Source organism: Chanodichthys erythropterus, chromosome 20 (genome assembly GCF_024489055.1).
Source record: "Chanodichthys erythropterus isolate Z2021 chromosome 20, ASM2448905v1, whole genome shotgun sequence".
Taxonomy (NCBI): Eukaryota; Metazoa; Chordata; class Actinopteri; order Cypriniformes; family Xenocyprididae; genus Chanodichthys; species Chanodichthys erythropterus.
Window position 1 is genome coordinate 6,218,650 of NC_090240.1, and position 239,145 is coordinate 6,457,794.

At 38.1% G+C, this 239,145-nt stretch overlaps 2 protein-coding genes across 4 annotated transcripts; one reads left to right on the forward strand and one right to left on the reverse strand.

The window, feature by feature from the left end:
- The first annotated feature begins 64,968 nt into the window (after positions 1–64,968).
- On the forward strand, positions 64,969–127,836 carry syt2a (synaptotagmin IIa). The gene is made up of 9 exons (XM_067371286.1): positions 64,969–65,013; positions 103,944–104,165; positions 106,487–106,647; positions 120,252–120,371; positions 120,518–120,685; positions 120,806–120,973; positions 125,229–125,346; positions 127,268–127,401; positions 127,480–127,836. The coding sequence occupies exons 2-9, from the start codon at positions 103,970–103,972 to the stop codon at positions 127,693–127,695; spliced, it is 1,281 nt and encodes a 426-aa protein (XP_067227387.1). The 5' UTR covers positions 64,969–65,013; positions 103,944–103,969; the 3' UTR covers positions 127,696–127,836.
- A 7,070-nt stretch (positions 127,837–134,906) lies between these two features.
- LOC137008984 (protein phosphatase 1 regulatory subunit 12B) lies at positions 134,907–193,438 on the reverse strand. 3 transcript variants are annotated; one of them, XM_067370822.1, is made up of 8 exons: positions 192,815–193,438; positions 152,965–152,981; positions 152,726–152,858; positions 152,298–152,402; positions 151,872–151,922; positions 148,714–148,764; positions 147,852–147,926; positions 134,907–140,147 (listed from the first exon to the last, which is right to left on the reverse strand). In XM_067370822.1, exons 1-7 carry the CDS (start codon positions 192,917–192,919, stop codon positions 147,891–147,893), a joined length of 498 nt encoding a protein of 165 aa, XP_067226923.1. In that variant the 5' UTR covers positions 192,920–193,438; the 3' UTR covers positions 134,907–140,147; positions 147,852–147,890. The 3 variants fall into 3 exon arrangements, with proteins under 3 accessions (XP_067226923.1, XP_067226924.1, XP_067226922.1); XM_067370823.1 differs by having other exon boundaries at positions 147,852–147,923; positions 192,815–193,437; XM_067370821.1 differs by lacking the exon at positions 147,852–147,926 and having other exon boundaries at positions 134,908–140,147; positions 192,815–193,437.
- Positions 193,439–239,145: the final 45,707 nt, after the last annotated feature.

Here is a 239,145-nt window from a genome sequence, read left to right on the forward strand (position 1 = left end):
CGTCCAACGTGATAACTCTTGGCCTTCTGCACATGAGGCCCTTACAGTTGTGGCTCAGGACCAAGGGGTTTTCTCCGAGGGGAAATCCTTTCCACACGATCAAAGTCACGCGGCGATGCCTTCATGCTCTGACCATGTGGAAGAAGCCTTGGTTCTTGGCCCAGGGACCCATGTTGGGGACTTCTCATCATCGTGTAATGCTTACGATGGATGCTTCCCTCACAGGCTGGGGGGAGATCATGAGTGGTCACTCAGCTCAGTGTCTATGGGGGGACCATCAGTGTTCCTGGAACATAAATTGGCTGGAAATGATGGCGGTATTTCTTGCATTAAAATAATTCCTCCCAGACCTGAGGGGCCATCACATGTTGGTTTGCACTGACAACACGTCGGTGGTCTCATACATCAACCATCAGGGGGGTCTGCAGTATCGCCAACATTGCAACTTGGCTCATCGGATCCTTCTGTGGGTCCAAGGGAAGCTTCTCTCACTGAGAGCAGCGTATATCCCAGGGCATGGGAAGCAGGGGCCGAGGCCTGGGGAGTGGAGACTCCACCCCAAGGTGGTGGAGCTCATTTGGAAAAGTTTTGGTCAAGCGGAAGTCGACCTCTTTGCTTTGGGAGAGTCAACCCAGTGTCCACTGTGGTTCTCCCTAACACATCCAGCACCACTGGGTCTGGATGCTATGGTGCAGACGTGGCCGAGGCTACGTCTGTAAGCATTTTCCCTGTTTGCTCTGCTCCTGGGAGTTCTGGAGAAAGTATGCAAAGACGGGGTCAGTCTAATATTGGTAGCCCCATACTGGCCAACCAGGATATGGTTTTCAGACCTAGTGTCACTCTTAGACAGCTCCCCAATGGAGCTTCCTCTCAGGCAGGACCTCCTGTCTCAAGCGGGTGGCACGATAATTCATCCACGCCCAGAACTATGGAAGCTGTGGGCCTGGCCTCTGAGGGGGCAAGGCTCATAGATGCTGGTCTCCCAACTGAGGTTGTGGAGACCATTCTTCACTCCAGATCTCCCTCCACGAGGAAGCTGTATGCATATAAATGAAAATTGTTTTCTACTTGGTGTAGACAAGGTAATACGGACCCTGTCCATTCTTCTATCAGCCTTGTGCTACAATTTCTCCAAGAAAGATTCTCGGATGGTTTATCTCCTTCAACCTTAAAGGTCTATGTTGCGGCTATTTCAGCCTATCATGCGCCTCTGGGGGATTCCTCTGTGGGTCAAGACCCCCTTGTTATACGCTTCCTCCATGGTACCGTGATGTTGAGGCCTTCAATGCGTACAAGAACTCCGGCCTGGGACTTGGCCGTGGTACTGGAAGGGTTAGCTGAGGCTCCCTTCGAACACTAGAGGAAGGTTCGGAAAAATTCCACACACTAAAGACTATATTCTTGTTGGCTATTTCATCTCTTAAAATGATAGGAGATCTCCAAGCACTTTCAGTTGCTCCCTCCTGTCTGGAATTCGCACCTGGAATGGTCAAGGCGTTCCTACACACTAGACCAGGCTACATGCCTAAGGTCCCCACCGACGTCCCAGGCCCTATTGTACTTCAGGCCTTCTATCCTCTTCCAATTGAAACTCCGGATCAGGAAAAACTCAATCTGCTCTGCCTAGTGAGGGCTTTGGATGCATATGTCCACAGAGCTGCCCTGTGGCATAAAACAGATCAGTTATTTGTATGTTATGGATCTCCTAAGAAAGGAGGCCCAGCGTCCAAGCAGAGGATTAGCAAGCGGGTGGTTGAAGCTATCTCACTTGCAAATGAAGCGGCCAGTCAGCTATCTCCACTAGCTGTCCGCGCCCATTCTACCAGGGGTATGGCGGCCTCAAAGGCCTTGACATTCATTAGGTTTTATAACCTGGATGTAGGCTCCACTCCGGGGTCATCAGTTCTGTCTACAAGATACCAGGTACTTGGTTCTACGGCGTAGTCGGGACAGAGTTCTCACAACATCATATGACGTAGCGTCGACAGTTCCCATGAAAGGGAACATCTCGGGTTACTTATGTTACCCTAGTTCCCTGAATAGGGAACGAGATGCTACGTTGTGTTGCTGTATCCCCGGCATACCTGTGAGCGTCTTGCTTCAGCAATAATCCAGAAGCTAGCGTTCTTTGTTCTGGGTATGCTTTATAGTTTCCTGGTCCGTGATGTCACCCGCCTCTGACGTCTTGTCTCATCATTGGTTAGATACAAGAGTTCTTCACAACGGAAATATGCAGAGGGTTCCCACAACGTCATATCACGTAGCATCTCATTCCCCATTCAAGGAACCAGGGTTACACAAGTAACCCGAGACATTTCCTGTCTATAAATGTAACCAAACAGTTGTTCCCTTGCCCATTAAAACATGTAATATATTGAAGCGTCTTTGATGTTTCCATGGTTTTTACAAAATAAAACCGGAAACCGAGGGTAACTTGGATATGACACAGTTGACAGGCGACTCCTCACGTGTCCCAGAGCCTTAGTTAAAATTGCAATTTTCTCACGATTTACAAATAGTTGGAAACATTTGGGAAATTGTAAGTACTCAAGTGAACAAAATATATAACACTAGCCTAGTGGTTTTTGGATGGCACCTTATTGCACCTTTAATTTTATGATGATTGTACTATTTCTATATTGGGGCTTTAACCTGTTAGCATGAACCCCCGCTTTTGAAAAAATCCCAAGAAATGGCATACCCAAACTAAAACAGATACAGTTCATGAAGTCTTTGCACTAAAAGCATAAGTATGGTCTCATTTTAAAAGCAGATACTTTGCAGTTTACTGTAAAGTCAAAATTAATTATTGTCATAATGAAAAAAAAAAAAAATAGTTATAAATAGCTTAAATGTTTTGTAAAGTTATTAGAAATGTATTTTTATGAAATATCTTTATGAAAATAAAATCGAAGTTAGCCTTGTTGCAATCTAGAAAAGCAATGCAGCTAAAGCCACATGCCTGACCATGTTATATTTGAAATCTGAGGATGACAAGTCTAAAACTCTGAGTTTTATTTAATGTTTTTCAAGTCAGGTGATTTTATTTTGATAATATTCTAAAATGCTTATTGATATTTATTGCCATCTTCTAAGCATCCATTCTATATTGTCTCTATTGTTTTGTGGAGCAAATTGCCCAATTCAGTTTCAGTCTTCCCTGCACACATTCACACCTCTCTAGCCTGGTTATGGCTCTAATTATTCTTTTCTTTTATCTCTCATATAATTACTATCAACGTTCTATCCATGCAGATTTAATCCCTCATTTCTTTAATCAAACTTCTCACTTCACCTTCTTTGAGTGTGAAACTTATCAAATGCCCTTCTTGAAAAAGAAAAAATTCAGTGAGCATTTACTATTCAAAATTATTCATAAAAATCACATATTTGCTCAGCTAGGTGGCAGGTGCTAGCATGTTAGCTTAGCACACCATCAATACACAATAATTTATGAGATTTCAATTTAAGTGTTTTAAATATCCTTCTGTGTCTGATATGGTTTTGGATCGAAACATCAGACAGATAATATATTTTTTATGGTATTCTACACAATGATAAAAGTTGTTGATTAGCATTGCATTATAAATATATTCTATTATTCTATTATTATGAAAATACCCAACATGGCATGAAGAACACAGATAAACCATATATTGTCCCAATCTGGTGTTTATAGTCTTGCATAGCCAGACCTTCACACTGACGGCAGAAGGTCTGGACTCTATTGCAGTTTTCATTGGCCAAGGACCAATATTTGACTGACATGTAACACAACCAATCGTGGTTCGTTTTGTTCCACATCATGTTTAGGAGCGTGAAAATGTGAAGTCGATGTCCCTACAATAAAATTTTTATTCAAGAGCGCTGTGCAAGTTTACTGCAACAATGGAGCCACGAACTTCACATACATTTGAAAATCCAGCGTTTAGTTGATCCTGGTAAGCGCTCATTGTAACAGTTGTAAATACGTTAGCATTTGTCTTCCATAAGGGTGGTTGGCATCATGGCATTTGTTTCCAGGTGGACCATTAAAAAAACGACACACACGTCTCCCAGAAATCCTGTAGAATTCAACCAACCAGATAATGACTTCCTGAGTCATCCTGAAGTGTTTCCAGTTAAGTGTGCCATATGCATCAGCCGTTTAGCCAACGGTTCATGGGTGTGACGTCTAAGGCTGAGACTAGTGTGTTTATTGTCTTCAAAAGTGTCTATCTGCATGTTATAGCGATCTTGCCTCTGTTATTTCCTGGAACGTCACATGATATGCCTGTTCATCACTAGTGCCATTTGTGGACTAAATGTGCATAGGGCGCTCTCAGGCTGCCAGTATAAATTGAAAACACAGTACATCAGAGTATCCAGCACTCTGGCACTCACACAGGATGATAGAGAACTAGTAAAATAACTGAGAATTCACTCAGATGCACAGCAAGGTATTCAAATGTTTAAAAATCTCCCAGAGAAATATGTTGACAGCACAAAAAATGGCAGGACACTGAAATATCTACAACCTGGTGAAGATTACAGGGACCCCTGTAAGTGTGGTGGGAGAGGGAGAAGATCCTGGTGTGCAGTACTTGCTGAGCTTGGTTAGAAGCCCATGCATACTATTAATTTCTTCTGGCAGATTTCTTACAGTAGGGACAACTGGGCGGAGGGGTGATTGTGACTGTGGGGTCAACTGCTTGTTGGTGGTGTCAATTGTTCTGTAGCTGTTGTTGTTTAAAGCCATCAAAGGTGGATGAGAGATACTATAGAGAAGGTTGGAAATGAGCATTCAAGTCTCAGAGTTGTTTGGATGATACCCGTTGAAAATAGTTCTTCGCTCCCAAAACAAGCTGAGGTTGTCTGTGAAGTGCACTTCTTGAGCAACACATGTGTGGAGGCTAGCCAAGTGTTTAAGTCCAAGCAGCCTTCTGAAGCGACCACATCCCCATCCGATTGTGGGAATGGGGCCTGATATATGCGCTTTCACTGATGTAGAGATGAAAAAGGTCCAGAAAGAAAAGAAAATTTTAGAACTTCAGATTGCTTGTTTAGGGGTATCATTTGAGCCTGCATGTAATGGTGTTACAACAAAAAAAAAAAAAAATTCACACTGGTTGAGTTTTATGCTTCTCAATAACATTTCCATTCCTTAAGTCAGCAATTACAGAAAAAAAAACAGCTGTTTAAACCACTTTAATGCAGTTATTAAAACAGACATGTTGATCTTCGTTATCAATGCAAAAATGTTTTCTGAAAACACCTGCAATTGCTGAAAAAGAAGCAACTCGCAAGTCAAGGGTGAAGAGCTCAAATAAAACAAACAATTATCCCCATAATGGTGACATCATTTTCAATAAGACATCAACATCTAAATCTCTGTTAATTCTCAAATAGATCTTTTGTAGACATCTGCTGTTTGTCGAGATGTTTAATAAGATCTGGACATATTTAATGTCTTTTATCTTCAGTTGATTTCATCTAAGGTTGTGGCAGAGGAAAGTTGTAGTTTGTGTTCTTATTTCTCTTTCTTTCAGTGCTTGTTCACATTAAGGAAACAGCACATTTTTATGTTCTTGGAATGTTACAAATCAGCGTTCCTAGAAACATTTGAGGGACATAATACTTATACAAATGTTTCTCCAACCTCAAGAAAACTGGACATTTTTTACATTCCCAGAACCAAAACTGAATATTTGGAGAATGTTCTTAAAACAAAATTCTGTTAGCTAGAGGATTCCGATGTCAGAGTGGATTTAATTTATTTTTAATTTCTGATTTGGAACAATTTGCTGACTCTAAAAAACCCATGTAAGATGGGCATAAGAAACTCCAGATACAGTTTGTTCAAGGGATCATAGTACATCTGGTAGAGTACTTCTGCATCATAGCATCATTTTGCATCTTTGCACAGCTGGAAATGTAAGTTTACTACATGAACACAACAGTCATATATGGAGAGCCATCCATTTTGGCATATTCTCTGCGTCTCAGTACACTGTGGAAAAAAACAAGCTGTGTAACTAAATACTCGAGATCTCAATGGATTTGCTGGCACAAAGTTGAATTGACACGTGCACTTAAAGGGTTAGTTCACCCAAAAATTTAAATTCTGTCATTAATTACTCACCCTTATGTTGTTCCACACCCATGAGACCTTCGATCATCTTCAGAACACAAATTATGATATATTTGATGAAATCTGAGAGGTAGATGACTCATCCATAGACAGCAATATAATCAACACTTTGAAGGTCTAGAAAGGTACTAAAGACATTGTTAAAACTGTAGATGTGACTGCAGTGGTTTAACCTTCATTTTATGAAGCGATGAGAATACATTTGTGAGCAATAACAAAAACTTCTGTGCCATTTTCATATGTTGTTTACATCCAGCACTTCCAAGTTCTACGTCCGAATATCAATTCATTATTGGCCAGCTCCTGCGTCAGCATCACACGGGTGCATCGTGCTGCTCACGAGTGCATCTTTGGCCAATACTGGGCCGGCATTTGGACGTAAACACAGAAGACTTCACTGTGCTTACGGCGTCATCTGCGTAAGAATAGGGCCAAATAGTGTTCCTTTTAAGTATGCTTAGCTCAGTGTTACAGTGCATAATTGATCCTTATCTTTTATCATCAATGACAGTGTGTTATTTTCATGAAAAAATAACCACTGCTGATTTATGTTTACTTTATATTTTAATGGTCATGTAATCTGTCAGAAAGGAATATTGTTCACATATGCTATATACAATCATGGCCAAAAGTGTTGGCACCCCTGAAATTTTTTGAAAGTATTTCTCACAGAAAAATATTGAAACATGTTTTGTTGTACACATGTTTATTTCCTCTGTGTGTATTGGAACAACACAACAACAACAAAAAAACGAGGAAAAAAAGCAATTTTGACCACTTTTACACAAAACTCCAAAAACGGGCCGGACAAAATTATTGGCACCCTTAACTTAATATTTGATTGCACACCCTTTGGAAAAAATAACTGAAATCAATCACTTCCTATAACCATCAAAAAGCTTCTTACACCTCTCACCCAGAAGTTTGGACCACTCTTCTTTTGCGAACTGCTCCAGGTCTCTCATATTGGAAGGGTGCCTTTTCCCATCAGCAATTTTAAGATCTCTCCACAGGTGATTCAATGGGATTTAGGTCTGGACTCATTGCTGGCCACTTCAGAACTCTCCAGCGCTTTGTTGCCATCCATTTCTGGGTGCTTTTTTAAGTATGTTTGGGGTCATTGTCCTGTTGGAAGACCCATGATCTCGGATGCAAACCCAGCTTTCTGACACTGGGCCCTACATTGCAACCCAAAATCCTTTGGTAATCCTCAGATTTCATGATGCCTTGCACACAGTCAAGGCACCCAGTGCAAGAAGCAGCAAAATAACCCCAAAACATATTTGAAGCTCCACCATATTTGACTGTAAGTACTTTGTTCGTTTTTCTTTGTAGGTTTCATGCCATTTTCGGTAAACAGTAGAATGATGTGCTTAACCAAAACGCTCTATCTTGGTCTCATCTCACAAGACTTTTTCCCAGGATTTTGGTTTACTCACGTACATTTTGGCAAACTGTAGTCTTGCTTTTTTATGTCTCTGTGTCAGCAGTGGGGTCCTCCTGAGTCTCCTGCCATAGGGTTTCATTTCATTCAAATGTCAACGTATAGTTTGCACTGACACTGATGCATCCTGAGCCTGCAGGACAGCTTGAATTTCTTTGGAACTTGTTTGGGGCTGCTTATCCACCATCTGGACTATCCTGCGTTGCAACCTTTCATCAATTTTTCTCTTCCGCCCACATCAAGGGAGATTAGCTACAGTGCCATGGGTTGCAAACTTCTTGATCATGTTGCGCACTGTGGACAAAGGAGTATCTAGATCTCTGGAGATTGACTTGTAACCTTGAGATTGTTGATATTTTTCCACAATTTTGGTTCTCAAGTCCTCAGACAGTTCTCTTCTCCTCTTTCTGTTCTCCATGCTTAGTCTGGCACACAGAAACACAATGCAAAGACTGAGTCAACTTCTCTCCTTTTTATCTGCTTTCAGGTGTGATTTTTATATTGCCCACAGCTGTTACTTGCCCCAGGTGAGTTTAAAGGAGCATCACTTGCTTGAAACACTTATTTATCCACATTTTTGAAAGGGTGCCAATAATTTTGTCCAGCCCATTTTTTGGAGTTTTGTGTGAAATTATGTCAAATTTGCTTTTTTCATCTGCTTTTTTGTGTTGTTCCAATACACAAAGGAAATAAACATGTATAGCAGAACATGTGTAATTTCAGTTTTCTGTGAGAAATACTTAATTTTCTGGAAAAATTACACTTTTGGCCATGACTGTATACTGTATAGCCGTAGATGTATTATGCTAGTAACATTGCAAGAACTTATACACTCAAAACTGTATGTCTTACAAAATAGTCTAATATATAATCTATATTAAAATAAAATTATAAAGCAGTACTTGTAATAAATACTACTACTACTTCTACTAATAATAATATTAATAAAAATCTATTTCTCATCTTTCAGCAGTAAACACTGATAGTCCTCTTTCTCTTTTGAGCAACCTTACTCATTCCCACAACAAAAGAGTATTGCCATCTAGTGGTGATATACAGTAGCTTAGTTTCTGTCCCTTTATTTATTTCAAAATGAACATGGGCTAGTGAACAAACAGATATAGCTAGTAGAAAACATTTGATAGAAATGATCTGGGTGTTTTGGCTGATCATATAATCTGAACTGATGTCACAAGTAGGCTATAATAACAGAAAAGTGAGAGAGCCTGAAACTCTGACAGAAATCAAAAATGGTGTTTCTTTCATAACCCTGAAAGTGAAATCTTATTTATCGTTTTGCAAGAAAAAAAATAAAATAAAATAAAATACTGCTGTTCACCTGGTAAATGTTCATCAGTGTAACACAAAAACATATAAGCTTATGTGCATTTGGGCCAGTATACCAAGTTTATATATTTATTGAAATAAAGTGCAACAATCGGGTTCTGGAATTAAAAACTCCATTCATTTAGTCCAAAGGGAAATTTATTTTTAATGATAACTTATACACCTTTTAAGACAGACCTACAGTGAGCTACAACGTTGTTAATTGATGGTGTTTGTTTCTGTTGAAGCTGCCAGCCCACATTATTTCACCTAATAACCTTAAAATAATCAGGTTTACCAGTGGAATTCTCTGTGAAAAACTACATTACCCAGGACGCTACTCAATCTTAGAAAAAAAAAAAAAAAGCTTCAGTGGTGTTCTACATGGAACTCTAGGTTCTTGAGTCAATTATAAAGAACACTTTATGCCAAAAAGGTTTTGTACAAGTAGATAAGTCTTAAATGATTGCATAATACTTGCATAATGCTTCAAAAAATTGAAAAAAAAAAAAAAAAAAAAAAAAATAAATTAAAACTAAATCGTGAAAATAATCCCATGATCAGAACCCTTAAAAGGTTCTATTAAGCGTCTGAGAGAAACCTTTACGGTTCTATATAGAACCTTTTCTTCTTAGAGTGGTAAACTTGTAAAATTACATTGTGCCCTTAGAAGTGAGAAACACAGATTGTATTCACTTTAATCTTAATGTAAGAGTGTAACTTGAATATGTTCAGGCTTCCAGTCTCATCCACTGCCATTTATTTTAACTGTACAAAAAATGTCAGTTATGCTGCTTGATGTTGTAAACTGTTATTTATTATCTTATTATTTTAATCTATTATCATTGCCATAAACACACTGGTTAGTGGCACAAATAATTTTACAATTTACTGCAAGAACAAGGCACTGACAACACACACTTCTCATTGCAATGATCTCCAATCTTTTGTCGCATCATGACCCTCTTTTGTGGACAAAAAAAACCCTAATCATACACAAAGACTCATCTTATTTACAAATACACACACACACACACACACACACACACACACACACACACACACACACACACACACACAGTCACACTTCTGCTCTAGTTTATTGTACTACTCTGCTTACTCTCGAAATTAATTATTGAGGAACTGCTAATATTATTGGTTCCTATATAATTGCTTGTGCTTTTCCTCATTTGTATGTTGCTCTCAATAAAATAAAATCTATGTTAAAGGTGACCTAGAATCAGAATTTGAATTTACCTCGGCATAGTTGAATAACAAGAGTTCAGTACATGGGCAATTCCACGCAAAGGTCATCTTTACCATGAAAAAAAAAAGTTTTAACCAAAAGAACAAAACCCTTTTTAAATTGTCCATTTAGGTCTGTAATATACTGTATCAATGTGCTCTAACAGAAATTTTAAGAAAATTGCCTTGCTTATCCACAATATATGTGGTAAGCAACAATGCTTAAATTAAATTTTCAACCAACCATATTTCATGCTTTCAAAAAAGGATCAAAGACCCCATTTTTTTAAACTTTATTTTAGCAGTAAGCATTGTGTAGAAAGATGGATACATGCCTGAGAAATAAATACACTCATTTAGTCATAACAGCACTGCCTGATGAATTTAAAAGAGCTAGAATAAAGAGGTCAGGACGCTTCAGTGCTCTGTCACGTCCGTAACTTTTTAAAGATTAAGTTTATGTCATATAACAATTATAAATGCAAATAACTTTAAACTTTATATGCAAAGCTAAATTATGTTTATGCTTATTAGGATCAACAATTCATTTCACTACGTTGCTCTGAACAACCATAATAAGCGTTACGGACGTGACCGTTACGGACGCTTCATATTAAATCCTATGAGTTTGCTTCTTTATATTGCTATCATCTGTTTCAGGCTTACCATATCAGAACATATCCAATAATCGCAATACTCTTTGTGCTTTGTTAGTTTTAATATGAAAAAGGTTTAACTTTCAAATTCAGTCGATTTTATAACAATTTAAACAATAGATGTCGCTCTTTAATAGCCTACGGCGCGTGACAGATTAGCTACTGCAGCGCCTGTAAGCGGCGGATCAGGTGCACATGAACCGATCTTCTCTTCCTCTTGCCAGAGAACGAAATATGAACATCAAAAGGTAGGCCTATATGAAACAGTACAACTTATAGAAGAGCATTGTGTCTCATAGGACACTTCCCTCGGGAATTGGGATGTTGCGTTACCGGTTGGTTAAAAATGAATAGCCTAGCCTATATTGATCACAATCCGCGTGATCAAGCTGACAAAATGAAAATAATAAGATTGCAATAATTTTGACTTGAAATAAAGTTTGATCATTTTGACTCAAGACTCCGCTTTAAACTCTGAAAACTAGACGAAAAAAACCGTGTGGTCATTCATACACAAAACATAAAACTGACATGATTGCGATTGGCAATCGGTTCACCTGACTGTGGGGAAAACCTGTGATTTTAAACTGCTTTATGATAAACATAAATATTTGTCAATGTATTTTAGCAAGCAGTCCTGTAAGAAGGAAAATCATGGTCTCTAAATTGATTCTTGAACAACGCACATGCTTGTCAACATGAGAAATAGGTCTAATCCATAACCTTTTGCACTACAGAGTATAATGTTACATTAGTATAAAGTTTAGTAAAAAGTTGATAAATTGTGGAGTCTTACCATACTGGATTTCAGTATTTGGTGGTTTAAATGCTTGCTTGAGGTCTCTGTGAAAGTTTTAAAGCAGTTTTAAACCAGTCTTTTGTGCCGCTTTCAGACCGGTCACGTCCGTAACGGAAAACTGTCACATCCGTAACGTTGTTTTTTCCTCATTAATGCGAACATGAAAAATGAAATAAAATTATTATTTTATGCTCTGTGAAGAGCCAACCCTTCTTCATTCAGTGGGCAGTATTACTTTTGGTTTGCGCAATGTAATTCACAGAATTCTTAAAAAATATGTTGTCACCCAAAACTTAGTGACTTTTTTTGTCACGTCCGTAACGCTGTATATTTCCCTCATCTAAAATATAAAACAGTTGAATAGACTGACATTTTTGTAATGTCTGGACTCCTTTAGTAAGGGATTATGAATATATAAATAGACGGTTCAATATGTTACTATTAAATGCATTCTTTGAGCGTTTATATTTCAAGTTTTAACTCCAAATGTCACGTCCATAACGCTGGAATTGCCCATACAGTGAGTCTCAAAAAAGTCTCAAACACTGTTTCCTCCTTCTTATATAAATCTCATTTGTTTAAAAGAATTCCAGAAAACACTCGGATCTCAACATAACACCGACTGTTACGCAACAGTCAGGATCATTAATATGTATGACCCCAATATTTGCATAATGCCAGCCCATTCGACGCATTAGACAAGGAAAGGCAGTATTAACGTCTGGATCTGTGCACAGACAAGGTAAGCCAGCAAGAACAACAGGGAAAATGGCAGATGGAGCAATAATAACTGACATGATCCATGATATCATGATATTTTTATTGATATTTGTAAATTGTCTTTCTAAATGTTTCGTTAGCATGTTGCTAATACTGTTAAATGTGGTTAAAGTTACCATCGTTTATTACTGTATTCATGGAGACAAGAGAGTCGTTGCTATTTTCATTTTTAAACACGTGCAGTCTGTATAATTCATAAACACAACTTCATTCTTTATAAATCTCTCTAACAGTGTAGAATTAGACGTTAGCCACAGAACACAGCCTCAAACTCACACAGAATCAAACGTAACCATCTAAATAAATACTTTACTCACATAATTCGAAGCATGTATACAGCATGCATGACGAACATCTTGTAAAGATCCATTTGAGGGTTATATTAGCTGTGTAAACTTTGTTTATGCAATGTATAGTCGAGAGCTCGTGGGGCAGAGGGAACGCATCTCTTAAAGGGGCCATGCTGAAAAAATCAGTGCATAGTTAATGATGCCCCAAAATAGGCAGTTAAAAAAGCTTTTATTTAACTACTTTAAAGGTGCCCTAGAACCAGTTTTTACAAGATGTAATATAAGTCTAAGGTGTCCCCTGAATGTGTCTGTGAAGTTTCAGCTCAAAATACCCCATAGATTTTTTTTTTATTAAATAACTGCCTATTTTGGGGCATCATTAACTATGCACCGATTCAGGCTCCCTGGACCCTGCCCCCTGAGCTCTCGACTATAATACAGTGCATTTACAAAGTTCACACAGCTAATATAACCCTCAAATGGATCTTTACAAAGTGTTCGTCATTCATGCTGCATGCATGCATCGATTCCTGTGAGTATAGTATTTATTTGGATGTTTACATTTGATTCTGAATGAGTTTGAGGCTGTGCTCCGTGGCTGAAGTTGTGTTTATGAATTATACAGTCTGCAAGTGTTTAATAATGAAAATAGCAATGGCTCTTTTGTCTCCGTGAATACAGTAAGAAACGATGGTAACTTTAACCACATTTAACAGTACTTTAGCAACATGCTAACGAAACATTTAGAAAGACAATTTACAAATATCACTAAAAATATCATGTTATCATGGATCATGTCAGTTATTATTGCTCCATCTGCCATTTTTCGCTATTGTTCTTGCTTGCTTACCTAGTCTGATGATTCAGCTGTGCACAGATCCAGACGTTAATACTGGCTGCCCTTGTCTAATGCCTTGAACATGAGCTGGCATATGCAAATATTGGGGTGTACATATTAATGATCCTGACTGTTACGTAACAGTCGGTGTTATGTTGAGATTCGCCTGTTTTTCTGAGGTCTTTTAAACAAATGAGATTTACATTAGAAGGAGGAAACAATGGTGTTTGAGACTCACTGTATGTCATTTCCATGTACTGAACTCTTTTTATTCATCTATGCCAAGGTAAATTAAAATTTTCATTCGATGGCACCTTTAAATATTCTACATTTCATTCATCCCCTGCGCTTCATCTGATATTGCAGAGCTCAGCTATCAACACCAGCCCCCCCCCCCCTGAGTGTGTGTGTGTGTGTATGTGTGTGTGTGAGAGAGAGAGAGAGAGAGAGAGAGAGAGAGAGAGAGAGAGAGAGAGAGAGATGAGCATGAGTGAACAGGAATAAAGCTGGATGGGCGACATAAATTGTCTCCATCCAATTAAAGACGAGAGCATACATTACTGTGCAGCAGCTCAAGCAGCTCAGCCAATCAGGAGACACTGCTGGTAAGTACAGCAGTAAAATATTGAAGGGCTGAGTGAGCAGAGAAAAGATTCTGCATGTTTGTTTTCCTCTGCTTCTGCATCAACTGATCTTCAACTCAAATCAGTTTAGTGTGAATGACACCCGGCGTCTGAAGCCAGTGTGTAATCTTTAAAGGCACCTCAAGAGAGGAGATTTTAGGCAATATAGTGCTTTTCTGAGGCTTTTGGCTTGACATCCCATTAAGTTTCTCTTTGGGACACTCGGCACGTATGGTAAGTAGCCAATTTAAAATATGTTGCCTGCTTAAAATTATCCAGTAATTTCCTTGTCAGTATGCCTATTTTGCCATTTTGCAGAATACTCAGAAATTATTTTTACTTTATAGCATTTTACCAAATCTGCACGATTCGTTATTGGGACAGTGCTGTTTGGACTGTTGTGTAACCTCAAAATCCAGCATTAGAACATACACTATTATATATTACTAAAGGCAAACAACAATTTTTGTGACTTCATTGATGGATAGTAACATCAATAGTTAAGATATAACCATCAACACAAAAGCTATCAACAGCAAAAGTTATAAAATGTCAATAGTTTATTTGGTCCCACTTTTATATTAGGTGTGTATAATACTGTATAACATTTAAATTAATCATTTGATACAGTACTTATTATGTACGTACATGTTTTTACATTGTACTTACTATAAATACCTGCATGTAATTACATCTATAATTACACTGTTAACCCTTCCCTTACACTTTAACCCACCCTTAAACCTACCCATACCACCAAACCTGTCCCTAACCTTATCCACCTCAATAGCAGCAAGTGTTTTGCAATACAACATCAACACAGTAAACACATTGTACTTATTTTTTGATGTAAGTACATAGTATTTAAAATATAAAGTGTGACTGTTTCTTTTTATTGAAATGATACAGTAACTGTATGTATTTTTTTAAACACTCTTTTTGTCAGCTTATATGCTTTCTGGCCAGTAGAGGGCGCCATGTCTTACTATAAATCAGGGGTGTCAAACTCAGTTCCTGGAGGGCCGCTGTCCTACAGAGTTCAGCTTCAACCCTAATTAAACACACCTGAACCAGCTAATCAAGGTCTTCAGGATTACTAGAAACTTCCAGGCAGGTGTTTTGGATCTGGTTGGAGCTAAAATCATCAGGATAGTGGCCCTGTAGGAACTGAGTTTGATATGCTATAAATTAAAGAAAACTAAACTAAAAGAAAACTTTTTTTAATATCTTATTAGATATAAACTGATCTGATTTTTTTTTTTTTTAGTCCGACTTCAGCTCTTAAATACCATGTGAAATCATGTTTATATATATATATATATATATATATATATATATATATATAAACATGTATATATATATATATATTATATATATTATATATATATATATATTATATATATATATTATTCTTTTTTTTTTTTTTAATAAAAAGTTGTGGCTTTTATTCCATGTGTATTAGTGTATTTTGTACATAAATACATTTTGACGTTTGCATCACATGATCAGCTTCAGCTCCAAATGTTTGGCTTTTCAGCTGAAGTAAACTTCATCAGTAGCTCACCTGAGCTTTGAAATGGCTATATGGACCACCTAGGTAAGTGTCCCGTGAAACACGACTCACGGTAAAAGAAGACTAAATTCCCGTTTCAAAAGCAAACGCATCAATACAGCCAGTGTTGGGTGTAACGCGTTACTGTAATTAAATTACTTATCCACTGCAAAAGTAAAGTAAGGGATTACTGTTCATTTTTACTTTTGTTTGTAATCATGAGGTTCAAATACTTCATTTTACTTACTGCATCGTTGTCAAATTGCTTCCTGATGTACCACCTTTGTCAGTGTGTGGTGGCCGTACATAGGTTCTTCTAGAGGGATCCGGGGCAAGGAGGAAAATTTGTAAATATTTTAAATTTAAATGCATAAATCTGGTGCACTCTGAGAGCAAAATTAAGTGACTAGATCGATGAAGAAATTTGTTCTCTTGTAAAATATTTTGTGCTCTAAAAGTACTTTATTTATTGGTGATGGTAGGGCACATTAGTCACGTACACAACATATAGTAGGCTAAATGATAGTTCATAAGTGGTCAAACATGTAGAGTACACATTTAAGACATTAAAAATATGTAGCAAAAGAAGTTACCTTTGTTGAATTAATTTATTAGTGGGAGCCTGTATCCATACTACATCTGTATTTGTGCAACTAATGGTCACTCTTTGATTTGTTAGCCAATCCAGAATGCAAACACACTACTTCATTATAGATAAAAATAACAAATGAATAAAAATATATAATCATAAGCTGACCAATAAATAAATAAGTAAACTAGGTGAGTATATGATTCAGTAGGAAAAAGTATTCTAGCCTAATTCTTCGGGGAGAAAAAAATATATATAAATCCAAATGTTAATAAAAAGTTTAAAAATAGGCTACTATTTGTATTCTTATGAAATGGAAAAAACGATTTATATTAGATTTATATGTAAATAATTATATGTATTTATATTAATGTAAGATTAAAAGACGCTTATTTTAAATGTATTGTGCAGCTTTTAAAAGGGGCAACAAGATATGATAGATACGACAGAACAAAATAGGCTACTATTTGTATTCTTATGAAATGGAAAAAACGATTTATATTAGATTTATATGTGAATAATTATATGTATTTATAGTAATGTAACATTAAAAGACTCTTATTTTAAATGTATTGTGCAGCTTTTTAATGGGGCAACAAGCTATAGATACGACAGAACAAAATAGGCTATTAATAATCTTTCAGTGTGCAAAACCATGATAATATGAAACGCTTCAAAACAACAGCAAAAAACCGCTAATGCGCATCCCGGGTGCAGAATGATGCGCTTGAAGCAATATCGAGTCAGAGCGCGCAGTTGTGCTGCGCATTGAAAAGTTCACGGTACAAAGAGAATCCCTGTGTACATCTGACTGTATCTAAAAGTTTATTAATCATATGTTTCTTCTCATTTTTAAATTCCAGTTATTGTGCATGTGACGCCAATTCATAGTCCTTGTGTTGTGCGATCTAACAGACATCCTGTAGCCAGTATGATGACATCGTTCAGAAACGGCAATAAACTCCAGCAAGATAAAGTAATTTTATGTAAATCCACAGCCCTTTATCTACATATCAAGTATTATAATGGGAATATATCATATTGGAGCGTTTTACCGTGCTGACTGTCGTTACCGAACGTGACGCGCTGTTTGAGTGCTGAACAGAGAATGATTGACAGCTGCAGCGGAGGGAAGACGAGTTTCTGACCGTGAACTTATCGATGTACATATCCTTCTGTCCCTCACATGAAGCTATGGATTGGCTTCAGATGACTTTGAATATAGTGCACGAAAACTTAATTGGTGCTAGTCTACTTATTACACTCTATGATTTCCACTTTTGCCATATAAAAGAGCGCAATTATCAGACGGTAATTTAAATATTGCGACCTAATTTCCGTTTCATTTTGAGACTGTGGCAGGCCGCCACATTATACTAGTAAATGTATGGGAAACACTTTATAACCCCTCGCCCCCATCATTCAGAGGCGATGCTTCTTCACCGTTGCTTTGAAAAGTGTATTGCGAGAACTACTGCACGCGCGGCACACACACACGTCCAGCTACTTAATGTATCACATTAATTTGAAACAGCAACCCAGAATATTTGTCACAAGCATTGATTAAAACAATGATGACAAAAAACGACTTAAATTCTGGACCTTTGGCAGTGAGAGGGGGGGGGTTCGTTCGAACCACCCGAACCCCCCCTGCCTACTACGGGCATGTTTAGGTAATTTAATTACAGTTACTTATAAAGTATTTGCGTTACATACTGTAAATTAGTTCAACAGTTCTGTATAAATCAATTTTGAATTTAAAATCTAAATTTGTCTAATGGTAAAAGTAAACTCTGCCGCTTTAAAATCGTTAGCTGTAGTGCAGTTGCGCGTGAGTTCGCAACATAGCACCAGTTGGCTGCATATGGTGCGTTCAAGTCATGTCGGAAAGATCGTATTTACGAGCAGAACTGAAATGAATGCCACCACAATGTCGTAAATACCAGTGGGAAGCTCGTAATTTTCTTTAAGCTCCGATCTGTACGAGTTGGGGGCGTGTCAGTCAGAAACATGGCGAAATACCACAATATTACAGGTATTTAGCAGTGAATTGTCAGGCTTTTCTATTTACAACAAAGTAAGCTGATTCCCAGCAAAAAATACAATAGCATCACAATATAAAAATGTAATATGCAACAATAAAGTTTACAACAGCTTCATACATTAATTAAAAAACATAAAAAAGCAACATACAACTAATGTACATTATTTGCTCTACATTTTCTAGAAGCAGAAGTGTTGTTATTTTGTGTAATTAATTTGGAGAAGGCACACCGCCATCATACTCCGACGAAAGTGACTTGAACGCACCTACCGTCGTACACACGATTTCCCATCTCGTAAATACGAACTTCCCAGGAAGACTTGAACGCACCAATCGCTGTCTGAGGATGTCGGCTGAAGCGAGTGGCTGTTTTGCAGAATGGAAATATTCCAATTACTTCACTTTTTTGACATAGGTAGGCAAGAACATTACGGCAAAATGTAAGCTCTGTCCTAGGGAGAAAAAAATTCTGAGAGACGGTCTTCAGTCAGTGCGCTCTCTACCAAAGCGCACACACATACTCTCGCGAGTTTCAAATTTCCGCGGTTTATTACATAAACGTTAAAATACACACACAGTTATGTCAAAATGCCCGTCTTGGCGTATTTTCGCGTTGGTTATGTGAATGTGAGCATGTGTCACAGCATATTGTCTCCGTCCATTAAAGGGTTAGTTCACCCAAAAATGAAAATTCTGTCATTTATTACTTACCCTCATGCCGTTCCACACCCGTAAGACCTTCGTTCATCTTCAGAAAACAAATTAAGATATTTTAGTTAAAATCCGATGGCTCAGTGAGGCCTCCATAAGAAGCAATGTCACTTCCTCTCTCAAGATCCATAAAGGTACTAAAAACATAAATTAGTGATGACCGTCTGACACCGATGCTCCGACACAAGCTTCGAACTCGGAGCAGCATTTTTCTTGAACTACTGCTTCGGAGCTTGCTTTGGTGCGGAAAAACACACGTGACCGATGACGTCCGAAGCAGTAACTGCTTCAGTTCTCTAAGTGAATCACGTGAGTGGTTCAGACCAGTCGATACTGCTTCGCATCGCGAGAGGCTTCATGACGCAAGACTTGCTGCGCGCACGCTTCAGCAGCTTTTTAGGTGCGTAATAGGACTATATAGACACCCAAAATGATGCACAAGATGTGGATTTGTTGTATTAGGAGTTTGCATAGTTGTTATTTTCACTGCATTGTTTCATCATCTTCATGGAGCCAGCTAGGAAGAGAACCTGTTCTCCAATGTGGGAACATTTTTATTTTTATAAGTTAAATTGCTTTATTATACCTTGGTTATCCTACTGCACCTGGCTTATTTATTTCGTGGCTGGTTTATTTACATCATTCACACAAACCCTAGTTATACTTATACAGACATTATATTGCTATCTACAATTTCGCCACTAGATGTCACTGAAACGAAGCTTTGAATGAATGAACCCATTTTCAAAACAATTGATGAAGTGGTTCAATACTGATTCGTTGCTTCATTTGGACATCACTAACATAAATCGGTTCATGTGAGCACAGTGGTTCAATATTAATATTATAAAGCGACGAGAATATTTTTGGAGCGCCAAAAATAACAAAATAACGACTTATTTAGTGATGGCCGATTTCAAAACACTGCTTCTTGAAGCATCGAAGCATAAGTGAATCAGTGTGTCGAATCATGATTCGGATCGCGTTTCAAACTGCCAACGGCTGAAATCACGTGACTTTTGCGCTCCGAACAGCAGATTCGACACACTGATTACTGTGCTCTGATGCTTCCTGAAGCATTGTTTTGAAATCGGCCATCACTAAATAAGTTGTTTTTTTGTTATTTTTGGCGCTCAAAAAATATTCTCACCGCTTTATAATATTAATATTGAACCACTGTGCTCACATTAACCAATTTAAATATGTTTTTAGTACCTTTATGGATCTTGAGAGAGGAAGTGACATTGCTTCCTATGGAGGCCTCACGGAGCCATCGGATTTCAAGTAAAATATCTTAATTTGTGTTCCGAAGATAAACGAAGGTCTTAAGGGTGTGAAACGGAATGAGGGTAAGTAATAAATGACAGAATTTTCATTTTTGGGTGAACAAACCTTTTAAGTCCTAGTGACAGCAGCCTTTAAAACATACTGTCTACTATTGGCTGTCTGTTATAAATGATGATCAAACAACAAAAGAAAAGCTTTAATGATTAATCTATATTTAAATTATGCAGTTATGCTTATGCAGAGTTATTTTATATTTGATTATTCAATTTCTGTGGTATTTTTACTTCCTACTATTACTTACTATTTTTCTTACTATTTTTACCGTGGTATTGAGTATTGTGCACTTTTGGTGGTATCGGTACCGACTACTAGATTTTTGGTATAGTGACATCCCTATTTCTTACTAAAAAAAATGTAAGTATTATAAGGTAAATAAAAGAATTATAGTATATGTTTTAATAAATTTTAAATGTTTTAAAAAGCTATAAAAAGCTAAACTATTCCATGTTTGATTAAATTATTAAAAGAGTTTCCTTTCTGTTGACTATCCGGTCAAGGTTTATAGGGATTTTAAGAAGTAATTAGTAAGTAACTTATTGAGTAATTAAATTACTCTTCAGACAGAAATGTATTTTAAATACAACACTGATGTAATTAGTAATTAATTACTTTTTTGAATTAACTTAACACTGAATACAGCAAATAAAACTGCTTAAAAGCAACGCCATGGGATCTGTTATCTGTTACCAGTGTCGTAAATACTGTTGCTGTATAAGCTTCCCCATGGGCAGCGCAATACACCTGAATTTGGTGACTAAGCTGATGGAATCGGCGAATGCAGAAACCTCGTTTGGAAACCATGTCCACCAACCAGGTAAAGTAGCCCATGTTACACTATGTTCTACAAAGATCATTACATTATGTACATTTAGTTATGTACATAGTTAAATAAATTTGTTACTCCAGAATTGAAAAGTACAATGACAAAAAGAACGGTAGTATGTTAGCCTAGTTTCTTTGTTTGCATAGTTCGTATGTAGCATTGTTTGCAAAGGGTATAATTTGTAAAATAGAATAAATTGTTGTCCGCATGGTTTTGAGACTTGTATATTAGATTGTCTCGTCTTAGAGTTAGCTGTTGGCTAACTCCACCCAGGCTACGAGTAAAATACGTGACGTATGCCATAAATTAGGTCACACTCTTCCGCTGGCAGGGGATGGGCATGGGTGTGTGTACCGACCTGAACACGAAACTTGCAGGTTGTGCTTGAAGCCGCTAGGAGGCTGCTCAGGTAGCAGCGGCAGTATAATTTGTCCGGTTAAGAGTTGTTCTACCACTGAAATAATTTTAGAGACAATACTTTTAAAGGGGCTCTATGTAGGGATGACACCCAGTGGTCGAAATGGGTACTGCAGTCCAAATTCAAAATATTGTTTGCCCCGCCCCCTCGTTCAAAGACGCGGGTGGCCAAGGACACGCAATGATGGAGCTCAAATGACAATGAAAGCTGAGGAGACTTACACACTGTAAGCTGATGAGTTGATTTATTCATGTTTTAATATGCCGTTCATAGAGATTTTTTGATGGATGCAGATGCTTTTTTTTTGGTTGGGTAGAATCTGCAATTCTCTAATGCCTGGCTCACACTACAGGAGTTTTAGGCCGATTTATGCCCGATTTTCCCCTCCAGAGAATCTGAGTAAAAATCTTGTCCACGACCTCGATCGGTTCCGATGTTCAGTGCAGATTATCTGGTAATGTGAGACGTTCACAGATAAAATCTTGCACCTCCTGATCTGATCTCACACAAATCGGGCTCACCCCGATCATATCAAACATGTTTGATATTTATCGGGATGACAAAGATTTTAATAACATCAGTACTGTCACAATAGCCAATAGGAAACAAGTATACGACGCGACGGAAGTGACAGACATTTCGAAATGGCGACCGCGAAACCAAGATCAAGGATTCTACAATGTAAAAGGTGACACTAGCGCTTTTGAACTACAGTAGGCAGGCAATATTATAACGGTAAACATTCTAGCACACTACGATAGTAATAAAAGGTAAATTTTACCTCCATTTCTCGCTGAAGAACTGACAATCCACGTTGAGCCCGTCTCCTCAACCATTTTTTCATCCACACTCGTTTATTCTTCCGCTTTTGTGTTTTCTCACAACAAACGATTATTATTGCTACAGCAAGTTTCCGTGTTTCAGTAGCCTATCCATTTTGTTTACATCCGCTTTCGATCTGCTGCGTAGATCACATGACGCGCTTCCTCTGGCAGATAATCTTAATAATATTTTGTAGTGTGTGATGCTCCGCGAATTTCAAATCTTGTAGTGTGAGCATGTTTAAGATTTGAGGGAAGAAAATCTGCAAAGATTCTCCTGAAGTGTGTGCTGCAACCAGGTTTTACAATTGGATAGGATTTTAAAACTCCTGTAGTGTGAGTCAGGCATAACCCAGTTTGTTTGCTGGTTTCCATGGCTACAATACGTGGCGTTTTCCGCCAACTGGCAACCTGTGATGTCGAAATACTATTGGATAAACTGGCAGCACACGGTTTTGCACAGACCAAAACAAAGACATTCCGACACAGAACGCACATTTCAAAGTAGAATATCTGGCTGTAGCATTGTTTTTCTGAAAAACAAGTAGGTGAACTTAACATGTTTCCTAAATATCTGCAAACATATTGGGGTATTTTTATGCTTTATTAAAGTAAAAATCTTACATATAGCCCCTTTAAGGTCGAAAAACTACATAGTGTTGCTTTAAAGGGTTAGTTCACCCAAAAATGAAAATTCTTTCATTTATTACTCACCCTCATGCCGTTCCAACCCCGTAAGACCTTTGTTAATCTTCGGAACACAAATTAAGATATTTTTGTTGAAATCCAATGGCTCCGTGAGGCCTGCATAGCCAGCAATGACATTTCCTCTCTCAGGATCCATAATGGTACTAAAAACATATTTAACCCTTTAACGAGTACAATCACACCGGTGTGATCAGTTTTGGCTGGCCCCAGGAGCGTACGATCACACCTGTGTGATTAGAACGTTCAACGCATCACGCGATCAACTGCCAAATTCAAATGTGCGTGCGCGTTTTGGCTGGCGCTAAACCAGAGACGGACACGCGCAGCGCTTTTCATATATTACATATATGCAGTGTTTTCAACCAAATTATGTTTATTTTAGGTTTCAGACATTTAAATACACATGAGTACTAACAAAACAATATATTTAGAGTTTGTAAAATACACAATGATGTCTATAGAAGCGGAAATAACACCCCCTTCCATTGTAATTAGACGACACGTTTTATTCATATCAGATACACATTGTGAAAGTAACTTTAAAGCTTACTCTATTCTTCCCCAGTTCACCGACTCTCTTACTTTCATGTATTTCAGGAGAAGTGGATGAATTCACGGGTTGTAAATCCAACAGATCCGATTCTCTGTGTGGCGCAAACTAACATGGCGGCGCACATCGCGCATATGGCTCAACTAACGCAATCGTTATAAAGGTGTTTAAACAGCAAAACACATCCACTTGTACATATTTGGCAATCAGAATATTAGATATTTCATGCTATACTTAACAAATTTGTGAATATTTTGAATAAACAAGGAAAAATTAAATAAAAGCAGATCATCAGTCATACAGCGCTGCAGTGTGTCACGTAACAAGCAATGACGCGTCACCATGGAAACCATAAATAACGGTCGCCTAAAAAAACTCACGTTGGGTGGTCAGCCAGAATATTTTAAACTTACGTCAAAAAGGGTTCATGTGAGTACAGTGGTTCAATATTAATATATAAAGCGATGAGAATATTTTTGGTGCGCCAAAAAAACAAAATAACGACTTATATAGCGATGGCCGATTTCAAAACACTGCTTCAGGAAGTTTCGGAGCATTATGAATCAGCGTATCAAATCCGGTTCGGAGTGCCAAAGTCCTATGATTTCAGCAGTTTGGCGGTTTGACGCACGATCCGAATCATGATTCGATACGCTGATTCATAATGCTTCTGAAGCTTCCTGAAGCAGTGTTTTGAATTTGGCCATCACTATATAAGTCGTTATTTTGTTTTTTTGGTGGACCAAAAATATTCTCATCACTTTATAATATTATGGTGAACCACTGTACTCACCTGAACTGATTTAAATATGTTTTTAGTACATTAATGGATCTTGAGAGAGGAAATGTCATTGCTGGCTATGAAGGCCTCACTGAGTCATCGGATTTCAACAAAAAATATCTTAATATGTGTTCCGAAGATTAACAAAGGCTTTACGGGTGTGGAACGGCATGATGGTGAGTAATAAATGACATTATTTTCATTTCTGGGTGAACTAACCCTTTAAATTTGCCCCAACTAATCTCTGTGCAATGGGCAATCGATTCATTACAGAACAACTACAACTGGTCTTCCTGCTGGGCTTGTTGACAAGCTGATTAATCTTGGTACAGCAAAGGTGCACTGTGTGAGTTACTACATTAGGGGAAGTGTGCAGGCCTATGTGTTGTAGTGTGAGTGAATTTTCTGCTTATAGTGTGCGTATATGAGGATGAGAGAGCGGTGTTGCGTAAGCAGTGTAAAGGAGAGGAAAGTGTGAGACTATGTAGGACAGAAGAAAGAGGGAGGAGCATGTGTTGGAGGAAGAGAGAATGGTACAGGAACATAAAAGACAGAGGGGCACTGTGGGTGAGTATGAGCGAGAGAGGAGATGATGGAGTGGGTGTGCTGAAAGCTTCAAGCACTGCGGTATGTTGCAGTGCCCAGCCCCCATTGACAGTGCAGCATAAACACTCTGAACATTACTCTTATTCTTATGTGTATCATATTCACATCTTCTGTATTTGAAAACACCCACGCGGTGCATCAAAAATACTATTCCTGTCCTCTGAGCACATCACTCAAACTGATGCGGTGTCACAGCGGGTCCGGCTGCACATGGTGACGTCCCTTGTCAAAATGTTCTATGTCTCTAAATGACTGTCAAATGCTTTTACATTCTTTAATTGTGTTGAAGTGCTTTTAAATCATTTATGTTTGACAACATGGTACTAGTAATGCCAAGGTCATGGTCCAGAATAAACAATTAAAATGCATAAACATAAACATTTCTACACCAGATTAAAAAAATGAGTTACAATTTCAATATTTTTTACTAAGTACTCTGTCCTGTCATCCTACTCAGAGAGTTAAGGTAAAAAACAGTGCATTGCTTCTGTACAAACTCATTTAATATGCTTTCAAAGGGCTATAAATGGAAAGGCAACCTTTTATATAATGTCAGTAAATTTACATTACATTAGATTATCTGACATATGAATGCATCATTTGCAAGATTAACAGATTCAAAACACGCACGGGTAGCAATTGAGAAGCAGTACTTGGTTTTTTTTTCTCTTACTACCTGAGTAAAATAATACCTGAATGTATTTTGTATCAACACCAGCTGTTTTGTTTTAATAAGCCTATTTAAAGGGTTAGAACAGTTCATGGGTACAGTGGTCCAACCTTAATATTATAAGGTGAAAAGAATACTCTTTGTGCACCAAAAAAAAAAAAAAAAAAAAACGACTTTTCAACAATGTCTAGTGATGGGTGATTTCAAAACACTGCTTCATGAAGCTTCGAAGCTTTACGAATCTTTTGTTTTGAATCATTGGTTCAGAGCACAGAGCAATCATTGGTATCAAACTGCCAAAGTCACGTGAACTATTGACATTTCAAAACACTTATAATGAAACGAAGCCTCATTTACTGAAATCATGTGACTTAGGTGCTCTGAACCACTGATTCGAAACAAAGGATTCGTAAAGCTTCAAAGCTTCATGAAGCAGTGTTTTGAAATCGCCCATCACTAGATATTGTTGAAAAGTCATTATTTTGCATTTTTGTCATGCAAAAAGTATTATCTTCGCTTTATAACATTAAGGTTGAACCACTGTAGTCACATGAACTGTTTTAAATACGTCTTTCTGGGCATTTGAAAGTGTTAATTATCTTGCTGGCAATGGAATATTTTCAACAAAAATATCTTCATTTGTGTTCTGAAGATGAATGAAGGCCTTACAGGTGTGGAACAACATGAGGGTGAGTAATTAATGACAGAATTTTCATTTTTGGGTGAACTAATCCTTTAATGAATTAGAGAAAGGAGTATAGTTGAAAGCTTGATATATCACCTAAATGTATAAAAATATTGATCCATAAGCACAGAAACAGTTAGTCACAGTTAAAAATACCTCCTGGTAATATTATTATATCAATTTGCCGAGCCATGTTTCACAAGGTCTGTGAAACTGTGATAGCCAGCTACGTGTACAGTCGACATCATTTCCTTTTGAACTCGGTTCAGATACATTTGTTTTAAGATGAAACAGTCTGGCTCAGACTGCCTTTTCAGAACTACTACATGTGTTTGTCTTAGTGAAGTAACTCATGCCTTGGACCTGATTACTGCATAAAATTAGTTGCTTTTTGGAGTTTTCAGATTTAAAAAACATTCAGATGAAATCCTGCTGGCGCCATAATCGAAATAAATGCACATCCTTGAATGAGCGTGGATTTCCAGTGTATTTACTTGAAGTTATCAGGTAGGCTAATATCTGTGATCTCATGAACACTTGACAAACACAGAACACACAACACTATTACACATTATTTACTTAAAACACTTATTTATATTTCAAATTTGCACACATAACTGTACATACAAATTGTCTTTATTATGTATTGTTTTTTGCTTTTTTTGCACTTTGTCTATCTTGTAAATTTGTATATTATTATTTTATTCTCTTTATTATGTGTCTTGTCTTGTCGCTGTTACTCTGTTGCACTGTGGAGCTTCTGTCACTAAAACAAATTAATAGTATGTGTAAACAACATACCTGGCAATAAAGCTTTTTCTGATTCTGATTCTGATTCTGATCTATGGTTTGATCCATTCCAGAGGCAGTTAAAATCAGAATTTATAATGGACTGAACCGCTCTCTCAGAACTTGGCGTGTGATGCCACACCGACTGAATATGCACACGAATCACGGTCACATGCACGCGCTCACAACAATATTGTTTTAGCTATGCTTTATAGTATTAAAATATTTCGAAGGAAAAAAAAACATGGACTACTTCAAGTCAGATGTCACTTTACTTTGGCGCGAGCCCCTATGTGCTCGCACACTTGGCAAAACTCATCGAAACATTGTAAAAGACTCGCTATATTGCTAAATCAACAATTTTTCATATCAACAGAAAATATACTGCGATAACCTGGCTTCTCTCGAGACTTCCCTGCTTCAGAGCAGTCATAGTTGATGATATGCCAAAGCCTGTCGACACGTTGTTGTGATTGGTTACAAGGTAGTCTGTGACATCACAAACACCCACAATTTCAAACCGCAGGTTTTAGACTGTCTTTGGTTTACTGTAGTGTCGAAACATAAAATACTCAGCAATGGTGCTGACTTATGAATTTGCATATGGTTTTCTTAAAGCATATTCAAAACACGACATATACATATAAACAACAATAAAAACTTGATTTTTACCAGAGGCGGCAATTTTTAAGTAATTTCATAAATCATTTAATTTAATAAATTCATATTTTTAGATTTATTTTTTTAACAAATCAGATTAGAATATTTTTATCCAGCTCTTGCCATGTTACTGTGCAAAAAAAACAACATTCCATTCTGACTGTTGGGTAGAACTCTCCTGCTCACCCTAGTGCAGGATCATCAAAAGTGCACATTGAGGGTGCATAACGGCAGCAAAGGTCGCTCGCGAACACTCTTATGAAACCTAAAATGACAGATAGGACACCCTACAGTCTCGTTTACCTCACGATCACACGCATACTGCAGCCATTTCTAAGTCCGGAAGACCGCGAGTCCATATGAAGTGTGCTATTTGGGAAACGGCCTATTAGTAGAAGCACTGTCAGTCTTTAAAGTGCTCCTTTTATGCTATTTTTAAGGTTTAAGGTTTGTTCTGGAGTCTCCTACAATAGGTTTACATCCATCCAAGGTCAAAAACACTTTCATTTTCTCATAATATAAATTGCAGATGGCCCAGTATCTTGTGATTGGTCTACTCTGCTCTGATTGGTCAGATGGTCCAGTCTGTTGTGATTGGTCTACTCCGCTCTGATTGGTCACATGGCCCAGTCTGTTGTGATTGGTATACTCTGCTCTGATTGGTTAGATGGCCCCATCTGTTGTGATTGGTTTATTGGTTAGATGATTGAGTCTGTTGTAATTGGTCTGCTCTCCTCTGATTGGTCAGATGGCCTAGTATCTTGTGATTGGTCTGCTCTGCTCTGATTGGTCAGACGGCTCAGTCTGTTGTGATTGGTTCATTGGTCAGAAGCCCCAGTCTGGGGCATGTTCAAGCTCACACCGGTGCGCAACGTTTTGCTACGTTTTCCGGGTTGAACGACATGTTTCCTGGAAACGGTGTGCAACAGGTTTGAGATGCGTTTTCTCTTGTTTGGTGGGCGTGTCAGAAATGTCAGCCCAATCAGCGGCAACCTGTATATAAACCACGCGGTATTAAAGAGACAGCTCGCACACTGGGTATTAATGTAACATAAAAATACTTTACTTATATATTTTGCTGTTGTATTGTGAAGGTACACTTTAATAAACTTTTCTATACTCCTCTGATTATATAATGCTAAATATTACAATATCAAAGCACAACAACAGTGATCAGCATTAATGATAAGCCTATTAAACAATAAAATAATATAGATCATAACAGTCTTGGAGGTAAGAAGTGGATTATCCTTCACCTGAAATGTTTGTCTTTTCATCCTGAAATGCAAGGCAAGTGTTGTATCAAAATAATTAGAAGATTCCACAAATCCCTTCACTCAATTGGGATGTTATCTTTTATTTTGGACGGCAAGGGCAGTGGCTGTAACATCGAGGGTACTTTGCAATATAAAACATGTATTTATATCGACTTCATCAGGCTCCGAAAATTCTTCAAAAAGAACACAAAGATTGGCCTTCTCAGTTGCCATAGTTGCAACGCTTGCGTCATCACAACAGGGTGTTCAACGCGCCACTGTTTCTGTTTAAAAAACGTTTTGCAACGTTTTGTCGGGGTGAACGCAGCCCTGTTGTGATTGGTCTAGTCTTCTCTGATTGGTCAGATGGCCCAGTCTGTTGTGATTGGCCTACTCTGCTCTGATTGGTCAGATGACCTAGTATCTTTTGATTGGTCTATACTGCTCTCATTGGTCAGATGGCCTAGTATCTTGTGATTGGTCAGATGGCCTAGTATCTTTTGATTGGTCTACTCTGCTCTCATTGGTCAGATGGCCCAGTTTCTTGTGATTGGTCTACTCTGCTCTCATTGGTCAGATGGCCCAGTCTGTTGTGATTGGTCTATTCTTCTCTGATTGGTCAGATGGCCCAGTTTCTTGTGATTTGGTCTACTCTGCTCTCATTGGTCAGATGGCCCAGTCTGTTGTGCTTGGCCTACTCTGCTCTGATTGGTCAGATGACCTAGTATCTTGTGATTACTCTTGTCTCTTGTCTGATTGGACTGCTCTTGTCAGATGGCCCAGTCTGCTGTGATTGGGTTTATTGGTCAGATGACCCAGTCTGTTGTGATTGGTTTATTGGTCAGATGTCCCAGTCTGTTGTAATTGGTCTGCTCTTTTCTGATTGATCAGATGGCCTAGTATCTTGTGATTGGTCTGCTCTGCTCTGATTGGTCAGATGGCCTAGTATCTTGTGATTGATCTACTCTGCTCTGATTGGTCAGATGGCCCAGTTTCTTGTGATTGGTCTACTCTGCTCTCATTGGTCAGATGGCCCAGTCTGTTGTGATTGGCCTACTCTGCTCTGATTGGTCAGATGACCTAGTATCTTTTGATTGGTCTATACTGCTCTCATTGGTCAGATGGCCTAGTATCTTGTGATTGGTCAGATGGCCTAGTATCTTTTGATTGGTCTACTCTGCTCTCATTGGTCAGATGGCCCAGTTTCTTGTGATTGGTCTACTCTGCTCTCATTGGTCAGATGGCCCAGTTTCTTGTGATTTGGTCTACTCTGCTCTCATTGGTCAGATGGCCCAGTCTGTTGTGCTTGGCCTACTCTGCTTTGATTGGTCAGATGACCTAGTATCTTGTGATTACTCTTGTCTCTTGTCTGATTGGACTGCTCTTGTCAGATGGCCCAGTCTGTTGTGATTGGGTTTATTGGTCAGATGACCCAGTCTGTTGTGATTGGTTTATTGGTCAGATGTCCCAGTCTGTTGTAATTGGTCTGCTCTTCTCTGATTGATCAGATGGCCTAGTATCTTGTGATTGGTCTGCTCTGCTCTGATTGGTCAGATGGCCTAGTATCTTGTGATTGATCTACTCTGCTCTGATTGGTCAGAAGCCCCAGTCTGTTGTGATTGGTCTACTCTTCTCTGATTGGTCAGATGGCCCAGTCTGTTGTGATTGGCCTACTCTGCTCTGATTGGTCAGATGACCTAGTATCTTTTGATTGGTCTATACTGCTCTCATTGGTCAGATGGCCTAGTATCTTGTGATTGGTCAGATGGCCTAGTATCTTTTGATTGGTCTACTCTGCTCTCATTGGTCAGATGGCCCAGTTTCTTGTGATTGGTCTACTCTGCTCTCATTGGTCAGATGGCCCAGTCTGTTGTGATTGGTCTATTCTTCTCTGATTGGTCAGATGGCCCAGTTTCTTGTGATTTGGTCTACTCTGCTCTCATTGGTCAGATGGCCCAGTCTGTTGTGCTTGGCCTACTCTGCTCTGATTGGTCAGATGACCTAGTATCTTGTGATTACTCTTGTCTCTTGTCTGATTGGACTGCTCTTGTCAGATGGCCCAGTCTGCTGTGATTGGGTTTATTGGTCAGATGACCCAGTCTGTTGTGATTGGTTTATTGGTCAGATGTCCCAGTCTGTTGTAATTGGTCTGCTCTTTTCTGATTGATCAGATGGCCTAGTATCTTGTGATTGGTCTGCTCTGCTCTGATTGGTCAGATGGCCTAGTATCTTGTGATTGATCTACTCTGCTCTGATTGGTCAGATGGCCCAGTTTCTTGTGATTGGTCTACTCTGCTCTCATTGGTCAGATGGCCCAGTCTGTTGTGATTGGCCTACTCTGCTCTGATTGGTCAGATGACCTAGTATCTTTTGATTGGTCTATACTGCTCTCATTGGTCAGATGGCCTAGTATCTTGTGATTGGTCAGATGGCCTAGTATCTTTTGATTGGTCTACTCTGCTCTCATTGGTCAGATGGCCCAGTTTCTTGTGATTGGTCTACTCTGCTCTCATTGGTCAGATGGCCCAGTTTCTTGTGATTTGGTCTACTCTGCTCTCATTGGTCAGATGGCCCAGTCTGTTGTGCTTGGCCTACTCTGCTTTGATTGGTCAGATGACCTAGTATCTTGTGATTACTCTTGTCTCTTGTCTGATTGGACTGCTCTTGTCAGATGGCCCAGTCTGTTGTGATTGGGTTTATTGGTCAGATGACCCAGTCTGTTGTGATTGGTTTATTGGTCAGATGTCCCAGTCTGTTGTAATTGGTCTGCTCTTCTCTGATTGATCAGATGGCCTAGTATCTTGTGATTGGTCTGCTCTGCTCTGATTGGTCAGATGGCCTAGTATCTTGTGATTGATCTACTCTGCTCTGATTGGTCAGAAGCCCCAGTCTGTTGTGATTGGTCTACTCTTCTCTGATTGGTCAGATGGCCCAGTCTGTTGTGATTGGCCTACTCTGCTCTGATTGGTCAGATGACCTAGTATCTTTTGATTGGTCTATACTGCTCTCATTGGTCAGATGGCCTAGTATCTTGTGATTGGTCAGATGGCCTAGTATCTTTTGATTGGTCTACTCTGCTCTCATTGGTCAGATGGCCCAGTTTCTTGTGATTGGTCTACTCTGCTCTCATTGGTCAGATGGCCCAGTCTGTTGTGATTGGTCTATTCTTCTCTGATTGGTCAGATGGCCCAGTTTCTTGTGATTTGGTCTACTCTGCTCTCATTGGTCAGATGGCCCAGTCTGTTGTGCTTGGCCTACTCTGCTCTGATTGGTCAGATGACCTAGTATCATGTAATTACTCTTGTCTCTTATCTGATTGGACTGCTCTTGTCAGATGGCCCAGTCTGTTGTGATTGGGTTTATTGGTCAGATGACCCAGTCTGTTGTGATTGGTTTATTGGTCAGATGTCCCAGTCTGTTGTAATTGGTCTGCTCTTCTCTGATTGGTCAGATGGCCCAGTCTGTTGTGATTTGTCTATTCTTCTCTGATTGGTCAGATGGCCCAGTTTCTTGTGATTTGGTCTACTCTGCTCTCATTGGTCAGATGGCCCAGTCTGTTGTGCTTGGCCTACTCTGCTCTGATTGGTCAGATGACCTAGTATCTTGTAATTACTCTTGTCTCTTATCTGATTGGACTGCTCTTGTCAGATGGCCCAGTCTGTTGTGATTGGGTTTATTGGTCAGATGACCCAGTCTGTTGTGATTGGTTTATTGGTCAGATGTCCCAGTCTGTTGTAATTGGTCTGCTCTTCTCTGATTGATCAGATGGCCTAGTATCTTGTGATTGGTCTGAGACAGGTTTGAGATATGTTTTCTCTTGTTTGGTGGGTGTTTTAAAAAATGTCAGCCCAATCAGCAGCAACATGTATATAAACCACACGGTATTAAAGAGACAGCTTGCACAATGGGTATTAATGTGACATAAAAATACTGTACATATTTATGTATGTTGCTATTGTATTTTGGAATGACACTTTCATAAACTTTTCTATTCTCCTCTGGTTATATAATTGTAAATTTTACAATATCATAGCACAACAATAGTGATCACCAATAATGATAAGCCTAGTAATCCCAATAAAAATAATAAGGTCATATAGATCATAACACAGTCTCGGAGGTAAGAAGTGGATTATCCTTCGTCTGAAATGTTTGTCTTTTCATCCTGAAATGCAAGTCAAATGTTGGATCACAATAGTTAAGAACCACAGTTCACAAATCCCTTCACTCGATTGGGATGTTCTCTTTTATTCTGGACGGCAAGGGCAGTGACTAACATTGAGGGTATTTTGCAGTATTCAACATGTATTTATATTGATTTCATCAGGCTTTGAAAATTCTTCAAAAAGAACACAAAGAATGGCCTTCTCAGCTGCCATAGTTGCAACTCTTGCGTCATCAGAACAGGGTGTTCAACGCACCACCGTTTCCGTTTAAAAAATGTTTTGCAGTGTTTTGTCGGGGCTGAACGCAGCCCAGATTGCCAGTCTGTTGTGCTTGGTCTGCTCTGCTCTGATTGATCAGATTGCCCAGTCTGTTGTGATTGGTCTACTCTTCTCTGATTGGTCAGATGGCCCAGTCTGTTGTGATTGGTCTACCGCTTATAGTCCGTGTCAGAAATTAAATGCCCATTATATTATAAATGCCCATGGATATTTCTCAACATTTGATAGACAGTGATGCGAACAGTAATGATGGCGGTTTTACTGTACCAATTCAAGCCTGAGTCCTTTGGAAGTGCGTGCAAAGTGGATTTGCTTTGGCAATGCAGAAAACAGCATCTTCTCAACATGTCGACAACACAAACTAAAACTACTGTGTTTGAGGGTCAAATTAAATGGTGTTCACTGGCAGCCAATGAAGACCACAAGCTGGCATTATGCAAATGTGTTATAAAAGGTTTGAAACAGGAAGTGAGACTGGAATTACTGGCGACTTTTTTCAAGCAATTCAGAATCGATTCTATCTTTTGGGAGACGGCTGAATTTATTGTGCATCTTTGAAACTTTGCATACCTTTTTCATTCAAAAACAGATATATTACACACTACATGATAAGGTAATATTTGAAAAAAATCATAAAATCATAATTTAAGTCTTCTCTAATATACGATAATTTGTATGCCCATTATCTTATAGACTATTCTATATTATTTTTGGCATTCTCATCATGTAAAGATACAAAAAGGAAAGCAAACTATAAAATCAAACTTAACAGGGACAACAATTTGTAGTAATTGGAATATTTACAGCCAGATTTATTGATAAACAGCTGCTGTGAATAGCCAAAATGAGACAGTGCAGTTACGGTTAAGCCCACCAGGGTTAAATGCTCTCATCAAGGCATTAGCCGGGGAGTATGCAGTAGTTTCCCTTCATGATGCTTCCTGCATGTCAGTGCTTGAAGCTTTGTGTGTGTGTGTGTGTGTGTGTGTGTGTGTGTGTGTGTGTGTGCTTAGACGAGCTTGAATTGCATCTTTATTTCTTGTCATGGTGCTGTAAGAAGAGCAGAGCATTAAGGGAGGGAGTGAGAGAGAAGGGGAAAGAATTTAATCAAATTTAGACCTCCAAGAATAGAGGCGGTAAGAATAGAGGAGAGACAGCGAGAGAGATACAGAGAGAGAGAGGAGGAAGAAAAGAGAGAGGAACAGGGAGTTGTGGCAGGACAAACTGCAGGCACCACTGAAAATGCTGCAGTGAGCTGCATAATTAATCCAAAGGGAAGGCAGAGAGGAGGAGCCAGGGGCGGAGCTTAGAGCAAGCATGATTGAGTGTTACCATGCTCCTCTCAAGCTTTGTATTACTGTATTCCCTTTGTACTTTAGGCTTACCATGTTGTGTTCTTCTGTGATATTGGGAGGAGGTTAAAGACAGAGGAGGACATCACAGCTCTTCTGCCATCAATTCATATTCAAGCGATGACAGTAGTCTCAAAGAGTACACACTGTCCTCTGCATGTCTGTTGAGATGCATCTCATGTTTTGCATCCCAAATAATTTAGATTCTCCCAATCATGCTGAATTGATGTGTTCATTTAGCCAGAAATAAAATGGCTGTTTTCCAGTAAAGGAATGTACAGTGAGTGAACACAGTGCCTAGAGAGAATCTTAAAAGCAGTTCTCCTCTGCTGTGAAAATGGAAAAGGAAAAAGAAAAAAAAAGGAAAAAAAAGATATGTAATGGCTTGAACCAGCTAAAAGATCATTGAAAGGGCTAACAAGCTTTTCAAGGTCAAGGCTGTCTCCATATGCGCTGACTTCCCCCACTTATAATTCCAGCTTAAAATTCTCACATTAACTTCAATAGACCTGCAATGGAGCACAGTAGCAGGGCTCTCTGACATTTGTACATCCTAAAATTCATGCAGAGGGAAGTGACTTACATTTTAACTGTAAAAACTGTAAGAATTCAAAGTAGAAAAGGTTGTTCCACCTACACAGTGCTAGAAAAATAATAAAAAAAAGGCAACCTTTTACCTTCTAGTAAATTAAATAATAATAATTCATAAGACAATTTGGTATCACTTTATTTTACAGTGTCCTTGTTATACGTTAATTACTCCAGTAATAACAGTAAATAATGCATAGATACTTGCAACTAACCTTAAACCAAACCCGATTACTAACTGTAATTCTATATTGTGCCTTACAACATTAAAGTAATGAAAGAAAAAGGCTCTGAAAATTACCAGATATAACCAGAATAACAAGGTTGGAAAAGTCATCAATCCCCTGATTTAATACTTCGTAAAGCCACCTTTTACTTCAGTTACAGCCATTGTTTTTGGATATGTCTGTACTAGCTTTGCACACCTAAATTGGGGAATATTTGCCCATTCTACCTTGCAGAATTGCTCAAATTCCGTGGTGAGCAGCAATGGACTGCTCTCCATCCACAGATTTTCTATGGGATTTAAGTCAGGGCTCTGACTTGACCACTCAAGTACATTCACCTTCCTATCCTTTAGCCATTGTGTTGTTCTTTTGGTGGTATGCTTAGGATCATTGTCGTGTTAGAAGGTGAATGACCTGCCCATCTTCAGGTGTCTAGCAAGAGATGCAGGTTTTCCTCAAGAATTTGGATGTACTTGGCAGTATTCATTTTCCCTTAAATCCTGACCAATCGCCCAGACCCTGCTGAAGAGAAACACCCCACAACATAATGCTGCCGCCACCATGCTTCACAGGAGGTATGGTGTGTTTTGATTGGTGTGCGGTGTTTACATCTATCTGTCTGTCTATATTACAAATTTACATTTTCATTTCATTACAGACTACTGTCTTTTAATTTTACTTCTTATTTAGCTGATATAACCATACAGTATGGAGTTTGTCATGGGCTCGATTCCCATGGATTTTTTTAACTAATATATGCACTTTAAAAATGATTTAGGTTTAGATATTGAACATTTGGTCTGAGGGCGCAACAGAGGCATTAAAGTCAAGACTTTGAGGTTTCTGTGCTGTAGTAAATTTGCTCCACGTCCACCATCTGCCGGAGAGTGGATGTTTGAGGCAGGAGAGCACGGAGGGATCATTGATCAAAGCCGCTGTTTACTTCTAGTGTAGAGCAAGAGCAAACCTACAAAAGATCTAGAGTGTGAGAGAGAGAGAGAGAGAGAGAGAGAGAGAGAGAGAGACAGACTGGCCTCCCAAGACATGAATGCCAAATGAGGTCCGTACTCAGAGCAGTCCTGCCCTTTCAACACTGTAAACACACTGCACTGAAAACAACACCTATGCTAAGGATGTCTACAGACCACAATATCTAGGAAAACTGGGCATGGGGTTGTTTGAATTGAGCTAATAAGCAATCGCCTCCCAATGCCCTTGTAATCCCCCTACCAACCACGTAGCAACACCCTGGAAACCACACAAAACACATTAGCATTGTGGTGGTGAGTTTTTAACAGGCAAATAGAAAATGTAGAAAACTAGTTAAAAAGGCATAATGAAATATTTAGAGAACCATTAAAAAAACACCCAACTGCAAAGGCATTGATATGACAAATTGAATATGGAAAGACTGCATATTGTCTGGTGTCATTTGCATCTTATATGACTAATAGAGTGAGAAAGTGTTCTTTCAGCTGAGAAATAATAAATTGAAAAGTTATTGGAAAAATAATTTCCCCTTTAAAGGCTGTTTTTGCACTGGCATCAGCTACATTATCTCATAAGTCATATTAAATAGAAAATCTGCAGCAGTGAAATGTACAATTCTTTTAGGGAGCACAACATAAATAAATGTCACAGAAATCACTGGTGGCTCCAGTTAACACTCAGATAAACATAAACATGGGGATGTTATAGAATACATTAAGTCTCCCTACAAGCATTTAACTATAAATTACAATCTTATATGTGGAATGTCATAAACTACTAGTCTAACTGGAAAATCAGCTGACAAATCACACATTTAAGACAAGCAGCACTAAACAATGTATGTCATTTGTGTATCCAACCATTTGAGGCACTATCCACGATCTCCCCGAAGGGCTGGAGTCATTTGTGGATTTTAAAGCTCACAGCAGTTCACCTCGGGAGGCTGATACCGCCACAATTACCACATGGCTGCTAACTGAGAATCGATTAGCCCTGTCCTCTCCTTTCCTGGCCTTGATTGATTGTTGATTCAGCTCCAAGATTATAGAGCCATGTGTAATTTGGTGATAAACATTCACACCTTGAAAATGACTGCAGGTGTGTTTGCGTGCTTATTTGTGTGATTGCGCACCTGCTTGCAGTGTAAAAAGTGAAAATGTGCAGTTGTTACTTTAAAGTCGGCATGAAACTGAAGTTGTGATAGTCTTTTCTTCCCTATTGTGACACATATACAAGTAAAATGGCTTCACAAACAAGAGAAAATGTAGGGTGGGACTTGATTTTGTCCATGTGGAATTGATTGGGTGGTTGTGGTTTGCTATTGGTGGATCTCATGTGAGTGACAGGTTGCCCCGCCCTCACATCATCAGAGAAGAGATGTTGCTGCAAGAGAGAGGGGAAGTTATTTTGATTAAAGATTACAAGGGGACATGAATAAATAATAATAAAAATAAAATAATGGCATGCACAGATAAATTATTTATAATAAATACTTCAAAATTCCAAAAAAAGGATTTGATTTTGATTTCAAGGGGAATTGAAACCTACAGTGCCGGTCAAAAGTTTGGTCACGTTACTATTTGTAATGTTTTTGAAAGAAGTCTTGTGCTCATCAAGCTTGCATTTATTTGATCAAAAATACAGAAAAAAACAGTAATGTGAAATTGTATTACAATAATAAAATAATAAAAAAACCTTTCATTGAAATAAAACAATTGAAAACATAGCTGCAAGCAGTAATTAAGGGGCCAAGCAGAACAGAAGCAAACAAGGAAGCTAGCAGCAGACCAACAGTGTCATAATGGACTAAGGTAACTACTGAGACAAAGACACTGCATGTCAATTTTGATGTCAATCAGACCAACAGTACTGTAGTTAAAGTAAATTTCGTGTTTTGTTCAAATATAAAGCCACCAAGACGCAGTCCCACCATTTTTTATTTATTTATGTATTTTTTATTTTTTATTTTTTTGTCCTCAAAGTGCCCCCATACAGCGTGTCAAATTTGGTGAAAATATCTCATTTCGTTTAGGAGTTATAGACATTTTTATGTATAAACACATAAATTAGCCACACCTGACTGATTGATTTTTTTTTTTTTTTTCCGCTTACTATCAATTTTTTGGCCATTAGCATTTATCAATGACCTATGTTTCAATTTTCCTATGGTCGCTTCGTTTCGATCGGATTAATGGTTCCCAAGATATTTGCGAATGTTGTTTAAATGCTAAATCACAATGTTGCACTAGCCATAAGGTGAAACCTAGAACGTTTGGTATCTTGGACTCGCCAAGGATTCAGGAATCTAAGGTATGACACCCTTAATCTAATGAGCACTTTTATGATTTTTAGACAAACCATTCAGAATTATAAGGAAAAATAGTCTTTTTTTTATCTCCAGACCAGTAGGTGGTGCTGTGCTAAAATGCAGCATGTAACCTCAGGTCATACTTGTGATGGCATGGACCAAGTTTGGTTTGAATGCGATAAAGCATTGAGGAGTTAGGGCCTTACGTCTGTTTTCAAGTGCTACGTAAAATTAGTTTGCATGTTGTTCGAAAATGGTTTGACAAATCAACTTGAATTTCACTTTTTGTCAGCATGGTTTGAAAATGATCTAGTTCAGTTTTAGCATAAATATAAGTTGAAGTTTGGACAGTTGGTGGCATTATAGGAATTGAGTTAGAGACTCCAAATTTGCTAAGGTGACAGTTCAGACTGCCCTCTATCTGTGTGCCAAATTTCATAACTTTCCCGCAAGCGGTTCTATGGGCTCCCATAGACTTCCAGAGGGGAAGAAGTTGAACAGTAAGAATATAACAGTAAACAATACTCACATAATCCGATGCATGCATACCGCATGCATGACGAACACTTTGTAAAGATCCATTTGATGGTTATATTAGCTGTGTAAACTTTGTTTAGGCACTGTTTAAGGCAAGCGCAAGCTCCATGGGCGGAGAGCATGAGATTTAAAAGGGCCGCACAGCATAAATCGGCTCACATTTAATGATGCCCTAAAATAGGCAGTTAAAAAAAATCTATGGGGTATTTTGAGCTGAAACTTCACAGACATATTCAGGGGACACCTCAGACTTATATTACATCTTGTAAAAAAAACGTTTGATGGCACCTTTAATACCTGTGTGCACCAAACCCATCTTGTGGCCAGTTTCATCTGAACATAGATCCTTGTCCCGTTTGTAGTTCCAGTAGTTTCTGTTAACTGAATATGCTGGAGTTTGTTTTTAATGAGAGCAGAGGATTTTTTTTTTTTTTTTTTTTTTTTTTTTTTGAGGTTTTCTGAACCTAAGACTCAACTATTTTCAGCAATTTTCCAGCTGTGATCCTTGGAGATTCTTTGGCCACTCAAACTATGCTCCTCGCCACTCATTAAGACAATATAGACACATATCCTGTTCCAGGCATATTCATAATGTTTCCTGTTGATTGGAACTTCTTAATTATTGCCCTTATGGTGGAAATGAGAATTTCTATTTTGTGAATCTCAACAATCTTTTGCTGCACATCAGATCTTTATTCTTTGGCTTTACTTATTGTGATGGATGATTAAGGGATGCTTTTCCTCATATTTACTTATTGTGATTGATGATTAAGGGAATTTGGCCTTTGTGTTTCCTCATATTTACTGATTGTGATGGATGATTAAGGGAATTCTGCCTTTGTATTTCCTCATATATCTATGGTCAGACAACTTTTTTTTTTTTTTTTTAAGAGCTTTTTGGCAGCAAACCCACAAGATGGGTTTGGTACACACAGGTATTAAAAAAAAGTACCATATGAGTACAGTTAAATATACTGCTGGATCTTTAATGTTGGAAGTCATGGCTGTCAATTTCATGTTCCTAGTTACACTAGTGTGCTAAAAAGTGTAAATATGAATAGGAATATACTTCAGAGATACTTTACTCATAAGAATTTCTAGCGAGGGAACTTCTGCACTGCATCAGCTGCTAACACTATGAGGATGCTCCCTCGTGAAACCTGGAGTCTGAGGCATGCATACAAACACACACACCATTCAGTGGCGATGACGATGACATTGCAATGTGTGCCCCTGCAAATACGAAGGGTTCTTAAGAACACGTCATCAGCGTCTTTGTCTTTAGAAAGTGGTTTGTTTGTGTGCTGTGTGAAGATAGCAGTGTGTGTAAAGAAATAAAAATAGAAGATAAAGCATATAAGCATAATATGGTGAGCAGACAATTCAAACTCTGTGTTCTTTGTGTTTTTTTTTTTATGCCAGCCGATGGTCACGAGCTGTGAGTATTGGTGGTGTCAGATACAGTGCTCAGCGTAAATGAGTACACCCCTTTTGAAAAGTAACATTTTAAACAATATGTCAATGAAAACAAAAACAATTTCCAACAATTTCTGTTGGCAAGACTAAGTTTTATATAATATCTGTTTAACTAGTAACAGGAAAGTAAGGTTAATAATACAACATGTTCAGTTTTACTAAAATTAAGGTGATGCAAAAATGAGTACACCTTACTGAAAGTCCCTAGAGCAAAGCTAAATTTTAGACTACAAATGTCTAATTTAACAAGAATTCAATCACAGGTGAGTCTAATTATTCATTACACAGTTAGTAATTCTGAAGACAGAATTACTAGAATTATTAGAACATGTGTTTGATTAGGGTTGAAGCTAAACTACTGAGAATTACAAACAAGCACTGGTCATCGCACTGCGTCTGCAATTGAACATTATGTTTGTAGACACCGGGCTCCACATGGGTGTGTCCCAATAGTGTCAGAAGCTGATGTAGCATCTCATTCCCTTTTTTTCACAGCCTTCTTTGATCATGTCTACCAAGGGTGCCAATAATTCTGACCACGACTAGTTTTCTCCAGTGAAAAAATAGAAATCTTGAGAGATGTTTATAACAGTGTTTAGAGCTAGATGCAGCACAACAGAACTGAACAGAGCTGTACAGTGCATTAATATTATACTCACTAACATAAGATGAAGACTCCTGTCATAGTCTGATAGAGATGGTTTTTAATTTTACACAGAGCAGGTCATTTCATAGTGGCAGACATATTGAAGTCACATGACCAGCTGAATACTTTTCATTGTACTGTACCTCAGTAGTATTGGACATTCTTGAAACAAATAAAATATTACTGACTTCTTTTGTAAATAATTCTCATTTATTTATTTAAATGAAACATTCTGCAATGAAGGATCCTGTCGCATATTTAAAAAGCCTGAGGGCTAAAGGTTAATACTCATTGCCAGTTAGTCATACTGCATTACTTTCACTGTTTGCCTCCGGGAAAGATTATAATAATTTGCATTTAAGGATGAAAAGACAAAGCATGCGCTTATGCACAAGATGAGAACTGAATCTTTTTCAGAGTGTTGTGTCGCATAACCTGATATTGCTGAGTGTATGTTCCTGGGTCAACATTTTTGTTGATCCTGGAACAACATTCAAATCAACCAATCATATTTGAGGGACAAGTTTACAGATTATGTCAAGTTTAGGCTTACAATCATGAACTGGTGCTTCTACATCAGTGTTATTCATTTATCATTTCCCTCTGATTTTTGGGATAACTTATGGGTAGGGTTAGGTTTAGGGGTAGGAATAGGGTTAAGACTACATTTTCAGACTAGAATGTTGTTCCAGGATTAACAAAATATGTTGACCCAGGAATGCATCTAACTCAGCAATATCAGGCCGTGTGTTAAGTGTCACAGTACATTTATAGCGATCCCTGTATTTTAAGGTGAATCAGCCAAGGAAACGTAACTACATTCAAACTTGTATGGCTTTCTTTCTTCTGCAGAACACAAAAGAAGATGTTTTGAAGAAAGAAAAAGAAATAAATAAATTATATATATATAATATATATATATAATATATAATATATATAATTTTTTTTTTTTTTTTTTATGCATGGGTGCCGTCCCTGTCATAGTTGATACAGCAATATAGACACCACAGTGCTTCCCAAAGGTTTGAAATACAGGGAGTGCAGAATTATTAGGCAAGTTGATTTTCTGATCATATTTTTTTTTCCAAGCACATTTTACCAATTCCAATCCACATCAATCTTAATAACTACTATTAATATTGTTTTTAATCATTTATAAGTGATATATAATTGTTCATGAAGGCTGGAAATGAAAAATGCCCTATATTCAGGTGTGCAGAATTATTAGGCAGGTTTTCTTTTACAGATAAAATGAGCCAAAAAAGAGATTTAACTCAGACTGAAAAGTCAAAAATTATTAAATACTCATGAGAAGGACGCAATACTAATGTAATACTAGAAATTGCAAAGTTAAAGCATGACCATTGGACAGTGAAATGCTCATTGGGTCAGCGGGGTCATACAAAAACAGCTGGAGAAGAAAAGACACGTTAACTGCAAAATAATTAAGAATTAAGGTGAAGAATTAAGTGTGAAACCATCAGGAACCCTTTAGTCTCCAGCGCCACCATTTCCCAGTACTGAAACCTACCTGGAGTCTTCAGAAGTGTGAGGTGTCAGGATCTCAGAGACTTAGGTTAGGTGAAGAATCCTAAAAAGCGACCTACTCTTAATAAGAATCACAAGCTGAAGTGTTATAAAGTACATGAAGACTGGGTTTTTATAGGCCTTATAGACAGACAGCTTGAGAGTGACTCCTGAAGGACCAGCACCACATCCTCTTGTACCACTGTTTGAAGAATTTATCTTCCAGAATCTGGCAGTAAGGTGTGGGAGTTCACTTTTAGTCCATCTCTTATCCTGAAATGTCCATCTTGCAGAGATGGACTAAATGATCTTCCAAAACTTACTGCCAGATTCTGGAAGATAAATTCTTCAAACAGTGGTACAAGAGGATGATGGTTTCACACTTAATTCTTCACCTTAATTCTTAATTATTTTGCAGCTAACGTGTCTTTTCTTCTCCAGCTGTTTTTGTATGACCCCGCTGACCCAATGAGCATTTCACTGTCCAATGGTCATGCTTTAACTTTGCAATTTCTAGTATTACATTAGCATTGCGTCCTTCTCATGAGTATTTAATAATTTTTGACTTTTCAGTCTGAGTTAAATCTCTTTTTTGGCTCATTTTATCTGTAAAAGAAAACCAGCCTAATAATTCTGCACACCTGAATATAGGGCATTTTTCATTTCCAGCCATCATGAACAATTATATATCACTTATAAATGATTAAAAACAATATTAATAGTAGTTATTAAGATTGATGTGGATTGGAATTGGTAAAATGTGCTTGGAAAAAAAATATGATCAGAAAATCAACTTGCCTAATAATTCTGCACTCCCTGTATACTTGCGGTGGTAGCCGGGCGAAAAATCCTCCTATTATCCACGGCACAAAAATTGTCTACTACATGTGACAAACAAAACATGTGTGATTTTTAACAGTATTTTTTATTTATTGAAATTAATTTTAATTAAATAACATATTACATTTAATTACATACTAATATTATGCATTATTATGCATTTAAATGGTTCACATTTTCCTATGTTCTCCTTGCTGTCATATAGTGTCTCTCTCAGTGAATGGGACACAGATTTTACTAGTAAAATTTATAAAATGAATAATATATGTGTCAAATAATATTCTTAGTCTTTTCTTTTTCTGTGGTGGAGACTACAATAATTTACTATAAATTAAATGGAAATCAAATTAAATACAATTTATAGTGTAACCAAAATACCAATAATGCCCAAAAGAAAAAAAAAAAAACTTAGCGTGTGACTTTTAATTATAAACAAGCCCGAAATTCACCGGGACTCTTATTTTGAAATGTCATGAAGTAGACATGCAGGCCATGAAGTAGACATTGTAATAATTCATCAACTTGAGTTCATTTTTTCAAACTCAATATTTAAAAGATAGATTTTAGTAAACTATATTTTTTATTTTATATTTATATATTATCATGAAAAAAAATATTAATGTCTATACCATTCTATAATTATAATCTGGATATGGTATTCGTCTTATGTGCAAAATAAGTTTGTGTGTGTGTGTGTGTGTGTGTGTGTGTGTGTGTGTGTGTGTGTGTGTGTGTGTGTGTGTGTGTGCGCGTGTGTGCGTGTGAGTGAGTGATTTCAAACGGCATGTCACAGCACAGTAGTATTCGATGAAATTCATATTGAGCCACAGAGAGTTGTAATTAATCAGCAGCTGAGTGAACATTATTTTCAGGCGTGACCGTTTGGAGCTGTAAAGGGAGTTGGTGATGGATGACTTTGGTTCTCCATACAAGCAGCATTGTCCAAGAGAACAGCTGTGGGAGAGCCAGTCACCGTCCAGTAGATTTATCACCACACTCTTTAGGAAAAGAGGACTTTTCTTCACAGAAACAGATAATCAAATCCAAAAGAGAAGAGAAGTGAACCACAGAGTTATGAATCTGGAATATTTCAGGCCTTCGGATCAGATATCCATGCAATAGTTTCAGCACCCCAGTAAACCCCCCATGGACTGTTCCGTCTGATGCAAATTGCATGCAAAAATAGCAAGAGCTCACAAAAAACAGCATGCTCAAATCAGATTGGCTGGCCTCATGCTATTTAAAGAGTTAATTCACCCAAAAATGAAATTTATGTCATTAGGTACTCTCCCTCATATTGTCCCAAACCAGTAAGACCTTTGTTCATCTCAATATTGGCCAGGTCCTGCATCAGCGTCATGCTTGTGTCATGTTGCTCATGTGAACAGCATCTCAATACTGAGTCGGCGTTCTGACATAGAACCAGGAAGGGCTGCACTGTGTTTACTACATCAACAGCGTAGGAGACTGACATGGAAGAGAAGAAATTGTTGAATTAAGTCATTATTTTTTTTATTAATATTATTTTATTTTTTTGTGTGCACAAAAAGTGTTCTCGTCGCCTCATAACATTAAGCTTGAACCACTGTAGTCACATGGACTATTTAAACAAAGTCTTTACTGCCTATAAAGTGGTAATAACATTGGTGTCTATCGGAGGTCAGAAAGCTCAAGGATTTTCTAAAAAATATCTTAATTTGTGTTCAAAGATGAACAAAGGTCTTATGGTTTTGGATCGACATGAGGGTGAGTAATAAATGACAGAATTTTCATTTTTGGGTGAACTAACCCTTTAAGGGAGTCAGCATGCCTAAATTTTATCAGTCAATACGTAAAAAGCTACTTATTCAGATTACTTTTAGAATACGTATTTACAAGGGCACAATTAGAGTAGAATTAAACAGCATGTGATATGTCATTACGTTGTTATTATTTGCTCCTTAATGATCCTGGTTTTTAGCCTGGGTGCCAGCCCGAACCCCGCCCACAACATTTTTTGGACGGGAAGTTCGGTCTGGACTCGATCCATTGTGGATTAATTATGCTCGGCTCCCAGAAGGCTGAGCCAATCAAATTGCCAGGGCGGGCTTTAATCGATGATGGACAGGCTATCTGCGGTTACATAACCACCCATGTCATCAAAGAGCGCTTGGGTTGAATTGGTTTTCACCAACGATGACTGCAGCTGGAGAAGTAAGATGTTTAGATTCCGCTATCACGTCTGTAATAAAAGAAATCAACAGCGCATTCATTTTAAAAGACGAACAAAGAACCGCAATCAAGGCATTTGTCGATGGGAAAGATGTGTTTGCCGTCCTTCCAATGGGATTCGGCAAAAGTTTAAGTACAAGTTCAACATACGTCACTTACTGCGTTGCTCTGATTGGTTGTAGGTCTATCCAATTGAGTGCAGAGTTTTTTGGTTTTTTACTGGTTCGGTTAAGACACGCCCCATAATTCAAGCGCAATGGAGCAGTATCAGACTCACATTCTGCCTAGAATATGAGTATGACAAAGTCAGGCTACCTGGTTTTAGGCTGGCAGCCCTTAAAATGGTACATTTGTAACGTTAATGTTTTCACATAAAAAGAACATATTCAATAATATTGTTGATGATTTGACTGCACTGAAACTATTGGATGAGAACTGAACTGAGCTGGACGATGACATCACTGTTTTCAACTGCATTATATATGAGATGACCTAATTGAATAATTTATGATCTTTATGACGGAACTGAATCAACACTGAACTGACTTCAGCTATATAAATAAAGGTGACTTGACTTGACAGAACTTTTAGTTCATTAAATGATTCAGATGTTCATTCAGTAATCACTCAAGTGAATCATCAGTAATCATCAGATGGAGTCAAACTGGTACCTTGTGAGTCTTTTTGGACAATACATAGAAATGCAGCTCATATGAATCATTTGTTCATGTCTTCACTGGTTGCATTGTTCTTATTGTAAATAATAAGAAGCTCAGAGTCATCACAAGTCCCCCCAATAATTAGAAAGGGCCAAATTGATGACAAGAATTTTTAAAAGTTAAATTTTTAGTCTGCTTCTCCTCAGCGGTCTTACAGTGCTTACAGCATCAATGTCAAAATGATTGAAATGACCAATCAAATCAAAGGAGGCGGGGCTTACTGTTCACAGAAGACAAGTGCGAATTTCAACGCAATGCTTTTAGCAGTGAAATAGTGTGTTAAGATGTAAATAGCTAATCATTTAATATTTGACAACTGTTTTATGATAGAAGTATTTGGCAACTGGCAGTAATATCCACCAGTGATGCAAACTCAACTTTTTAATGATATTTCACCGTTTCATATTGAACATTTACATGATTCAGGCTAATTCATAAAGAGACAAGAAATGTTTTGGGCTTTTTACATATTAGACATATGAATAAGGGTAAATGTATGCATATTTTAAAATAAAATATTATTTGCAAATAGTTTTAAATAACTATGTTATTAATTTCCCTTAAATCCCTTTTAATCCTTTAATTATTTAATTCCATTAAATAAAAAGACCAATAACATTCCCCCACAAGCAAAAAGGGTACATGAGAATCTTGTTGTGTAGCTTGCACATTTATGGCTTGCACACCACTTCACCCCATCCTGGCTCATAACTTGTCTTCTTTGCCGATTGCATCTATATATTCTGATGTTTAATGTGCATGTCAACCTGCTCCTGTCTCCTGCCCTGCTCTTCTCCACAACTCTTTCTTGGTGATTTAGTCATACCAGTTGATGAATATTTATAAAGGCCTATGGATGATCTGGAGGTTTCACAGATATACAGGTGAACAGATATGATGTTAGTGAAACGCTCTTTTCTGATACTGCTTGTGAGTTCAGCAGTTGGCGATGATGACTGAGGATTTCTGTTCATTTCACGCTGACTTTCACTCACTGTTGAATGTGCTCTCAAGCTATAGGAAATGCTGAATGTCTCCTCGAATTATATTGTTGTGATTGGAGTGGCTGATACTTGTGACCTTAGCTGCTTATTATATTTTTTCCCATGCCATTGTGACAGGAATGTGACATTCTCCTCTTTCCAACTGTTGCTTAGTGTCCACTCTGTCTTGCAGCTGTCTTTCATTGTTGACTTAATTCATCTTACAAGCAGGAACAATAATAATGACAAATAACACACACTAAATTGTAATAATATTTCACAATATTACTGTTTTTTTTTTTTTTTTTTTAATCAAATAAATGAGCAGAAGAGACTTACCTTACTTACCTTGGTGAGCAGAAGAGATTTATTTTATAAACATCCCAAAAATTTGAATTGCAGTGTATATTACTATACAAAACAGTTATTTTTGATTGTAATAATATTTCACAATATTACAGTTTTAACTGCATTTTTTTAACCCTTAAATGCATGACTGTTTCGCCAATCATTCTTACATATTCGGGTCTTTATCGACCCGGATCTATATCTAACACGGAAGGATCTCTACCTGTCGCGATAATATAAAACTCCTCTGATATTAGAGAAACAATTACAGAAGAATAAAATAAATCGTATTTTGTTACCTTTTGGAGCTTGAAAGGGCTCATTCTGAGCAGATGTTTTATGCCATCATCACTGTCCTCGTCAGAGCTCATTTCCCAGTAAATTCAACAAATAATGGGATAGTTTTATGTTTGAGGTCATGAATATGAGCCCATTCGCGATCTCAAACATATTCTCAAAACTATATATCTTCAATATCAATATTTAGATCGCTAACAGCTTCACCAGATCCATCCAGTAACAGTTACAGTCATATTTTATTGCGTTCAGTACTTGTTTTGCAGTAAATTGCTGAGCCATTTCATGTTTTTCTTATTATTTCGTTTTCGTCTGAATGAGTCGTCACTTCAGCATTGTGTATCAGACATTGCCACCTTGTGGAATAAAGGTGAATTGCACTTATTCCGTCATCTAAGATTAAATTATTGTTGTGCAGAAAAATATACATACATTCATACACACCTCGGGTCGTTTGTGACCCTATACAATTTTTACAAAAAATGAATACAAAAATAGGCATTATTTTATAATTGTATGTTTTTTTTTCTTCTTGTTATTCTTTATAATGAATTGATTGAGGAATACCAAGAAGGTTGATGTCTAACTTTAAAAAAATGAATGAGGAGGAGGGTAGTGAATGACGTCCCGGGTCACTAAAGACCCGATGTATGCATTTAAGGGTTAACAAATAAATGCAGTATGTATTGTAATTTTAACTGTAAAAGACAGTAATATCACAGACACAATACTGAAGCTCACAACCACAAATTACATGTTCAAATGTTTAACAATCACAGCACCAGGTTCACAATCCACACCTTTATCTGCTCGTGATGTACTTCATCACGATATGGTAATTGGTTAACAGTAAGTTACCTTATTATATACAGGGAAAAAGTCTAATAAATCTACAGTAAAAAAAAAAAAAAAAAAATGGTTGTGTACCATTTTTGCAAGTGAAAAATTACAAATCATCTTACAGTGAAAAGCCAACAACTGACATTCCCAGTTTCCTTGTGTGACATGTCACATCTTTTTTTTTTAAACTTTTTTAATTCTTCTTAGTTTTTTTTTTTTTCGCAATCAACTATGTACATTAGTTTTATGTTACATCTTACGTTCTTAAATGAATGTTCATTGCATTATTTTTGTGTAATATCTTACCATGATGGTGTTTTGACGTTTTGTTTTTAAAATTTGAATAAAATGAAAACTAAAAGACTATGAAATGAGGTCATTTTGTGCATAAAATTGTAAAATTTCTCAGTTTAAACATTATTTTATCTATGTTCTATTGTGAATAAAATATTGGCTCATGTGATTTGAAAATCTATTAGTTTATTTTAAAAATGTATTTCAAATTTAAAAAACGTCCCAACTTTTCGGGAATTCAGGTTGTATATATTAGAATCTCAGAAAAGCTACTTGTGATGAACTTTGATTCACTATGTGGTTTTCTTGTCACGGTTTGTAAATTACAGTTTTAAATTGTAAGATTTACTGGATGTTCTGTAATATGGTTACGATTTGTGTGTGTGTGTGTGTGTGTGTGTGTGTGTGTGTGTGTGTGTGTGTGTGTGTGTGTGTGTGTGTGTGTGTGTGTGTGTGTGTGTGTGTGTGTGTGAGTGAGTGAGTTTGTTTATATTACATTGTGGGGACCAAATGTCCCCACGATGTAATATAAACCTGAGTTCACCTACATCGTGGGGACCGGACAATGTAATTTAATTATTAAAAATACTAAATGGTGTTTTTGTGAGAAAATAAAGGTATGCACAGGTTCCTGTGATGATTAGGTTTAGGGTTAGGGGTAGGGTAGGGGGATAGGAAGTACGGTTTGTACAGTATAAAATGCATTGCGTGTGTTTTACAGGTCACCATGATCTTTGTTGATCCTGGAACAACATTCCTATTCGAAAATTTTGTTCTAACCTTTTCCCAACCACTAAACCTAACCCTACCCATAACTTATCCCTAAAATCAGAGGTAAATGATAGTTGAATAACACTGTTGTGGAAGCACCTAACCCTGGTTGTAAGCCTAAACTTGACATAAATGGTAAACTTGTCCCTCAAATCTGATCGGTTGATTGGAATGCTGTTCCAGGATCAACAAAGATGTTGATCCAGGAACATGTTGTCCTTGGTGAAATCACGTTCACCGTGTTATACAAGACTGTGTAATACTGTGATTCGTGAGACAGAAAATAAAAATAGGCCAGCAGAATGAGAATGAGTCCTTGTTGGTTGGTGTAAGAAAATGCTTTCTGATATCTGCCAAATGTTCTCTTAGGCATTCTGCACCTTTTTGAAGGTACTGAATGTAAAAAGGCAGCTCTTTTTAACCAAGCACAGCTCCACATGCAGTATCAGCAGTTTAGAGACAAAAGCCAAACTCATTACATAACCTCTATGCTAACTGTGACAGACACCCAACTGTCAGCAATCTGCCACGGCACACAAAACTCTGCCATCTTGTGCTGCATTTACAGTACTCAATGAAAAAGATCAGGACTTGTGTCTCTTTAGCGGACTTTGTGTTCAGACCTTTGCAATCATTTGAAAGTGAAGCTGAGTCTATTATTTATCCACATACTACTCAATGTTGCTGTATTTACCAGTATTTGTTGTGAAATACATGGTAAGAAATGGTTTAGAAAACAGTTTTCAGTTTTAAGGAGAAGAACTGAAATATTATTTCCTTGTAAAGCATCAAATAATCTCTGCTTTATTTACAACTTCGAAAAATCTTTTCAGTGTAGGCCTAAAAATCTCAACAGCGCCATTTTCAAAGAATCCTATATTTTCTGCTAGCTGGAAACCTCAAAGTCAAGCTATGAGGAGCCCTGTGGTGTTTCTTGCTGTTTTTGAGTATTTTATCACCTTTTTTTACTTCCTCTACCATTACATAGCTGACATATCCAGTTGAGCTGGTCACACCTGTGATTGTGTGTCCCACTCCGGAGGGCTGCTTTGGTGTTGGCACTACTTGGGAGTAAATGAAAGCCCAACTCCCAATCTCCTTCCACGGGGCTTTTCTGTACAATGTGTGGAAAGCTCTTGCAGAAGTATGTGTTTGCATAGGGGTCGTGTGGTCCTTGTGCACTGGTGGAGGCTGAAGCTTACAGGAAATTGGAGAGGAATAACTCTGGTGATTCAGAGCCATGTTCCTGGTTGCATGGACATGCTTTGAGGGAATGCTTTTTGTTTTTCAGCCATCTGTTTCACCTCCATTGTATCATGAGCCTGTAATAGCACGTTTGACAACTGCTTTGTGACCTGTAGCACTGTGTTATCGTTATACTTTTTAAAATGTAAAAAGATGTTCAAATGCACGCCTTCCTTCTGACCGATATCCTCGCACTTCCATTGTAGTTGATTCCACTTTTATCGTCTGTTGGTTTTATTGGCATTTCTGTCTATCTTCAAGTAGTTCTTTAAAGGGGGCCTATTATGCCCCTTTTCATAAGATGTAATATAAGTCTCTGGTGGCCCCAAAATGTGTATGTGAACTTCAGCTCAAACAAATCATTTATTATATCTTGTCAAATTTGACCCTATTTAGGTGTGAGCAAAAACACTAGTGTTTTTCAATAGTGATTTTTTTTGCAAATGAGCTGCTGCTGCTCCTGGCCCCCTTTCCAGAAGAGGGTGGAGCTTTAACGCTGCATAACCGGGGGCGTGTCTGAAGCTTGATGCTGACGAGACCATCATAGTGACAACAGCCAATCACATTACTTTCCGGTGTTGCATGAACGCAATTGGTTAGCGTCTGCACTAGGGTATTTGCATAAGGTAATCTGATTGGCTGATGCCTGCGTTGGCCTTTTGAAAAGTTGAAGTTCAACTTCTGCTGCGAGCAACACGAGTGAAGCATCGGTACCCACAATTCAGTTCGCAAAGCATGACATCACCCATTCAAAGTAAATGAGAAACCTTAATGCCGACGCCCCTTGTGAATACACCGTAACAGCTCACTCTTCGAATAATCAGCAACAACAAAGCTGGAGAATCTCACACAGCCAAAATGATGATTGTCAGTAACAGTGTTCAGACACCTGAACCAGCTAATCAAGGCATACAGGAAACTTTCAGGCAGGTGTGTTGTGGTAAGTTGGAGCTAAACTCTGCAGGACAGTGGCCCTCAAGGACCGAGTTTGGAAACCCCTGCTGTATAGTATACCTGTCTAATTGCTATATTTCACACTATCTTTGTCTTCTTTGAGCTTGAAAGTATATGATCCCATTGACTATAATAATAATGTGGAGAAAAACAGCTGAAACATTCTTCAATTTCTGTTTTATTTTAAAGGTGCCCTAGAATGCATTTTCACAAGATGTAATATAAGTCTAAGGTGTCCCTTGAATGTGTCTGTGAAGTTTCAGCTCAAAATACCCCATAGATTTTTTTTGTATTTTTTATTTTTTTTTAACTGCCAATTTTGGGGCTTAATTAGAAATGTGCCGATTCAGCTCGCTTCCCTTTTAAATGCTGGCTCGCCCCAACTTATTTACATGGATTTAGTATTATAGAGTTTCAGTATTCATGGTTTCAGTATTATAGAGGCTCGCTCGCCTCTATAATACAATGCATAAACAAAGTTCACACAGCTAATATAACCCTCAAAATGGATCTTTACAAAGTATTCGTCATGCAGCATATCCGATTATGTAAGTATGGTATTTATTTGGATGTTTACATTTGATTCTGAATGAGTTTCATAGTGTTCCGTGACTAACGGGCTAAAGCTAACATTACACACCGATGGAGAGATTTATAAAGAATGAAGTTGTGTTTATGAATTATACAGACTGCAAGTGTTTAATAATGAAAATAACGAAACGAAAAGTAACTTTAACCACATTTAACAATACATTAGCAACATGTTAACAAAACGTTTAGAGAGACAATTTACAAATATTACTAAAAATTATTGCTATTGTCCTTGTTTGCTTACTGCTTACCTGCATAAAGTCTGATGATTCAGCTGTGCACAGATCCAGACATTAATACTGGCTTGTCTAATGCCTTGAACATGGGCTGGTATATGCAAAGATTGGGGGTGTACATATTAATGATCCCGACTGTTACGTAACAGTCGGTGTTATGTTGAGATTCGCCTGTTCCTCAGAGGTCTTTTAAAAAAAATAGATTTACATAAGAAGGAAGAAACAATGGTGTTTGAGACTCACTGCATGTCATTTCCATGTACTGAACTCTTGTTATTCAACTATGCCAAGGTAAATTCAATTTTCAATTCTATGGCAACTTTAAGAACATACAGTTACTTAGAGAGGGTGTTTTCAATCCTGGCCCTGGTGACCCACTGCTCTGCACATTTTGTACAGTATGTCTCTCTCAGAGCGGTGGGTTGCCAAGACCAGGATTGAAAACCACTGATTTACAGTACTTTTGACTGGTATTTTGTGTGTCACAAGTCACATGGCTTGCTCAAACAGGGGTGTCCAATCCTGCTCCTGGAGGGTCATTATTCTGCAGAGTTTTGCTCCAAATCTTAACACACCTGAACCAGCTAATCAAGGTGTTCAGGTTTATTAGAAACTTCCAGACAGGTGTGTTGGGGCAGATTGGCACTAAACTGCAGGGAATTGGCCTTCCATGAGCAGGATTGGACCCCTAATGTAGAATTTTGCAGTTTTTGTATCTTTAGCTAAACAAATACTCATGTGGAAAAGCACATTTGCCTTCTACCAATAACCAGATTTTTTTCAGCCTCAGTTTTGCTTTGTTTCTTTTAAAGGTGCTTTGACTGTCACTTTTAAAGGGTTCTTTTGCACTTTATGCCACAAAGGAAGCAGCATGTAATTTTGTCCTCTATTCTTTCGTCTTGTATGTGTCCTTATTCCTGGAATTGAATCATCAGAGTGGACAGGAGCTCTTAGTGCTTTCAGCTTGGACACAAATAAAACAATTAACCAGAGATTCACAACCATCGGTGGCTGCTTTGTCTTCTTGCTTGCCATTTTGTCCTCTTGGGAAACAAACAAGTAGGAGAAAGATCCAATTACTTCTTTCAAGAGGAGAAGCAATTCTCCTTAAAGTGATTGTCTCAGATCCGCCACATTAGGTTTGTTTCTTCATGGTTTGGGAGGGCTAACAACCGTAATATTATCAAAGGGCTGTGAGCTTCTGCCTCGGAGTGTTTCTGTTTGGGTCTATGTGTTCTTATTTGCAATAGTCTTCTTTCGAATTTCTCTTAGAAGGTCAATGCCAGATGATGCTTCCTGGTACCTCCTGCCTGTCTGTGAACCCTACAGGAAGAGGTAACAAGACAGCGTAGGCGTAATTCTGTTATGGATTCAGCTGTGTCAAAATAATGCCATTTTTCATATGTGTGTGGCTTGCCACTATTGTTTAGAAATGTATCGAAAGTAGAAATGTAGTCGTCAAATGAAAGATTTGTCTAGTTTCTCAGGGGATGAGCTAGTCATGGACGAACAAATCTTTTAATGTGCTCTCACATTAGCACTAATTTCAAGAAATAGCAGGAGTCTGAAAAATGCTGTTGAGAGGTGAAAAAAATGTGTTTGTGTGTGTGTGTATGTAGAGAAAGAGAGAGAAGGAAATCTTGCGGAGAGAGAGAGATTAAACCAGTTTATCTCTGACTTTTTCCGCATCTGGAGATAGTAGTCATGGTTATTATGGGGATTGGGACTATCCCAGAGACATTGAGCAGAGCAGCTGCACTTCAGCAACCCCTAAATGCCTTTTCCTTTTCTTTTCTGAGATGCTCATGTGTCCATTACTCATACAGCAATGTGGCTGTTACTAAACCAAATGCTTCTTTTATATATAGGTTTATATTTTATATATAAGTTTTGCTTCACTGTTGACCCAACACAGTTCAAAAATAGTTTGTGTACAAAACAACACAAAAATGTCTTTAAAATTAAACTTCTACCACGATTTATGAGTTTGTGCCAAAATCTGTTGTTTAATTGGACACAGCATTTGATGTCCACAACAAAAGATATTAGAAGCATTTTCTTCTCCTTTTAAAAATTGATGTCTAATTATATTTTGCTTTCCTTTGCATGAATGTATGGTTAATTGCATTTTATAATTTGCATTTAGCATTGTTTTTTTTTCCTGCCACCCTTATCAGAAAGTGACAGCTGAGAATGTTTTACAGTATGCTACTCTGTGCAACCTTGTATAATACAGAATATTAGTAGTCCTTTATTCAAGGCCATAAAAGGCCTTTCTCCAAAATTTAACTGGAATATTTGAAGCTATTGATACATTGTTACATTTAATGTTGTTTATTAAAGAAAAACAACTATATATTTCTCTTAAGGCCGGGACACACCAACCCGACGCCAAAGAACTAGCAGCAACGAAAGCTGACAGTGTTGTTGCCTCACGTCGGCTGCGTCGGGGAAAAAATATGTGCTTGAACACACCGAAAGAACTTCAGCCAACTGTCAACTAGCATGCGTGTTCTGCGCCTGCATATAAAGGAGATAACTGTCTATTTAAGCAGATAAATTTGTCTATATTCGTTATTAAAAAAATGCAAAGGGAAACTAAGACCATAAACAAAGCAGCGTTTGCTTACCATTTTGATTATAAATCATGCTGATCACGTGCTTTATTCCACTCCACTCATGTTATTAAAATATTTGTGCATTCGAGTGCTCAAGTAAGATGACGTAAAATTAAAACAACCCTCTGTCTGTGCCGTCATGACTTATTTGCTTGCATTCATAACTTTTGCTTATATTCTCGTGAACTGACTCACTTGCTATACTGAACAGCCAATCAGAGTACTCTCTCTCCGACACCAATTCAACATGACGAATCGGCTGAAAAATACCCAAAGAGGACCAACTTCAGCTGACGGTGTGGAACACACTAAGAAAACTTAGTCGGCCGAGGCACAAAAACTGCCCAACGGCTGCCAATTGGCTTGGTGTGTTCCGGGCTTTAGTGGGCCTCAATGAACTTCAAAAGGGGGCTGTGTAGGCATCTTAAAAATATATAAAAAAAAGCAATTATTAATATATTATTAATATGTTTAAATATTTTAATTTAAAAAGAATACAATTGATTAATTGATTAATTTTAATAACTTTTTATTGATGAACAGACAGTTCTTGAACATGAAAGTTTAAAAACAAGCAGCTTTGTCATAATTACAGCAGAAATACTAAAACATTTGGCATACATAGAGGGGCATGTAAATATTGCGTTGGACAACAGTGGTCCTTCAAGTAAGAAAGGTTGAGAATAACATACTGCTTTACATTTTATCTCCAGGGTTCTTACACCCATTTAACTGGACCGTACTTATTATACAAGATACATACCTAATACAGGTACAGATACATTTTGTTTGTTAAACATCTACCGAGAAATATTTTTGAGTTTAGTTTGTTCAGAGAAAAGCTCTTCAGACCTTTGGCTTCATTTAAGCTTCAGATGTTTTTTTTCTTTCTTTCTTTCTTTCTTTCTTTCTTTCTTTCTTTCTTTCTTTCTTTCTTTCTTTTTTTTTTTTTTTTTTTTTTAAGAAATTGAAATCCAACCCTTGTCTTGATAAAACAATGCAGTTTTGCAATATAGATTTGTTCAGCCAGATGGCACCATGATGGGTGTGCTGGAGTGTGATAATTCAAGAGCTGCAGGGGTGGACTGTGATTTATGGGATATCTTTTATGTGTTACGAAACGTGTTCCTTGGAAACCCCACCCCCAACAATTGATCTGAGTCATTTCCCTAATTGATAGCTGCCTTGAAACTGCTGAAAGACTAATATTGTACACGTATGGTTGTGTGTGCAGGGTGTCTCTCTCTCTCTCTCTCTCTCTCTCTCTCTGTGTAGTTAAGATGGTCGATCAAGACGAGAAAAACTAAACGATCACATTTACATTGGCTTGTTTAAGACTATTGATTTTGAATTGGTATAGGTGTAAACACTGCATGTGAGGTCACTCAAAAGGACTTGTGAATTAACAATGTTTTAAAACAATGCCACATCTAGTGTACAGATCTCTGAGGTGTGATGTCATTGTTCTTAGTGTGTTTCAAATGACGTGAATGTGCAGCGGTCAACCGGATTATTATAGTTCCTATAAGAGAGCTGTCTCATTCCCCATCATAAAATCTATTGATTACTCCCCACTCACTCACACTCAGAGGCCTGTGCTCAGCCATTTGGTTATTGGCATCAATTTATCCCAGTCAATACTTCTAGTACTGGTCATTTGAGGTCTTTTTGAGTTTCTGTGGAGATCAGCTCAAGTTACTATGTTCAAGAGAGTTTTTGATGCACTTTTTAAGAAATGCATGGAAAATTGGAAGGTAGGCAGGGGATGTGGCTATATTTAAAATTGGACCTGCTGTATGATTGATCTAAATGGCGGTTGTTGGCTTTGGAGCATGGTAGCTAGTTTTTAACTGGTCTAAGATATCTAAACCACGTAATAAATAAATAAATACTGCCTTCAATAAATTTATATTTTGCCTGTATATGGACAAAAAACATGGGGTAAATATATTACTTGTTTTTTTATCTTTTCTCTAAAAAAAAATACAAAAAGTTTGTGGTCTGTATTTTATTTTTACGTTTTTGAGAGAAGTCTCTTAAACTCATTTGGCTGCATTTATTTGATCAAAACTACAATAAAATCATTGACAAAAAATACTGTGAATTACTGCAAATTATTGCAGCTGTTTTCTTCGTTAATATTTTAAATAATGTAATTTATTCCTGTGATCAAAGCTGAATTTTCAGCATCATTACTTCAGTCTTCAGTGTCACATGATCCTTCAGAAATCATTCTAATATGATGATTTGATGCTAAAGAAACTTTTTCAGGATTCTTTGAATAGAAAGTAAAAAAAATATATATTTGAAATAGAAATGTTCTGTAACATCATAAATCTTTACTGTCACTTTTGGTCAATTTAATGCATCCTTGCTCAATTAAAGTATTAATTTCTTAAAAAAAAAAAATCAGCAGATGTTGGTTGAGTCATGCTCACACAAACATAGAGATTTTTTGATAGCGCCACAGTGTGCATTTATACAGTGAATGATATTCATCCCCTTTAAAATGCATGTTGTTTAGCATAATATTTCAGTCTGTTAATGATAAACAAGACAAGCCCAGTGAGAGGACCTGGTTTATAGCGGCCAAGAACGTCTTGCCCGTGCCAGAGCCGCCCCGCCCCGCTCCTGCTACAAGCTGTTTGCAGGATGCTCTATCTGGAGGTATTCCCTCAGCACTCACACCCGCTCCAGAGCTGAAACACTACACCATACTGAAGAGGCCAGACACTGACACGTGGGACTGGGGAAACACTTACGAAAGCATTTTACAAAGCAAAATGAGGGAGTATAGTTTTTAGGTTACTACCGGTGGGTTTTAGATTCTTACTACTGATATAACAGAAAGCTTATGTAATAATTTTTGATTCTCCACAGCAGTTTTAGTAGGTTATGAGTCACAAAGGCCTCTGGCTATGGCCGCCTTTAACTGCAAATGCACTGCTGCTATTAAAATTTATTAGATTAGGGATCTGTAACTACTCTCATGAAATGTATTTAATTGCCTCCTGGTATGAACAAAAACGTCTAGAGCAGAAAATTCTCCTTTTGGACATGTTGCTTCATTTAAATTTCAACTATTCAAATTACTGTATCTGATTAAATATGGAGAGGATTCATTGTGAATCGTTTACTGCAAGCTCTCAGGAAGCAGGCAGGTTGAGGTTGAACGTTCAGCTGTCGCAAGATATTTGTTCGCTCATTTTGGTGTTTATCTAAATCAGGGAGTCCCAAACTTTTTTGTCAGCTATTCTTTGGAGCCATAGCCGTGTAGGCAAGTGTTGAGATCAAGTCTTGGCTCCAGATCCAATTGCCCTCTCTTCGCTTTCATATATATATATATATATATATATATATATAATATACCGATCAGGTGTAACATTTTGACCCCTGACAGGTGAAGTGAATAACACTGATTATCTCTTCATCACAGCACCTGTTAGTGGGTGGGATATATTAGGCAGCAAGTGAACATTTTGTTCTCAAAGCTGATGTGTTATAAGTAGGAAAAATGGGCAGGCGTAAGAATTTAAGCGAGTTTGACAAGGGCCAAATTGTGATGGCTAGACGACTGGGTCAGAGCATCTTCAAAACTGCAGCTCTTGTGGGGTGTTCCCGGTCTGCAGTGGTCAGTATCTATCAAAAGTGGTCAAAGGAAGAAACAGTGGTGAACCGGCAACAGGGCCATGGGTGGCCAAGACTCATTGATGCATGTGGGAAGCAAAGGCTGACCCGTGTGGTCCGATCCAACAGATGAGCTACTGTAACTCAAATTGCTCAAGAAGTTAATGCTGGTTCTGATAGAAAGGTGACACCGATACTGGGCACTTTTTTTTTTTTTTTTTTTTTTTTTTGATACAATAATTGAAATCCATGAGCTATTGTTTTGGCAGAATACTGGTGAAATGCTATAAATTTCTATACACATAATTGAATTGATAATAAGCTATACCACATTTAACTTTGATTAACTGTGCAGCCACATTTATTTATTTTAATTTAACTTTCTCTCACATTTTTAACTTTTCATCATCTCACAAACTCCCATTAGGGAAACCCTGATGTAGATCATGATATCAATGAGGAAATGGTGTTAAAGATAACAGGTGTTCACACTGTTTCTGCAGAGGTCGGTCTATTGTCATTGTGAGTAAACAGAACGAGTGAATGCAGAGCTCCATCTGGCATCAAAGCTACATCTAAGGACTAACGTCACTTGGGGTCCAAGCTGAGGTCACCAGTGTGTGTAATAGATCCAGAATCAGTCAATATTCTGTGGTCACTGAAGGGCTAGTTCCTAAAAGCATCTTAATCACATCACTTATAGCTTCTACAAAGGCTGTTTTGCACCATTCAAATCTCTTCAAGACTTTGAGGCAAAAAGGACATGTTGAAATGCTAACATACATATTTATTTTCCAATGTAGTCTGCCAATTTTGAGACACTTGAGTGTAGCAGTTAGCAGTTTTTTTAACCATTCCAAGATTTTCCCTCTAAAAGAATCCAAGTCTCCCCGTAATCTTGTACTTGTGTTTGCAACAAATATTGACAGTGTGTAAGGGCCAAACGATCCGGCTCTCACAGTGGACTAGGTGGAGGACTGGAAAAGGCCATCCCTTTTTCTCCTGCTTAGAGTGATTGAGGCGTTATTGATTTCATTTTCATCAGCTCTGAAGGAGGTAGCCACACTTAAGGGAGATGGGTAATTTTTTGTGACATGTAATAAAAGCCTTGCAAGTCTCCAGCTGTCGATCTCCAGGGGGGCCGAGACTGAAATCACAGTGGACCAACACACAGTACAGGCAAAACATGAATACGCCGTCCCATGCTGTTTAACTCTGGTGTGCATATTAACACTTACATCAGCAATGAATGCTGGGGAACACTACTTAAACCCTGGAATTGTCTACTGTACATCTTTCTCTGATTACATTTACCTCACGGCTATCGTTTTATTTTCAGTCACAAATAATGAGGGGGTTTGAGCACTTCAGTGCTTCCATTAGCTGCAGAAAAAAAATGCTTTTGCATTGATTTGAGGTTGACGAAATGATACTGTATACAATGCATATGTTGAAATATAGGTTGAGTGTCTGTATTATTAAGGATTTTTTAGAGCTCTGGTCACAGAGGCCACAGAGTTGCTTTACTAGTGAACCCATTATTTAGTGTTTTACAGTGAATATTGGTTCTTTTATATATCAATATTTGGTTTAGACTGATAATTGTGCCTGTGTGTGATTAACCCAAGTGGTCATTTTGCCTAGTTTCAGTTCCAGTCCAAAATGGATAGTGCAATTTTATTATATATATATATATATATAATATGATTGTTATATATAAAAAATGATTGTTTTTGGCTATTTTTAGGAACTTTGGAGAATATTTTGCACATTAATAAATAAATAATTTTCAGTATTGCCTCAAGCTAACATTCATTTTTTTTGGAACATCTTTTTTTGGTTAGGTTGTAGCTGGTCAAAGCTAGATTATGTCTTAAAGGTGCTAAAGAGGATGTTTTGTTTTATACATTTTTGCAATATTACTTGAAACTGTCTTTACTAACTGATAAAAGACTATTTATTAGGTGCACTGAAAGTAATAATATTAATATACATCATCTGTGCACGAGGTAGGGCCTTAAAAACATCAGCCAATCGTTTACGCGATCATCGCGTAAACTATTGGCCCTCTGGCTTGAAGTTGTCAATCACTGCCATGATGTTCCTTGTGAGAGACGTGCGCAGCTGCGCGCTCCAGTAACTTTCCACACTCCACACGCGCTGCATGCGATGTTTTTGTCCGTAGACAGGAGTAACAACTGCAGATTATGAGTTACCTGCGGTGAGTCCAACATAATGAATCCACTAACACGACACAGCGAATGCCGGTGGTAAACACTCGTGCACGAGTTTTGGGAGGCGTTCCCTCGAAAGGAGGGGGGGTTGTTCTTACGCATGCGCTCCTTTCAAAAACTCAGTAACAGTCTTTGGTTTCTCAGTCGACGAAAAGATCCTCTTTAGCACCTTTAACCATCAAGTGTGGACCTGGTTGACCTGCTAGACTGTTTTTGTCATGGGCTTAGCTTGAAAAACCAGGTCATACCATTTTAAGGTAGACCTGCATGTTAGGTTTTGAAACATGGTGGCTTGGTGGTTCAAGATTATGTAGCAGTTCTAACTTGATCAAATGTTCTACCAGCTCAACCACGTCTCCACCATCTGCTAGTCCAGCTGCTCCACTTAATATTTGACCAAATGACAAACAAATTATAATGTATCAAAAGCTACCTATAAGGCAGGTTTTTATAGCAGAGGATGGCTGTATGTTAATCACGTTTTCCTTTTTAATTGTTTTCTCTATGAGCCCACATATGGTTTCATAACAAACATGACTTCATATGGATATCAGTTAGCACATTATGTGCCCTGTGGCTGAATAGTGCTCATTTTATCTAGTGTCAGTTCTAAAATATGCACAGCCTTGTCAATAAATTGCCAGTGCAGTGTTTTGAAGTGAATTTTGAATAAATATTGCATAAAAATAAAACAGGCTACAATGGGGCTAAAGGCACACCTTAAGAAAAATTTGCTTTTCACTACTCCCATAGTGTATGATTGAAGAAAAATACATGTTTTTATTGAACATTGATGGAAAAAACAGCTTTTGGTTTGTTTTGTTTAAAAATCTTGGTGGCAAGGAAGGCCTTTTACCTCACACATGGGGTAAAAGACACAGCATTTACACAAATACTTTAGCTAAAGTAATATGTTTTTAATAATGTCTAAGTTAAAACCTGTTCAAAACAACCACTTTAGCAGTTTGTACTATTTTCAGTTCATTTTATAAATAAAATAATTATTTTTTATTCAATAAATATACTGCCATAAAAATGATCATTTTAAAAATACAGAAACTAAATTTTATTTTTATTTAAAAAAAAGTAAAGATTCTGTAAGCATTGAATGAGGTCCCATAATAATTTAATATAGCTTTACAATAGTAACAAATCAATAAATATTATTAATACCATATTTATAAATATATAATAGTTTCATTATAACAGTGATTATCTCTAAGGTGGACACCCAACCTAATATGTTAATTACCATCAGAATTTTACCATGTCCTGTCAACAAATGGAAAAGCCAGCCAGCTATTTATTATCATGTTAATTATTATGCTTTTTGCCCCAACAGCAAATGCGCTGTTTACCCCAAACCATACTTACATATTCTTCTGTTATTGAAAAACCATTGCTTTATTTACCTTGAACAAAACTGAAAATCATTAGTAAGACCTTTGTCTCCAAATATAGTCAATCATTTTATCAATTCTCATTTACAACATACATCTACAACATTTTTAAAAACATCAAATATTAGATCAAATCAGCGCAGAATCAACTTTACGTTGCTGTCAGCGATCGTATCAAGGATCAGCCAGTGTATCATCAAAAGCGGTTCTTAAGAAAAGTGCTGAGCTGAATTTTATGTACATTTTGTGAATTGTAAATAAACTTAACGAATAATTAAACGAATGCAAAGAACCAAAAATAAAATAAAATAATAATAATAAAAATACTATTTCACAAAGTTCTGTCATGGAACTCTAGATGGTAGAGGTTGATAGTTCCGTTCTCAATGTGCTTGCAATCACATCATTCTCTACAGAGCACAGCTGATTGGTTCCTGCTTTATCAGTAGCCAATGAGTTTACTGCTCACCCTTCAAATGCTTGGTCAGAGCTTGCTAAGCAGTTGCAGTGTGCTTTCAGAAACTCTCCACCTTCCCCAGCTCCACCTGTATAGATCTGCTAGGCAAAAAAGACAAAAAATATAACATAAAAAATATTTTAATAATTTAATGACACATTCTCATGTTCATGGTTCTCTAATATTGGTTAATGGTGAAATCACATGTATGTAAATGGATAAAATACTAAAATTAAATAAAATTAATTAAAAAAAATAATAGCTATGGTTCATTAGTACTGACACGCTGATCATTTTGTTCTTGTTAATACGCAGCTCCCTGAATGCATGTCCATTTATTTATTTATTAGGCAAGTTGTCATGTTATAAGTGGAATAATGTATAGTGAGTTACATTATCCCTTACATATCAGTTGACCGCTATTCTCACACCTATCTTTATGGTTTTCTTCTGTCTTTCATTTTCTCTGCTGCAACATATTGTGAGCAGCAAAACCTCTGCAGCCCCCCTCTTTATAAATTCATTCAGTCGCTCCATTTTCCCTCCTCTGTCCAGAGAGCAGTTCAGTATTGTATATTACAGTCTCACAGCCTACATTTAAGCGAAAAACAACAGGGTGTTTTGAGGTCACCGAGTTTGATGAGGCTGTGTTTCATACTGACCCGAGCTGATTACCCCACAGCGCGAGAGATGGAGACATGAGAGAAAAGAAGCGGGATGTATGCAGAGCTGTGTGAGCAGCATCTCCAATCAGGCAGCTTAGGAAGAGGACGGAATGGGAAGGGTGGGGGAAGGAAAAATGGAGAGAGAGGGAAAGGGTGTGTGTATTTGGTGGTGGGGGGGTGGGGGGGATTTCTCTGTGGGAGAGAGAAAGTGGCAGAGAAAGCGCACAGAAGGAAGGGAGGGGTGTACGTGTGTGTTCACTGGAGTGTGTGTGTGTAGTGCTGCAGTAACGAGTGGAGAGGGGGAATGACTGCAGTTTCTCGGGCTGATGGAAGAGCACGAGCAGGAGACATCCGCACGCCGCTGAAACGTTAACCCCTAAGTGCCTCGCTGGTGTATGGCCCAGACGCTTATTGAGGATTAGGACCGAGGAGATCACTGCAGTCAGGTGTGTGATTTTTCAGTGTGTTTTCTTCTCAAAGGTGCTGCGAAATGGGATGATCTGGATATGGGAAGGTGGGCTGTGCTGCGCTGGATGCTGGAAAGATTGTCCAGGGCACTAGATGGTTATGACTTAATCGTGCAGCGGAGAGGGAAGCCCGTTCAAGAGTGGCCTCGCTGAATACTAGAGTACTGCAGTGTGATTCATGCGTATGTTAGTCTTGGGTAACTCTTTTAAAGCATCTTTAATAGGCTTTTTGTGAGTCTGAAGAAAAGTGGTCTCTAAAGTGATCCCTAGTGATGCTTTAAGATGTTTGATTGGGAAGTGATGCAATGGTCCCGAGCTTGGAGTGTTTGTCCCAGTCTGCCAGATTTTATATGTTAGTTTAGTTGAACTTGTGTTGCACACTGATCTCGGGTCAGCTTTCTGTCACACCTCACTGAGGCTGGAGTCACAGACCCCTCACAGGAAGCTGGTCCCAGAACAGTGCGCAAGGGCAAAGTCAGCCGCAAGCTGTTGGCGGGTGGGTGTTTACTCTGTCCGTGCATGATGGGTGCAGGTCGGTTCCTGGAGAGTTTCCAAAGGTCAGTCCCGCTGACAGCTGCCACGTTTCCCCGGAGGGGCAATGGGAACGACACCCTCCTCCCCATCGCCGAACAGCGGCAAGACAATATGCTGCGCCTCAGTGGTACGGCTGCTGTAAAAGCGGATCACAGGGATAGACCACAGACAATGGAGTGCATTAAAAGAGCTCTGCGGTACAGCAAAGAGAGGCTGGAAGCTGAATACCTGCTGTTTGCTGTCATTTAAATGCACTTTGTTGTTGCTTTCAACCTGATGATAACATTATTGTCAAACATAAAAATACTCTTCAGATATTTCCATAGTGGACAATCCAGCAGTTGTTTTCTATCAAATACTCTAAGATTGAACTGATTTTATATTTCCTGTCACATTGGTTGCTCTATGTTGTGTGTCTGCTAGACGCTTGAGTTAGTGGTTATATTGGATGCTAGAAGTGTCAATTGGACACAGTGGGATGAAAAGGGAACTTCCTTAGATGCTCGGCAGCTCTCTCGCTCCCTTTCTCTCTCTCTCTCTTTCTCTCTGGCAAGCGTTTTTCTCGCTCTCTTGGGATTCTCCTGCAGAGGACTGGGGATCAAAAGGAAGGGACATTCTCAAGGACAAATGCTGTGTCATCAAGGCTTTAGACCTTGAGATGGAGTACAGTACAGTGTGGCATTGAGCTTAGATATATAAGGGAAAATTTGAAGATGTTTTGAGTATATTCGTGCTTTATAGCTTGTCTGATCACTCTGGTTTTAGACATTGAAGTTGCTGGGTTGTTTTTGCTCATTTTTAGGGTGCTTGTGTTAAGTGTGTATGTCCAAATGTGTTTTAGACGTAATGTGAAGGATTAAGACATCTACATGGTCAATTACCATGCTTCTAATGCTACAGAGGAACATCAGAACATCCCAAAAATCCTTAGGTACAATACAATGGAATCAAATGAGATAAATGTTGGTGTTCAGTTAGAGTTATACATGGATACAAGTTCACACTGAGATTTTAGAATTCTGATTGAAAATATTGTTGAGATCTGAAACTGCCAGAGGAAACTGGTCCTTTTCACATTTTTATTTTTACATCTTCAAAGTTTGTTCTTTTTACAGTATCTCGGAAGTTTGAAAATGAAACGTCCAATGAGTGGTTCTATAAGGTTAATGCACTATATTCATAATACAGTAGTGTGCAACTGCACAAAAATAAGTATTTATTAATCAATAATCTGCCCCTGTAATCAAAATTTGTGTGAAAAGGAAAACAATTTGTTGGTTTTTTACTGTCACTAGTGTTCATTTCAGCTGGAAACTGCAGTGAATTGTGTATTGTGTGTCTATGATGATAAAGATAGTATGTCAAGTTAACTTTGCCCTTTATCTATATTTTATGGTTTCTGTCAGCGGCCCAGTTATTTTAAACTAATGTATTTAAAATAATTGTTACCATAATTAATAAAAAAAATAAAAATGAATGTACTGAAAGCTGATGATGTAAAAAGAAAACAGTATTTGCCCAGTATGCAGCTAACCAATAATAAATCGGAGAGAAACCATAAAACAGCTAGTGTCATCTATCATCATGGACACTTTCTCCCATCTGGGCTCGCATCACAGTTTTATATTATGAATTACACATAAGACACAAGCGATGGTCAGTAGTACAATAGATCATAGCTTTTATTGGCAGGAGAACATTATTTAAAACTTGCCCTGTGGGATTGTGTTAGAGAGGTCAATTCAGACAGAAAAAAAGGACAAAATCACTGTGGAATGCCCCTCTCTTCTTCTTTATGAGGAGAAATGCCTCCTTTCATGATATAGCTCATTAGTTTGGAAACCATCACTGTCGTGTTCTTAATGTTCTGTCTCAAACTCAATCAAAAAAGCAGTGTTCTTATAAAGTTAAAGCAATAGTCCACCAAAAAATGAAAACCATGTCATCATACTTGCCCTCATTCCCTCAAACCCTGTGATCACAAAATTAGATTTTAGTAGAATTTCCAGACTGCTTCTTTTCTTATATGGTGACCAGGGATTGTGAAGCTGCATAAAGGACAAAAATGTACAATAAAAACAGCCATTCTCTATATTACAAGTCTTCAGAAGCCATAAAATAGTGTTTTGCATGCTACCGTCCTGCCTTGGCTTAGTTCACCCAAAAGTCTATAGTCTGACATTGTCTACTCCCCTTCATGTCATTCCAAACCTGTATGACTTTCTGTTTTCTGCCGGAGAGAAAGAAGAGAATTTTGCAGCTGTTTTATCAGTTTAAAGCTCGAAATAGAACAGAAACAGAAATAGAAATAGAAATAGAAAAGTTTAAAGCTCAAAATAGAATATGAAGACATAAAAGTAGTCCATTGGTTTAACCCAAGTATTCTGAGGTAATATGACCACTTTATGAGCAGAGCGTGACATCATGACAAGTCACGTGATACACAAGAACCAATGAGCTTAAAAAATTAGGACCCCACCGACTTTTATTGTAAGGACAAATACAGCTGAAAGATTATTCGGGAACACTTTACAATAAGATCTAATTTGTTAACATTAGTTAAAGGGATAGTTCACCCAAAAGTGAAAATTATCCCATGATTTACTCACCCTCCAGCCATCCTAGGTGTATATGACAATCTTCTTTCAGACAAACACAATCAGAGATATATTTAAAAATATCCTTAGTCCTCCAAGGTTTATAATGGTTGTGGATGGGGGGCAACGTAATGAATCCAAAAATAATGCATCCATCCATAAAAAAAAGTATTCCATACGAATCCAGTGGGTTAATAAAGGCCTTCTGAAGCGAAGCGATGCGTTTTTGAGAGAAAAATATCCATATTTATAAATTTATAAATTCAAATAACTAGCTTCCGGCAGACGACTGTATGCAGAATGCGAAAGTCGATTTGCGGCGGAAGAGTATCCTTTGACCTGACGCACAATGTAATGACGAACACGGAGGTGCAGAGGATAGTGCAAAACAAATCACCGGTCACAGATTATAAGTCTAAAAGGATAAGTTTTAAAGAGAAATTTCAGAGAGTTTTGATATAAGAGAAGAGGAGCTTGAGTTTGTTGCACAGCCCTATTTATTTGAACCGTGACATTCACTTATTTGGCAAAAACTTTATCCAAAGCATTTTTATGAACATGCATTTCCTGGGAATAGAACCCATGACATTTCCATTGGTAACACCATACTCTAATTAGACTACCTGAGCTAATGCTGAATTATTATGTTAGTGCTGGTTTGGTGGTAGAGTCTTACTACCCAGGAGTGGTACCTCAGATGTGGCCATATCTGCATCATAACAACCATCCATGAGTAGAGGAAGCCAGTGTGAAACTAATTTTTGGCTAATGTGTATCTCTAAAAAGAGGGTGTGGTTGTGAGCCTGTTTGTCATGGTGCAGTGAAGCCGTATTGCCCTCAGTAAAAACAGCTGCTTAATTGAAGAGCCATAGGGGTGACAATAAAATGAAAGATACAATTCGTAATTAATGATGAACAGCAGCTTCACCCTGAGGATAAATCGCTGAGGCTAAAACAAGCCTGTGAAACACGTTAAAGGAGTCCACCCGGAGCTATATTTGGAGTGGTTTCTGAAGATGTTTGTTGTACAACAGTGTTACAAATTTGTTTGAGTAAAAGTCATACACTGATTTGAAATTACTATTTGTGACATTTCAATTGTAATCTACAAATCTGAGAGCTGATTTAGTATATGTGATGTGAGCAGTTGTTTTGTAGTCTTTGAATAGTTTCCACCCTCGCATTTGTTTGCGTGTCCAGTTCGGCCCAAGGGCCACAGAATACCTCATTGAGTGGCATACAGAGCGGTCTGGAGCCGCTGTGATGTGCGGGGGAACACTCATTTTCATCTCACTGAGCTCAATCAGATGGCGTTCCAATGGAAATGTTCAACCATCAGTAATGAAATGCCCAAGGACAAGATCTGTTTTTAATACGGGCGTATGTTTGAGCATGGGTTGTAGGAACATCCCTTAACCTACCAAAGAGATTAGAAAAAAACACTACTGATATTTTTTTCAATTTTAGTTGTGATTGAATATTTAATATGTCACATGATGCATGTTTTCATTTCTAAACTAAAAGTATTTTGTCTTTTTTTTATTATTATTTTTTTTTTTTTTACTTAAATCGATAGTTACGCATGAAAAACTTGTCAGAATGCACATATAATTTTGAATAGCCATTTGTGGAGAAAGATGGATTGCAAGAATGGCCCCTAAAGCTACATTCACACTGGGCTTTAAAGGGGACCTATTATACCCCTTTTCACAAGATGTAATATAAGTCTCTGGTATCCCCAGAATGTGTCTGTGAAGTTTCAGCTCAAAATACCCCACAGATCATTTATTATAGCTTGTCAAATTTGCCCCTATTTGGGTATGAGCAAAAACACGCTGTTTTTGTGTGTGTCCCTTTAAATGCAAATGAGCTCCTGCTCCCTGCCCCCTTTCCAGAAGAGGGCAGAGCTTTAACAGCTCACACATTAGTTGCTCAACAACAACAAAATTGGAGAATCTCAAGCAGCCATAAAGAGGATTGTCAGTAACATGTTCAGCCTTACATTGTTCAAAACGGAGTCGGACATGTCTGATGGAGAGACTCAGGAAGAAGTTACAACTTTTAGAATGAAAATGGATGTTTCTGAACGGTTAGTGGATAAATGTGCTGGCCTTTGCAAATAAACATAATATTTTTAATGTCTTGTCTTTACAAAAAAAATACAGTTTTTCATGACCATCACCTTTTACACTGCTCTTTACAAACATGTGGTTATAAAGTATATAAATAAGGTTTAAAATAGACAACAGACATATGGTCTCTAAGACAACAATAGCTTTGTCCACATTTGGTGTGGAACTGGCTAACAGACACATCGACTGAAATGGTGATTTACTCAAAAATCCTAAAAAAAAAAAAAAACAGTGTGACATTTACTTCTTCTGGAGGATCACAAACAGTTGGTACAGATCTGTCCTTGAGTAACAACTTTTTAGCAAAGCCTGCCTTGTATTGCTCCTCGTTCACAAAGAGTCTGGAGTTAAATGATTTGCGCAGACATACATGATTTTAGGTATATTTTGGGGTGCATTATCTTCAAAAATAAAACTAATCCACTGCATCCTCAGTGGCTCAGATGTTGGGAGAAAATGAAGAGTCTTCTGTTCACACACGCAGAACACTGGAATTGCTTATGAGAAATTCTTGTCACTACAGCTGCTTAAGCGTGGAGAAAATGGCGGACAGCATACAAATCGCTGAGGGCGGAAACTATGGTAATGTAGGACTGTCAGTCAGCAACCGTGGGCGGAACCTGAGCAGTGTGACGTCACACTGCATAGAGAATCAAAATGGCATGTCTAATGGTTGAGTGGATAGATTTTTATCATTGAAGGGTGGTTGTGTTCACATACTGCCAACACAAATTTATGTCCAAACACCATGTAAAAGTGGATTTTGCATAATGGGTGCCCTTTAATTCCTTCTTAATAGGTGCCCTTTAGAGCTTTCTGTGTGAATGCAAGCTGGGAATTTGATCCTGATATCAGACCCTAGTAACATTACCGGGATCAATTCTGGATTGTGAGAACAGAGCTGGAGCCGATGCCATGAGGATTTTTGTCTTGACATCATAATTTCACTTTGTCTTTACAAGACTATCCAAGAAAGTTTCAGATTTTCCAGAATCTCAAAGAGGTTTCCTCAGACTTTAAATGCCACTTCTAAATGTATATTGAAATATTTAATCGGCCACAATAATGTAATGTCATCAAACCAACTCAACAAATTTAAATTATGTGACTAATTGTGATCAATTTAATTAAATAATTGGCATATCATGTAATTAAAGTTAATTCAATTAAAGTTTGTAATCATTTGACAGTCTTAATGAATATTCTTACGGTAACAGGAAAAAAAATAAATAAATAAAGATGAAAACATGCTGCGTCTTGTTGCCCTTGGTGGAGAACAAGGAGTGTTCAGCCAGTCCATGTCCGAGTGTGTGGTGTCTAGTACGTGTACACTGTCTCAGATGGTTTGTTTTTTACAGCAGGACTTCCTGTTCATACATCTTCTGGTATTATGTGGTGAGCTGTAGGATTTTGATAGTAAGCTCCTCTGTCTTATTGGGACAGCAGTTTAGATTCTTCTCATTCTTCTTGCGTTTGACAGTAATGGTGGTTATAGCTTCCATTAATTTTTTTTGTCACTTTGTGTTTCGGCTGATAGCCGGTCTGTGTTCAGCTTTCTATGTCTTTCATATTTGCTTGCTGTCATTGCTATTTGTGACTGTGCTGCTAAGGCACAGAAATACGCTCTGCAGTCACAGCATCAAAAAAAAAAAAAAAAAAAAATCTGTTTTGTAATCAGTATTTTTCTCTTGTTCTCCAGGGAAAATGTCTAAATATCCTTAAAACAAGTTACATTTATTTTTAAGTAAAAATGCAAAAGATATTAATTAGATTATATATCAATGTCATGTTTCCTGTCACGTGCTTCCTTTGCTTCATGTGTTTTGTTCTGATTGGTTCATGGTTGATTGATCAGGGGCACGTTCAAGCTCACACCGGTGCGCAACGTTTTGCTACGTTTTCCGGGTTGAACGACACGTTTCCTGGAAACGGTGTGCAACGGGTTTGAGATGCGTTTTCTCTTGTTTGGTGGGCGTGTTAGAAATGTCAGCCCAATCAGCGGCAAGATGTATATAAACCACGCGGTATTAAAGAGACAACTCGCACACTGGGCATTAATGTAACATAAAAATACTTTACTTATATATTTTGGTGTTGTATTGTGAAGGTACACTTTAATAAACTTTTCTATACTCTGATTATATAATGGTAAATATTACAATATCATAGCACAACAACAGTGATCAGCATTAATGATAAGCCTATTAAACAATAAAATAATATAGATCATAACACAGTCTGGGAGGTAAGAAGTGGATTATCCTTCACCTGAAATGTTTGTATCACAATAATGAGAAGTTTCCACAAATCCCTTCACTCGATTGGGATGTTCTCTTTTATTCTGTACGGCAAGGGCAGTGACTGTAACATCGAGGGTACTTTGCAATATTAAACATGTATTTATATCGACTTCATCAGGCTCCAAAAATTCTTCAAAAAGAACACAAAGAATGTCCTTCTCAGTTGCCATAGTTGCAACGCTTGCGTCATCACAACAGGGTGTTCAACGCGCCACCGTTTCAGTTTAAAAAACGTTTTGCAACGTTTTGTCGGGGGTGAACGCAGCCCAGGTGTGTCATTAGTCATTGGCTGTGTCTGAAATCACATACTCTTGAGTAGTTACTTATTTTGTAATAACAAAATAAGTAATAACTTCACAACTGCTAAAAAAGTATGTTCTAATATGAGTATATAGTATGAATGTGTCTAGTATTAATGTAATCTGGACATACTACATCTGCCATCTTGTCATTATCACATGACCTACCAGCGTCAATTCTGACGCTTCACTGCCATTCACAAATCCTCTCCTGTGGCCTCATGGGATAGTAAAGTGTCCATCGTATCCTCATTTCACTCTCTCGCCGAAAGTAATAGGTCATCTGAGTACTTTTTGCCTATTCTTTTATGAGTACTGTGAATTCAGACACTTCTTTTGTCACATACTGTTTTTCACCAAGTATATAGAGGGGAAGTATAAGATATCGGATGCAGCCCTTGAGTACAACTCTCATGTTCCCATTGTCTTTTGTCTAGCTTTGTTCATGTAACCGACTGTTGGTGAGTTTGTCAAGTCTGTTATAGTCACGTTCAAGTCAAGTCAAGTGGGCGGGTTCTCTCGGCAATAGCACAGCGGACACAATAAAATGGGCAAGTAGGCTACTTAGTAAAATTCATGAATATTACACAATTTAAACATTATTTAAAGGTGCCCTAGAATCAAAAATTGAATTTACCTTGGCATAGTTGAATAACAAGAGTTCAGTACATGGAAAAGACATACACTGAGTTTCAAACTCCATTGCTTCCTCCTCCTTATGTAAATCTCAATTGTTTAAAAAACCTCAGAAAAACAGGCGAATCTCAACATAACACTGACTGTTACGTAACAGTCGGGACATTATTATGTAAGCTCCCAATATTTGCATATGCCAGCCAATGTACAAGGCATTACACAAGGGCAGCCGGTATTAACGTCTGGATGTGCACAGCTGAATCATCAGACTAGGTAAGCAAGCAAGAACAATAGCGAAAAATGGCAGATGGAGCGATAATAACTGACATGATCCATGATTACATGATATTTTTAGTGATATTTGTAAATTGTCTTTCTAGATGTTTCGTTAGCATGTTGCTAATGTACTGTTAAATGTGGTTAAAGTTACCATTGTTTCTTACTGTATTTACGGAGACAAAAGCATGCGATTTAAAGGGGCCGCAGCCTGAATCGGTTCATAGTTAATGATGCCCCAAAATAGGCAGTTAAAAAATTAATTTAAAAAAATCTATGGGGTATTTTGAGCTGAAACTTCACAGACACATTCAGGGGACACCTTAGACTTATATTATTTCTTGTAAAAACTGGTTCTAGGGCACCTTTAAAGTACATACGGAGTGACTGAACCAACTTTTGTCATAGAATACACATGTTTGTTTGTTTGCATTGAGTTGACAAGTTTGAACGTTCTTGTGCCCATTTATTTATTTTCAAGATTCATTACAGCTAAAAAGCTGGGAACACAGAACGTTATTTAAACCAATGTTAATTTTATTAACGAAACCTATGACGAAAAATGCTCGTTGACAACCTTTTTTTCCATGACTAAGATGAGACGATAAGAGAAGACACCAATGTCATTTAACGATAACGTGACTAAAACTACATGTGCAATATTGTTGACGAAAAAAGATTGAAATGTGGCTAAAAGACTAAACACTTGACCAAAATCACTCTTTTGAAATCACTTTTTTGAAATCACTTTTTGTTTTTGTTGAATAAAGGAGACAAAACATTACAGACTGTCTTTACGAGTGGTCACACTTACGGTTGCCAGATTTCCAGAATTTAAACCCCCTATCAGAGCTTTTCTGTTAAAAGAACACGTTTTACTTGATCTTTGCTATCTGGCAACCCCGCACACGAGCTCTCTCTACAAGAAGCGCGGATCTAAAAACACAGACAAGCTAAAGTTCAGCGCTCTTCATTTGAGATTTTCTACTTAAATTAAAGTGTCTATATTGCACTGCTCGTTTACTGACTAAATCTGGGACCAAAGTGCAGGCTGATATCCAGCAGTGGCTCTCTAACTGACATACGCGAAAAGTGCCGTTCATTTTAACTTAAAATAACATGAAAACTGAACGTATTTCTAGCAGGTAAAATGTCGTATATACACGACATTCAATCAAATTACCTAATCTTTCGTGGTCAAAACTGACTGCACCCACACAAGCCAGCATCGCGCTGCATTACTGTTCTCGACAAACGTTACCTTTGTGAAAGTGGGGATTTAGTACTTACTAGTATGAAGAACAAATATAGACATAGACTGCATGTAGATTAAAGATTAAAACTCTTTGATGCAAAACCATACCCTTCTGCGAGTTACTGTTTTTAATGTTGATCATATTATACCAGCAAGAATATTGCCTGAATATAATATATAACATCCTGAATATTGATTTTATACAACAGTTCAACAAACAAAAGGGTAATATTAAGTGATTAACAGTATTGTCAGTATTTTTGCTCTATGAAAGCCACAGAACTGCAGCACACAAGTTGTTTCGTGAACGAATCTGTGGCTTTGAACAAATCGTCAATGATTCAGTGATCCATTCATAAAAACAGTGACTTACTGCCACCTACTGGCAGTTTTAATGTTATATTTAAAAGTATCACTTCGTTTTTATCACTGTATTTATTTATTTATTTTTAAATTTTAAGGCATTAATTATTTTACAAAGGTATTTATAAAGGTAAAAAAAATGCACTGTAAAAAATAATTTAAGAAGGCAAATATTGTGCTTTAATGGAAATGTGTAACTGCAGTCTAAGTGGAAAAGAAAGGGTACACAGAAGAATGTTAAATCCCTCATGGAGTACGATTGCACAAGTGCTACTGCTAAGAGTCTGTTACTTAGCTTAAATAAACTGGTATAAAGAGAAAAATTATGACTATTTTGTCTAAAGATTACATATAAAATATCTATCAAAATTAATGTTGGTAACTGTAGTTTGACTAAAAGTAATGACTAAGACTTGACAAAAATGTGATGACTTTTCGTCGACTAAAACTAGACTAAAATATGAAAGACTAAAATGAATGAAATGTGACTAAGGAGCATTTTCATCTGAAGATAAAGACTAAGACTAAATCAAAAATGGCTGCCAAAATTAACACTGATTCAAACTCACGTTAGACACTTTTAACATTAAATAAAGCACATAAACAGTACTTTATATTATCATTGCCATACTTTGTGTTGCTGTTCCAGCTGCGACGTCGCAGAGAAATGGAAACCGTTTCTAAAATAGAATATTCGTGTGTTGCCGTCGCGGCTGGTTAGGACAAAAACTAGATATCTTTTTTCGCTTGTCGCATCGTGTCTGGTTAGGACACGGTGTTAGTTCTGTTTGTTTGCTATCTTGTTTCCCATTTATTAATAAATAGCACATGGATTCAACTCTGTTTGCCTTCAGTGGACTGTCTGTTACAGTATCTTGTTTTAAAAGATGTTTTTCTATCATTACTGTGTGTCTCTCTTCAGACTAAGCAACATTTAAGTATCAACTAAACTCAAATGTGCTAACTCATTTCTCATTTTCTAATTGGTTATGGTGTCAAGTCTGCTAATTCGTCAGACAACAATTTGCATCAAGAATGTACGTGGTGATAATCATTCATAGCCTGACAGCGAGGTGCAACAATGAGATGCTCATGGAACGAGACGCTGAAAAAACACGACTTGTTGTGTTCATAAGAATTGATGGCCAAAAATTAAATCAAGACAAAAATTATACTGTGTACTATGCTTGATGAAAACCTTTTTAGATTAGAAAACAAAAAAAAAACAAACAAAACAAAAAAACAACAACACTAAAGGTATGATGTTTTTTTCTGTATACAATGATATTTCATTGCGTTACCGAATGAGCAAATATTTGGTTTGTATTAAAATCCAGTCTAAAAACATCACGCTCATGCTGTGGAACTAAACATCTTTTTATACTTTCTGACTATTTGTCTGTCACCCTTTTGCTGTCTCATCCTCTTTTTTTATCTCTCTTTCTCTCTCTTTGCATTGTCTTTTTACAGTTTGAAAAGCAATACTTTTTGACATATTTAAATGACTAAATGCACATTCAGCACTGTCTGTCATTCTCAGTACATAATTACTGGTGTTTGCCAAGGCAAGCATCACTATTACTCATACAAAAGGTCACTGATATAAACTGTTTATTAAACTGCATAACTGGATGAATAATATGTCAAATCATGCAGCTTGTTGTAGAGAGCTGTTCTCTTACTTTAATACGCACATTTCGAAGGCCTCTGAACTCTCAACATGGTTAAAACTTTGTTTAAAAATCTTCTCCACATGCCTGCTGACACCTGATTGATAATTTTGACTTTTTTAATAAGGCCTTTTAGTATAATTGTAAAAAGATTGTGTTTCACGTTTTTTTGAAAAGACGTAACATCATTTGACATAATTTGAAAAATCTTGTTAAAATGTATCAAATATGATACCTCAGGTTTTGAGGAATGTTTTATTTGTTCATATCTCAATAATCAAAGTATTGCATTGCATTATAGGTTTTGCCCCCACAATAAAAACTACAGAGCTTTGTTCATAAAACTATGATACATAGTGCATGATGTGAGTATCTGCTATACTGTTATAAAGATCACATTGATTTACATTACAAGCTATCAGGATTTTATATCACTTTTTGGTCATATAAATATCAGCAACTGCAGCAAATTGTATTGTATCATAGTTGTTTTTTCCCTCCTTAAGTATGAGCTTTATATTCTCACTTAATATATCATATTATATGAGCCATAAAAGCCTGATGTATCAGATATTTGACTCAACAATTAACACATATACAATTTTTTATACAGTTTGTCTATAGGTATAATAAGCTATTCCATTTAAAAACATATAGATTATTCTCATATGTCAGGCTTTACAGGGTTAAGCAACTGGATCTAATGATTTTCTTCTGTTGGGTGATTAAACAGACAACACATTTGCATATAATTGTATTGAAAGAGTAACCTGAATCATATGTTTTTAAGGTATGTAGAAACCTGCCACAGCATCCTGACAACACTCTCGCAACTGCATTTAAAAAAAATCTAGTCGTACAACAGTGGACACAAGATGAGATTGACTGAATAACTGTCAGCACTTCCCATCCCTGAGATTTGTCTGGACAGAATCATGATATTTAACGATTTCATAAAATCAAACATGACATTTTGTTATTTCTGCCCTATCGGCAACCCAGAATACAATCATTTGAGTGATTTATGAGTTGAACTAAGGTTGAAGTTGGTCAGCTGGAGTCTGGCTTGTGATGCTTGTTAATTTAATTAAAACAATTTAATTAGGGAGAGCTACAGCTCTTTGAGCGCAAGGAGGCGGATGATGCAGCAGAGGCTGGGAAGAGCCCCGGGTCAGACTGCTGCTGATTCCACTGCTCTGAATCACACTCACCACTGCAATCTTCATCCTCATTCAACGTTTCTACTGTGACCGAGCACCTTACAATCCCTCTGAGTGATGCAATAACAGTGCAACTGTGATAAATGTTCTGGAAGATGTTTTTAGTTACCATATGGAAATTGGAAATAAGAGTGCCTCTTGTCTTCGATGTAAGATTTTAAATGCAGGAATATTACCATTGTAAATTTGCCTTTTTTTTAATGTATGTCAATCTGATACAATGTTTATAAAAGTGTTCATTTTATGCATAATAATTTATGTAATAATATATTAAAAAATAAATGAAAATTAATATATTATAATATAATATAATCATGAAAGGTCCCTTGCATACGTATTTACACTCTTAATGACAAAATTACTAAAATTAATATTTCCACAAGGTTTAGGAGTGTGTTTATGGGAATTTTGTACCGTTCTTCTAGAAGCACATTTGTGAGATCAGTCAGTGATGTTGGCGAGAAGGCCTGGCTCTCACTCTCTGCTCTAATTCATCCCAAAGGTGTTTTATCGGGTTGAGGTCAGGACTCTGTGCAGGCCAGTCAAGCTACTCCACATCAAACTCGCTCATCCATGTCTTTATGGATCTTGCTCTGTGCACTGGTGTGCAGTCATTTTAGAAAAAGAAGGGGCCATCCCCAAACTGTTCCCACAAAGTTGTGAGCATGAAATTGTCCAAAATGTCTTGGTATGCTGAAGCATTAAGAGTTCCTTTCACAGGAACTAAGGGGCCAAGCCCAACCCCTGAAAAACAACCCCACACCATAATCCCCCCTCCACCAAACTTTACACTTGGCACAATGCAGTCAGGCAAGTACCATTCTTCCCAGACTCGTCCATCAGATTGCCAGACAGAGAAGCGTGATTCGTCACTCCAGAGCACACGTCGCCACTACTCTAGAGTCCAGTGGCGGTGTGCTTTACACCACTGCATCTGACGCTTTGCATTGCATTTGGTGATGTAAGGCTTGGATGCAGCTGCTCGGCCATGGAAACCCATTCCATGAAGCTCTCTACGTACTGTTCTTGAGCTAATCTGAAGGCCACACAAAGTTTGGAGGTCTGTAGCTATTGACTCTGCAGAAAGCTTGCGACTTCTGCGCACTGTGCGCCTCAGCATGCACTGACCCCGCTCAGTGAGTTTACGACCTACCACTTTGTTGCTGAGTTGCTGTTGTTCCCAATCGCTTCCATTTTATGATACCACTAACAGCACTGTAAAAAATCTTGCCTTGGTTTTACTCCAAAAAATCGAGGCAACTATTTTCATCAGACTTCTAAGTATTTTGAACTCATCTAATTTGTGTTTGACCACTTGGCTTTTACATATCTTCTACATGCACCTATGAATATTTTCTACTCAACTTTTCTCATAAAAATAAATTTAAGAAATTGAGTAGCAATTACATTATTTAATTAAGTATACACGTACTCACCTAAGGTAACGATTAAACGATCTGAATAAATCATACGTAAAGTTTGTGGCAAAGGTAATGAGCAGTATGCTATAAACATTACGTATAACATTACGGCAGACAATTATTTATTAAATAATTATTTCACATGCCGTGATACGCTAACCTGTCATCAACCTAACGTCAGGCTCCACTTGTCACCACGACGGTAACCCCCAAACTCCCAACATGACAAAAACTTTTCTAAATCCCACCTTAATAGAACATTAAACAATAATAACGAGTCTTTTACTTATTTATCTTGCTTAAAAACACATGAAGATAAACAAATTAAACATTTTCTCTTCAAATTAAATCCGATGCAAAGCATTCTGGGAACTAGAAATCCCCCAGTAAATAGATTATACACAATAAAATTAAGTATATGTTAATTTAAATATAGGCCTATTGAAAAAACAGCAGCAAACATCCTCGTTTTGAGTGAGTACTTCAATTTCAGTAGCAAAACAAAAAAAAATCCACGACTTTCCAAACAATTAAATAAATAAAGACAAGATTACAACAATGCGAGGAGCATCGCGACGCGTCAAAACCAAGGTAAACAATATGCGGTGCAGCGCGATGAGACAGTAAACGGATGCCCTGTGCCTGAGGTAATGCAAGCGGTTGCGAAGTTTCCAACAGCGGGCGGGATTTGTAAAGTTTCCATTGATGCGTCGCAGTGACCATATCAAGCTGTGCGGTGCGGCGCGAAACAACGGTCACGGCTGTTGTTGACAACAACACTGTTAAAAAATTGACTGAAAATATGAAATATGAGAAAAATTGCTAGATTTATGTTGCTATATAAAACAAAAATACGTCGTCACATGTGAAAAGGGTTCTTTGCATCAGCCAAATCCAGCAGTAAATATTTAAGTAAGTATTACTCAAATAGTATGTTGGAAATGCACATGTTTACAAAGCCTTGTCTAGATTACTCAATATAAGACATGCAATATATAATTATACTAAATAAGTTTTTTCTACAAATCCAAATTAAGTGAGCTACTCAAGTTATCCAAGTAAATTAACAAACAAATATTTATTTGTAAAAAATAATTATTTTTTTATGTTACACTTACAGCCTCATGATTAATTTTTCTCAGTGAGTTGACCGTGGAATATTTAGTTCTGAGGAAATTTCACGAATGGACTTATTGCACAGGTGGCAACCTATCATGGTACCATACTTGAATTCACTGAGGTCCTGAGGGTGACCCATTCGTTCACAAATGTGTGTAGAAGCAGTCTGCATGCCTAGGTGCTTGATTTTATACACCTGTGGTCATGGAAGTGATTGGAACACCTGAATTCAATGATTTGGAGGGGTGTCCCAATACTAGACTTGTGCCGATATTCGGTAATGCGATATATCGCAATAATGAATATGCACGATATTGTTATCGTGGGCATTTCAAAATACCATAAATAATAATTTATTACCAATTATTAAATTTTTTATAATGCATTTAAGAACACATTCATTGCACAACACCATTGTATTCTGCGTCAAAAGAATACACGCTCAGATGTAAACAAGCGTGCATGAGAAGCACATGGCGGAATGAGTGAAGGAGATGCGCTGAATGAAAGTGCACGTTCACTCTCTGACGGCAGAGGGCGCTGATAGAACAGCAGAGTGCAACGGTTACCCCGGAAACCCCATAAACAAAGCAACTGCGCTGGTGAAGTTTTTAAAATGCCTCAAACATATATTTTAATCTGGACTACAACATGCCCTAATAATTATTTATTATTGTTCAGTAACAATTACAGCTTCATTAGTTAACATGTTAATTCATTATTACCAAACTGACAATGAAAAATACTTAGCAATAATTAGCAATAATTATTCTTAGTTAATGCTAATTTCTTAGTTACTGTTTAAAAACATTACTAAAATCAAAATAACTTATTTAATGGACCTGAGATAAAACTAACAATGATCAGTTGTGTTTCTTAACTCACATTAACAAAAAATAATACTTACTGTAACAAATATAGCTGATGCTCAATCTTAATGCATTAAATAATGATACCTTATTGTAAAGTGTTATATGTTGTTCTTTATAGCCTAATTCTTTTGCACTTTAATCTGTTGGAAAATTTGACTTTATATTTTTTGTGTATTGTATTATTGGATTTAAACATTCAGTTATTTTTGTTATTACAAAAAGAGTTCTTAAACCTGTTATACTATGACAACACTTTTTTTGCAACTTTCAATATCATGATAATACCGTATACCGTGATTAAAGTTTCAGCAATTAATCGCAACATGAAAATTTGATACCGTCACATGCCTACCCAATACTTTTGGCAATATATAAAGAGTTCAGATGCAAAAGCCGCTAAACGCCATCTCTGTCAAAAATGAGATAATGACATTGAACGAATGCTTACGGCACGTAGTACACGTTCAGCAAATCACGTGCTTCAAATCCTCTAAATCGCAGCGTCAGCCCATTCAGAAATATCGGTTTTTGGGCAAAAGCCTCTAGACGCCACTTCCCTTTGGCAGCAAAAGCCGCTATATTCCGAGAACCAATCAGAAGGCGCGAATCGAATCATATGATTCCGAGCGGTTTCAATATAGCGGTGCGCTGAGGAGATTTTTTTTTTTAGAGTCAGATTCAGATTGAGATGGAGTACGAGGAAATGGATCAGCCTGTCCTACTAATATTGAATGGCAGAAGAAAACGTTATTTACCTCAAAACTCTGCCTGTCATAAAGCAAAATAGCCTACAGTGGAAATGGCTTGGTCGCAATTGTATCATGCACTCATAACAGTTCTTCGTGCAGTGCCATTACTTTGAAGGAATCGGATTTATTATACATCAAACAACAGCTCTATTTCGCCAAAGTCAAACAAGATGCTATTCTTCTGTCTCATATGGAAGCTGTGCCATATAAATGGAGGAGGCAAAAAGTGGAGGCTGAATAGAAGAGACGTGTTAGATCCCTGTGTAAAGAGGTTTGTCTAATGTTTAGTTTTTAAGTGATAAGTGTTCTCATCTTTTTTTAGGGTTTTTAGTTGTATTTTTAGTGATTTTTCAACTATTTACCATGTCTTGTTAGCCTGACGTGGTCATACTCAATTCTAGTCAGAATATGAGTCTGATACTGCTCCATTGGGCTTTGATTATGGGGGCGTATTTCAACCGATCCAGGAAAGACCTCAATTGGATAGATCTACAACCAATCAGAGCTACAGAGTAAGTGACGTATGTTAAGCGACGCATAGTTGTCAACAGAACTCTTCTTAGTGACTATCGGGGCCAGCTGATAAATCAAACTTTTGCCGAATCCCGTAGGAAGGACGGCAAAGACATCTTTCCCATCGACAAATGCCTTGATCGCGGTCCTCTGTTCCTCTTTTAAAATTAATGCGCTGTCGATATCTTCTATAACGGACGCGATGGCGGAATCTACACATCTCAGTTCTTCAACAGCCATCATTGTTGTAAACTAATTGACCTTTTGCAAAGACTCGTCCCCCTTACTTACTGTTGCTTTGTCCGACAAGCCGTGGCGCTGTCACGCCTCACAGAGTGGAAAATACATCGCGGAGCAAAGAAGAAACTGACAACACATCGACAGACGAGACAGAGCAGGTTACTTATGATATTAAACAAAGTCCCAGCTTTCAAACTATGTAGTTAAAATTCAAACAATAAAAACCGTTTTGTGGCTCTTTAATGTGTTGTGACCATGATCGTGACAGATTGCTGTAGCGCCTCAGCTCAAGAGGCTCGTGAACCGATCATCTCTTCCTACTAGTCCATTTATAGCATCAAATAAACATGAATGAACATGAGAATGAATGTTGTTTCAAACGCGGAAAGACGTCAATATGCACAATTTTTCAAGTTTAACTCCACCGATGTTAATCTTCTAACTCCTGACTGCTTTGTTGGACAAAATGGCGGATGCGGCGTTCTGATTGGTTAGATCGCTTGTCAATCAAACTCCCCAAGCGCTCTTTGATGACGTGGGTTGTTACGTAACCGCAGATAGCCTGTCCATCATCGATTAAAGCCCGCCCTGGCAATTTGATTGGTTCGGCCTTCTGGGAGCCGAGCATAATTACTCCACGATGGATCGAGTCCAGACCGAACTTCCCGTCCAAAAAATGTTGTGGGCGGGGTTCGGGCTGGCACCCAGGCTAATGTCTTGTCCCAAATAGGTGGATTTAGAAGTTTTTGCAAAAAAAGCACAAGTGGATTTAGCTGGTTTTGACGCAAAAGAAAATCTAACTTGTTAAAAACCAATAAATTGTCTAGAGTGACATTTTTGAAAAAAAGTTATTTTAATTCACTTGTTAATAACCTTATCATTACCTTTAAAATGAAACTCCTGAACTTGATCGTAAAAGCCTGGTAAAAAATAATCATTTTAAAGAAAAGAAGTCTGATGGATTTAGAGGGTTTTGCATCTGAACTCTTCATATAGTGGTTGTATATATTAGTGGTGAAAAGGTTGCACACTCGGTTTGGCATGCACTTGCACCCGCGATTCATCTCATATCTACAGATGCATACGCATCTGTAATATGGTTTGTAGAAAATAAATAAAACAGACAGACTTAGGATAATGTATGTTTCTGTCGATGGATACACATTCTGGCTTCCCCTAAACGTGGAAGCGCGTGTACAGCATGCAAATATAGAGGTCTCTTTCAAGTCTGTGTGCTTGAATGGACAAATTCACACAAAATTGTCAACATGCCCGTCTTGGCGAGTATTTTAGTAAGCATAGACGGTTATGTCTTAAGTGAACTTGTACACTGGAGAAAGAACGCATGTGTTCAGTATCAGTATCAATATCCGTGTATTATGTCTTAAAGAGACAGCAGCCCTTGCATTCCTGCCATCTGAATGTGTTTTTAATGTTAATCAAACAACAAAAGACAAAGAAATCACTCGTTGCTTATGACTGAATAGTAACTTAATAATTAATAATGATTGATCTTTATTTAATTCATGCAGTGAAGATTATTTGTTCTTATTTTCTTTATTTTTATTTGACAGTAATATTTTTTTTCCTGAACATAGCACATACCGAACTGTACCGAAACCGTGAGCCAAAAACCGTGATACAAACCGAACCGTGAGTAATCTGAACTGTTGCACCCGTAGTGTGTGTATATATATATATATATATATATATATACACACACACCGCGCATGCGATTGTCACGCGCATTTCGCTAGTAAAGCCAGTTCCCTGATTACTGCTAAATCGGCATCACCTGCTTGCTTTCAAATGGAGCGGCATTTAATAGACAGAACCGTTGTTCACTGACATGCTACGCAGTATCGCGTTCATTATCAAAGGCGATTCATCTGCGATAATGAATGCGATATTGCGATTTAGTGGTAATCAGGGAACCGTGACAATCGCATGCGATATATCGCCCAGCCCTAATATATATATATATATATATATATATATATATATATATGGTAACACAGTTCGTAGATACAGGAAGAAGGAGGCGGGAACCGGCGAACGTTCAACATAACTTTAATACCAAAATAAACAAAGAACAAAACGAAAGTAATGCCAGCAGACCCTCGCGGACATCTGCCGGCCACACAAACATAATAAAACATAACGTAAAGTCCAGGCCTAGTCCTCTCTCGTCCTTCACTGTAGTCGCTCCTCCTTTTATGCTCCCGGAGCTCCTCCATGAGGGACTCAAGGCCGGTGCGCCTCCCAGGTGAAGCTCATTAACACACTTGTGCCATATATATATATATATATATATATATATATATATATATATATATATATATATATATATAAATTTTAATAATTTTGTTGTTTTAGTGATTTTGGTAATGTAGTAATGTTGTTGTGATTGTATAATTTTAAGTTTTTAAAATATATCTGTATGTTGTTGTTATTTAGTTTATATTTCAGTTTTAGTTATTTTAGTGAATTTACATCCCCAGCAAACATTTGGATGTTTAATGACCATTGAAAAGACGTCCCTAACGTCTTTGATGTTATCTAACTAATTAATTAATTAATTATGATATATTGAACTACATAGTTAAAAGTCAAAGTAACAATTACACATAGAACCCCAGAGAATTGTAGACATGTACAAATGTATCTGAATTCATTTTTAGGAAATGTTCTTTGTTACATATTTTTACAGATTTATGCCCTCCTACTATTTTTGGCCAGGGACACGACATTGCCTTTGAACCAGTGTTTGCTGGGTCAAATTAAACTAAATGAAAATGTGAAATGTTGATTTGCTTTATCAGTTCATGTTTATTTCATTTCAAGTAACAATTTGTTTTAATGCTTTTAGTTTGTGTAGTTAACTATAATAACCCTGGAGAGGGCTGAATTGTCTGAAATATGGTGCTGTTAGCATTTTGCTAACTTCTGCCATTTTGCTATCTTCAACCACACCCCCTCTGTGTGCGGTATGTCATCAAAACCCAACAAAATAAAACACAGATAGAGAGTTTCACCTGTAAAGCCACTTTAGAGAACACTGTCGTTATATCAGCCAAAGTCCTCCCTCTCTTAGACAGCAATAAAATGGCAAAATTCATGGTTCTCATTCAAGCATTACGAGTGCTGACCCAACCAATCCAGCGGATTTATCCTGCTGAGCTGAAGCGCCAGCGGTCAGTGTCTTTCATTTGTCCCTTCAGTGAGTCCGTACGCTCATTACAGAAGCAGCACCTTGAATTAATCCCACTATAAAGCAGAAAAGTGCTGTGACCGTGCACACCATAACTATATTATCATGCTCAGTTTTGTTATAGCTGAGGGCCTGAGATGGGGTGAGCTTATTTATGTAGTTTTCTCACGTCTGGCAAACAGCTGTGTAAAGGGAATAGGAAGCTAGTTGTGAAGGCTAGAGAGGGCAACAGGCCTTGGTCGTCTGACTGTGACGTTTTAAATTATGTCAACTGAGGACTTGTTGAACAGCTGCAGTTTGTCAACGTTGTGCACTCAAGGTTATGAGGCAGAACAGGCTGAGGTACCAGCTTCAGAGGTATCGGCTACAAACAATGGAAGAGCTCAGAACAGTGCAACAATTCAAAAGGTTCATGAGCTTTAACATTAAGTGTTTCCATAATTGTATTTTTAATTTAGAAATGTTTCTAGCAGTTATCTGTTCTAAATGTCCAAATAAGTTTATATGTATATATAAAATATTATATAATAATATAATGTGAAATATATTTATAATTTAACTGTTTGTTTGTTTTTTTTTTTTTGTTTTTTTTTTTTAACCCTTAAATACATGACTACTGTTTCGCCAATCATTCTTACATATTCGGGTCTTTATCGGCCCGGATCAATATCTAACACTGAAGGATCTCTACCTGTCGCGATAATGTAAAACTCCTCTGATATTAGAGTAACAATTACAGAAGAATAAAATAAAGCATATTCTGTTACCTTTTGGAGCTTGAAAGGGCTCTGTTTGAGCAGATGTTTTATGCCATCATCACTGTCCTCGTCAGAGCTCATTTCCCAGTAAATTCAGTTTTCTTTGCATGTTTGAGGTCTCGAATATGAGCCTATTCACAATCTCATATTCTCAAAACGATATAATTTTCAACCTCTTCAAAATCAATATTTCGATCGCTAACAGCTTCACCAGATCCATCCAGTAACAGTTACAGTCATATTTGATTGCGTTCATTACTTGCTCTGCAGTATATCGCTGAGCCATTTCATGTTTTTTTTTATTATTTAGTTTTCTGTCTGAATGAGTCGTCAATTCAGCATTGTGTATCAGACATTGCCACCTTGTGGAATAAAGGTGAATTGCACTTATTCCGTCATCTAAGATTGAATTATTGTTGTGCAGAAAAAATATATGTACACTCATACACACCTCGGGTCGTTAGCGACCCTATACAATTTTTAAAAAAAAAGAATACAAAAATAGGCATTCTTTTATAATTTTATGATTTTTTTCTTGTTATATTCTTTATAATAAATTGATTGAGGAATACCAAGAAAGTTGATGTCTAACTTTAAAAAATTAACGAGGAGGAGGGTATTAAATGATGTCCCGAGGTATGTATTTAAGGGTTAAAATGCAATTTATTCCTTTGTTGCAAAGCTGAATTTTCAGCATCATTACTACAGTCTTCAGTGTCAAATGTTTGTCAAAAACATTTCTTATCATTATCAATGTTGAAAACAGTGCTGTTTCATATTTATGTGGAAACCGTGATATGCTACCATTCAAAATTCTGGTGTAAATAGATTTATACTTTATGCATTAAATTCAATCAAAAGTGACAGCAAAGACATGTTACAAATCTGTGTTTCTGTTGGACTTTGGGTTGTTTTTTCCATGTTTCCTGATCTGTTTTCTTTGTTTGCATTTGTTTCCTTGGTGACTTATTGTTTGATTCTGACATTTATCATTTCTTTGAGTTTGTTTTCAGTTAGACTTTGCTCCATATCCGTGCCTTTAAAGTTGGTTGTTTTGTCTGTATATTTTGAGTGATTTGTTACTTTTTGAACGCTGCTGCAAATAGACCCAGCTTTATTTTCTTCTCCTCTACACTCTCTTATTAATCAAAGAATCCTGAAATAATGATGTAATCATAAATCCTCAATTGAGCACCAATACTAATTTATAATAATTGAGCATCAAATTCAGCTTTGATCACAGGAAAAAATTACATTTTAAAATATATTAAAACAGAAAACAGTTATTTTTTGATCATGTCAGTATAAGTGAAGTTTGAGCTTGTCTAATATTTAATGATGCCACACTGGCACAGATACAAACATTATTGTGCAAACATAATTTCAAGATTGAAGAATTAATTAAAATGGCTGTAACATTGCGGTATTTTGGACGTACTAAAATCAAATCATTGTCTAATACAGGACACATTGTCAAACTGTATTCAAGTTCATTTTATCCAAATACAAAACAATGTTTCTTGTTAATATTATTTTGTTGTTTTGAGCAATATTGCGCACCATGCCATAACTGTGAGCTCTGATTCTGTAGAGACTACCCACTCTCTCTAGTTTCTTTTTAGCCAAACATTTGGCAAGACTTGCAGCTTTTGTGTTGTCAGAAGTGTCCTGCTATCACGAAGTTTAACTCAGTTTGAGTAAGACCATTTACATAGAGGATTTACATTGATCATTTTATTTATTTGTAATAGTTATATCATAATTTGTTTTAATTAGTTTTTTTTTATTATTTACTTGTGCATTTTTGTTAAAGAGAGTTCACCCAAAATTGAAAATTCTATCATCATTTACTCTCATGTTCCACACCCACAAGGCCTTTGTTCATCTTCAGAACACGAATGAAGATCTTTTTGTCCCTCCATACAGCTAGGCAACTAAAGCCGAGTTCAGACTGCACGATTTTCAAAGTAGTCGGGTCACTGTTCTTTTCACACTGCATGACTATCTTGGCCAGCATTCAGTCGGTGCTGTGTTCATACTGCAAGATGGATCGGCCATAGAAGGTTTCACACTGCATGACTTTACAATAGGAAGAATCGCCGACAACTCTGTCTGGCACGCAAACTACGTTTCACAACCAAACACACGCGAGATGTGACAAGGAAACAACGCGATATCACGCGTGCAAGACCGGAGTTATTATTATTATTATTAAAAACGGTAGCCCGCAAGAAGCTTGCAATACGAGTTGCCTGTGCACTGATTTGCAGCGAATATAAGAAAAAGAAAAGAAAAATATGGCGGAGGAAATGGTTGGGGAGTTCTGCAATGAGAGTTGGAGGTAAATACATAACTTTTCAATGTGCTGCTGTTGCGGATGGTCAAGCAAATGTTTGTTGCTTTGTTTCTGTTTGATATAATTGTAATGTTTTTCTGAAACGAAGCCATGCTTGCTGATATTGTGGTCTATAACTCCTCCTCAAACTCCCCGCTGCTCTGTATCTTGCTCTCTCATTGGCTGTCGGTCATTGCTGATGTAGTTTTCAGTCAGAACACTTTTCACACAGCAGGATTTTGAATCGCCAACAGGTCCAGATATTTAGCATGCCAAATATCTCACGGGCGTCTGCGACTCGTCTGCGATTCTCTCAGATCGCGTCTTTGCTCATTCACACTGCGTGATTGTCACTCGTGTGAACGAGCACCGATTTGCTTGTGATTTCGGGCATTTGTCGGCGATTTCTCAAAACCTGTCAGCGAGCCAAAATCGGGGCTAAAATCGTGCAGTCTGAACTCGGCATAACACTTTGAAGCTTCAAAAAGTTCATAATCAATAAGGTTCATTCTCTTGTGTTACGCAGAACGTTTGAGCTTCAACAAGAACCAGTGAGGATCATTCTTGTGTGCAACCCAGAACATTTGCGCTTCCACAACTGGTTTGTTCTCGCGTGTCAAGCAGGTTCAGTTGAGCTTCTGTTTATTTTCACTGATCAATGTTTGTATGTGAATAAAAGCCTAAATTCAATTTGTTCATCATATATAAAGCGACCGTGTCTCTTCAGAAAATTTGGACTAAACCACTCAATTCATATGGATTAGTTTTTTTACGATCTCTTTATGAACGTTTTGAAGCATCAAAGTGTCAGTTGCGTAGCTGTCAATGGAGGTACAGAAATCGCTCAGATTTCATCAGAAAAAGATCTTCATTTGTGTTCAGAAGATGAACGAAAGTCTTACGGGTTTAGAACGACATGAGGGTGAGTAATTAATGACAGGATTTGAATTCCATTGGGTGAACTAACCCTTTAACAACAATAAAGCAGTGAATATCTCAAAAAGAAAAGTTATCTTTTACTCCAAGGATAAAAGAAAAAAAGAAATTATATCTTGCATTAATAAAATTCCTTTGTAGGGCCGTAAATATTTATTTTGGCATTGTAACAATATTTTAACTTTAATTTTTATTTTTTACAATTAATCACTTTCACTGTGTCATAACTATATGTTCCAGATGTTTTTTTAATGACTTGTTTTTTGCTTCCCATTATTCACAGTGGTGATTCTCATTAGATTTTCATTACTGTTATACAATCTGCTGTTATATATTAAGAGTATAGAATAAAGTATATATTATAATAAATAACAATAGTACAATTACTCTCATTCTATACTTTTAATTAACTTAAATAAAAATCTGTGCAACTTCACAATTTACATTTTTGCTCAATGCTTTGGTTTTATAAGAATTAGGTTTTTTTTTTGTTTTTTTTTTGCATTACAGTAATGGAAATGGGGAATGGGTGAAATGGGTTTAATTATCGTGAAATTAAAGTCACAGTGCAAAAGAAAATGTCAATGGGCTTCATTTTCAAAGTATCATTTCATTCTTTCTATGTTCTCTTTCTTTTTGACGTGTTCTCAAAAATATGATGGTTTCCCTCGCTTCCCAGACTTTATGTAGTTGATTTGCAAACTTGAATGTCATAAAATGGATAATCGTGGACAATTAGCGCCTTTAAGAAGCAATAACACATGTACAGTGAATGCAAAGTGTTGATGTGTGGATTGCATAGAGAATTTCCTCCCACACTGAACAAGAGAAGTTTGGCAGATGCCCTGAAGCAATTATCATTACAGAATTCAGCAGTCATATCTAGACACATCTCCAAAGGTTTGATTTGGTCTGCCAAATGAGTCCTTTGGAGCAGGTCCATTTCTGCTTCTTCTGTTCACTCATCCTGATCCAGTTTATTTGTGCTCGCTAAAACTTTGAGTAAGTGAAATGTTTCATAGTCATTGAGCTTGTTGGCAAACGAAATGGACAAAATAGACGTCCATTCTGCTGATTACATCTGATTATTCCTAGACATCATAATCGCTCAGAGCAGACTGCTTTATCTGAGCCAGACTTCTATTGTATTTGTATCTGTTTATTTGTTCTGTTATATTTACAATATGTGCTCTGGCACAGATAAAACAGCAGGAGTATATCAGAGAGCTGTAAAATCAGTGTGAGTGCAGTGAAGATAATGGGTCCCATAAAAAGCAGAGTGTCTCTTGTCCTCTGAGCATATGCAGTCACCCAGGAGAAAAGACACGGACACCAGCTTCTCGCACGTCTCTATCTCCCTCAATACAAACAGGGGGATAAATCTCAATCTCATTGAGTCCAGTGATCATATCACCATGTTAAACACACAAGAAAGACTCTCTAGACTCTAGAGAGGCAAGGGGAGGAAATGGCAAACACTGCATCACATTTTCATTATGGTCTAATTTAGACAATGAGTTTATCATTTCAGCCTCATATGCTTTGTAATTATCTAAATAACTTTCATTGTAATTGCAAATTCAATATTTTTTCGTTCTTCAGCTAGACAAAAATGGTTCTGAAAGTGATTCCAACAATATCATTCTTCTGTGCTGCTATCATTATAGCTGTGGTGTGGACTATAATGTGGACTATTCTTTTACAATTTTTTAAAACTTTACCATTATCATAGTTATTGTCTTGGTGTGAACGGGCTTCTATAGATACTGGTGACGATAAATGATAGGAGTGTGATGAACCACTTCGCTCACAAGATGAGACAATTCACAATATTGGGTTCACTAGAACCCAGCAGTTTTCCTCCTGTGTCAATGTGAACAGACCATTGAGGACTCTGTTGAAGAGTTCTGTGCACTTTGCCATCAGGTGGGCTTTAATGCCATTGCACTCAAATACATTTTTTGTAACAGACTCAAAGGTGCACTTTGTAGTTTTTCGTCTGCTAGAGGTCACCTATTCAAAACAAAGGCATAGCTTGATGATGGCAAGTTTGAGTGCAGAATCTTGGGACATGTGAAATCTCACAACCGGTAGAAAAGAATTGGGATATGACTCATGTTGATGGATATGATTATTAACATTACTGTAGTATGAAGCAGAGCAGGACCAAGTGTTGTGAGAGCAGAACAAGGCCGCTGGAGCGATTGTTAATGTGAGACAAATGCAAAATTCCACTTTGCTAGCAGTGGAACTTTTATTATGCCACAGTCACCGGCGCCGCTTCCGCTTTTCTGGTCATAAGTATGAGGTAACGCAGCTCTGTCTATCAAATTAGATACATTTGAGTGTGTTGAAAATTATGTTATAACATTACTCTGTGCTCGGTGGCTGCTATGAGACACTTGTTGCACACTGCAGTAGAGAATGCGAACCGACGTCATGCTGTGTTGCATGCTGGGGCGGCGCCATCATTTTGACATTTTATTAGTAATATATGTAATACAAATAAGTAGGATTTACTGAACTAATCCAAGGGGAAAGCTTCAAGCAAAAAAAAGAAAAAAAAAGAAAAAAAGAAATACTGGGTGCAGTAATATATCTATTCCTAAAATTTTTACAAATTTCCCTTTTAACCCTCTGCCAATACAATAGTTATTTGGGACATTCCCAAAATATATGTACATAGTCCCCCAACATCCCATAATCTCTTCAGCACTGTGGTTTTTGGATATTTTACTGCAAACATTTTACTTATTGCATTTTTAATGATCATTTGAACTGAAGGCACTGTTTCGTGGACTCTGGCCTAGTAAATTGACTTTGCCGTATTACTGCGCAGTTCCTCGTTTACTGTGGGAATTGCGGACACGGGGTCCCGCAATCCCATATTACCCACCATGCTAAAGTCGTCCTACTCCAGAGACTCCACACGTCATGGCTGCCATGCTACTGTTCTCCCTCATCATTGTTACTAAGCCAGAGCCTCATCACGTCATGGCCGCCATGCCATAGCCTCGCCACGTTTGGCAGATGTGGAGCTTGGTCCAACTTTAAACTTGCCAACCATGATCTTTGTAGTCTCTTTGTAGTCCGGTGCTGCCAAGTTTGATGGTATCAAGTCTGGTAGTCTCAGCGCTTCCAAGTCCAGTAGTCTCTAGTCCAGTGGTCTCAGCGCTTCCAAGTCTGCTGGTCTCAAGTCCAGTGGTCACAGCGTTTCCAAGTCCAGTGGTCCCAAGTCTAAGTCCAGTGGTCCCGGAGATCATCCCTCTATTCAAGGTGCTTCCAATAGCGGTCATGCCAATAGTGGTGCGTAGGTAGACTGCACACACTTCCGGCGGCATATGCTACAGTTTCTCCCAAAGGTTGCAGGGTCTGCTACAGCTTGTCCCAAGGCAGCGGCTTTCACTACGCCATGTCACAGACATGGAGGCCATCCAAAAACTCACAACCAGGAGGACTGCCCAGGTCTTTGTTCTGCCATGGGCTCCTTTATCTCTGGTGGTCTTTTGCTCCACCATAGCCCCCTGATTCCCTGTGCTCATTTGCTCTGCTGAAGTGGTTATCACATTTGCCAGCTCGTAGCCTTGTGTTCTTCATCTACACTGACTCCATCACATTGACTGCTCCACGGTCTAGGTCCACCACCATGCTATGATCCAGGGCCACTTCCACTTCATTGGCCTGGCCCTCCATCTCTCCTACTGGACCGCGTCCATTCCAAATTATTTTGGGGTGAGAGTTCTGTTCATGTTCATGTGTGATGTTCTGATTGGTTCCTTAGTACATGTGTAGGGACTGGACCAATCAGACACAAGTATTCATTATATTTAATCAATAACCCCACAACAAAACTAGGTGCCAAGATAGCAAGAAAGATAAGACTAGTTTTACGTCCCAAAGGAATGTAGATAGAGAGAAAGCTCTCAACGGCGTTCCCTGTTGAAACAGACACATAAATGCCCATAAAAAGGACTTATTTCCCTTAATTCATAAACAGACCTTTCTATGAATTCACGAGTTCACACTTACAAATAATCAGATAGTAAATAGTATGCGTATTTGGCGTGCTGTCCGAGGAGAGGGCTCCGAGCTCTGTATTTTGGCCCGAACCCATAAACTGTTCCATCAGAACGCTCAAGTTCTATCAAGATTATTGTGTCACACATTCAACATTGTGATTGGTTCATCACAATCAATCTTAAAGATGCCTATTTTCATAGAATAATGACACAATGCAAGAAGTTCTTGAGGTTTGCTTTCAGGGGTGAAGCTTACCAATATTGGGTTCTTTCATTCAACCTAGCTTTGTCACCTCGCACTGAATCAGTCTCAGGAGCTTGTGTTTCAACATCGAGATCGATCCTCGCTCATCTTGCCTCTCTCAGACTGAGACGCAACGCTAAGGAAAGCATTCTCTTTCAAGCCGGAGGGCAACTTTCATGTGGGTTAAATTGCGTTTGTGCATTTGTGCCTTCTGAACAGGCTAGTGCAGCGCATTCTGCTTTGGGTTCAGGACAAGTTCCTGTTTCTCAGGGCGATTTATATCCCCAGATATCTCAATGTGGGAGCAGTTCTACTGTCCAGACAGAGCATATCGGTAGTGAAACAAATCTGGTTAAGATTTGTTGAAATGGAGATGGAGCTCTTCACCTCCCAACAGACAGCACAATGTCCCATCTACTTCTCTCTGAGTCAGGCGGGGTTTGACAGGGTTCTACTGGGGAAGCATCCTCTGCTCGTCCGCTTCATTCGTGGGGCCAGGCGGCTGAGGCCTTCCATTAGAACCAAGATCCCTTCATGGGACTTATCTATAGTCCTTGAGGGTCTGGTTGAGACCACCTTTGACTTGTCAGACTCTGGGCGATCAGCGGCGACGTGACGTGACGTGACTCTGGGCGATCAGCGGCGACGTGACGTGACTCTGGGCGATCAGCGGCGACGTGACGTGACTCTGGGCGATCAGCGGCGACGTGACGTGACTCTGGGCGATCAGCGGCGACGTGACGTGACTCTGGGCGATCAGCGGCGACGTGACGTGACTCTGGGCGATCAGCGGCGACGTGACGTGACTCTGGGCGATCAGCGGCGACGTGACGTGACTCTGGGCGATCAGCGGCGACGTGACGTGACTCTGGGCGATCAGCGGCGACGTGACGTGACTCTGGGCGATCAGCGGCGACGTGACGTGACTCTGGGCGATCAGCGGCGACGTGACGTGACTCTGGGCGATCAGCGGCGACGTGACGTGACTCTGGGCGATCAGCGGCGACGTGACGTGACTCTGGGCGATCAGCGGCGACGTGACGTGACTCTGGGCGATCAGCGGCGACGTGACGTGACTCTGGGCGATCAGCGGCGACGTGACGTGACGTGACTCTGGGCGATCAGCGGCGACGTGACGTGACGTGACTCTGGGCGATCAGCGGCGACGTGACGTGACGTGACTCTGGGCGATCAGCGGCGACGTGACGTGACTCTGGGCGATCAGCGGCGACGTGACGTGACTCTGGGCGATCAGCGGCGACGTGACGTGACTCTGGGCGATCAGCGGCGACGTGACGTGACTCTGCTTATCAGCGGCGACGTGACGTGACTCTGGGCGTATCAGCGGCGACGTGACGTGACTTCTGGCGATCAGCGGCGACGTGACGTGACTCTGGGCGATCAGCGGCGACGTGACGTGACTCTGGGCGATCAGCGGCGGCGTGACGTGACTCTGGGCGATCAGCGGCGACGTGACGTGACTCTGGGCGATCAGCGGCGACGTGACGTGACTCTGGGCGATCAGCGGCGGCGTGACATGACTCTGGGCGATCAGCGGAGACGTGACGTGACTCTGGGCGATCAGCGGCGACGTGACGTGACGTGACTTCTGGGCGTATCAGCGGCGACGTGACGTGACGTGACTCTGGGCGATCAGCGGCGACGTGACGTGACGTGACTCTGGGCGATCAGCGGCGACGTGACGTGACGTGACTCTGGGCGATCAGCGGCGACGTGACGTGACGTGACTCTGGGCGATCAGCGGCGACGTGACGTGACTCTGGGCGATCAGCGGCGACGTGACGTGACTCTGGGCGATCAGCGGCGACGTGACGTGACTCTGGGCGATCAGCGGCGACGTGACGTGACTCTGGGCGATCAGCGGCGACGTGACGTGACTCTGGGCGATCAGCGGCGACGTGACGTGACTCTGGGCGATCAGCGGCGACGTGACGTGACTCTGGGCGATCAGCGGCGACGTGACGTGACTCTGGGCGATCAGCGGCGACGTGACGTGACTCTGGGCGATCAGCGGCGACGTGACGTGACTCGGGCGATCAGCGGCGACGTGACGTGACTCGGGCGATCAGCGGCGACGTGACGTGACTCTGGGCGATCAGCGGCGACGTGACGTGACTCTGGGCGATCAGCGGCGACGTGACGTGACTCTGGGCGATCAGCGGCGACGTGACGTGACTCTGGGCGATCAGCGGCGACGTGACGTGACTGGGCGATCAGCGGCGACGTGACGTGACTCTGGGCGATCAGCGGCGACGTGACGTGACTCTGGGCGATCAGCGGCGACGTGACGTGACTCTGGGCGATCAGCGGCGACGTGACGTGACTCTGGGCGATCAGCGGCGACGTGACGTGACTCTGGGCGATCAGCGGCGACGTGACGTGACTCTGGGCGATCAGCGGCGACGTGACGTGACTCTGGGCGATCAGCGGCGACGTGACGTGACTCTGGGCGATCAGCGGCGACGTGACGTGACTCTGGGCGATCAGCGGCGACGTGACGTGACTCTGGGCGATCAGCGGCGACGTGACGTGACTCTGGGCGATCAGCGGCGACGTGACGTGACTCTGGGCGATCAGCGGCGACGTGACTCTGGGCGATCAGCGGCGACGTGACTCTGGGCGATCAGCGGCGACGTGACGTGACTCTGGGCGATCAGCGGCGACGTGACGTGACTCTGGGCGATCAGCGGCGACGTGACGTGACTCTGGGCGATCAGCGGCGACGTGACGTGACTCTGGGCGATCAGCGGCGACGTGACGTGACTCTGGGCGATCAGCGGCGACGTGACGTGACTCTGGGCGATCAGCGGCGACGTGACGTGACTCTGGGCGATCAGCGGCGACGTGACGTGACTCTGGGCGATCAGCGGCGACGTGACGTGACTCTGGGCGATCAGCGGCGACGTGACGTGACTCTGGGCGATCAGCGGCGACGTGACGTGACTCTGGGCGATCAGCGGCGACGTGACGTGACTCTGGGCGATCAGCGGCGACGTGACGTGACTCTGGGCGATCAGCGGCGACGTGACGTGACTCTGGGCGATCAGCGGCGACGTGACGTGACTCTGGGCGATCAGCGGCGACGTGACGTGACTCTGGGCGATCAGCGGCGACGTGACGTGACTCTGGGCGTTCAGCGGCGACGTGACGTGACTCTGGGCGTTCAGCGGCGACGTGACGTGACTCTGGGCGATCAGCGGCGACGTGGCGTGACTCTGGGCGATCAGCGGCGACGTGGCGTGACTCTGGGCGATCAGCGGCGACGTGGCGTGACTCTGGGCGTTCAGCGGCGACGTGGCGTGACTCTGGGCGTTCAGCGGCGACGTGGCGTGACTCTGGGCGTTCAGCGGCGACGTGGCGTGACTCTGGGCGTTCAGCGGCGACGTGGCGTGACTCTGGGCGATCCGCGGCGACGTGGCGTGACTCTGGGCGATCCGCGGCGACGTGGCGTGACTCTGGGCGATCCGCGGCGACGTGGCGTGACTCTGGGCGATCCGCGGCGACATGAATTGTTGTTGTGATGGTAGCCGCCATTTTGTGCATGTTCCTTGGCGTGGCGGCCATTACGTGATCTACCATGGTGTCACATTCCTCTGCGACCCCCACAGTAAACCGAGAACCAACCGACAACAAAGCAAAGTCCATAAAGCTGCTGAGTGATGAACGCGGTCCCTCTCGTCTTAGTTTATCCTGCAGAGGTTGGTTGACGCCATCACAGAAGAAGTCAATCAAAGCACAGTCCGGTAGATCAGACGTGGCGTGACTCTGGGCGATCAGCGGCGACGTGGCGTGACTCTGGGCGATCAGCGGCGACGTGGCGTGACTCTGGGCGATCAGCGGCGACGTGGCGTGACTCTGGGCGTTCAGCGGCGACGTGGCGTGACTCTGGGCGTTCAGCGGCGACGTGGCGTGACTCTGGGCGTTCAGCGGCGACGTGGCGTGACTCTGGCCGATCAGCGGCGACGTGGCGTGACTCTGGGCGATCCGCGGCGACGTGGCGTGACTCTGGGCGATCCGCGGCGACGTGGCGTGACTCTGGGCGATCCGCGGCGACATGAATTGTTGTTGTGATGGTAGCCGCCATTTTGTGCATGTTCCTTGGCGTGGCGGCCATTACGTGATCTACCATGGTGTCACATTCCTCTGCGACCCCCACAGTAAACCGAGAACCAACCGACAACAAAGCAAAGTCCATAAAGCTGCTGAGTGATGAACGCGGTCCCTCTCGTCTTAGTTTATCCTGCAGAGGTTGGTTGACGCCATCACAGAAGAAGTCAATCAAAGCACAGTCCGGTAGATCAGACGTGGCGTGACTCTGGGCGATCAGCGGCGACGTGGCGTGACTCTGGGCGATCTGCGGCGACGTGACGTGACTCTGGGCGATCAGCGGCGACGTGACGTGACTCTGGGCGATCAGCGGCGACGTGACGTGACTCTGGGCGATCAGCGGCGACGTGACGTGACTCTGGGCGTTCAGCGGCGACGTGACGTGACTCTGGGCGATCAGCGGCGACGTGGCGTGACTCTGGGCGATCAGCGGCGACGTGGCGTGACTCTGGGCGATCAGCGGCGACGTGGCGTGACTCTGGGCGATCAGCGGCGACGTGGCGTGACTCTGGGCGATCAGCGGCGACGTGGCGTGACTCTGGGCGATCAGCGGCGACGTGGCGTGACTCTGGGCGTTCAGCGGCGACGTGGCGTGACTCTGGGCGTTCAGCGGCGACGTGGCGTGACTCTGGGCGTTCAGCGGCGACGTGGCGTGACTCTGGCCGATCAGCGGCGACGTGGCGTGACTCTGGGCGATCCGCGGCGACGTGGCGTGACTCTGGGCGATCCGCGGCGACGTGGCGTGACTCTGGGCGATCCGCGGCGACATGAATTGTTGTTGTGATGGTAGCCGCCATTTTGTGCATGTTCCTTGGCGTGGCGGCCATTACGTGATCTACCATGGTGTCACATTCCTCTGCGACCCCCACAGTAAACCGAGAACCAACCGACAACAAAGCAAAGTCCATAAAGCTGCTGAGTGATGAACGCGGTCCCTCTCGTCTTAGTTTATCCTGCAGAGGTTGGTTGACGCCATCACAGAAGAAGTCAATCAAAGCACAGTCCGGTAGATCAGAGAGGTGAGCAATATCCAAATATTCCTGCACATATTCCTCTAACGATCGCGTGCCCTGCGAACTCCATAACAACAACTGAGTAATGTCCATACCATGTAAACGTTTTCCGGGAAAGCTGCTGGATCGTTGTTCGGGCGAAGTCTTCTGTAACGAAGCGGGACTGAGGCGGAGATCCATTTGCAAGCTTTTAATAAAAAAGTAAGCGTGGTCGTACAGGCAGGGTAAATCAGCAGCAAACAGGTACAGCAGAGGGTTAGGCAGAATCGTAGTCAGGGCACAGGCAGTAGATCGAGGCAGGCGGATATCATACACAGAACAGTATAACAGGCAAGGGTCAGGACAGGCAGCAACGGGTCAAGAACGGGTAACAGACAGGAACAGTAACAACAGGTAAACAGGGTATAAATGCTCGGAAATGACACACAAGGTAATCAAGACTTTGCGGTGAGGTGGTGTGTGTGACAGTCCTTTATAGTCCTGGTAATGAGTGGCAGCTGGGTGTGGTGATTAGTGTGGAGTGATTGTGAAGTGAGTGCAGGTGATGAGCAATGGAGGATCATGGGAAATGTAGTCCGGGATGTGACAGGAACAGACGTGATCGTGACAACAAGCTCATGTCTGAGACATTTCGCGTGCTTGTAAGTAGGGTTGGGCAATGTCCCCTAAATTGGCAGTTGACGCTGTTTACAGTAAAACATCGAGATGGACGATGATATCGTCGGGAGTGGGCGGGGGGTGTATTTTAATTTTTCGTTATTATATAATTATTATTCATTGGATTAGAACGTTCAGTGCAGTGCATTGCGTGATCAACTGCCAAATTCAAATGTGCGTGTGCGCTTTGGCTGGCGCTAAACCAGAGATGGACGCGTGCAGCACTTTTCATATCACAAATATGTAGTGTTTTCAATCTAAATAACGGTCGCCTTGAAAAACTCACGCTGGGGGGTCAGCCAGAATATTTTAAACTTGTGCGAAAGGGTTATTTTATTTCCCAACTAATGACTCATCCGGGCTTTCCAATAGGTTGCATGTGAGGGGAATAAAAGGGGCGGAGCGGGGCGGGGTCGTGTCGGTCAGCCATCACGATGGATGATGATATCTTTCATCGGCACAACCCTACTTGTAAGCACACACACTACACAACCGTGAGGGGTCCAGACACCCCATAGTGTGGCGGCGTGGGTATTATTGTTCCCAAAGCACAAAGCGCAGCATTGAGTGTAGCTTTTGAAAGGGAATATCTTTGGTTACTTGAGTGTAACCCTGTTCCCTGATAAAGCGGGAACGAGATGCTACACTTCGTTGCCGCACTGAGGATGTCCCAGGACTGTTCTTCAGACAAAGTGATACCTGAAGATACAACTATGGCATATATAATTATAGCCTCTGACGAGTGCGCATTCCGTCTGAACCTGTCAAGTTCAGTGTCAATTTCATTGATGTGTTATACACAGTATTCACAGCTGGTCATACAAAGAAGTATTCCCATATCGCAAAGCACAGCATCTCATTCCCGCTTTATCAGGGAACAGGGTTACAGTCAAGTAACCCAATTTTATTCAGGTGGTTAACTGTCTTTTAACAGTTCCATAGACTTATTTATTATCCCTGTTTCTGTTTCGGTTTCATTTATTTACTTCATTAATTTCCAGTTAATTTCCATTCAGTGTTGATTCTGTGGTCACTGCTTGCAAAACAAAGTCCCTTTAATGATGCAATCACAACTACATGCTCCAGTAGTACTGTACCCAGTAAGATGAACAGGTTAATTGATTGTAACATTAATTCTGCTACATCAGGTTAATTCTATTAACTTTATTAAATGTTTTAACTAATGTCACTTCAGTTTCTTAGTATGAATTAGCCTATCATATGCAGTAAAAGACAGCACTGTAGAAGGTTTTGGGACACAAACTCAACTCTGTCATGCTGATATTGTGAGACAGCTTTTCACCTTGACGAGAAAAAATGTCACATTTTAAAATCACCACACCCTAAATAAATGATATAAAGTAGTTTCTCCTGAGTTCTAAATGTTTTGTTTATTAACTTCCCAACTTCCATCATTTTCCATTTGGAGCATTTGCATAATTTTACTGTAAGGCAGTTGAAATTACCTTGGGATCGTTTAGTCAGCCAATTTCCTTAGATCAGAGGTCTCTTTTTTCCACCATGAATTAGTGATATAATATAATTGGACAGCTGTGGGCTGGTTGCAAGCTGTTCAAACAAGTGCATTATTTGTCAGTATTTGTTAAATCTTGAAACTGATCCAGGCTCTGAGTCATTGTGTAAATATGTTAGATACAGCTGAAACATAATGCAAATACTTCTTGTATCAGTTCAGAGGTGGAGTTAATGCTCTGATATTAGTCACTCAAACATCTGCAGTAGTTGCAGATGAATTCTATTCTGATAGGATAGCAGAGAGCAGGCAAAAATAATACAAAATAATTTTACTAACCATTATTTTAGCCTATATGTCGTGTGAATAATTGTACATATTTTGCACCAATGCAATTCAAAGTAATATTATTGAATTTGATACAATTGTTTGACATTCAATACACTGCAAAGAATTATCTGCACTGTATATTTCTAAAAAAAATATTTTTAGTATGTTTTATAAGAAAATACTATTTCAGTATATCTACTATTAATTCAGTGTGATACTTGCTGTTTCTTTGTAATTACTAGCAATCAGAGTGAAAATTGTTTCAAAGTGTATCCAAAACTTTTTTTTACAGAGTATCCTTTACACATTATAGATTTTGAAAGATTTTAAGTTGCTTTTAGATAATGTCTTGATTTTTTTTTTTTCCTTATTCAATTGCAAAATAGATTTTTTTCTTATTTTATGCATAAATGTAACGAAATTTAATAGGTTTTATATTTTATATTAAACAAAAATGTTGGATTCTATAACTGTTTAGTGTAGTGTAGCCTATTTTCTTCATTGTATTGCAATCTTTAGGGGAACAAATTAACTTCTGCTTGAGTGTGAACGTCAGATGTTTCATTCAGATTTGCAGGTGCTGAAGTGTCATTAATCAAACTGGCATTCTCGAGAGGCTGTTGGCTTCAGCTCTGACTCATGGTGGCAGTTTCTATCCTTCTTTGCATCTTTTCTTTTGTTAGCTCCTCCCGCATTCTGTCTGTGGCCAACTTGACTTATGCAATGTCAGATTGCATAACTGCAGCATAGCGCATTTGCCATACATTCTTAGTGCAGGAAAGAGTCCTTGAATAATAAAACAGCTTATCCCATGAATTGTCAGCTTCATTAAATTATTCACGCAATGCAATGGGCACGGACAGGCTCTCCGCCACTGGAGCAGAGAATTGACACTTGAGAAATGAAAAATCCTTTTTGTTTGCCTATATCTCTGTGTTTTTAATGAAATCAGAGGGCTAAGTCTCCTTTCATCATGTTTACCATTTCTTGTGGCATGGATGGACCGGTTTTTGTTGAGTCTTATCGAAATTTGAAGTGAGAGTTTTATATTTTTTGTAATATATGCCTAAACCTACGCTTCGCTTCCATTAGATATTTTCTATGGGAGGGGATTAAAGTAAACACAGGTTTTTTGTTTTGTTTTTTTCTTAAAAAATATAAGAAAGTCTATTTCTTGTGTCCTGGAATTTTTCAGGGCATAAAACATAAATGGCCATTTTTAATGTTTGTTAGCTGAAATTTATTTTATGCATTAATTAGATTAAATAAATTAAGAATATGTATAACCTTAACCCTATTATTTATAACCCTAATCCTATGAACCATGTATTCAGTCCTGCCCTACACTGATGACACCCACTTACTGAAAGTTAGCACATCACCTATCACATCATTGGGCACATTTCAATAATCAAGAGATCAGACAGTATATGCCATATTATGTTGACAGTTACAAATCCACAGTAACTGTCTATGCTGGCGACATTTGCATTTTTAATGAAGAAGTCATTTAATTCAGGTTCCCTCGAAGAGGGTTTTGGAGGTGTTCAGAGATTCAGGAAAATCTCATCACACTCATTTCATCTTGACTTTCTTTTTCCCCATCAGGGTTTCTGTTGGTGTAGCCATCAAGCATGAAGTGGAATTTGCTCAAGAAGAAACCTGCAGCCATGGTGGGCCCTGAGCCCACCGGTGCCAGCGTCCTGACGATGGCCCCTGTTGTTTCAACACCTGCAGACAACTCCACCGAGCAGCAGGGCCCAGTCAGCAAGAATGATGTCTTTGGTGACATCAAAAACAAGTTTCTCAATGAGATGGACAAGCTTCCACGTAAGTGCATGACTATATATGCAGTGTTTTGTGATATTATGAATTTTAATTTTCCTGACATTTCTACAGTAACTGTAACTCAAGTGTCAAACTCGGCTCAGTGCTTCAGGCTCTTTTCTAACCAAATGGACCATGTATTGCCTAGATATGCCCTAGCAAGCACTCAGAACTTCCTAGAAAAGCCCTAGCAACCATTAAGAGCATCCTAGCTATGCCCTACATAACAATCCTAGCGGCTACAAAGCAACTACTCAAAACACACTAACAATGCCTTTGCAACCATAAAAACATCCTGTAAACCATCTAGCAATGCCCTAGAAAATGAAAACAACACCCTAGAAACCACCTAGATATGGCATAGAAACGACCCAGAGCAACCTAGCAATGCCCTAGCAACCATAGAAAAACTTAGAACCCACTGAGCAACACCCTAGAAAACCACAACACTCTAGCAGCCTCCAAGCAACATATTAACTGCATAGTACCAACTTGGAACACCCTAGCAATGGCCTAGCAACCGTCTAGAACACAATAGCAACCACCTAGCAATACCCTAGTGACCACTCAGAACATCCTAGCAAAACTCTAGCTACCATTAAGTACATATCTAAGCAGTGCCCTAAAAAAACAACCACAACACCCTAGTTGTCATTTAGCAATAGCCTAAAAACAAGGGCTGTTCCCAACTAAAGAGTTTTGTAGTCGACTAGTAATCATTCATTTAGATATTAGTCGAGTAACCGTAGGATTACATTATTTACTTACTTAAATATATATAAAGCTTTCTGGCAAGCACTGAAAAAGTAATGATTATGAATGTGAAAATAGCATGGAGACATTTTACCATATTGTTCAGAATATAAGATGACCCTGATTATAAGATAACCACCCCCACACCCACCAGATTTTAGCCAAGGATTATTGGAATCTTTTTGTATACAAACATCTGATAAAAGTCTCAGAAAAAGCAGTTTTACATACATTCTAAATCATAAACATCTTAAAGGGTTAGTTCACCCAAAAAAATGAAAATTCTGTCATTAATTACTCAATCTCATGCTGTTCCACACCCGTAAGACCTTCGTTCATCTTCGGATCACAAATTAAGATATTTTTGTTGAAATCCGATGGCTCAGTGAGGCCTCCATAGCCAGCAATGACATTTCCTCTCTCAAGATCCATTAATGTACTAATAACATATTTAAATCAGTTCATGTGAGTACAGTGGTTCAATATTAATATTATAAAGCGACAAGAATATTTTTGGTGCGCCAAAAAAACAAAATAATGACTTATTTAGTGATGGCCGATTTCAAAACACTGCTTCAGGAAGCTTCAGAGCATAATGAATCAGTGTATCGAATCATGATTCGGATCGCATGTCAAACCGACTTTGGCACACCGAACAGCTGATTCGACACACTGATTCATTATGCTCCGAAGCTTCCTAAAGCAGTGTTTTGAAATCGGCCATCACTATATAAGTTTTTTTTTTTTTTGGTGCACCAAATCTTTATAATATTAATATTGAACCACTGTACTCACATGAACTGATTTAAATATGTTTTTAGTACCTTTATGGATTTTGAGAGAGGAAATGTCATTGCTCCCTATGCAGGCCTCACTGAGCCATCGGATTTCAACAAAAATATGTTAAGTTGTGTCCCGAAGATTAACGAAGGTCTTAGGGGTGTGGAACGGCATGATCCACACCCGTAATAAATGACAGAATTTTCATTTTTGGGTGAACTAACCCTTTAAAGACATTTTCTAAATGTCTATTTAACATCTGACAGGAAACTTCTTAGAGACATAGATGTGTAAAAAATATCTTGCAGATGTAAATACAGACATCAAATATACGTCTCCGTGATGTACATGTGCTATCAGGGTTTTACTACAAATAAAACCAAAAAACCATGGTTATTGTAGTGAAACCATGGTGACCAAAAAATTAGCCATGGTTTTGCTTAACTAACCATAGTTGGACAGCATAGAAATAACCTGGCAACCACTCAGCATCTGCCTGTGAGCCCTGTATACTGTATAAACTATAACCTTCTAAAACTTTTAAAATGTTGCAAAGTCAGCTTTGTCAAGCCAACATTAATGCACGTCTTGGCGACTTTCTTTGTCTAGTTGTAGAGAGAATATTCCTTAAGCTACGTCTTTGCAGTTACCTACAGGTAGTGAGGTCTTTGATCAAGGAGTAATGATCAAGACAGTTTTGGCTCTCTTAATGGCCCTGACACATCTAGATTTCTATTTCCAGACCCTGTTTTCAGTTCCTCCATTTTTCTCTGTCTTTCTCTCACTTTCAGTGCCTCCCTGGGCCATCATCGCCATCGCGATCGTAGCTGTGATCCTCATTCTCACGTGCTGTTTCTGCATTGTTAAAAAGACCTGCCTTAAGAAGAAAAAAGGCAAGAAGGGAAAGAAAGGAAAGGGAGACGTGGGAATGAAGAACATGAAGGGAGGAGAGGTACGACCACCCGACACCAATGCACTTCAGCCTTAAAGGGATAGTTCACCCCAAAATGATCAACTCTATCATTATACAGTACTTACTCATTCTGATTAAGCGCTGTATCTCCTTCTGTCATAACATAACATAAAATGAGATGTGACACGAAATGTCCAAGTTGTCCTTTTAGAGACAGTAAAAGTAGATAATGCAAAGCACCAAAATGACATTAAAACAGTGTTATTTTAGTCTCACGATATACTATTTATTTATTTATTATACTGTTTTTATTAATATTTCAATTAGGTTTTATTTTTATATTTTAAGTAATTAAAATTTGTAAGCCTACGTTAATTTGAAAGTTTTAGTCATTTTGTTGTATGTTTATGGCATTTATTGTTTTTATTTATTTATTTATTTATTTATTTATTTTTAATTATAATTTCATTTTTAGTTTTAGTTATTTTTGTATATCAAGTTAAACTAAATGGAAATAAGAAATGTTGCCTTGGCCACTAGTCGAAATAAAATAAGTTTACAATTGTATGTATTTATTTTATTTTATTTCAGTTAACACTCATTTTATTTAGTGCTGTCAAATCGATTCATTGTATCTAACATAAAAGTTTGTAAATATGTAAAATATTAAAAGAAAATAACATAAAAGTATAATAAATCCACATAAAAACAGCTTACAATGTTAATCACAGCAACCTGGTGCTTTTTTGTCCTTTTGGAGCTTGGCAGTATAAACCACCATTCATTTTGTGTCGTAAAGTAGCTGTTTGCACATCCTGCTAAATATCTCCTTTTATGTTTCACAAAAGAAAAGAAAATGGTTTGGAATGACATGAGACTCAGTAAATGATCACTATATTTTAAATTCTGCGTGAACTATTCCTTTAAATCTGCAGTCACGGCTGTGTACAAAGAGACAGAAAGATTAACATTTTTCCACTGCCTAGTTTCCATCTGTTGCTAATGAGTTTAATAGGGTTCGATACATATCTAATCTGAATCTCTCTCTTGCTTAATGATTTTAAAGCTTTTTCTCATTCAATATATTTGAAATACTCAGCAATCTCAAAATACCAAAGCTTGTCTGTTTTAAAAATGGCTGTGTTACTACCTCACATATCCTTAATATAGCTTTTAGGTCAAGTAAATGGATGGTTGGTAGTCTGGAAAGATTTTTTAGCCATTTAATATTCATGGAATATAAAATATTCAGTGTTGTACGTCATTTGCTGCCTGTAAAGCAGGAAAGCTACATGAAAGATTTCCCGCCACATCGATTCATTTGCCGTGTTCATATAATTTGGTTTCCAGAAAAATGCTGTTAATCTCTTGTGCTTTTGTGTTAAAAATGACACATTTTCCAGCGAATGCACAGCAGCACTAAATCTCTTTTTTATATCTGTTTTGGAAATAAAATAGCTGAACAGCTAAAGAGTTTTGCTATATTTGCTGTGTTGTGTCAGATCCCGCTGTGTGCTGTATACTGTATTTGCTATTGTGACAAGCTAATTTTCCTCTGGGAATCATTAAACTTCTGCCTGTCATATCCTAATATATCATTTTCTTTATAATCTTGAAAAAACTTGTGCTAAAACATCATCAAGACAGGCTTATTATTTAAGGGAGACCAGGGACTATTGTTTTTTTCATTTTCTTTCATAACTTACTGAATACTGCATATCTATCTGCTAGCTTTTTGTAAGTATACATTTTATATAACCATTTATATGTGGCAAAAGTAACTCTTTAGACCTTTAGACCCAAAACTATGAAGTTGTTAAATTTATATATATATATATATATATATATATATATATATATATATATATATATATATATATATATATATATATATAAAAGAAAAACTCTAAAATAACAAAATAGAAACTCTGATGCATATACTTCTATTCTCTACTGTATCTCACATCATTGGATGTGATTATTATTATTATGTTGTTGTTATTATAACTAAAACTATAACCATAACAAATAAGCCAAAAACAAGCTGAAATAAAATAAATGAAATTCTCATTTTCTTGATGTACTAAAATAACTAAAACTAAACTAAAAAAAAAAAACTATAGAGTGACAAAAAAATAGTAAAAATGACTAAAACCTTAAATAAAATTAAAATGAAACTGTAAATATTCAAAATATTAAAAACCATAATAGTATATCAATGATATATGTCTATACAATGTCTGAAATAAGAGCAAACTTAAAAATAATAAATAAATATATAAAAATATATATAAAATGAATATCAGTTTATACGTACGTCACCAAACTGGCTTATTTATGCATTATTTAGGATGTTTAATGTATTACAATTGCCCTCGGTCTCCCTTACTGTACAGTAAAATGTGGTTTGCTTCTCAAATTTCATTGGTTAAGATTGTTATATGCGATGTTTAATGTATTATCCAATAACATAATGTGTCGATTTAAAGCAAAATGTGTCCTTTTTGATACATGTCCATTAAGTGTTACTTGATTTCCTCAACTTGATTCTGTCTTCTTGTGAGTTCAATTTCTCCCTCTCTCTCCATTTCTTCATCTCTCTATCCTCCCCGCTTTGTGTCTGATATGTGCTCCATGTATCTTGACTGTCGTGGACCTGTCGTCTTACGGTAGGTGTGACATGGCTTGCAGCGCCCCTCTCTGACCGCCTGGTGAAAGCTCAGACCAGGGCAGGGGAAATGAGCTATGAAAAATGGCTGGGAATGTAATCTTTGGCTTCTTCTTGAGTCTTGCAAGCTGCAGGGTTGCTGAGGTTGCTTGAGGACTAGTTTGGGGTTGGTTTGGGGAGGGCTCGCATTCCACCAGTTTGATGTGCCACATGTGGCATGTAAACACTGGCGGTTTGCGGGATTAAAGCCAAAGGGGTAGAATGAATGGCCCTTTAGAAGTGGATGTGCATTTGGTTATGAACTTAAACTTCATCCTAGCTTACTGAGAGACACCAACACACCAATCCTCACTAACATGCATGTTGAAAGGGTACGGTTGGTGTTTTGTCCTCTAAAAGCTGTTCCACCCATCGAATGTCATGATTTGGCCCCTTAAATTATCCATAAGATAAGCTGTTATCCAACAAACATACGTATCTGCATACTTTAAACCATTCTTAAAGCAGTTAGCTGGCTGTAAAATAAAGCAGGAGAAATGTCCAGATGAGGTGAAGCAGCATTTGAGACAAAGCCCAATGCATGCCCTTCATACAAGCACCAGTGAATGACCATGACTTGACTTGAGAGTAACTTTCCTGGACTACCCATTGTGTGGAAACGAACAAAGAATCTGTTACTTTCTTCCTGATATGTAGAGATGAGCCGTGGGATGAAGTAGGTGGCGTGGGAAACAGCCTTTCACCAGGAGACCTATTGCAATGTTTTTGTTTGTTTTATTTCTTGTGTGTTTGTGTGTGTGTGCGTGCGTGTGTGTGTGTGTGTGCGTGCGTGTGCGAGTTTGTGCGTGCATGCAAGTTTAGTGTGCTTTAGTTTGAAATACCGTTAAGGGTGATGTTTGTATTTTCAATGTTAAAATTCTTTCTCCTATCCCAGCTCATAAAGGTGCTGTAAGCTATTTCTGAGAAACACTATTGATATTTGAAATTGAACCACAAGGAAGAAAAAAAATGAACATACAGTACACAAGAGTATATAAAATCAAGAGTTTGTTTTTAGTTGCCAGCAGCACAGCATCTCCAGACAAACAACGACACTCAAAACTGTCATGTTACTACTAACATTACAACAACAGCATATCTTGGTTCTGTGAAACAGCAAAACCAAAGTTACTTGCGTCTGGAGCAGAAACAATGCAACCTCACCTTACTAGTTACTGTCCAACACTGTTAACGCATGAACTAAAGCTCTTGCTTGATTATAACCAGTGATATTCCTCTCAGCTTTTCTCTTTTGTAATGTCTCTCAGCCATCTCTCTTTCTACAGTCTTTCTTCAAATCTCTCTCTTGTTCTCTCTTTCTCCTTCCCCATCATTAAAGGTGCTAAAGAGGATGTTTTGTTTTATACATTTTTGCAATATTACTTGAAACTGTCTTTACTAACTGATAAAAGACTATTTATTAGGTGCACTGAAAGGAATAATATTAATATACATCATCTGTGCATGACGTAAGGCCTTAAAAACATCAGCCAATCGTTTACGCCCTCTGGCTTTTCAATCACTGCCATGATGTTCCTTGTGAGAGACGAGCGCGGCTGCGCGCTCCAGTAACTTTCCACACTCCACAGGCGCCGCATGCAATGTTTTTGTTCGGAGACAGGAATAACAACTGCAGATTATGAGTTACCTGCGGTGAGTCCGACATAATGAATCCACTAACACGACACAGCGAATGACGGTGGTAAACACTCGGGTTCCAATACGAGTGTTTACGAGTTTTGGGAGGAGTTCCTTCGAAGGAGGGGGGTTGTTCTTACGCATGCGCTCATTTCAAAAACTCAGTAACAGTCTTTGGTTTCTCAGTCGACGAAAAGATCCTCTTTAGCACCTTTAATGGACATGCTCTCTACTACTGATTGGCTCACTCTCTCTCTCCTCACCCATCATGAGTGGACACGCCCCCTACTGCTGATTGGCTCACTCTCTCTCTCCTCGCCCATAATGACTGGACATACTCCTGCTGATTGGCTCACTCTCTCCTCCCCCATCATAAGTGGACACGCCCCCTTTTTGCTGATTGGCTCACTTTGTCTCTCCTCCCCTATCATGACTGGACACGTCCCCTACTTCTGATTGGCTCACACACTCTCCTCCCCCATCATGAGTGGGCACGCCCCCTATTGCTTTTTGGCTCACTATCTCCTCCCTTATCATGAATGGACATGCCCCCTACTGCTGATTGGCTCACTCTCTCTCCTCCCCCATCATGAGTGGACACGTCCTCTACTGCTGATTGGCTACAAGTGTGTTGTGCTGCTCGGTCCGATCCACTTTCAATAACATTTCTCAGAAATTGTTTACTGTATCTTTAATGTAAACAAAGTGGAAATGTGTGACCTTTGCTGAAATCATACAGATTTTTTTTTAAATGGTAGCCTGAGCTATAAATGTGTTGTATCATTCCAGAGCCACAAATACATCCTGACAACTGATTGACTGATTGAACTATCCCGAACTGTGATGTCCAAGACAGCAGATTGGGAAAAATATAAGCCACCAAAAATTATACTATTTCACATCCAAAACTTGGGGTCGTTTATTGTTTTAATGTTCTTGAAAGAAGTCTCTTCTACTCACCCATGCTGCATTTATTTGATCAAAACTACAGTAAGAATTGTAATATTGTAAAATATTATTACAATTCAAATGTTGTAATATATTTTAAAATGTAATTTATTCCTGTGATCAAATCTAAATTTTTAGCATCATTACTCCAGCCTTCAGTCACATGATCCTTCAGAAATCATTCTAATATGCCTCCTCAAGAAATATATTGCTGCTCAAGAAACAATTAATATCGTTATTATTGATGAAAACTGTTGTGCTGCTTAATACTTTTGAGGAAACAATGATGCATTTTTTTTTTAGGATTCAAAAGAACTTTTATTTGAAACGGAACTCTTTTGGAACATTAGAAATATCTTTACTTTACTGTCACTTTTAATGCAACATGCTGTGAATTTAAAAAATCAGGCAACTTTAATTTTTCATGAAAAGACATTTTTAAAATGTCTTCATGATTAATAATTTCACATAATGCGCACATGTTTTACTGGTTGTTCATAAATAAAGCACATCATAAATTTCGGGCACATAACAGGCCAGTTGTGAATAGCTAGTAAATAAGCTAGCTTAAGTTATGAACTTAAGTCATAATACAATAAACAACATGGTTAATCATTACATGCTGATTTGATCACAGGGCTATTGGTGCAAATAATCGTTTACTGTCAGTGACTGATTTCCCCTTCACTGTTTCTTATTCCATCTGCCCCCTTTTACGAAGATGAATGTGCCATAACTTAGCATGACTGCCACTGAATGCTCAATGCAAGTTACGTAAGAGAACCACCGCACACTTCATATTAAGAATACTGCATTAGTATGTTACATCATTAATCATCCTCCAAATTTAATGCCAGCATCGCAATGATTTCATTCACTATGGCTTGAACAATTATGCAATCAATACGGAATATTTTCAGACTTTGCATTTTGTGGCTTGGCATGCATGAATGCATTCTACCATGTCAGTTAGAATATAAGAAATTGTGCTTTTTATGTGGGGGTGTGTGTTTGTATGAGTGTGTTTGAATTTGTGTGTGTGTATGTATATTTGGGGTGAGTGTTCAGGAAGGACAAATGCTCACCCCAAGCATATTTTGTTCTATTTAGAGACATTCTGATTCAACTCTTTTCGTTCATCTTGTATTCTTGTATTTGTTTTCTTTTCTTGTTTTTCCCAAAGCTGAACCAGACATCTCCATCTATGTAAGCTAATATTTGCTGTTATACTAGCATTGCGTTTGAGGCTGCATAAATTCTTCAAAGTTCATAACAAATCTCAGAAATGCTTGATCTCATGAACAGTCACAGTGGGGATCCGGTATGAGCTTGCTGAGGGTCACTGCTAACCCCAAAAGCGGTGTTAGTCATGTAACAGGGTTATGTAGTACATCTCTTTTTTTTAGAGGACACAAATGCTAGCAGACTGAGTCTTTTGGTTATCAGCATAAAGTCTGGTCTACTTTACCGCTTACCTAGCTAACAGGGAACATTCTCAGAACCATTCTGGCAAGATTCTCTCAAAGTTATGGACAAACATTCTTCCAGTAATATTGATAGAACATTCTTTCAAAGTTATCTGGTGTTTAATAATGTTCTCAAAACATTAGCACAAAAACAATATCATTCATGGAAAAAATGTTTCTGAAACGTTTTAGCCTATGAACGTTGAAAAGCCTAGAAACGTTGGGCCTATGTCTAACATATTGCTACTTGTTTCACAATGTTCAAAGAGCATTCAAAAGTAAATTATAAAATGGAATGTTCCCTTAAAGGCACATTATGTAAATTTTTGCCACAAAAGGTCGCCTATTCAAAACAAAGGTGCCTTGATTTCGTGGAATAATGGGCGGTGTTGTCTTCTACAGCTGGTGGAAAAGAATCGGGATGGGACCGGGCAGAAATCATGTTTTTGGATGCGATTATTAACTTAATATGAAGCAGAGCAGGGCCGAGTGCTGTGAGAAGGCTGTGAGTGCCGAATAAGGCCACTGGAGCTTTTATTATGCTGCAGTCGATGCTTCCACTTCTTCCGGTCAAGTGTATGTGGGGTAAAGCAGTACTGTTCGTCATATTAGATACATTTGTGTGTTGAAAGTTGTTATATGCTGTGAGACACTTGTAATTTACTCGCGTAAATCAAGAAAACGAGATTTAAACAAAAAGATTTACTGCGTTGAGCTATATAACATGATTAGTTTTATGTAGATGAATGCATCCAAACAGTTGCACAACTGTCTATTAAAGGTGCCCTAGAATCAAAAATTTAATTTACTTTGGCATAGTTGAATAACAAGAGTTCAGTACATGGAAATGACCTACAGTAAGTCCCAAACTCCATTGTTTCCTCCTTCTTATGTAAATCTCATTTGTTTAAAAGACCTCCGAAAAACAGGTGAATCTCAACATAACACCATAACACTTACATAACAGTCGGGATCATTAATATGTACGCCCCCAATATTTGCATATTTCAGCCCATGTTCAAGGCATTAGACAAGGGCAAGCAGTATTAACGTCTGGATCTGTGCACAGCTGAATCAGCAGACTAGGTAAGCAAGCACGGACAATAGCGAAAAATGGCAGATGGAGCAATAATAACTGACATGATCTATGATAACATGATATTTTTAGTGATATTTGTGAATTGTCTTTCTAAATGTTTAGTTAGCATGTTGGTAATGTACTGTTAAATGTGGTTAAAGTTACCATCGTTTCTAACTGTATTCACAGAGACAAGAGAGCCGTCGCTATTTTCATTTTTAAACACTTGCAGTCTGTATAATGCATAAACACAACTTCATTTTTTATTAATCTCTCCAACAGTGTGTAATGTTAGCTTTAGCCACGGAGCACTATCAAACTCATTCAGAATCAAATGTAAACATCCAAATAAATACTATAGTCAAGTTACCTTTATTTATATAGCGCTTTTTACAATGCAGATTGTGTCAAAGCAGCTTTACATTGATAACTGGTACATAATTTTTGCTGCACAGCAGCTCTTCGAGAATAGTGTCAATGCAAGCAGATCAAAGCACTGTTGAATAAATGTCAAGAAAACTGTTGAATATCAAATGTCAAGTCAAATGTCAAGTGTGCCCAACTAAGCAAGCCAAAGGCGACAGCGGCAAGGAACCCAAACTCCAACAGGTGACATCAGGTGGCAAACAAGTGGCAAATAGGTGTCAAAATGGAGAAAGAAAAAAAAAAACCTTGGGAGAAACCAGGCTTAGTCAGGGGGCCAGTTCTCCTCTGGCGAACAGTGCTTTGTTACAAATCAGGTTGCTATCATAAGTCTGATAGGATCGCAACAATCAAAGTATTTATTTCAGTTCCATCCAGTTGAGGATCGTATTCATCATGCCGGTATGGACGGTTTGTTGAGGAACTGTGCTACTGGCTGTCGTGTCGATGAGGCCTTCACAATGGATGATCTAGTTGACTCGATCTCTGCTGATACTTCAGGGCTGCGTTGTGGTCGTGTCCAATTGTGGATCGTATTCATCATGCCGGTATGGTCAGTTTGTTGAGGAACTGTGGCACTGGCTGTCGTGTTGATGATGTGTTCACAATGGATGATCTAGTCGACTCGATCTCTGCTGATACTTCAGGGCTGCGTTGTGGTCGTGTCAAGGCGCAGGTCTTTGGTCTCAGCTGGATACGGCCCGGATCCAGTTGACTAAGGTAAACCTCGGGATAAACAGAAAGACTAGTATTAGCGTAGATGCCATTCTTTTTCTGATGTAACGAGTACATACATTCCGGTTAAGCTAATTTATGCAGCCTAATAATCCTTTAACGGATTTGAAAATATAAATTGATAATGTGTTATGTGAATGCCAGGTTAAAGAGATGTGTTTTTAGTCTAGATTTAAACTGACAGAGTGTGTCTGCATCCCAAACAATGCTAGGAAGATTGTTCCAGAGTTTGGGTGCCAAATAGGAGAAGGGTCTACCGCCCGCGGTTGATTTTGATATTCTATGTATTATCAGCTGGCCTGAATTCTGAGATCGCAATAAACGTACTATACTCACATGATCCGACGCATACATGCAGCATGCATGGCGAACATCTTGTAAAGATCTATTTGAGGGTTATATTAGCTGTGTGAACTTTGTAAATTCACTGTATTATAGTCAAGAGCTCCGGGGGCGGGGGAGCGCGCGATTTAAAGGGGCCGCAGCCTGAATCGGTGCATAGTTAATGATGCCCCAAAATAGGCAGTTAAAAAAATTAATTTAAAAAAATCTATTGGGTATTTTGAGCTGAAACTTCACAGACACATTCAGGGGACACCTTAGACTTATATTACATCTTGTAAAAACTGGTTCTAGGGCACCTTTAAAACACATAATATATTAAAGTGTCTGCTTGGAAACATTTTGGATAACTTAAGTACACAAGTCAACAAAATATATAATCCTGTTCAAGTGGTTTTAGGATATTTTAATCAAAAAATCTTTCATATTGTGCCTTTAATATTCATATTAAAGCATTCACCGCACTCTCCCAGGTAATAAGGTGCAATGACCTATATTTCAATTAAGAAGACAAAGAAGGTCTGCACTCTAAAAAGAGACTTTAATAGAAGTTCACAGGAGATAAGTCAACAAACGTTTCGGCTCTTCGCCTTCGTCAGTGTAACAATTTCATTCGCTCTCAATGATTATATAGAAAATATACTCTAAATCAACAGGTGTTTACAATCAAGATTAAAACAATCAAATAATTAGTTCAAATTTCAGTTTAAGTCTATAATAGGTCACAATTAAATGGCAAGAGTAAATCACATATCTGACAAGAAACTCACAAATCTAGCAATGATACACAACGATCTCCAAGGGACCAGAATAGATCCTTCAAAAACAAAACACCAGAATAGCTCCATCAACAACAAATATAAATGGGGTACAATAACACATCAGGCAGCAAGCCATTTCATAAACGTTGTACCCAAAATAAATAAATAAATGAATTATAGAAAACAAGAAAGGTCATAGTCTTCATTTAAACCTACAGGAGACATAGTTTTTAAATTGAACATCTAAAAAGCTTCTCTTCTCAAAAGTTTATTATCAATGTCACCACCACGGCGAGAAATCTTTACTATTTCGATACCTATACAAGTGAGTTGTTCAATACGATGATTAGAATCAATGAAATGTCTGGCAATCGGGGAAGTTACATTGTGTCTGTGAATAGCTGATTTATGTTCACTAACTCGAACCCTTAGCGTAAAGTTTTTGCATCTCAGAATAGAGGAACATGATGTGCAATTACGACATGGAAAACACCCTTGAATGTATGCTTCTTTGTCATCATATACGACATCTGATATAACTAACATGTTTGACAAGTTTTGAGATCTCTTATGTTTAAAAACATCTTGTAATGACGGATCTGAAGCCAAAATGAACCAATATTTATTGACAATACTACTTTATCTGATGACTTTGTTTAGTATAAGTAAGAATATAATTTACCGAAAACTGCTTTTTTTGTTTAGTTTGGTTGTTATTTAATAATAGACTTCTTTGAGAATTTTTAACTTTATCAAACGCTGATTTGAACCAAGTATATGGATATCCTCTTGAACTAACACGATTGTATAGAATTTTAGATTGCACATCAAATTCGTCCTCCGAAGTGCAAATACGTCTTAGTCTGTATAGTTGACGTAAAGGTAAACCTTTTTTCAATGGTAATGGATGATGGCTATTAGCAAAAAGTAAAGTATTTTTATCTGTTGGTTTTCGGAATACCGTGGTGGAGACAGAGTTATTGATTTTGGATATCAAAACATCTAGAAAATTAATAGAAAACAAATGTTTTTCAACTGAAAATGTGATGGAGTCCATTCTGGAATTCAAAAACAAAGCAAAATTATTTAACTCCCCTTCACTTCCCTTCCAAATGAGGAAACAATCAATATACCTTGCCCAGTACTTAATGCAGTGTCCAAAAGGGTTGTTATTGTAAATAAAATCTAGTTTGAATTTACCCATAAAAAGGTTGGCATAACTTGGTGCTAAAGGAGTACCCATAGCAGTACCTTGTATTTGCAGATAATAATGCTTCTCAAACAAAAAAAAAATATTTTTGGTTAATATAAATTCAGTCAAATCCAAAATAAATTGTATGGGTAAAGTTAAATTTTGAAGAGATTTTAGAAAAAAATCCAAAGCCTCTAACCCTTCTTTGTGTGGAATCGAAGTGTATAAAGATGACACATCCAATGTTACTAACCAATCCTGGTCATCTTCATTTGAAAATAGTTGTAATTTATTCAAAAAATCAGTAGTGTCTCTTAAATAGGATGGTAATTGTTTCACCAATGGCTGTAAATGAAAATCAATAAACTCGGATAACTTTTCAGTAAGTGAACCAATACCAGATACAATTGGTCGGTAAGGAGGATCTGTGGTTGATTTATGTATTTTTGGCAGTGCATAACGTACTGCAACAACTGGATGATGATTAATCAAACATTTTAACTCTTGTTCAGTTAACCATTTTTCTTCAAAACCTCTGTTCAACATTCCGTCTAGCTGGGATTTATATTCTATAGTTGGATTAAATATTAATTTCTTATAGCACACCTGATCGTCAAGCATAGTGTATTATAGTAATGTATTTGCAGAGGAATTGGAAACAAAAGGCACAAAAGTACTTTTTGGTTTAAAACGGTTAATAGCTGTATATATCACTGATATTTTTTTGACCAAAGAAACTTTTTAGTTTAATATTCCTCATAAATTTAAACAATTCAACCTTAACCAAAAAAGGATCAGTTCTAGGAGATGGAACAAAGGACAAACCTTTGCTAAGAACCTGTATGTGCTCGTTTGAAAGTTCTTTCAAACGAACACATACAGGTTCTTAGCAAAGGTTTGGTTCACATACAGGTTCTTTGCCACTCTTTCAGAGTGCAGACCTTCTTTGTCTTCCATATTAGAAAAACCAAGAAGAAAGTTTTTTAACAGTATTAAAAAAAACCTAGACATTTTAAAGTAACGTTTTCATAATGTTAGCAAAAAAAAAAATAATAATAATTATATATATATATATATGAGGGTAGGTAAATGATGACAGAATTTTCATTTTTAGGTGAACCCTTAAACTGGTGATAGACCAGGATTTTAAATCCTCCTTCAAATCTTATAAAGAATAAGTTATAAAGAAAACACAGGAGATGTTAGTGTGAAAGGTGAGCATACCTTCAACACCATTTCTGTCCACTCAAATGTAAGAAGTACAGAATGTTCCCTACAAAGTGCAATATGTAGTTATGTGCACAAATGTAATTTATTCTCTACTCAGTGCCTCAAACTAAACTTTTAATAAGATTTGTTGCCACAGACCTTGCATACTTTGGCAAATCTAGCAACAAATAACAGCGCCCACATATTCCAAATTATTGGGAGAATTTTAGTAGCAAAGAATGTTTCAAATACACTGGCCTTGACTTATCTGTAAAAAAAATAAAAATATGAACATATTTTCACCAAAAACATATTATTTCTCCTTACTGAAATACATTTGATTTTTCTTCTTTTATGATTACGTTACTGAGTTATGTTTAATACAATCCAATCAAAAAAGTCAGATTGTGTTATAGTATATTCTACAACATGTATATCACACAATAGACAAGACCTTGTGAAGAAATATTTCTGTAATATTCAATTACAGCACAGGGCACAAAAGTATTAATTACAACAGAATCATTATATGAAATTAAATCACTAACAGAGTAAATGATGATATAAGTTCATTAAGATTCATTTCGCCTTTTTTCCATTGTCATTTTGAAGAGCAGCAGGGAGGAACCATGGGAAATAATGATGTGTAAAATAACACTTATTCTGTGATCTTTAATATCTGTCTGCCACAACGTTTCTTCCAAATTGTCCATCATTTTACATTGTATATGAGTGCTGACATTAAAGCACCAACAGTTCCCTTATGTATCTTCTCAATCTTTTCTTCCTGAGTAAAAGCGAGACTCAGAGTTTTATTATACACTGCAGAATCAATTTATGGACAGACTGCTTTAGAAGGACTAGAAACCTTCTGTCTGTCATTCCCTCCACAAAAGTAATGTAGATTGTTGCAAATGGTGTCATGAAAGGAAAAGTGAAATCAAGTCATGTTGCTATCAAGGTCATCGCTGACACAATTACATACAATAACACCCAGGTGGTTTGACACCTGGCAAACTTCAGGTAAGCTGAGATTTGGCCCAACGAACCATGTTTGGGGAACTTCATTTACCTTCCATCACCTTTGCTCTAGTTTCTCCTGTAACGGCCATCTGTGCTTTTGTCTCTCCAGAAACAGGAAGAGGATGATGATGAAGAAGATATAGACATGGGAATAACTGAAGAAAAAGAGGAGGAACCTAAAGAGAAGGAGAAGCTCGGCAAACTACAGTTCTCCCTAGACTACGACTTCTCTGATGCCAAGGTACCTCAGTCACTTGACTTTTTACAGTATGTTTAAACAAATCAGCTTTAATATCTAAGGGAAAGAGAAATGTGTAAAAATTTTGCCTTTGCAGCTTTTTTTTACACCTTGAATATATGCGCATTTTAAACTCTTTTACAATGTAGCTCACAGTGGGCATCCTGCAAGCTGCAGATCTTCTCTCCATGGACAGTGGTGGCACCTCAGACCCATACGTCAAAGTTTTCATTCTCCCAGACAAGAAGAAGAAGTATGACACCAAGGTGCACAAGAAAACCCTTAACCCTGTCTTCAATGAGACTTTCCACTTTAAGGTAGAGTATCTATTTCAGTACAGTACGAGTTTACATCATCATCAAATTTGTGTAGCGCAAGATTTGGACACCCCAAACACAACTCTGTCACTGCACTCATGAGCTGATGTTGATTTCTAGATTCCGTTCAATGAAATGGGAGGAAAGACTCTGGTCATGTCTGTGTATGACTTCGACCGTTTCTCGAAGCACGATGTGATCGGTGAGGTGAAGATTCCCATGAACACCCTGGACCTGGCACAACCCATCGAGCAGTGGAGAGACCTGGACAGCGCAGAGAAAGAAGAGGTAAACCTGTCCTTCATCTGTCATTCACATCATGTTAACTAGCAGCTGTCGCCATTTAATAATAATATAGTTAATGAACCAGTATTTCTAAACATGCTTTTATGCCCATAATGTTACATAATGCTGTTCTTTTCTACCTTAAAGGGTTAGTTCACCCAAAAATGAAAATTAACCCATAATTTACTCACCCTCCATCCATCCTAGGTATATAAGACTTTCTTCTTTCAGCCGAACACAGTCATTCACTACCCTCCTCCTCATTCATTTTTTTAAAGTTAGACATCAACCTTCTTGGTATTCCTCAATCAATTCATTATAAAGAATATAAAAATAAAAAAAAATCATAAAATTATAAAAGAATTTCTATTTTTGTATTCATTTTTTGTAAAAATTGTATAGGGTCGCTAACGACCCGAGGTGTGTATGAGTGTACGTATATTTTTTCTTCCCAACAATAATTGAATCTTAGATGACGGAATAAGTACAATTCACCTTTATTCCACAAGGTGGCAGTGTCTGATACACAATGCTGAAGTGAAAAACATGAAATGGCTCAGCGATTTACTGCAGAGCAAGTACTGAACGCAATCAAATATGACTGTAACTGTCACTGGATGGATCTGGTGAAGCTGTTAGCGATCGAAATATTGATTTTGAAGATGTTGAAAATTATATAGTTTTGAGAATACGTTTGAGATCACGAATGGGCTCATATTCATGACCTCAAACATAAAACTAGCCTATTATTTGCTGAATTTACTGGGAAATGAGCTCTGACGAGGACAGTGATGATGGCATAAAACATCTGCTCAAACTGAGCCCTTTCAAGCTCCAGAAGGTAACAAAATATGCTTTATTTTATTTTTATGTAATTGTTACTCTAATATCAGAGGAGTTTTATATTATCGCGACAGGTAGAGATCCTTCCGTGTTAGATATAGATTCGGGTCGATAAAGACCCAAATATGTAAGAATGATTGGCGAAACTGTCATGCATTTAAGGGTTAAAAAATATCTTGGCTCTTCCAAGCTTTAAAAAGGGAGTGAATAGTATACAAGATGCACATCCATCCATCATAAAAGTAATCCATACGGCAAATGTGGACACGCAGAGGAAAGAGCAAACTAAATCACCGGTCACGAATTAGAAGTAAATTTTTAAAGAGAAATGTTGGAGGAGCTTGAGTTTATTGCCCAGCCCTATTTGTTTGAACCATGAGAGACATCTACTCTCACCTAAGCTTACGCTACTCCTATATCCTAAGTCATACACCGGAACTCGACTCTCTTGTCAATTATAGTCTATAAAGTTACAAATATGGATATTTTTCTTATAAAACTGCATCGTTTTTCAGATGTGTTCATCTGAAAGAAGATAGTCATATACACCTAGGATGGCTTGAGGGCGAGAAAACTATGGGATAATTTTCATTTTTCGGGGAACTAACCCTTTAACATGTTACTGTTACAAATGTGATGTTTTCTTTAGCAAATACTGTAACTGAAGGACTGCTTGATGTGAGACACTATTGATGTATTATTAATTGAAAATGAAATCCATTTTTCAAAAATGATCACTGTCTTCATTTACTCACCCCCATGTTGTTCCAAACCCGTAAGATTTTCTTTCTTTTGTAGACCACAGATGGAGATGTTTAGCTGATCTTTTTAATACATTTTAAACTTAACAGTGAAGAAAAAATACCATATGGATGCATACAATTATATTCCAAGTCAATAGCTTTCTGTGAGGATAAGATATTAATTATGTTATTATTCAGTTCTAATGTTCCTAATCAAATCCAAGATTTAAATATGCAAATAAAAACATACACACCGATGAGCCAAAACATTATTACCACCAGCCAAATATGCTGTTGGTCCTCCATGGGCTGCCAAAGGTGTGCTGTGGTATCTGGCAAAGAGGTATTAGCAGTAGGTCCTTCAAGTCCTGTAGGTTGAGAAGTGGAACCACCATGGATCAAACTTGTTGGTAGGGTTGCAAAATTCCAAGAATTTTCAAAGCTGGAAACTTTCCATGGGAATTAACAGGAATATATGTTAATTAATGAGAATATATAGGAATTAACGGGAATTAATGGGAATAAACAGGGAATTTGCAAAATTTCAGGTTAGCCTATAACAGGGTACTTAAACATCTTACAGCATAATTTTGGTAAAAACAACCAGATTTAATGCAATTTCAGTTTCATTTTGACCCTGCACGTCCCTCAATCACATTCACACAGCACACTACTTACTGCAAGGATATTGAGGCCGCACCCCCTGCATGCACTGTGCATTCCCCCAGTCCATAACATGCACATTTGATCAAAAATACAGAAACAAAACAGTAATATTGTGAAATATAACTAAAATTTAAAATAATGGTTGTCTATTTTAATATAAATCAAAATATAATTTATTTCTGTGATGCAAAGCTGGATTTTCTGCATCATTTCACAGTCTTCAGTGTCACATGATCCTTCAGAAGTCTTTCTAATATGCTAATTTGATACTCAATTATCAATGTTGGATACAGCCGTGTTGCTTAATATTTTTTAAAACCTGTGATCCTTTTTTTCAGGATTTTTTGATGACAAATTTAAAGACCAGCATTTATTTAAAATATATATATTTTGTAACAATATACATTAACTTTCAAAATTGTAGGGTCAGTATTTTTTTTCCTTTCTTTTGAAAAAAAAATAATAATACTTTTATTCAGCAACTATATAAAAAGTGATATTAAAGTGAAGATTTCTATTTTGAATAAATGCTGTTCTTTTTAACTTTTTATTCATCAAAGAATCCTGAAAAAAAGTATTACAGGTTCCAAAAAAATAATAAGCAGCACAACTTTTTCCAACATTGATAATAATTGAGTATCAAATCAGCATATTACAATGATTTCTAAAGGATCATGTGACACTGAAATAAATAAAACATAACAATTGCTGCAATAAAAAATATTTATATTTAATATTTGCTAAATTTAAATTAATTGAATGCAAAAAAGAAATAACTTATGTTATGACCAAACAAAATGTTTATATTTATGTTTGTATATGATATATTTTATATAAATATTATACATTTATATAAATTTCACAAAATTTCCAATTAATTCCTATAAAATCTCGTAAATTCCCATAAATTCCTGTTAAGTTTCCAAATTGGAATATTTCCAAAATTCCCCAAGTTTAGTTCCCGTAGAAAGTTTCCATACTGTAAGTTTCCAGAAATTTACAGGAAACTTTCCGCCCCTTTGCATCCTTACTTGTTGGTCCAGCACATCTCACAGATGCTCGATTGGATTGAGAGGAATTTGGAGGCCAGGGCAACACCTTCAACTCCATTCCTCATTGCCCAGAGCATCACACTCCCTCCACCGGCTTATCATCGTCACACAGTGATCCTTCTGCCATCACTTCCTCAGGGAAACGGCACACACCTACACGGCCATCCACATGATGTAACGGAAACGGGACTCATCGGACCAGGTGACCTTCTTCCTCTGCTCCAAAGTCCAGTTCTGGTGCTCATGTGTCCATTGTAAGCACTTTTGACAGTGGACAGGAGTCATCATAGGCACTCTGATTGGTCTGGGCTACACAGTCACATACATCACTGAGTGCGATGTGACACATTCCTCCCATAACATCATTAAACTTTTGTGTGACTTGTCCCGCAGTAGTCCTTCTGTTTGCTCAGACCAGACGGGATAGCCTTCATTGCCCTTGTGCATCGATGAGTCATGGACGCTCAACACCCTGTCACCGGTTTGTTCCTCCTCAGACCACTGTTGTTAAAATCTCACCACTGCTGACCGGATTTAACCCACAAGCCTTGCTCTTTCAAAGATACTCTGACCCAGTCGCCTTGCCATAACAATTTGGCCCTTGTCAAAGTCACTCACATTTTTATTCCTGCCCATTTCTCCCGCAGTCAACACGTTGATTGTGAGAACTGATTATTTGCTTACCATCTAATCTACCCAGACCCCAATATGTGTCCTTGTTAGGAGATGATCAACAATATTTGCTTCACCCGTGACTGGTCATAATGTTTTGGCTCATATATAGAATTTGCACATTTAAATTTCACAGATTCAATATATTTTAATTGGTGATATGTGTTCGGACACCCAACACTTGGCATCATTCATGTCAGACCTTAGTAAAAATGACTGAATTTTCAATTATTGGTGAACTGTCCCTTTAAGACCAACAATTTTATTTTTCCCCCAACACAGCCTGAAAAGCTGGGAGATATCTGCATCTCTCTGCGCTATGTACCTACAGCTGGAAAACTCACCATCTGTATCCTTGAGGCAAAGAACTTGAAAAAGATGGATGTTGGTGGACTCTCAGGTACACACACACATAATGCACTGCCTTTTCTCTTTTCGTTCTCCTCCAGAGAGTGGGTGGAGATAAACTCACGCAGAAGACTGGATGTTCCTGCATATGCCATAACAATAAAATAATGTTTTGATTTGTGTTTTCTCTTTTCTGTTTGCGTTTAGACCATATATGTTCGTATTTTATTCATTCTTTGTTTCAGCTTTAATTAATTCATTAATTGGTCATGTTTCTGTCAGACATGCACAGCAGGCTTCAGTGATGCAGCAGCACATTTGTGTCACGCCTGTGCTTTAGTATCAGTGGTAGCCATGCAGAACAGATAGCGCTCACGTGCTGACTCTGCAGTCCTGCTTGCGCAGCGCCACACGTCCCCTCTAGTCAGTGCTCACTGCTGCCATCTGCTGGCGGCTCTGAGAACAGCACCACTCAAAACATTGCTGGGACCAGGATTAAAGGGTCCAAAAAGTCTTTCTTAACCTTCAAATCTTGAGTAAAATCTGAAGTGATTACAGAAAAGACCCGGGGTGCATCTTAATCATCTCCCTAGCTCCCTATCATGTAAACAAATTTGGGCAGTTGTAAGGACAGTAAAGACCCTGGCACACTACACATTGGGACACTGATGGTGACATGACAACATCCTCGTTGTACAATGTTACTACTGGTATTAATGAACAACAGCAGAACTGATATCTTTCTGACATTAGTTTTTAATGTTATTTAAAGTACATTATAATAAATGCTTTGCTTGTTACATATATGTGCAACATTTACATAAATTATAAATTCCTATCATGTGTCATTATGTGATTTAAGTTGGCTCACACAATTTATGCTTCTTACTTCAGAACTTCCGTTAAGGGAACATAGTGAGCATCGATGCTCCCTGGTTATCACATGCATTGTGGGACTTTTTAGACAGCAAACGTTTCAGTGCACTGGAAGGATGAGACAAAGCTTAAAATGGCCGACTCCTTGATCAGTGCCCTAACTGCTGAACTTGAGGGCTGATTGAGATGCACTCATGGTGTCTGTGGAGTAATGGTTTAAGCCCTTGGTTGGTTGTAGGTTTGAACCCCCGCAAAATGCAATCCATGAGCTTGCACTATTCATCCAGGGGGACTGTCCCTGTAGCATAACCTGATATTGCGGAGTTCATCATGTTCCTGGGTCAACATTTTTGTTGATCCTGGAACAACATTCAAATCAACCAATCCGATTTGAGGGACAAGTTTACAGATTATGTCAAGTTTAGGCTTAAAGTCATGAATTGGTGCTTCTATATCAGTGTTATTCATCTATCATTTCCCTCTGATTTTTGGGATAACTTATGGGTAGGGTTAGGTTTAGGGGTAAGAATAGGGTTAAGACTAATTTTTCAGCTTAGAATGTTGTTCCAGGATCAACAAAATATGTTGACCCAGGAACGCATCTAACTAAGCGATATCAGGACGTGCGTCCCTGTAATCAATGTTTTACATATACTGTATATATTAAGGGTTTAGTATTATTAAAGTACTATTATAGTCTTTATTCATATTTTTATTAGCATTTTTTTTATATTTTATATTATTTATATTTTTTAAGTTTTAGTAATTTTATGTTTTTTAAGTTTTTTTTATATTTAAAAAAATACATGTAATTTTTAAGTTTTTTTTTTTTTTTAATTCTGTTTAGCTTTATTTTTTAGCTTTAATTTTAGTAATTTTAGTACTTAAACTTCTAATTTTCGTTCAAGTTTTTTCATTATTTAAATTAGTTTAGCTTTATTTAAACTTGTGTCACCAACTCACACAATCAAAAGTCCACATCTGTAGAAAGCACAATGCAGACCTTTTAAGCATATATGTAAACAACATACATAACATAAGATGCCGAGTGAAACATATATACTTGCATAACAGCTGGCACTGGTAAATCTCTACAGATCCGTATGTGAAGATTCATCTTTTGCAAAACGGGAAGCGACTGAAGAAGAAGAAGACGACAGTGAAGAAGAACACACTGAACCCGTACTACAATGAGTCCTTCAGCTTTGAGATCCCACAGGACCAGATGCAGGTACGCTTTACACGACTCAACACAAGAGTTCTTTTTGTGCTCCTTCAAACTTTGAGCACAATATCTGTTTTTCCTTAGAAAATACAAGCTGTGATCACGGTGCTCGACTATGATAAGATCGGTAAGAACGACGCCATCGGGAAGATCTGGGTGGGAAGCAAAGCGCAGGGCACTGAGCTTCGGCACTGGTCCGACATGCTGGCAAACCCACGCAGGCCCATCGCTCAGTGGCATCCTCTCAAACCTGAGGAGGAGGTGGATGCCACGTTAGCAGCCCTCACTGCCAAGAAGTAATTCTGTTCTTCTTCCTTCCCTATCTCCTTTACCTCCTTCCTTCCTTCCTTCCACTTTTCAACATGCACTACATGTCATCTTACCCAGTCAGCACTGAATTACAACCATGGCCCACCAGCCTAAAGGTATTAAAGAAGACGATTCGGCCTCATCATCAGCTAAAAACGAGATATTGGATCAGGGTGTAATGAGCAAGACTGTTTCTACTTTCTACAGATGTTTTTGAGGACAGGCCGAGCTCATAGGTCCGTATATCCTTGAGGTTTATTCACAGAAGTGATGTAAGCTCACATTCACACCCATATATCCAACAGATCAACAGCATTCCAAAGTTTTCCATCGGGGACCAGGGATAGAAAACACTGCCTCTTCCACTGCCTAATTTAACACATTCCTTCTAGATTCTCTGGTCATCTAGATGAAATCAGTTCTGTTACATTTGTTGAGTCTGAAAGGACAGTTGAAGAATGGTTTATCATTATGAATAAGTATAAAAAAAAACTAAAAAAAAAAAAAAAAACTAGAGGAAATGGGAACTGGGGAGATAATTGGACTAGATGCTCCTGACCCAACCAGAAGGTATCTTTCAGGTGTCGATTACACTGCCTGCAAAACAACCTCTTCTTCCATTCTTCGGTTCCAGCTGTCAGCTGGCTTCTTCCACTGCCCAACATCCTACCAAACCCTGACAAAAAGGAGACAAGCCTTGAAACATCACGAAATAAGCAATTCTTAGCTGCCAGGGACGTCTTCCTGTTAGCATTGGTATATTTGTTTCTTTGTGTTGATTTCTTGTAAATGTCTTCTGCCTCAGCACTTTAAATGAAGGTGTGTTTTTGTTCCAGTCAATGCTTCGTTCCAGTCAATCTGCTTTTATTTTTTAGTTTTTGTGTGTTTTTGATGTTCTGAATCCGCTCATTTCAGGAATAGTTCACAAAAAAATGCAAATGAATTCATCATTGTCTTTCTTACGGCAGTGGAACACTAAAGGAGACATTTCAAAGCATGTTCACGCTGCTCTCTTCATACAATGGAAGTCAATGGCGACCATCCAGCTTAAAAAAATCCATCCATTTATATACCAAGTCTTCTGAAGTCATTCTCTGCATCTGAAATCGAATACTTCTCTACTGTATAATACGTGAAAAAACAGTATGCGAACAGAGTAGCATGTCCGAATTCATAATATTCGAAAAAAAACAGTAGGTGAAAAGTACCCGGATGACTTACTACTTCCAGTGAGATTCTGAAGTGTGCATGCAAAGGACACTTTACTATCCCATGAGTATACAGATGAAGGGATGTAACTGACACTGGTAGGTCATGTGACAGTAACAACAAGGCGGTTGTAGTACGTCCGGATTTTACTCATACTAAACGCATTTGTATTATATAGAACATAGAACAGGAAATTTTAATTCAAATGTAGTACCTACTCAACAGTACACGATTTCGAACACAGCTATAGAAGAAAGGTTCTAGAACCTCAAAGGTCAGGTGATTCATATATAGAACCTGTTAGGGGTTCCCATCATGTGATCGATTTATGGATTTAGATTCACTTTTAATATTAATTAAATTTGTAAACATACTTTATCAGTAGAAAATATTGAAATAACCCATTAAGCAAGAACGGATAATGCACTTACTTAAGACATTTCTCATTATATATATATATATCTTTTGGGCATATAGGGTTCTTCAAAACATAGTCAAGAACCCTAGGGTTGTCACATGTAGATGAACATGCACAAATCAAAGATTAATAGAGAGTCTTTTAATAAGCAATGAGAACACGCAGGAGTATCAGAATCACAATTACACATTTACATGGCTTAAATACACAAAGGAATTGAAGATAAAATGGAACAGATGTGGGTACTAATTAACAAATAAGGAAACTAACTAGGGAACTGAGGAAAAAGGGAACAGAGCAGACAGAGTGAAAATGAAATTAAAACAGGACATAACAGAGCATAACCGTTACAAGGGTTCTGTACAGAACCCCAGTGAATCCAGTAAATCTCACATACCGATGTTCAAGTCATTATTCAAAAAAATCTATAAAAACCTTGCTTGGCACATTTGGTCACCATTCACTTTCATTTTGTGGAAAAGAGCAGCTTGAACATTCTTCAAAATTTCTCTTTTTGTCTTCTACGGAAGAAAGTAAGTCATACAGTGAGTGAACTTTTCCTTTTCAAAACTTCCATCACTTTTTGTTTTCATGTTATACTCAAATGTTTAAACCAGAAGTTTGTATGGTTTCACGAGAAGAGTTGATAGAGGGTACTGTTATGTGTGTATTTACTGCACATCTTACCAAACCACTGAACTTATTTGCACTACTGGAATTGCATTCTGTACATGTTGCTCTATCAATCTCAATATGTGCTTTTGTGATGGCGCATTCTTGATTCGAGCTGTCAGAGTTTGCATTTGTTTAAAAAGGGAAATTGTATCAACTGAAAGCTGCTTTAGGGCTTACAGTATGAGTCATTGTGTGAGGATGTGAATCTCAGAATATCATATGCTTAAGACCGACACAGAAGTAAATCTTTGTGTATTTTATCCTCATATTGCCTGGAGAAACTCTTTTGGCAATTATACCTTGTGATATTGGTTCAGTTGTTAAGTATTATGAAAATTAAGCAAATTCGCAAACTTGATTTGGATCAAGACGTTTTTTTGGAGCATAATTTATTGAGTATAGACTTAATCAGGCCAAAAGCTACACGTAAAGACCCACGAGTGGATTTGAGTGAGACTTTGTTGTGTACATGCTGTGACCCATTAAAAACACGCTCTCATAAGGAAACGTCACTTTACCAGGCTTTATCCTGCACCAGGCAACATGGAAACATCACTTTACTGCCACAATCAGATTGGATGAGTGTAGTAGTTTTTATCCAATTACATTTAGTGTTAAAATGAAGTCTGTGATCATGAAATTCAAAAGCCCTATGATTTTGTCTTCCTTTGAGAACACAAAGGATTTTATTGCAGACTGTCAGAGACTTTTTGTAAATAATGAAAGAGGACAGATTTGTCAGAAAAAATGATAAAAGCACAAAAGAACTCAATTCTGCTCATGTTCTATATTCCAAGAAATCTCGTAATAGTTATGTGCGAGGAAGAGAAATGTTCACAGTTAACCAAATAGTAAAAATTCTGTCATCATTTACTCACCCTCACGTTTTTCCAAACCTAAAACATAAAAGAAGATATTTTAAGGACAGTTTTTGTCCATTCAGTGAAAGTCAATGGGGTCCAAAACAAGATCGGACACCATTGACTTTCATTGTATGGACATTTTTCAAAGTATGTTCTTTTCTGTTCCACAGAAAAAAGTCATACAAGTAAATGATTACAGAATTTGCATTTTGGATGAGCATTTCCTTTAAGTCTTTAAAGGGTTAGTTCACACAAAAATGAAAATTCTGTCATTAATGACTCACCCTCATGTCATCCCACACCTGTAAGTCCTTTATTCATCTTTGGAACACAAATTAAGATATTTTTGATATAACAGTATCTAGTGATGGTCGATTTCATGACTGCCAAAGTCACGTAAACCATTGAAATTTCCAAATGTTTCTAAACACTTATAATGTAAAGAAGCCTCATTTACTGAAATCACATGACTTTGGCACTCTCCGGACCACTGATTTGAAACAAAAGATTCATAAAGCTTTGAATCTTCATGAAGCGCTGTTTTGAAATCTCCCTTCACTAGAGATTGTTGAATTAAGTCGTTATTTATTTTTTATTATTTTTATTTTGGCGTATACAAAGTATTCTCGTCACTTCATAACATTAAGGTTGAACCACTCTAGTCACATGAACTGTTTTAAGCAGTGGAGGCAGTGGCAATGGAGGCCTCACTGAGCCATCAGATTTCATCAAAAATATCTTAAATTTGGTTCTGAAGATGAACGAAGGTCTTACGGGTGTGGAACAACATGAGTGTGAGTAATTAATGACAGAATTTTCATTTTTGGGTGAACTAACCCTTTAAGTTTTAAATATTTCAAATAAATATTTTAAATATATTCCCGCCATCAGATGAGGTTAAGTGCGGGGCAAATTATTTTATCCTAGTTTTTTTTTTTTTTTTTTTTTTTTTTTTTTTGTAAACGAATATAATAAAGAAAATTGCAGTTGAAGCTATTTTGTGCCATTCAGATATGTAAATATCTGAAGACTGCAGAGACTTCATTTAAAAGTCATTTCAGTGACGTTTCCCTATATGAAACAGAAGCAGCTCTTTTGACAGGCTGCGTTCAGTTGCAATAGCAGGTATTTTCATCCACATTCACAGTGCCATTTGACATTTTTGCAGGTCTAATGAATGTGTGATTATTTGTTTATCATGCTTTTGTTTTTCCTGCTAGTATCGAAACCTCATTTAGGGATCACTGTCTTTGTTTACTCTGTTAATGTCATTTTTTCAGGTTTAATCTCTTACACAAATATGTCCCTTATTTCAAAGAACGTTCACAAAAAACAAAAACAACTCGTAACTTGCAACTAACACCCCCTCCCCAAAACCCATAGGCGTGTAGTTTGACCTATATATGCATAGTTCCTACTTTATGATACTGCATGTTACAATACAAAAAGATGCGCATGTTTCAGAGATGAAGCAAAAAAATATATTGTGTACCTAAGTAGGTGTTCTTTGTCATTTTAATAACAAAACGGAGGAGGATAAGATACTGTGTATATTTTCTAATCAAATCAAATATGCATTTATTTTCTGTGAGTGGGTACTGGAGAGAATATGAAGTAAACTAGACTAATATTCATTTTCAGATTCAATCCATGCCTGGACATCATGAGCAAATACTGTATGTTAAGTGCTTTGTGTGAACTAATATAGAATGAAAACGTAGCCGCATGCTTGCCGTCTACTAATATTGTTAAGGAACAAAATGTTTATGTATTCATTAATTCATTAATTTGAAATGAGTTCTTTATTTTTCAGAGTAATATTTCTATGTCTCTTTGTCAGAATAAGTTTGTGGGAAGTAAAAAAAAAAAAAAAATTCCAGCGGGGGCTCCAAGTGTATATTTTCCCCCCATCCTGTAGGATCCTGTAATCAGCAGAGTATCTCTGTCAAAAAGTTTTGGATCATACAAAATCATTACGAAAAATGTACACTTTATTATGATTTTTTTCTTTTTCACAGTCAGTGCCAATGAGAGAAGTCACGTTTACTGCCATTTTATCTGACTTTACGTCATTTTTACGTGATTTTTTCGGACCAACTGATTCCTACCTTGGCGACAAAGTTGCCGGAGCACAATAGTATCAATCGTGTTGTAGAAAACTTGGAGTCCCCATTGTTTTCTAAATAGCTTTTCTTTATGAATATTTTACATAATAACAGCGTTTAACTAGCCAATAAACAGTAAGTTTGTGTGTGCGAGTGTGACTAAGATAAAGCCATAAGACTTGAGCTAAATCTTTGCAGCTCAGCTATATAGATGATCCTAAAATACGTCCTCCTTTCATAGGCCGATGTTCCTCCTCAACATTCCATGTAGTCTGTGAAGCTACGGGGCCACACTGTTTCCTAAAGTGTGCTAAGTTAAGAATTATTGGCAGTTTAACTTGCAATAGTCAGTCTTTTTGTTAACAATGTGTCTTATCAATTTGTATTGATGTTTATTATGATGATTTCAGTCTTTATTGAGTTTTGTAAATGCCTTGATTTAACACAAAGTGTGCAAGGGGCGTCTGTATGAACATACACATGTGGTTGTTGCCATTCCAATATGTACACATACACATGCATTTTCAAAGGGCAAAGTTTAGAACGGTTGTCTAACCACGAAAATGCATTTATCGCAGGATGTAAAAGTTCTTGTTTTTACCATTTTAATTATAATTCACAATCCCAAATTCGATATGGGAAAACTAAAATGTATCGTGAAATTTGGACAAGAAGATTCAGCAGAATGATGTAGAAATTCAGCTTTTCCAAGTAATTTCAATCAGCATTGCTTGAGGTTTGATTGTGATTGTATGTGACTTTAAAAATAATGCATAGGCCCTTTAATAAATAATCATTTGTTGTGAATTACTCAAGCACTGCCATTCTGCCTATATGGCAGCATGCACAATGAACATTAGTTTGAAACATTCCTGATTGCCAACCATAGAGTTGTTACTTGCAAGCAAAGATATGTGGGAGCAGTTTAAAAATCCATCTTAATCTTGCTCTCCATGTATAAATCAGCTTACAAAACCAGCTCAGTTGTCTATGTAACGCTCTGTGACTGTTTTATGTCATACAAATCAATGAGAGTCTGCATTAATGCCCATAACAGAGACGTTTTCACCATTATTTTGAATGCTAGCCGATGCTATCATGTCTGCTTTGGCGTAATCACATAGCAAAGTTCTGGGGAAAAAGAATCAAAAGCCTGCCATTTTGTTTTATTTGATTCTGCACTTTTCATTCTGCTTATCTGGAATTGTAAAATGCTCTTTTTTTTTCTATCCGTGGTGGGTTTTTTTTTTTTTTTTTTTTTTTTTTTTTTGTCGGTGGGAGACTGTGAGGGTTTGGCCCTCAGACTATGTTTGTACCTGTTTCGGTGTTCTCGTGTGTGTGCGTGTGTTCATGTCCGTATTGTCGTGCCTAGTGTGGATCAATCGCATGCTTTAGCCCTTGATGGGACACTTTGAGAAAACGTTGCTCACAGACTCTTCCCACAACCCCCTAGTGGACAGTACATGAGCATCAGCAATCCTTGTAAAGACGTCAAGGGAACCAAATAGCTCTACAGATTTATTATGTGTGTTACCAGCTCTGTACTGAAACAAATAAGAAAATAAAGGCCTTTTAATTACACTTAATTCTGATTATAATGTTGTTGTATGTTATTTAACATTGAATTCCTTTTTTTTTTTTTTTTTTTTTTACCTATTACAGCTCTGACAATCTGTAAGAATGCAGATATTTAATAAAAGGTGGTACTGGCATCAAAAACCCTTACAAGAAAAGGAGTAAACTTCAAGTTTTTAAGTATATTTTTTGTAGTAAGTATAGTAATATCTGTGTACTAATGGTTTACTGTACTTGTAAGCAGTGTAACGCATAAAGTAAAGTAACACATTTTCTTTTAAATTTACAACAAAATATCTGTTACTTTTCAAATAAGTATACGTAGATTACTTTGTTGTCCCATTTATTGACTGAAAGCTCTCCTTCCCTGCATTCCATTCGGAAGGGCTCATCCCTATGCCCTAATCCCTTCAAAGGGTTTACCCTCTGGAGTGAGAGCTTCGAAGGGATGAAGGGTGTATGGGTCAAAAAACTATTTTTTTGGGAACGCACTTCAGCGCCATCTTAACGAGACAATCAAGAAGGCGTCTTCATCTTTTTTCCCCTGGTGTACTCTTTGTATTAATACGCATTAATTTACTGTAATTATAAGCTACTGCTGGTCTTTTACTTTAAATATTTGTATAGTGTGTCTATGAATTTGTACTTCAACAAAAATACTTTACAGCTCCCTTTATCAGTCCATTCAAATGTTTCAATGTCGTTTTGACATAATAATGTACCAAATCTAACTCTGTGACGTCAAACAACTTCCCTGTGCAAAGGATCATGGGGGCCCGGAGTGTCCATCAGTTGTACCCTTCGAAATCCTTCATTCCGTAGGGCCCTTTGAAGTGGCCAGTTTTGAGCACTTCGGTTTAAACGACCCTTCAATATGGCGGCCATGATTGTTTTCACTCTGAAGTGCCCTTCGGAGGGCGATATATGCTGTTTGGAATGCACCGTTAGTCCCCATGTTGAGAGTCATAAGTGCAGAGGCATTGTGGGTAAACATGATGGTTATTGTAGTTCTAGACTATATGTGAGCAGGAATTACTCATCTCACGAACAGATTCAGTATTCCTCAGAACGAATAAAAACGGTGAAATGCAAACGCAGAATATTATGCAAATCTGCACTAATTAAATATCTTTAATAACACAAATATATTTTATGTATTTAATCACACTTTATAAAACATTGTATTTGATGCTGACTTCCATTGGTCCAATTCAACCATACAAATAAGCAAAAATCATCACATTTGTGTTTTTGTATTTTATTTGCTGAAATAAGTGTTAAACTTTCTACTGCTCCTATTCTTCTGCAATCCAGAACAGCAGCAGAGCTGAAAAGTTTTGTTGGAGCGGCACCCTCTACTGTACAGGGAGTTCACAGACAAGGCTTAAGCTAGTCCTAGACTAAAATGCATGTTTGAGCTGTTTTAACTGAACACAACTTATACTGATATATATTAAAATATGTCAGTGCCATTGTTTTGTCTCAAGATCTACACCAGTATTTTTTTTTTTTCTTTTTTTTTTTCTCTAGTGTACGTTTATAAAAGGTACTTAAATATCCTAATTGAACTAAGGCCTAATCCTTGTTTAGGCTAAGCCCTGTCTGTGAAACCGGGCCCAAGTGTAACAGTATAGCAAATGTTAAAAATGTTTTAGTATTGCAACTGTACTACACATGAACGTTATAGGTACACTGTTGGTTTACTAGTTATATACTTCTAGCCCACTATTTACACACATTGAAGTATACTCTCACTGCTAATTTAACAGTTTGTATGCTGCAAGTACATGTGTATAGGTATACACTAACAGTATACCAAGTTCACTCGGAGTGTAGTTGCAATAGTAAAGAAAAGTTAGATGAATTATACTACTAGTACATAGATAGTTGTATGCTTAATACATATAGTATACTTGAAAATTATTTTTACTTAAATTTATTTACTTCATTTATTTTTGTAAGGGAAATGGAATATATAGAGGTCTGATGATAAATGGCTGATGGAACTTAAATCTAAATGCATACCTGACATTGCACATAAATTAATAATTTTTTTCAGAAGTGCATAAGAACACCAAACACTGGAAATACATTTGAGTGAAGTGGTGGAACCTATTAAAAATGTCTGTAATGATCATGCAGACAGGCAGAGGGCAGCACTGCACCTAAAAAGGCACTTGACTACATTTTCTGTTTTTTACAGTGTGTTATTAATAATCATAACAGGCAAACAACAAACACAATCATAAACAAAGTGCTGTGAGCTTTGGTTCAAGATTACAGGTTAAAAACTGTGGACAGTGAAAATAAACAAAGCATTTAAAAAGGCATATTAGGTGTGATGTTTTCTGTTTTATCCATATAGATACTCTTAATTACACACAAAAGGCATAAATAAATATAAAACACATTCAATAATGGTGCCATTTATCCATTCTTCAGCCCGTCAGTTCATATATAAACACTACAATTGTAAAAGTAAACAGGACCGATGAATTGATATGAATTTAGTTAAAGGAGAGTGACATCATTCCTCAGTGGGAACATTCCTTTTACAATGTTCTGGCAGAGCTTCTAAAGATCATATTAGGCCGCCTGCTTCAGGATAATTAGTTTTGATTGATGATCAAACACTCTTTAAATGAATGGCAGTTTGTACAGCTCTTCCATGCTGAAAAGGCCAGAAAAGTTGGTGTTACTGGTGTGCTGATACTGGTGTGCTGGTGTTCCCACAAGACTTCTCAACAGCAAGAGTTTTCTAGTCAACCAGCTTCACCAGCCTCACAAACTAAATTTTGCTGGTGAAAAGTATGTTCATGCTGGACTCACACCAATCTGGAAAAGGTTCCAAATAGGGTTTTTCGCAGTAATGCCACAGAAGAACCATTTTCGGTTGCCCATAGAACCTTACATTAAACAATTCAACTTTTAACTTTCCCTACTTTTATACTTTCCCTTTTTTTCAGCAGTAAATTCGCCCTACTATTTTTTAAATAGATTACTTAATTCATTTTATTATTACTATTATTATTATTATTAAAATTTTAACTTTGAAATGTTTAATCAAAATGTCATAACTGGACTTTCTGGGCGAAAATGAAAGTGACTTCTCTCTGGTGATGTATGCAGGACTTCTAGTATTGTCACGATACTGCAATTTCAATAAGATACCTTGAAAAATACCGATATTCGATACCATTTTCGATACCACTGGGAAAACTGCCATATATACTGCCATATAGATATTTTATTATCTCATAATCTTTTGATAATTTGGGTAATTTTGTTGCAATAGTTTACAAAGCACAAGGAGGCTTTATTTGAAACGGAACTAAACTTATGAAAAAGACAAGTAAACAGTCAGTAATAAAATAACAAGTAAACAAACTGCAAACTATAGCACAAATAAATACGATCTAATAATGAGACAAATAAAATAAACAGCTTTATGTTTTTTTTGTTTTTTGTTTTTTTTCAGGTGGGTCTAACAGTATTCAGGTAAGAAATATTACAGAATTGAAAGTAATCAAATGTAAAATAACGCTGGATAGTCTTCATTGTAAAAATTACATGCAGATTAATGCTTATTATTAAAGTTACAAAAGTTATTCAGTCAGGAGCAGCGAGTGATTTTCTCTTAGTCTTTTGTTCTTCGATCAACATGACAGACAGCAGCAGGTTTATTAGGCTGCTGTCACTTTAAGAGCTTATGCACGGATCCAATATACTGTTACACAACTTGATTTTTTTTTTCCAACTTTTTACTTTCCAAAACTGACTGTTTACCTGAATACTTGGCAAGACAGGCACTTTTAAATATGTTTGTGTGTATTTGAACATTTGAATGCAATAAGCCACAAAAAAGAACTCAATTTGTTACTAGTGAGCTGTTTGAGAGGCGACTGTGTGCATACCACTACGCGCAGCTGGTGCCGGTATATCAATACAGAAAAGTGCAGAAAAGGAGAATTGGAATTGTTTCAGATATTTCTATATCGATAAGTATCGAAATATCGATATTTTTTGACAACACTAACTTGTATAATAAATTTCTGCTTATATCCCGCCCCTGCAAGCTCATGCTCATCTGCCTCCACTTTTGAGTGCAACGCCCACATCTCAAAATCTAATCACCAACCAATGCACAGAACCAATCCTACATTTCCTATTTTTTAATAAACCAATTACACTCAGATGTGTCATAATAAGAAAGAAAAGACCTTCAGCACGACTTTAATAATCTAAATAACTTTTTTTTGCAATGGAAAGGTCTCATGGCTGTTAAAGGTTCTTCATGGAGCCATAGATGCCAATAAAGAACCTTTATTTTTAAGACCTTTAAACCAGCCTGGACCAGTGTGGTCATTCATTCTGGAGGGATGGATGGATTTTAACATTTTGTACACTGATCTTGAAACATTTAGAGTTTAGAAAGGGCACTGAGAAAACATTCAATTCATTGGATGTTTTTGAAGGAGTTCTTAGGAACCAATACTGTGGCTACAGTGTTATTCGAGTATCCTACTGTAAACACCAGGTCAAACCAGTTAACTAGTTCAAGTTGTGCTTTGGAACATTGTTAACCAACCAGGGTAGCGTTTCCCAAAAGCATCCTAAGCCTAAGTTGATCGTAGCTCCATTAGTGGCAATGGTTCTGCGATCAACTTAGGCTTACGATGCTTTTGGGAAACGTTACCCAGGTCCCCACCAGCAAAAATGTATTATTAGCTCTAACCAGGTCAGTTAAGGCCTTGGTATACTTCGAGAAAAATTGAAGAACAAACTGGTTTGATGTAATTGCAAACAAAACCAGGCCAAAGTGAAGTTTGTTTGGAGTTCATTTTGGGAGTTTAAAAAGGGCTTGCCAAAGTGAACTTTCCGAAAAAGTTTGCTCTGGGTGGTAAACAACTTTGTACTAGCATTGGTAGATTGTAGCGATATACTGTTAGCAAACATCCCAATGCCAAAGGTATTTCAAACTTCTTTTTACCCTTAAGCGAAGAACGAAAAGAACTTGTGAATATTTCGAGACCTTTAAGATGGTTGACCTCAGCTCTACTAGCTAGCTGGTCAACCACCTCAACCAGCTTAAGGCAGAATACATGTAAATCCAGCTACCATCTTAAGCAAGTTTTAGCTGTATTTTGTAAGAAGGTGGTTATTTTCTTTCTTATTTTCTTTCTTCTCTGGAACACAAAAGAAGATATTTTGAAGAATGTTGTTAACCAAACAGTTTTGGTGACCACTGAATTCCATTGTATTAACAAAAACAACACTTTATACATTTCTCAAAACATCTACTTTTATGTTCAACAGAAGAGGGTGAGTAAAGGATGACAGAATTTTCATTGTTGGGTGAACTATCCCTTTAACCTTGGAGCTGCCGCACCAAGAGTAAGAGATGACAGACCATTACCCAGCATGACAATGTTCAGGTTGAAGTCAATGTGAAGTTCTCAGATTTGGTCTCTCTCTGTTCAGTGTTTCTCCTCCCTCTTCACCCGGTCGTCCTCATTTGGAAAGTTTACTGATGACTCTGATTAAGGCTCCATTCTCATCTTTCAGCCGCTGGTTATCAGACTTGAGTTCTGTCAAAACCTGAGATTGATGAGAGACGAGAAAAAAACGCTTTTGATTATTAACTTCAAAAATATTTAGTGGTAATGTGATGTCAAAATTGGGGTGCCCATGACATGACGATACACTTTATGATGAATAAAACAGTTCTTGTATACCACTCATATCTCATAATCTCACATGACTGTATTTTGTTTTATGTGTAAAAAGCTTTCATTTAGGTGTAAAACATTTTTTAGGTGGGAAAAATATGTAATAAAACATGCATTGAATGCTAGATCATAACACTACAACATATGATTTTCAAATTGACCTTTATAAAGGAATGGCAGTTAGCACGGCCATGTGAATGTGTGCTCATGCATAAAGAAGTGTGACCCCTTCTCCTACTGCAGTGACTAAAATAGTGCCAGAACTACAAAAACTTTAACGACAGAGCAAACCCAGCCACTCATGACTTCATATCACATCTTTCCAACCATTGGATACAAAAACAAGTTTTTTGTGTGTGTGTTTTTTTTGGTGCTAACTCTCTTTTAGAAATAACCAGCACACACACAGATGCTCACAGCACTGTGGACAGTTCTGACATTCAGCATGAATAGAATACAATTTGAAAATCAAAATCATAAAATCAAAATTTACATTTTTTATGGAATCTTGCAGTATTTATTATAAATTATTTATCTTTTTTATTATTATTATTATTCATGTCCCCTCATAATCTTTAATTAAAATAACTTCCCCTTCCTCTTGCAGTGACATCTCTGCTGACATGTTTACTGGCGTGAGGGTGGGGCAACCTGTCACTCACATGAGATCCACCAATAGCAAACCACAACCATCCAGTCAATTCCCCATGGACAAAATCATGTTCCGCCCTACATTTATTCTTGTTCATGCTGGCTTTAAGCAATAAAGGCACAAATCCCATCTTTCTTTGGAAAGAAAACTTTTAGATATGTAAGATAAATTATCTAACATAATTATCTAACATTTACATAACATATATTTACAAAATAGGTGTGTCACTGTCTGACTTGAAGCGATGCATGCCAGTTAAAAAAATATTCTGACTTGATACATCACTGTAATGTATACCATCAAAATACCGTGTTTCAAGAGCGGTGGCTCATTCTGTGCAGTTCGGCTACATGGACTCTGGTGACAACAGAGCTGTTTCACGATTGGCCGGATTCACAGATGACAATGATCACATGTGTTTTGTGTTTAGTCTGACACTTTCAAAGTCGCTAATGTTCACAAATCCATGGTTTATAACAGTAAAAGCTCATGTAACCGTAATGTTGTGTTATGTTTCTCAAAATAAGATAAAATAAAATATATAGACCTCACTTCACTGGTATTTAAATAGTATAGGTGTATGTTGAACTTTATTCTTGTACATCAGGGATGGACAACTCCGGTCCTGGAGGGCCAGTATCCAGCAGAGTTTAGTTCCAACCCTAATCAAACACACCTGAACCAGCTAATTAAGGTATTTAGGATTAGTATAAAGTTATAGGCAAGTGAGTTTTTATCAGGGCTGGAGATAAACTCTGCAGGACACTGGCCCTCCAGGACCGGAGTTGTCCATCCCTGTTGTACATACAGGTGCTGTTATAAGCACATAAGTACATAAAGTATTGAATGAAGTGTTTGTTTTTATATAAAAGCATCTGAAATGGCTGAACGTCTATGTATTTGATAAATATTTCAGATGTTCCACTGCATCTGTGATAAAGAAGGCAAACACTTGAATGAGCATCACTACATGAAGCAGAAAGCGTCTGACTTTACATTTCCATTTTCAGCTCCTTCCTGACTGCAAGCGGCAAATCTCAACGATTGGTTAAATCCAGCCAAAGTCAAACATATAAGGATTTTGGCCTGTCCCATGTCAGTGGTCTTCACCCTCTCGGCTGTCTACAACTATACAAATCATTATTAGTTGAAAATCAGTTCACCAGATGATTTTTTCAATATATATTTTATTCATGAAAAACATAATATTTTTGATAATAATTAATTTGTAGTTGTAGTCGCTCATTATTATATTTAAGTAATTTTATGAATTGAAATCATTTTAATTTTTAAATTTACATTTTTTTATTGTTTTCTCTGTGTAATATAGGCATTCAATATTCTGTAATGACATTTATAACCAGTGCGTTACATATAACCAGTGAGTTACCGACTCTATCATTATTCTGTTTTTGTAATTTTACTTAAATATATATTTTTCTATTTTTTTGATTAACCTTTTATTGCTATCTGTGTGTAATATATGTATTCAATATTCTGTAATGTCAATTATAACCAGTGAGTCTATGTGTTCACAGAGACTGTGAATGTGAAGCGACAGAGGCTGTGAATTGATTTGGACATTGCTGGAGTGTAGAGGCGTTTGGTCATGGGTTTGGAAGATCTATAAATATCTTCAAAGCCACCGCCTGGAGAAGGAATGTGAGGGGCTGCCCTTCCCCAGACCCAGGACAGAAACAGCGAGAAAGAAAGAATGGATGAAAAAGTTTTACTAATACAAAACAAAAAAAATGAAACAGTGAGACCTGCCTGAGAGGTGTACAGCAGCGGGGCAGAGGAAGAGGACTACAGGGTGCAGCAGAGAACAGGAAGGAGGAAGGGACAGAGAGAGCGAGCAGAGGACTAGAGATCCTCCGTCTCGGGGAGAGAGGCCGTCTGAGTGAGGTGGGCAAGGGTGCGCAGCATTGCTTTGTTCTCCACTAGGAGGTGCGCATTCCCCCTGCGGAGAGCCTGCAGCCGAGCCAGAGCAGGAAGGGTCTAGAGATACAGAGAGGCCCAGACATGATGAGAGCGAGAGTGAGTGTGAGAGAACATCAAAGATGGCTTGGGAACAAAAAATGGACAGTATTAGTGTGCTTGAGTTAGTTGAAGCAAAGTCAACATGAAATCAAATTTAAAGGATTAGTTCAAAATCAGCCCAAGCTTTCACCCTCAAGCTATCCTAGGTGTATGACTTTCTTCTTTCTGACGAACATAATCTGAGAAATATTAATAAATATCCTGACACATCCAAGCTTTACATTGGCAGTGAACAGGGTTCACGAGTCCATCCACATCCATCAATCATAAACGTATATTTAACAAGTTATGAAGTAAAATATCTAGCTTCCGCCATGTTGAATACGGAAGGCGGTCTAGCGGAAGCTAGATATTTTACTTCATAACTTGTAGTATATGATATGGATATTTTTTTACACAAATGCATTGATTTGCTTCAGAAGGATATTATTAACCCCCCGGAGCCATGTGGAGTACACGTTTATGATGGATGGATGTAGTTTCTTCGGCTCATACTCATGAACCCTGTTGACTGCCATTATAAAGCTCGGATGTGTCAGTATATTTAGTTATATTTCTCAGATTATGTTCATCAGAAAGAAGAAAGTTATATACACCTAGGATGGCTTGAGCTTGAGTAAAGCTTGGGGTAATTTGAAAGTGAACTAATCCTTTAACCCTATCAATTGTAATAATACACATTCCTTAATGTGTGTGATTCTGCATTGTGCATTATACACATGCAAAAAGATGCTCTGCCTCTGAACTGACTTTTCAGCTGACTTCAATCCAGTGGTATTCTGGAGGGACTGCATATGTTAAGGGCTGCCAACATGTAGTGATGTCACATGAGCATTCTTATAAGGTGTAATTAATTAAGTACACTGGGTAAAATAGTGTGTAATGTCACTGATTATGATAATGATACTATTTTGGGCTATTTAGCTATCTATTTTTTTTATTGCTGAATATATAAAATGTTTATAAAATATTATAAAATTGTCAAATTATTTTAAAATTAATTATTAAATTAAATAATGATATGAAATATATATGAAATATTTCTGTAATTCAGAAAGTGTTAATCTGGTAAACTGCTTTATATAGCCACATTTAACTGATTGGCTTGAAATGTTGTGAGGGGCCCCAATGCACCACCATTTTCTCTCCCCTCAGACCATCTTTTTGAGCTTTATGATCCAATCAAGCTTTTTTTGTGTGTGTGTGATCCACTCAATTCCCAATGGATTAAATCAAGCCCCGCCCTACATTTCTTAAGGAAATTTCTAGGGCTGCCCCCTAATAGTCGACTTACCGTTAGTCAACGAAAAGAGGCTTAGTCGACCAAAATTTTATTAGTCATTTAGTCATGGAAAAAAAATCTACAGGAATTGGTGAAGTCACACAGTCTGTGATGGACAGATCATTAATAGCTGGTCTGTGTGGTAAATATACATCGGGCACGACATCCAAATGCTCATTCATCAACCTCAAATATGGCTTATCGCATAAAACAGTAGTAGCAAGTAGTAGCAACTTGACATGGCTGCTCGCTTTAACGTTAACCTAGAAAAATGTGGGCTATTCAAGTGTTTGTGCAGAGTGTAAAAGCTAAATAGTAGCACACTTACTATATGACAGCTAACATGGAGATGCCGGCACGATCACTTGCTCTTAAAATACTCCATCATTTTTGGTCATACAGATAATCTCACTCACAATGACAACAATACATTGTGCTTTTGTAAAATAATAAAAAAGCAAACAAGGTGTGATTTGTGATGTCTCTCTCTTTTAACTTGAGCAAGGCAAAAAAGAACCAAAACTCCATGTAAACTTGCCTCACAGACATGAAATATGTATCTATAGAAAGTGAAATGTCTACTTTTAAATGAACCAATTCAAATGGAAAACAAGTATTCTCAGGTTGTTTTATCCATATGAAACGTATAGGCGAATTATTAAAAGGTTAAAGCAGTCTCCTAGCTGTTTTTCCCCGACGCATTCATACACTCTAAAAAATGCTGGGTTAAAAACAACCCAAGTTGGGTTGAAAATGGACAAACCCAGCGATTGGGTTGTTTTAACCCAGCGGTTGGGTTAAATGTTTGCCCAACCTGCTGGGTAGTTTTATTTAAACCAACTATTGTTTAAAAATTGCTATATGGCTAGCTTAAAATGAACCCAAAATAGTTGGGAAAATAAAAACCATAGACAACAATAATAGACAAAAGGTGAATGTTTATTAATAAGCTTTAATATTTTATTAATATAAATTTAATAGTTTATTAATATACATTTATTAATAAGCAATTTAATAAATGTTTATTGTTTAATAATTATTCATTGAACATTAATAAATGTTCATTTCCAACATACTTTGGTTTAATTTTAATTAAGCAATACAGTAATTTTTAAACAATAGTTGAGTTAAATAAAACTACCCAGCAGGTTGGGCAAACATTTAACCCTACCGCTGGGTTAAAACAACCCAATCACTGGGTTTGTCCATTTTCAACCCAATTTGGGTTGTTTTTAACCCAGCATTTTTTCATTAATCATTAGCAAGCTTTATGTATGCGCTTGAATGCTGATTAGGCTACTTAGGCATTAAAGGCTCATTATTACGATTTATATGATTTATAAAAATCTCCAGTCAAGGGCAGCCCTAGAAAATTCAATAATAATAATAATAATAAAAAAAAAAAGTGTATGTATATATATATATATATATATATATATATATATATATATATATATATATATATATATATATATATATATATATATATAATGTGTGTGTGTGTGTGTGTGTGTGTACATATGTAATGTATTAGAATATGAATCTTGTTTCAATCTCAAATAGTCACATTACAAAAATAAAATGAGTATTTCATGTTGCCTTTAGAATGTGAATAGAAATATAAGCATGCAAAGACGATCAGGTGAGAACATAAATCTGTGTTGGATAAACTCACTGACACAAAGCACATGCATGAAATCAAATCAAGCTTTTTACTAAGGGAAGTTCTGTCTTCAGCTTTTAAACAGTAGTAATCACCACTATTTTGTTATATAAAAGTTTCACACAGCGCAGTAAGAAGATTAATGAGCGACGTGAGACATCTGTGGTCAACCTCAGAAACTTCCTGAACCAGCATGTGGAGAAACCCTGAGGTTTGACACCGTTTCCAAATGTGGTTTCACAGCTTACAGCTCTGGAATCAGGCCGTTGAGTTTCTCCAATGCATGAAAACCAACAGAAAATGACCAACGTATCCAGCATCTGTTCATAGCTCTTTCATTGTTTTGTCTCTACAAAAAGCATCTGTAGTCAGGTATTTGAATGGGTTAACTCTCTAAAATTGCTCACATTGCTTTGACAAACAAAGGTAGGCATGTACAGAGCACAGAGTAGAAAAATAGCACAGAGTAACTATCAAATGTGTATGTTTATTAAGGCATTTGCATAACGTCTGACTCTTAGGGACTCTTAATATCAAAGACTTTAGATATAAAAAGACGGTGCACTCATTACTATGAATGGGAGAATGTGCAAAGTGCAATATGGCAGAATTAATCCTACCTTCTAAATAAAAGAGCCAATCGCTGATTGCCGTTAGAATCTCTGGGCTGTGTTTCCCAAGCATCTTGAGCTAAGTTGATCGTAGAGACCATTGTTGGCAATGGTCTACGATCTACTTAGGCTTACAATGCTTTTGGGAAACACAGCCCTGGTTGCTACAGAAAGAGTCAGTGTTATGAGACATGCACTAAGGACTGTACATGCGCATTGGCTGGTCCATCCTTAAAAATGCAGTTTTTTTGTCATGATTTGAGCATTTTGAAACAAAATTTATGGGACAGATGTTGTCAGATCTCATTGGTGATTTCAAAAATGAAATTTAATCGTAAGCTTAGTGAACAGCATTGGAGAATTTGATGTTTTCCCATTCAAGGAAATAGGACTAAAATAGTTTGGATGACTGAAATAGCTGCCCGAGATGAGATGAGAAAGATGGCCACTGAGTAAAATGACTTGCCTTAAAGGGACTTTGTTAATATGCCACAATATTATTGATTTGACAGCACTGATGCTTCTGGATTAGAACAAAACTTGAGCTGAACTGAGCTGGATGATGATACTATTGCTTTCTGCTTCAAAGCTGAATTGAAGTTGTTGAATAATTGATGAATTTTGCAACATTGACAGTCATTGAATTGAAACAACATTAAACTGAATTGACCCTTTGCAAAGACCCACCCCCCCCTTAGTTACTGTTGTTTTTTCAAGTTCAAGTCCACCGAGGGTAATTTTCTAACTCCTGACTGCTTTGTCGGACAAAATGGCGTATTCGGCGTTATGATTCGTTAGATCGCTTGTCAATCAAACTCCTGGCGAAGGGTCAATTAAGCTGAATAACAACATTATTGTCTTCTGTAGTGATGCTTATAGCTGAGATTAACTAATTTCATAATTGATGAACTTTACACACTTATTGAACTGAACTGAATCAACATTGAACTGAATTGACCTGAATAACAACACTATTATCTTCTGTAGAGCTGCTTAGAGCTCCAATATATAATGAAGTTTGCATCAATGATTATGTTATTTTCCTGTTTATGATTGTGAACCTGCTTTGAAAAAATCTGTATTGTATAAAGGTAACTTGACTTATTGTCTTTATTGGACAATAAGCCTGCTATCAAGGAATTACAGTAAGAGATCAAGTTATTCTGAGAGCTTTGGAGAGAAAAAAGAGAGTATGAATACAAATGTGTGACTAAGAGAGACATTAAGTGATCTAAATGACCCACACCATGTTGTACTGCCATGAGTAATGGGTGTGTGTTGTGTGTGTGTGAGCAGGCAACCACGCGTGGGGCAAAACCACTCACCATCTGCCCCTCTTTCACCCAGTCCAGCTGAGGATGAACTCAGGACTGGTAGCGAAACCTCACTGAGGGCGTCTGCTGGGGCAACAGTGACATCACTGATCAAACAAATACAAGTGCTTCTCATTTCTAATGTTGATAGGCTCAATGAAGTCAGAGTCTGTTGGACCTACTCATCAGTGTTTGACTAGCTGCATAAATACAGTTTATCCCTCCATGGTGTACTAGAACTAAAGCTGTTTGCATATTTGCAATATAAATGACACTGTCATCCGCATATCTTGGCCGAATCTAATCATCTTTGAACTAATCGGAGTCCAAACAGTCCAGAAAGCTTGTATCCTCAATTGCGACATGGATCAATTATCCCACTGAGCCTGGCAGACTACAGCACCCGCAGAAATCTCATCTGCCTCACATTGATTTGGCCTTTCATATATTTGGCACTGTGTTCTTCTTGGCCCCTCAAAATGCCAGCTATGTGCAATTACTACTGGAATGCTGAACAAAAGCCGCGCCGTGTCTCTGTGCTGGATTCAGTCTGGCCCCGGCGTAGCTGGAACTAGGTCACCACGTACTGCTGCAGCTGTGAGATGCTACAGAGCTTCGCTGACAGTACTGATGCAGAGCGCAACGGCCGTGGCTAGTAGCGAGCAGGGTGGCAGCAGAGTTTGCTAACATGGGTTAAAACAGGCATGGTAGTTACACTAGCTGTTAAACTTAAACTACAAGCAATCTAAAATTTTCATCAGTTAATTCAAACAAACTGTCCTAAATTTTGAGGATAACATGCTCTCGAAAGTCACCACAACTCAGGCTCAGAATGATACAGCAAAGCCACATTTAATAGACATTTTCCTTTTACCTTTAATTCTTCTTCCATGTCTGAAACCTTCTTCTCCAATGCTTCCTTTTCCTACACAAGCAGACAAAATAATCATATTACAATTTTCAAAATTCAATAAATAGAACCAAATAAGAGTTTGTATTTTTCAGTATTTTTATATTATAAAAAAAATCACTTTATATTGGGTGTCATTAACTACTATGTTCTTACATTAATAAAAGTTAATTGTTAGGTACAATGTCCATGTGTTCATGTTGTATTGCAATGTACTGTAGTTATATATTTAAAGGGGGACTCAGTAGTATTTCAGATACACTGTTTGGAAGTTAGTCGGGCTTATACCAACAACAAACGTCTAACCAATCAGCATTAGGGGACGTATAATGGTCGAGGAGAGAGAACGAGCAAGAGGGAGAATTGAAAATAAGAAAAAAGAAAAAAAAAAAACTGCAGAACAAGAAATGGGACACAATACAAAAAAGCTCAAAAGAATATCACTGGAATGAAGGTGCCTGGGCAAAACGCTTTAGGACTCGCGTTTATATTAGAATATCTTTCCAGCACTGGATAGAGCTAAGTGGGAAGGCCTGAAAACAGACGCAGAGGCAATCCCGCTATTTATGCGAGTACACTGGGTTTTGATTGTCTAGAGCTGCTGTGCTGCTTGCGACTAACAACGAACACTTTGTATTTACTCATGTGTACTGTATGTTAATTTTTTGTGCTTCCTTGTCGTTCATTCATCAACTGTGCTTTATTTTTCGTGAAGCATTTTGTTCCATGTCAGCTGTGATAAACAGACATCTACTCGCATTGCGTGTGTAACAGTGGCTAGATAGTGAGAACTGTACAGGTATAGCACTGCACACTGACGATCACTAGAGAATGCAGTGCTTAGCGTCATTGATAGTGCATTCACCTCACATGCCAGCAGCGATCGTGCCAGGGTTCAAGACCAACTTGGAGCAGGGTAATTAGGATTGGAGTGTGAGTTTTGGAGGTGGAGCAATGAAGAGAGAGGTGGGTTTGTTTGGGTTGATTTCAAATATCAACAATGTCCAATAGCACAATTCAAGATCTACTTGTATAATTATAATAAGTAATAATAATTAACTACTGTACATAGAGTTTAGGTTAGGGTAGGTTTGGTTTAGGGTTAGTTGCAAGTAATTATGCAAAATTTTTTTGTAATTAACTACATGTAATGTCTAACAGGAACACTGTAAAATAAAGTTACCTAAAACACTTGTGCTGCTATTGAGGTGAGATATGGGGTTAGGACAGGTTTGGCGGTAACAGTGGGTGATTACTGTGATTACTGAAATTAATTGCATGCAGGCATTTTAAAGGGACATCGGATGCCAATTTTTCACAAGTTAATATGATTCTTTAGGGTCTTCATGAAAAGTCTATAAAATACTTTAAATAAAATGTCTTAATGCTTGTGTAAAAAAACAAAAAAAACACCCTTTTTATCTTGTCAAAAACAGCTCTGTTCATAGCAAGCCGTTTCGGGGCATGTCCCTTTAAATGATAATGAGCTACTGTTCACCCCACCCCTATCTTCCGTGGGCGGGCTGTAAACACTATTTAGCAGGTATTGCATTGAACTAACCATTCTTATTTATGCAGTTATAAATGCTCAAAAACAATTAAAATACAGTACATTTGAAAATTACTTGTTAGTCATTAACTAATACCTTATTGTAGTGTTACCATGTTATCTTTACATAAAATGTACACAATTTGCAATAAGACAATCACCTTAATGCATTTTTCATTCTAAACAACATTATAAAGCTTCTAAATAGAAATTACGACATATATGTTTGTTCAACTGTATTATTTATTTTGATAATGAACAAGCTGCGATGTCACATTTGCAGTGCTTTGTTGCATGTGTGTGAGGCGCCGGCGCGATCACACAGCAGTCTTTGCAAGGGACTTGCCTCATCGTCATGGCAACAGTTCATGGCCAGGTTAGATTATGTCAAAGTTTGTTGGAAAATCATACCACACTGCTCAGACATTCCCCAACCCAACAAAAGGTGATTAAACATGTTCAGTTGGGTGAAAACAAACTCCGACCAATGGCAAAAGACGCCGACAGGGGTATCACATGGGTATCACACTAGCTGCGTCTCATTTCGGGGGCTGCGTCCTGATCCAACAAACTCCAACAGACGTGTTTGTTGCCGTTTGTTTGCATTTATCTGTGCGGTGTGAACTGGCCTTTAACTTTAGCCGCATTCGTTGTGGAACTTGCTAACTAGCACATTTTTAGGAAAGGCGATTTGCAAAGATTCATAAAAAAAAACTAGAACGTTACTCAAGTCTTCTGGAGGTACTGATCCATCCTTCAGGAACTTTTTAGCAAAACATAAACTTTTTAGCACAGACATAAATGCATATAGGTAACAAAAACAAAATGAACCCACTGCGTCATCAGCGGCTCAGTTGTCGAGAGTAAAGGACGACTGCTATGTTTATTCTTATATCCATTAACAAAACGCCTCAGTTGCTTAGGAGACATTCTTGTCTACACCTGCACGGTGTCGAAACAATGGCGGACTGTTTACAGCTCATTCAGCGTGGGTCTATGCTAAAACGGCAGTGTCCATCAAGATTCGTGGCAGGGGCCTATGCAAATTTACATCACTTTGCCAAGAATCTGTGAATGGCTTGATCTGACAAAGTACTTATGATATGTGGGGATTAAAAAAAAAAACACTGGGTGGATTTTTATCATTAGGGTGGTTGTGTAGACACATTTATGTCCAAACACCATGTAAAAGTGAATTTTGTATCTGATGTCCCCTTTAAAATACAATGTACAATGTAAAAAAAAAAAAAAAAATGTATGTTCACAATAAGTGCATTGTATCAAATTATTAATTTAAATGTTAGTACATAGTAGTTAAAGACACTTAATATAAAATAGGTATAAAATATTTGTATAATTATATTAAATAATTAAATTAAATCAAATTGTTGCTAAAATCAAGAAGTCAAAGCAGACTAAAGAATTTTAAAATAGTTAGGAAAGATGGTTTATTGAGGTGTTGTGAGAACAGCATAAAAGAATATCAGTTCAAGATCTTAACACTTAAAATAACAGGCTGAAATTCCTCAGAAAGTGTCAATAACGATTATATAACGATGATATTTATATATACCCTTTTCTCTGATTCAAATACAGTGGACCTCTCTGATATTCTGTCCTGCCTCTGAAACACATTCACGAAAGATTAATGAGCAAAAGAGAATAACTGCACACAGAAACAAAACTGTAAAGGAAAAAAAATAAAGGCATTTTAAATACATATTCAAAGTAAAATATTTAAAAAAGCTGAATGTTTTAATAAGCAATTACTGCTGGACCAGAATCTACCTATATATGATTGTGTTTTCACAGATTGTGATTCCTTACAGATGCTGTGAGTTTTAACAAAGCCAGACCTTCTGGAGCCCGACTGGATTCAGAGGGCCAGCATGTGCTATTGTTTTTAATACAGGCCCCTCCTCTTGACAGATGATGGTCATACTGGATGATTCAAGCCATTGAAAATCTCTCTCCCCATCTATTGGGATTGTCCTCTCACCTGTGTGACTCTGTCAAGCTGTGAGCGGATTTTGGTGAGCTCCTGTTTGCTGTCGTCCAGTCGAGACTTCAGCTTCTCATTCTCGGCCAGTGCATCCTCATACAGCTGATAAAGTGAAACAAACAAGAAGAGACTAAATTAGCATCTCCACTGGGAGCTGCTTTCCTGTCGCTGGTCAACAGAAGACCGTTAATGGTCTGCACTGGATAAACACAGAACGCTATTAACTATTAAAAGGGAACTACATTCACATTAAGATTATGTACTATTTTGATTTTACTATATTTGGATGTAAGATAAAAGTTAGACAGATACTGTAAGCAGGGTGTACGTCATATAACTTCTTTGTCTTTGGGGATAGTATATTAGGAATATTATCTTATATAATGAATGTCAATAAGTATTTTATTAATCAAACTTAACCTGACCTTCTTATAGTCCTTGCTGGCAGAGTCGTCGTCTGTTTTGCTCAAAGAGGCGAGTCTGTTCTCTCGGCGCGTGTAGGTGCTGGTCCGAGATGACAGTCGGTCTGACGGAGACTCCACACCACTGGAGTCTGACCTGCTCATAAATAACAATCAAGTAAGCAATTTTTATGAATTTATCTATCAATAAACAGAAGCAAATTAAAGAATAATGTTTTTAGACAAGGAACAGAGAAGCTTACCTTGATGCCCGTTCTTGCTACAAAGGAAAGAAAGAAAGAAAGAAAGAAAGAAAGAAAGAAAGAAAGAAAGAAAGAAAGAAAGAAAGAAAGAAAGAAAGAAAGAAAGAAAGAAAGAAAGAAAGAAAGAAAGAAAGAAAGAAAGAAAGAAAGAAAGAAAGAAAGAAAGAAAGAAAGAAAGAAAGAAAGAAAGAAAAAGAAAGAAAGAAAGAAAAAGTTAGATTAAATATGCTGAAGTTGCCATTTAACATAAGAAGGTGATAAACCTCATTATACTAACAAAAAAGTACCAGAACATACGGTAACACTTTAGGGTCCAATTCTCACTATTAACTAGTTGCTTATTAGCATGTATATTAGTAGGATATTGGCTGTTTATTATATCATATTAATGCCTTATTCTGTATGACCATATTCAACATCCTAATCTAATCCTACCCAATACCTAAACTTAACAACTACCTTACTAACCATTAATTGGAGCTTGTTACCCTGACCAAGATTTACCTCCCACACAACTCTGAGAATCCCCACCAGTTGATTGTCTACCATTCCCAGCAATAAGTTAAATGTTGAAATAGTGCTCACCACCTATTGGTACAAGAGACAGCTTCTAACATCTTGTCCTGTTTTTTTTTTTTTTTTTTTTTTTGAGCAGTAATTAGAGTCTATTGAGGTAAAAGTCATAATAGTTAATAGTAAGAAATGGAACCTAAATTTAAGTGTGAACAAAATATATTCATTTGTGTTTCGAAAATGAAAGAAAGTCTGTTGGGTTTGGAATTACATGAGGGTGAGTAAATGATAGAACTTGGTTAAACTTTATTTCTATGGTCCACTTTAGACATTCTACTAACTGCAAGTAACATTGCAACTACATGTCAACTTACTTTCATTAATTTGCAACTACATGTCAACAAACTCTAAGTAATTAGTAGACTGTGTGTTCGGATTTGTAGAATAAGATGTATTTGCAAAGTTACTTATAGTCAGTGAATGTCTTTTGGAGGAGCATGAAAATAAAGTGTTAGCAGATATTAAGAAGACAGTCTACTAATACTCTAATGACTGCTGTAAAACAGTTGTTCTAACTAACCCTTTTAAGTTAACTTTACTTAATGTCCAAGAATTTGTTGAATTTAAAACAATTTAGTAATCGGTACTGTTTGCTGTGCCTTTGTTACTCAGAGAACCCAAGTTAAAATTACTTGATGGTTTGAGTACAATTTTGTCAAGCAAAAAAAAAAAATAATAATAATAAAATAAAATAAAAAATTCAGGCTGGGCAAAAGGTTTTTGAGGTGGGGCAATTCTTAATAGATTTTTCACTTATTTCCTCCACTTCTGCAGTTATCTTACTGTAGTTGCATTGACTCATTTTCTCATAGTGATCTTGAATGTTCAATTATCAATACAACTAAAACTTTTGCTAGAACTTGGTAGGTTGACCATAAATTATTTCCTTTTTTTTTTTTTTTTTTTTTTTTTTCACCATTTTAGAGATAAGTGTTCCTTTTGGTTGATCACTTAGAACTTCATTTATTTTATTACAACTCTCTTCAAATCGATTTGAAAACAGTTATTTGTGGTTTCAAAGGTAGAGGCATATTAAATAGATTGCTTTTAAAAAGTTTAAATTGGCACTAAATCAATAACTATTTTAGACCATGTTGAATTTTGGTTTATTAGATTGTATAGCTAACATGTATTTCATAAACCCTATAATATTGTGAAACATCAAACTTTTAAGGTGGTTGGTTCCTCTCTATTGAGCCAGTGCCTTGCAATCAACCATGACATCAATATTCAATATGCAAAACACAACAAATGGTAACAGTTTTTTTTGTTTTTTTATTTTTGTTTTAATTAATAAGACCATTACAATTTTATTTGCTGTCATTGTTGGGGTAATACTGACACAAGACAGCAAATACAATTGTAAAATAGCCACAAACAGTAAAACAAAGCAATTACTTTATTCATGCCACAATGCACTCTGGGAGTACACTTCCTCCGATCACAGATATAAATGGTTTAAGTAGGATCAACTTGATACAATTAAGTTAAGCTTACTTAATTGAATTAAGGAAACAAGTTTGCCATATCACCCTGTAGCCCAAGACCGGTTGCCCACTGAAGCTAAGCAGGGCTGAGCCTGGTTAGTACCTGGATGGGAGACCTCCTGGGAAAACCAGGTAGCTGCTGGAAGAGGTGTTAGTAAGGCCAGCAGGGGGTGCTCACCCTGTGGTCTGTGTGGGTCCTAATGCCCCAGTATAGTGACGGGGACACCTGACTCTCTGTGGTCATTAAAAATCCCATGGCACTTCTCGTAAAGAGTAAGGGTGTAACCCCGGTGTCCTGGCCAAATTCCCTCCATAGGCCCATACTAATCATGGTTAATAATCATCTTAATAATCCCCATGCATTGAATTGGCTCTTTCACTCTCTCTCCTCTCCACCTTCAGCTGGTGTGTGGTGAGCGTACTGTGGCTGCCGTCGCATCATCCAAGTGGATGCTGCACACTGGTGGTGGATGAGGAGAGACCCCTGATATGATTGGAAAGCGCTTTGGGTGTACAGTTGTACATATGAAAGCGCTATATAAATGCCTCATTCATTCATTTATTCATTCATAATTGAATTAAGTAAACTGAACAAATTTGTTTTTACGGTATAGTTGACATTATTATTATTATTATTATTACAAAGTGCACTTTTTAAAAGTGTACTTAATGTGTTAAGAAACAGTCGTGAAAATTGACTCTCTTTAAGTTCACTTAAGTGGCCTTTTATTTCAGTAATACACTGTAAACCCTTGCGGTAAAAAAAAAAAGCCAAATTCTGACAGTAACATGAAACATACCACAGAAGGAAAAAAAAATGCATTCTGGGAAATATTTGTTGTTTTAGAGAAAATAGCCTACAGGAACATACTGTGATTAACAGCGCTCAAAGTCGACACTCAGAGGCTGTGTTCCAAATCCACACTATACCTTAATTCACTATTACCTACATTAGTTCACTAATATAGTCCACTTAGAGTGACTGAAAACAAGTGAATTAAGATACTGATAAACATCTTACAAGCAGAATCACTGAAGGACAGAGAAACAAGAACAGAAAAAAAAAGAGATTGGCAGAAACACAAGAACTACTGTCTTCCAGCCACGCTGAGTGTGAAACCAGTTTACAAATCAGTTTGACATTATTTCTTTCATAAATATAAAGTTCTTGTTGAGAATTAACAGATATGTAGATGCTGGTGTTTTATTTAGATGTTAATGTTTTATTTTAAATAATAATATTTTTAGTTATCATTATGGTGATCAATGTTTGCCCTGTTTGGACTTTAACACAGTTAAAGCAGCCAGAGAAGAGAAAGAGGAGAAAAAATGTGATGTTAACTTAAGTAAACTTAAGTAAACACTGGTCTCCATAATGGTGACATCAAAACAAACATTTTCAATTAAAAATCAACATCTAAACTTCTGTTAATTCTCAATAAGAACTTCTGTAGATGTATGACAGAAATAAAGTCAAACTGGTTAGTAATAGGTATAATAAGGTTTAATGGTTGGAAGTCAGTTGTAGTTTCCTGTGTTAAATGGTTAAAGGTGTAAGTTAAAAAGACACACCCACGAAATGTATTTTAACAGTAATAAACTGTATATTAAAAACAGTTATACTGGCAACACTGTTGCCAGTAGTTCACAGTAAAATTGAGTTTCGTGGGCCACCATTGTGCTGAAGAGTAGAGCCTGTGCTTCAGTCCAGGACAAGATTAAGAAACACTGATGTTATGCTGCATGTTGCTTTATTTAACAGGTAATAATACATCTATTTATTTATTTTTTATTTTTAGTGTACTGCAGTTGGCCGATTTAAGGCAGTCAGTTTCTGCAAATGAAATTAGTTAACTCAAGTTTTATTTTAGTGCATTTAGGGTATTTTTGCTGTAACATACTGTAAGTGTAAAGTACAGTAGATTACACTTAGTGTTGCCTGATCAGATCACAGTGATTGGGTGATACATAAACAGTACCTTGGTGTGCAAACAGAAGTTTTTAATTGTGATTGAATGTGATATAATTGAGCTGCAACAGCAGGTCAAACTGAGTCTGCTAAACTTCTTAGTCTGTCAATGGGAGTCTGTCATGCAAAAGCCTGGAGCAAGAGTATGATTCCATGCAGTTGCAAACTTGTGCATGTGTGTCTACATAAAAATGACATTATGTCACAAAATGTTTTTTTTTTTATTACACCCACTTCCTCTCAGTTAAAATCACACCAACTACAGTTAGCAATGACAGCACAACAGTTAATTTCAGGAGGTTTTGTTCTCTAATAAATGTTCTATTGTAAAAAATTGTTGCTAATTTTTATAAGATAAAGATTTATTTTCCTTGTACAAGCATATAAATCAGTTTGTATTTGATGGGAGCTAATCCTGTGGACAGTAAATCTTCTGAAAGAATATTTAATAGACTTCCATTTTGGTTACATGTTTGTACGTAGATACATATTGTAAACCACACCATCCAGCATCAGTGTTTAGATGACCTTTCATCCTAATTGAGTATGTGCATAGATGGTAAATGACTCATGTGAAGGTCTGACAGTCCAAGCAGAAACATCCATAACAAAGATGGGAGGCTACAAGCCACTCGTAATTTAAAGCAGTTAAACTACAGTCAAGCTGCTCGGCGGGTGCAGATTCCACGCGGGTCTGGTAATATGTTCTCTTTGCTTCAGATTTAAGGCTGTTGAGTCCAGAGAGAAAGCTAAAGGAGGAAAGGCAGAGAAAGATCTCTCTCTGTTCCTCTGCTAAAGACAGCACATCCTGTTTGGACACTGTGCAGCACACTTGATTATGCATCAGAGAGGAATAACAGTCCACTGTCTCCACTGTCTGAAGGGGACCTCTGAACAACACCAAAAAAGGACATGCAGAATCAGTCACTACAGCCAGACAAGGTTTGGCAGAGAAAAAGAAGAGCTTTTCATGTACTCACAAAACTAATTACAGTAAATGAGATCTGTTAAATGAGATTGTTCTGTGACTACAGGAACTTTGAGACACTTTTCACACTCTTATTAGTTTAATTTGTCCAGCAGTGTATAAGTACACAACCTCACCAGAGAATTGTCATTTTTGTATTTTTTTCCGACAGTCATGTTCATTCCTGAAAAAGAAGTGCACTTAATTGCATATCTATATTTTTAATGTACTTGCAGATAATATATTAATGAAATAAAACACCACATGAACTTAAAGAGAGTTCACTTTCATGACTATGTTTCTTAACAAACTTAACACTTTTTAAAAGTGCACTTTGTAGTAATGTCAAATTAAAAATACATTTCAAATCATCATGTTTTAATAAACTTTTGTTGTGCTTTAAATAAATACATTTACATTGATGTGTTGACTAACAGACTATAACATAATATTATAATAAACTGTACATTTACTAAATTTAAATGTACTAAATTGTAACTTAAGCATTACAAATGTGTAATTACAAATATATTTAAATACAGGACACCGTAAATGTTTGTCAGTACATTCAGCAGTACACTATATATATATAAAAAAAAAAAAAAGTAGATAGAAGTAATTATGAAATGACAAGGTAAAAAAATGAACTTAAGTCCTACTTAAAGGGATATTTCACCCAAAAATGAAAATTTGATGTATATCTGCTTACCCCCAGGGCATCCAAGATGTAGGTGACTTTGTTTCTTCAGTAGAACACAAAAGATGATTTTTAACTCCAACCGCTGCCGTCTGTCAGTCAAATAATGCGAGTGGATGGGAACTTGAATCAATAAGAGTCGAAAAGTCCAAATTAAACCCTGCGGCTCGTGATGACACATTGATGTCCTAAGACACGAAATGATCAGTTTGTGCGAGAAACCGAACAGTATTTATATAATTTTTTACCTCTAATACACCACTATGTCCAACTGCGTTCAGCACTCGCTTAGTGAGGTCTGATCGCACTCTGACAACGGCAGTGATGTCTCGCGCATATACTTCCACTGTCAGAACGCGATCAGACCTCACTGAACGAGTGCTGAACGCAGCTGGACATAATGGTGTTTTAGAGGTAAAAATGATATAAATACTGTTCGGTTTCTCACAAAAAACAATCGTTTAGTGTCTTAAGACATCAATGTGTCGTCACGAGCCACAGAGTTTAATTTGGATTTGTCTGTGCATGTTTTTTCGATTCTTATTGTTCAAGTTCCCATCCACTCGCATTATTTGACTGACAGACGGCAGCGGTTGGAGTTAAAAATCATAATTTGTGTTCTACTGAAGAAACAATGTCACCTACATCTTGGATGCGCTGAGGGTAAGCAGATAAACATCAAATTTTCATTTTTGGGTGAACTATCCCTCAAAAAGTTCAAAAGGTTCAGCTAAATGCATTTAATATATATTTAAAGTATAAACATTTTCAATTAACTGCAGATAACATGCAATTAAGTTCATTACATTCATCTTGCACTTAAGTATATTATTTTGAAGTATATTATTTACATAAGTACTCTTTTCAAAAGCATGCTAAAGTATACTTCTTTTCACAAGGGTTTGCATTACATCTCAAATAATGTCTACCAACATTCTATGATGAAAATGAACGTGGTTGAAATTACTACCAATTTATGTATCATAAATACACATAACTAAATAATATTTTAAGTTTTACTACAAAATTGGCTTGATTTAAATAGAAGCACAATAAAAGTGTTCACATCATGTGTCTCATATTCCATTTAAGCTCTGACATAATTGTCTCTTTGTTAACAATATACACTACTAATATGATGATTACTAAATTAATACATTAATAAAAATTTACTAATTGTTTGGATTAACATTTTATATGCAATGAGGTGGAAAATCTGAGGAGTTTATATTGTGATCGATCTTGAAGACATTCGCAATCTACTTTTCAAGTGAATCGTAGAGATTTTGATATTTTATATCCAAGTAATAATGTTAAAATATAGACTGCTTAATAGATGGCTGTGCTGACTGGCCAAATTATATTATGCGTCTTTCATGTGTGGTGATGCATTTGAAAAACAATTCAACAGCAGAAGGGCTGTGTAATGAATCAAATTTTAGTTTGAAAACCTGATAATCAAGATAAAATGATCATTGTGAGCAATTGTTCTTTTCCTTTAAAGCGATGTGCTTTCACCCCTCCTTAAAAGCCTAAACAACGTTCACATCAGTCAAATCATGTGACCATCATAAAATGCAGTCTACTGTAGGACATGCTTTATTTTAAAAAGAGTTATTAATAGCGCATTAAACTGCGAAAGAGACTGATCACCACATGCTTTCTTTGTGCGCGCTGCGAGACGGAGCGGAACACGGACGAGCAAAGTATACTTGGGGTTTCAGGCGTGTGCCTAAACGGTCAAATACACACAAAAATATGTAAAATCACGACATTCTTGGTGAGTATTTACATAAAGACAGTCAGTTATGTCTTAAGTGAATAAACAGTTGTGAAAGAAATCGGATGCATGTCATTGGTTTAGATCCATGCATTCCATCTTAAAGCCTAATGCAAACACCTGCTATTATAATATTGTTATATGAAATTTTGGGAAGATTGCCCACCCCTAATATGTAATAATACAAATTAAGTAAATTTGCAACTACATGTCAGATAGGCGTCATTACAGTATTAGTAGATTGTCTGCTTAAAACCCCTGAGCTGGCTGTCGCGCCTGCGATACCACCTTGCTTTTTTTCTTATTAGCGTGAAAGAGACTCAAAGTACGCGGTCAATTTTGGACATACAATTAAGAGTTATACACCATTTTAATCTGTGAAATGTCTTCTTTTTTATTTGTGTACACTCAGAGTAAAAACAACATGTTGTGTGTTTTGCAAAATAAAGACAACTGACATGATGCATGATCTGTCGTCTCTCTCTGAACAAAGTCCATTCTGATAGTCCTCAAAAAATGAACTGTGACATAGTGAATACTAATCACATCAAGCTTAGACAGTTTCATGTACTTTTCATCATTTTGAGATGCGGTGAGGAATAATTTTAAAAGGATTTGCCTCAGAGGAAGAGCATGACTAGTTTCAATTCAATTTCGAGGATCAACTTCATCAAGCCGATGATTGTGAATGGTAAGTTTTTTTATTCTTAATTAAGTAATTTTATTCTTTATACTAATTGCGATATAGTGTATGTGAATATTAAACTGCAAAAAGACTGTTTAAATATGAATCCTGTAAGTTTTGTGTGCATTAATGGGGCAGATCGATGTGCAGTTTCGTTTACTACACAATTTACATTAGTAAATTGCCATATTGGTATACTGCTATACTGAGATGAGTGAAATCAACTGAAATACATAATAAATACTGAAATAAAATGTGTTAGCAATGTATTAAACTGCACATTAACATTTAGCCTCTATAATATAAAAAATATATAATATATAAAATGCCATAGAGGTAATATGAATGTTTAGATGCTTTGCATCACAGAAATACATTATATTTTAAAGTATAACAAAATAGAAAAACATTATTTCAAATTGTGATAAAATTTCACAGTATTGCTGTTTTTTTCTGTATTTTTTGATCAAATAAATGCAGGCTTGATAAGCATGAGACTTCTTTCAAAAACATTATAAATAGTAATGCATCCAATCTTTTGACCAGTACTTAATTTAAAATATAGGCCTATACAAACTTTTTTTCACACGATGTGCAATAATATGTGCATGCATGAGATCACAAAAATCATGTTTTCTGTTAAGAGTGGACATTATATTAACATTAATACAATAGCTGATATGATCCTGTTATCAGCATGCTTACAGAGGGTTTTTCTTTTATCTCACAGATTTGAGAATTATAGTGACCAGATATTGGCCCGCATTGGACTGCATGCATATATACTGAGATCACTGACTGGATGCAGGAAAGTCTTTTATTCTTTTTCTATTTTTTTCTTCAGTGCAGAAACACCAAATGCCAGGTAAGTGAAGTTCACATATATCTTTGAACAGTATTTATTTCCAGGTATAACTGTGTACTCAAAATGTGTCTTTGACTCTCATTTATATAGTTACCAATATTTTAAATAAACTACAAACAAAAAAATGATATATTTCTTTTGTCATTGCATTCTTTCTTAGTTCACTCAGTCACATTCCTGACTGAATGGCTCATTATGCAGCTCTTTAGGGGCAGGGTCTTAATCTCCTTAGGTGTGAATCACAGCATTATTCATCAAGATTCACATCTCTTTGCATACAGCCTGTCTAAACAAAAAGTGTCTTAGACATTTAAAATCAAAACTGTTTATGCATCCAAGTAGGCAGAATGTTTTTTTTTTGTGGAGCTAAAATATACAGTTCCCAAAAGTCTTGTGAAAAAAATTTAGTATGTGTTTTGAGGAGACTGTCCTCAAAAAAAAAAAAAAAAAAACACCCTATAGGTAGTTTTTCAAACACCTCATTATAGTTACAGTACCTTTGTGTAAAGAAGGCGAGGGATGCAAGATACGAAGCATATACGAGTTTACTAGAAGAATAACAGGTAGCATACAGCATGCCATGATACATACAATAACCGACACAGGATGAACAGAACGGAGAGTTCAAATACACAGAGTAATCAGGGAGTTAAACAGGCACAGGAGGAAGTTAACTAATCAAGGACTAACGAGAACAGGTGCAGACAATACAGGACATATTGCTGACATTACGCCCCCCTCGGATAGGTGCGTCCTCACGCCGTGATGATGACAGAAGAGGGTGTGGAGAAGAGGCGGAGGCTTAGGTGGGGGGCGTGTAGCTGGTGACCACTGGTGATGGTGTGGAGGCGTCGGCGACACGATGGACCACGGTGGAGCAGAAGGTGGGAGGAGCCAGAGTGGAAACATGAGTGACGCGTAGAGTGAACTCCAGGGTCCGGACCACGGAGGCGGAACCGTGGTGCAGGTAGGAACCGGCTTAGAAGAGAGGGTGACGGACCAGGATGAACCCGAAGCGCTGGAAGCCTGGAGACCAGCCGCTGATTCCCGGGACTGAGGCATTGACGGGGATCTGGCTGACAGGGGCGACGATGTGGCGAGAACGGGCGATGGGGAAGCCAGAGGAAGGGAGGAGTCCGATGATGACGTAGGGGTGCAGGTTGTAGGCTTCGCCGGAACACCGGCAGTCCGTGTCAGCAGCTGGGCGTCGACCACCACAGGCCGACCTAGAGTTCCTATGGAGCCCAGCGGAGTCTCCTGGTAGACGAGCCGTGGCAGTGACCAGGGAGTGGCGAGGCAAGGTGCAGGTGACAGGTTGACAGGCTGAGGGGAAGGTGTGGGCCCGGAGGCCCGATACGTGGCCGGCGACTTTCTTTCACGCCGTGCTGGTGTTAGAGAGGACCGAGGCGAGGCAAGTAAGCCGCACGGAACTAGCGGCGGTGGCAGAGCCAAGGAGCTTGATGACGCCAGGGGAGCCGACGGATCCATGAAACTGTCCGAAACCAACGAAGGAGGTGTGGTCAGGATGTCAGGACTGGAAGAAGACAGAAGAAGGTCTCCGGACGGAACCGGTGAAGAGACTGAAGATACAAGGGTGGGAACTAGGGTGGGAATAGGATCCGCCAGCCACAGATCTATAAGGTCAATGTCCGCTCCTGGCTCTGCGATGGACTGACCTGCCTGCCGAAGCTCCGGCGCTTTGATCTTCTCCGGCTCCGGTACTAGAACAGCGTATGCCTCAGGCTCTTGAGTAATGAAAGGGAGTCCACCACTCCGGAGCGAAAAAGCTAGATACTCCAGCCACCGTCGATTTTCCGGGCAAAGAAGGAGGTGCAATGCAGGTGAGTCCAGCATCTTTAAATATACTCTTTTAGAGGGTCGGTTATTCTGTTACAGTACCTCTGTGTAAAGAAGGCGAGGGATGCAAGATACGAAGCATATACGAGTTTACTAGAAGAATAACAGGTAGCATACGGCGTGCCATGATACATACAATAACCGACACAGGATGAACAGAACGGAGAGTACAAATACACAGAGTAATCAGGGAGTTAAACAGGCACAGGAGGAAGTTAACTAATCAAGGACTAACGAGAACAGGTGCAGACAATACAGGACATATTGGTGACAATTATGACCTATATTTATGTTTTAAAGTCCTGCGCCCTCTAGCTGGCGTAAAAATAATGACAGTGTCGTTCTACATGTGTCGTCATGAAATGACGTATGACTGTCGTTACCAATCAAAATGCGTGTTCATTTAAATGCAACGTGTGGACTTTTTACACCATTTCTCCTATTTCCATTTAGCAAAACTCATTTTTTTTTTATTAACGACTACAAACACCCCATCCCTAAACCTACCCTAAGTGATTTATAGTGCATTTACACTTTATGAGCACACGTGTTCCCTGGGATCGAACCCACGATCGCATGATCACATCATTGCATATTGTTATTGCAATGCTCTGCCAATTGAGCTACACGAAATCCGAAATAGGACGCAGATAAAAGGGAACAATGCATTAAAATGAAAATGTCCTGTTGTCGATAGGGGCGCAACTTTAGTAAACACTCCTATGGGTCGTATTTCAGGGAAGTGACAAACGACCTACATAGTAGTATTGGTTGGAGAACATGATGGTTGAGGCCTTATTTCAGTGACTTTTTTTTTTTTTCCAAAAAAACATGCATATAAGTAATTCTCTCAAAAATACAAACATTTACATACAGTGGGTAAGGAAAGTATTCAGACCCCCTTAAATTTTTCGCTCTTTGTTATATTGCAGTCATTTGCTAAAATCATTTAAGTTCATTTTTTTCCTCAATGTACACACAGCACCCCATATTGACAGAAAAACACAGAATTGTTGACATTTTTGCAGATTTATTAAAAAAGAAAAACTGAAATATCACATGGTCCTAAGTATTCAGACCCTTTGCTGTGACACTCAGTCCAATCAGCTGTGTTTGATTATACTGATTGGACTTGATTAGGAAAGCCACACACCTGTCTATAAGACCTTACAGCTCACAGTGCATGTCAGAGCAAATGAGAATCATGAAGTCAAAGGAACTGCCTGAAGAGCTCAGAGACAGAATTGTGGCAAGGCACAGATCTGGCCAAGGTTACAAAAAAAATTCTGCTGCACTTAAGGTTCCTAAGAGCACAATGGCCTCCATAATCCTTAAATAGAAGACATTTGGGACAACCAGAACCCTTCCTAGAGCTGGCCGTCTCGCCAAACTAGGCTATCGGGGGAGAAGAGCCTTGGTGAGAGAGGTAAAGAAGAACCCAAAGATCACTGTGGCTGAGCTCCAGAGATGCAGTCAGGAGATGGGAAAAAGTTGTAGAAAGTCAACCATCACTGCAGCCCTCCACCAGTCGGGGCTTTATGGCAGAGTGGCCCGATGGAAGCCTCTCCTCAGTGCAAGACACATGAAAGCCCGCATGGAGTTTTCTAAGATGGTGAGAAATAAGATTCTCTGGTCTGATGAGACCAAGTTAGAACTTTTTGGCCTTAATTCTAAGCGGTATGTGTGGAGAAAACCAGGCACTGCTCATCACCTGTCCAATACAGTCCCATCAGTGAAGCATGGTGGTGGCAGCATCATGCTGTGGGGTGTTTTTCAGCTGCAGGGACAGGACGACTGGTTGCAATCGAGGGAAAGATGAATGCGGCCAAGTACAGGGATATCCTGGACAAAAACCTTCTCCAGAGTGCTCAGGACCTCAGACTGGGCCGAAGGTTTACCTTCCAACAAGATAATGACCCTAAGCACACAGCTAAAATAACGAAGGAGAGGCTTCACAACAACTCCATGACTGTTCTTGAATGGCCCAGCCAGAGCCCTGACTTAAACCCAATTGAGCATCTCTGGAGAAACCTAAAAATGGCTGTCCACCAATGTTTACCATCAAACCTGACAGAACTTGAGAGGATCTGCAAGGAGGAATGGCAGAGGATCTCCAAATCCAGGTGTGAAAAACTTTCCCATAAAGACTCATGGCTGTATTAGATCAAAAGGGTGCTTCTACTAAATACTGAGCAAAGGCTCTGAATACTTAGGACCATGTGATATTTCAGTTTTTCTTTTTTAATAAATCTGCAAAAACGTCAACAATTCTGTATTTTTCTGTCAATGTGGGATGTTGTGTGTACATTAATGAGGGGAAAAAATGAACTTAAATGATTTTAGAAAAAGGCTGCAATATAACAAAGAGTGAAAAATTTAAGGGGGTCTGAATACTTTCCGTACCCACTGTATTTGTTATAAACTATATGTTTACATGCAACTAAAAAAAGCACAAATGTCAGGGCATGTCAAAACTATTCCAGGACCCCAAATCAGCCTCAGACTCCAGAGGGTTAATATCTGCTAACACTTATTTTGATGCTTTCAACAGACATTATACTGACTAAATTATTCTACTAATCCGAACCTTAACGCCTAACCCTAACCTAACAGTCTACTACAGTCTACTAATACTCTAATGAGAGTTAGTTGATATGTACAGTAGTAGACAAGTTACTTATAGCTAGTAGAATGTCTAAAGTGGAACATCGAAATAAAATGTAACCTTACTTTATTATGGATACTTCATGAAGATTGAAATTCTGTAAAACAACAAAATCTAAACAAATATGACTAATGAAAAGTAGATGAAAGATTAAGGAATGGTAAAAAAAGAAAAAAGTTGTTTTTAGGTTGACTTTAAAATACGTTTTGGAATCAACCTAAAAGAGGCCATATAGTTTAAGAAATACATATAAAATTATGTAGAAGTATATGTTACAGTGAGAGTATTTCACAGATCATAGCTGCATATGCTATTTTCTGGCATGATTCTGTGGTGTTTTTACAGGGAAATAAACAGAAGGATGAGAGCAAGGCCCCAAGCCACTAGAGAGACGGGTCCATCTGAATGTTTATGCAGTATTTCAGAGAAGTCTCTCCTTATGTGGTTATAGCACGCCGACCTGCTCTCCGACCACTGCTCTTCACCAGCTTGACCTCCGGCACTGACTTACAATAACTGTTGTAATATGTGGCTGGTTTGTGTTTTACTGGCAATCATTATGATTTCTCAAAGTGAGGCAAGATGTATTATTCAAGTGTTTACATGTAGCCACAACAAAAAAACTATCTGAAACATTCACAGTGTGTGCTGGTGGTCTTGTTTAGTTCTGTGTGGTCACATCATGTGGGGTAGCTGAAGTCTGCATTTAGTGGATATGTGGTCTTGTTCTTATGTCTGGTCATTCTGGGATCTGAAGTCATCATTACGCACAACAACATTTTTTTTTGGATTGGCATCCTTTGTTGCTCCAGGAACAACATTCCTATGAAACAACTCTCAGTCTACAATCAGAGAGAAGTGAAAGGTTAATAAGAGTGTTGTTCAAGCCTATAACCCTATCCTTATCCCTCAAATCCTATCGGTTAATAGGGGTGTTGTTCCGAGAACATGTCCTACTTGGGTAAATCATGTTAAACTGGAGGTTTAAAGTCCTCGGGGGGCATCATTACCCATGGGCACCTGCTGGCCCTGAGCTCACTCACTGTGTCTACAGAGAGAAAGAGAGTGCACACTTTCACCACAGTAAACCATGTAAGGCAGCGCTGATGCTGCTGCGCACATTCCATCCTGCTAGTAAAAATAACACTCAATCACATTAATGAGAACAGCCTCTTCAACACAAATACAAGCATGCTGAAGAGAACAGATGCTAGCCCACCATTTTATTGAGATCAAACTCATGTGTCAATTATACAATCACTTTTTGAGGTTCGTCTTGTGTAATCCAAATTGTTTCAATCAATTTAAAGTCTATTTAAACTCTTTTTTTTGTCTATTACATTAGAATATAGAAAAAGAATACGAAGTGACAAATATTGACAGTTCTATGCTGTTATTATACAGCATAATTGCTGTTTCTAGCATGTTATAAGTTTGGGAACAGTTTTTGAATCTTGACATTGTCATCCTGGAATATGGCCATGACTTCCTACATGGTTGTTTAAGAAAATAAAGCTATACACTCCATCAATTAGGGTTAAAAGAACTGTTCCCAAACATATAACTCTATAGGTTTTTTTTATTATTATTTATTTTAATTTTTATTGTTATTATCTTACTATAACTATTAAAGCGGAACTCAGTAAGATTTGCGAAGCTCCCCCTACAGATTCCTTCAGTGAATCACACTGTCGTAAATACTCCAAGCGCAGCTCTGGACTACAACGACTACAACGCTCACCAGCACAGTAGTTTTGCAAATACAGTACAACAAATCTCGATGGAGATGGGTAATTTTTGAAATTGTCTTATAAAGTTATAATATATACATTGTTATAATATATACAAAGACTTTTATATTGAAATGGACTGAAACAAGGAAACAAGGACGTTGTTTTTACTTTAAACAACATCCTACGAGACACAACTGACAAATGCATTGATTAGCGCTGTCACGGGAATGTCTTAAATGTTAAAAGAACAAAGACAAAGAAATTGCTTTCTTCTGTGGACATTCTAACTGATTTTGTGATTATGATTGACCTGAAGAATATCGGCTAGATGCAAGTAATGCACTCATTTAGTCAATCTCTCTCTCATAATACTCTACTCTACATATTACAATGAGTTTCAATGAAGCGACTCAACGTTCCTTCGTTACTAGTTCTAAAGTGACGTTTTAGAATTAGTAACGGATTCTTAGGCTCAAGTGCTAAACTGTAAACTTGAGATTTGAATCCGTGGCGGAAGGAAGTATTTCCTCACAAAAGAGGGTTTTTAAAGACAATCCATTGTTGTTTCTTATTTATTTACACACTTGTTCCGTTATACTGTTGTATAAACGCAATATTGCATATCACATATCGCTGATATTGCATTGCTACGAGTGTGATATTGCTCATAAATATATACCCTCTACCAATAATATTACAATTATGATAATAAGAAATTTTGGTAGAGGGTATCATGGTAGATATTATTAATATTATTAGCTGGTGTTTAATTTAATTTCACATTATGTGAATTCACTGTGGAATATTCTTTGGATGCAGACAACTTTCTGTTGGCCATGTGATTTTGAATTAAAGGATTATTACAGTTTGTTTTATTACAAGGGTTGTCTTTTTTGGTCTGATGAAGAGTTGTGGGCTTCAAAACATCACCAAGGTGGGATTATAATAAATATATAATGTGCCAACTTTTTTTCTATATTTACCTTTCTATTTTGGCTGGGCACCTGCACTTCCATGCTTCAGTTTATTCTTAGCATATTAACTTTTTAAAGCTCTTTTATATTGGTTTCCTTGGGGGGGTTCAAGCCTTAATTGAGGGTTCAGACACTCCTGGAATTCACACCCTGACTGGCATTGCTGGCAGAGCTCATCCTTTACACTATTTAAGATCTGAGAACAATTTAGTCAATTCTCTTACAATGGTTGAATGAGGATTTGGTTAAGCTGTATTAGTGCATCAGGACAACTGTACCTTCACTGCACATCAAAGGCATGTGAAACTGCGTTCGGTTAAAGTGTTCACGCTGCAGGGTTGCTCAATTCTCCATGCATTCAGCACATATGAGCTCTATAACTCATATATACTATGAAGTAACAGACTGAGACTGCTTCATGCAGCTGTGGGCTTCACCCTGATCCCATAACTCCACAAACTGTAACATTTACAGGATCTGGCTCATGCTGAAGTATTTATACACAACCTCTTTAATCCTCTCTTTCCCCTCATCCCTTCATCCCCCCCTTTGAGAGCCAGCTAGTCCGTCTGCCAGCTTGCAAAATGGAAAATGTGAGCATCACCATACTCAAAAGGAGTATTACGACACACAACTCCAAAAAAAGACATTTCTGGTTTGCAGATATTTCTTGCTCTCTTTCTCTCCCCACTCCCACCACACTTTATGCGATAAGCCAGATATAAGAAAAAAACAAATCAAGTCATTTGTTTTCAATTGTTTGATGGCTTTATAAGGGCTGGTTTCTTCTGATCTGCTCTGTTTGAGAAACAATTCATCAGAATAAATAAATAAATAATAATATTCTTGTTTCAAACCCATGCACTTTTGTTCATTCTTTATGCAATACAAAAATATATTGAAAAAAATTAGCTGGTTGCCCTTTTCCATGCAATTACAATGAATGGAAACTTTCAAGCTTCGAAAAATGGTGCAAATGTTTCATGATTCATTCAGAACGGTTTTGCGATCTGGATCAACCGATTCATTGAAACAATGTAGAAGACTTACACTGAAAACAAAAAAATTGTGTATATATATATATATATATATATATATATATACATACACTGCCCTCCAAAAGTTTGGAAACGCCCTAGAAAAGTGGGGTTTTGGACAATATTGGCATGAATCCTTTTTAATTTGTGATAATTTTGCACTGATAAGGGACAACACAATCTACTACAAAAACATACACTGCCCTCCACAATTATTGGCACCCTTAGTAATTATGAGCAAAAGCAGCTGTAAAAATAAATCTGCATCTTTAATTGAAGGAAAACAGTTGAAAGTGGGGGGTGGGGACTCACATTATGAAATAAATGTTTTTCTCCAATACATGTTGGCGACAATTATTGGCACCCCTAGAAATTCTTATGAGTAAAATATCTCTGAAGTATATTCCTATTCATATTTACATTTTTTAGCACACCAGGAGCATTAAATTGTCCAGCCATGACTTCCTGTTCCACAGGAATATAAACATGAGGAAACACAAATGTCAAATTCCCGTAATCATTCATCACAATGCGTAAAACCAAAGAATATAGTTCTGATGTGCAGCAAAAGATTGTTGGGCTTCACAAAATAGAAAATGGCTGTAAGAAAATACCTAAAACATTGAAAATCCCCATTTCCACTATCAAGGCAATAATTAAGAAGTTCCAATCAACTAAACATGTTACAAATCTGCCTGGAAGAGGACGTGTGTCTAAATCGTCGTAATGCGCGGTGAGGAGGAAAGTTTGAGTGGACAAAGACTCTCCAAGGATCACAGCTGGAGAATTGCAGAGATTAGTTGAGTCTTGAGTCTCAGAAAGCCTAAAAAGAATTATCAAACAACACCTACATCCCCACAAGATGTTCAGGAGAGTTTCAAGAAAAATCCTTTGCTCTCATCCAGAAACAATCTCCAGCATATTCAGTTGTCAGACAAGACTGGAACTTCAAATGGGACAAGCTTCTATGGTCAGAGAAACTAAAAAAAAATAGCTTTTTGGCAGCAAACCCACCAGATGGGTTTGGTGCACACATGGATAAAAAGTACCCCATGCCCATGGTTAAATATACTGCTGGATCTTTAATGTTATTATTATTTTTTCTGCTGGAGGTCCTGGACATCTTGTTCAGATTCATGGTGTCATGGATTATATCAAATACCAACAGATAAAAAATCAAAACCTGACCGCTTCTGCTAGAAATCCTATAATGAGCCATGGTTGGATCTTCCATCAGGACAATGATCCAAAACAAACATCAAATCCAACACAAAAATGGGTCACTGAGCACAAAATGAAGCTTTTGCCATGGCCATCCCAGTGCCCTGACCTGAACCCTAAAGAAAATGAGTGAAGTGAACTGAAGAGAAGAAGCACCAGCATGGAGCTGGGAATCTGAAGGATCTGGAGAGATTCTGCATGAAGGAATGGTCTCTGATCTCTTGTCAGGTGTTCTCCAGACTCATCAGGCATTATAGGTGAAGACTCAGAGCTATTATCTTGGCAAAAGGAGGTTGCAAAAAGTTTTGAATAAAAGCATGCCAATTATTGTGGCCAACGTGTTTTGAAGAAAAACATTTATTTCATAATGTAAGTTTCCCCCCACTTTCAATTATTTTTCTTAAATGAAAGGTTATAATTTTGTGAATTTTTTGAATAAAAGATCAAAAGGATAAACAATGCAGTATTTTCACAGCTGCTTTTGCTCATAATTACTAAGGGTGCCAATAATTGTGGAGGGCACTGTATTTTATTGCATAAACAGTTTATACATAGAATTATTATTATTTTTTATTTTTTTTTCCTGATTCATCAAAATATCCACCATTAGCAGCTATCTGACTGGGTTCTACTTGGTCCGTTGTATTCTAAACTTAATTGCCAATCAAATGTTGAAGCTATTAAGGTGTGCTGACCCAAAAATCTTTTACAAACCTGGGCCAGGTTTAAACCAGTAACCAAGCATCACAGATGGCAAAGGGGCATGTCTGACTTTGACATGTATATATTGCCATTATTATGTAATCAAAATGAAAATTATTATTGCTGGTCTTCAATGATAATGTCAAGTTACTTGATACTAATATATTTGCACCAAAAAATGATAAGGATTTATGCTGATATCATCCAAAACCACACTTTGCCAAGGGTGTTTCCAAACTTTTGGAGGGCAGTGTATAGAGCCAATAGTGAAAATAGCCCGCCCTGTTAGTAAAGGTTATTTACACTAACTCTGCCCACCACTGTCTGGTTGAGCCAGACAATATTACAAAAGAAACCTGTTTGATAACAGGATCAGTGGCATTGGAGAGTAGTCCGCCTTATTCCCATGCCATTCTTTGCCCTATTCCCATCACATATCAGCTTGGAGAGGCATTTATTTTAAATAAAAATTAAGAAAATATTCAAAAAGTGAAAATAAAGTGCCTAAAGATTATTTAATAGAGGGAATAAAGTGTTTATCGGGTAGGGTTAGGGGAGGCAATGTAAGTGCAAGTGCAAGTAATGTCCCAATAAAGAAGCATCCATTTATGAATTTATTAAATATAACCATATACACTGAACATGATATACAGTTTTAAAATGGACTTGTCTGTTTACTGCTTAGTTAATTTTCATATTGGACTGCACCAGTACTCATTCACTTTCATTACATTAAAAGGGTGACCAGGATATTCTTAAAAAAAAAAAAAAAAAAAAAAAAAACTTGTTTTTGTTGCATGTATGAAAAAATACAAGGTTTGGAAAACATGAGGCTAAGTAATGATGACACAAATTATATTATTCTTAATGTGAACGATCCCTTTAATAATAACTGCTATCACACACCCAGTCAGATGTGTTTGTCCATTTATTACCCTGTATTATATTGTTTGGGGTAAAAAGTCCTTCATAAACATGGATTAGAAGATCACTGAAAACAAAACACATGTGTTTATTCTTTTGCTCTCCTTAACTTTCGCTCCCAAGGAGACCTCACGCGCACAAGCCTCCCCTCGTCATGGAAACTTCAAGCCCATATGTGCAATTTTGTTGATGGGAAAAAAAGCTATGTTATGATTAGAGGAAACATAAAACGTCATGACCATTTTCTTCAGCTAATTTTGTCCTATTATGTGGCGAGCCTCCCGTTATAATCACTAAACATTCAACCTCTGTAACAGTGTGCAGACCAATGTTGGGGAGTAACTGACTCAAAGTATATGATACATTTTGCAGTAGAGTGACAGTAGTTCAATAGATTTAAATATATTGTTGTTTTTCCAGTAACAACAAGCTATTCAACAAATCTTAACCAAATCAGTCCCTCCAGAAAAATGCAGATTTGTGATTGTTGCGGCACGTTTTCTTAAAAAATGCGATGGAATATGCAGGATATTTTTGCAATTTTATGCGATTAAAATTGCGGGAACTTGCAAAAACTGCGGTTTTGATGAAAAAGAGAAAAAAAGGTGATTCCTTCAACAACCTGTTCTCACTAGGCTACTACCATAATGTAAAGAGTCATTTCTTATTACTTATTACTTCCTATCATAAGCAAGCATACTAATCACAGAATATTTAAGTTCTCATTCTGTTTTATTTCAGACCTTAATTAACACATGGCTCAAACTTACAAAACATTGAGTCAAACAAGTTCTGTAGCTTTACAAAAGGAATATTCAACAACTTCTCTAAAAATTAATAAAATATAAAAAAATAAAATGTGTGCTTCCTGTTTTACAGAGGTAGCTATAGAGTCTGGGAACGTGACGTCAGCAACGCATTGCATTCTGGGACTTTAGTTCACGGACAGTACAGTAGAGACTGGGAAATAGTGGAGGAAGATGTTAAAATTTATATTATACAGTTAAAAACATATTAGAATGGTGAACGCTGGCTGTGTTATGAACTATCTGCATATACTGACCAGCGTGGAAAACGGATGTGAAATGGAGCGTCATTTTGTCCCATTTTCGGGACATTATAAAAAGCTTAACGTGGCATGTAAGTAAACATCATACTAATAGCCCAGAATTTGAACGCAACACGTTTAATTTGACGTTAAACGTTCTCCTCCCATAGAAACTATGTACAGCAAAGCAGATGAGCCCAGAATATGAACAAAACCCATCTTATTACACGTTAAGTCACTGTCCAAATGCTTGTGTTAAATGGGTTGCGTTCATATTCTGGGCTCATCTGCTTTTCTGTAGTAAACAACAAACTAATAAAGCATACTTTTGTTTGTCTTAGTAAATTAAGCCACGTTAAGCATGCTATAATATCCCTCATTTTCTGCCTTCCAGCTTAGAAACGACACAATGGTGAAAGTGAAACTCAATGAAAATAAACTTGACCAAAATGTGGCTGTCATTTGTATTTATTACAGATTCATAACTTCTGATGTTTGAATATGTACATGCTCACGCCATTAATAATGTACGAAAACACGTTTAGAAATGTTATTTGTGAAATAGCTCATTGCGATCACTCTCCGTGTTCATAAAGCAGAACATCTTTGATTCATTGTTAAGCTTCTCTCTGGAAGAAATCATGTATTTATTCCATTTAGGTCCAATAAAACTTACTTGGTGTAGCGACTCCACAATATAATTCATTTCAGAGCTGCATTACAGAGGGTCATGCTGTTTTGTTATCCCTTAATGCTTTAACATGAAGAAATCAGGGCGATATGATAATATGCTGAGATCAATCTATATTGTGTTTATTATTTTATCTGGCAGATTTATCTGTGCCACTTAGTTATTAAAAACTGCAATAGAGAAATCACTTTGGTCCTGTGTGTGGTCCGATAGAAGGCGTCAGTATGATTTTTATGTGTGTGTATGATCGTGTCCTGGCCACACGACTGAGCGATCGAATGAACACAAGAGATTAAAATATTAGTCCATTTATTCTCAGCAAGTGCAAGCAGCTCTCAAAAAAAAAATTAACGTAATTACAGTCGTTTTTTCATCTGGTGAGTTGTATTTATTGTCATTGTATGCTCCTGAGTGTGACCTAAAACATGGCGGCGACTACCCAGAATGCAACGCGCAGTGACGTAGTTCCCTTTCAGTCGGTCACGTTCGACGTACGTCAGTAGTGACCGACGAATTGGGATATCGCTTAGAGAGCCCTATCATCTTCGTGTAAACTAAAACAAGCCAATGGAATTGGCGTGCGATATTTGCATAATGCGCACCGCCCCCGACAGGTGTATATAAATAGGAAGCAGATGCAATCGCACTCTGTCTTTCGCTTCGGAGCCATTCACTGGTGTCCTGTTTTAGAAGACTCCTTTCTTCGTTTGTTTTATTCTAAAACATTGCCTCAGAAGAGGATTTACAGCGAGCTTCAGTGCTGGTGAAGAGGGCACGTTCAGCGAGGTCGCGAGTGTCCGAGGAGCTGAGCTATAAGCTCTAAAACTGCTGTTTTCACAGCAACACAAAGAGTGTGTGTTGGTAGCGATTTGGGCCGGTTCCTCGGTGTGTCAGGGAGTGGTGTACCTGACACATCGCGTCGCTCCCTGGGTGCTTCAGCACGAGTGAGTTGACTTCCCCTTCTAAAAGAGCTTTACAGACGAACCCTGACAGTATGTCATTTCGTCTGTGCGTTACTGGGTGCGGTCGTTCCCTGGTCCCTGCTGATGGGCACAATCGCTGCATCTCGTGTTTGGGCATTCTGCACGCTGAAGCAGCTTTTGTGGATGGTTCATGTTCCCATTGCGGGAACATGACCATCGCAGTGCTGAGGTCGAGTATCTCCTTCCTGAAGTCTCAGGAAGCGGGAGTCCCCTCTCCTATGCCCATACGACCGTTTTTTCCGGCCCCGGGAACCAGAATGACGGTACGGCGCTGTATAGGGAGGGCGACCTGGGGATAACTGTCAGGGCTCCCCCGCCGAGCGGAAACGCTCCTCGGGCCCCTGCCGCCTCATCAGCACCGCAACCCATCGTGCCACCGTTGGTTGCCACCGAATCGGATGTCGATCGCTGCATCGGAAGGTGAGCCTGAGTCCTCGGGGGAAGATTCGGACGCACTGCCGCCCGGGACGGTAGCGTTGCCCGAGTCGGATCCCGAGCTCACGGCTGTGCTGTCCCGGGCCGCCTTGTGCGTCGGGCTTGAGTGGAACCCTCCACCCTGTCCCGGCCCATCTCGGTTGGACAATTGGTACTTGGGGGGGGGTCGCGCTGGTCAAATCCAGCGTCCCGCCCCAATGCCTTTCTTCCCGGAAGTACACGATGAGGTGACCATGTCTTGGCAAGCTCCGTATGGGGCTCGTACAGGGCCTGGTCCCTTGTCCGCCTTCACCTCCCTGGACGGCGGGGTAGCCAGGGGGTACGCGAGGATCCCGCCTGTCGAGCGGTCTGTTGCGATGCAGTTGTGTCCAACGGCCGCTGGCTGGCGCGGTGAGCCGCGTCTCCCGTCCCAGGCCTGTGAATTCTCAGCCGGTCTGACTGAGAAAGCTTACAGTGCCTGTGGGCAGGCTGCCTCTGCCCTGCACGCGATGGCCCTTTTGCAGGTCTATCAGGCAAAAGCGCTGTCGCAGATGCCCCAGGAAGGTCCTGACCAACAGCTGCTTGGGGAGCTGCGCACTGCCACTGACCTTGCCCTCCGGGCAACGAAGGTGACAGCGCGTTCTGTTGGCCAGGCGATGTCTACTCTGGTAGTCCAGCAACGCCACCTCTGGCTGACCTTGGCAGACATGAGGGAGACCGACAAACATCGGTTCCTGGATTCCCCCGTGTCTCCGGTCGGCCTTTTCGGCGACGCGGTGGAGAGCTGTGCCCAACAGTTCTCCACTGCACAGAAGCAGGCTGAGGCTATCAGACATGTCATGCCTCCACCCAGCCGCCCGTGGCTCAGCCTCAGCCCGCTCGTCGCCGTGGGCGCCCGCCTGCGTCTTCCTCCGCCCCTGCTAAGTCGGCAAAGCAGCAGCCTACACCAGCCAAACAGCAGGGTGCCGGTCGCGGACGTGGTGCCCAGCCCAAGCCAGGTGGCAAGCGGTCGGGGAAAACTCGGCCCTGAGACGGGCGACCTGGAGCGGAAGGTTCCTGCCCTTTGGGAGAGTATTCCATCTGCTCTCCCACCCCCGGAGGAGGGCCGGGGGGGATTTTGTGGCGGCTGTCCATCTACCGCCGCTGGCTCTCCGGAGTCCAGCGGTACCCACTTTGCCACAAAAAGAGCAGTTTCCTCAAACTCCAGGTCACAACAAGGGGTGTCTGCCAGTGTGCCAGGCTCCGCCTCGCCGCTGACAGCTCCCTCCCCATTCGCCAGCAGGTGGCAGTGTGATGGTGCAGACCGCGTCCCGTGCGCTGTCTCCCATGCACACTGCTGCCTCGCAGAGTCCGACCCCACTCCGGGCCGCCCCCAAGCTGTCCGGGTCGGGTCCATCTCTGCCTTGCTGCCCCACCCCCGGTGCGTCTGTGGTGCCTTTGGTCCTGCTGGCTCAGTGTCTGGAAGCGTGGATCACGCTCCCCAGCCTGTCCAGTTGGCTCATTCGTACTATCAGACTCGGCTATGCGATTCAGTTCGCCCGGCGTCCCCCGGTCTTCAGGGCTGTCCACTTCACTCCGGTGTCGTTGGACAGTGCACCTGTTCTCTGGGTGGAGACTGCTGTCCTCCTGGCGAAGGATACAATCAAGCCAGTCCCTCCAGCCGATATGAAGTCGGGGTTCTACAGCCCCTACTTCATTGTACCGAAAAAGGGCGGTGGGCTACGGCCAATCCTGGACCGTCCCCAGGATTGGTTTGCAGCAATAGACCTGAAGGACGCGTACTTTCATGTCTCGATTCTGCCTCGACACAGACCCTTCCTAGGTCGGTCTGCGTTCGAGGGTCGGGCATGTCAGTACAAAGTCCTACCCGACATGGTTGTAGCTCCCAGCCGGTTGGGTCTTCAGGTCAACTGGGACAAGAGCAAACTCGCCCCCGGGCAGAGGATCTCGTCTCGGTCTCGAGCTAGACTCGGTCGCACGGACTGCGCGTCTCACCGAGGCGCGCGTCCAGTCGGTGTTGAACTGCCTGAGCTCGCTCAAGCGCAGGACAGCGGCTCCACTGAAAGATTTTCAGAGGCTCCTGGGGCATATGGCATCTGCAGCCGCGGTAACGCCGCTCGGATTGCTTCATATGAGACCGCTTCAACACTGGCTCCGCGGCCGGGTCCCGAGATGGGCGTGGCAGTGCGGCAGGCTCCGTGTCCCTGTGACACCGAGCTGCCGTCGCACCCTTGTCCGGTGGTTGGACCCTTCGTTCCTGTGGGCCGGAGTACCCCTCGAACGAGTGTCCAGGCACGCTGTGGTCTCCACAGATGTCTCTGCCACGGGATGGGGGGCCACGTACAACGGGCATGCAGTGACAGGTCTTTGGACGGGGCCTCAGCTGCATTGGCATACCAATTGCCTCGAGTTGCTAACGGTTCGTCTTGCGCTGGCCCGCTTCAAGAAGCTGTTGTCAGGCTTCTTGAAGCCTTGCGTACACCAACCGTCAAGGTGGTCTACGCTTCCGTCGCATGTCGCAACTCGCCCGCCATCTCTTGTTGTGGAGTCAGAAGGATCTGAGGTCCCTTCGGGCCACTCGTGTCTCAGGTGTGCTCAACCGTGCAGCCGACGAGCTGTCACGGCAGCATCTACTTGCGGGCGAGTGGCGGCTCCACCCCCAGGCGGTCCAGCTGATTTGGCAGCGTTTCGGCGAGGCCCAGGTAGTCCTGTTTGCCTCCCCGGAAACTGCCCTCTGCCAGTGGTTTTATTCCCTGACCGGCGGCACGCTCGGCACGGATGCCCTGGCACACAGCTGGCCCCCGGGTCTGCGCAAATATGCGTTTCCCCCAGTGAGCCTTCTCGCACAACTCATGTGCAAGGTCAGGGAGGACGGGGAGCAGGTTCTGTTAGTGGCTCCGTACTGGCCCACTCGGACCTGGTTCTCAGACCTCATTCTCCTCGCGACAGCACCTCCCTGGCCGATTCCTCTGAGGAAGGACCCCCTGACTCAGAGACGGGGCACCCTGTGGCACCCGCGTCCCGATCTGTGGAACCTCCACATGTGGTCCCTGGACGGGATGCGGAGGTTCTGAGTGATCTCCCGCAAGCGGTCGTAGACACCATCACTTCCGCTAGAGCTCCTTCCACTAGGAATCTCTATGCGTTGAAGTGGAACCTGTTCGTCGAATGGTGCGCCTCTCGCCGAGAGGACCCCCGATCATGTTCGGTCGGATCCGTGCTTTCCTTTCTGCAAGATGGGTTGGAGCGAAGGCTGTCTCCCTCCACCCTCAAGGTGTATGTTGCCGCTATTGCCGCACATCACCATGCAGTTGAGGGTAAGTCCCTGGGGAAACACGATCTGATCGTCAGATTCCTGAGGGGGGCCAGGAGACTGAATCCTCCTCGCCCTTCCTCCGTACCCTCTTGGGATTTGACCCTGGTTCTCACAGCTCTCCGGGGTCATCCCTTTGAACCTTTGCAATCAGTCGACCTGAAACTAATGTCTCTTAAGACGGTTCTTCTGGTTGCATTGGCTTCCCTGAAGAGGGTAGGGGATCTGCATGCATTTTCGGTCGACAAAACGTGCCTAGAATTCGGGCCCGGTGATTCTCACGTCATCCTGAGACCCCGGCCTGGATACGTGCCCAAGGTTCCTACCACTCCCTTCAGAGATCAGGTAGTGAACCTGCAAGCACTGCCCTCGGAGGAGGCAGACCCAGCCCTAGCTTTGCTCTGTCCCGTCCGCGCTCTGCGCGTTTACATGGACAGAACGCGAAGCTTCAGGACCTCAGATCAGCTCTTCATCTGTTACGGAGGCCAGCAGAAGGGAAAGGCTGTCTCCAAGCAGAGGATGGCCCACTGGATAGTGGATGCCATCGCCTTGGCGTACGAATCCCAGGGCGTGCCTTGCCCGCTCGGGTTGAGAGCCCTCTCCACCAGAGGGGTGGCCTCTTCCTGGGCGCTGACAGATATCTGTAGAGCTGCGGGCTGGGCGACACCAAACACGTTCGCTAGGTTTTATAGCCTACGTGTAGAGCCGGTATCCTCACGTGTACTCGCATCCACTAGTCGGTAGACGTGTTGTACCCACTCTAAGTGTCGGCTTGCAATGCCATTCCCGCCACTGGCCGGATACGTGCATACCTCACTCCAGTCGTGTTCCCCGCTTGGCGAACCCTGTCGAGTTCCTCCGCCTCCCCCTTCGGCTCGGACATTGCGGAGTGTCTGATGCCAGGCCTACATCCGTCGCTGACGCTGTCTGTTGGCTGGGGCCCATATGTCGTGACTCCTCTACGTGAGCGGTCCCATATGTGTATTTTCCACGGTTTAAAACTCCCTACGGGCTGAGTCCGTGTCTTTCCCTTAGCAGAGCCAGCTCTGCTGTCACCTGTCAGATGAGTCTCCCCCTACCAGGTGGAGCCATCCCAGGGACTCCATATGCGTACTGCCCCCCGGGCCAGTCCATGTGTGTATTTCCCACGTAAACTCCTCCCCCATTGGGTAGGTAGTGGTCTCCGCAGCGTCCCTTACGGGTTCGCTTCCCCAGTGTGTCTAGTTTACTTAGTGGGTAGTGGTTAGACAGCAGTAGACTCTCTCGGTGTAAGCTCGCCCCCTTCACCGCCAGCCGGTGCTATGGGCGGCTGAGCTTGTGCTGGGCACTGGAAGGGGTTTCGTAACTGTGGCGCTTTAGTTGGGATCCCAATTCGTCGGTCACTATTGACGTACGTCGAACGTGACCGACTGAAAGGGAACGTCTCGGTTACGTATGTAACCCTCGTTCCCTGAAGGAGGGAACGGAGACGTATGTCCCGTCGCCACAGTTTCTGTACCCTCGCTGTAGTGCGGACACCAGTTGTCTCCTCAGCGAAAAACAGAGTGCGATTGCATCTGCTTCCTATTTATATACACCTGTCGGGGGCGGTGCGAATTATGCAAATATCGCACGCCAATTCCATTGGCTTGTTTTAGTTTACACGAAGATGATAGGGCTCTCTAAGCGATATCCCAATTCGTCGGTCACTACTGACGTACGTCTCCGTTCCCTCCTTCAGGGAACGAGGGTTACATACGTAACCAAGACGTTTGCCAAGCTCTATAGACCTTATGTAGCCCCGCCCCTTTTCAGCGCTGCGCTTGTATTTCCACAGCGATCTTACGTATTTATGAACTGCTCATTTTAAAATCTTCCCGGTCTTGTCATTTGTTAAGACATCTGCTTTAAACATTACAATGCTCATGATAACTTTCATTAACTCTACAACAGGTAAATCCACTTCTCCAGCTAATTATTCTTCAATAGTGATGCCATAGAAATATATCTGCTACCGCAAAAACGGAAGATCAAAAACAATATTCTAAAGATGCCGGCGCGCTTGTTTCTCTGGTAAATAAGGTCTATACAAACCAGACAGAAACTGCTTCGCACGGTCTTTTGCGCTTATTTTTGTTGGCAAATGAGAATGGTTAGCGTGTTTCATCATGGTTTCACCGTGGGGTTTGCAGATGATGTTCACGTCGCGTAATTACGTCACTTCATAAGGTTCCCATGGCAATAGAGTGCCCCAGGGATGACGCGTTTTTGTAGGCAAAACCCGGAAGCGAGTTAGCATTTTAGGACTTCCGGTTCCAATGCCGTAAAGTCTATGGGGTTTTTTAATGGGTTTTTGCTAAATCGCCTGAAATAAGGTCTGTGGTTAACAAAGCCTCTAAATACTTTCACGTTTTGATCTATGACATAAAACACACCAGTTATAACACACTTGTGATTTTTTAAACTTTTACTGTGTCTTAAAATCGGCGGTTGCTAACAAATTGCTAAAAGGGACTACTTCCTTTGGCGGGGACTTTAGACATCATCATGACAAACAGGAAATTTGGACAGCATTTCTCATGAAAAAGTGGATGAGTATTCATACACAGCGCAGATCATAATCAGTGAGCATGTTTTAAAATAGAGTTGTTTTTTCTAAATAAAGTTGGAGGACGCTTGGTGGTGACGACGTTGATCCGCGACCATGGTGTGCTGTAGTCTGTTTATAGCCTACTGTTAGCTTTTTAAATCTGACGACTTTAGGCTTCAAAATCTATAAATGTTGTGTTAACTTGTAAAGATTATCTTGATAGACAAAACGTGTAAGTGTCATAACCCTTTGTTAAACACAGAGCTTATTTTCTGCTATTTTCCAAAAGTCTATGGGAAAAATTAATAGGCTTTTAGTCGAGGGAACACGTGTGCCACTAACTTCCGGGTTGGCCTACAAAAACGCGTCATCCCTGGGGCACTCTATAGGGGGTAAATAATGGCGCTTTACTTGTGTGAAGTAAACGCAACATTTTTCAAATTTCTGCTAAGATATTTGTGACTTTTTTTTGATTATGCTAGCCCCGCATATTTTGCTTGCTGAAATCGGCAATTTATGCGGCGAAAGTGTTGCGTATTTGAAAAAAATGCATAAATATGCGGACTTTGGCTGAATATGCATTAAATCAGGGACTGCCAAATGCTACATTGCTGCTTTCATTTCACATTGTTTGCACACACTAAACGAAATCAATACTTTTGAAACTGCTTCTGTATCAAGAAAATCATCCTCACATTAAAAAAAGTGTTTATTTTTAACTAGTGATTTTGTTAGTAATTTAGCATATATTGAGTTGGGTAGTCTACTTATTCTTTTTTTTTACTATCATTTTTTTTATTAAGTTGTTACATGTTTGATTATATTTTGTAATTGTTGTTGATTAATGATAGAAAATCTTAATCCTTACAATCTGAATTTAAAGCTATATAAAATTATTGCTTATATTGCAATACAAGCAAAAAAAAAATATTTTGTATTGTATTGCCATTGATATTGGTATCAATGATACTGGTCTTGATAGTACTTGGTATAAAAATTTTCAATTCATTCTGGTTAATCGCTTTGAACTAAACTTTCCTCTATGTAGCATTAGTTTATGTAAATTGATTGATTTAAAACAAATATTCACCAATTACAGCCCCAGCAAAGCATTTTGTTCTTTTTTTTTTTTTTTTTTGGCTGTATTTGGTGTACATTTATCCATTTAAATTTACACTTATGTAAATTTATCCAATTAAATTCTAAATTAAATCATTGGATAGTTAAATTTTAAAAAGATACTGCCACTTTAAATAGCTTCAGTGTGGTTATAGTAGCTTGTGTAGTGAAGCTAACTGTTTTAAAAGAGTAGCTGGACTAGTTTTGTTCACACAGAACACATTGTTCACACACGCAGGTCAGTGGAATGGGGAAAAAAATGCGACAAGGTGAGTTTTTAAAAAAAATTACTGTGTTTTTAGAATGCCTTGTGAATTCATGAGATCTGCAAAAGAGATGAGAAGTGAGCAAAATAAACAAAGATCTAGCATATGTTCACACATAAAAAAATGGAAAAGCAGCTCAGTGCTGTGCAAAAACGTTCTGTGTGAACAGCCCCTAACTAAGAGTAGCTTCAAGCTTGACTAACTACTTTAGTTTCTTCCACAACACTGTTGCAGACAGAGATCAGTGATGTGAAGCAGCATGTACATTTACATCAAAACTGGATTTTCGCACTCAATTGAAGGTTTGCAAAAGCAGTGGATTAATTGCAGTCTGGTTCCCCTTCATTCTGCATTACCTTCCTCTAGACAGAACAGATGCAGCACCTGCTGATTTTATGGGAATCTTTTCGCTGAAGTAAACACAGTCTCCACACGTCAACATGGCCTTTATTGGTCTCGTTCGCTCACAGACTTTGGGTTTGTTATGAGGTTTTGAAGTGGGAAACAGCAGCCAAAAGTACAACCGAAATAGCAAGGGGTTCAACAAATGCTGTCTGAGGATCAACTTATTACGCAAGAGAACATCCTGGATTGATCTGGTTAGATTTAAAAACAAAGTCTTATGAAATGCATTATGGTAGCAATTCTCGACCCTGGCATTTGCAGGCCACGTGGAGCTGTTTTTGCACTTTAATTTACTTCAGTTTAAACACACTTGTAGTTAAAGCTCAATGACTGTGAAGGACTATCCTGTCCTCTTTACAGGCGGTGCATCGTTCCCCGTGACACACAGATATGGGTCATGTCATCAAACTGACAGGTTTTTCCTGCTGGAAAATGGAAATTTCATTACAGAGATTTTATTCACATAAGAGATTTATTACAAAATGGTTGTTTTTTTTTTCCAGGCAAGGTGTTTAAATCTAATAAGGGGAAATATTGGATTATCTGGGTGCAGAGTTAGCTTATATGCGAGATCAGCTCAGGACGGATTGGGAAAAAAAAATTCTATTAATGCCTGATAATACAAGACAAACCCTGTTTGCAAACACACATGCACACTGGCTCAAAACATTTCCCAGTAATGCCGCAACCTGATGAAAATCAAAGACATTCAGAAATGGTCAATGCATGTTGACAAGAAATGACAACCAATGACAGCAACATCCTTCAGTGTGACATACATTACTATATGTACTTCATATAAATTGTTTTGTTACTGGACACCATTATACATGAGGTTTTTCAGACAACATGGAATATTTGTACTTTTAAAAATGTATTTATTGATTCATTATTTGAGCAAACAGAAAAAAAAAAAGATAAAAAATTATGAAAAACTTATAAAACTTATAAAAACATGAAAAACAATAGTGACCAGTTGCAGTACCTAAAATGTGCACTTTTCCATATTTAGTAGTGCAAAAGAAAAGCCTCAGTAATACTACTGCACATTTGTTAGGGATATGAGCAGACCCATAACCATAAATATTAAACTTAAGCATGTAGCTCATTCTGCGCTGAATGATTCCTCAAATCACATTGCTTGTTTAGGAGAAGTGTGCTGTTGCTTTTACTTTATAATCAACCAGTCTTATGATTTTTCTCTAGTGGATAATAAAATAAAATTAATGAAACCCTATTAACTACCCAGAACACCTTAACAATTACCTAGCAACTGCAAAGTAAAACATTGGCATCACCCACAACATCGTAGCGGCATACACCACTCATACAATATTTTATAACCAAACCTAACCAAAAATCCTCCTAAAAATGTTCACATTATTAACAGTGTTAGCTTAGTGTTGCACAGTTGGCTTGCACCACGAAGAAATTGGATGCAGGAGTATACAACAAAAACTAATAGTCAACTAACCGTTAGTCGTCAGGAAGAGGTTTAATCGACCAAAATTTTGTCGCAGGGGGAAAAAATCCACAGGAAGTGGCAAAGTAATGCTGTCTGTGGTGGACAGATCGTTAACAGCTAGTCTTTGTGGTAATCAGTACATTGGGCAGGACATCCAAACTCTCGCCTATCATCTGAAACATGAAAGTAGTAGCAACTTTACATGGCTGCTTGCTTTAATGTTAACCTAAAAAAATGTGGGCTATACAAGTGTTTGTGCAGAGTGTGCAATCGAAATAGTAGGGCGCTTACTGCATGACAGTTATGGAGGCACCAGTGCGCTCACTTGCACTTAAAAATACTCTGTCATTTTTGGTCATACAGATAAGAGTAATACATATTTTGAATCTGTGAAGAGTCTACTTTTATTTGTAGAGTTGGGTCCGAGTCCACCTTTGTCGAGTACGAGTCAAGACCAAGTCCTTAAACATCAAGTCCAAGTCCGAGACAGAGTCCAAAAGGGGCCGAGTTGGACTCAAGTCCGAGTTCTTAAAGGCCGAGTCCGAGTCGAGTCCGCCCGAGTCCAGAAAGTAATTAAATTAAAAAAGATTATAAATTGGTATTTTAAATTTTTACATTCTATTAATATTTTAACCTTTCAACCCATTAAACCAATGGCAATATAAAAATGTAATAAAAAATACAACTATTACATCTTGTCATTGCCATTGAACATTTTTATTTTATGTCAACAGAACTAGTTTCCTATCAAAAATGGTTTCAAAGAAAAGAAGGGTATATGTAGAACTTTTATTGTATTACAAGTGCATGGAAATACAAATGAACCTGTTTTATTTGACCGTGCAAATGTAAAACAATTAGATATCATCACTGATGATGCACATTGAGGCGGCCTCATTTCTGTCTGCATTATTTAAGTTTGTGTGTGCGACCCAATATTTAGCATCATATCGCACAGCCCTAACAATGTTATTTGGATTTAAATTGGTATAAAAGTTATAATATGTCGGTAGAAATTGCTAGAAACATCAGTAAGAGTTGTTTTGCAATATTTGCAATCCGCAGAGTGCTTCTTTTTACTGAATGTCTTGCAAATAAATTCTTTATAATTTTCGTAAGCAAAACAAATTATTGCTGACTTTGAAGACATCGTCCTAGCCACACATTGATATCCAGTGAGTGATATGTGTGTTTTGTCTGCAAGCATAAGATGATATGCTACTGCTGCCTGCCGGTGTGGTGCAGTAAAATGACAGACGGGGAGACATTAATTAATATCTCATCTCAATTTTATGCTGGTTTTATTGTTACACATGATGCGGACTCGACTGTACTCGGAATATTTTCAGAGTCTAAAATGTTCAAGTCCATGTCAAGTCCGAGTACAAATTCACCCGAGTGCGTGACAAGTCCGAGTATATTCAAAATTGGACTCGAGTCCGAGTCCAAGTTCGAGTACCCCAACTCTATTTATTTGTGTGCACTCACAGTAACAACAAAATGTTGTGCTTTTGTAAAATAATGAAAGCAAACAGTTGTCCTCTCTCTGTGAACCTGAGCGCGCCAAAAAATCCCAACTGAAATTCCATGTAACCTTCCTCACAGACATGAAAAATATATCTATAAAAAGTGAAATTTCTACTTTAAAATAAATCTATTCAAATGGAAAACAAATATTCTCAGGTTATGTAATCCATATGAAACAAATAGGCGTGTCCAACACTGTGGAGATGATGAGTCAACATCATCGACTTCAGCACTGCAGATGGTTTATGTGTGCCGCTTGAACGCTGATTAGGCTATGAAGGTGTTAAAGGCTCTTTATTATGATTTAAATGGCTTATTAATAAACATAAAGCCGACTAATCACTTAAAATGAACGACTACTTGTCAACCAGAAAAATCTTTAGTCGAGAGCAGCCCTAACAATTTTAGTCCCTGAAAGGAGGGAGTACTCGATACGAGCATCACTGGTGATGGGTACATATGGGGCACAGAGCTCTGGGAGCGAAGTGAGCTAAACCCTAGAAAGGGCTCAAGGGTGAAAGCCTGAGCAAAAACTCTTGCTCCAAGATGAGAACAACCATCTGAGCTCAGCTCTGGAGGAAGGGAGGCCTCAACAGGAAGAAATTCCACAGGAGGGGCCTGCAACACTCGACCCCGCGACTTGATAATCAAAGAGCTTCTGGTGGAGAGATTGCTCTAAGCTCGAACTAGATAAAGCTACTACCAAAGCTCTAGAGAGTGAAAACTTCAGAATGCTTTCCACTCTCTAAATGAGAGGAAGTTTAACAACACTCAAGGATAACCACAGGGGAGACTTTCTTACGAAAGCCTACTGCACCTGGCTAACTATCAATGCCTAACACCACTAGGGAACTGAAGCTCAGCATATCGCTTCTACTACCAAGTAGTAATAATACCAAGAGGAGTCTCAGCTCAACCTAGGCGATGACATAAATTGAGGAGGCTGGAAAGCCTGGTACTCGCATTAATAACCTAATGCAGAAGGCGGGCCCCGGCTGGGGACGACTCTCACAGTGAGAGGACGCATACTAGGATCACTAGCTGCCAGTCCTAAACTGGAGAGGCTTTCCTAGGAGTAGCATACTCAGAGCTACGGCATGCTAGAAGGCGGAAAAGCTGCAGCAGAACTGCCTCTGTCTAAAAGACATATTCCTAAAGTACTAGCCTAGGCCGGATATCGAGGCAGCCCAAAAAGAAAGGCCGTCACACACGCATTCATGACCATCCTGGAGCTCAATGGATCAGAGACTTCAGCCTGACAACTCTAAAGAAAGGAGGCCGGCTCACAACACATAGGTGAACTAACCACTTGGAGCTCAATGGAGCTCCAAGTGGTTGAGGTGGTGAGTGAGGTGGCTTCCTCTCATTTGAGAGTCTCTATTCGAAGCCACCTCACTCACCACAGGGTGATGTCAAGGTGGCCGACACCTACAGTCATGATCTATCTGGAGCTTGGGAGAGGGAAGGCTTCAGCATATCGCCTTTTACTCTCTCAGTGAGAGGAAACCACTTCACTCAAACTAGGGAAGGCATCAAGGGGGACTAACAAAGGCCATACACCTCAAATTGTGATATTACCTGGAGCTCAGCAGAGCGGTGGCTTCAGCAAAGCGACTCTTTTCAACGAGAGGAAGCCAACTCACTCAACCAGAAGGATTATCAGTGCGGTCCCAAAGGCCCGAGCACCTGACATATATAAACTATCTGGAGCTCAGATGAGCGGCAGCCTGGAAAACCGACTCTCAAATAGAGAGAAGGCCATGCCATTCACTACAGGTGATATTTCGTTCTGAATGTTACCTGCTATATAAAAACCTCACAAAGAGAGGAGGCACATAGTAATGGTGAAACGATAACCTTCCCTAATAATGGGAGCTCCAGGGCCCAAGTTAAACGCTCCAATACATAAAGTATATATATATTACATCTGTAATCTAAAGCATCAAAAAGAATAAACTCCCCCTTTATTCCTTTCTACAGGGAGCTGAGGTCATTGCATTTATAACGGCATTCATGAAGGGAGAGGTAACCTAAAAGCTCAACCTGAGACCTTAAAGAGCAGAGGCCTACATGTAAAAGTGGCTTGCCATACTCTTCAGTCTGAAAGGATGCGCTCACTAACAAGCTCTGTGCCGGACCACAGAATCATCCCAAATGATGGAAAAAAAACACATCATCGGACCAGCCTCAAGCCTGATGTAAAAGCGACTGTGATGAATAAATGTCCCCTTTTTATTCCTTTCTATAGGGAGCTAATCTGCTGCTGTGTATGTCTTGCCATATACAGGCAGGATCAGAGCTTTCAACGTATCTAAGCTCACGCAGCCCCTCAACATCTGCATAAATGACATGCTGATTTTGACGAATGTGGGACAAAAATTGATTCTTCCATGCCCTGACGATCTCAGAATGGAGATTAAAAGGGAAAGGAAAACTCATATACACGGATGCAGATAATAACACGTGACTGGGGTTACCACGGGAAACACACACACAGTGTAAGCAAATAGCTTGTGCTTCTCACCCAAACAAACAATGCACAAGTAATGTGTATGATCCAGTGTGAAAAACTTGAAACAAATCCACACATCACTCGAACGCATAAAGATCACAGTCTGCTGATATTGAGGATGCAAGAGACAACGCAATTGTATGACAAACAACAAATTGTATGCAAACATGTAAGCTGCACATAAGGCAGTTGTCTTCTATATCTAATTCAAATAAAATTAAGTTTTACTCCAATTCATTGTTGAAATATAATCATTTATACAAAGTGGCTGTCATTTTCAAGACAGATTTATTTAAACATACATTAGGCTAAATAATCAAGACATCACTAACAGGTTAAGTAAAATATAATGAATATATGGGCTAATACAGTGCCTATATTAAGCGAAAGAGGTAAATGCTAGACATATTGTTTACAAGCTGTTTTATTGACGTCTTTCCTCCGTTGAAACACTGAATAGGCGATAACACCAGATATTATACGTTTCAGTAAGTTGTACTGTATCTTTCAACATACCTTCAGATGTTCATTTTGCGATTATTGGTAGTTGATGGTGGTTAGGCTACAATGTTGCAGTGTAATGCATTCAGTACCAAAAGCCCTGTACCGAAGGCGATTCATCTGTGATAATGAATGCAATATTGCGTAGCTTGTCAGTGATCTACGGTTCTGTCTATTAAATGGCGCTCCATTTGAAAGCAGGTGATGGCGAAATGTGCGTGACAATCGCATGTGATATATCGCCCAGCCCATGTACAAATATGTGTATTTGTACCCCTAACTGGGACACAAACCTCACAAGTATCTCTGACATACTATAGTCTGAATTACTATAGTCTGAATTAATTTTATATTTTAAGTTTTCATTTTATTTTTTAACTAAAATTTTAGTCATTTTAGTCTATATAGTTTTTTATTAATTTTTTTTATTCAGTTTTATTTTTAGTTATTTTAGTACATCAAGTTAAATGAATGAAATTGAGAAATGTTCATTGGCAGCTATAGTAGCTGAAATAAAATGTTGAATTTTTAAATATTTTATTTTAGTTGTTTATTTTATTTCAAGTAAAAAAAAATAAATAAAAAAATTAAAAAAAATTTTTTAATGGTTTTGCTTAACTATAATAACCCTGATATTTATCAACTATATACCATCAACATAAAATTTCTTTAGTCTTTTGTCTTGATAACGCTGCAAACTTTTTTATGCTCTGCAATAATTATTAGCAAAGCACTGTGGGACGTGGCCAGAGTCATTTAAAAACTGAGTGAACTGTGACTGCAAGGAATTACTCCCACATCCTGAGTCAGTGTGTACATCACAGACACCACAGCTCTGCTCATTCACTGATGTCAGCCCTCAATCACAGCACAACAACACAACGTCTTATGAGCTCACAAACATGCTCAGGTGTGATACGAGCACCAAAAGAGGAGTTGAATTTACAACATGATTATAGATTTTTACAAAAGCAACAAAAACTACACAGCCATGACTAGCCTTTTAGTACTTTTAGTACCATGCTTTGTACTAAGAGGCTAGTCCTAGCCACTCCCACAGATCAACCAGCTGTCTTTGATGATCCACTAATTACTAATGGCTCAAGAAGACTTGTTTGAACCATTGATGTGTATCCTGAAGAAGGCAGTGTAGCCGAAACACGTAGCTCTACACTTCTAATTGTTTTTAATGAATTAGCCCAGCTGATTAAAGGTTTTTTACTTAGAGTGCCTTAGAGAATTTCTTCCTCAAAATATGATTATGGATTTGCTTGCTAACATATCTAGGACTATTTCATGCAACTTTATTCATACTGTACACTGATTTCGCAATAAAAATGTTTTTTTGTTTGTTTTAATCCTATAAAGCCTATTGTATAATATTTGATACACCTCTAAACGATCAAATTATCAAAACTTTACAGAAAAACCTGTTGTACACAACCTACCACATGCCTTCTGTCATCTGATTGATAGCTTACACTTTTTTTTAGCAAGTAAAAGGCCTTTTAGTATAATTGTAAAAAGGTCCACCTTGAGATCATAATATATGTGCCTTTTTTAATAAAGTAAACGTAAAAATGAATTTCATATTGTTATTAATATTTCAAGATAAACATTACTCTACTGAAACAACTTAGTTTTGCTTGATTATCCAAGTTTTTTTTTTTTTTTTTTTTTTTTTTTTTTTTTAGAAAAATTATGTTCAAATGTATCAAATATAATCTATCAGGCTTTTGAGGAAGGTTTATTTGTTCATCTCTGAATCATCATTGTATTGCATTACATTATATGTATTTTGCCCTCCACAATAAAAACCTACAGAGCTTTGATCAAATTATGCATTTAAATATCATCTTATTAAGACATATTATTGGGAGATGGAGGGACAACTGATGGCTATATGCAATTTGCATATAAATACAACATTTCTGTTATACTGCTATAAAGATCTCATTGATTTACATTACAAGCTATCATTTTGACCATATACTGTAAATAAAAACTGCACCAAATTTCATATTTTTGCTCAGTTTGGGACTCTGATTAAAAGAGGTGTTTTATTCCTCCTTGAGTGAGCTCCATGTTCTCACTATTTCATATTACATTGATCAAAAAAGCCTGATATATGAATTATGACACAAAACATATACTTTTTTTTTTTTTAAATTTGCTTTTATATTTGGTCAAAATGGTTCAATAAACTGTTTAATTAAATATGTGTGTGTGTGTGTGTGTGTATGTATATATATATATATATATATATATATATATATATATATATATATATATATATATATATATATATATATATATATATATATAAAAAACTATTATTTCATATGTCAGACTTTAAAGGGTTAATGACAGCAGCACTTGAGCTGCATGAATTCCATACGTTTGTGTAAAACCTGATGATCATGTTCTCCAGCATGACTTGAGATGATCCAAAGACCATCAAATGAAGAAGAACAGACTGCCTGACTCTGTACAAATAATCACACGATTTATTCATTTATTTTTTTTTGACTTAGAAATCTAAAATCATGCTCTTCTTTGCTTTAAATTGCCCAAACTCCAAAAACACTGTTTATTTCCAGGTTTAAATGAAAAACAAAATCCCATATGTGGACTTTGGACTCCACTGTAAGTACCAAAGTATGTAAGTATCAAGTATGCACTTGAAAACTAGTTTTAATGTTTTAACCTGTAAAACTTGCTTTGACTGCTGTTGAAAACAACAACAAAAAAAGCATAAAATATAGCCTAAAATATAGTAATTCGTGTAAAAACATGTACATTTGGCATCCTCCAGTGACACATGACAAAGTTACATCAGATTGAACACAATGCTGCCTATTGAAATGTGACAAACGCTAAGCAAACACAGCTGGCTCTTACTCTGAAGGTTTTGGTGCTGGGGGACGGAGAGGAGGGTGGTGAGTCCGACAAGGACTTTCTGGAGCGAGAGGAAAGGTCCTTGCTGCGCGAATAGAGCGATGACATCTCTCTTCTGGATAAAAAAGAAGCTCCCTGACAAACGCAGGCACAGTTTCACACAGCTGTGGAGACGGCCATGACTGCTGGACGTGAAGTAAATACGCTCAACAGGTGCAAACGTGTGCGTCCAGAGGATCACGCGGAGCGTGTGTGTGTGCCGAGACTGACAGACGATCTGTGTTTCTGTTCCTCCGCACGGCACGGTTGTCATTAGAGAAAAATGAAAACAATTAGAAGCACCTCTACACTTCGCTATCTCCACTCCCTCTATCTCTATTTCCGTCCCACTCCCTCTCTCACAAACGCATAAACAACAGTCGCGGTCTGCTCCGGCTGATGTTCTCTCTTTGACACTCACTCATTCATACAGACACACAATGAGAGCTAAATAAGGAGAGGACTTTTCTTTGTTAACTTTACAGACGACTGAAAGCCCTCCCTCACTGTTCGGTCTACATACAATTACTCCACACAAACACTGAAAGAACAAAACTGTTTTCACTCGGTCCCACTCAGCTCCGTCGCTCTCTCACAATCTCTCGCTCTCTCTTATACGCACAGAGTCTTTTCACTTAGTTCTTCTCTCATATTCCTTCTCCTCTTTCTCTGGCTCACTACCAAGTGCTCTAGTTTATATCTATTATATTTGACTAATTTAAACAGAAAATCATTGTAAAAATGAAAACCTGTTGAAATTAATAAAATAAAATAAAAAAGATCATTCTGTCATCATATACTCACCTTCATGTTATTCTAGACCCGTATCACTTTCTGTCTTCTGTAAAGCACAAAAAGAGAGACTTTGAAGAAAGTGGTCACTCTTTTCCATGCGATTTCAATGTATGACAACTGGAGTTTCCAAGCTGAAAAACATTTGTGTTATACCCTACTGTAGCTATATTGACTCGGAAGATTTAAAATATTGTGCATGAGGCATATTAAGCACTTTTATGGGGCTTATTTTGGAGTTTGAATGTCTCAGTCCCCAATGACTATGGAAAGTAACCGTATTTCTTTAAAAATGTGAAAAATTATTAGATACATGCACTTTATATTGTGTACTAACATTTAATCAATCATTTGATACAATGCACTTATACATGTTTTTACATTGTTATTATTATTATTATTATTATAATTACCTGCATGTAATCTGTAATTAATTTCTGTAATTACATCTACTGTTGACCCATCCCTTACACCTTAACCCACCCTTAAACCTACCCATACCACCAGACCTGTCCCTAACCTTACCCGTATCCACCTCAATAGCAACACGTGTTTTACAATACACGTGTTTCGTAAACATGAACACAATAATTACATTGTACTTTTTTTTTTTTTTTTTTGATGTAATTAGAAGTTAAAAACACCTCATATAAATTTGGACCACATTATTTTTCACAGAAGAAATACAGTAAAATAATACAGGTTTAGAACAATATGAGGATGAGTAAATGATAACAGAAATTGTATTTTTGGGTGAACATTTCTTTTAACAAGTCCTACCTGTATTTCCACTGTAAAATAGTGTAAAAATAGTGAGGAAGTATAAAGTATAAAGAACCCTATAATTTACAGTGAAAAACTATATTTTAACAAGGCTGTCAGGGACAGTCCAGACTCCCTCCACACACACACACACACACACGCACACGCACACGCACAAGCACAAGCACAAGCACACACAGTGCTCACTCTCCTCTCTGATTACTAATCACACACACCTGCAGCTCAATGTCTCACCCAGCACCTCTACTACATGTAACCCCCTTGATCTGTATATTTACTTTTTTTTTTAGCCATATATAGTGAACTTATTTTGTAACTCATTTTCATTTGTATACCACAAAGCAATGCTTCTGTATTTGTTGCAATACTACGGCAAACCTCTAGAGGTCAGTAAACATGCAGTATGTTGAGTGAATCATTCAATGTAAAATTCAGATGAAGAAGCCAGTTCAACTTGCTCGCACGAGGTTGGCATGAGGTGCAATAAATTATTCAATTTCGTTATGTTTCTTCATTTGAATATAATATTTACTTTTACTAAGAATCTTATTGATTGTCCAGGTTGTCGATTCATCCTGTCACTGAACCAGTCAATTCTTTTGATTGAGTTTTAGGTTTACGAGATCTCTGGTGAGTTTTGCTGATTTATGCATTACTTTGAACTAATTGACATTTATCTTTCTCTATTTGTCGTCATAAAAAAACAATCAGAGATATATATAATGTTTAAGAATGTAATTTTTTATGTTCAGGAGGTCGAATTGTTACAGAGTTAATTTGCGTACAACATTAACGTTAGTTAATCTGCAGGGCTCAACGCTATTTTTTTTCTGCTGGCCCATTTAGGCCAGTGGTTCAATTTTTTACTTGCCCTGGCCAAATTTTCACTGGCCCCTCAACAAAAAATTAATAAAGTAAAAGTAAAGAAAACGGGCCTTTAAAATAAGCCTAGTTATTGTTTCCGTTGTTTTTGATACATTTAACCTTAATAAATTAAATAACCTAAAAAAAAGTTATATGACATCAGAAGCTGCTAGATTAACTCACTTAAACGTTAAATATTCTTAGACAAGTAAACAGTAAGTAATACAATAGGAACATATAAACAAATTACAAGTAAAAGCACAAATAAATGCAACAGAACAAACATATAAATGAAATAAACGGTGCTTTTCAGGTTTTTATGTAGGCCTAAACAGGAGATTTTCAGGTATAGAAATTGTAATGTATAAATATAAAACTATAGATTAAACTTTATTAAAATTAATCAGTCAAGAGCAGTTACAGATGCATAAATAAAGTTTTGAAATGTTGAAAATACAAAACGTTAAATAGTGTTATTTGAAATTATTTGTCAAATTAAAAGATACTTTAAATGTGCCGCCTGGAGGTGGCAGCAAGTCCCTGTTAAAGGTACAATATGTAAAATTTTTGCAGTAAAATATCCAAAAACTACTAGGCTAGTGCTATATATTTTGTCCAGCTGATTACTAACAATATCTCTAATGTTTTCAACTACTTGTAAATCATGAGAAAATTCCCATTCTAAACAGTGACACAGGGCAGTGCAGTCGCCTGTCAATAGCGTCAGTTACCCTTTGTTACCGCCTTTACTGACGTGGAAACCACATGACAACAGTGCCGTGGACAAATGCAGAAGTAGTGTCTAGCGTCCAGCAAACCACTAGCTTGCTTCAAGCAGTTCCTTATTTACTTCTTGCACGTTTTATGGTGGATTGTGTTACTTATTTATGGAACATAATTACTGTTTACCATCTGCCGCTGGTTCTGTCGACAAGGACAGCTCCCGTAAACTCATGACCGGAAAAGTGGAAGCGGCGTCGGCGACTGTGTCATAATAAAAGTCCCGCTGCTCGTGAGGCGTGTGTTGATCAATCGCTCCAGCTCCTCGTTCAGCTCCCGCAACACTCGGTCCTGCTCTGCTTCATACTACAGTAACGTTAATAATCGCATCCACGAACACAAGTTCTTCCAGACTCCAATCCCTATTCTTTTGCACCGTTCGTTGAGATGGAGACCACTTGGTGACTTGGTTAAATATTCACATTTTTCATGGTATCGTTTGTAGGAAAGAAGCTATTTTATCCCATTGAATGGTAATTTGATGTTTTCACTTAAGTTTTGTAGAATTCTGTTTACAATGTTGATCTGGTTACAGTGAAAAGCGTCACGCTGCTGCATCAGCCATCATATGGTAGAAAATGTCTAAATAAATAAATGTTTAACAAGCTGACAGAAGTTGATCCATTTCTTTGTTGGAATGGTGTAGTGTTAAGTGTAGTTTTAGTGTTGTCTTTTTAAATATTCACTTTCCCGTATGACCATGGAGGAGAATCGGAGGGACATTCAGTGGACATAGACTTTTTTACAGTCTATGACAGACACTGACACGTTTTTTTTTTTTTTTTTTGTATTTATTTCAACAAATGAAAACCAAAATCAAACCCATAGCTCATGAATAGTTTTGAAGTGGCTGTGTGCAGGTTATACTCATTCACAAGCCGAGTGGGTCATACTCGCAAATTTAATGTTAATTATTACACCAAAACAAAATACAAAACTTTCAAAAACACTCAGCAATGTGATTATTTTATTGAGTGATAGGAAGTGGGGTCAGTCTGTGACATTATTAGATTTGCTATACGTCATCGGCCGTCACGTCCTCAGCCTGCTTCCCTTAGTGTGTTTTTATACGTAGAAAAGGCGAAAATTGTATTACACCATCCAGTTTTTTTTCCCTGAACGATGATGTGAGCTCCTGTTGCAATTCTCGATTTAGCATAAATGACCTACAATGGCGACATTTTTGACATTACGACAGAAAATCAAAATACTGCCCTAACTTCACTATAGAGAGGCAGCGCGATATAAACAAACCCAGACTAGAACTGAACGCAGCGTGACTGCAGCCTTACATCGTCTATATCTACCTCCTCGATGGCAATCAAGTCTTTCAATTCAGTGGAAAAGTCGCTCCTCTTTATAACATGATCCAGGAACATGTGTTACTTGGCAAAATCACAGTGACCATTTGTAATCATGCTGATATTTGGAGAAAAATGGCGCTCTTCGTGAAGTGTTAGTTAAGTATATTAAATTCTATAAATATAAAAGACATACGAGGCATTTTTGACCCTTATCTTGAATTCTGGGGCCATTCTAAATGCATTTTAATAGACTAAATCACAGAGTGAAAATGTACACTAAATATGCACATGCACTAGTCTATGCTACTAGACTACGTCACGTAGTCTGTATGTGCACTCGATGGGTGTGTTTTTGTATGATTTTTGTAAAGTTAGGAACATACTTGATAATGTCAGATCGTTAAATCAAAAATTACTATATCATAGACAATATATAATGATAATGCACACCCCTACAGCACTGGCCCAATCGGGCAAGTGACAGTTCCATCAACTGTCCCGAGTGTTGTTCACACTGGCCCCAGGCCATCGGGCAATCCTTATTGTCGAGCCCTGATCTGTTTAAGGTTGAAATGATTGTGTCATCTGTGAGTATGTAAATACAGACGAGGGGAAAAAAAGATGTTGAACAATGAGATGATATATTTAGACACTTTTATGTGATTAAGTGTGCTCATGTTAACATTGTCACGTGTTGGATTAACATTTAAACTCGCAGACATTTTGTGCACCTGGTATTAGATGTCAATGCAGAAATTAACAATAAGAAATGTTTAATGTGACTCTTATTTTGTGCAGATTGTTTTTTTGAATGGTGATTCTGCTTGATCCACGGTTGAACGGCGAGCCAGAGCCTGATCTGTGATTCAAAAGAGTCGTCGTGATTCCACACGGATCCACTGAACTGAGAGCTAAGCATACACACACAACCTGGGTAGAGAAAATAGCACAAAAGGCCTTCACACATTGACCATTACAACATTTAAACATTAAGCATTTAAACATTATACGCATACACACACACAAAAGAGGGCTATTGAGACTTTGGACTCCATATCAATGTTTTTGTTCTTTTTGTTCTTGGTGTTGAGTAGGAATCAGGCCATTGTGTACTCATCTACATTGTGGGAATTGTTTATTCAAAATTTTTTTGTATCTGTAATAAAATTGCCGGCTGTTAATTGATTAAATATACTTTGGCCCAACCTTTTATTTAAATTTTTTTTTTAAATCCTCCTAGAGCCAAACCTAGGCCTTATTTAAACATTGTTGAGTATAATATACGGAATATTTATTTGTTTGTTTCCGTGTTACATACATGAAGGGCTAATTCCAAACGCTGTTTTTGCACCCTTGAATGGCACTTCGGGAAGGGGACGCCATTTGTAGGGGCATTCCAAACAAAATTGAACAACTGAATCCTTTCACGAAGGGCCCTTCCAGAAGTCCATTAGTGAAGGGAATATGGGATGGTCACTTCAAGGAAGTAATTTAATCATTTAATGTGACTCAGGGTGACAAGTCCTCACGATTCATTTTAATTCCATGTGAAGCTAATGAGGAAATTATGTGGTCTTTCCTTTCCCCCTTTCGCCAAGTGTGTTCCAAACAGCTTCATTATGGCACACAATTGTCCTGTTCCCTCCAAAGTACCCACTTCAAGGAATGTGTATTGCTGTCAATAAAACTTTCTGCTTTTAGTTAACCTACGGAGACACTCAGACAATGTAACAAAGGCAATACAAGTAGAGGTCTTCACGGGTCCAAAAATTAATTTCCGAACCCGAAGAGACCCGTAAATGTGCTACACGGAACCGACCCGGCCCGACTATTATTCTGAAAGTTGGACCCGAACACGTGCAGAACCGAGAAATGCCATAAATGTACTACCTGGACCCGTCTAAGCTGGACCCGAACCCGACCGGACCCGTCTGGACCCGATCGGCACATAGGTCTATTCCACAGCAAATTGCTATTAATAAGTCAATAAACAAATTGCGAAAATAAAACGTGTCTTACCTAATATTAGTAGGCTATAGCTTTCTCCCTTGTACCTGATTGTGATGCACTTGCCAAGAAAGTTCATCCGTTATTCTTCTCTTGCTGATTGAAATGCTTAATCCACTCATTATTCCAGCTTTAAAAGTGACCAATGCGACTTTGCAGTTTTGCATTATTCTGTTGTATCTCGAGACTCTATTCAACTCACATAATAAAATAATGCTGCTCTGCTCTGCTTCTGATGGCTGGGGTCACTCATGTTTTTTAACCTTATTTCCCGGCTCATACTTTGCAAGTTACAAAACACGCACAGCGCTGACTGGCTCCCAACACGGCTGGGTGATCTCCGAATCAAATCAGCTCGGGTATACACACAATGTTAATCAGACCCGGGAACCGAAGTAATAGATTAAGACCCGACCCGGACCCGGCTGACCATTTAAAATATAGTCCCGGGTCGGGTCCCGGGTCCTCGGGTCTCGGGTCTTCTTTGTAGACCTCTAAATACAAGTACTTTTACAGTAAAATAAAATAAAATAAAATAAATAAATATGTCAATGGATGTTCTTAGAATTCCCTGTGTGATGCATCAGTATTCAGCAGTGTTGTGCAAGTTACTTCCAAACTGTAATACATTATAGATTATTTGTTAATGTTATTGAAAAGTAATTCTTTACCTTACAATATTACTGTCTCAGAATTGTAATGTTACATTACTCCTGTATTACTTCTGAGTTACTTTCACCAAAATAACTACAGAAGTAGAACTTAACATTCTAAAATGACAAAATGTACTGCAGAGCATTTTACTTCCAGTAGAGGGCGATATGATGTAGCATAATGACTGTGGGCTATCCAGGCTACTAACAATATAGCTTATAATTGGCAAAGTGAAGGCTCAAGACAATGCAGGAAAGGATGACAGACAGAATCACAAACGATCCAAGTCTGTTAAAAGTATGGTAGAGGAATAAAGTGATTATCTAACAAACTCGAAGTAATGCGCATACGTCCATCTCACGAATGTTTAGTCTACATCCATCTTCACCCGGCCAGTGCGAGCAGAGGCCGAAATCATGCCGCATTTCCACTGTTGGGCCAGTAGCCTCGTGGCCCTCCTGTAAAACATGCCCTAGACACGCCTTCACTGGACTACGTCATACAATACAAAGTTACACCAGTGAGAGGGAGATGAATGAAATAAATCGCTAAACAAATATATCAAGCTGTCATTTGGTCTTTTACAAACTTGGACACCACACGCGCTATTGACTGACCACGAACAGGTAATAGAACTTACTTTTCTTCAAAAAGCTTATGCTGAATGTCCTACACCTTCCCTATTCAACTTCAACAGTTTTGTTTTTTTCCAAAAGTTTAAGGTGTAGGACATTCAGTGTAAGCTTTTTGAAGAATACGGAATCGCGGTCCGGTGGAAGCACTTGTGATGCGATCATTTGTGTCTATATAGACCTTATGTAGCTCCGCCCCTTTTCAGCGCTGCGCTCGTTGTCTTTTGACTTCCGGCTTGTATTTCCACAGCGATCATATGCATTTATGAATGAACTGCTCATTTTAAAATCTTCCCGTTCTACTGACATTTGTTAAGACACCCGCTTTAAACATTACAATGCTCATGATAACTTTAATTAACTCTACAACACGTAAATCCACTTCACCAGCTAATTATTCTTCAACAGCGATGCCATAGAAATATACAGAGCTACCGCGAAAACGGAAGTTCAAAGACAATATTCTAAAGATGGCGGCGCGCATGTTTTTCTGGAAAATAAGGTCTATAACGTATACGCTCCGGTGACATCTACCGTTACTAAGCAACCATGAGTTGTGCTCTCCATGATGACACGGAAGTTAGTTTCAGCAAAGGATGTATGGATTTCCAGCACTGAAAATCACTTGCAATAGCTCTGCTACTAGATTTATTTAAAAATGTTTATTACTACTAATCTGCATGATTCACGTGGGTGATGATTTTAGGTAAAGAAAAAAGGAATTCCGGATTAATCCAGAAGAATCACATCCCTGATAGTTATCGTCCGTGTAAGCTACAAAAACACAAATTTGTGAAAACAGTGATGTCATGTGTATGTCTATTACATGTTCAGGTTACAGGCATTTTTTTTATTTTTTCCAAAGTGGCATCGCCATCTACTGGCCTGGCAGCAGAATACAGTGTTTATAGTCGTTTTTGGGGATCCGTGTGAAACGGTATCGTTTTGACAACTGTTAATAATAAATCTGTTTTTATTACATCCTTGTTGTGTAAATGTACCCTAAGAAACACACCCATGAACAATGATGAATCAAAGATTTTGTACAAGGTCCAAATATTGCTTACAGTGGCCCTGCCCCAACTGCCCACTAGAATTTTTCCATGCCATGTGTGTCATGGAACTGGTTTGAAATGGCATTTGAATGAAGAGGCTAAATGTCAGAGAGTCTGTTAGTCACAATGAAGCCAAGTTCAGATCTCTTGTCCTGTACTCACTTTGTGCTGACAGATTATTGACATTGATGCTTATATATATATATATATATATATATTTATCAACCAAAACAATTTAACTTTGTCTTAATTTTGAACAGTATATCTATTGTTTTATCATTATAAACTGACATAACTTATTTTCAGATTTTTTTTGTTTTACTTTAAACCTGTGGCTGTACAGTCTTTCTAGACAGAGAATTTGTGGCATTTGCTGTCATTAAAGTCTCTACAGTATAGCACAAATGATGCAGAATGAATTACATGCTGAAGTTTAATATTAAGGTTGAGTTTCTTCAAATCCTTCTCAAGCACAAACGTTTTGGACCTGGTCCGCACTCTAAAAGCAGTTCCCATGCTTTCTTCATGTCTGTTTCTGACTAATAATGCAAGAGAACTCAAAGCCATCTGCAGAGGTGAACCTGAGCCATAGAGTGCACCTCATCACATCAGCCACAATGGCTGTGCTTTTCCACTGGCCTGGACGGAGTAAGTCAATGGAAACGGGCCTTGGGAGACTTGTTTAAGAGAGTGGATTTCAGTCTGGAAGCCAAAGTTTCAATAGCTGCATCTGCGTTTCGGGTTAAGCAGACTTGACCTATTCTTCTTTTTATGACTTTCCAAATGGAACATTCATATCCGCGAGTACTTGGGTTCAGTGCTTGTCCTTTACTTGTCCTCTTGAATCAGGGCACAAACTAATCTTTGAGATCCGCATCCCAAAAGTGAGATCAATGAGATGAAAACAAAAGGGCCGCTGGAATGAATGGTTTAACTTTTTTTCAGGTTGAATTCCGGACAAAGATCTGTCATATTTAATATAGCTGAATATTCACTATTGCAATAATTTCATGTCTCACAGCTTACATTTGAATAGTTTATGGTTTTTAATATGATCTTATTTAAACTTAAAGTAACAAAAATGCCATTGGAGAACACTACTACCATTTTATAAAAAAAAAAAAAAAAAAAAAAAAAAAAAAAAAAAAACAACCCTGACTTTTGAAAAAAAAATTATTACTTTTATTCAGCAAGGGTGCTTTAAATGGATCAAAAGTGACAGTAAAGACATTTATAATGTTACAAAAGATTTCTATTTAAATACAGTTCATTTTAACTTTCTATTCATCAAATGCATGCAGGTTTCACAAAAATATGAAGCGGCACAATTGTTTTAACATTGATAATAAATGTTTCTTTAAATCATCATTTTAGAATGATTTCTGAAGTGACACTAAAGACTGGAGTAATGATGCTGAAAATTCAGCTTTGATCACAGGAATAAATTACATTTTATGTATTCGTCATATGTCTCGTTCATGTCTTAGATCATAGTTTTAGTCATGTTCTGTTTAGTTTTCTAGGTCATGATTTTCCTTGTCATTGTCTTTGCCTGAGTTTTTGTTTGTTACTATGGTTTCTGATCAGAGCACACCTGTTCTCTATTTCTTTAATTCCCTGGCTGTGCCTGAAATCGCCCCCTATACCCTTAAATAGGGCACTATTTGATGGGACAGCCATTTCAACTTCTTCTGCTGTGTCAAACAAATAAGGACATTTTAAGCTCTGCTGCTCTGTGTTTCATGGAAACTTGGCTGAATGAAGGCATTCCGGACAGCGTGTTACATCTGCCGGGCTTCCAGCTGTTCAGAGTGGATTGCGATGCAGAATCAGTGGTGAAATCGCAAGGCTGTGGGACATGCTTCTACGTCAACGTAAGGTGGAGTACAGATGTAACACCGTTGAAGATGTGCTGTCCCGATCTAGAAGCGCTCTTCATCAACTGTAAGCCTTTTTACTTGCCGCAGGAGTTTTCCTCATTCATTCTAGTACGTGTGTATATTCCACTGCAAGCGCACATGAGCACTGCGCTACAATAGGTGGCTGATCAGATCACAGACAGAGAGCAACAGCACCTTGACTCTGTTGTAATCATTCTCTGGGACTTTAATAAAGCAAGTCTCTCCCTTGAACTGCCTAAATACTAGGGATGGGCATTTCAAGCAAAAATAGTATTCAATGATCGCTAGGAATTATTCAGTTTATAATTTCGAAAATCACACCCCTCCTCCGCATGCACGCAAACACGCTCACATGTATAGGCTACACACACATAAACAGAGGGAGAGAGACCATTCACGCTTTCAATCTGTATAACAAATTGTTTAATTCATTAGGATATAGGCTATCTTAACTCAATACATTAAATAATTGTAACGTGCTGAAACCTTAATATAATAAACATAACCGAATGACGGCACTTATTAAAGGATTAGTTTACTTTAAAATAAAATTGTCATCCATGGTGTTCATGTCTTTCTTCCGTTGAAAAAAAATTAAGGTTTTTGATGAAAACATTCCAGGATTATTCTCCTTATAGTGGACTTCAATGGCCTCCAAACAGTTGAAGGTCAAAATGACAGTTTCAGTGCAGCTTCAAAGGGCTTTAAACGATACCAGACGAGGAATAAGGGTCTTATCTAACAAATTGATCAGTCCTTTTTAAAAAAAAATACAACTGTATATGCTTTATAAACACAAATAATCACCTTGCACGTGCTTCCGCTTTCTGTATTCTTCAAAAAGCTTACGCTGTATGTTTTACGCTTTCCCTATTTTACTTAAAGAAAAAAACGGAACTGGCGCAGCGTTCGTTCCGTAAATTTAATAGGGAAGGCGTAGGACATACAGAGTAAGCTTTTTGAAGAATGTGGAAAGCGGAAGCATGTGCAAGGCGATCATTTGTGTTTATAAAGCATATACATGTCCTGGCAGTACTGATTTAGTTCGGTTGTGTCTGAGATTTGTTCATTATAGTCCTCAACAAACAGGACTGTGATTGCAGATGCAGACAGCGAATCACTTTGCGTTTTTTTGGCCAGTGGTTGTGTTTCATCGGATTCTACTGTTAGGCCTATCTCTTCCTCGCTCTCTGAGCTGAGATGAGATCACACACCTTGGCCTGCACAGCGCGTTTAACTTCATTTGTGAACCTCAGGTGTTTGTGTCTAGGATCCAGGAAGGATGCAATGTATGCAACCTTGCTAGCAATGCTGACATCTGCAGGTGCAAGTCGCCGCCCCAGTGACGTAGACACTGTTTGCTTGAACTGAGAGATTTTGGGAGTCTCTCCTGGGATTTCTTTGAAGTGTTTTGACAGAAGGGTTGCTGTCTCTGGGTAAACGTCGAGATGGATACTCCGGATTCTCTACAGAAGGCAGTGGTGGCACATTTAAGTGAGTGAAGCACTGGTAAGAGTTCCGCCATAACTCCACAGCTATCATCAGTCAGTTCGAGGGTTTGTGCATCTGATACTTTAGTGAAAGCTCTGTCTGATAAGACAGAAGATATTGTCCATCTTTGCTCTAGTAAGCACTCGAATATGTCATGAATATAATTCCACCTAGTTCGGCAGTACTGCACTAATTTGTGCTCAGGCAAGTTCTGCAGTTGCTGTTTTGTTTCAGCGCTTGTGTCACAGTTGTGCTATGATGGAAAGGAGAAACAAGACAACTGGCAGATGCAATGACGTGATTTATGTTTTGAAGCTTGAAACCATCATTTGTAGTGAGTTGGAGTGTGTGTGCAAAACAAGGCTGAGACTTCCACTCTTAACTATTCAGTGTTTGCAAGCACCATGTTACTCGCTTTGTCATGCATGCATGCAGTTATTTTTCTGCTTAGTCCCCAGTGGTCCATAGCAGTGGAAAGGGTATTTGCCAGATTTTAGGCAGTATGGAGCTCTGGCATGGCTTTGGTCTGCAGAACAGCACTGTGAATTTCCCAATCAACTATATAATAACAGGTGACCGTGATGTATGATTCGGTTGTAAGTGCCATTTTTTTCAACAATCTCTTACTGACTGCGCAGCTCCCTTACGTTTTCATCAAGAAGTTTCTCCAGTCTGGCAGTGATTGTTCTTCTAGACAGGACAGTAAACTCGGGGTATACAAACTCCACAAGGTTTCTAAAACCCTCTCCTTCTACAAAGTTGATCGGCATCCAACTTGGTTGATCTGATCATGAAACCAGCCACTGATTGCTGCTGACCTGTGGATGGACCTGCTGGGTGCTTAGCCCTCAGATGACTGTGCATTAGGGGTATAACGGTACACAAACATGACTGTTAGGTACATGACTGTTTTTTATTAAATGATGTTTTTCTGAACCAACTGTGTCTCTGTCTTTAAATTTATTCAATTATAATTAATAATAATAATCTCTACTAATGCTTTCAACTATTAGGGAGCCCTATTAAAGGTTACAATTAACAACAGAGCCCAAATAATTAAAGTCAGTTACTATTTATTTTTAGACAATCTTTAATAAAAAAAAAAAAATAATGTATTTGTTGTAATTACACAAGGTGGTTTTTGCATTAATTTTTCTCCAATTCGTTGTTGAAATGGCTGTCATAACTTGACGTGTTTTACATTTACATTTTACATAACATTTTCATGACGGATTTATTTAGGCCTTACATTAACGGATTAAGTAAGATATAATTAATATACAGGCTAATATAGTGCATTTATTTAGCAAAACAGTTAATTTCTCTAGCAAACTAACAAGCTGTGGACACTGAATGGCTTTTCTGAGGTAAATGTAATAGACTACTACGTGACATATTGTTTACAAATTGTTTTACTGACATCTTTCCATGGTTGAAACACTAAGTTGTAGGGGTGTAACGATACGCTCAGGTCACGATACGATACGTATCTCGATACGGAGTTCACGATACGATACGTATCACGATATTTTGAACAAAATGAAACTGAAATTCAAACAAGATTTATTAAAAAAAAACATTAACAAATTTCAATAATTGTCCTTGTACACACAAGATCACATTTCAATAAAATAAATAAATATAAAATTTTAATAAAAACCTTCTGTATTCAAATTAACAGTTGAATAGGGCTGTCTGTCACTAAAAAATTTTTTTTAATTTAACATGAACTTAGAATTATCACATATCGTGTCTAAAAACGCGTGGAAGGCGCGGCCGCACCGCTTCTCCTTTCCAAAGCGCTTGCGCTCCCGTGGCGTCGGTCGTTGCTATGCAACCATGAACTGATCTCTCCAAGAGGATCAGAGGACGTTTCTGCAAAGGATAAATGATTTCTAGCCCTTGCATTAGTTTTACTACAAGATATATTGATGGAGATAAGATATAAAAACCACCATGTACAGCTATGATCAGCTGTTCGGCTGAGCTTCTGATGTTTTGTTACGAAAGGCCATAGCTGATCGGTTGATTCTTGTCACACGACCTGCGGTGCGCTTGCGGCATTCTGAGACGTTGAGAATTGCATGCGCGTCGCGACCGCGTTGATCCCATTATGAGCGCGCCTGCCGAGCAGGTTAAATTTGAAAATAATAACTGACTTGCACGCGGAAAAGACGCAATATGTGAACGGCCCCACAGAACTTAAAGCAAAGCATCGCAAGCGTCTTTTGCTTTTCTGTGAGCACAGCTATTGCTGTGCACTGCGGTGAAAGAAAGCCACGACTTTTCTCACGATACCATGCAAGAGACTGACATGAGAAACGTTTAAACCTGCTTGCAAGATTCAATGTGTGCCCGAAACACTTACTGAACTAGAGAGCTGATTGAGACACACCATCTACGATAAATCGTTACACCCCTAATACTTATAGTAATTTAAAAATGTGGTAGCATTGGATCTGGACAGGAAGGATAACTCTGGGAGTTGGAAGGGGTGTGTCGCGATTCTGCCTTCTCAAATCGCGATACAGGTTCGTGGACCTGCGTATCGCGATTTTGATTTCATATCGCATATCGTTACAGCCCTACTAAGTTGTACTGTATCTTTCATACTGCATGAACCGAACCATTGACGTCCATACCGTAACTGTTCGGGACGAGTACATGTACTGTTACACCCCTACTGTGCATTATAGTGGTAGACCTATGATAAGCAAGCTTCGCATGGCAGAGTTTGCACTGCATTTCTTTTTTATAAATTTTATTATAAGAACTCCACACAGAAGGCTTATTTGACATTGTCCAAAGTTACCGAAAGTAGTGCATGTGAGACAATGTGTTGATCTTCTGTTGTCTGAGAGTTGATTGACAGCTTTTATGTGTTTTTGGCAGCGCACGCCACCCACTGGTTACATGAACGCATCACCACCACATCAGCACCGAAAACGTGTTTTTTTTTTTTGTTTTGTTTTTTTTTTTTTTATGACAATCGTACATCCTAATCGATATTCTACAATTATATCAACTAATTGCGTATACGAAAATCGTGACTCATCCCTACTAAATACAGACAGCACATTACTTGTCCCACCAGAGACAGTAATATACTGGACCACTGTTACACCACTATAAAGGATGCATATCACTCTGTCCCACTGGCAGCTTTTGGGCTCTCTGATCACTGTTTGGTTTATCTTATACCAACCTACAGGCAGAAACTGAAATCAGCTAAACCTGTAATAAGGACTGTTTGACTATTGAACCAGAGTAGGATTTACAAGCCTGCTTTGAGTGCACTGAATGGAGTGTTTTTGAGGCTGTAACATCATATATCAGTTAGGGTTGGGTGATGTCTACAGTGAAACATTATGATGGGTCATGACATTGCGCATCTCCAAGCAACAATGAATCTGTGTTTTGAACGACTGAATGAATGACTCGCACATTAAGACTTGCCACCTACTGGTGGATTTATTTTCATATTTACACTTTACATAGACTGTTTCTATTTAAAATGTCAAATTTTAAAGTTGAATTTTTCATATTTCTAAATTTAAAAAAATATATATTTATTAATACATTAATACATTATTTACCTATGATGTAAAAGTGTCTAAATACCACTTCAGATGGAGCTTCTGTGCCACTTCTGCAGTGCAAAGATGATTTATTTATTTTATTTTTTTTTTATGATTTCATTTGATTGGTAATAGTAATAAAAAATAAAAACAAATTGTGACGAGCAGGGCGAGAGCCGTGAGGGAACGGTGCACGTTTATGTTGAAAATAATGTTGAATGTTTGCCGGTTCCCGCCTCCTCCTTCCTGTATCTGCGAACTGTGTTACATTGGTGCCGAAACCCGGGAGGAAGGAGGGACATGCTGTCGGAGAGCCCTCGCGGGTTTCGGCACCAATGTAACACAGTTCATAGATACGGGAAGAAGGAGGTGGGAACGGGCGAACATTCAACATAACTTTAATTCAGAAATAAACAAAGAACAAAACGAAAGTAATCCACAAACATAATAAAACATATAATAAAGTCCAGGCCTGGTCCTCTCTCGTCCTTCACTGTCGTCACTCCTCCTTTTATGCTCCCGGAGCTCCTCCGTGAGAGAAGGTGATGCTCGTTATCACTTGCATCACTGGCCTCGCGCCGTTCCCTCACGGCTCTCGCTCGCCCTGCTCGTCACACAAATTTTCTATTTAAATGATCAAAATATAATGCATATATTTAATAAGATTAGAAATAATTGCTTATATAATGGTAAAAATGCCCCTGGAAATTAATTTAAAGAGGCAGATATCACTGTAATGGTAAAGTTAATGTCTGTTAATGATCAGAAAGTGCTCCTTAAGGAAAATGTTAGCGTACAGCCCTGCCTCCAGCTACCCCACTCTCACCCCCTCTGGCACTTGGGGTTTGCAAAGAGGATGTGCGTCGCATCTTCCGGAAACAGAAGTAAAGCACCAGGCCCAGACGGTGTTTCACCAGTCTGTCTAAAAACCTGTGCTGTCCAACTGGCCCCTATCTTCACACATAAAGAGGTATGGCCTCCTCTTGGGAATGGTCCAGCAAATCTCTATCGCAGATATCTTGCAGTCCACTTTCATTAGATCCCTGCATTTCAAGCATGGGTGTTGTCAGTCTAAATGCTTGTGTACTGTGTAGTCAGGCCCTGACCTCAGTCTGAGACTCTCCTTGTGCAGCTGATCGCGGGGCCCTCAAACAACTGCTCCCAAGCTGTCTGCTTGCAGCGCGACTTCCGTTCTGACGATTTGGGATTAAGTTCCCCATAGCGTCAGATAAAACTCACGCAATGCACGTGAGCCATATCGAAAAGGAATGTTTATGGTTATTCACTTAACCCTGGTTCCCTGAGATAATGGGAACAAGCATTGTGTAGCTGGCTGTGCTACTACTAGGGATGGGTATCATTAAGGTATTACGGTATTACTACTCTTACCGATACTGCTTATCGATCCGGTACTTTAACGGTATTCTTATCGGTACTTTTTGTTTTTATATATATATATATATATATATATATATATATATATATATATATATATATATATATATATATATGAGCTGAATTAACTTTGCTTTATATTATATAGTGTCTGGCATTTTTGGTGTTTTATATAAGATACAGTAAGAACATGAACAAAGAAACAAACTGCCAAATACAATAAAACAAAGACACAAATGAAATAAAGTGCTTTCATTTATTGTTGTGTTCATGTAGGCCTAAGTAATATAAGCCTAGCCTATAAAAGAAATCTAAGTAAAGTAACCAAATGTAAAATAACACTGCATGGTTTTCACAGTATAAATTAATAGATTAAATCTTATTAAAGCTAACTATATTCAGAAGAAGTGCTGTGAGTGATTTTCTCTTTGCATTTTGTTGTTTTTATTAACACTGATGGCATAATCGTCAGAAGGACTGCTGTCACTTTAAGACAATAGATATTAACAAACATTGGATTTTCTCCCAGCTGTTCTTGTACACTTACGATATAAACTGTGTTTAAGTAGCTAAACACACTCCAATCCGGTCATTTTAACATACTATTGTGTGTATTTGATCGTTTGGACATGCAACTGAAGCCCAACGTGTAATTTGTTTGTCTATTTGCGATCCGTTTTGGAGCGCGCGCCGCAATTTAGCCTGAGGAACAGCTTCTCTTGTGCGGATTATTGTGCTTTCAACGTTTTAAACGTTGATGATAATTTTCAAACCTTTACTGCAATTTAGCAACAGTAAAGACTGCATTTTACAACAATCACCGATTGTGCTGATTCTGACCTTAAGTTTGGGTTTAGGGAGGAACGAACGTGCACAGCTGTGAAGAGAATGAAGGTGTGAGGCGAAACGCGGCTAGTTTTTAATAGTTTTACCTCAGAGATCTTCTTTCTGATGATCCTTGAAAGCCAACATCGAAATCAAAAATAAAATTAGCTTAATATCAAAGCACAGGCCTAAAATGTATGCAGACGTTTAGTTTTTTAGTTCTCTCCTCAATCGTCACCATTAAACAGGGCTTTCATGTGAGCAGCTGCGCGTGCTGTAGCTCCTCTGCGTGAGCGCAATCTCTCTTCTCGCGAAAGCAAAAATGCATCATAGACAAATGTCCTAATATTATTGCATACAGACTCAGCTGGCGACTCTGGCGAGATAGAATCTGCAATAGCAATAATAAATGCACGTGTATTTTCTTCATAATTTCTCCAGTACCGATAGCAGAACCGTTAACGTCAGAGCTTATCGATACACCGGTCTTTCAAAATTTAGCCCCGGGGTCAATTTAATACCGGGTTTCGGTACCCATCCCCAGCTACTACACTGCACACTACACATTAATATGAGTATTTCTAAACTAAATGAAATTATTTCAAAGCAACAGGTTTAAAACTGATATGATGTGCATAGCTACAACAGCTATAACTATAGCCCTCACATTCTCACAATAAGAAAACTATGTCTGTAAAAACACACAGTTTTAGGAAAGCTGATTTGTTCAGTATTTCAACACCATGTAGAAATACTGGTGTTGTACATGACATAGCTAAACAACATGTCATGGCTCCATGGAGGTTAAAAAAAGAAACACAGCACTTACAATGTAAAACTGAGGAGAAGTGTATGTTAAAGCACAGCAGGAGACATCAGAGCTGCGTGGAAAATATGAAAGGATACACATGCAAGTGTGGAAATGTTTCTAGCAGAAAGTAAACTTCCATTGCTCTCTGCTGGGGTCACAAAGAGGCCATTACACCATAAACACACACACACACAGCAGCACTTACACAGACTTTGTGCCATCTATTCCTAGAATCATACAGCAACAGATCCATTATAACACACTAACCAAAAATAGACACAATCACAACTGAATATTATGAATACAAACAAACTCAGCTGTGTCTACATACATGCATAAAACGCACCCTCACATACACACGCACAGATACTGAAGTCCACACACACACACACACACACACACAGTGTTCACACTGTAGCTGGTCTGTCAGATCATTTAGCTCTTTTATGAGAAGAGGCAGAGTTTTGGCTAAGCACAGCATCTTTCTGGGTCATTCCCAAGATCTCAGCATACATATCATAATAATCCAGCTCAAACCTTAGTCTAGTCTAGCCTTGCCTTTCAGCTTCTGCCTTTTTATAATACTAAGTAACAATCATACAAGTGTCAATGACTTATTATGGAGCAAATACAAATTATGTCAACTGAGAAAAGTTTAACTGTCATAAATCATTTTTACAGTCATATGACTTTGTGTGACATTTAAGATTTAAGTTCAGCTTCAAGCTCATAAAATATAAAATAATGTAATGTAATATAATGTGGTTTGCTGAAGGCATGTTTTAAGATTGGAATAACTCAAACTAATTAAAATAGCTTGATAATGGCACACACTTTGATAGTGTTACAATGAAACATGTTCTATCAAGCTGGCAATCAACTTTGCTGCCTATAAAACACATATAAATAGATACACTAAACATCCACACATACATTTACGCACCAGCTCAAGAGTAACCATCCCTTAACAGTCAACAGTGCTATGACTGCAACTCAGTTTACATTGATGTGGCATGCTGAAGCAGGCAGTGGGCAGCCCCAATCTGACGAGTATTAGTGTTAATTATCAGCGTACATATATAGGCCGCAGCTGCACAGAAACTTTCTCCGATTACACACCGGCTTCCCCAGAGTGATTCAGCGCTTCGAATAAGAGGAGAGGCAGCTGACGGAATAAAAGAGGGATTCACTGTACCTTTCTAAGGATAAGTTCACTGCCACATATAGGTTTTGTCTTTGGTCTCTCTCTCCCCCACCTATTTTGTTGCCTTATACGTCTTATACTCCTCTTATAGTGCTAAAGGCTTAGAGAAGTAGGAATATAGTGGGAACCGAGGCTGGAGACGAGTAGTTTTGCCCTACATGGTATGGAATGTCAGGATATATCACGCACTCTTCAGTGGTACATTAAGAGCAGACAGAAAGATAGCTTCTTTAAGCTCAACTCTGCTTGATAGATCAGGAAAAAAAATCATCCTGCTAAAAATATGTAAAGGGGAATATTGTGCAAATTTAAGTATAATAGATTACTTCATAACAAAATATTTTACTAGGCTAAACATTTCATACTATTTAGACTACACAGAACTATGCAGCAGCACCATCTTGTGGTGCGAAAGCACAATAACCATGTATTACCTGAACTGCACAGTAAAATCCCCAGAGTTAAATCGACTCTGCTTAGAGTACATATGGTCCCCCTCTATATAGTGTTAAAGCCTTAGATGAAATCAACTGAAAAGACATTAAATTGCTCAAGATCTGATTTAAACAACTCCACAAACAGCATTACCAGCTTTACTTATTACAAACCAGATTGACTTTTGTTTCTGTAAGATGTCTACAGAAGTTCTTATTGAGAATTTAACAGAGGTTTAGATTTTGATGTTTTATTCTCCAAAAAATGATGCCACCATCATGGCAGTCAGTGTTTGCTTTAGTTGGGCTCTTGACCCTTTTATGTTTTTTAAAATATTTTGCTTTTAAGCATCTGCAATAGTGTTTCACAGCAAACACTTACACATTGCTGAATCAAAAGATTGAAGGAGCAGACCAGCTTGAAAAGCTATTTTAATTAAACATCACAAGGTCTTTCAATCTCTTTTTCTTTGGTTTTATTGACAGATTTGGCTATTACAGAATTGTTAAAAAAAAAAAAAAATCCTTTAAAAAAATACCGTAAAGATTCAGTGCTGAAAATGAACAACTACCACTCATGCTTAGCCATGATAACTTATCATACAATCCTCAACAGTGGTGACAATAATCATTTATACTGCAGTGCATGATGGGAGTTTTGTACTGTGGTGATACCCAGCAAAGCGTGAAGCGTTTTTTGTTGTTGTTGTTGTTGTTGTTTTTTTAATCACCATTGTTGAGGTTTGTTTGCTGATTCTTGATGTCTGTCTGTGTCTAAATAATTCCGTGGGTCAAAATTTGTATGCTGTACACCATCTTAAAATCATTCACGATTACTGTTTACTGCATCACTTTCTTCTCATGCTTTAGGTTTACAGGGTTGGTAATGCAAAACCAAAATGTATAAATGACAGAACAAATGATTAGTTGCTTTGGATGCAGTCGGACCATCTCACAATGACTATATCATCGTATAAAAGATTATATCTGCTCACTGTAAAACACTGACCTCACTGCTATACAACATCAAATGAGTTGTTGCAGAGAAAAATCTAACATAGGAAGTCAAGGGTCAAGAGCCCAGCTAAAGCAAGCACTGATCTCCATGACGGTGGCCTGTTTTTTTTTTTCTTTTTTCTTTTTTTCCTTGACCAATAAAACATCTTACCTCTGTTAATTCTCAATAATGACTTCTGTAGACATGTGAAAAAGTCAATCTGGTTAGTAAGAAGTAAAGCTGATAATGCTGTTCGTGGGGTTGTTTAATCAGATCTTGAGAGATTTAATGTCTTTTATCTTCAGTTGATTTCATCTAAGGCTGTGGCTGAAGTCAGTTTTTGTTATTGTGTTTCTCTTTTCTTCAGTGATTCTGCTTGTTAACAGCAGGTGTTCATCACTAATGCTCAGTCATCACTTAAGTGATTAATTTAATTATCTCATTAACTTTAACTCTACTTCAGTATTACTTTAACACTATTTAGAGAGGGACCAAATGTACTCTGAGCAGAGTTGATTTAACTGGATTTTGTGTGTTAAACTTTGTCCATCAGCAGGTGATTTTATAGTTTTACAAGAGTGATTTTGCATTTTCATTCAGTCTGTCTGTTGTTTGTTTTGTGCAGGTATGTTTTATGTAGCATAATTTTACAAAGCTAAAGTCAGACCATTCTGTTTTTGCTTTAAATCTTGAAATTATGCAATCTAATTTAAATAATTTTTATTAAAAAACAAATGCTCATGTATCATCTTTGTTTGAATCGTGATTAATATGCAGCTGTTGCCTCTAATTTCAAATGGCTGCTGCTATTTGTTGTTGTTTAAGGCCAATTTGGGCTGCAATAGAACAAATAAAAAAAAAAAAAAAAACAATAAATTTGCCTAATCAAAGAGGGAAAAAAAATCGATAAAAATCATGCATCCCTAAAAAAATTTACTTTGAATGAAAACGGTATAGAGCAAAATGTACAATTTTTGCCTTTACAATTGTCACAGTAAACAACAAATTAGTAATCGAGTCTTTGACATCAACATCCTTGTGTTTCTCACATGAGCAATGTATAAACTGATAAATAGATATATAAATACATGTTTGAACAACAGCAATGAATAATACTAGAGAGGCACACACATGATAATGGTACCTCACTGAGTAGGCTGGTCAGGTCAGCACTGAGATCACGATCTTCAGTCAGCTGCTGTGTCAGAGATGCATCATAGGAACCATAAAGGATGTTGTCATTTTCATCTGTCCATTCAGACTCTATACTCAGAGAAAACAGAGTAAACACCATATATTAGTATGATGATGATGATGCATATAAAGTATTACACACTTTCCCAGATAAGGTGTAAAAGTACCTATTGAAGTGCTGTGACTCTTCAAACTGGGAGTGAAACCACATGCTCCCTTAACTGATGTGATGCAAAAGGAAGGCCTCTCAGGTTTGGTTCCTGTTCTTCTTTTCCAGTTTCCTTGCTTGGAGAATTAATCAATCAATAAATGAATCAATGAAATACTACCACAATAAATTAATGAATCCAAACACAGCCACAGCAGTATCAATACAAGTCTGGTTCCTGAATTGATCACCCTTGTGAAAAATAAGTACACTTTAACATACTTTTAATATATATATATATATATGAGCAATATCACACGAGTAGCCGTGCGATATGGCTGTATATCTATATATTCAGGTCTAAACAACTACATTCTCGCCTAAAAAACTTAAAACTACAGTTCGTGGTACAAGAAGTAGTATTTGTAAAAATTACGGTTGATTTGATCGGCCGCAATGACAGTCACTTCAAGCGGATTGATACAAATGGTGAAAAGGCAGTAGGAGTGCTGTTATCACTGAAATATTGCATGGCTATCAGCCAATCAGATTCGAGAACCAGACAGAACTGTTGTGTATATATATATATATATATATATATATATATAATATATATATATATATATATATATATATATATATATATATATATATATATATATATATATATATATATATATATAACAGAAGTAATATAAATAATTAAGTGCAATTAGTTGAACTTAAGTAGGACTTAAGTGCATCATTATTTGTAATTTCATAATAACTTCTATTGTCTTTGAAATATGGTTAAAGTGTTATGCTGAATGTACTGACAAGTGACAACTCATTTATGGTAAACTAAAATATAATTTAATATTTCTTTTGTAAGTCATGTATTTAAATTAGTGCTGGGCAACGATTTAAATATTTTAATCACGATTAATCGCATGATTTTTCTGCGGTTAATCGCGATTAATCGCAGCATGCGCAAAATTCAATAATGAAATCAAAAGTAGTGTATTGCGTAATTTTATTCTTTCAAAGTACTGCTGTATGAACAAAAGTGCAATAGAGAATATGAACCGACGTCACACCTTGTTGCATGCCGGGGCGGCGCCGCCATTTTGACAGGATCGCCCTCTATTACTCGTACTGAAATTAATACGGATTCTTGCTTACCTTTTGTTTTGTTTCTGCCATTAAGTGGAACGTTAACATTTTTAATGGTATTGTTTGCATGGAATAGAAGCTATTTTATCGCATTGCATGATCATTTTATTTATTTTTTCACTGAAGTTTTGTAGAATTTCGTTTACAGTGTTGATCTGTTTACCGTGTCGCACGCTGGGCGCTCACTGCTGCTTCAGCCATCGTATGAATATCATCGTATGAATATCCAAATAAATCTATGTAATTAACACACTGAGAAAAGTCGATTCATTTATTTGTTGGAAACGTTTAAATGATGCTTAAAAGAGCATATTGAGTAGGCCTACAACTGTTGTCAATGTAATTCCCCTTTTCCATGATCACAGATGAGGAGAATCAGAGATTATGGGTCAAATTCAGCGGACAGACGGACACGAACACACTATTTTTATATTTATTTTAACAAATGACAACCACACTAAGCTACCTTTATAAAACCGTTATGAAGAAAATGTATAAAATGGTTACATTTTAAGTGATACTGAAAGTTTATATTTTGGTGTCATCCGTTTTTCTGCATGTGCTTTATTTGTAAATAGAATTTGGTATATTTAATATCAGTCTAAGTGCATTAAGCGTTTTCTTGAGATGACATGAGAGGAAACCGTTTAAGATATAAACGTGTTGCATTCATATTTTGGGCTCATTTGCGTATCTCCACACAGTATGCTTTAATAAACATGTACAGAATTGTTGGTCACATGAAGCGTTTTAAGCATTTGAATGTCCCCGTCAAGTTCTGCTAATTCACGAGCGCAGTGAGAGTCAGACTCGCAAAGGTAATGTTAATTATTAAACCAAACGAAATCAAAACGTTCAAAAACACTTAGCAATGTGATTCTTTTATTGAGTGATGAGCAGTGGGTACCTTTTTCCATTTTTCTGTCCGCACCAGATATTTTCTTTCTCGCGCTGTAGCTCTCTTAAGCACACAATAAATGCTTTCATTGGTTGAGACGCGTGATGACGCTCATCCTAAGCAGCCAGTAGCCTACTGATAAACATCCCACCCCTCCTGTGACCCATGGTTTGTATTCGGTTGTAGTCTATCTATGTGTATTCAAACCATAGACTAAAAAAAGTACAAACGCAGTGAGCAATGGACTTTCAAAATAAAAAGTACGTTAACGCGCGATAAACTAATTGTCGCATTAATTAATTAATGCGTTAACGCGATAAAAACGCGTTAACTTGCCCAGCCCTAATTTAAATATATTTGTAATTGATGAAGATGCAATTTAGTTCATTTAAAATATAATAATTTTTAATGTAATATTGAACAACACACTACATTTAGTATTAAAATTATAGTCTGACTCTCTAAACATTAGACCACGACTGCCCATAATGCATGTTATAATCAAGTAGCCCATGTTTTAATATGTTAATCAACACATACAAAATAAGTGTAGTTCTTTAAAGAATAAAAATATTATTAAAACAATTATTTTAAAGTAAAACTTTTAATTTGACGTTATTACAAAATGCACTTTTTAAAAGAGTACTTAGGCATGTTAAGAAACAGTTATGAAAGTGAACTCTAAGTAAATTTACTGTAAGTGGTCTTTTATTTAATTTATAATATATAATCTGCAAATACAGATTTTCTGCACAGGGCATGCAATGAATAATTCAGTGATTTCGCCTACCTGTTTTGAACAATCAAAGACAAGCTGATTGAAACAAAAATTGAAAAGTATTATATTATTTCTTAATTCTCAAGTGCCTTGGCCTCCCATGTTTTTTTGTTTGTTTGTTTTTGTTTTGTTTTTTACTAGAAAAAACTGAAAAGCATTTTGTCTAATACACTGACATTCATACATTGACTTGTGTGTCCAAACACTGTTGTGATGATTAAATATGATTTTAGTCTTTTTAGTATTTATTTGATACATTTCATTATTTATCTGCCCTTGTTTTTTTGGGAAGAAATTTTATGTGGTTCTGCTTATGCTCACCTTATCAAGGTGTTCACAGTGGTCCTCCTTGGACTGCTGTTCCTGCCTCAGTGATGGACTGGTTTCTGTCATGTCTTCAGGAAGTATTTTCTGGATACTCATTCCGTCTGTGGATCTGCACACCTCACCTGTTTTTATGTCCAGTTTTGATGGGCTGAAGGTTCTTTTTGCCTCCATCAACTCTGAGAGGGTAACTCCCTAAAAATAAGACTAATAAAACTGAGAAAACTGATCTGAAGCAGGTGTACACCAGTCACGACTATGATTCAGACTGATCAAACACCGCAACACTGAACAGTCAAAATGTTATTGATGTTGTCAACATCCCGCCGCTGAGCTACTTATAGCTACTTGTAGTACTCGGACTTGGTCTCGAGACCATATTGTAATGGTCTTGGTCTTGTCATGGACTCATGTGCATTTTGACTCGGATACAAAAAATATAGAACGTTCTATCTTTTATAAATACAAGTTCAACTAGCAAATTGGCGCCATCTTGCAATTCGTAATAGTTACTGACTGTGGTAAAAATGGCGGTTAAAAGCACAGGACTCTCATTGAAGATTTTTATTTATTTATTTTGCCAGTTAGCCCATATGAAAAATACCTTGAATTGCAAATTAATAATAATTATATTACAATTTTAACATTGTTGCAGTTAGAGTTGTCAAAAGTACCGATTTCGGTACCTTTTCGGTACTGAAATTCTAAAAATGTGACGCTTTGAGCGCTGTTGAGTGGATTCGTAAATGCCTCTGATTGGCCATTGTTTTCATGTCTCATCGGATATTTCTGTGATTGGCTTCAATAATCAACGTTGTAAAAACGTTGTAAATAGTCATCACTGACTAACACAGATACACACGGGTTACATCGCGAACCAGTCCACTGACAGATGCCTGCTTTCAAGCGTTCCCACTCGTGCTTTCAAAACGCTTTCAAATTCAAACACTTCCGTGTTCTTTCAAGCGCTAACGTGTTGATCATTGAAGACAATCACAGACATATTCGATGAGCGCGTCAACACAATGGCCAGTCAGCGGTGTTTACGAATCTGCTCAACAGTGCTCAACACGTCACGTTTTTAAAATTTCAGTACCGATTGGTACCAAAGTCTGTACTTTTGACAACTCTAGTTTCAGTGTTTGTCTTGCTGCTAGTTGTTTTTCTAGTTGTTTTCTGTTTGTATGTTTGTTGTTTTGTTTTTTACATTGCAATGGATAGCAAAAACTTTAATTTAAGCTTTGCGTTGGGGTCATTTCCTGGTTGATTTTGTGGTAATGACCAGATGACTGTGTACATTAATCCCTTACACGACATATTTTTAGAGTATATGCAATCCAGTGTAATGAAAGCATACAGAAGTGTCATATTCTGCCCCATGTAGGTTTTGTGAGGAGAACAGTGTATATACATCAGAGTATGAACATACCTGTGTAGCTCTTCGAGTCTGTCTGGCCTGCCGTGATTTGGCCTTCCTCTGAGACTCTGCTTCCTCATCCTTCACTGGGATCATGTGTGTCCTGAGACAGGATTCATGAAGGACAAAAACAATTCCAAGATAAGAATATATGTATATTTCTCTAAGATACACTGATTTTTGATCAAAAATTAGATATGAGGTCAGCAGACATACTGTAAAATCAAACATGGGATCAGTATTTTTTTTTCTTTTTTCCAAGAAATTAATTATTTTATTCAGCAAAATCACATTAAATTGATCAAAAATGACAGTAAAGACAATTATAATATTACAAAAGATTTATATTTCAAATAAATTATGTCTGTTTGAACTTTGTTCACCAAAAAAGTGTTTCCACAAAAATATGAAGCAGCACAACTGTTTTCAACATTGATAATAATCAGAAATGTTTCTTGAGCATCAAATCATCATATTAGAATGATTTCTGAAGGATCATGTGACACTGAAGACTGTAGTAATGATGCTAAAAATTCAGATTTGATCACAGGAATAAATTACATTTTAAAATATATTACAGAAACTGTATTTTAAATTATAATATTTCATAATATTTCTGTTTTTACTGTATTTTTGATCAAATGCAGCATTGGTGAGCAGAAGACAGACTTCTTAAAAAAAACTGATGCTTAAAGTTTTTAAAAAACTCTTACCAACCCCAAACTTTTGAAAGGTAGTGCATGTACTGTTCCATACAAATACCCATGCATAGTCTTTTAGGATGAATCTCACAAAACCATGAGGTCACAAGGTCATAAATAAGAAACTATTTTTTTGCATAAGCCTACGTAAGCCTTTCAGAGAGACTTTTTTTCATTGTGCCATTATTTCATGACTTAAACATATTTTATCTTCTTTTATCTTTTATATAGGCCTAAGTGGTCCCTAGTACTGTATCTTAAGTCTCTTTCCCGAAATTCAGCCTTGGTGCAGAATTTCAGCCACTACAAGCCAGTCCCACAATGAGCTTTCCTAAGAACGTGCCGTTTCTAGGTCTGTAGCTTTAAATGCTAATGAGAAGGAGAGAGGCGGGGCAAGGTGGAGGGTGGGTGTGGCTTTAACCAGCTTGCGGCCACTGTACCACGCGCTAATGTTGACAGTGGATGTATCACAATGGCTCGTAGACACGCAGTTGTTCAAGCATTTTATTATATAAGCGTTTATTTCAGTTCGACCCAGAAACACCGGATGAAGAAGTTGCAACTCAGCGGCTACAGCAGGGCGTCTCCGAATGGTTAGTTTAAAACATTGTGTCTGGATACGGTACTTTAGTTGGTTTATGTATGCTGTTACTGTTATTATCATGTAGCTAATGCTAGCCTACATTGTTGGCTCTTCATGTTCCTCTGATTTGCTATCGTATATATATATATATATATATATAATATATTATCAGCTATAGACACTAACCAGCGCAACTAAATTAGTCAGACCTCTGCCATTATTACAAATACCTTTTCTGATAGCAACGATTAAATATTTTAATCGCAATTAATCGCATGATTTTTCTGCGGTTAATCGCGATTAATCGCAGCATGCGCAAAATTCAATAATGAAATCAAAAGTAGTGTATTGCGTAATTTTATTCTTTCAAAGTACTGCTGTATGAACAAAAGTGCAATAGAGAATATGAACCGACGTCACACCTCGTTGCATGCCGGGGCGGCGTCGCCATTTTGACAGGATCGCCCTCTATTACTCGTACTGAAATTAATACGGATTCTTGCTTACCTTTTGTTTTGTTTCTGCCATTAAGTGGAACGTTAACATTTTTAATGGTATCGTTTGCATGGAATAGAAGCTATTTTATCGCATCGCATGATCATTTTATTTATTTTTTCACTGAAGTTTTGTAGAATTTCGTTTACAGTGTTGATCTGTTTACCGTGTCGCACGCTGGGCGCTCACTGCTGCTTCAGCCATCGTATGAATATCATCGTATGAATATCCAAATAAATCTATGTAATTAACACACTGAGAAAAGTCGATTAATTTATTTGTTGGAAACGTTTAAATGATGCTTAAACGAGCATATTGAGTAGGCCTACAACTGTTGTCATTGTAATTCCCCTTTTCCATGATCACAGATGAGGAGAATCAGAGATTATGGGTCAAATTCAGCGGACAGACGGACACGAACACACTATTTTTATATTTATTTTAACAAATGACAACCACACTAAGCTACCTTTTATAAAACCGTTTTGAAGAAAATTTATAAAATGGTTACATTTTAAGTGATACTGAAAGTTTATATTTTGGTGTCATCCGTTTTTCTGCATGTGCTTTATTTGTAAATAGAATTTGGTATCTTTAATATCAGTCTAAGTGCATTAAGCGTTTTCTTGAGATGACATGAGAGGAAACCGTTTAAGATATAAACGTGTTGCATTCATATTTTGGGCTCATTTGCGTATCTCCACACAGTATGCTTTAATAAACATGTACAGAATTGTTGGTCACATGAAGCGTTTTGTTAAGCATTTGAATGTCTCCGTCAAGTTCTGCTAATTCACGAGCGCAGTGAGAGTCAGACTCGCAAAGGTAATGTTAATTATTAAACCAAACGAAATCAAAACGTTCAAAAACACTTAGCAATGTGATTCTTTTATTGAGTGATGAGCAGTGGGTACCTTTTTCCATTTTTCTGTCCGCACCAGATATTTTCTTTCTCGCGCTGTAGCTCTCTTAAGCACACAATAAATGCTTTCATTGGTTGAGACGCGTGATGACGCTCATCCTAAGCAGCCAGTAGCCTACTGATAAACATCCCACCCCTCCTGTGACCCATGGTTTGTGTTCGGTTGTAGTCTATCTATGTGTATTCAAACCATAGACTAAAAAAAGTACAAACGCAGTGAGCAACGGACTTTCAAAATAAAAAGTACGTTAACGCGCGATAAACTAATTGTCGCCGTTAATTAATTAATGCGTTAACGCGATAAAAAAGCATTAACTTGCCCAGCCCTATTGTTTACATATTTTATATTTCATAAATCTTAAAAGTTTTTACAATCTTATTACAATTACATAAAGCTCTGCAATCTGGAAATGTGGATATTGTGTGCGCCATAACACCAACAGCAGAACGGTTATCCAAACAACAAAGAAATGTACAACACTCGCGTATTCACACACATACTTGATGCTGTCTACCTTTACATTAGCAACAGTAACTGGGCTGTATTGGTCCACGTTGAGGAAACAGCCGTCGGTGAAATGTGTGGCGCAGACATACAAAACTATGAGAAGTTGTATCGGCGCATTACCAGAGAAAATAAAATTAACCCACTGTTTCTTTATTGGCTCGGATGAAGGAACTAAAAACAAATACTAAGGTGTTCATTTGTACATCCAAACACTGAGCAACTGCCATGCTTCGCTCGTTTACATGGCATGATGTCTCTCTCGTAAAAAAATATATATATTGTGCTCGACCCTCACGGTAGTAGCTCATTTTCTCATGGGCGGGCAAAGCAGAGAAAGGGGAGGTAACCTTTCCCCTTATGACGACATATAGGGAAGATTCCAGATTTGGCCGTCTGACCTTTCATTTTTTTCAATTTACCCAGGGCTCTGTTTACACCCATCGCCTTTTCTAGCCATTGGGGGACCATATGCAGGCTAGGAGAACTCATTAATGTTAAAAAACCTCATAAAGTGAAATTTTCATGCAATGGGACCTTTAAATGTTTAGGCCAATATGAAAAACGAGTTGAAACAGTATTAAAAAACGAGTAGAAACATAACTATGTCATTAAAAATGTATTATAACGCTATTATAAAAACTTCTTTGTGTAATGTATATTTTAGTAGTTAATGAATCTATTAATTTTAACCTTTAACATTATACTGATGTACCAGCTGTGGTTCTCTGTATAGTTTACAGCATTAGCTGAGAGAGATTTTTTCTTTGAGGAAATTTGCCATGTACTGTACCTGATAGGCCCCAAATTAATCAATATTGAATTGAAGTTAATCAAATCGAAATCACAAGCTTCTGAATCAATATTGAATCCAATTGTGAAATTTGTGTCAATGCTCAGCCCTAGTGTCAATAAATGTTTATTATTTTTATTATTATTGTTATTTTATTTTATTTTTTACTTGAAGCAAATGTTTTTGTTTTTTTTTTGTTGTTGTTTTTTTCATTTATTTTCTTGTGGGAGTGCACTGGAATGCTTAGTTTACATGTTAAAATCATGAACATTTTCTCCTGGGGGAGGCTGCCCCCAGACCCCCCTACTACAGTTTACTTTGTAAACATGTCACCTTGTTCACCACTTTGGAGTTTGCAGGTATGATTTGTGAGATTCACCCAGTGATGTCTGTGCTCTGTACAGATTTTCATGCTGAACAAGAAGATCAATATCTATGAGTATAGAATTTCCCCAATGAAAGCACTAGTGGCCAGACAACATGCTGTCCCAAAGAGATGAGTAAGCACTAATGGCAAAATCAGACCACTTAGCACTCTGCATGTTCCCCACCCTTTCCATCCAGTGTTATTGATCGACATGTGGCCATGAGTCTCAACAAGAGAACCAAATCAGAGCATCATTCTGATTTCATTAAAACAATGTACCTGCCATCTGCTCATAAATTACATTAAAAAAAGACACATTCATTTCTGAAAACAATTTTAGTACATATTTTTGAGTACACTAAAAATTTGTTTTTCAAACTGCAATAATTGTTCATGTTATGGCCTGATATTTTATATAATAATTTAAATAATAAAATAAATTATATAGAATTAATAATATGTATAATAATAATAATAATAATAATAATAAATATTCTCCAGTATCATTGAAGATGTTATATATTGTCACCGATATATTGTGCATCTTATAATGACATTCACACCCTTAAAATAATTATAAATTTATAATGTAATGTAAGTAAATTAACATTCATACAAAATTGACTGTTGAAACTGGTCACATGCAAAGAGAACATAAAATAATGGAGTGATGCATATTTTTAATATTATGAATAACAAGTCCCTCAGAATACCACAAGTCTTCATAAGTTACAAGAGGCATCATATGTCTTACGACTTAAACTCAGATCAGAGAAGTAAAAACATGCTGCTAAACGAAAATGTCCTGTTGTACTCCTGGTACAAAAGACAATAGTGATTCCTCAAGGCCACTGATCACACATTGAACAGCAGCTAGCCGGTCTGACAGAACATCACAGCAGTAGCAGGGATGCTTTAGATCCCGTGATGGAAGAGCATGCAGCTGTTTGAGGGAGATAAGGCATATGAGAGATTAGGTTGAATACTGTACCTGAGCAGACAGTCTTGCATCGTCCTATCTGAAACTATGAGACTCGTGCTGATGTCGGCGGAGGAAAGACTGCAGCGATTATGAGAAGAAGGGATAGAGGGAGAGATGGATGGACAGAGAGGGAGGGAGAGACAGGACACAGGATAGAGTGACTTTCAAGGGAGGAGATTAAATAGCAGTAGGACAGAACAAACTGTAACTGACACAGAAAGATACAAGTATACAGACGAGTGACATGATGCTCATTTTGTCTGGTTCTAAGTTATTCAAATACATTAACTGTGTGTGTGTGTGTGTGTGTGTGTACATTTTGTGATTTATGAGGACACAAATTTGTATAATGACATGGGTATTATACTATGACGTAAACATGAAATATGAGGACATTTCATGAGTCCTCATATTTAAAATAGCTTTAAAAACATACATAACAATGCTTTATTAAAAATGTAAAAATGCACAATGTTTTCTGTGATGGATAGGTTTACGGGTATGGGGTAGTGTAGGGGATAGAATGTACAGTATAGAAACCATTACGCCTATGGAATGTCCTCACTAAGATAGCAAAACAAACCTGTGTGTGTTGAAAAAAAAAAGAAAAGGTTTCACTTTTTGGCCATAGGTAGTTTAAATTTTTTTGCATTTCAAGGATCATACAAGGTGTAAGGAAAATATGGTATTACTTTTGATTTGATGGTAACGTATTTTTAGTCTATTTATTTATTTAATTTTTGCCATTTTATACAGTCATATTTTTTTAGATACATGTTGTATTTTGATTAAAGCACAGGAACATGCAGTGAGGTATGTTGACCAGTAGAGGACAGCATTGTCCTCTCCACACACAAAATTGTTGGTAATGTGGCCTTGTGGAAAGATTTGGCAGGTTATTTTAATCCTCACTACCCAGTTAACCAAAATATGTTCTAAGAACATTTTGCTAACATTCCCATTTAGTTTAGAAAACATTATTTCTGAATGTTCTCTGAATGTTAAAATGTCCAGTTTATTAAATGATTTGTAAACATTTTTTCTTAGTTATACTAACGTGAAGGGAACATTACATTTAATCATTTTGCAAACATTATGGACGTTACTTTTGAATGTTCTTTATTTTTTTCTGAAACAAGTAGTAACATTAAAAATGAACACCCAACTGAAATGTTTCAGGAAAAAAAGTTCCCTGAAAATGCTTTTGTTCTAACATTTTGAAAACATTATTAAAAACCAGATGATAGATAGATAGATGGATAGATGGATAGATAGATGGATAGATAGATAGATAGATAGATAGATAGATAGATAGATAGATAGATAGATAGATAGATAGATAGATAGATAGATAGATAGATAGATAGATAGATAGATAGATAGATGGCTTGTCTTGTGACCTCAACATGGCAACTACTTTGTGATCACATCCCATGTAAAATGAAACAGCATGGATGATAAAACTATTTTCCTTTTTATTTTATATTGAGGAGGAATGCAGGTTTCAATATACTACATTATCATTCAAAAGTTTGTGATCAGATATATGTATATACTTTTATTCAGCAAGGAAGCATGAAATTAATCAAAAGTGACAGTAAAGATGTTTACATTGTTGCAAAAGATTTCTATTGAGATGCACTGATTGCAATTTTCTTGGCCGATTTTGATTTCCAATTTTTGTTTTTTGTAAGTGAGACCTGCTTATAACGATTTTTAGTGATTCCACTATTCTTTCTAAGAACTATAGTTGACATCTTTTATTTTCATAAAAAATATGTAAAAAGTAATAACATAACAAATAAACAAATTTCAAACAGCACAAATAAACACAATAGAATAAAGAGAGATATGAAATAAACATGCTGTAAGTTTTTCAGGTGGGTATACAGTATATTCAGGTAAGAAATACTACAGAAATTAAAGTAGTATCAAATGTAAAATAACACTGGATAGTATTCATTGTAAAATAAATAAATAAATAAATACAGATTAAAAGTTATTCAGTCAAGAGCAGAGAGATTTTCTTTGTCTTTTGTTCTTTGACTAACATGACAAACAGCAGGAGGAATATGAGACTGCTCTCACTTTAAGAGTGTATGCATGGATCCAAAATACTGTTACACAAATTTCTCAAAATACTGTTACACAACACAACGTTCTTATTCTCAAATAATTCAATTCCAAAACTGACTTTGTTTAACTAAATACTCGCCAAGACAAGCATTTTGACATTTTGTGTGTTTGACAGTTTAAGCGCAGTAAGCCAGTCATTTTGGTACTCGCGACTCACAATCTGCTTGAGACTCAGAGGCAGTTTATGTGTACGCCACTTATATAGATCACTCCCTAAACCTCACTCCCATCTGGGTCATGGCACCAATGTAACTCTTCCAGTTCTACTTGCCCTGCTCAGAGCGAGATTCGAACCAGCGCTTCTGGCATGTAAGGCCTGCTAGTTTCATTTTCTGCTGAGCTTTACACACCATCAACACTCAACATGAGAGGCCTACACATGAACTGACCCAGAATTTAGAGCTAGATCTAAATGCAGAGCTCGACAATGAGGACTGCCCCATGGTCAAAAGTTGACAGAACTGTCAGTCAATGTCCCGATCGGGCCAGTGCTGCATCGTTTATCATTTGCACGTGTTTTTAAGCCTTGCACATGTGCACATTGGAGCAAGAAGATGCGAAAGAGAGATCAATTCAGTTTTGTGTGTGCACACATACAGAAAGCCATGTCTAAAAGCACACAGATACTTCATAAATACAATTAATTAATTTCTCTTTCACTTCTTCTTGTGCTTGAATGAACAATTTCACACAAAATTATGTAACATGCCTGTATCCTAAACATAGTCGGTTATGTCTTTTAATGAACGTAAACGGGCAGAGAGACAAATCATGTGTACAATATCAGTATATTGGATCCGTGTATTGTGTCTTAAAGTGACAGCAGCCTAATATTCCAGCTGCTGTTTGAGTTTTTAATGTTAATGTTACTTTAGTTAAGGAGTTTTATCTATTTAATTTAGATTTATCTGTATTTAATATATACAGTCAAGTCAAATTGTATTTATATAGCACAAATTTAACACAACTATAGTTGATCCAAAGTGCTTTGCTGTAAATCAGGAGTTAAAATAAAAGAGAGATAAAAGTCAAGGGAGATAAAAGTCAAGTATCAAAATCGATCAAACAAATTGTATATACATAATATGGAACACCAACATATAAAATATAATATATATTATACATACAGCATCACTTGAAAGCTAAAGAGTAAAAATAAGTGTTTAAACTGGTTTTAAAAACATCCAGTGAAGGAGAGGCCCTGATACCCAAAGGTAGACTATTCCAGAGCTTTGGGGTGGCTACAGAGAAAGCACGATCACCTTTTGATTTGCAATGAGAGCGAGGGACAGATAAAAGTAACTGATCACAAGATCTTAATGACCTAACAGCTGTGTATGGTTTAATAAGTTTAGAAATATAATCTGGGGCCAAGTTGTGCAATGCTTTGTATGCACATAGAAGGATCTTAAAGTCGACTCTAAATTTTATGGGTAGCCAATGCAATGAGGCAAGGACAGGGGAGATATGGTCCCTCTTTATTCAATTTCTGTACTCTAATCTGTATCTAACTGCTGTTCAATCTTACTGAAAAGCACTGTTTATTTATTTTTTTATCTTTGTTTTATGTGTTTACAGTATTAGTTTTTTTTTTCTTTTTCATTTACAATGTTCATGCATTCCATGTAAAAAGTATGGTGACTAAAATAAAATAAAAATTACTAGCTAATGGCGACTCAAGCTTCAGTGTGTCTGTAGAGGGTTGTTATTTGATATTCCATGAATTCTGCAAAAAAAAAAAAAAAATGAAATTAAGAAAATTAATGTTTGTATCCCTATCCCAAGAATGCATAAATTCATTTCATATGGAATTTTTATTCAACACTATTTGTTGACAGCATATTTTATTTTCATAAAAAATTTAATATATATATATATATATATATATATATATATATATATATATATATATATATATATATATATATATATATATATATATATATATGTGTGTGTATATATATATATATTAGGAGTGTAACGGTGCATGTGTGTACCGAAGCATTACATTGCAACCAATATTCACCACCAATAACCGCAATAAGCTCTGCGTTTTGTTACTTTGGATAAGAAACAAAGTGTCATCCTTCAAATTCTGTCCACGAAATCATGAAGTTTAAACAGAAAATGCCATTTTGACGTGCTTCTGATGTGGGGTGACAGATCACTGTACAGGCAACTCTTTTGCTTAATATATGCACTGTATTAGCCAATATAGTCATTATTTTACTTAATCTTTTAGTGATATCCTGATTAGGCTATTTAATGTATGTTTAAATAAATCTGATGTTAAAATAACAGCCACTGTGTAGAAATGATTATATTTCAACAACGAATTGGAGTAAAAACATTTAGAAGTTAATGCAAAAACTGCCTTAGGTGCAGCTTACAGGTTTGCATACAATTTGTTATTTGAGTGTTGATTATTTTATCTAAAAATAAAAAGCAATTTTTAGTTTGGGCTTCTTTCAAGTTAGGGCTCCCTACATAGTTTATAGCATTAGCAGAGATCTTTTTTTTTTTTTTTATCCTTAAGAAACTTTTAGTTTTAATTTAATTTAATATATTTAAAGACAAAAACACAATTTGTTCAGTAAACCTCTGTTTAATAATAAAAAAAAGCAATTTTATGTTTAGTTTTCTCTCCACCTGCTGTACCGAAAACTGTACCGAACCGTGACTTCAAAACCGAGGTACGTGTACCGTTACACCCCTAATATATATATATATATATATATATATATATATATATATATATATATATATATATATATATATATATATATATATATATATATATATATTTCTGAGCCAAGAATTTACCTCAGACACCAATGGCAGTATTTTTTATACACTCACAGACATCAACATTCAGCATCTGAAACAAAACAATGGCATTGGGTGAGTTTTATACTTCTCAATAACATTTCAATTCCTTAAATCAACAATTACAGAAAAAGCAGTTATTTAAACCACTTTAATGCAGTCATTTGTCTATTAAAACAGACATGTTGATTTTCTTTATTAATGTAATGCTTTCTGAAAATGCCTGCAATTGTTGAAAAAGAAGCAACTCAACAAAAAACAAGGGTCAAGTGCCCAACTAAAGCAAACACCAATCTCCATGATGATGAACTCAAACTGATGACTGTCAATAAGACATCAACATCTTAACCTCTGTTAATTCTCAATAAGAACTTCTGTAGATGTGACAGAAATAAAGTCAGTCTTGTTGGTAATAAGTGAAGCTAGTAATGCTGTTTGTGGAGTTGTTTAATCAGATCTTGAGAGATTTAATGTATTTTATCTTCAGTTCATCCAAGGCTGTGGCTAAAGAAAGTTGTAGTTTGTGTTTTTAATTCTCTTTCTTTCAGTGCTTGTTTACAGCAGGTGTTTGAATGATTGGAAGAATGTTTCAGGAACATCTAACCTTTAAATAACATTATATTTCCATTTTCCATTCCATTTTTATGTTCTTGGAATGTTACAAATCGACGTTCCTAGAATGTTGAATTTGAAATTAAAAGTAGGTTGAAAGAACATTTGAGGAACATCATACCTTATAAAAAACATTCCTCTAACATCAAGAAAACTGTAAATGTTTTAAGTTCCCAGAACCAACATTGAATATTTAGAGAACGTTCTTATAACAAATTTTTGTTAGCTGGGTAGCAGTGCGCTAACAGACCACACAGAACACAGGATAGCAGCACCCCAGAACACCCTAAAACTATTTTACTTTTATGATCTCATTGGCAGGTGAAAGTCCAGACTAAGTTCTCTCCAATTGTAAATTGACTAGAGATTAATAATTGATATGTTAAAATGTTGTTGTTTTAGCTAGGCATGTCCGTGTGTGTGTGTGCGCGTCTTCCTTTGGACTTGTAGAGGTCAAGGATCAGTGCTTGAGGTGGAAATAAATACTCACCATTTTTCATTCTCCTCATCAGGGTTGTGAGCGAGTAAGAGACCCATGGGTTTGCAGAAGAGGAGGTCATAAAACAACATGACACCAAGAGGAAGTCCACGTTAGCCATGCTGAAAGATGACAGTGTTTGCGAGACTGCGATGTTAATGGTTTCTGGGAGTTGGCGAGGGGTGCAGGGACAACGTAGAGATTTCCCCTCTTAGTCCCACATTACCACCCCATTAACCTCTGACCCCATGTTGCCGAGAGCAGAGGAGGGCTGCGGCGGAGAGGTTCAGCGGAGGGCAGAGCGAGCTAGATGAGAGGAAAGAAGAGGCCAAGCTTGTGCCCCTGGCCTCAGAGAAAGAGAAAGTGGGGAGTGTGCCCCGTGACCTTGCGCACACACACATGGTCTGCATTTGGATGTCTGCGGGTGGCACGGAGCTAGCGCTAATCTGAAACAGCCTCTGATATAAACAGGATGTTGGAGAGTGAACAAGAGAGAGGGAGAGAGAGAAAGTAGAAAGAAGGTGAGCGGCAGGAAGAGGCTGTCCTGATAAAGGTGTCTGTTTGGTCTGAGGAGATCCGTCTTACAGTTCTCCTGCAATAGTATCAGTCTGTCCATTTGTCTCTTTTTATTAGTGTTTTCACTGTCTCTGTGTAATATAACTATGGAAGCCTGTTTCCATCTCAGAGTAAAAAGTAATTAAAAAGGTGACAGTAGCTTTAAATCTCACAACTGAGTAACAGTTGAATAACAGTTTTTAACAACTGTGACTTTATTTTTTCGTAATTGTGACATTTTTATCTCTGATTATGACATCTCACAATTGCCACTTTATTTCTCAAAATTGACATTTACATCTCACAATGTGACTTTTTGGGCCCTATCATATACCCGGCGCCAGGCGCAACACAAGTGTTTTTTGCTAGTTTCAGCCTGATGCAGTTATCATTTTCATGTCCTGCGCCACTTTGTTTAAATAGCAAATTCATTTGCACCCATTTGTGCGTCCATGGGCATGCTGGTCTGAAAACAAGGTTTGTTCAGGCGCATTGTTGGCGCGTTACTATTTTGAGGCAACTGAAATAGACTGCGCCATTGACCAAGTGAAACCTGGTCTAAAGTCAATGGCGCAATAATTGTTTTGTAATTTAAACAAAACGTTAGTAATATGCGCCTGTAGGCAGGTGCACAATGCACGTACATTCTGCTTATTACACACACAGTGCAGCGCAGCAGCACACAAACATGCCAAATATTAAAAATAAAAAGATTACAATTTAAAAGATCATTATTGTATGCATAAAGATAAAAATGCTTTGGTTTAATCCGGTTTTTCCCGTAGACAGTATGCTCATGCACTTTAAACTCGCGCAGGAGCAGATCCGTTTCCTCACTATAGACGCGTTCAGTTTTTCCGCTTGCAAATTCTGCCTTGTAAATAGCGAATATGCCATGGTGCGAGCACAGCTGGCTTTTAAAGGGAATGGGAGATGAGACTCTGGTTGGTTTATTGCACATTATTCCCCAAACACACCCATTACTCATTAAGAGAATATGGACAACCCTTTCAGATAATGCGCCAGGGGGGTTTACAGTTGCAACTTAATTAAATCTCATAATTTCAAATTTATTTTTTGTTATTGATACTTTCTCACAATGTGACTTTTAACGTTTTTAAAAATTGCAGCATTATTTCTCATAATTGTGACTTTATATCACCCAGTGTGGATAGATCTCACAGTGATCACTTTTTTTTTCTCACAATTGTGACTAATTCTCATTAATTGTGATTTTATATCCGACAATTACAATTTTATTGTTCATTGTTGTGGCTGTTTCTCACAATAGACTTTATATCTCACATCATGGCTTTATATGTGACTATTTTTTTATTATATACAACCTTTTAACATTTTTAATGAGGCAAAAGGAGGTTTCTTTCCATACATAACTCTTCCTCTCTCTCTCTCTCTCTCTCTCTCTCTCTCTCTCTCTCTCTCTCTCCCTCTCTCACACACACACCTACACACACACACACACACACACACATACACACAATCAAAAGTGATATTTTTTATTATTATAAAATAATATTCAAAATATTTTCTTCTAAATATATAAAAAAAAATTTCACCATATAGAAACTAATTAACGTGTTTTACTGTTTTTTCAGTTAACATTACAAGCTTTTTTAGGCATTCTAGGCACATGCCTATACTCGTTCATACAGGGGGACCCAATAACAATACATTACAAAAAATAATACAATTATTATTATCTCACTCTAATGTTAAAACTCTATAAGATAATTAATTTATAAATTTATAAAATTTTAAATATGAATGTTTTTCGCTGTCAGGCAGAAACCTTGTATTTCCATATTTTATTCATAATCATATTTATTCATTTTTTTTCATAAAAAGGCTAAACCTTGTAACTCCATTGGCTCCTTAAACTGTGAGTCAAACCTCATAACTCAACCTGCCACAGACTTAAATGAAGTGCTGCGCACATTTTGGGCCATATGCTTGTTTGCAATGCAAAAGTAAATAAAGAAGCATATATATTTATAATATACATACACACCAAGTTCTGGATCCTTAATGCAACCTGCTGACAATCACATTGTTATCTACAACACACCAAAATCCAAAGGCTATTTGTACCACACGTAGCCTACGCCATAGCCTGACATGCACCTCTTAAAAAATGTAACAACGCGTCAATTCTACGCATACTGCAAGCACTGTAATTGGTCTGCTAGAACCTCTCCCTCAGGTCAAAAAACTGGCGCAGAGCAATCGGAGAAGAGCGAGTGCTTTCAACTTCCATAGGAATGATATACGCTCTGTTTCAGGGGACACATGCAGTCAAACTGCAATAAAAGTTGTTACCTATTTGCCGCTTCTCTGCCGTTTCTGTTTGTAAGCTTCTCTGACAACGTACGTGACAAGCTGCTTCTTCTTCGGCTTTTGCCTTGATTCTCACCATTACCGCGGACACTGCCTACTAGTGGTCTGACGAGGACAATGATGCATAAGTATAAATGAAAACAGACGCATAGCTTATGGCGCAGAGGCTCCTGTGTAGGTCCGATGCAGAAGTATAAATCAGCCTTTAAATCAACTCTGCTCAGAGTACATTTGGTCCCTCTCTAAATACAGGTGCTGGTCATATAATTAGAATATCATCAAAGTTGATTTATTTCACAAATTCCATTCAAAAAGTGAAACTTGTATATTATATTCATTCATTACACAGACTGATATATTTCAAATGTTTATTTCTTTTAATTTTGATGATTATAACTGACAACTTAGGAAAATCCCAAATTCAGTATCTCAGAAAATTAGAATATTGTGAAAAGGTTCAATATTGAAGACACCTGGTGCCAAACTCTAATCAGCTATTAATATCTAATTAACTCAAAACACCTGCAAAGGCCTTTAAATGGTCTCTCAGTCTAGTTCTGTAGGCTACACAGTCATGGGAAAGACAAAATACACAGTGCCAAAGCTACCAATACCTGGTTTAAGGACCATGGTATCCCTGTTCTTAATTGGCCAGCAAACTCGCCTGAACTTAACCCCATAGAAAATCTATGGGGTATTGTGATGAGGAAGATGCAATGTGCCAGACTCAACAATGCAGAAGAGCTGAAGGCCACTATCAGAGCAACCTGGGCTCTCTCATAACACCTGAGCAGTGCCACAGACTGATCGACTCCATGCCACGCTGCATTGCTGCAGTAATTCAGGCAAAAGGAGCCCCAACTAAGTATTGAGTGCTGCACATGCTCATACTTTTCATGTTCATACTTTTCAGTTGGCCAAGATTTCTAAAAATCCTTTCTTTGTATTGGTCTTAAGTAATATTCTAATTTTCTGAGATACTGAATTTGGGATTTTCCTTAGTTGTCAACTATAATCATCAAAATTAAAGTCCGCGTGAACCGGAAGTTGCAAACGACTATTCTCCAGTGCTGTGACGTATTTCCAAGTGAAACGGAATATTGAATAGAGGGCAGAGTTTTACTTTAGCGCTCCTCCTCTCTATCTCTCGCTCATAGCAGACGAATGGTTGCAAGGGAGTGGTTTAAGTGATTTCAACCCAAGCCGTCAAACTGATGTCATCAGAGAAGGGGCACCGTTGCAGAGGGGAGGAGCATTTTAAGATTTTGATTAAATATTACGAAGCCAAAAATTTTTTTTGTGTGGATTGACTTGCACGGATGAATTGTTCACCACAAAGCAATTTGAGCTAACAAATTAAATAAGGTCAGTTTTGATTTCATGTGTAATTTCATCTGATTAAACTGCATTACTAGCTTCACATATTACTAACCTGATTGACTATTTTCAAACATCTATAGAACTGAGAATTAACAGAGGTTTATTGGTCAAGAAAAGAAAAGAAAAGAGGGAGATTAGCGTTTGCTTAAGTTGGGCTCTTGACCCTTAGCTTTCTATTTTTTTTTTTTTTTTTCTAACAATGCATATGTTGTTGTAAAGCAGTGAAGTCAGTGCTTTACAGTGAGCAGATATTAGCTGCTTTTATATGATGTAGTCATTGTGAGATTGCCTAAATGCATCCAGAGCAACTGATCGTATATTTTGTCATTTGTACATTTTGGTTTTGCATTACCAACCCTGTGAAACTACAGCATGAGAAAAAAGTGTTGCAGCAAACAGATATATTGAATAAATTTAAAACCATGCAGTCCATTAAAAAAAATAAAATAAAATAAAATACAGCATCTCTTAGACACACACACAGACATCAAGAATCAGCATATGAACCTCAACAATGGTGATTTTTAAAAAACAAAAAATAACAAAAAACTTCAAGCTGCAATGCATGTTAGGTATCACCTTAGGACAAAACTCCCTTCATGCACTGCAGTATGAATAATTATTGTCACCACAGTTGAGGATTGTATGATATGTTTTCATGTATAAGCCTGAGCGGTAATGGTTGTTAATTTTTTGCACTGAAGCATTATGGTAGCATTTGTTTAATGGAATTTATTATTATTATTTATTTATTTTATTTTTTTTTTCAATTTTGTAATAGCTGAATCTCAGTCAAGGAAGCAACGAAAAAGAATCCTATTTGTGATGCTAATTTGAAATGACTTTCAAGCAGCAAATTCAAGCTGATTTGCTCCTTTAGTCTTTTGATTTAGCAATGTACAAGTGTTTGTTGTGAAAAATTTATTGCAATTGCTCAAACACAAATTAAATGGTTTTTGGCTGAAGTCAGTTGTAGGTCTTGTGTTTCTCTTTTCTTCAGTGATTCTGCTGGTTAACAGCAGGTGTTCAATCATCACTTAATTAATAGCTTAATAACCTTTAACTCTGCTTCAGTGTTATTTTAACACTGTTCAGAGAGGGACCAAATGTACTCTGAGCAGAGTTAACTCTGGGGATTTTACTGTGAAGGCACATTGGTTCCTGTTGCATCTGCAGCCAATGAGCTTGCTGATCAACATTTAAATCGTTGGTCAATGTTTGTGCATCAGTTTGCAGTGTGCTTTCAGAGTTCCTCAGAAACCCTCCACCTTCCCCAGCTCCACCTATATAGATATGCTACGGGTAATTTCATATATGCTATTTGTGCAGCAGCATAGCATGTCTTTCATGCTCACAGCAGCATGTCTATAAAGGTTAATATTTTATGTATTTGAGGAGCAGAGACGTGTGTCTTAGTCTAGCATTTGCCGTTGAGTCATAGCCAGTACTGTGTTAACCTTTAAATACATGAATGTTTTACCAATCATTCTTACATATTCGGGTCTTTAGAGACCTGGATCTATATCTAACACGGATGGATCTCCACCTGTTGCGATAATATAAAACTCCCCTAATATTAGAATAATCACAGAAGAATAAAATAAAGCATATTTTGTTACTTTTTGGAAAAAAATATACGTACACTGATACACACCTCTTGTCATTAGCGACCCTATACAATTTTTACAACAAATGAATAGGAAAATAGGTGTTCTTTTATAATTTTATGATTTTTGTGTGTGTGTGTGTGTGTTATGTTCTTTATAATGAATTGATTGAGGAATACTAAGAAGGCTGATTAACTTTGAAAAATGAATGAGAAGGAGGGTAGTGAATGAAATCACGGGTCGATAAAGACCGGAGGTGTGCATTTAAGGGTTAAACAGCCTTTGCATAGCACTTCACCTTTTTTATAACATGAGATTTTGGCCAAATGACAGAAGAAGAAGAAAACTGAGCACCCACATAGTTACAGCTACAATAAAGGTTATAACCTGTAAGTTGATCTTTATAGTCACAATATGAGGTAAACCTGGCCCTGTTGGTGATATATTTTTTAGTGTTTCACTTTAGCATTTGTACACCACCTGTTGAGAGTGAGAAGAAAATGTCAATAAAAAAGCTCATCCTGGATTAACTGGATTTCCTAATTTCAGTTTATCCAACAGGATCTTATTTGATTCTAAGATTTATTTTATTTTTTGATCTTATAAGGGTCAGTGCAAATTATATATGAATAGAAATGCCATTAGCATTCCTTAAGGATTTTTTGTCAAAGGAAAAAGAGAACAGAGTAAACAGATGTTCTGTGTGCGTGTCCTCACGCATGTGGAGGCCGCAGGTCTCGGGGTTACTGCTGGGGTATGAGGTGCTCGCTGTACTGAGAGGACAGCCTGTGTTTACTTAAACTTATTTATTGGGCTGAGCCTGCAGTAAAACACTATCAAAGTCTGGAATGATTTCCTCACCTCACATGCTCCTTATAAATGCCCATCTGTGGGGGGAAAAAAAAGAAGGGAATGTACTGTGCCTTCAACAAAAGGCAAAATAAAATGTCAGGAACCAGGTGAGACTTGGTAGGCAGTGGAGGAGTCAACCAAGTAATTATGGCAAGTACATTTTCTTAATTCACTTGTTTCTTAGTTCATTTTTACTTGGCAAAAATGTTAAAAGTACTAACAAACTGTGTATCATTCAAATATTTGTCCTTGTGAAAAGGTTCACTTTAGCATACTTAAAAAAAAAAAAAAAAAAAAAAAAAGTATTTATGAAGGACATAATATACTTTAAATGTGAACTGAATGTGATGTTTTCAGACACTTAATTGCATGTTATTTGCAATTAAATGAAAATGCATTATTGTTTAAATTTATATGTATATTAAATGTAATTAGTTGATCTTAAGAGTGCTTTTTTAGCCCACTTGAGCAGGACTTAAGAACATTCATAATTATTCCAATTGTCTGTTGAAATATGGTTAAAGTGTATTACTAAAAGTACTGACAAGCATTTTTATGGTAAACTAAAATATACTTAATTGTCATTTCTAACTTGTATGTCATATATTTAAATACATTTGTAATTACACATTTGTAATTAAGTTGGAATTTAAAATACATTTACTTTAAATGTAATATCTAATAACACACTACATTTACAATTTTAATAAAGTACACTACACATTTAA

Coding starts and splice junctions, on each gene's coding strand:
- syt2a (XM_067371286.1), top strand. CDS start 103,970: ATGAAGTGGAATTTGCTCAAGAAGAAACCTGCAGCCATGGTGGGCCCT. Junction 120,372..120,517: donor ACGACTTCTCTGATGCCAAG/GTACCTCAGTCA, acceptor TTTACAATGTAG/CTCACAGTGGGCATCCTGCA. Junction 125,347..127,267: donor GGATGTTGGTGGACTCTCAG/GTACACACACAC, acceptor AAATCTCTACAG/ATCCGTATGTGAAGATTCAT.
- LOC137008984 (XM_067370821.1), bottom strand. CDS start 192,919: ATGTCATCGCTCTATTCGCGCAGCAAGGACCTTTCCTCTCGCTCCAGA. Junction 151,923..152,297: donor AGCTTGACAGAGTCACACAG/GTGAGAGGACAA, acceptor AATGTGTTTCAG/AGGCAGGACAGAATATCAGA. Junction 148,765..151,871: donor TATTTGAATCAGAGAAAAGG/GTATATATAAAT, acceptor CTGCTTGTGTAG/GAAAAGGAAGCATTGGAGAA.